This window comes from Epinephelus fuscoguttatus, linkage group LG2, assembly GCF_011397635.1.
Source record: "Epinephelus fuscoguttatus linkage group LG2, E.fuscoguttatus.final_Chr_v1".
Classification (NCBI taxonomy): Eukaryota; Metazoa; Chordata; class Actinopteri; order Perciformes; family Serranidae; genus Epinephelus; species Epinephelus fuscoguttatus.
Window position 1 is genome coordinate 27,721,736 of NC_064753.1, and position 253,579 is coordinate 27,975,314.

General features: G+C 40.3%; 11 protein-coding genes and 2 non-coding genes across 21 annotated transcripts; 5 read left to right on the plus strand and 8 right to left on the minus strand.

Moving 5' to 3' along the window:
* Nucleotides 1-4,585: 4,585 nt before the first annotated feature.
* Nucleotides 4,586-12,055, minus strand: rpl13 (ribosomal protein L13). The gene is made up of 6 exons (XM_049602257.1): nt 11,970-12,055; nt 11,382-11,499; nt 8,693-8,834; nt 7,164-7,337; nt 5,226-5,282; nt 4,586-4,788 (listed from the first exon to the last, which is right to left on the minus strand). Exons 2-6 carry the CDS (start codon nt 11,483-11,485, stop codon nt 4,630-4,632), a joined length of 636 nt encoding a protein of 211 aa, XP_049458214.1. The 5' UTR covers nt 11,486-11,499; nt 11,970-12,055; the 3' UTR covers nt 4,586-4,629.
* On the minus strand, nt 4,959-5,037 carry LOC125882637 (small nucleolar RNA MBII-202). Its single transcript, XR_007448354.1, has one exon. It is a non-coding gene; the product is annotated as a small nucleolar RNA MBII-202 (small nucleolar RNA).
* LOC125882643 (small nucleolar RNA MBII-202) lies at nt 7,446-7,525 on the minus strand. Its single transcript, XR_007448355.1, has one exon. It is a non-coding gene; the product is annotated as a small nucleolar RNA MBII-202 (small nucleolar RNA).
* Nucleotides 12,056-15,256: 3,201 nt separating the features above from the next.
* Nucleotides 15,257-21,677, minus strand: gcshb (glycine cleavage system protein H (aminomethyl carrier), b). Its single transcript, XM_049599540.1, has 5 exons — nt 21,434-21,677; nt 20,310-20,389; nt 16,087-16,150; nt 15,831-15,962; nt 15,257-15,672 (listed from the first exon to the last, which is right to left on the minus strand). Exons 1-5 carry the CDS (start codon nt 21,582-21,584, stop codon nt 15,575-15,577), a joined length of 525 nt encoding a protein of 174 aa, XP_049455497.1. The 5' UTR covers nt 21,585-21,677; the 3' UTR covers nt 15,257-15,574.
* Nucleotides 21,678-23,879: 2,202 nt separating this feature from the next.
* kars1 (lysyl-tRNA synthetase 1) lies at nt 23,880-33,774 on the minus strand. 2 transcript variants are annotated; one of them, XM_049601077.1, is made up of 15 exons: nt 33,633-33,749; nt 32,751-32,916; nt 32,320-32,464; nt 32,055-32,220; nt 31,860-31,953; nt 31,209-31,395; nt 30,388-30,513; nt 30,037-30,156; nt 29,779-29,941; nt 27,692-27,865; nt 27,377-27,462; nt 27,214-27,299; nt 27,001-27,127; nt 26,717-26,860; nt 23,880-24,570 (listed from the first exon to the last, which is right to left on the minus strand). In XM_049601077.1, the coding sequence occupies exons 2-15, from the start codon at nt 32,888-32,890 to the stop codon at nt 24,496-24,498; spliced, it is 1,833 nt and encodes a 610-aa protein (XP_049457034.1). In that variant the 5' UTR covers nt 32,891-32,916; nt 33,633-33,749; the 3' UTR covers nt 23,880-24,495. The 2 variants fall into 2 exon arrangements, with proteins under 2 accessions (XP_049457034.1, XP_049457041.1); XM_049601084.1 differs by lacking the exon at nt 32,751-32,916 and having other exon boundaries at nt 33,633-33,774.
* A 1,870-nt stretch (nt 33,775-35,644) lies between these two features.
* nfat5b (nuclear factor of activated T cells 5b) lies at nt 35,645-85,872 on the minus strand. Of its 3 annotated transcripts, XM_049598842.1 has the most exons (14): nt 85,587-85,600; nt 61,230-61,355; nt 58,270-58,332; nt 57,137-57,716; nt 54,295-54,481; nt 53,910-54,100; nt 53,408-53,580; nt 50,502-50,636; nt 50,343-50,395; nt 48,593-48,725; nt 48,095-48,169; nt 46,430-46,527; nt 44,093-45,896; nt 35,645-42,184 (listed from the first exon to the last, which is right to left on the minus strand). In XM_049598842.1, the coding sequence occupies exons 4-14, from the start codon at nt 57,709-57,711 to the stop codon at nt 41,946-41,948; spliced, it is 3,663 nt and encodes a 1,220-aa protein (XP_049454799.1). In that variant the 5' UTR covers nt 57,712-57,716; nt 58,270-58,332; nt 61,230-61,355; nt 85,587-85,600; the 3' UTR covers nt 35,645-41,945. The 3 variants fall into 3 exon arrangements, with proteins under 3 accessions (XP_049454799.1, XP_049454787.1, XP_049454810.1); XM_049598830.1 differs by lacking the exon at nt 58,270-58,332 and having other exon boundaries at nt 85,587-85,872; XM_049598853.1 differs by lacking the exons at nt 61,230-61,355; nt 85,587-85,600 and having other exon boundaries at nt 58,270-61,213.
* Nucleotides 85,873-88,624: 2,752 nt separating this feature from the next.
* On the minus strand, nt 88,625-117,239 carry LOC125905841 (polycystic kidney disease protein 1-like 2). Its single transcript, XM_049604108.1, has 42 exons — nt 117,192-117,239; nt 108,951-109,203; nt 108,193-108,357; nt 107,906-108,094; nt 107,138-107,248; nt 105,949-106,096; nt 105,616-105,845; nt 105,119-105,529; nt 104,899-105,026; nt 104,662-104,800; nt 103,750-103,948; nt 103,014-103,125; nt 102,783-102,924; nt 102,419-102,631; nt 101,221-101,363; nt 100,878-101,057; nt 100,618-100,755; nt 100,148-100,294; nt 99,946-100,070; nt 99,730-99,850; nt 98,381-98,509; nt 98,068-98,293; nt 97,721-97,911; nt 97,389-97,619; nt 95,237-95,338; nt 94,917-95,095; nt 94,629-94,775; nt 94,321-94,520; nt 93,747-93,973; nt 93,445-93,661; nt 92,886-93,358; nt 92,633-92,729; nt 92,408-92,548; nt 92,139-92,324; nt 91,664-91,994; nt 91,428-91,561; nt 91,219-91,346; nt 90,971-91,131; nt 90,572-90,782; nt 90,351-90,452; nt 89,301-89,432; nt 88,625-89,211 (listed from the first exon to the last, which is right to left on the minus strand). Exons 1-42 carry the CDS (start codon nt 117,237-117,239, stop codon nt 89,041-89,043), a joined length of 7,458 nt encoding a protein of 2,485 aa, XP_049460065.1. The 3' UTR covers nt 88,625-89,040.
* On the plus strand, nt 111,594-114,155 carry bola3 (bolA family member 3). Its single transcript, XM_049604284.1, has 4 exons — nt 111,594-111,763; nt 111,892-112,015; nt 112,149-112,237; nt 113,368-114,155. Exons 1-4 carry the CDS (start codon nt 111,695-111,697, stop codon nt 113,431-113,433), a joined length of 348 nt encoding a protein of 115 aa, XP_049460241.1. The 5' UTR covers nt 111,594-111,694; the 3' UTR covers nt 113,434-114,155.
* A 429-nt stretch (nt 117,240-117,668) lies between the features above and the next one.
* On the plus strand, nt 117,669-138,799 carry vat1l (vesicle amine transport 1-like). The gene is made up of 9 exons (XM_049604240.1): nt 117,669-117,810; nt 118,401-118,530; nt 118,750-118,965; nt 120,825-120,967; nt 124,066-124,169; nt 126,488-126,543; nt 126,687-126,881; nt 133,287-133,370; nt 135,218-138,799. Exons 1-9 carry the CDS (start codon nt 117,701-117,703, stop codon nt 135,314-135,316), a joined length of 1,137 nt encoding a protein of 378 aa, XP_049460197.1. The 5' UTR covers nt 117,669-117,700; the 3' UTR covers nt 135,317-138,799.
* Nucleotides 138,800-140,428: 1,629 nt separating this feature from the next.
* Nucleotides 140,429-144,312, plus strand: clec3a (C-type lectin domain family 3, member A). The gene is made up of 4 exons (XM_049604274.1): nt 140,429-140,471; nt 141,368-141,501; nt 141,593-141,682; nt 143,483-144,312. The coding sequence occupies exons 2-4, from the start codon at nt 141,390-141,392 to the stop codon at nt 143,878-143,880; spliced, it is 600 nt and encodes a 199-aa protein (XP_049460231.1). The 5' UTR covers nt 140,429-140,471; nt 141,368-141,389; the 3' UTR covers nt 143,881-144,312.
* A 1,587-nt stretch (nt 144,313-145,899) lies between these two features.
* On the plus strand, nt 145,900-169,730 carry usp47 (ubiquitin specific peptidase 47). Of its 2 annotated transcripts, XM_049604121.1 has the most exons (29): nt 145,900-146,181; nt 149,964-150,020; nt 152,714-152,908; nt 154,343-154,459; nt 155,207-155,360; nt 155,454-155,550; nt 155,641-155,786; nt 155,902-155,981; nt 157,834-157,983; nt 158,191-158,286; nt 158,377-158,529; nt 159,665-159,823; nt 161,132-161,263; nt 161,465-161,541; nt 161,727-161,782; nt 162,572-162,684; nt 162,784-162,885; nt 162,962-163,169; nt 163,453-163,568; nt 163,719-163,838; nt 163,984-164,785; nt 165,361-165,536; nt 165,632-165,712; nt 165,820-165,935; nt 166,024-166,142; nt 166,254-166,384; nt 167,254-167,301; nt 167,412-167,542; nt 168,086-169,730. In XM_049604121.1, exons 1-29 carry the CDS (start codon nt 146,137-146,139, stop codon nt 168,258-168,260), a joined length of 4,152 nt encoding a protein of 1,383 aa, XP_049460078.1. In that variant the 5' UTR covers nt 145,900-146,136; the 3' UTR covers nt 168,261-169,730. The 2 variants fall into 2 exon arrangements, with proteins under 2 accessions (XP_049460078.1, XP_049460088.1); XM_049604131.1 differs by lacking the exon at nt 149,964-150,020.
* Nucleotides 169,353-180,806, minus strand: dkk3a (dickkopf WNT signaling pathway inhibitor 3a). 2 transcript variants are annotated; one of them, XM_049604252.1, is made up of 8 exons: nt 180,666-180,806; nt 177,538-177,794; nt 177,173-177,292; nt 177,020-177,085; nt 174,857-174,949; nt 173,465-173,609; nt 173,216-173,372; nt 169,353-172,358 (listed from the first exon to the last, which is right to left on the minus strand). In XM_049604252.1, the coding sequence occupies exons 2-8, from the start codon at nt 177,733-177,735 to the stop codon at nt 172,271-172,273; spliced, it is 867 nt and encodes a 288-aa protein (XP_049460209.1). In that variant the 5' UTR covers nt 177,736-177,794; nt 180,666-180,806; the 3' UTR covers nt 169,353-172,270. The 2 variants fall into 2 exon arrangements, with proteins under 2 accessions (XP_049460209.1, XP_049460218.1); XM_049604261.1 differs by lacking the exon at nt 180,666-180,806 and adding an exon at nt 178,166-178,385.
* Nucleotides 180,778-224,613, plus strand: mical2a (microtubule associated monooxygenase, calponin and LIM domain containing 2a). Of its 4 annotated transcripts, XM_049604151.1 has the most exons (24): nt 180,780-180,931; nt 191,824-192,193; nt 197,514-197,721; nt 198,876-198,992; nt 200,176-200,277; nt 203,310-203,465; nt 203,696-203,796; nt 204,488-204,745; nt 204,925-205,040; nt 205,201-205,327; nt 205,447-205,537; nt 207,041-207,188; nt 208,694-208,893; nt 210,701-210,804; nt 210,904-210,975; nt 211,070-211,204; nt 211,505-211,609; nt 213,392-213,652; nt 214,656-214,763; nt 218,317-218,497; nt 218,615-218,691; nt 218,783-218,879; nt 220,670-220,715; nt 224,472-224,613. In XM_049604151.1, exons 2-23 carry the CDS (start codon nt 191,933-191,935, stop codon nt 220,711-220,713), a joined length of 3,069 nt encoding a protein of 1,022 aa, XP_049460108.1. In that variant the 5' UTR covers nt 180,780-180,931; nt 191,824-191,932; the 3' UTR covers nt 220,714-220,715; nt 224,472-224,613. The 4 variants fall into 4 exon arrangements, with proteins under 4 accessions (XP_049460112.1, XP_049460121.1, XP_049460101.1 ...); XM_049604144.1 differs by lacking the exons at nt 220,670-220,715; nt 224,472-224,613 and having other exon boundaries at nt 180,779-180,931; nt 218,783-220,550; XM_049604155.1 differs by lacking the exons at nt 211,505-211,609; nt 213,392-213,652; nt 220,670-220,715; nt 224,472-224,613 and having other exon boundaries at nt 180,778-180,931; nt 218,783-220,556.
* The last annotated feature ends 28,966 nt before the right edge of the window (nt 224,614-253,579 follow it).

Genomic DNA, 253,579 nt, shown 5'->3' on the forward strand with positions numbered 1-253,579 from the left:
TCTTTTCACAGAGTAAACATGATACACACAATACATCATAGGAGGGGAGCTGATACTGCAGGATACATGCGACCTCATTGATTTCAGTCGGATACTGGAATATAATTAGTAGTCAATGTTGCAGATATCTAAGACGCAATAAGCAGAGAATGTTTGGTGTTGGATGAAATACTTAAATGATCAATTAGCAAGCTTGCTGCCCATTATTTTCTATGAGTAAATGAGTAACTGACTAAATGCTTCAAGTCTGGGTCAGTCTTTTATCACATACACTGAATCCCGACAGTCACTACATCTTATGTCACAAGGTATAATGACTATATAATATTATGACTATAATTGTCTGGTATCACTGTTATGTGTAGTTTATCATAGGACAAATAACATCACATCATTGTCGAATAATGAAAGGTGGGAGCTGCCATTAATTTAATAAATTGCAGGTGTGGATCTTCCCATGGGCTTTCACATAGGGCGCCACGCAGGAGGGATTTTTTTTATTTGTAAAACCATCCAAAGGTAAAAATGATCCAAAAAAATCTAATGCTAACAGTCAGTCTGTAGCAGTGGTACCACCTCTTGTCATGCAGTTCACCTTAGAGCAGAGGTCCTTAAGCCAAAGAACCCTTAGCTTAAAGAAAGATGGAGAAGGGACCCCCTCGACATATACTGTTTAAAACCTGGGTTGCACTTGTGATAATTCTCTGAATATTTTTTGGTCTTCTTTTATTTGTGCTTGCCTGTACCTGCTCACAGCAGCAGTTGTAGCATGACTAGGTGCATTAGCCTCACCCTCTGCACTTACAGCGGTTGCTTCTCAGGCGGATGGTGTGTCAGAGTCTCTTGCTCAAATAGAAACAGCCCATTTTGGCTTAAAAGAATGTCTAATTGGCCAGTATGATTCAATTGTATGTAAATGTTATCTTACTAGTTCATCTCGCTGTTATGTTTAAATGCTGCACAGTGATTTAGAGCAATAAAATATAGTAAATGATACAGATTTACATTAAAAGAGTAAAGGGAAAAAGGTTTAAATAGTAGAATCAATTACTTAATTATTTACAATTTTAAAAATAGAAATCACCATTAAAAATAGCAATGGTACAGACAAGAGATGCAAAGATAAAAACACTTACTTAACCTCATGTAATTATGTGAGCTAGCTTGCAAAAGGATTCATGGGTAACAGCCTATTATCAGTGTTGTGTACTATAATTCAAATGTTTTTTTATGAATATGCTGACTTACCTTCGTTAATCATATGTTAGATTCACGTTAATGTGTATTTTTAGATTTATTTTAACTTCTTAAAACAAAAAAAGCCCTTAAACTTAGTAACTGAGGGCCGCGGGTTAGAATCCAGCTCGCGGCCCTTTGCTGCATGTCAGTCCCCACTCTCGCTCTCTCTGTCTCCCCATTTCACCCTCTGTCCTGTCAATTAAGGCAAAAAAGCCAATAAAAATAATCTTTAAAAAAAAACAAAAAAAAAAAACTTAGTAACTGAGGACCCTGTAGGGGCCGTGGACCCCCTGATGGGTGTGGTGGAGTGTATGTGGATAGCATTACAATAAGAGACAATGAAAAGCAATTGAATTCCATTTGCTTTTGTTCCTGTTCTCGTACAATAAATATATATACTGTTTTTGTGTGTGTATGGGGGGGCTGCCCAGGGTGCTGAATGTGCTAGGTACGGCACTGCATTTAGGAAAGGTGGTAAGAGTAAGTGGTTTTTAAAATCCATGGTGTCCTGTTACATATGTGTTTTAGTAAAGAGATTACTTTGCAGTGGTCTATCTTCAGAATAAATAGGATCATCCATCTGAGTTTCCATTTCAGCCATATCAATCACCCCTGGACCAAAACGTCTTGACTGTCCACTCACCTTCATTAACTGAATTATTTATTTGCGTTCAGAGAGCTGGAACACAGACAGACACTAAAGGAGACGCAGACAAGGGCATCCAGTCTCACCCCATCCTGATTTTTTCATTCTGTGTACATTGATGTGCTCGACTTGAACTCATTTTTGGAAGTGGGCATTTTCTAATGGCGCTGACTAATGCATTTCAAATAGGCAATCTCACTTAATCGTGGAAGTTTCTCTGCACCTGTGTTGTTTGGTTTATTCACTTTTTATTTATTCATTTCAGCTGATGGGAACACAACAGCACACCCAGCGTGAGGACACAATTTAGACGTATCCAGAGTCTGTGTCGTCATGGCAATGTTTTAATATTAACAGGCCGTTTTTGGTTCACGTCTGCCAGCACATAACCTTCTGTGTGAAAATTAAAATTCAACTTTGCCCCCCTGTGCAGAGGCTGAGTGTTAAATTGTCCCACTGGGATGAGATTTTTTTCTCGCTTCTCACCTCTTCTGACCTTTCTCTGCAGAGATGGCTATCGATGACCTCCACTTATGTGCTTAAACATGCTGTAGATAATGTACAGGTCCTTTATAGATTATAACAGTCGGTCATGTTTGGTCAGGACTATTTTATTTCTGTTTGAATTAAAATGTGTCAGTTTCTGTCGCATGCTTTCTTCTATTAACTGCTGAGTTACTGACAAAATTAATCAGGTAATACATTGCTAAAATGTACACTGTCACATCAGGTTAACGACCTGCTTTCAAAAAAATCCAGATATTGAAAATGTCTTTAATATTCTGCACTGACAGTCAGCAAACCTTTCTCTTAAATGGTTTTATGTCTCCATTAATCGCTATATTTTGTACCTCTAGTGCCACCTACTGCTGCAAATATGAGTCTAATATGGACCCTGAATCCTAATTTCACATTTGCTTACACACTTCGGGCTGATGCCACTTTTTCATCAGATAAATCTCTAAATAAAGTGAGTGGAAAAATTCATGTCTTGTCATCTTTGTTAGTAACAACTGCTCTGACTTCACTCCACAGCTGTACGGTACTCAAATCTTTGAAAAGTTGGTTAGATGTCTGCAAAGTAAGATTTGATTGTGCGGTATATCCTTGCAGAAAAGCCCAGGTGTCACTAATGAAATCAATAATGGCTGGATTTCATTCCGCTGCTTCAGTTTCAGGGTCCTCGTATTGTGCGGGCTGTCACACAGTCATGTCTTGCTGGAATATCTGAATAGAGAGGAGCCATCTTTGTCACTGCTAACACCTGTGCTTTTGGTAATATGACAAGTCAGACAGTGTGCTGTGACAAAGGCCTGTTCATACAAGAGAGCTTAGATCTTACTTTTGTTAGCATTCTGTTTTTTGTTTTGTTGTTATCTTTAGCTTTTGTCCTCTGGCTCCAAAGTTTTTTATGGTTGAAATAAACTTTTATACTCCAAATGCTGTCTGAAGTTTATTTGTATGACCATAGGTGTGATGAGGGCCCCATTTTAGAGTTAATTCAAGCTGACAAATTTATCTGGCTAAAATAATCCTGGTTATTTCCATCCAGCTAATTTAAATCTTTGAAAGAAATCTGATTTATTTGTTAATCCTGCATAGCATTATTTTACACTACACTCGTATCTTGAAACAAAGGTAAATTGCATAGACTTGAAAACATGATTAGCCTTCATAAGACTGGCTGACTGCTCATGTGAGTAGTTATAGTAGGTATGCGTGTTGTGAAACTTCCCAAAATGCACCGGTGTGAGCCTGCAATAACAGATGTCATTTTCTTCTACAGTGTACTCCATGTTTCCAGGCTGTTAAACATTAGATATTAGAAGTGGATATGGTCAGACTAGAAGTGATGTTGGTGCACGATGAGTGGAAGATCTCCTCAACAGACATGAAAGAGACCACTTAGTGAAAACCATAAGCTTACTATTAAATGAAGCCTCACTACAACACATTATCCAGCAAAGTGAGTGCTGAAGTTCATCATTTAATGACAATTTAAGTCTCCATTCTCCTACTAGTAGTAGACTGTTTCAGCTGTTTGAGTATTTCCTTTAAGTTCTACTACATTTGGATCAGTTCTCTTGTGTAGACTGTTATACTTTCACCTAAGTATAGGTAACTCTTCATTGTGAAAATGTAGTTGTGATAATTATACCATTAGATCATACTGATTTTTTCAATAACCTGCATGTTCTTCTAAAATCATGTACACTTTTATTATAAATCCATAAAAGCAAGTTAGTTGTATTTAAAAACTATTGTGTTTGTGATTTGGCAAAAAAACCAACATCTTTGTCCTATTCAAGCTAACGGTCAATAAGCCAGCCCTTTTCCAGGTTTGGGCTTAAGGACTTGTTGCTCTAACAACAATTCCTGATATAAATTAAGATCGCTTGAAGAAACGAAAATCCAGACTTGTGGCTCAACTTCAACATTCTAATCTGAATAACTCATCCATGTATACAGAACGGGGCCCAGTGCTGCAATCTGAACCCAACAGTTATTCAGGCACATTCGATACTGTCTTTAAGTCACATCTCACCTCTGTTGAGAACTGTAAAACTGACTCCTACTCTGTAAACAGACACCGTGTCTTTTCCCTGATCTGCTGAGTGGCTCTACTCTATCATGTCCCTTAATCTCTGACTTCACCCTTCAAACTCTAAGGAGATAATAATCATGACATTCCCACAATGATCTTTTTAAACACTTTATTTTGCAAAGTTCCATAGTGACTATTTTCACTTCTTCTTCTCCACGTCCTGCTCTGCAGCCTCTTTGGCTCTCTTGGCACGGATGCCAAAAAGACGAGCGTTGGCGCGGGCCATACGCAGGCTGGCGAAAGCCTTGAAGTTCTTCTCATCCTCGGAGATAACCCGAGCCTTCTCCTTCTTGTGCACCTGGGAGACAAGAACAGGACATCAGTAAGCACACGTTTTTCGCACACTGTTTGATAATTCAGTGTCTGCCAAGTGGCAGAAACCAGCCAATTTACCACTGACTGATGCAAAACAGAGGCCCAAATTTGTGGTGCCAGTGTTTTAGGAAAACTAATTTGCTTTTCCAGTTTGATTTTTAAAAGCAGTCATCAGAAAAAAGGGTTCAAATGTTCATCAAAGTAGTACAGAGATTCCGGAGTTTTGTCATCATCTGACTGCTGTGACACTTCACATATTCACTGTCCTTATATTTCTTTGTCACTGAGAAAATGATGGTGTATGAATGGCAAATTACAAAATCCATCTTTTTTTCCACCCAAAAATACTCAAATTCATTTTCAGTGATCTCACTGTAATTAGTGTTGGGTGCTAGTACAATCTGAGGGATGAAAACTTACCGTCTTGATGGGCATGACTGGACCAGAGAGCTGAGTGGCCATCTTGAGTTCCTCCTCCTGAAAAGATTACCAACAGTTAATTCTTCAAGGCAACAGAAAACATCACGAGGCAGACAAACATCTACCTCACACCAACATTTGGGTGTTGTGAAATTATTCAAATCAAAGGCAGTCAGGAAAAAAAAAGCTTTGGGTGGTTATTCATTTTCAACCACAGTGATGCACTCACAGGCTGTATGGATGACAGGTGTAATATTAAATCTTAATGAGTACTCAATTAATTACGGGGTCTACAGGGATCTAATTTTTGTAAGTAAGCGTGCACTGACAATTGCGGCCGTGAGCAGTGTTTGGCCTTCAGCCTCCATTGTTATTCTGACTGCACAGCTGAAGTTTCTGTAGCATTACAGGTGGTCTGATGTTTTATTCATCAGATGGATGATCTCACAAAATAATCTCTCAAATCCATCACCACATGGTGAGTCAGTTTTCAAATTACATTGAATTTGAATAGTATGGGTGTGTCCCCAGTTTCATTAGATGATTTCAAATCTCAGCCTGACACGGCCAGACAAAATCTCATGTGCAAGTTAGTCTGGAACCTCTCAGTTCATTTTCTACAGGTCGTTAACAGCTGTAGTTTAAAAGTATGTCTGGACACAACTGAATAGACCTCCATCCAATCACAGCAACAATAGTTAGATTTAACGCAAATTCCAGTTTTCACAGCAGGCTGGTGTCCAGCCGAAGTGCTGGATGTAGCTTGTGTAATGGCAGCAACAGAATGTTTGCTGATCGAGCAGGCCATATGGGTCAGTCCGGGATCAGAGCTACTGCCTGCTCTCCTCCTAGCAAAGGCCAAAATACACCCCAGCTGAGCAGTGCATGCCAAAACAGACAGCCCTATGTTGGACTAAAGAGCGTCCATCCAATCCTGCAAACCAGTCTTTGATCAACACCACAGACAGCAGCCAAATTATTAACACCAATCTACCAGCCTACCCTCGGCTCAAACCACCGCCGCTACCTTATTTCTCCGATCACCATCACGGTCCCTTGTGTGCCACACTGGTTACACCATCAATATTTACACCATTGTTTAGCTTCAATATGTCAGTGACCACAAAAGCTAGGTTTATGCTCACCATAGAGTCCCAGATGCAAAGAGGCAAAAAAAAAAGTCATGTATTTTGCGTAAAGCGCTAACGCCCAACAACCTAACAGTCACTGTCTGATTCTGACACACACCCCATATTAGATAAACTGTTGCGACTGGCCCGACCTGCGCCAGATACGCTAGAAATCTGTCTGATTGGGAGAAGGACCAGACGCGTCTACCGGAGCAAATAAATCCTCCGCAATCAAATAAAAACTCCTGACACAATCTAATTAACCAGTAAAATGGCATTAAGAATTCAAATTATGATCTTTCACTGAAGGTGTGCTGCTGTCAGTGATCAAAGTTTGGCTCTATTAACTGTGTCCAGCAAAGATTACAGATGAATCACTACACTGAATGTAGAAAACTTGAAATATAAAAAGGGGGCACGTGAAGGTTACAGCTTTGAGCTCTCTCAAACACAAATCTCGACACTTATTTAAAATTCAGGGGGAACAAATTCATTTTTTTGACAGGGTTCTTTAAAACATTACTCATAAAAGCTTGTGTGAAAGCTTCTGAATTAATTTTCATAAGATAAAGCAGTAGTAAAATACTAGAGAGGGCTCACAAATTGTTCTTATTCAATTTTGAGGGATGACTCACTCCTACAGACCACATGCCTTTGATGAATGTTTTAACACTTGTTTTCTTCAGCCAAACAATGAAAAACAATTAGCAACCTCTACTACTGTCTGTCCAGTGCTTTACAGATTGGATGTTTAGTTTCCTTTAATCTTCTTTCATGCTCAGTGCGACAACGTGAAAAAGAAACTTACAGTGCTGTCTCCCTTCTTAGGAGCAGAAGCCTTCCTGGGGAACAGGATGAGCTTGGAGCGGTACTCCTTCAGACGCTGCACGTTGGCCTGAAGAGATTCTGTGGATCTGTTGCGACGGCGAGGGTCAACTGAAATGCCGATGGTGCGGGCTGTCTTCTTGTGGATACCAGCTGCCTGTAGAGTGGAACATAGTACACTGAAAGTTATGATTTGGACATAATGTTCAGGACTTGATAAGACACCCATGTCCAGGTTGTAACAATCAATTTGTTTTTTCATTTTGAGAAATGAAAAGCAGTCATCAGATAAAGGGTTCAAGGTATTCATCAAGCAAATACAGAGATTCCGGAGATTTGTCATCATCTGACTGCTGCGACGCAAATCACATTTGATGGTTCTTACATTTCTGAACATGTCTGCCCATGCTGATATGCACATACTTGGTGCTATTCTCTATTTACAGGAGACAGAGCTTCACTTGCAAATTCAATACGAGCACTGACATACACATTAATATTTAAAACATGAGCCTAGTCCTGACTTATTCAGGGTATTGATTATCTGTTTTATTAACATAATACGGCGTTTACAAGGGCAAACTTTTGCAGATTCTCATAAATATTGATGACAAATAAATGCACTCAACTACACCCCATTATTAATGATTCAACTCTTCAAATAAACTGGGGCACAGCACTCGTCACTCCCTCCCACTGTCTTTTTAGTGGCCAGAAATATCTTGTGTGCCCATTCCAAAACGCTGACATTTTACAGCAAACTGGTGTTAGTTTGCTCGAAGACATTTTGGCTGATGTGGAGGATCACACTCTGGGATGTGACGGTGTTATCACTTCAGTGGACATTTGCTTTCCTCTGCAGCTTAAATGCAATTGGTGATTGAAATAAAGGGATCATATTCATTAAGATGACGCCCAACAGAAAAGCAATGCATACTGCATATACTGTTTACTGTACAAAGCAGATGTGTACAATCTACATCAGTCACTATTTCTCATCTTTGAGCTACTTCTTGTGAAGGAAAACAAACAGGTGCACATGTTCTGAGGTCATGCACGTCATTTAGTCCTCCTCCCACAGCAGGCACATACAGGGGAGGAAAGAAGAGATACAGTTTGGCAAGAACATCAAGTCTTTGAGCAGCACTTTGTGTTCTTCTGCATCTATTGAGTTTTTTTGGTTGGGTAGGATGCATGATTCATCACAGAAAGGTTGAGCTTCTTCTGTTTTGCATCCACAGTTGTCAATAGCATTTCTGAGGTGGAGGTCAGCTCAATAAACAGTAGGTTTGAGTCTCAGTTATGCTGACATACAAATATGTTGACTACACAATCGAACACTGTCAATCAGTTGCTCTGCTGCTTTTCCCTCTTTGGTGTCGATTGATTCAATTCTTTGAGACAGTTTTCAAACACTGCACAGTATTACTGGAGACAATTAAAGAGTGATGTGGCAGATAAATGATTCCTATATGTGAAAACAGCTGTTAAAAGACAACTAGAAAGTATTACCTTGAGTTCCTCCAGAGTGAAGCCACGTCCGGCACGAACCTTGGTGTGGTACCTGATAGTGGGACATCTGACCTGTGGCCTCAATGGTCCAGCGACAGGGCGGGGGGCAATGCGACGGGCCTTAGCCTGGCGGGCCTTTCGCCTAAAGAAAGGTACATTAGTCACAACTACAGTAACCAAAAAAAAAAAAAAAAACCTTTCAGTCCCAGGAACTAGAAAAACTCAGGAACTATACAAGTCAGGTATGCATATTCTTGATTGTATTTCACCACCTCAAACATGACAATAAGACAAAAAACGAAATTGGGTAAGAAAAAAAATATGAAGTCAGTGTTTCATGACTAGATGTAATGAATGGACGCAAACAAGTCACGCAGCAGTCCAAAGTAGCGCAGTGTGCTGAGCATTAAGTTATTTATGCTTGTGTATATCAGAGTTGACAATTGGCGCACAGTAATGTTATGTTTTGTTTCTCTCACTAACTCACTAATTCTCGTCTCGTACTTTAGCCAGGAAATTGAAAACATAACTTTGTGTTTAATGTCAATTATTGCTCCCTTTGTCATAGTTCTGTGGTGGGGGAAAAAGAGGCTGCAAATCATGTATAGCAATAAGACTGCATGTTAATACTGGACTTGATCGTCTAAAATCATGTCTGTGTTAAAAGACATCCCACCTTCAAAAATTAAATGAAAAAATACATGAGCCCTCAAGGCTGATTTATTGTTGAGCGTGTCACACTTTTGACAGGTGTTGTTTGATGGATGAAATTATCCTATCTGACACTTTGCATCATGCCAAGCACATGTAGATTTATGTTATGTCTTGGGCACCGCCATAATATTTTGGCTTGCAATGTTTTTTCACGTTAGTGCGACAGGTAGATAAACTGTTTATTTTATTATATATTGAGTCATTGATTTTATATGCCAGCCCACCATAGTGAGTGTGGGGAATCTGGCATCCAGAGACCGACTATAAATATGATTGACGCTTCACTAAATGCAACAGAAACAGACCTGTAGCATCAAAAACAAAAAAAAAAGAAAAAAGAAAAAAGGAAAAAAAAAGCTGGGGTCTCTGGTTACCATGGAGACGACTGAAACCTTTTGCAGAAGAATAAATCAACAACAGTTCAACACTTCCATAAATCAGACTTAATACTTTCATTAACACCTCTGTTTAAAAAATACACATGAAAGCATATCAGAGCAGGATCACCACTATGTAACTTCACTGTTTTGATCATTTTTGTAGCCTTGTCCACATTTGGGGGTTAAAGACTTTCAAGACCTTTGAGGTTCAGCGCTGGTGAACTGCTGTTAAACAGGAACCTGATGTGTTCCTAGGCAGCACACCATTGGCCTCACATTAGAGAAAGTGAATTTGTGTGTTGTAATAATAAAAACCAGGATCTATTTTATGTTAATGTTTCAACTTCAGGTTGGTTTGTATTACTATACGTCTGTGTACACTAATACTGATCCGGCTGACATTTCATATTAGCAACGTGTGATCATCGCATTTAATTTCTTGTAGCCCATTATAGTTTTTCCCCCATTTATGGCATATGAGAAATATATACACAGATACTTAATTTCAATGCATCATTAACAGGTAGGTTTGGTCCACATGAAAGAGCAGTTTACATTAGGAGTGGGCAGATCGATACCAAAATATTGATAATACAGATACATTTCCACTTTGAAGATTGATCCTTGAGTCAATAGGAACAATACCATACAAGGGATCAGTTTCTCTCCTTGTCATACCTGCTTGTAATTCAAGAGTAAAACTATGTGCAAACAACATTCAGTTGTAAACACATCTAGTACATGCACTCTTTGCTTTTTTTCTTGTCTGCACTCAAGCAATTTACTCCAAATCCAGCAGCATCTTTTGAGTTTCACTCTCACTCAATGTCAGCATTAGGACAGTAAGCTCAACTCCCAGCTGGGGGTTGACGCAGGCTCTCAATTGTACTAGAATCATGTGCGCGTCCATAGCTATCCACAGAAGTTCAATGTGAAAAAGATGTCAAAGCCTGACTAGTTTAAACCCACTCATAATAATGACTTAATGAATGAGGAAAAAACACAAGAAAGAGAACTTGGAGCTGCACACGAAAAGAGGGTTAGGAGGAGAGTAATGCCTCAGCATCCAGACCCCAACACAAAGAGTTCACTGGCAGTGTCTTGTCAGAGAGGTTCAGACATGGAATATCCATGTGTGTCGTAGTGAAATTAATATTTTAGACAAATATATTCATTGGTGTTAGTCAATGTTATACTTTCAACTATAATTGGTCATCACTAGCGTTACTTGAGCAGATTTTTCACCTCATAACTTAGGACACACTGTTTTTTCTGACATATTAAAAAAATACACATTTAATAATAAAAAACACAATATCAGTATCAAAGTTCTGGCCCTGTATTACTTGGTATCAAATTCAAAACCAAGTTTTGTGGTATCCCCCACCCCAAGTTTACATGGTGACTGTGTCCAATAAATCATGCTGCTTATTCACAAGACGCTGTCTGTGTAGTGGATAATATTAAAGGAACTTAAAAACACATGTATCACATAATGAATCAATATGGCAGTACTGGTTTGCTTAAGAGTATAGCAGTTAGGTTATTTGCCCATCTCGTTCAGTCATACTCCTGCAACACAATGCGGTTCTCACCTGCGGATCTTCCTGGCTGGCTGATTGAACCAGGTGCGCACTCTTTTCTGCCAGTCCTTGTGAAAGTGAGGGTTCAGGAGCATCCCATTCCGACTGGGGGCCATGGCTGCTTACTTCCCTGCAATACAGCATGGTACACGGACATGAGCAGACTGTCATGCCGGCACACTGTGAGAACCCGAGGCTACATGTCAGATGCTAAGCTAGCAAGCTAACGAGGTTACTGGCTGTCTTAACAACAATTCAAGTTAAGCGAGTACTACACCCCACGGTAACTCGTCCTTGCTATTTCGGCACTTAACACGTATGCTCACTTTTATTTTAAGGGAAATTATTGCAACGTGGAGCTACATGTTGGCCCCTAACAGCTATGCTAACAGCCGCACACAAACACCACTTGACTGGGTATCACTACTAATACAGATGTTGTTTAGCAATTTATCGAGGACATCCTCAGACAATAATCACCTTATCTTAAAGGTGACAAAACCCTCTGTTACAGGTTGTAAGTGAAATTCACGAACACCGATGAAATACTAAGGATTAAAGCAGATTGTTTTTAAGTTTGAAGAGAAAAATTTAGCATACCTACTAGGGAGGAAAATGGCCGAAAGGAAAAAGGAAGTTGTAATGCGGTGGATTGTGGGATATGTGTCGACCAGCCAATGGTAGAACAGACCATACAGACCATAGTTATCAAAGAGTATTTACGCGAGAGTAATCCTCACACGAACAAACAACGTAAAATGGAACAAAAATGTATACAGCTAGTTAATGTAAGAATATGTTTGTTCATAAAAAGGTAAAATAAATCGTGTATCCTTGGAGGTTCCCTGTAAAATGACTTTAACTGAGCGCAGAGAGAACAATTTCATTTAAACTATACCGGAAGTATAAAGACGCGCTGTAACAATCTTTGTTAGGTTGCAGGAAAATCCATTTCATATTACTTTTTCATTATTTATTTTTTCTTTCGTTTAATTTTTACTCTGTATATGTGTGCCCCTGGTATGTTAATGAATTTATGTTTGTTCAATGTTTTTTTGTTTTTTTTTTTTAAATCCAACATGCGTTTGTTGTCATTACATACGACTTTGCCTAGACTTAATTATTCCATGGTTTTAAAAATGCGATTAATATAACGGCAGTTAATGCCGCTGGGTTTTAGTTTTGAAATATTTTAACGTTGTGTTATGGGCAAGAAGTGGGGTTGCCAAAATTATGGAGATGTATTAATCCAAAGATTTTTTTTTTTATTTATTTTTTTATTGGAAAAAAAAAATCAAAGACTGGACAAGGGTAGTAGCCTATAATACCACATGAAAGCCTTATAAGCTTCTTAGTACCTCACTGTGTATTATTAGTTAATATATTATAATTGTTTTAAATACATGTAATATGAGTTTGCAAAGCTTTATTAGTCTGTGGTAATTTTGCTCCATGTAATCATTTCATGAGCTCATTTTGTGTTCACTTGTTTGACACAGTACATTTTGAATTGGCTATTACAGTTAGTGGTGAAGTTTTTGTGTTGGCCACTAGATGTAAGCCTAGCATGTTTCAGTAGTAGTCAGCAGTAGGCTTGTTAGATTGACTTACAGTCAGTGTACTGACAGGCTTCAGTTAGTCCCACAGATTATTTCTGAAGTTAGCCAGCATATAGATAGTTAATTCATGGTAGCAAGAGGGGTATAGCTCTAAGTATGCGGCTGTATTTGGAAGTGACCAAGTACAAAACATTCAGACTGTTATTTTCTGATTTTGTGTTGAATACTTGAAAGACTAAAACTTTGTGTGAAGTGTCTTATTTACCATTGTGTCCAAAAACTGCGCTGATTAAAACCAAACTGTCATATAACTGCATCAGATCATGGGTTACCAAACTGGGCTACAAACAAAGGGGTCAGGGGCCACTAAGCTCTGGTCTCTTTGAAATGACTGCTATTAGCGTAGCATTTCTTGTGTCAGAGGTTACAGTAAACAAAGCGGACAAACTGTTGTTGTTTTGTTTTTTACTCCTGATCAGAGACCTTTCAAGGAGAGAAAGAATACTGAGATAATAAGTCTGATTCAGTACATAATAAATGTTGTTGTGACTGTTTTCTAATAGGTAAGAGTGGGGACTGTCTCAGAATTCATCAGTGAAGCTGCTGCATAAAAACTTGTGAAAACAAGCATTCATCCCTACATACTATAGGTACAAAGGGCAGCCTGCTATGACATACATATATTTATTATCATTCATATTCTGTTTAATCAGTTTTTAGCCCAGAATTTGAAGGAACTGGCGGGATTACATTTCACCGTAACTGTTACCTTTTATAATAATTTGGCAAATAGAAAAAAAATGAATCCAAAACTCACCTCTGTCATGTGTAAAAACATCGACTTGTACCCTTTTATGTGAGCATAAATCAGAACAGGACAGCACAAACCTGACAAAGCATTTTTTTCATTTTACGCTTCATATACAACCTTCAGCAAAACCCTGAGCTTCACAATTTGATTTCAGGACACTTAAAAAATCTCAAATAGAATCAAATCAACCATAAATGTGAAAATAAGTTCAAGTTTCAGGCTGCTCTTGCTTGAGCCTGCCTGTGATGTGTATTTCCATTAATAAACAGCCTACAGATGAAGAACATTACAGTGGCATCAGAGACCGTGGTAATCACATGATGGTGCTATGCAGTACATTACTGCAAGGACTGCCATTTCTTTTATTAAAGACAGAGGACATTTAATAATAATGCACATACCAGTATGTAGAAAATGTATGAAAGGTCACAGTAGTCTCCTCTTATGAGAATCATTTCCTACTAATCCCATGTGGATACATTCAAGACAGTTTTTTGTGCACAGGCCTGTCTCAACTCGTTTCTCTGCACGTCCCTTTGTCCTCTGTTGAGACAATGGAGGGAGTATAAAGACATTCAAAAAGATAATTATAGGTGTAGGTCAAATAAAATAGCTTTCATACATCACTTGTCGCAGTGATCGTAAACTGTGCCATAGACACAGACTCAAAAGGAAAATGTCAACAGCTCCTTCTTTATGATTCCTTGATATCAAGCATAAGTGGATCACTTTTAGGGCAGAGTAATTATAAAACTAATCTGAATATAGTCCTAATTAAATTCTTTTTAAAAGCCTAACAAAAGGAGCAAACTGGAATCGCTGCCCACTCAATCTATCAGAGGAGTATGACAAGAAATGGTTGTGAAATGCATTTTAAGAGCATCATGTTTTGTTCTTTTGAAGCAGTGGAGACATGTCAAGTGTAAAAGATGTCACTACGAACAAATATGTAGTTTTTAATGGGAGACTTGGATGATACACAAGTAGGTCAGCACAGTAGACTTCTTTAAGAGGAAGTTATTGAAAGGACATTTGGTTTAAACTACATTTTTAATGGTAATGTTGTAGGATAAAGTGATCTTGAGGTTCTCAGTGACTTTAACCACCTGTGACATTATTTCAGTGTATTAGTTTTCACCTAGAAAACTAACCACAGGTCTTATTTTCCATGATCAGCCTGAGAGTGCAGTTTTTACTTTGGTCACTGATTTTAAAACCGCTGCTTCATTAATCATTAATCAGCTGCAATCTTTGCCTATGTTCACCTGAGGGCAAAGGTCAAGGTGTGCAGAACTATAACAAGCGAAAAGAAACAGCATGATGTCAGCAACATGATATGAACATGAAAACAGCACATCATAAACTGTGCATGAGTCTTTTAATTAGATGTTAAGTTATGTTGTCCCTGTTGTTCTATGAGTTGTTACCATCTTGACATGAACGCCATCACAACACATTCCCTGAATTTTAAAGCTGCTGGTTACTTCACAGACATAAAGAAAAGAATCACGGCAGTGTAAGGACCAAACTTTTATTATATGAATGTGACACGGCTCTTACAATCACTTTCCATCTCTGCACATGGAGCAAAACACGAGGAACACGTTCACTGACAGATGTTGAGATTAAGAGCCCGTTGGGTCAGCTAGTAGCTAAACAAATCCTAACCTACGTGGAAGATGTTACTGAGGATTTTTAATTATTTTGATAGCACACTTCCAGTATCAAAATAAATACCACAGATAAGAAAGAGTGTCACGCAAGATGTTAGTAACCCTGCCTACTAATCTTTGATTTCAATGACATTACAAAAACAGCACAGTCAGTTCATCCATTTATTCTTCAAGTGACTTAGTAAATTTATCATATGCAGCTTGATCCATGAGGCCATCGAGTTCCTCTGGCTTTTCAATGGTCATCTTGATTAGCCACCCTGAAACGCAACAGTTCATATTTCAAAAGCCGAAGAAAAAAAACGTTATGAACAAGCTGTTCTCTTATTCTGCATTGGCAACTTGTCATCCAGCTTGGCAACAAACCTACTGGGAGAAATGTACTGGAAAAGAACAACGGTGACTTTGAGACGCTTACCCTCTGCATAGCAGGCTTTATTCACAAGTGCAGGATTCTCTGCCAGCTCTGTGTTGATTTCAGTCACTTCTCCTGTCAGCGGAGAGTATAGCTCACTGGCAGCCTTTACGCTTTCCAAGGCACCAAACTCCTCTACAACACACACATACACACACACACACAGACACACACACACACAGACACAACATGACACATTCTTATCACACTACTGAAATCAATTACTTTCAGAAATGTGAGGTGTATTCCAGGCTCTTACCCAACTGTTCAAGTCTTTGGCCAATTTCTGGGAGTCCACAGTAAACCACATCACCTAATGCTTCCTGAAATGAGAGAGCAAAATGTATGAATTACAACAGTATTATAAATATCACATAAAAGTAAGTAAAAGCAGTAAAAAAATTTTTTGTCTCGCATGCCTCCACAGAAAATGTTTTTGCATTTTATAGCAAAAAATGTATTTCAGTCAGGACCACTTTTGTCAAAGAAAACTTGATTTCCATGCAGTATTATATTTGGCGGTATGGCTCTGTTCTGGGGCCTCTCTGCCTTTCCTAAAGCAGAGAGAGCACACCTATTTGCCCTTTCACGCGCATACGAGAACAGCCTGAGGCAGAGAGAGAACACCTCTCTGCCCTTCCATGCGCCTACATGGAAAGCCTTAGCTGAAGAGAGCAGCAGAAAAGACCCCCCATGAACAAAACAGAGCAGCATTAATGACAAAAAGAAATGACATCTATAAGTCAGACACAGCCTGAAAAGGAGGAGCTGGGGTGGGGGCGGGTTGCAGAGCGGCTTGCAGAGGAAGCAGCAATAGTAGGCAGGCCAGGGCAGTTTACATAGGGCGCCCTGAATGAGATTTGCCAATTGGTTGCATAGAAAGGAAACATGTGATCTATCAGCTGACTCCCTTCCATCAATCAGCTGCTCCATCAGTTGATTGGCTGTTTGAGATCAGCTGGGATGTGAGCTGAACTACTGCTATTCTCAGTGTTTGGGAAGTACTGAACACAAATCAAATCAAATCAACTTTATTTATATGGCACTTTTCATACAACAGTAACACAAAGTGCCTCACAGAGGTTAAAAACAACAAAGATCCAAAACAGAAAACAAAAAGAAAAGAGAAAACCCAACCCTCCCACCCCACATACAGATACATAAATATACATATACGCACACACACACAGATACACACACACACACACACACTAGCTATCACTAAAGAGACATGGCCGAGCACCGAGACCCGAGGCAAGGAAAAAGCCACCTCTGGGGGCCGTCTACACCGAGAGGGCCCACGGTCCACGGCCACAGGGAGCGCCGCCATAGAGACCTCCCTGACCCGGGCAGACATGAGGCTCCACACCGCGGTGCAGTGCCCTACAGCCACCCAGGTCAGAGCGGTCTCCCGACGGCACCCCCGTCGGGAGACCAGGAACAACTCTCAGTGTGGCAGGCCCCCATGAGGAAACACTGGAGCTAAAAACTGAGGGACTAAAACAGTAAGATAGGATAAAATGTGTAAAAAGAACCAAATAAACAAAAAGCTATTTAGCTCATAAAATTGAGTTAATAGCTAGGTAAGAATGATCTAAAACAGAGACATAAAATGCATCAAAACTAAAACCTATAGGCTAACTAAGATAACAAAAGATAAAGGTTAAATGAGATAAGAACGTAAAAAGAGGAAGGGTAAGAACATAAAAAATAAATAAAAAATAGATAATAGATAGATTAATCGGTTATAAGAGGAATTTAAAATAGATGAATAAAGAGATCAGTTAAAAGCCTGATTAAAAAGATGAGTCTTGAGCCTCTTTTTAAAAACATCAACAGTCTCTGCAGCTCTGAGGTTCTCCGGGCAGGCTGTTCCACAGTCGGGGGCCATAATAACTAAATGCCACCTCCCCGTGTGTTTTAGGCTGAATACACTGTCCTAAACCATACAAATTTACTACTAAGAACTTAAGTTTCAATAAAACCTTAATACTTTAGGGTGCTTGACAATGCAGGTAAAACTGACCATATATGTCCAATGTGTTATAGATAATGGTATCCATATACAAACTGGCTGGAATTTTAAGTTGTTACTATCCTTTGGCTTGCTTTATCCTAGTCCTGAAATGAGACTCAAACATGGTGACTAGTGAAAGATACTCTACTCCAGTGGTTCCCAACTGGTCCAGCCACAGCATCCAGATTTCTCCTTAGGCATTAGTTCAAGTTCCACACAGTTTTATATATATATATATATATATAGATATATGTATTCAGTGTCATACAAGCTAGTTAGCTGTCTCTGTGAAGTAGCTTCCCATTGGTCACTCACTGTACAGCAGGAAAGGATACTTCAAAATAAAAGCTTTGTGCCAAAAATTCACTGTACTTGAAATAAAGTGTGTTTTTTTTTACAAACTTGACATGTTTGCCAGTCACTTGCAGTCCATTCAGAGTGGACCCACCAGTTGGGAATCACCTCTACTCTGTAATTTGTGATGGGAAAGCAAGCTAGTCTGTAGCATGCCAGGAAGTAGACATGTGTGGACCTCAAATACCAGGGTCCTCATAGATTGTATCAGTACTGTGTAGACAAAGTTTAAAACTCGCTCTGCTGAAGTCCATACAAGATTATTGGTATTTATCAAATGTGTCTGGAACACCAGTAGGAAATGTGCACACTGTGTCTTATTTACTCCTCCTAGATAACTGCTTGTAGTCAAAATGTTGCCTTTAGAGAATGTAAGCAACTTCACTCATCTCTGGCTTTAACAGGGAGCAGTCTAAGATAAGGAAACTATTTAAGTCTAGCTGTGAGGTTGCAGAACTGAAACTTCTCCCGAGTGTCAAGTGTGTAGCATACGGTGGGCAGTGTGACAACAGGGATACATGAATAGCTCTGTCTAGAACCGATGTTTGATTACTGTAGAAACATGGCGAATCCCAGGCTGGTTTGTTTACGGAAGCGACATTTATTTACTTGTGAGAAAATTCTGTTTTTCTGAATGGATTAATGTTTTTATCTCAGAATTTTTTGAGATAAGTTTTCATGAAAAAAAAATCTGCTTTTATTTTTCTGAATTAATGAGATTATTATCTCGTAAATTCACAAAAAAAAACAGTTTTTCTTTTAGATTTCTGAGATAATAATCTTTTGCTGTGGTCCATTTTTGGTTTGGGATTTTTTAGAAAACCTGACACACATTTAAAGAAACCTAGGGGTGTTATATTTTCACTAATATAACACCGGTTTTGCCATTTGCCAAACAAATGACATGTAGCAAAAACCACACATAAAAGGCCAATTTCTATATAAAAAATAAAATTAAAAAAATAAATAAATAAATAATGACTGATCTATGATTTAACCCCTTGAAACCTGAGCAAATTGTCTTGATTTCTTTTAAAAACATGGACAGAAGGCAATGAGCAACGGAAGAAGAAATGAGCCAAAAAAATAGCAAGAAATTAGTAAAAATAGAAAATAAAAAACAAGAAAATTAGTAAAATTTAAAAAAGAAACATGGCAAATCCATTAAAGATGACCCACTCTGTATGTACGTAGATATAAATGGCTCATTCTAAGGAAATGAAAACACTATGATTTTTATATTTAGGTGATTGTTTACTTATAAAAACATTGTTATTGTTATTATTATTATATAGCATTTCTGCTGATAGCATCACCTAAATCCTACACACTGGATATTCAGAGAGTTTTAGAGAACTGCAGGAGCACTGACTTTGAATTGGGTCAGAGTCCTGCTCAAAGTTCACATTCCCAAGTACAGTATAGGTGCAGATCGATAAAGTCCACACTTTGCTCAGAAATAATCATATCCACAGTTTATGGGCATTTCTTTCCAAATGCAGCGGTGATATGAGGGTTAATGAATATAAACACAGGTAGTAAAACACTGCAAGGTGGACGTGTGTGAAAACTTCCAGCCTGATATTGGACATGTGGGCAGTGACTGAGTCTTGAAACAAGCTAGACAAGTTTGACAATGCAAATCATTTCCTCTGCAGATGTGACATTATCTTGCATCACATTAAACTACTTTGGTCTGTTCATCAGCAGAGATTAAATCATTTGAACTTCCAATGTGACACAGTGATCAGCAGCAGAAGTGGAACAGCGCCCCCAAGTTTAGTAAGAGCGAACGTTTTACTAAAAGCTGCGTTCAAGTCAAAAACAAAAGACACCTGCCTTCATTCATAGCTTTGACCACCACTGTAAGGAGGTGCCTGCCCTTGAGATTTTCTGCACACCACAGCAGTTTGGCGGTAATCAATTGTCTCAAACAATAGTCATAAAACAGTAAATTAGCCTGTTATAGTACAGTTACAGTTGCAGGTGAGGACAAAGGGCAGCACTGAACTGCAGACATTAACATCTCACGATTCCTAGATGGCCGTCGGTAAACCTCTGAACAAGGAGTGTCATAAATCAAAGATTAGTAAGAAGGCCCAACAACATACCTGAGCATAATTGCTGATACCCACTGTGCCAACTCCATCTTCCACTCGCACCCACTCGTGCTTATCTGTGAACTTTAGGGCTGCAGAGAGAACAAGGGAATCATTTAGCTTGGAACAGATGAATTAATTAGTATGAGTCAGCAACATGAAGCTTGAATGTGACAGCTCTTAGAGAGAACACTGTCGAAGCACTTCATTTGGATGGACAAAGCCGACAAGTATGCTGTTTCTTATGCACCATATTTAGTTAATCATTTATGATTAAAGAAACTACAAAGATAACTTGTCCTGAGCGTTCTGCAGGTGCAGTTTTGGATCCTGAGCATCAGTGTTTCAATAGAAAAAAGGTGCAGTATCTGGTTGGGTCAGATCTGCATTTAAAAAACTGGATTTACAGTTAGAGCCCGTTAATGCCAAGCTCATGCTGTCATCTTTACAATGCCCTGAGGGAGGAATCACAATGCCTCAACAATCCCCACTGCTGGAATCAGACCATGCAGAAAAATACAGGTTTGAACCAGATTGTGAACTGTGCAAGATGCTGATGCATGACCGGAAAGAGCAGAGTCATTCCTTGGAGCTGGATAATCCTGCTGTGAAAATTATGTATTAAAATATAAAGCAACCTTTAAATAAAGTGTTACCATTTCACAGGGTGCAGGAATAATGAATGAAAGCAATAACTGGGAGAACATGTTGAAATTTCAGACCACATGCACACATACAATACAACCTCCACAGCTATCTGTGGCTTAAACCCAGGCTTTAGGGTGACTCCTGTTTAATAGGCTGCTACTCAGTGCACGAGACAGTTAATTTGTTTTATATGGTCATACGTTAACATCCCAATTTGGAGCTCGTGGTCTGACCGTCTCTCAATGAAACAGCAAAGCCTTTAGCTGATCTAACAAGAGGCTGATAAAGTTTTTGGACTTGTGCAACCCAAACTTTGAGCTGCCCTCTCCGCTCTGTCGCATTCCTCTGCCCCGCTGTGGGAAAGTGACACAAACTGCGTGAGTTGTTTCGCCCATTACAGACAGACAGGAATGTGTGACCACTAACCAGCCCGCATGTTAGTATGTAACATTACGGAGAGATATGTTACTGATTTTTTTTTCTTGTACCTGTGGACAGGGCCGAGCTGGTCCTCAGTGTCCGCGCTAAGTCGCTCCTCCACAGCAGCCGGGTCGCTGGAAGCTGCGCCGCCGACGAGAGTTGAGGCAGTCTGGGAGAAAAGTTTGCAGAGAGGCACCGCAGCGCTGCTCTCATCGCCATCTTCACTCTGTGTGTGTGTGTGTGTGTGTGTGTGTATGTGTGTGTGTGTCTCCACTTGTCGGGTGCGCTTACACTTGACCGCGGGAGCGCGCACCATCCCACTGTTTGCGCGTTCCCGCCGGGATGGTGGGAGGTGGGTTAGTTCAGCTCGGGTTCAAAACGGTGTGGAGCGAACATATAAACATTTATACTGACATGAGGGCAGGTTGGTTTGTTTACGGATACTACATTTATTTACATGTGAGAAAATCTGCTCTGTTTTTCTGAATAGTCAAAATTATAATCTCAGAATTTTGAGAAAAGTTTTCATGGTAAAAAATCGGCTCTTTTCTGAATTAATGAGAATATTAGCTCGTAAATTCACAAAAAAAAACGGGTTTTTTTGTTTGTTTGTTTGTTTGTTTTTTGTTGTTTTTTTAGATTTCTGATTTTCCTGTGGTCCATTTTTGGTTTGGGATTTTTTAGAAAACCTGACATACATTTAAAAAAACCTACGGGTGTTATATTTTCACTAATATAACCTTTTTTTTTGCCATTTCCATTAGGATATGTCTTGTCCATCACAATAAACAAAGTGATGGAAATGACTCCAAAGTCTGTCTCAAAAACAAATGACATATAGCAAAAACCACACATAAAAGGCCAATTTCTATATAAAAAATAAAATAAAAAATAATGACTGATCTATCATTTAACCCCTTGAAACCTGAGCAAAATGGCTTGATTTCTTTTAAAAACATGGAAAGAAGGCGATGAGCAACGGAAGAAGAAATGAGCCAAAAAAAGTAGCAAGAAATTAGTAAAAAGAGAAAATTAAAAACAAGAAAATTAGTAAAATTAAAAATAGAAAGACAGAAAGAAAGAAAAAGAAAGAAAGAAAGAAAGAAAGAAAATTCTGATAATTCTGTAACACAATTTTAAAATGTAATAATAATAAAAAATTATAATATAGTTTGTCCCTTACTTTTTTTCCTTATTCTTTTTAAGAATAATTTTCTAAATATTTTCTCTTTTTTTCATCTTTTTTTGGGCAGTTTGTACCAAGTTGCTCATTGCCTTCTTTCTCATGTTTTTGAAAAAAAAAAAAAAAATCCAACAAATTTGCTTAGTAGGCATCTCAAAGCAGCACAAGAAAAGTGTTGCTCCAGGTTTCAAACGGGTTTTTTGTATGGGGTATGCATGTTTCTTTAAGTCAAGTGAGCATGACAAAAATAAAAAAAAATAAAAATAAAAAATGTTTTTAGTTTTAGAATCCTCCTAATTCAGAAAAAATGCATTTTTCTTTTCATGAAAACTAATAATTTCTTTAATGTAGAAAAACAGGGCTTTTTTTCATAAATGCATTACACTTCTGTCCTTTTCCCTCGTTAATCTTCACAAATTAACAGTGTCAGAAGTGTTCAGATTTTCTACTTTACTAACCGTAAAAATACTCTATCACAAGTAAGTTCCGCTTTCAAAATTTTTACTTTGGTAAAAGCACAAAATGCACTTAAAGGACCGTTGAGCAGGATTTAGTGGCACATGGCAGTGAGGACTGTAAATTCCAACCAGCTGAAATTTCTCCCGTGTGTCAAGTATGAACTCCCGGTTAGGATTCCTTCAGTGTTCATTGCTTAAGAGGTTTTTACCGGGAGCCAAATTATCCACAGAGGTTTCCTCCTCTCCAAAACAAATGGACCTAGTGATTAAAACCAATAACACTGAAGAAAGCAGTTTCACGTTACAACTAATTTTTTTCAGCTCTGTTCGACTCATCGTGAGGAGGCTGCCAGCTATGGTAGCAAGACTCTAAAATGCAAATTTCCATGTCCATCTGACTTGTCCACTCTGAGCTACTGCAGAAACCCAGAGGACTATTGTAGATAGAAACGCCTCAGTCTACGGTAATGAAAACAGGCCAATTCTTATTTTCAGATGATCACACACTAAAGAAAACATACTTTTTGATTTAATTTCTGCCAAAGTATCAGCCTAAATCCTTCACACTGGACCTTTATAGTACCAAAATAAAAGAAATGTCCTTTTCAGACAGTGGCGGAATCAAAGAGAATTTCCTTCCCAGTAATAAAGTAACGCACACAATGTTGAATTCATGTGTTGAACAATTAAAATAGTTTGTCTTATTTACAGAACCATTATCATTATTATTATTATCACTATCAGAATTATTTCAATCAGTGACCCTCAAAGTTCCCATAAAGCTATGATTATGTTCTGTGAACTCTCACACTCTTGAAACTGGTTGAATTTTGTTCTGTAAACAGACCACAATCATCACAAGAGAGCAAACAGTGTTGACTCATATGCACTTTATTCAGACATACCCATGGTTTTAAACTTCTTGGCAGAGGAACATTGATTTGTGGAGTCTGGTTTGAAAATTTTTTAGACAAGGAATACAAGCAGACCTGGTAAAAACAGATGAATATACTGAGAACATTTACAACATTAGAGGTGCTTGAGCTTCGTCATGTGGTGCATCTACTCTGTATTTGGTAGCCAGAATCAAGCCCCCATTCAAGTATCTCAATGTATATTCAAAAATAATATTATCCAAGTTTGCGTACAACAGCAGATCACACACGACTTCCTGATCATACCACCCATTTACTGTCTGGATGTCAATGAGGATTAAAATGTGTCCTTACAATTGAACGAGGAGGATGCAGCAAATATGATCGCATAAGTGTAAGAAATACAAAAGAAAACAAAAAGAAGCATTGTTTACCAGTCAACCATGTAACTGAGAAGATGATTTCCCTTAAAGACAGATCAAACCTTTGACAGACAAACACTGATAAAACAGAAAACCTGCAGGCTCCACTGATGACCACAGTGAGGTAAAGGCTCCGACTCCATACCAACTCCTGCTCGGATCTGATAGCAGGAGAGGTCAGAGGTCATGTCATTAGACGGAGGTGCCCTCTGTGGGCGCCGCTGTCTTGTTGTCATCAGGCTTCATGGCTGGGAAGAGCAGCACCTCCTGTGAAAGAACAAAACTGTCAGCTGAGGGGTTTTTTAGCCTGACACGTTAGCAGCTCATGTTTGTGTGCAGACGGTGCCAGAAATTTGATTTCTTGATGAAGTTATCTCTTTAACCCACTGTTCTCTGTGTCTCTTTAATCTTGTGTTCTGTTGTATTCAGTCTTAGCAAAGCTTAAAGTCCTCTCGAGAGGACAATGCGTTCATGGAAGGTGCAATGTGGTCACACATACCTCATCAGCAACAAGCCTGTTTGATTTAATTCTTGTTTTACTGTAATTCTTCACTCTGAATAGATCCTTTTACAATTACGGTTTTGTAATTAATTAATTCAAGACTCCATTAGTCCTTTTATAAACATTATATTCAGTTAATCACATTGTCATATTGCTTATTCCTGATGCAATACATGTTGGATTCAGGGCTGTGACACTGTCAGTACAGGTTGCTGATGTAAGCTACTTTGCCAGAACATGTCATAATGGCAAATGCTGGTTCAGGTGGTTTACATTAAAAGAAACTGGTTTAAGCTTGCACACCAGAATGCACCAGCAAAGCCAGAACTCAACCAAACTCTAGTCACTACCTCTTTATAAAGCCTCGACCTCACCTGAGCACTGTGGGGTGTACAAGCCCTTAAACATCAAGGAAAAAGAAAACAAAACACATGCAGAGGGCAGAGTCACCACCACACATTTATAATGGGTCATATAGGTGATGAATAAGAGGGATTACTTTTATGAGTCTATACACTGTTTTTTAGGAAAACCCTGAATAGTAAATATTTAATGAGGCCTTCAAGTGAGTGGCCTTCATCAGCGATATAACACAAACAGAGGCAACACTTAGACAGAAAGGAGATGTGACAGTTCAGAGGTGAAAGCTCGGCTGCAATGTCAATAACTAATGCATTTTAAAATCAAATGTGTCCCTCATGTAATTCATTTGAAATAAGACAGGTATGCGAAAAATTAAACTTAATGCTTTTTAATATACGTTCAAGACATCTTTTAGGAATCCATTTAGAAATATGGTTATTAGAGTGACTTAAGTGAATCTACATTTTGCCAACAGGTAAGTGCAAGTATGAAGTAAAATCACAGTATAATTGTTTTTTTTTTTGTTTTTGTTTTTTTTAAGATTTATAACATTAGAAATGTGGACATAGAAAGGCTTCACTCATTTTCACAAACACAAATTTAAAAAAAAAAATAAATGGATAATTGAAATGCCATAGAACGTTTGTAGTAGTTACGACCTCACAAACTCTAATTTAAGACTATTTATGACCTTTGAGGCCTTATTATTATTATGTAACCACCCTGTAAGTATTATCCTCATACACTAATATTCTGTTTCTGTTTTCTAAATGCGAACGTGCACACTGTGAGACTCCTTGAGGTTTAACAAACATGTCAAGTGTATTTGCTAACCTTGACCTTTCCACATAAAACATTTCCAAGCTGAAATGGAGCAGATTATTTTTGTTTTAATCACGTATTGTTTTCATTCATGTGTTCTAGCTTACAGTCTTCTTCCACCTTGCCTTTGCTGGTGCAGTGCTGCATATATTGGTGAATTACCACCACCTGTTGTTCAGTGTAACAGTGTGAAGTCATTGGAAGTGCAGATGCAAGAGAACCAGAAGGGGGAACCAAATCATAGAAAAACAGCTCCATAGCACTTCTAGTGGTCAGACTTCACAAGCAACCCTTAATGCTCATATTGGTCAATTTAGAAGACAATCTATATTATCATTGAGGTACAAGGATTTAAAGGTATACTATGAAGTAATTGTCAGTAACAGTTTATTAGCAGTATCGCCTGTTAAAGTGAAAGTGAACCCTAGATTTACTATCAGTTGCGTCTACAATTTTTGTAGCTCCCTCATGAATGTGTGCTGCTTTCTGTCTGGCACATGGTCACTATCTTTTCATAATGTCCTGACCTCATTTGCACACTGTGCCCAGACACACAGGTCAGGATATGTGCAGATAAATACTCCGCCACACACTTCTAGTAGGTCACGAGTGATGACTGGGAGGGATTACTATTGAATGACTTGATACACGTTTTCTTTTTTGTTACGTCTTTTTAGGAAAATCCTGCATAGTATACCTTCATCCTGATTCATACAACAGGTTTACCTTGATGTTGTTGGAGTCAGTGAGGAACATGGTGACGCGATCGATACCCATCCCCCAGCCGGCAGTTGGTGGCAGTCCGTATTCCAGTGCTGTGCAGAAGGTCTCATTGATGAACATGGCTTCATCATCACCCTCAGCTTTGGCCTGGAAAAAAAAAATCAAAGTCAAATTTTAAAATGCTCTAATTTATACGCTCACACTGTGACAGCCAGGGGCCTTAGCCTTTAGGTAATGGGACTATGTACCAGTGTAGAAGGACAAAGAAATATGTCTTGTATACACACCTTGGCTTGCTGCTCAAAAAGCTCCCTCTGTCTAATGGGATCGTTCAACTCAGTGTAAGCATTGCAGATTTCCTTCTTCATCACAAAGAGCTCAAAGCGCTCAGTTAGGCCTTTCTGTGATCTGTGCCTGTAACAATCGAGGGTGAGTCAGTACGAACTCGAGCACTGCATCTTTAAAGGATAAACAAGAGGTTAAAACAAGGCGTTTCTCACCATTTTGCTAGAGGACTCATGATTTGAGGGTGGTCACAGATGAACGTGGGATTGATGCAAGTGACCTCAAGGAAATCTCCAACCAACTGTGGGGGGAAACATGATTAGTAAAGACCTCACAGTAAAAACAAAGAACAGATGCTGATGTTCATCGATGGAGCACCTTGTCAAGGAGGCGGGCAGTGGTTCTTGGTGGAGGACATTCAACTCCTTTCTGTGCACACAGGTCGTCAAAGAATTTACGTGTCTCTGAAGATAAAAGAGTGACAAAGAAATGTGAAGAAAAATAAAACATTCAATGAAAACAAGACAGTCTGAATTTAAATGTGAGATAAAGAGAATGTCACAGTTTATCTAAATGGAGATAAAAAGGCTTCAGAACATCCCCTCAAAGAAAAAAGTACAAAAGCTACTCGCACATTTCAGAGGCAGCTTTCTTTTCACAAAGGACTATCTCTACATTGCCACAGATTCTCACCATTGCTGTCATAGCTGTCAGTAGGAGGGAATTTCACTCCCAAGATCTTCTCCAGGTCATGTGTCATGCTCACTCTTCTGAATGGCGGTGTGAAATCAATCTCGTAGGCCTGTCCCTCCGGACCATCAGGGTGATAAGTCACCTTGTATCCTCCAGTGACGTGCTTCACCATTCCTGAAGCAAAAGAGGAAACCACTGAGTTAAGGAGAGACATTTTCCTGTACATCCCAAGTGTCTGAGAGGCGACCCAACTGAGAAGATATTGAGATGAAACTGTGCTCTGGCTAATTTCTATATCAAAATATATAATAAATTCCTGTTGCAATGTGCCGTTCTCAGTGACACCAGCTGCTTTTACAATTATTCCACCTCGCCATTCTGTATAAAAACTATCACAGAATGGTGGGACAGAGTTGTCTCGCCTATAAGCTGGCTGTGGGCGTAATAACAGTTCCAAATCAGGGTCTGTGAGCCTCCAAGATGGGACGAGTGTGACATTTTTGCAACCTATCAACGACAGATTTAAAAAGCAGATAGCAGCTGGCACTTCACTCAGAAAAGAAGAACAGCAACCTCAACATTTCCCAAGTTTCGGAGACAATGAGGTCTGGGAGCTACTTCCCCTTTGAGCAGAAGGTAAGATCAGCTGCCATGTAACAGGGTGGTAAACGAATGTTATTGCCATCTAATGCCATTGTTATTGTTAAGAAAACACTGCCTGACATACATATTATATGTAACACTAGATACAATTGCTGTTGTGTTAGGGGCCGTACAAATGCCACGTCTTTAACCGCCTGGAAAACGCAAGGTTGGGCACTGTGTGCTACTTTTGTGCCTTTTTTGTCCCAGCTTTCAAGAGTGCAGTGGCAGGTTGCATCCTTAACAAGCACCATATCATAGCCTATTTACCTCAAATCCTGAGTGGAGAACTGATCTTCTTCCAGGCGCTGTTTATAAGTGTGTGGGCATATTGTCCGTGGGACAGGTGTAAAGCTCTGACAGCCCTGCACCAAAATAATCAACTTTTCCATATTTACCACAGACTGATATTTACGGAAGAAAGGAAAGATATCTGTCAGCTGTGATCGATTGTTCCTTGTCACATGACATGCTGTGTGCGCTGCTGCGTTCCAAAAATTGAACTCAGTTTATCTCAGAGCGTAGCCGCTGCACCCTCAAAAATGGGTGCTTGGGAATGCGTCCGTGCCGTTGGTGTCACTCTGACGTTTGAACTGAAAACAGTGAATTTGAGGGCGCAAAAAACGCAGCATGTGTACGGCCCCTTATACCTCATGCCTGTTTTGCTTCCAGAATGCCAGCTATCTAAAACCGCACACTGGGGCGTCATTTCACCTGCGTTGTTTGATTCTTCTTAAAAACGCAAGGAGGGGTCTTTGTTGCAGCAGTATTGTGGGATCTCTGTGTAAGACGGGCTACAGAAATTACTGAGCACATTCCATGTTATCAGTGTTTCTATACAAACCTGCCAAACAGCTCATCACCAGCTTCATACTTGAAGGATTTTTGATGTGAAATATTCTCCTAATTAGGGGTCTAAAGGTCTGCTGTTGCCTCTTACATGGGTGTAAATAGTTCTGCTTTTGTTGTATCTGACATGACAACTTCATAATAAGAAAACAAAAGTGAAACCTTAACTCCACCGAGACTTGTGTACAGCCCCCACAAGCTCTATCGATCAAAATTTTTGTCATACATGGTTGAGGTTTAGATTTATATCAGTAAAATGTGAGTTTCTGTAATTCAAGAACAAGGCTAAGAATAAGGGGAGGAATGCCACCTGTCAAGGAGGCTGCCCTCATGGCACGCACTACACTGCCTGCATGTGGTTATAAAGGTTAACCCTGTGCATGATGAAGGAATTAGGCGTGGCATTTCACAGGGTGGGACTGTCAGTTGCAAATGACAAACAGGATTTTAAAAGACACCTGGAGCAAAGGGAACCTTCTTAAAAATGCAGCCCAACGTTTTTTGCTTATCATTGCTTGTCTTTTTTTAAACATAGGTAGGTTAGCCAGCTTTCTATTAACTGTTTCTCACTATGTCCACTGTGTGTTTTCATGTACCTGAGAGTAGTTTCTCTGTGATATCCATCAAGTCATGGTAATCTGCATACGCCATGTAGAATTCACAGGTGGTGAACTCTGGATTGTGAGTAAGATCGATGCCTTCATTCCTGAACTGGCGACCGATCTCGTACACTCTGTCCATTCCACCAACCACAAGCATCTGTGAGACAGATATGATGTACACATTAATATTGAAACATTTGACAAAATATTCATATGGCTGATTTCAAATTGACACAAAAAAAAGCACATTACCTTGTGGTACAGCTCAGGGGCGATCCTCATGTACAGGTTCATATCCAGCTCATTGTGGTAAGTAACAAATGGACGGGCCACAGCTCCACCAGGAATAATGTTCATCATTGGTGTCTCAATCTAAAGTAACGACAAACATGATCAAACGAGCTAGCTTACACTGGCTATTTCTAACTGCCTCAAATGTGGTGCAAATTTCCAAACTACTGGAGCATTATTAATTTCCTGTGTTGTACTAATTCAAATATAAATTTGTGTTATTTGTGTAAACACTAAGATTCACAGTTCAATTGATTAGCTGTGTAACATTGTCAACTTGGATGTCTTTACAGTACAGACACCAATTCTTACCTCCAAAAATCCCAGCTGGTCCAGGAAGCTGCGCAGGTATGTGATGATTTTGGAGCGAGTGATGAACTTTTGCCTCACATAATCATTGAGGATCAGATCCAAGTAGCGCTGACGGTATCGTGTTTCCTTTGAGAGAAGGATTACACAGTGGTGAGAAAAAGTGCTTCAACATTGGTCATTGCTGTTGTAACAATACGTCACTTTGTCTACTTCCCATCAACACAGGCCACTGTGAGCAAATTCACAGTAAGATTAACGTCACTTAAAGATTAAAAACCTTTTCCACCTTTGTGACATTGCAACCACGGCTGGCTGATATAAGAAAAAAGACACTTCATCTAAAGATAATTAAATTTAAAATCCCTTCTGCTTATCAATAAGCTGGTGAGAAGAGAAAGAAGAATCCTGTGTACCAGACAAACTGGAATCTCCCCTTCAGACACATACTTCATTGTGAGATCAAACTTTCCAACAGTGAAACTTTCACTTGTCTTTAACATAAATTATAGCTCCGTTTCATTTTAGGTGTGCTAGTAAACCATGCAAGCGGGGCAGCATATACAGTATAGGATGTACTTGTGATGTCATTGCACATGTAAGTCACTACAATCACCCCTCCTTTGGTAGCAGCAACAGTCACCACCTCCCATCATGCATTCAGTGACAAAACAACAACTAAATACACGCCTTAAAAGCAGAGAACAGGATGAGATGTAATAACGGTTACTTCTACTTTATGCAGTTCACTTTCACTTTCTAAATGATGTATTTGCAGAGACGTGTTATTTAGTTTCTTTTTAAGAAAGAGCAGTGGGCATTACCTTATCTTTGAGGCCAAAGTGGAGGTGGGGCAACATGTGCAAACATGGTGATAGTAGGGTCATTTCCATGGGAATGATGCTCAACTCCCCCTTCTTGGTCTTCCCCGGGTTACCGCGGACACCAATAATATCACCACGGCGCAGTTTGTTGTTGATGGCCACAAAGGCATCCTCAGACTTGTAGCTCCTGACAGAGTAAGAGAGGACATACAGAAATTAACTCGCTGTACTCTTTATTATCCACACAGACAAGAACTCATAGTTAGAGATGGAATGATACACTGAATAACATTTCACAATACAAAAATGTGACGATATGTGGTCGATCAGGTTTTTGCTGAAGCCTGTACCAAAGAAGCATGTTCCCTTACGTCTGGAGTATGATTTGTAGGCCAGGGCATCTCTGTAGCACAGCAATGCTTCATTATAATGGTGTGTTGTGACACATTTTAGCTGTATCAAAAATATTGCAGCTCTTGCGATTTGGATATTGCACTTGACCATATTGCGATTTCGATGATATTTCGATTAACTGTGCAGCCATAACAATTAGAACTTGTAAAATTGCCCTTAACCAATCCATGCCACTGTACAATATGCATCTGTGTGCAGTCACAATGCCTCTAAATATCAGCAGTCATTACTCTGTACCTTGAGTTGGCCATGACTTGCAACTTGACGCCTTCACCTCGCAGGTCATAGAAAATCAGCTTGGCGCCAGAGGCCCTCTTGGCATGGACGCGACCTGTACATCATATATCACATTTAACAGGACATCTACTGCTGAATTACACTGCACATACAAAATGGAAAATGCATTTTAAAATCATACAATTATCCTGGTACCTGACACGTTGAGAACAACATCAGTCAGCTGGTCTCCAGGCTGTAGATGATTGTATTTCTCAATGAAGTCTGTGAGTGACAAGTCTACATGGAACTTGTGAGGGTACGGGTCCTCCGCTGTGCCCTTAAGGTCCTGGATGGCCTGGGTGCGGATCTTATAGTATTGCTATGTTCAAAGGTCAAACAGATGATTGTATGAATACAAAAACATTAAAGGTATAATTAGTAAAGAGTGAGGTATAATGTTCATAACAAAATATCTCACATTCGGGTCAAGCGCCTCCTCGTCTGATGCACAGGCATTTTGCGCTCCTTGGTCATTGCTTTCCTTCTTTTGCTCCACCTGCTCCCGGACCTTGGCTTCTTTCTCCGCTGCCTTCTTGTCAGCTTTCATTCGTCTCTTCAGCTCACTGATAAGAGAGGAGGAAGCAAGGAGTAATAGGTTAGATATTAAAGTTTACTATCAATGATGCAACTACAACTGAAATTGCGTGGATGTTCAAACACAAACATATGATTTCCAACACAACCACACTGTGCATTTTACTCTATTCTGGTGTTTAAATTAAAAAACAAGGCCACAGCACAAACGACTACTAACGGACAAACACTCATGCAGAAAGGGAAAGGGGTCCACATTTTCTCTGATGACAAAAGGTTGGTTGTTTTTCTCATTGGAATGGAAAAGCCACCAACCTTTTGTCACCTCTCCAACGGATCCCGTAAATTTGAGCTGGGACCACAGCTGTACATGGGGGGGCACATTTTAACCACTGTCCCCTGACCCCAAAGGCTTGGCACAGCTGCTGCCTGGCTGCCCTGACCAGACACAGCATGCTGAGCTACCAGTCAGCAGACAGACCTGAGAAAATAGACATATATACAAAGACAGTGTAGCTTATAGCATATGCAGCAAAGACTGTCTTTGGCCTACTAGACACTATTACATACTGTTGGGAAATATAATAATTAATATATCTGGCATCAGATTAGTTTTACTTTTACTTTTGGTTAGCCAGTAATGAGTCAGAGATAACACAACGTTAGTGCTAGCAGATAACGAAAGTAAAAAAAAACGAAGGACACCGCTAATAGCGTAATATAATAACTTCTTAGAAGCCGTTAAACCCCTAAAATACATAATAACAATCTCCTCTTCTAAAATAAAATGTCACAATAAAATATATCATACGTTAAAACCCAATATCTGACACAAGAAAAAGAAACCACACGATTTCACGACCAATGTATGGAGGACATTTCTTTGAGTGTTGTTGTGGATGTTGTAGTTTTTCTTATTTGTGCATGCAACCACTATGATAGGCTTCACTTCATATCAAGGACTACAACTACCACGAACACAAACGAGCTGAATCCTGGGACGTGTAGGCTCATGGTGTGTCTCCATATGGAGCCCTCACTTCGCTAACATCCTCTGACCTGATGCAACGTTGAGTAATAGTGCGTGGCCACATTAAAACGGTCGTAACTGCTGAGGTAGCAGAATATTTGGGGAAAGTAAAACCGCGTAAGGGTTGAGAGTGATTAAAATGCGATGGAAGAGAAGAATGAGCTCACTTTTTGCTGAGTTTATCTCCGTCCACCGCTGTCACGTCAGCCATGTTGTAGATGCTGCGCTCGGAAAGATCAACTGAAGCGCACGCGCGGCAAAAACGCGAGAAACTTGATGGTGCGTTTGGTTGACTGTAGGAAATCAGGCTTCCGTACAGAGGGGAAGTAAATAGCTTACAGCAGTTGAAGTCATATTTATATAGTCGTAGGGAGGCGGGAACATGTGTCCTGATGGTGTCACACTACAGGAGGAGTCAGATGGTCAGTGAGAATTGTATTTGTCCCCAAGGACCATGATTTAAATAAATATTCTTGCTATTATTAGGAAGTTTTATGTGTTCCTCACAACTCTGAACTAAACATAAACAGGCTTTCTTAACTATGGCATGATTAAAACAGACCACTCTTCTTTTATGTCTATGTTTATACAAATACACTGTAAAACCTAAACTTATATGATTAATTTTAAGCTTTGAATTTACTTTAAATCTAAAATCACACGCCCCCTTATTTAGTTTAGCACAAGACAATTTCTAAACCAATTTATGTGTTAGTCACAACTTAACATCATAACAGTAGGGTTTCTTACCTCGAGCGTGATGTCAGACATACTACTTTATGACACAGATCAATCTTAACACTCACATGGAATCATTACAGCTTATTACAGCATTACACGGTTAAGCATTACAACCTTAAGTCTGTATTAAACTACAAATGGGTCTCTAAAATCACATATGAAAATGTAATGCCACCCATTTGGATTAGCACAAGAAATAAATGGCTGAAAACACAAGTGTTAAACAGTATGCATATAGTAGCCTGCAGTAAGTTGTATATACAGATAATAGTAGAGCAGAGGTGATGCTCTCATGCAGCTATTGGCATAACTTTTATCAGTTGAATTTTAATAAGTCACAGGTTTAGTCGCTTTCTCAGTGTTGCACCAAGACTGGTAACATATTAACCTGTGTATCGATAAAAGCTTTTTCTGTTTGCTTTATACTGTATATTCATGAAGAAGTACGTTTGCAATCATTCATTATTGGAATAAAACATTATATATGTGGAGCATATCACATTCTCAGTGTGTCTACAAGTATCAAACAATGACGTTAAATGCTTTTTAGGACCTTTTTAAAATAATTTTTAACCACATTTAAGAGTGTTTTTGGATAAATAATCTTTTTTTTAATTTAAGCATTCAAGGTAAGTATAACGGTTAGAATATATATATGGTCCTGTAGAATAGTTTAGGTTAATCTACATTTTTTCCAACAGGTGAGTGCAAGTATGAAGTAAAAGGACAGTATTAGCTTCAATGGCAGGTTTAAAAATTTGTGACATCAGAAATGTGGACTCTTACTCAGAAGAGCTCGACTTATTTTGACAAAAATAATTTAAAATAAGGATATATTAAATTAGATTAAATGCTTGTGGCAACTGAGACCTCACAAATTCAAATTTAAGACTATTTAATGACCTTTAAGGCCCTGCAGACACCCCGAGTCTGTGGAAACACATCTCAACACCCCAAAATCTCATAGTTCAGCTATAATATTTATTATTATTCCCTGTGTTACCTTATAATACAGGAATGACTTTTGGTGGCTCTAAAGGCAAGAAAAGATTGTTGAACTGCCTTTGACATGTTTAAATAATGTTTGCTTTCAGAGTCTTCATTAAATAAATAAAATAAAGAGCTTTACCCAAGTTGGAGCGAAGTGGCTACATTTTGTCATGACAGTTAGCTCGTAGAAGATATGACATGTGCACTTCTAGGGAAAAATATATCAGACATAAGCAGAACATAAGCCATCAGTCACAGGCCAAATGCTTTGGCACACTCACAACTAAAGCTAAAACTAAAATAACATATTTTTTCTGAACGGGTGGATCCTCATTCCAGAGCCAAGCATTCTTCTGCAGTATCTTACACACACACACACACACACACACACACACACACACACACACACACACACAAAAACATGAAATAAAAGCTCAAAGGCCTCGCATTTAAAGTATATATGTTTAATATAGATAGCAGCAAGTTTACAGAAATTTAACTGCAAGAGAATAAAAACATCCCAACAAAAGCAAAATACAAAGAAAGTCTTTTTTTTCCCAAGTGTGATTATTGTGATTATTGTTGTTCACATGGTTAGAAACAAAAAGGTTAGAACCATAAATAGGCTGTTTACCAGAAGAGTGGTTCACTTGTGTTGGGAGTAAAGTGAAACTTTAAAGATGTTACAGAAGAATAACGATACCAGACTCAAGAAAGCAGGGACACATTACATGAAAAATTGATGTTTGCAGAATTTTGTAATTCACATTGTTCCAAGATAACATCTATATATGTGAGAACGTCATGACATCCAGGTAACTCAGAGGCCCTGAGAGAAATCTGAAAGATTAGGAACCACTGCACCAGTAAACAATAAGCCTGGATCCACATAAACCCTACAAGCAAGACTGAGATGGTTGTTTAGAAAAGAAATTTGCATTTAATCAACTAAAAAGATTTATAATCAGTTTCAGGCGGCACTCAAAGCGTCAAAGAAAATATTTCGACAAGCAACATAAATAATAGAAAGAACATCTACTTTGGTTTCTCCTTTATGCTGAAAACGGGAGATACTATTTAGAAAAATATATATTCAAAAACTAACAGATCTACATTTACAGTATATTAGCTGCATAGCAGTTTGAGGGAAATTTGTCTGCATCTACGTCGTAGAACATAAATGCAATGGATACTTCAGTACAAACAAGTTAGATGCATGACAGAAATTGCACAACACATTTATCAACCACAACCACGTTCATCTGGTCACTGTTGTCGGGCATTTAAAGTACATTTAAAGTCTTATGGCTTAAAACATTCTAGTTAATGAGGGCTAATCGTCACCAGCAGAACCAGTGCGGTGTCAAACAGGCAACAATGGTAAAACATCAATCTGGTCGCTACGATAAGATCTCCTCAAGGCACATGGTCAATATCTACTGGTGTCTAAAGTGACATTTTGGGGGAAATAACAGTTTGAACACCTTTGATAGCAGATTGAATCTGTTGGTATTAAATGTACAGATAATGTTAAAAGAAAACCACTTGTTCTATTGCAGGAAATGGAGAGATTTAGACTCTGTAGCATCTTGAAGAAATATGAGAACTTTTATCAACAATCTCCCTCTTTTCCATACAGTTAGTACTGACCGTATCATGAGTCACACTTTTACACACCTCCAGGCTCCAGTTACATCGTAAATACACAAATGAGGAAACTGTAATTTCCAAAAAGTAATTACCTCCCCAGCATGTGCATAAAAAGAACATTCTGGATCTCAGTGAGACGTTCACAGCCACGCTGTATAATCACATTCAGTTCTATATTCATAGCAAAAATACTGAAATTTATTGGTCCTGTTTCGAAGGATTTCTGATGTCGACAATAAAAAGTGTTGAACTATTTGGTCTACAGGGCCAGCGGTCCAGTTATAAGGCTTGAACACACACATGATATGTACATTAAGGTGTATATTTTTACAAAATCAAAACAAAAAAGAGTAAGTGTGCACAGGAATGTACACAGTGTACAAAGCACTTTACTTTATCTCGTTTAAAGGCATCATCACAAGGTGCCACTTATAGTATCAGCAGGTGTGGGGGGCCAAATATACGGGAGTGACATGTATTCACTTGAGGAAAAAAAGTATTTGCCCTGTTTTTCTGAATTAGCAAGATTATTATCCCAGAATAATGAGAATCTTTCGGGGGTTTTTTTTAAAGACAATAATCTCATAAATTCTTGTTTTTTTGCTCTGCTCTTTCATTTTTTTTCTGAATTAATGAGATAATAATCTTGTAAATTCTTGTTTTTTCTAAATTAATGAGATATCATCCCAGAATAATGAGGAAAAATTTATATGGGGAAAAAAATCTGAATTTTTTTTTTTTTTTTTTTTTAAAAATAATAATACTAATAATAATAATAACATAATAATCTCATATTCTTGTTTTTTTAATTAACCAAGTTTTATATCAGAATGAATAAATGGAAAAAATCTGCTCTTTTGTTTTTTTCCCCTGAATTTATGAGATAATGTTTTTTCTAAATTAACAAGATTATTATGTCAGAATTATAAGAGAAGTTTAAATGGAAAAAAATCTGCTCTTCTGTTTTTCTGGATTGATGAAACAATAATCCCTTAAATTCTTGTTTTCTTTTCCTGAATAAATTAGATTATTATCTCAAAATTACGAGAAAAAATTACATGGAAATGAATCTGCTCTTTTACTGTTCTCAATTAATGTGATAATAATCTTGTAAATTCTGTTTTTTTTTAAATTAATGACAATAGTATCTCAAAATTCCAAAAAAATAAATTAAAAAAATCTGCTCTTTTGTTTTTAATTATTGAGATAATAATCTTTAAATTCTTGTTTTTATAAAATATCGAGATGACCTCGTTAATTCAGAAAAACAAAGCAGTTTGGTTTTTTTTCTCAAGTGAATGCATCACCCTTCTGTACAAATCACATTACTGTCATCAAAACAGTTTGAACAGTCTCGAAATATCTACACACGGCTATGATTAAGGGAAACAATTTAGATAATAAACAACACACAAATAAATTAAACATGCCTCTCCGAAAAGAAGCACAGGTACTACACAGATTAAAAAAAAAAAAAAAAAAAAGATCTAAACTTTGTAAAACAAACGAAAAAAACAACAAAAACAATCATAAATACTCAACACTGGAAATCTTAGTTCTTCTATTTCACAAGTTGAAGAAAGCCAATCACAGATAGCTCTTTTCTCCAAAGTCAGGTTTCCTTCAGGAGTAGGGTCCCTTTAAAAACCACTCACAGCCGCTCAAACTGACACGCCATAGTTCCTCCGATCACATTACTCAAGTTTACATAATCTCCATCGTAAAACAACGGCTGCTTCTGACTTTTAAGTGTATAAAATGTAACGGTGTTTATGTGTTTCTAATAAACTGTACATAGAAAACAAGACAACAACTGAGGCATAAATCTGAGCTAATTCTGTCATCATCAGAGACCAGCCCCTTGTTCATGCATACACTTACAGTCAAACTAAACATGACACAAACATGTTTTTCTTTTTTTTAACACAGCAAACAAACAGAAAGAAAAGTGTGGCAGCAGGACATCTTGCTTGATAATGAAATTATAGAAAGAAAAAAGGAGAGAAAAGGTCAACAGCCATAAAACTGGCCCGTCATCAGGATTTAGGCAAAGCAAGATCTGAGTCAAACTTTGGTCCTGAGGCCACTGGCCAACTGCAGACGACTGCTTTTACAAAAAAACATGTAAATGGGCTCTGTTCCTGCGCGTTAATACCTTAACCTGGATATGATGTATGATTTACAGTTGTAGCCAACAAACAGGTGTTTCTCCTCAACATTCACTGAATCCATCACATTAATAAAACTGGTTAAAAAAGGCTCTTTTCTAGCTGGGTTAAGAATACTATTCCAGTTCATGCGTGCCTGACGCAGAATGATGCCATCAAAATGACACTAAAACACAATAATAATAATAAACTATATTACATTCTAGTCTCTCTGCTGTTTGAATAAGAGTTATTATCTGTCAGCTGAAATGAGATTGAAAATTTCTCCATCCACATTTGTCCAAATTTTTTAAGCTGTTTTTTAAAAGAATAAATAACGTATTGGGTTTTGGGAAAGAAAAGTTGATAGTTGTAACAGCATGTTAATCAAAATGTATCTTCTTCACTGTAAACAATGAGGAAGAGGCAGCTGAACCCTCCCCCCGACCCCACGCCACCTCCCGTGGGACTGTACTGTACCCTCGATGAGTAAAGTGGTCACAAAGAACAACAGCATCGTAAAGTGCTGAGTATACATGTAAAAAAAAAAAAAAAAAAAAAAGAAGTCTCCGCCAATATTTCACATGTCACATGTCACATGTCACATTTCTACCACCACACTTTCTTAAAAAGATTCTTCGTCATGTATTTAAGGGAGAATCTGTTCTACAAAGAAGCAAAGAAGCAAACTGACCCAGTTTGGTTTCAGTGAACACAGACTAAATGTTAGCCTGAGCATGTTTGCTCTCCTACATCTCAAAGTGTTACCTGTACACTGTGGTGGAGAAGGTCTCATACTGAGTGATATGTTTCACAGCTAGAGGTGACCATCTTCACTGCACTGCCATGGCGACAGCTGTTGGCTGAACTACTAATATTCTTTTACAGGTGTTAGCGTACGGGCAAAAGAAGTGACAGTAAGTTTTGGCATTGAAAATTTAGCTTTGGAAAACTGAAACATTAGCACTGAAAAAAGTTCCCCCTGAAAAAGGACGCAATCACACTGGTGCTATTTGGTCCGCTTTAAACAAACCCTGGTCCGCTTCCACGGATAGTTCAGTTCGTTTGGAGTGGTGTGAACGCTCATTCAAACTCTGGTGCTGACCAAACGAGCGAACCCTGGTCCGCTTGAAAACTGGGGGTCTCGGTTCACTTGCAAGTGAATTCTGGTGCAGTTCGCTTACAGTGGGAAATGCAAATGGACTATCCAGCGAACCAAAGAGAGGAAGTGAACCAAAGAGAAGAAGTGACATAGAAAAAAAAAAAACAAAGCCAACAGCGCGAACCAGGAGAAACAGAGGTAAAAAAAAGAAAAAGTTGGAAAATGTCTCGTTGGCAGATGTGGAGTAGTGAGGAGGTGCAGGCGCTTACTGATATATGGTCAGAGGAATATATATTGCAGCTGACCAGCCAGCTGAAGGGGATGGATTTCGGTTTTCGGTCCTGGCCACTAGATCTTCTTCGTCATGCTTTTTTCTTCCTGGTCAGTGGTCGTTTCGGGCAATACCGCCCCCAAACGAGCAGCTGCTGTAACTGCGTGATGTTGTCCAGGTGGTTTGGTTCGCTTTAAAAAGTCCAGTGTGAAAGTGAACCGAACCAAATGAAGGTCTGACATTTTTCAGCATTCCCCGCCCAATTGAACCGAGTCCCCCGGACTATCCTGGTGTGAATGCGCCTTTAATCTCTCCCAAAATGTTCTACAAAGTTCTTAAATTGTGAACAGCAGGAGAAATTACTTAATCGTAATTTATGTTTTTTCTTTTCAATGCTAAAATTTACTGTCACTGTTCTAGCTCCATATTACCACACCAAACAGGTCTTGACAAGACTAGATCTAATTCAGCCAGGCCACTTGTAGACAGCAACAAAATGCCACATTACTTTAGTTATACACCTACTGAGCACTGTTCCTTTCTACGTCATATCATTAATGAAAACCTAAGTCAATCTGTGGGCTATCAAGACAGCTAGAGTGAATACATTTACATTATCAGGTACAAGCTAGCTGCTACAACATTGAAATAATCAGTACCCACATATTAGACACTTGCGTGAGACTACACATCAGATTAGTGTAGGAAACCTTTCTACTTTTCCTCTACCTTTCATTTTTCTACCTCATCTCCTCCCCCTCAAACCTTCTATCAACACATTTTCTGCACTGCTGGGTGAAAATCATTTCAAACCAACAGTGGCTACCTTCCACATCTTGGATGTATTCAACCATACGTACCACGGTCTGTCTAAACCTTCCTGCTCTGCCGCGCACTCCACCTTCCATCTAAACAACAATACAAAAGAATAATTAAAGGGAATACTATTCATGGAAACCACTAAACGCTTTGGAGAACACTTTAGGAAACATCACGAGCACCAAAAGACGCTGCAGATAACATCACTGACAGTCTATCTACAGATACACACAACACTTCACAAGTTAAATGAACAACAACATCACTAAGTTACTGAACTTTCAGAGGAAAGGTTGAAGAAAAAAGCGCCGAATGCTGCTTTTCTCACTGAACAGTAATGACAATGTGTCTGTTCTCGCCGGGAGTTCATCTAATTCCGCCTGTCTGTTACGTTGGGTGTCAGTCAGTCGTAAAGTCAAAACCAGATATTGACTTTTTTTCAGCCAGCTCACTCAGACAAGAAATCCCAAACTGAACTCCTAGTTCACTGTCTGGATATTAATTTGTCTAGTTAATGATGAGACAACAAATATCATTCATGCCAGTCCTCAGTCCTGACGTAAACCAAATCATGGCATAAGAGGGCAAAGAAATATTCGGTGATCAGATGTAAGAACATACTGTTCAGTTTGTCTCAAACTTCATGATGCAGGGCTAATTCACACATCTTTGACTGCATGTGCTCATCAGCAGACAGTATTGTGCCTACATTTCTATAATTATTCCATGTATCAAAATAAAAGACGAATCTGTACGAAGGTTAGTATGAACGAGTTAAGTTGCTGCCCGACTCCTGCAGGCTGACCAGCAGGTCGTCAATCTTCTCCATGTTCTGAGAGGCAGTCATGCTGTTCTGCACAGGCCCAGACTGAGACAGGGACTGGCTGAGCAGGGACTGGATGTGCGCTTCACTCTCTCTTTGGTTCTGACCAGACTGGCTGATGGCTATGATCTGATCCGACAGTGTGTTTCCAGGAGTGTTCATCAGCTGGCCACATTCTGTAAGAGAGGGAAGAGAAAAAGATGATGAAAAAAATAAGTGAAAAATGAGTTTACAAACCTCACACTTTGGCCCAATCCCATTCCTTATTTTTACCCCTACCCCTCATTTTTAAGTGCCCCTTTGCCCTTCAGAACAGAGTTAGAGGAGGTAGTGGTTGAAACCATCCCTTGAAAAATGGGACAACCCTTTAAGACCCTCACATGTCATCGGTATTGTCATCATCATCAAACAGACGCAACTATGGCAATCATGGTTTTATGAAATGTGCCACTTATCTGATGGAGACAGAAAAGCATGGACGCTCGCAATTTTGTTTACAACTTTAGTTTCATGTTATCAATTGATTAAACAAGTCATCAAATAAAAAAAGAGCACTGCTTAATTACAAGGCCACTAACGGTGCTCTGAGGCTAACGTTAGAAACCCATGCTCCTGTCCTGCCAGTCTGCAGCAACAGCGCTGCTGGACTCTAGTAAAATTTCTGGTGGCATATGCCATCAAAGTGGAGAATGTGATGTGGAAATAGGTAAAAATGTGGGACAGCCATGAACAAATAAAAAAAAATAATGTAATGTTATCTAGCTAGCAAGACATCAGCATACTGACAGCTGTTTTTTTATGCTTGTTATTAATAGGAAATAATATTGTGGTGTTTTAATCTTTATGTTGCTTGTGCAGCAGATTTTTCATTACACAGTTTCAGTGTGCCTATGAAAAACCTCCTTTTAGAGGGCCATGTAGCCCTCACACTTTGCCCTACCCCTCTATCCCAAGACTCGGGACACCCTACCACCAGAACTGAGAGCCCAAAATGGAGAGATAAAGACTAAGTTATAGGGGCAAAAGGTGTATTAGTATTGGGCCTTACAGTGTAAGTTGCAAGTTCTATGTTGCACTTTTCTTTGTGTTTTTCATATGTACGCATTATTTCAAGCGCATCGAACTGAAAAGAAAGGAGAATTAGCAGAAGCTACTATAGGTGAACTTGAGGACAAAGGCTGAATTTATGATCACATAATTAGAATTTTTGCAACACACAGTATGTGTTTATGTATGCACAACAATAACTGTTCATAAATTCATCGTAATGTACACATCATTTTGTATTTTTCTAATAATATTACAGTGAATTCTTGTCCAGACCTAGATAGCCTTTGAAATGGTTATTTCTCAGTTTAGTAATAATATATTTAATTGGACAAAAAAGAGGGGAAAATGTTAACAGTTAATTACATTAGTAAACTTTTAAATAAAAGGCACTAAATAAAATCAATCTAAATATTATCTCCATGACATGAGGAACTCTATGTACAGGTAAAGGCCACACGATGTGACTGAACCTTGTGATGAGAATTCTATTGTGTAAATAAATAAATAAAAACGTAAATGAGTTTTGTCAGTCAATGTTGTTTTGGATTTCTTCTTTTTCAGGTTAAACATGTTACTCGGTGGGGCGTCGGTGGCTTAGTGGTAGAGCAGGCGCCCCATGTACAAGGCTGTTGCCGCAGCGGCCCGGGTTCGAGTCCAGCCTGTGGCCCTTTGCTGCTTGTCACTCCCTCTCTCTCTCTCTCTCCCCCTTTCACGCTTGTCTGTTCTATACATTAAAGGCTAAAAAGCCCCAAAAAATATCTTTAAAAAAAAACAAAACAAAACAAAACAAAAAAAACCAAAACATGTTACTCGGTTGGTTCCCCATTTGCTCTCCCATCTGACATCTCTACTATCCTTGACGTGGTGCTAGGAACATGTTATGGAAAGACTGTGTCTATTTGCTGAGGGAGTTAACAGAAGCCAAGTCAATTCTGTTAATGGTTTGCATAATATTTGCCATCTGCATGTGCTGCCATTCAGTAACACCACCTCAACAGGTTTAAGGGTGTGCACCTGTGTAATCAGCTTCTTACCGTTCTGAATCCCAAAAAGGAAGAGGCCAGGTTGTTGAGGCTGGCTGGGCTGACTGATGCTCCCACTGACAGCGGTCTGAAACAAAGTCCCTGGCTGCTGAACAGGCGAGGAGGTGGTTGTCTGGAGGTTTGCCACACCGTTCTGCGAGGCAAACATGGCTGACTGTGCGAGCTCCTGAGCGGCCAGCCCGCCCTGCAGAGAGGCCATGTTAGACTGAGGCATGTAGAGGCCCACAGGCTGCTCCTGCCGGTTGTTTGAGCTGCCGCCCAGCTGCATCGGCTGCTGCTCCTGAAACATGACTTGCTGACGTGGATCGGTGGGGTTCCCTAAGGCCATGGGCTCAGAGCGATCCTGCTGGTTTACTGTCACCATGCTGGCTTGGGAAAAGAGCAGAGAGGGATTCTGGGGCTCTTGGGAAACTAGACTGCTGCTTGTCAGCGGTGGCATCTGGCCCTGGCCGCTAAACATGAGACTGGAGGCCTGATCAGGAGTGGACAGGGGGTTGTTGCAGAACAGTAGGCCAGCCTGCTGTTGCTGCTGCTGGCCTGGTGAGATTGTGTTAGGGGAGATGTTCTGAAACAGGGATGCCTGCTGGGCAGGCTGTGCGTGGGGCTGGGCCTGGGCGGGCTGCTGCTGCTCCATGGTGTTTCTCTGCTGGATGGGGGAGAGCTGGGTCTGAGCCTGAAATACTGATTGCGGTTCAGGGGCAGGTGTTTGTAGAGCGCTGAGGAAGGCCAGCTGCTGCTGCTGCTGTTGTTGTTGCTGCTGTTGTTGAGCACTACTGGTTGTGAGCTGAGAGGGAAGGGATGTCTGAGGGAGGAAAAGTCCAGGGGTCGACGGCCGCTGGTCTGGGGACTGTAGTACTGTCATGGAGTTTTGGAAGAGAGCGGCCTGGACCTCCTGAGAGGCTTTCTGAAACAACCCTCCCTGTGAATCTTGTGGTTCTGCCAAAGGACTGGGATTGTGAAACATGGGTGGTGAAGGGTGTGAGGGTGTCTGCTGGAGGAAGTTGGTCTGAATAGAGAGCAGATCACTCGCCTGTTGAAAGAGAGCTGCTTGTTGCTGCTGTTGCTGTTGCTGCTGCTGTTGCTGCTGTTGGGCCTGTTGGAAAAGAGTCCCCTGGTTTGGCACCACTCCCTGTGATGAGCCCTGCTGCTCTGCGCTCTTGGCCTGAGGGGCGTCCTGAAACATGCCACACTGCATCTGAATCTGTGACTGAAACAGCTGCTGCTGTAAATTTTCCAAAACGTGCTGCTGTTGCTGCTGTTGAAGCTGTTGTTGCTGGATTTGCTGCTGCTGCTGCTGCTGAATTTGCTGTTTTTGGATCTGCTGTTGGTGCTGGATGTGCTGCTGCTGCTGTTTGGCCATTGAGTTGTCCGACTGAAGCGGTAAGTTGCAGAACCCTTTGGCTTTAAGTTGCCTCACTGCCTCCTCCAGCTGGGCTACTTCATCCGGGGGAAACAGTGGCAGTTGCTGCTGTTGAGGCGCAGGTTCCCCACATAGCCTCCCCACAGCTCCAGAGCCACTGCCGGGCCTCTCCTGCCCGAGGCCCTCTCTGGGTTCCAGGAGGAACTGCTGTGATCCCTGCTGGAGCAGAGAGTCAGCAGGCACAGAGAAGGAGCTGGTGGCTGCAATGTCCTGCTTCTGGATAGTGCTTAAGGGCTCTGCGTTGGGAAAAACAGCAGCCTGGCCTTTGTCAGGGTCGCCTGCAGGCTGAGAGAGGTTGTTTGAGAATGGTCTGTTTTTATTTAGATGGCCTGCAGTCATGTCTGGGTTCTGCTGGGCTGGACACAGGTCACCAGTCTGACGAAAACACAAAAGAGAAAAACTGTGCTTTAGTTTGCTTTTAGATTTTGTGGTCAGTTGAGTTGTGGTGCTTTTATTAACTGAACATTTATGTGATTTGAAACATCAAATTATTTCAATCCAATCTAAATAGTTTTCACTGGATGTGTTTACATGGACGCTGATGTTCCACTAATAATCAGAATAATAGCCCAATCAGAATAAGAATGCTTCATGTAACCACCCCAATCAGAAGAGACTGCCCTAATCAGAGGGATTTTTCAGTTAGGTTCAGAGGGGAGGATCAAACCTTTAAATATTAATGCCTAAAAGACATGTATTGTTAATCTGATTGTTTCTCCCTGGTTGGAATAAATATATTCCAATGAATTCCAATGATCAATTTATTTTGTGTCTATGTAAACAGTCTAGTTGAAATCTTTAATCAAAATTATTTCAATTCGATAGAAGAAATATGGTTCATGTAACAACAGCTACTGTGCACAAGTTATAAATGAGGCATTTAATGGAATTACAGATCAATATATCACCTTAAAAACACCAGAGGATTGAAGGTTGCTGGTGACCTCCATCGGAGTGACGTCTTCTCGCTTCACTAAAGGCAGCATCGAAGGCATCAAGGCACCATCTAGAAATGTAGGAGCAAAACCAAGGAATACATTTAGTCTTAACGTTTAATTTCGTTTGTGGCAGTCCACTGGAAGCTAGAAAGTGCAATAAAGAATGCACTTGACTCTGTGTACAGTATATTAGCGACAAAGCAGCTTTTAAATGGGAAGCTACTGTCCTGGTTATGTAGAGTCATAGATATATATACATAGATGCCGCACCCTGGCTTGTGGGATGCATCAGTACCGCCGCCATCTTGCCTAGGTGCTCTGACCGGTTCAGACCCATGTCAGACTCTGCAAAAATACTACATTTTTGCTCTGCATTTGGGTGTACGAACGAAAGAAGTGTTAAAACCAAGCAGAAGGGAATAACATTCCACAGGTAAGAAGTTGTTTTACAATATTTTACTGTTACGAACATGTTTAATGAGATATATATCTCAAAAAGTGATCCTTCTTTTAAGCTAATCAATAAAGTAACTGTCCTGATCTGGTCCTAATGCCAAATTAAGCTAATGCTATGTCACACAACTTAAAGAAAAAAGGTTAACATTTATATAATATTACTTATAAAATTATGATGCTTTGTCAAACAGCTATGTCGGTGTATGTGTTATTCCAAATTGTCAACTATCTGTTTCATGGCACCAACGTGGCATAACGCAGCATAACGTTAGTAGTTAATTTGTGGCCTGAATTGTAACTACAAATTATGTGGAACTGCGTTTTTCTGACACACTTATTTTGCGTGTAGTTTCCCAAAAAACACAGATAGGAGACGGACATGGGTAGCAGCAGTGAGGAGAAAAGACTTTGTCCTGAGTGACTCCTCAGTCATCTGCAGCTGTCACTTCAGATCTGAGCACTTCGACAGGACTGGGCGAACTCCTAAAAATAATACTAGCTACTGTACACTGTATTTTTTTTGTAAATATGACCTAATAATGTAAACAGTTCTGTGTCCAGACTCCCATGAGCACTGTGGTGTTATACATATGAGATTAAAGCAAAATTTTGTGTAAACAAGCAGCTCTAAGTCATTTATTTTCACAAAACCAACATTTGTTAATTAGAATCTGCACTGCAGCTCGGCACAACCCTGCTGATACACTATTTTTTGCACATTGTGTGAAAAGTGAATAAACATTTATAGTCAAAATTAATAGTTAAATGACATCATGCTGGGCACAGTACATCTAGTAAGAAAAAAGAATATTTATTACATGGGGAAAGTTTAGTTTAAATGTGTTGTAGAACTATTACTGTTACTTTATCTACATAAGATCAAATATTTTGATATGAAAAGCTGCATTTTTTATTTAACCAAGTATCCTGTATCATAACTACATGTCTGACAATTGTAACAAACCAAACCGCATGAAAATCGGTTGAGAATTCAGCAAGTAATGATGATTTTAATCATAAATAATCTCCTGCCTCAATAGACATACATGCATTAGGCAGCGCGGCTCCACCTGGGCAAGATGGCAGCCGCGTTGACGTATCGCTCCAATGAGGAGCACCGTTGAATACGGCATCTACGTATATATATCTATGATGTAGAGTAGTGAAAGGGAAACTAACCTTTAATTTGTTCCTCAAATGAACACGTCTTCACTGGAGAAGGTGCCTCTTTCTTCACAGGAACATCATTTTTCACTGCAAGGGCAAACATCAACAGATTTTTATCTTTATGAGCTGACACAATTAAAAGAAAAGAAAATTAATCTAAACATAAAGCACAAAAAAAGTTAAGTTACTTTGATGCTCACATCTTCTCAAATTTTGTACTAAAGTCATTACAATTACAAAAAGTGCCAATGAATGATGATGATAAAGTCCAGGATGTTGATTCCTGTGTTTAGAAATGGGCTGTGTATTGTGCTATTGTGATACTAAACTGTAGGTGGTGGTGTTTTCAAGCCATGAGACTAAGTGAAGAGTTGTGGTGCCAGACATCTTAAAACTACTTTGTAAAAATCCTAGTCATCAGAATTTTGCATGCTAACTAACAAGTTTGTCTCCCCATCAGTTGATTGTAAAAAGAGGCAGATGAAATAAATTTTGATTTAGTAAACAAACCTGTCTCTGGAGTGTAGGTAAAAGGCTGAATATCATGGGATCGCCCAGCATTCGTCACCACGTAGATTCCCACACACACTGGAGAAGTGATGGCTTGGTTCTGGTACGGAGGAACTTTCACTATCAGGTGATTCTAGAGGGGTGATCATTCAAGACAAAAGTCAGCCAACAGAGTGAGAACTGCAGTAGGTCTAATTTAATCGGAGTCAAAGGGTGAGTTGACTAGAACACAGTGAATAAATACGCAGCATTAAAGGTACACTGTAGAGTTTTTGAACACGAATGACATTGAGGAGCAATATTTGGTAAGCACTTTGTTGGTATTCTGTGCCCTGCTGGCACATCATGAGCATTGGGCACATTTCTATGACTGCAGGAGGTAGTAATGTGCACTGGACTGGAGGTAGAAAAAAATTAGCAGACTGGATTCACACTGTGATGCAGCTGCTTTCAGTTATAAATATTTGTCTTATAAATTTACAGGATTGAATTTGCATCTTTAATCCTGTGTGTAGGATTTAGCAGGAACTACTGGCAGAAATTGAATAAGTATATTTTCTTTAGTGTATAATCAGCTGAAAATAGGAGTTGTTGTGTTTTTGTTACCTTAGAATGAGCCATTTATATCTACATAGGGAGCAGGTCCTCCATCATGTTGCTGCTGCCATGTATCTACAGTAGCCCAGAATGGACAAACCTGAAACTGGCTCTAGAAAGGGTCATTTGCATTTTTGCGTCGGCCACCATAGTTATCAGTCCCTTTGGGATGAGCGGAACAGCGTCAGAAAAACACTGATTTTTAACATGAAACTGCTTTATTCAGGGTTGTTACCAGTTTAAATCACTTGGTCTGTTTGTTTTGGAGAGGCCTCTGCAGATAATTTGGCTCCTTATAAAATCCTCCTGAACAATGGACCCTGAAGGAATCATTACTGGGAGTTTACACTTGGCGCACAGATGAAGTTTGGCTGGTTGGAAGCTCCAGTCCTCACCGTCAGATGCCAGGGTGAACTCGTTTGTCAAGGGCTTGGATATAATGGATGTTCATTTATATGTAAATGTCCTGCACTCTAGCTTTAAAATATTCATCATTTATGCTAATAATGTAGTTCCTACATTTCATATCTCTGGGACATTATTACTCAGTGATTGGCCCAACCCTGTGTGGCCATATCTACCAAATGGCAGAGCAACAGCTTCCTCCCTCAGATTAATCACGTTTTAATTCCACCTTTCAACAGCTGGTGGCAGTAAAGCTTTGAAAAATATAGCACTGCCTCATAGAAGAGCAGAAAAGATGATCACTAGCCAACTTAAACAGTGGTGGTTTCAGAAAAGTAATGTTTTTTTTAGTAAGGAAATGCATTCAGGCCTTGTAGATACACACCACACGTTTCAGTCGGACACAATGAATGCAAATAAAACTGTGCTACAGCGTACCTTTGACAAAAAACAAAATGACATCCAGTGAGTTCAACACAAGAGCCTCTTCTATTAGCTGCAGATTTTGTTTACAAGGGCAAAGGTTTAAACTGGACTGTTGAGACACACTCAGTATAGCCTCTGAGACTGGGTGTAATTAGGTCAGAACACAATGAGACTACTCAAACCTTTGAACCAGCAGCTGTTTAAGATGATTACATCTAAAGCCCCAAAGAAATCTGAAACGGCTGCTTCTATCTACTCAGCTGATTAGTAATTGGCATTAATCATTCGGTGCAAAAAGAACACAAGAGCAATCACATTTTACCTGGTGAAACAGCTCCATGTCGATTTCAGCCTCTGCCTTCCATGATTTCTCATCTGGAAGAGACAAAAGATGCAGCAGCGTGTTTACTGGAGAAGAGCTGAAATGCATGAAACCACAATGTCTGCGGACAATCAGATTCTAAAGATAATCATTTCTTACCAGAAACATTTTCCTGAAATATGACTTTGGTGTCTTTAAGAAAGTTCTTGCCAATGATAAAGACCTCTTCTCCGCCGGCCACTGAACAAGTGTGAAGTGACTTTTTCAGGATTTCGGGCACTCCTGCGGGCTGAGCTGTAAACAGAGCAGATAAAAACAGTTTTAAGAGTCACTTTTGCTGATTTTCACCCCAAATTCCCAGGTCTTATAACTAACAAAAGAAGCAGGTTGGTTATATGTACTTTCACCCTAATTTTATGATGTTTATAATGCCTTAAAGTAACTGATTTAATGCCAGAGGGTTTGTGCTGGAAATGGTATTTGTAAAATCTGACTTAAACTCAACAAAAAAGGATTAAACAGCATCCTGCAGCACAATCCACTGTAGCTACAGTTTTTCTCCTGACAGCAGGTAAAAGAGCAGGTAAAAGAAGTTTACATGTTGGAGGAAAGCTGTTTGTAGAGATGTAGTAAGAGCCTGTTGTCTGCAGTTCTTCATCAACATCTCACTGTTGCTGTTTTTTCTCTTCCTCCCTGCTGTATTATTAGACTTGCCTTTATTTAATTTCCTATACATTCTTCACAATAAAAGTCCCCTGTTATTTTGTTATGTAAAAACTTTTATTGTGAAGCAGCAAAGTAAGGAAATGTTGAGTTTTTGAGCAGCAGCTTCACACAACTTCTAATACGGTGGATAGCGAACATGAAACAGTAAAATAAAGCAGATATTTAAAGTAAAAACAGGACGCAGGAGAGAAACTAAACTCCAAACCACAGAGATTCAGTTAGAAGCTACAGTAGTACTGAGAGCTGAACACAAGGAGACTTTTAAAAACGCCGTTCTCTCTGGTCTCTGCAGACAGAGGTGAGCAGAGTCTCACATCGCACACGCTTGTTTCGGGGGAAGACTGGGGGTCGTCGGGAGACGTCACTGCTACCTACTTAAGGGTGGGCAGCCCGGCTTTTGGACCTACTCTGGAGAAATTTCATCTCTGGCGCAGCTCAGCGTGGCACGGTGTGTTTGAATTCATAAGGGACACGCAAATTGGCATGCTTTAGTCAGCGCAGCCAAAAGTAACAATGGAAAAGGCCCACAGTTTTGTACATATGTTACTGCCATAATTTCATTCATCTCACAGACTGATTAAGTGTAGCACATGCAAGATTAAACAGAGGAGCAGCTCTGTGTCTCTTAGTATTGCTGGAGAAACTGTGAGTGAGTGAGTGAGTGAGTGAGTGAGTGAGTGAGAGGCACTGAGCTGTGCAGAGAGTGTGAGAGAGGAGAGATGAACACTGGTACGGGTTATGTAATGTAAGTTGACCCTATATCAATATAAACGGAGTTGCCTAAATTTATATCTTACTTGAAAATATATCGTACATAGTCATTATATTGCCCAGCCCTACCATGGGGTCCGCCATGTTCTACAGTAGCCCAGAACAGACAAATCAAACATTGGCTCTACTGAGGGCCATTTGAGCTTTCACGTCGCCCACTATAGTTCCCCTACATGCTTGGCACATGGGAGAACTTTCAGTTCTGCAACCTCACCGCTAGATGCCACTTAATCCTACACAATGGACCTTTAAAGGCGCTGTATGTAAGAATGTGGCCAAAACGGTTACTGCACTCAAATTCAAAATACTGCTGCGAGTCGTGTCCGCCCCTCCTTCCCTACAGATTCGAGGTTGCTAGACAGCGGCACGCTGGAGAGTGATTTGTTTGCCCACGGGCGGCTGCTGTGGCAGGGCCAGGTCGCCACATCCTTGATCTTCGGTTTTCCAGCGGACCGTTCGAGCAAGTCCGGCTTCTCTGCTGCTAATGCTATGTACTGGGACACTGCTAATGCTGCTTGCCGTGCTGCTGTAGCTCAGTCGTAACTGTAACTGATGCTGAGACTCTACTGACTGCGTGACTGGTAGATGGCGGTGGGTGGCGCAACAGGCCAAAACACAAATTCAAAACATAAACATGATTTGCAGACCGTAAATTTTTTTTTTAAATGCGAATATTCTGGCTGTACTATTGTTGTCGGTGAGATCAGTATGTTATATGAACATTATTCCTTAGTCTCTGTGACATATTAGGATGATTTTATGACTATTTGCTTTAGATTTCTTACATACAGCTCCTTTAAGACTTTTAAAAACCTGCATATACATTGAACAAAGATGTAATGTTTTCATACAACTCAAATACCAGCTATTTCTTAGAGGCATCCAAAGTGGCAATAAGAACTTTGATCACCCTTAAGCTCAAAACCTCAATGTAACACATTTCACAAGTCTTTTTCACTGCTCCGCCATACACACAAACACACACATGCACGCACACACACATACAAACACATGCATGCACGCACACACGCCTAGGGGATTACTTTTTTTGGTGTGTGTGTGTGTGTGTGTGTGTGTGTGTGTGTGTGGAAAGATATTTCCCTGGATTGCATGCTGGCTCTGTGTAAACAATTGAAGTCCACACACCTCTATTGTTTAGTCCTTTCCTTCTCTTTCTCCCCTGTCTCTCTCAAAGCAGTTCTCCCAAACCCACTTACACAGAAACTTTCTTTTAGCCCTAAGCGTCTTTCCTGTTTATGAAACCAACCACACCCTTATACTGTATGCATTATCAAATAACACTTGAATCTGAAGGGATCTTTATGTCTCCAAATGTGAGCATAAAGAGACAACAGTCTCTTGACCTCGGGCTAGATTAAACTTCAGAAACAGGACCTCTCCTGTTAAAGAGGAGAAAGTAGCTCAGTTTATGATGGTAATTATTAGCTGTGTAAATTACAGGTCAGCTGTCTGTTTTGCTTCTTTTAATTCCAGTGAAACTGGTTTGAAATAGTGAAATGATACACCAGAATATCTGTATTTCTAACAGCATTTCCACAGACACTTACTACAAAGGATTGGAGAAGAGGGGGTCTGTAGTGTGAGCACTGATCCATCTGGACGTGGGATGTTGACCCGAAACACCAGCCTAGCGCGTGTGCTCTTCTTCTTCGACCCGGCCACACCAATGCGAGCCTCGACATCAGCATTACGGAGCTTCAAGATCCCGACACAGTCCACCCTGCACAGAGAGACGATGTCAGCCTGGAAACTTGCAGTTTAAACAACAAACTCTACAGTGTTTGCTAAACACTGCAAATCTTAACAACACTAAATACCTCAGCATGTCATTACAATAACTGACGGCCTAAGGGGATCAATGAATTATTTATCTACCTCACATCTCACACTCACACGTTCCCATCACGCAATCACTTTATTAAGCAATTGCTTTGGTTTGGCACATAAAAGCAACACTTTCTCTGTTTGTGGTTTAACATGTAAAAGTCTTTACTGACGTTACATTTCTCACTACAACAACCCAATGTCAATCTCAAGAAAAGTACATACGCTAGTGTCATGCTGGTGCTCGGATCGAGAGACACCTCGATGACAGTCGTGCCATCGATGTCCACCTCTTTGCAGGCTGTGGTGTTGCGGCCAGTCACCCTGCAAGCTTGATAAAAACCATGAGGCTTAACACGCCCGGTGTCGTTGCCCACAAACACCTGCAAAACCACTGGCTCATTCACTCCCTCCAGCTGTATAAGTAAAAACAAAAGACAAACAATACATTCATTACAAAACATGTTCTATACAGAAGCACACACATATTTCAAAGCCTCTGGCAATAACCCAATCATTAACTTTATTAACAAAGGACATCATGGCCGAAAAGTCAAAACATTAACTACAGAGTTCATCATAGAGGTTGTGTCAGGGGTTCAGCAGTCACCTTCACAGTTGGGAAGCTCTGTTGCGTGCGGTCCTTCACTGACCCTCTGCTGCCTTCAGTCAGATAGCGTGCTCGGTGCTGAGTCTCTGGCTGGACGAGGATCTTCAACTCCTTCCCCTCACTCTTCTGTGGGTACTGCATCGAAAGCGTTCCTCCTTTGTGGTGAGTTGTCTGAGCATCATCAGAACTGCAACAAAGAGTGGTTTGACAGAGACACCAGCACATTACTGCAAATTCTGACATTTTACAGCCTTTTTATTTTAGTTGGTGCAACCTAGCAGGCTGTTCTCATGCATAGTTTGTATGTATGCCTATGGAAAGTAATGCACTACAGTTTGTACATAGTACATGTAATCAGGAAGGCTGCCATCACATGACCAATGCACCAACAGGAATTAAGAAGGAAGTAGTATTAAGTGAAACTTTGCCTTCTTTGCATTAAGAAGGCAGGTTGGGGTAGTGGATGGGTCAAACAGACACAGGACTTTCCCCCACAAGACCAGTATCCGTGTCCATGACTTTAGTGTTTTTTTATCTCAGACATGTTAGGATATTACATCAGCGAATATTAGGGAGGCTAACGGCTGATTGACAGATCAGCTGATAAAGATGTATCACAACGACCACCAAGTGACACTTCTGAGGCAGGCTAAGTTTCTGCCGAAACATGTCAAGGTATGTAATATCTTAACATGTCTGAGATAAAAGAACACTAAAGTCATTGTTATAAACTAAAGACATAATGAACACCATTGAACTAGTATTCATGTCCCATGTGAAACCCAACTTCAAGTTATTCTAAGATACATCATCACCATGTTTTTTTTTCCTGCACCTAACCTACATAACTTAACTCTCCTAATCCTAACCTACATAGCTGTTCTTGCCCTAACCTAACCTTCGTAGCTTTGCATTAAGTATGAAACTTTGTTAGGTACGTAACATGACGACACTATTCGTGGGGTGCTAATTCGTTGGATATAGCTGACATCTTCTGATACTGTGGTGGATAGAAGCAAAGAATGTCTGGAACTTGCTTTAACGGATTATGACCTTGTCCCTATTTGTTCAGACACCCCCGCTCTCTGCCCCCCCATGATGCTTTGAGCAATGCAGAGTTAACAGGCCCTTCATCAACCGAGCATATTCTATGCCCAGCTCTTAAAGCATTCAGAGTTATCTGTTTATTTAATCTGCTCTGCTTATCCTAGGTCTTTGAGAGAGGCTCTGTGATTCACTGTGGCTGACCATTGTTTGTAGTTCAGTATCCTGCCCCTCCCTCCCCTCTGATCTAACCGCTCTTCTTCACTCAAAGCATGGTGGGAAATTTAGAGCCAGAGTAGTTTGTTGAAGATTTCCATCTGTTGTGCAGTGTGTGATTTCCTGATAATATTATTCTGACAGTCAGGATGAGTGCTGTATGAGATAATCCACAAGGTGCTTTAAGACAATAGTAACACGTAATAAAGTATCCACTTAAGAGTTTAATTGTGCAACTACCACTGGGAGAATATTAAGTGAATAATAACTGAATTAGCTACTCAATTAACAACTTCCTACATGAAATGTAGTCACTGTTTTCTGTGGTCACTGATGGGTGACAGATTACAGGAAGAACATGAGGAAAAGAGTTGGGAAAAATAACAAATGCAGACGTTTCCCTACAGGGCACAAGGCCTGACAAATGGAGAACTCTTAGATGAAAATGAAAAAATATATCTACAATATAAAAAGCTTTTGCACCAGATCTGATTCTAGGTGAACACAACTGGGAGATTTCTGAGCAATGTGTTGGCCAACGCTCTCTACCACCGTCATCAAAACACCAAATGAGGAAATATCTTAGCACTGCAACTAATGATTAATGAGTATTGACTAATCTGCTGATTATTTTCTTGGATTAATCTATGATGAAAATAGCGATTCATTTTCTGTCAATCGACTATTCGATTGTTGTTTTTTTGGAAGAATTTTACAACCAACCATAAACCTAGTAGTCCATACATACCAAAACTGACAATTATCAATCATCACTCATGCAATATCAGTGTGTTTTTTACTGATGCTTCTTGTTTTGCATGACCCCCTTTGCTGCTGCAACGATGCAAATTCACCTGCTGTGGGACTCATAAACAATTACCTTATGTTATGTTATGTTATGTTATGTTATGTTATGTTATGTTATCTTATCTTATCTTATCTTATCTTATCTTATCTTGCTGGGGGGCAGCATCACTGCAGATGATACAAACAGGATTAATAGGATCATCAGAAAGGCTGGATCAGTGATTGGCTTAACCCAGTCTCATGTGAGATCACTACAGCAAAGAGAACCAAGGCCAAATTAAAAACGGTTCAGTATAATGAAGGCCATCCATAACAAGGTGTTTTTAACAGACTTAAAAGCCAGACTAAGGATGCGTCTGTATTATACAGAGCAACTCTGACAATCCTTTCTTCCAGCAGCGGTTTTTCAATGAGCACAGTTTTTAGATGCAGGACATTTCAGCTGTTAAGTTATAGTCATACCCAAGATTCACCTTCAACAAAATACACACTTATTTTAAGCAAAAACAAAATGACAAAATTTAAAATGTATAGTTGAATCACACCTGTAGTTAAAGGTTTTGAATTGATTTTGTATTTACAGTAAGGTATTTTATTATCCTAGCTTTCCCAGCATGCCTTTCTTGAACTCCTCTGTTCATTCTGCACCTTGGCTGAAGACGCCAAGGTGGAATTCATCTGGAAACAGCATCCATAATTTGCTTATTCTATATCAATGGTAACTTTGTGAGATTATGTTGAGTGTTGTGTCATTGGATCTGTGTGTTACACAAACCTTCCTTTTGATCCAGTCTTGCTGTCAGGGCCGAGCTGTGACAGTACAAAGTGTGGACCTTTGGCACTGTCTGCATCGAACACGTCCATGCTGGCTTCCCCTGCACGCACAGACTTCGGTCCAGGCCTCTGCCGAGGGGTACGTTTGCGTGACTTTCGTGGCACCTCTGTGTTGTCATTATAAGAGACAGTGCTCATGATACTGAAGTTGGAGAGAGAGTCCTCCATCCAGATGCTGTTACTCTGCTCTGAGTCCCGGGATGTTTCATCCTGGCAGGACATCAGGCTGTCATCAAACAGGTCTTGTGGAGGTGGAGAGATGTTCAGTACGGTGCGGCGCTTCGATGGGGTCATCTCTCTTCCTCCTCCCAGCTCACTGCTGCCCCTGCTGTTACCATTCCCACCTTCTGCTCCGACAACCTCTGGAACCGTTCTGCTGCTCCTGGTGTCCTCTGGGTCGACATTGCTGCTGTGAACTGCGTTCTGGTCATTGGCTGAAGCACTGGAATGCATGGTGGAGCTGGAAGAGGTGGAAAAAGCACTGCGGGGGCCTTCCATGGTCATAGAGGAGGACATGGCATCTACAGTGCAAATAATTAGACAGTAAATAAAGGCTTCTAAACCAATGTTGGCTAGCAGTCCCATTATGGAAGCAAAATTTGTTCTTAATAGTTTTTTTTTTGGTTTTGCTTTGGTTTAGCACTTCTTTTATTCATCCAATCAAAATTTCCCCCTTTTCATGGGATCTTAAGTGCATGTTTCTGTGGTGCTGATGATATCTGGGGATTTGTAAATGCACAGTATGTGAAGCGCAGTAAAGGTGAGGCTAAAAAGGGGCTAAAGAAAAGTGAGCAGTCCCCCTTATTTGAAAAAAATATGATAGGACTAAAAATGCGTGTGAATAAACTTACTTGCAACTTGGATGAATTTATCGTTTAGCGTTTTGTTCATGTTCAACTTAAAAATTAGCCAAAATGATAAAATGGAGAGGGAAGTTCAAAACAGTATTATGTACAATATGATGCATGCCAATTATTGGAGCTTTCACTTTCAATTTTTTTTTTTTTTTGCTACAAAAGTTCATTTCGTTGGGACTGAACGTAGCCACAGAAACAAAATAAACAAGCTTCTGACCTATGAAGCAGAGAACTGCAGACCATTTTATATGCAGACACTCCCTGCTTCAGAGGGAACTTCCTGGAATATAAAAATGAGACAGCGAATGAGCAATAAGAGCTGAACAGTAAAAAAAAATTCAGATTTTTTTTTTTTTTATTATCATTAACACAGGGTAATTTGTTTGTCAAAAAAATGTTGCTCCAGCATGCTGACATCCTCTGTAATTTCAAAAGCATTCAAATAGTTACAATGAACTAGATGAAGAGTGGGGAGAAGGACTGGTTAAGCTGCAGGTGGTAATAAGGAGTTAGACTGCTGTTGACATTCTGGATTATTTGGTGACTCATTAGTTTGTGAAACAGACAGTCGGAAAGAAAAAAGGCACATAAAATATACGGAGGTATTGTCAATTTTGAGCAAATATCAAAAACACAACGACATAGATGATAACAAACCAAAAACATACAATAGCAACCCAAATATATGATCAAATACTGGTGAATGTCCAATACAGATGTTGAAAGGTGGGTTATGAGTGTTTACTCTCTATTATACCCTCTGCACTATGTTTTAAAACAGCAAAAACAGTGAACAAGAACACTGCTAAACACTGCAATTAAAAATGAGGTCAAGTCTGGTTATAAAAAAAAATATCTTAGAAAAAAAAGAAATAATGACGTTATTGACATTTCAATTGAACTCATAGTTTCATGTTAAGTAAAATAAACCTCAGCTTCCTCCACTTATTGACACATTTTGCAGCAGGTCAGAGCGCTGCAAGTGGCTGTAATGGAGCACTGACGTCCATGTATTTACTATAACTCACTGTAATGTCTTGGTGCTTCAATGAGGAGCAGAGCAAAACAGCTACAGTGAGGCACACTCTAAATCGAATTTATTTAATTTGATTTAGAGTGTTTGGGATAAAAATCCATATAAATGCCATGTTTTATAACATTATCTGTTCATTGTTAATTAGTTCGGCCTAAATTCAATGCTTTTGTGTTTTGCATCATCAGATAACCAGCAAGAGAAAGGAAAACATGTATGCATTAGGACTGCAACTAAGGATTATTTTCATTATCGATGAATCTGACAATTATTTTCTCAACTGATTAATCGTTTGGTCTGTAAAATGTCAGAAAGTAGTGAAAAATATCCATCCCAATTCTCAAAGTCCAAGATTATGTCTTGAAATGTCTTGTTTTTTCAGTCTAGTTCTCAAGATAGCTGGCGATCGTTTTCTTGTCGATCGACTAATCGCTTAGTCGACTTGCCACTGCAGCTCCAGTATGCATGTCTGTACGCCCACATGTGTGAAGCTTCTTCATCTCTCTACCTCTTCTTGTGCTTTGTAATGGCCGATCACATCCACTTTACTGTCGTTCCACTGCCCTTAACAGTTCATGCTTTTTTCTTTTATTATTTGCCAATTGGGAAAGCGGCCAAGCCCTCACTTCTCGGCAGATAGTTTTGTATTTGGACACCACTATGTATCAAGACAATGCACAATGAAAATGTGAAGGGTCAATGGAAAAGCAAAGAAATGTGACGCAGCAGCTTCAGTGTCTCTTGACATTTTCCTGACAGAGGCATGAGCTCAGATTTCTCTTAACCAGAGATGATTCTTTAAATATGGTGCAAACCTGTATGCCCTCTGTTGTGTGTGCACTGTACACTCATTTTGTTTTGCTCTTGTGAATTGTTTAATGTCAGCAAAACAACTGATTAAATTAAACTGCACATTTTAGTGAAATGTGTAACTTTTTCCAATGACTGGTAGAAGATCTATTTAAATGAAATACCGTCCGGTCATGACACATGCAACAAAACCTCTGTGGTCCATCTAAACAAGCTTATCAACGACAAAAACTGGCCACAAATATAATTGTACATAATGTGTCTCATTTCTGGACTTCTGGATTTTCTTCTGCGAACAATAGCTCCACCTTGGAAGTAAAAATGGTCAACAAGGTGATTACAGCCACTCAAAGCTTCCCAATTCTCAAAACAAGGGAAAAAAACTGTCAAAACAACCAAATATTATCAAAGTTTTTTTGTGCTGAGTAGTAACCCACTGAAATAATATGAAATCATACATATGGATGGGAATCGAGAACTGCATTGTGAAACAATGACGTCAAACTGATGTGTCTACACTGCAGGAATTTTGCAACAAGAAGGTGTCACAGTGGAGAAGAAGAACCTCTCCAAAGCGTGGTTTTGTTTCACAAACAATGATGTAAACAGTGAATCTCTACAACAATCATATCATGTAAGGACAGAAACACCAGCAATATGCTGAAACATCTTTTTAGGCAACATCGATTTAAATACCAGGGGTGCCAAGTGTTTGACTCTGTACGCTCGAGTGCCACTTCTTCCCACCGGAGTAGAATATCCCTTATCAAATATCGCATATAATATTCTAATTTAATCTATTTTAGATAATGAATAATAATAATATAGTTTGATTGATGCTGAAAAACCATACAGAAAACTGACCAGGAATCAGTCATGGAATCAAAAAAGAATCGGACTAATAAGCAGAAAGGATAATGGCACTGATGTCATTAAAATATTGTCAATCTCCATCCCTAATTATTAGTGTGATCCATGTATGGTCTAAACCATTCATCTGTCTGAATCACAAAGGAAAAGGGCAGATGGGTCTACACACTATCTAAACCTGCGATGCATGACCCACATTTCAACACTCTGATGCTGCAAGAAACCACAACATAGAGGAGATCACTTGTATTCACAGCAACAATCCCCTTGACCAAATATTTCACAAGCAGTTACAGATAGAGGTTTAGCTGAGTTAACTTTATAAGAAGTGGGGTTTTTTTTTGGACTGACATGAGTATCACAGAGCAGCAGGCTGGTTTCCAGACTGTGCTGTGTTTTTTGGATTGGGGCATGACAGTCCAGCTCACAGAGGAGAATTAGAGATTAGAGGAGAAGGATCCTACCTGATGCTAGAGTAGCTGAAGGGGGAGGCCCTGCCTCTCCACCACTCTTTTGACTCATGATTTTTGGGCTCTGCTGCGAGGAGTGAGGCAATTGTAGCTCTCTGGGAAGAAGGTCATACGCTGATTCTGTTGACAGAGGAAGGAGGAACAAATAAAAACGATGACAAGGTGACATACTTCCAGGAACTTGGCAGCTGGTTTTGATGAGTGGTAATCAGGATTCCCACGTGTCAGTTTAATGATCCACTTGTTGTAGACACGAAACATGAAAATGACATGATTCCCTGCTGCACTGAGTCATGCCTTTCTCAGAAATACCATTTCTCTGTTTAATCAGATTTCATGTTGATGTTGTAATCGCAGTGTTTCCACCCATTACTGTACAGCAATTTCACATCACAACTCTTACACAATTTGTAAGAGCATACCTGAGACCTGGCAACAAACCTGATAAATAACAAGGAGTAACCACAATACAGACAGTGCTATGTCTATAGTAACAATGCAGAGTTATTCCAGCATCAGTTACAATGCCAAACACCTGTCAAATGCCAAACTCTGCCACCGGCTATGCATATGCAAGAATCATCATGCCACACATCAAGATGCTGACAACAGTTTGAATAATAATAATAATAATAATAATAATAATGGGATTAGTTTGTTGATAGACTGTGAAGCTGACAGTGTGTGGGAGTAAATAAGTGGCCTTGTTTATGATGATGATTTTAATTTCATCATTACTAGTTTATACAACAACAACCATCGAGCAGTAGTTTGCAGAGTTTGTGGAGTTTTGAATCGCAAGGCGGATAATTGATCAGTGGATCCAATTAGAGCTGATCAGATCGATGAATAAGAGAAACAGCTGTTTGTGAGTGAAAGCAAACTTTTATGCCCAGCACAATGAAAGGTTAAGTTTCACTTGTGCTGCACCTGCTGTTCTGCTGCTCTGTCTGTGGCCACGCTCTGTGCTGCGAGAGTGTGGAGCAATGAATAACCAAACAGTATATACGGTACATTCCAACAGTGCACCTAATAAACAGTCCAGCTCCAAAAAATAGAAAATTAAAACATGGCGGCAGATTTTTAAATCGTGGCGAGCCACCACAAATAAATAAATGTCTGGGTAACTTCACTTGCTTCTAAGTCCACATCCCCAGGTTTGTTTCATAATCAAACTTGCATATTTCATACCCAACTGACTCAAGTGACATCACTTCAGGAGCTAATAATTCTACATACAGTACATTTGGGTTTTGGCCTGATGGTCAGACAAAACAAGACATCTGGTGACATATTTTAGGACTGGTGATTTGGGCTGGTTGTCGTATAAAAACTTATGATACCAGTACCAACACCAGTGCCCTTAAAAGTGATACCGATACCTATACCAATAGAGTTAATTAATTTGTTACCTGTTTTTTTTTTTTTTTTTTTCATTCAATATCCATCATGTGAATGAAAGCACTTGGTTGCGTAAAATGCAACAGGTGTTTTTGTGGCATCTCGGCATGCTTATTGCAAGCATCGACAAATACATGGTGCTTGATGTCACCACACCACAGACTGTATAGGCTATAACTGCTGCTGTAGTGGCCAATCACACATTGCACTAACTGAAGAATGCTTGCTGTGATTGGCTGTGAGCAAAACCATACACACAGTTTTTTTTTTCTAGATCTGGGTGCAAGAGGATCAGGTACAGTTATTGTTTGAATGGAGAAGTTTCGATACCATTTGGTAGTTGGTTATTTTGGTCAAAAAAGGTATCAAGTACTGATATTTTCTCACCTTTAAAAACCAAAGTATCAACTGATTAATCAAAAAGTTTTTGTTAATCCTAAGAAACCTTTGACAAGGTGGAGGTGGAAAGCTAAAATCCAAAATATATCTTCTCTTTATTGATTTATGAATGTCCTCTCACAAGAGTGTCCACTTTATTGAAACTAAAATGGTAACTCTGGGCTCTCAGTACACATTGAGGAGAACCAAACGGAAAAAAAGCACAAAATAACGAGACTTTGGAGGTAAAAATGAAAGCTGTGGCGTACCGAATAAACATCACATCTCATTGCAAACAGACTGCAGGGTCGTACAAAGCCTTTTTCTCTCCTCTCTGTGCCTCCCTCGGGGCCGACAGGACATGGGGAGGGGAGAAAGCCTTGGGTCAACAGCATGACAACACTTTTACTAGCAGCCTGATTCATCATCCAAATATTATGGTATGAACTTAGAGCGGCCATTACAGTCGCCTGACTCTCTTCTCTGCCAACTGCCAGCTTTAATTACTTGCAGCTGAGTCCCAGGGTTCGGTGTGTATATCAGATACTTAACCCTCCCATTGTTACCACTCGCTGTGTACAATAGACAAACCTGGGACATACTGAAACCAGCCCATGCCTCTTCATTCCCAAAGCCCCTCCAGTCTCTTACAGCTCGCTTTAGAAGAGCAGGGAATGCTGGTTCCCAGAAAGGGAGCTTAAATCTGGACTTTGCAAACTCATATAACTCACAGTGAACCACACATACACACAGGATTCTAGTGTGGTTTTGCTGGTTATTTGCTAAGTTCTCCAAACAAAATCACATGCATGCACATGCACACAAACACCCCCCCACCACCTCCACAAAAACACTTTCTCTGCCCCTGCATTTACACTTTAACTCTACAGTCTTCTTGGGGCTCACTGGCTGACTGCACATGCAGCAACATGTGCTCTGAGTGAGAAGCACTTCCAGTAAACAGATTGCCAACCGCACAGACAGAAAATATGTACTCTTCTCTCAGAGCAGTGGTCTCGAATCACTGGCTGGCCTGTTCAAAGTGTTTCCACAGTCCCTTGACGTTCTTAAAGAGTATTTTGCGGCATATTTGTTTCCTCGTAAGCAGACAGAGCGCAATTCTTTATTTACACGTGACAAAACACTGTCCCTTTCACACAGGAGAAGGTTTAGAAACTCAAAAAGGTTCAGCCTCGTTAGCTGGGAAATAAAACTGCACTAACTCGCTCACACACCACGTGATGTTTTGATTTTAACTAAAGACTGCAGTCATGTTGTGCAGACCACTGACCACTGAGGAAAACCTTTCATTTTGTGTCCGTCTGTGATCATCATAATAACAGATTAAAGCCTGAACCAAAAGTATTCACACTGACAGACACCATGCTCCACGTGGTTAGTTTTGATCAGGTCTTCTCATGCTATTAATACATTCTGATGAATATTAGCTCAACTGAGAAGTGGCTACCATTAACTGTTTCATACATTTAGTTTTCAGGCACGGAAGAATAAATAACAAACCACACACTCTTAAAACCAAAGTTTGAAGTCAGAAATCCTGCGTAAAGATTGATATTTTTGGAGCCAACAGTCAAATATTTGTGCTCTTTATACCCCCATCATCCCTGGTGATATGTTTATATGGTAAGTAGTGCAGGCTAAAGGTGAAAAAAGAAAGCACTCACCATGTGAATGGCAGGACTTACACTCCCATTCATTTCCCTCACATTCCTGCTGCTTGCTCTTACTAGCCCTGGCACCTGGGGCGTGGCACTGGTTTTTTTGGCTGAGTGACTGACTTAACTCCCCTTCTGTCCCCCTCCTCCACTCAACGTACCTCTCTCCCGCTCCCCGTCTTGTTTACTGTGCTCCCACCCAGACCCTTCTCTGTACTTCAACTTGCTCAACAGGTTAGTGGTATTGTCATGTGGAATCCTGTCAAGCAGAAATGAAGCAACAGAATAACCTACTTATGTGTTGAAAAATTCAGGCTGCAGAGATTCACAAGGTGGATTCACTGAACTTTGGCGGAATACAGCTGAACAAAAAGTGACAAGAGTGAAGATAAGATTGAGCTCAGGACATCTGGAGATTATTCCAAGCAGCAAAGAGAGAAGAAAAAACAGTGACGGGGCTGGCACCTGCAGCAAACCATGTACAACAACCCTGAAATGTTTACAGCCAAGCCTACATGAAGGCTGCCAGGGACTCCATAGCAACTCAGATCAGGGGACAAGTCTTTAGAGCATTTGCGTCTCTCGTGAGATAATGTGGAGAAAATCAGAAAATGAAACAAGGGTTATCCAAACTCGGGGGAAGAACTAGGCACTAACAGTACAGGATAATACATGATAATACAACATTAAACCATTGTGGTAAAAATCTGAATCATCATCTCTGTAACATGTCACTACGAATCTTATTTGACACCACCCATTACTACAAAACTAACACTTCTAATATCACTCTTTATATTATGAGTATCACCAGTGTCATGCTTGATTAATGCATAGCTAATGCATGACTTTTCTTAAATGCAGCCATCAGTGTGTGATACATCACAACTCCTGTTTAATACAAATAAATAATCAAGTCACTAAACTATTTTTTCTGATTGCAATACATTAAAAACAAGTTTTTGACCTTGTTAACATGTTTCTTTCATATGTTTTAAGACATATCATGAGGCAAATAAGCAGTCAGTGCCATGACTAAGCATTTTTGCCTTTGAACTGCAGTGTACCAATGACAGTCTCTGCGACACAGGTTCAGATTTATAGGGTTTATTACATTATTAACCTAAGAAAAAAATCCTACAACACTATGATGAAACAAGGGGCATCAGAGAAGCCAGGTGTAGCTACCAATCAGTATTTCATAAAAGTCACTTTCACCTAAACTTGTCAGAACTGGCAATCAGGAGCAAGGTTTGTCTAACATTAGCAACACATTATTAGCTGTTTGATACCACAGTCAAGCTGAAGGCTCTGTTTACAAGCAGAGGTTTGTTGTTTGATGAGCAGAGTGATGGTGAGCAGGTAGAGTCAAGCTGCAGGTGAATGCCTGAGGGGTGGATAATTTGCATATTAGTGGATCTGTGCATTGTTATCTGTCGAAGGTGTAGAGTTGAGTCTAAGCCATTTAAGGCATGAAGAGATTATTTCTTCATGGAACAGGAATTACGTTTTTATGACATTAATGCCCAGAGAGGATACATTTCACACACAGGTTCTGCTATTGATACTTTCATGGAGCAAGAAGGAAGCAAGGTAGTCCAAAGTTAGTATCAATATGATTATTAGAGCCTGGCTGATAAATAGACGTTTGTTTATGCTTTTATGTTCAAAATTAATATTGGCTCGTAAATCATTATCATTTCCTAAAAATCTCAAATTTTATTAGATATTGCTTAGAATGTGAAATGCAGTGGAAATATCTGATCAGTGATCATGTCTGTTCAGATCAAACTGATCACTATACACAGACGATTATTACAATCAATTGACATTTGTTGACTAATTTGACATTGAAATTAGCAAACTACTTGATTACTTCAAGTGAAGTATTTAAACAGCATTTGCTCAGGAATGATTCTGTACGAAGCTTTTTGATCCATATAACTGGTTGATCACTGTAATTGTGATTGTCAGCTGCACTTCTATATTGTGATATAACTAACATTTATGTTTTCCTGGTCTTAAATGCTGCGTTAAGTGACACAAACAAACTTGAGCTGACATCATATCTGCATTACTCATGACTTTCTTTCTCAAACGGTTTTTGTGTTTGCATATTCCATAACACCATAAATCATTATCAAAATCAAGATGCTAGCCAATTAAATATATTAAAGTATAAATACTAAGGTTAATTTGTTGGCATTTACAGCGTCACTGCAGGTAGACTAAATATTAGCCGTGTGTCTCAGTGAAACAACAGCCAACACAAACTACAGCCTGATAAATGACCATAAAGTTGAATCAATAGTTCAGGTTTGTTGCAGGAGTTACTGCTACATACACTTAATAAACCAGCAACTGACATTTACTTTAGAAACTGGATGAACTTGTCAAAGAAATGTGCGTAGTGTAAAAGTGGAGTGACAACATGATAACCATGAATGGATGCAGAGGCGGGGTGAGTGTACATGCGGTGAAGCGTAAACATCGGGTGGGCGGTACTTTTGCAGTCAGGAACTATTTCTTTAATGTTAGGAAGCAGATAAGAAAGGCCACATGCGAGAGAGCCAAAACGCCTTGCAACAGCAGTGATAAACAGATTAACAGAAGCCAGCTGCAGGTAATGTGATCAGATGTCAGCTAATGCTTCCCGATTTTATTAAAACAGCTGTCATTAAGTAATAGTTTGTTAACCAACACATACCTCTATCATTTGTTAATAATATGTCAAATACATGAATTCTTGATATTTGACGGAGCAATTCATGCATTTCATCATGAAAAGTTTGCAGTCGCATTCTTTAGACATGAGCTGTGGACCTTTATTATTCAGCATGTTAGCTGGCAAAGTGATAAATACCTGCTGTAAAATTTCATCATCATGGTCACGAGTTATGAGTCATACTTTGCTGAGATTATCTGAGGTGAACATGAAGGGTTTTATATCATTTTACTGTGGGTCAATACAGATAAGGAAGGCTGATGGACTCATAACTGAAGTAATAAACAGCTCCAATTAGCACACGCTGCATGTTTCCAACCTTTTTGTGTCAATCAATCATTAGGTCCCACACCCACTTTAATAAGAGATCACTTCAGGGACCTCTATTTGAAAATATTTTGGTTTTAAGATATGAATATGTATGACCGGAATTCTCTAGTTGTGAACCACAGCTGAGGAGATAACAGTGGAGGAATTGAAACCCATGACCACAACAGTCATGACTCTTACTCACACTGGTCTCACTTCTATAGTGAATTTAATAGTGCAAACAAACTATTCCCATTTTTGTGGGGACCTCCTGGAACTCCCTCAAGGATTCCTGGGATTCCCTTGTTTAGAACCACCAAATTAATACACACTTTGTTGTCTCATAACATAACATCAGCCACAAGTACAGCCCAGGTCACAGAGCTTTTACATGGTCTGCAGAGCCTGTCACTACTAAATGACAAAATAATTACATCTGAAGAGATGAGTCAAGTATGTTGAAAGAGATGGTGGTTACTGTACAGCCTGCAGTACACCAGCAGCCATTATAACTGGAGGTGTCATTGCATTTAACCACTTATTGCGTCCCGGAAGGATCATGATGCCATTTCTCTCCCGATGAAGTAACGAACGATAATTACAACAGCAGACAGGACGTGTGAAATCACAGTTACTGTGCATGTGTGATGCTCCTGTGCCTGTTTAATAATAGACTTTGTCACAGTAGCATTTTACAACTGCACATTTTTGATCGTTTAACAGCACCGTAACAGCGTTTTTAGCCAGGATTACAATGATCACAAGTATTATTATAACAATTATTTAATTGTCTAAGTGACTAATGGAGACAACAATTTTTGAAATCGGTCCAATATTGAGAGAGACAGCAGCCCGGCAAAACAAGCAGCAGTGTAATCAATACAGGCAATTGTGCACTGTCAATTAATGTCTATTAAGAGTGCTTGTTTTTGCCACTGAAATGCTCAGACTGTTATAACAAAGTGTCTGACAACATTAGCAAAAGGACCCTATGGAGAAATTAAATATTTTTCCTTACATTTCTGTGGTCTGTTTACTATTGTGACAAGTCCCGCCCACGGAGAAGTGTAGTTCTGAGATTTTGCTAGACGTGACTCATTGCAAAACAACGGATGTTAGTGAGAGTTGGAGAGAGGAATGCCAGGACACATAGCTTAGTGTTATCTAAGAGATTTTCAACGCCGTGGCTGAATATATAGCTGATTTTGACAATATGAAAAAGCCGCCAGAAGTTTCAGAACAAAACTTCTCCTTGATTGAGACTTAGTTACGCACACTAACAAACAGACCAAATCAGAGAAAGGTAACGAAAAACATTTGAATTCTCTGTAGGGTCTTTGTCAGATACTTCTAACAACAATCTGACCCTGTCAGTGGCTAAAACAAGCACTTTTAGTCAACGTAAATTGATGGTGCACAATTACATGTAGGGATTACACTGCAGCCTGTTTCGCCACTGCTGGCTGCAGCGGTCTCTCTTAATACTGGACCGATTCCAAAAATTTTTGTTCCTATTTGGGAAATTAGGGTCCAGGTTCAAAAATACGTAAGATGCCAGATTCAGAATAATTCGACCCTGGGTGTCTTTCAAACCTTATACACCTTGTGTTGATCTAAATGTCCAAACAGTAAATGCTGCTTAGGCTGGTGATAATCTTAAAAGAATGATGAATAAATGTGAATCCACTGGATTGCGTTGAACAAAAGAAAGTCAAAGCACACAGATCAAACACTGCTCACAATATCAATTCATATTCCTTGTGGAAAGCTCTATCTGCAAATTTACATTGGACCTGGTCCAAGCTACATGACAGCCTACAATCCAGGGTAAAGAAACACCAAAGCGTAGAATGGCTGTATTTGAAAAAATAAATTGCAGGCCAGATACAACTGAGGAGTTCAAGTTTGGTGATGGAAATTTTACATCGGCCACCCTTAAAAATAAGTGCTCATAATGTAGCTGCTGGTGAAGAACTTGTGGCTGCAGCTTTTAATTAGGTCAATCCCAAATAAAAAGAAAACATTTTCTATTTTGGCTTTTAATTCCAGCAATCCCTATAATCTTTGAGCTCGGGCAGCTTCCCCGTTATATTGCTTCTACACAGTAATTTGAAAAAGTAAAGGTCAGCCAGGCTTCAATCAGTCATTAGTGTCACACCAGGCTCAGAGTTTGTGGCATGTGGCGTTTTCAGTCCAGCTAATCCTGAAGTGACCAGGGACGACCTCCAGGCATCAGTTTACACGACTTGCTTTCAACAAACACCCACCACTATCCTGACTTTACAAAACAGCCCACTGAGGCTCCTGTGAGGGTCAAACCACCCAGCTACAGGTCGGGTTTGACAACAAAGTGGGTCGTTAGTCATACTTAACATCCTCACACCAGTACAATGGGATTACTGTGTGTGTTATTCTGGGAAAAATAGAGTCATATTGTAGGTGAGAGTGACGCTCTACACGACACATCTGCATTTGGCTCTGTGTTTACCAGTGGACTCCAGAGGATGAAACAGACACTGAGCTTGACATAAAAGCGTGACTTCAAAAAGCAGAGGAATTCAAACTATTTACAGAAGACAACACACACACACACACACACCCACACACACACACACACACACAAGTTCACACACATGCGCACTCACTAAAGTATGCCATGTTTAAACACAGATACCGGAACATGCTTAACTTCTAGAAAACAATTCCATTGAAATCAGGCATAACTGGTGTTGGGAAGTTCCTCAAATGGCTGTTTTCTTCTGAATCAGAGGAGACAACACACACACACACACACACATACACACACACACACACTTAGAGAAACACCCCCCTACAGTAAAATCCCCTACAACCTACAGTATTATACAACTGTTCAACCAAATGTTTGGTGTGCCAACACAGGCGTTTCTGTCCGGCCCTGAGGAAAACTGTGCTGAGGCAACAGGAAGAGCCTTTAGCAACAACACACGCACACACTCACTGACAGTGTGACATCATCAAGCTGCCATGCTAACCGCAATTAGTCTCAATCTGGAAAGGAATCACAGCAAAAACTGAATGCATAAGCTACTCACAATGTGCAAAATAGTAAATAGTTATTCAGTTATTTTTTAATTCCATTTAATACCAAACATTCAGTCCAACCCACAAGGGATTACAAGACACAGCCATTTATCAAAACAGTTAGCCTGGCTCTGTCTGCAGGTAATAAAATCACCTACCAGCACCTCTAAAACTCACCAATTAACGTGTTATATCTTGTTTGTTTTAACCTTTGCCAGGCAACCAGCAGAGACTACACTAAGTTCCTGCTCCCAGCCAAAAAACAATCTGACATGTGACCTGCCTGTAAAATGCCAAATAAAGGTTTTTACACTTTGTTTTTGTGCAGACCAGCAGGCGATACATGACATGTTAGGGAGGTGCTGGTATGCTGATTTTGTTACATTTGGGCAAAGCAAGGCTACCTTCACCCCCGGTCTTTGCACTAAGCAAAGTGCTAGCTTAGCTTCCAAAATGCTTCTCCAAAATGTTGAACTAATTCTATAAAAACATAGCCAGGTAACATGAATGTGAAACATGCTAATGATTACTGGAGGAAAAATGGGTCATAGCTAGATATGTGTCAGTGTCAGGTAAGGGACTGTTTACGCAATTTGAGCAGATGTTCATGGTAACAACTAAAAGACTGTCAGAAATTCCATACTAACATGGTATTTAGTCAGCTAAAACAGTATGTCAGCTCTATTAGTATGTTCGAAACCGCAGTATGAAACCAATTGTATGTGAATTGCGTACTACAAATACTACAGTATGCAAACACTGGACCCTACGCCGCCATTAACATCCCACAATGCAGTAAAGGACAACATTCATCATAACGAAAAGCGACCAAGACAACTCTGCGACATCAGTAACACTTCAATCTAAGTGTAATATGTAAGAAGTGGTGAAGAGGGAGCCAAGCCAGAAGGCGAAGCTTTTGATTTACTGGTCTATCTAAGTCCCAACCCTCACCTATGGTCATGAGCTCTGGGTTGTGACCGAAAGGATGAAATTGTGGGTACAAGAGGTCGAAATTACTTTCCTCCGTGGGGTGACTGGGCTCAGCCTTAGAGATAGGGAAAGGAACTCAAACATCCGAAGGGAGCTCAGAGTAGAGCCGCTGCTCCTTCGCATTGAAAGGGGTCAGTTGAGGTGGTAAAAGCATCTCATCAGACGCCTCCTGTTAGAGGTATTCCAGGCACTTCCAACTGGTAGGAGCACTGGGGTAGACTCAGAACACGCTGGAGGAGACTACATATCTTATCTGGCCTGGGAACACCTTGGGGTCCCCCAGGAGGAGCTGGGGAGAGGGACATCTGTCCCTGCGACCCGGCCCCAGATAAGCGGATAAAAATGGATGGATGGATGAATGGATGTAAGAATTAAGATTTCACCTTGCTAGGCGCAATATAGTTTTGAAAATCATTTAAAATTACTAGTAGGGCTTAAGTTGGTGCAGGTTACCATGGTTATTCATCTCCAACCAGCAAGAAGGCTCTCAGGAAGTGACGTGGTAATTACAGCTTAATGCGTCCACAGAGATACAGGCCACATTGTGCACAGTATGTGATTTCAGATGCAGTGAGTGACCCCAGTTCATCTTTGTAGGTGCATCTACAATCTCAGAGAGCATGACTTAAAAAGAGCTTGAGGCATCACAGAGGTCTCGTTTTGGAAACCCTGCAGACTGGTTTCTGATGGAAGCTATTGGCTCTATTAAAAAGAAAGTGGGAAAAAATAGAGTAAACAGCTGGCATTGGGTCAGTTTACATTTAACGTAGACTGAGAGGGTGTATTTGCATCTCGGGGCACTAAGGAATTCAAAACTGAACAGTAAAGTGCGAGAATGTAGAACTAGGAGCCTAATGTCAAAATTTGATAATTTTGGAGTCAATTTCAAAACAAACACAGACAGGCAGGACCAGGATCTGCACGTCTGCTTAGACTTGGCAAAACCGTAACCTGTTCGTTTAGCACTTATACATACGGTCTAGTACTGCTGTCCTCATTTCCCCAAGTTCTATTTCTTGAAGACTTACCATTTTCCAGATTTATGACAAAGTGTCTCTCAAGCTCACCTTGCAGAACACGACTGAGCCTACGCCTTCAGACATTAATTACTTAAGAAGATTTGGCATGAAGTCTAATTAAGGGTCTGGAATGTCTGGAGTCAGGAAAATCCACAGCACACTGGGAAAAAAGGTGATCGAGACTCAGCAAACACCATTTCCACAAAACTGGATAAAGCTGTTCTGGCCTTCATTAGAGTGTTTACTGAAAAAGCATGAGGAACTTATTTTAGGGTCACCACAGATAAATTTGGGTGAGATTCAGTCTACAGTCTATTGTCTGATTAAGAAAAAATGTACCCCATACAGCTCTGCTGCAACCAAAAGTCATTCTGAAAGCAGCTCGCCTATAAAATGTGCAGTTTTATTTTCTGTGTATTTGAGCAGGTTGTGGCTTGCTGAGACGGTGAGAAATGAACACTGTCGTCTCTGATGATGACATCTTATTTAACTCATCAGAGAGACTTTTTGCCAAACTCTGATGCATGAAGGAGTGGCAGGAAGGAGACAGCTAAACCTTTAGTGACACAATACAATACTGTTTATGCAGTGATTAATACCATGAGAACTGATTAGTAATTAAAATAACAATGGTTATTGTTTTCGGAAGCAGTAACAGGTTACGGTACCTGACTGCAATAAGGGCTGGGAATTAAAAGTAACAGCCAAAGCCAAATGAAAAAAGGGGACATAAGGTACGGCAATAATCTACATAAATGTATGTAAAGCTATTAAAGGGAGAACCAGTTCACCTTGACTTGCCTTGACTTGTCCTGAGGCAAGAGATTCCACTGTGTGTGGGGGCGAGAGGCAAATGTGGCCTTTATTAGTTACACTTTGGCAGGACAACTTTACACAAGGTTAACGGGATCATAATGTAGTCAGGAGCTCAGCAGACCTACAGCAGCTACTGGATGTGTTAAGGGTTTATTAAAAAAACAAGTAACATGCAATTAGTGGCCATGTGTACAGCTGTCATGCTGTAGAGTTTTTAAATGTAGGAATTTACCTGTTTTCCTCTTTAATAACTAATCCTCAAGTTTATTTTTCCTAACGGTTTCTAAGCATTATATCGCTATATACCTATAATATTCTTGTTTATCTAACACACTCAGCTATGTAGTTTCAAAACTAAATGAGAGTGAAATATGTCTTTAATACTGTAATTGAAACAAAACGAGGTTCAGCATTAATAAAGTAGGGAAAAACATGCATTCAACCAACAAAAATTATAGCTGAGCTGCATGCTAGTCCAGAGTCCAGAGAGTAGAAAAAGGGATTTCATGGATGAGTTCTTTAAACTTTTCGACAATATAGACCTCATTCCCAGTGCGTACGGACAAATCTGTGCTTAAACTGCGCGTATGAACAATTTGCGCACAAATGCGGCTTTAACAGGCAACAATGTTAAAAAGTGTTAATTTTATTTTAATTAGATTTATTCAAAGCATGTAAAAAAACAATTTACTTAACATTTATTCACAGTGACCAAATGCATTAAATAACTATGAAATCCTCAAATATCAGTTATTGTCATAATTAATATTCAACTATAAATACTGAGTGTCCCAGTCCTAGCTTACAGTAAAGTATCAGTTTTGGTTTCCATGACTTTGCATATAGTAATCAGTTACTCCCACCTATTTTTAATGTCATACATTGTGCGTCATTAAGCCAATATTAATTGGTAGCCTCTTAACAGGCATGCAGGGTATACAAAAGATTATTTACCTCCAAACAGGTGTTAAGATATCGAGCCTTGCTGGAAGATGATGCAGACTGTACCCTCAGGAGAGAGCTCAACCTCCCACATAACGTGTTTGAAGAGAGTGACAAATAGCTCATCAGCAGTTTTCGACTGCCAGGAAAGATTCTGCTGCAGCTATGTAATTCTCTGGAACTGCATTTAAGTCAGCCACCCACCACCACCACCCTCACCCCATACCTTCTCAGATTCGAGCAGGATGTACCTCCTAATATAGAGAAATGGGGGTGTGGCAGTATGCTGATTGCAGGCACCCACCTCTCAATTTAGGATGAGGCTGATTCACTAACATATGGACGGTGGTAAGAACAAAAGTAGCAGGTGCACACATGTCATGAATCTGTTGGTTATTTTTGCACACACATTTTTTGCACCTACAAAATCATCTACAAAACTTAACCTCTTCAGATTCAAGTTTTGTGTGTGGAAGCATGAGACAGTTGGTTAGCACCTCTTTAACGACGGCGTCATCACCGTACAAGTTAACGCTGAAAAGACATGGGTGTTACTTCAAATGAGAGAATTCATCTGCTACAGTCTGTCTGTCTGTCTCAGCCCTACCATCTCCCTCGGTATCCAACCCTTTACCGTCATGTCAATAAAGACGACAAGAAAAAATACCAACAATGACAGGATGCTGGGGGAAATCAGCCAGTCCATTCCAGCCCTGCCAGTCTGCCAAGGAAGCAGCAGATGACTCAGAAAAAAGAAATGAAAACACAGGATATTGAGATACCACAACGGTTCGGCTGTAGGATGGATTGTTTGAATACTTCACGTTAAAGACATGGAACATTCTTGAGGGTCATGAAATATCTCCCATAGGAGCCTCTCTATGTGGAGCGCTTGTGATGTGACAGGTTGTATGAAGTCAACAAAGACGAACTCATCCCCTAAAAAAAACCAACCCTGATCGTAAATCTGGAGCAGGTCTTTGCCACCATGAAGTGACTGTGTCTCAAAACATCTATGGCAGGGGAAAGAAACCTGAAGGCATTTTTTACTCCTCTTAGTTGGGTAGTCGGACAAAAATGAACTGACATGGGACCTGCAACATAGAGAACCTAACGGGTCCAATTTGTTTTTCCTGCATTTTACTAGTGGAAAACTTTCCCAGTTGCAACATGCATAACATTAATAAAAAACTGCAGCTCTGAAATAAAAAAGTAGAACTGCATTCCATTAAAACCTCAACTATCAGCTGATCGGTCGGTTGACTGACACAGATTTTACCATGAACTATTTTGATAGCTGTTTGGTTTAAGTAATTGTTCCAGAAAAAATACAAAATATTTGATGGCTCCAGGTTATTAAATGTGAGAATGTTCTGCTTTTCTTTGTCTTGCATTTCAGTGCATTGTGTTAAGTTTTAGTTTTGGACTGTTCGGACAAAACAAATTGTAACTAGTCCTTTGTTGTTTGTCCTTGCCCTCTAGAGCGATACTTACAGGAAATGATGAGACAACGATTTCCTTTGGTTTAGGGAACATATCATGGTTTGGGTTAAACTGACTACTTCGTATAGGGTTAGGCGACCTTTATCGTCATGGTTGAAAAAATAAAGTGTGTGGTTAAGGTCAGGAAATGATTGTGGTCGCACAAAAAAAGAAAAAAAAAAGAAAAAAAAGTGGACTGTTGGAAACAGGAAATGAACAATGGTATCAAAGTCCGACCCCTGCCTCCTCCCTATACAGACTCTGTCACTCTATAACAATGTCACCTGACTTCTTTATATGCTCCTGTCATTTATACTAACAGCTAGAGGGCTTTGTCACTTCTAAGTAAACATATAATGTCGCTTTGGGGTACTTGCTGAAACAACTGATACTCTTGTTCTTCAGTCTCTATGTCTGATGAAGTCACCTGGGATTTTAGAGCACTGTCATTGGCAGGTTACTCAATAATGAAAACAAGCGATTGTTGCAACCATACATGTTGTTTTTCCTGCACTTTCCAGTTCATGCTCTGCATTTTCTCCTTTATATACTCTGGACATATTAACACACAGACCTGAGACCTATAGCAATTGATCGAGGCCATAGCCAACATGATTAACTCTGCTGCCTGCACCATGTTGGCATTATAAACCCAAATTCAAATTCAAGAGCGTTGTAATAAATGCGTCAACTTCAGGCCGTTAAAAATTTACAGCATAGTTTGATGACACATGAGCTAATTACTGTTGGGCATTAACAGCATGATTCTCATTGCTAATAAGACAACAGGACAACCCCTGCAGAAGGAAAGGGGTGATGAGAGAGGGGAGTCAGAGTACTGGCATTAAAGGTCAACGAGTTTCAATTCAAAGCTTATTTCCACATCACAATCAAACAATACTCAACCACAACATTCAGCCTTTAAAAAAGAGTTGGATCAACAGCTCTCAGGCACAGTCACAAGAAAAACTGAATATGATAAGCTTCACAAAGGGAGGGCTTACTGCAAAGCTGGTATATTGGATTACACAAACCTGGTATTCTGGTTTGTCAGTATTCACTTAAAGCACCATATTGTTAGAAATTGTTTCATTTAAACATGTTTAACACTACAGCAATGTCATTTTTGTTTGTTTCTACAGATAAAAAATTATTTACCTGCCTCCTTTAGGCTGGTAGGCAGATGTGGCCTTTTAAATGTGCTTAGGATTTAGTATAGGAAAACATTTATTTTCCTATAAAGAATGATAATAAATGACAGTTTAATAGGTCACACTTCAGGTGCCACTTTTTCCTCCTTTTGAGCCAGGAACTGCCCCGGCAGTGGGTAACAAGGTGTCTACAGTCTATCTATGGGCTCCTGCTGCTTCTCATCTGCCAATGGAAAGACTCCTGCCAGCCAAGATTCACCACACTTAATATTTAATGTCTTAGTTCAGAATCATCTTGCTCTGGAGAGAAACACAAGGAGTGGATGTTAGATCTCACGGGTGCTTTGGGCTTTTCACAGGAGAGTGTGAGAAATCCTCCACATGATGACTGGAAGAGCATCACGGCCTCCTGCACTGCTCGGTTTTGAAGACACCGTGTCAACACCGAACCGAAAAATGCACCTTTTCCTCTCAATTTGGGCCTGTAAAAACAGCATCATCTACAAAATATATTTAACAGAAACCATAGTTAAATCACTGACTACATTTACATGTTTTGACCTTATTCCAAAAGAGACAATATTCCTACGAAGCTGTTTATATGACTAATGAAAATGAATATTCTACTTATATTCCTGTTTACCCGCAGCTATGTATCCTCAGATTACCCCATCTAACACACTGTTTATCTCATCAGAATATGGAAAAGTGGAACCGCTTGTGTCATTTTGCTTCTTTGCATCAAATTAGGATTTTCCACTGGTGTCGGACATGTTTGGCTGTGTGATCGCAGCCTCCCTTTTCATTCCTTTAACCACCTTCTTGAAAACATCAGAGTTGTGTTATTTACGCATATCCAAAAACCTGCTAATATTCAAGTCTCTTACAGTGTTTAAAAGTATGCATGTTTCTCCTTCCAACCAGAAATATGGGCTTTTCTTTTGGGCATGCATCTTTACCCCAGCCTCACGCTAGTTGATTCAGTGCATCTATGACAACGCGCAGAGCTGACCGTAAAAAGGCAAAAGGCCATGTGTTGCAAACTGCAGTAAAAACCCAGCTGAGATGCATATTCCAAATGTGCTTTATACATGCTCCTAAAGCCATAGTAATATTGACATATCCAACATGTCTTCACCGGAAAATTCAGAATAATGATGTAATATCAGTGTGCATGTAAACAACACATCCATCCAGCTTGACAAACTGAAACAAAACAGAAACTACTGTCTGGAGGATAAACTGCATCTTGTTCCACTCTGTAGTTTATCTAAGTTATACTTCTCAGCAGCTGATATGTGTTTGTGGTCGCTTCAGGGACAACAAAGATCTCCTTACATTTCATGAGCACAATTGACCTGCTAACCTAAAATAGGCCAAGGAGACAAAGTGTCTACCATACTTCTCATGAAAAGAATGTGTCTGGCAGAGCGGAAAAGCTGGGCTGCATACTTGTAGTATTTTAGAGGTTTTATGGGTTTGTTGATAACTTCATTGTGAATCGTAAAATCTATCAAAGTGTGCAACATGGTACATGCTGAACCAAACTATCACGCTGCACGATCAAAAGATTGGGTCCACAGATGGTAAGCAAGATGGTTAATAAGATGTTAAAGCTTAAAAAACATTCACAAATGTTGATACATGCTGTTGTGATAACACCACCAAGACAGCAGCACTGGTATCACTTAAGTAAATCAACTGACAGCAGTTTTGGCATTAAAATAAAATCTTTTTTTTTTTTTTTTTTTTTTTTCCCAGAAGATTTCTGAATTTTTTTAATGGTGTGTAGATCACAAAATTGCTGATGTAAGTTTTTGTGTGCAAAGCAAAATACTTATATCATATCAAAATTGTACAACAACAAATGAGAGGCTGAGGATCTAATTTAGCTACGACAGACAATTAACAAATGGTGGCAGGAACCACCCTTTAAATGAAACTGTTTAAGGCTGCAACACTTACGAGAAAGAAAATCATAAAATTCACACTTGTGTATCAGATTCAGGGGCTGCAGCTTCAACAAGTTATACTACTTGTCTATTGATTTGCCACAGCCAAAACAAAGTCACAAGTGTGCAGTAAATACCAGAGGAGGTGACATTTTGACCTGAGCCTGCTTAGTCTTTTACCTGAGGTTTGGTTATTGTCAATGATTAAACAAAGAGATTTAAAAGAAGTTAAGGAGTTAAAAGAGGTGTGAGTAATATGCATCTCTACATTTGTATTTGTCAGTGATCTATCGCTATTAACCCTAACACTGAACATATGAGAATTTTTATATCCAGTATCGTTATTTAGGCTTTGTGTTTGTCTTATTAATAAGAGCAAATTAAAAAAAAAACATACGCTGTCACTGGTTCATTAACAACTTACGCAGGATTCACCTTTAAGACTTAAATATTACATCATTATATGTTAGCTGAGTGCACTTTTCTGCTAATTTTAAGAGCCATGTTGTCAATATGTTGGTAATTTGTTATTCATTAACTTACTGTTGCATGATTGTGTGACATTTAAATGTAAATTGAGGGAGACATGCACAGGTAGCAAGGAAAATCAGCTTGATATGCCAAGGAAAAAAGCTAGATACATTTTTTACTGGTTTAGTGTGTATTTATCCACGATGAACTAATTATCCAGCTCCGTTTTAGATGAGGCAAGAAGTCAGCTGTACGTGGCTTTGTTAAATGTTGCAATTATACTGTACTGGAAATTCCACCTCAGTACTTGATGATGAAAACTACTACAGAAGCTGGGAGTTTGAGGGTCCAGATACAAACACTAGAAGTAGGTTCCTTCAGTCAAAATGCAGGTAAAGCTTCTACAAAAGGTGACAGAAAAGTTCTTGGGCCTTCATACACACCTGTTTGTTTCTCAGTCAGGATTTAGCACCTTAGCACCAGTTTGTACCACACATAATAGCACCATAACTACACTGAAGTAACAAAGACAGAGGGTCCTGATGACGACAAACTTGGCCAAACCCTTAGGGCAGCATTTGCAGATGACCATGAAGCCTGAGTATCAAAACCAAACCTATATGCTGTTTATCCCCACTGTCTCTGTATGCCTCTCAGCTGCTAGCAAAGCAGCGGCTTTCACTCATTCTTTGAAGGCAGCTACAGTACATCATGTTCAAGCAAACATGCAATTAATTGCAACAACAGCAACTTAGAAATAAAAGCTATGGCAAGATTTTAAAAGTAACAGATTGCTAATTTGAAAATGCAACCTTACTGCCCCTTCACTACTGCGAAGGTTCACCTCAGTAAGTTTGGGATTTGCCACAAGTCATATTTGTTTTATCAGAAGTTAGCCTGCTATGGATACACATTCACATAAAGATGGCCGCTGCTCTGACCATCCTAATGATATGATGATTAGAATAGGAATGGTTGTTCTACTGTCATTCTATTTCTATAGCCAGATACACAGCGGTAGATTCTCGGACAGATATTATCTGACATATTTATGGGACTCATATTGGTGTCTTATCCTGGGTCGGTTGGTTGAACGTGCATAATGCACATTAACGTCAATGTCAAGCATGATCATGCTGTTGCATCCTTTGTGACACCTGCCAAATAACTGAGTATGCAGAACAGGTTAGACTGATGTGAGGTGAAGACACTGTAAAGAATATTCTGATTACAAAACACTGAACCTCAAGATGCCTCAAATGATCTAAACTTCACAAGACTACTGAGTCATGAGTTAATCATGCCAATATTTAAAACAGTAAGCAAAAATACATTTTATAATTCAAAATACAGATCTGAGTTCAGTCTGTCTGTTGATGTGTTAATGACAGAAAAGACACTAACCTAATGTAGCAGCACATCTACAAACTCTAAACACACTTTTCCTTACTTTTCACGTTTTCCCTTTTCAGTATTTTTTTCTTTCATCATCACATATCAACAAGCTTTCAAGGCAATCAAGTATTTTTAAGCGCATGCCGCCAAGTTTGCTTAACACAGCAGAGTCAATATTAATAGAGTGCTATTTAAGCCCAGGTTTACACACAGGGCAGCCAGAGGGTTAATGATTGACCGGACTTTGGTGGGTGTCAATATGAAAGAAAACAAAACTATGTCGAGATCTGTGGTCCTACAATTGTTAACCGAGCTTGATAGAACTTATGGGAAAGCCATAACGTTCTTCACCTTTGATGTGGTGGGAAGACATTTTATGACATCCATTAACCTGCAGTCCTTTATCAACCACAAAAGGTAGTGGGACAGGCATTCCTACCCTGAGTGCCATTGTTAGAGTTTTTCCGTCGTATTCCCTGAGCTTCTCGTATGCTAAAAATATGTATTCCTCATCGTGTTTTAGCTGCCAATGTGGCTTTCTGAAAAACAAACCAATAAATCATTACAAAAAGCTACAACAATCTACTTCATATTATGTGCATAATAGAGAATAATTCCTTTTCATCCATGTGTGAGGTTTGATTTGTCAATACTGATATTTGACGGATCAAGTGGATGAATGGGATTTTCTTTTCAACCAAAGGGACAATCCTCCAGACTAACGGGGGAGAGCTTGCCTTGTCGGCAAGATGCAAAAAACTTCACCTCTCACACACAGAGCCGAGTCGACCGTGCTGACACGAATACACATAAGCGTGATTAGTAAGCAAACAAGGTAAGCCAAAGAATGAGTTAGTATTCGTCTAGATCTCAAAGGAATTACAGCTGACTAATAAGTTCATGAGAAATGATTAAACTCAACAGTATAACAGCCTTCTGATGAGTCACATGTAAAAATGTAAAACTGAATGCATCAATAAATCAGAAAGTGGGTTAAATAATAAAACTCATCTTAAATAGCTTTCCTATATTGCATGTTTCCTGCACGAACAGGAAGCTAGAGATGGACTTGTCGAGCATACTGATTGGCATACAGTAGCCAATCTGACATCACAAGCAAACATGGAGGGTGTCACTTCCCGATCTGTATCGTAAACCCGATTTGTTCAGGTCCTATTCCCTGACCAGTGGGCTGTCCTGACCGTAACTATTCAAGGTCAAAGCCTACCCCCAACCGTCTCACATCATCACACCTGCAGATAACAAATTGCTTTAGTTAGTTAGATAGGTAAGGTTTAGGCATGAAGAGTGAGACTGATTAGGGTCAGGGTAAGAATATCAAGGTAATCCAATCAGAGGCAAAGTAAGGCAGAGTAGGACGGGTCATGTCTTCGCCATCCTAGATTAAAAAAAAAACAAACAGTTGTTTCAGAAATGGATTGGGCAGCAGCAGAGATAGCTGACCTAGGGGGGAGCCAGTGGTGAGGTCTTTTTTGTAAGAATGGCAAAGGCATCTCTCTGCCTTACTCTGCCTCTGACTGGCTTACCCTCACATTCTTACCCTTACCTTAACCAATCTCATTCCCTCTGCCTAAACCTAACCACCCGAACCAACAAAGACAACGAGTACTAGTCAGCTGGAGGGAAAGTAGGGCAAGACATGCCATTGCCATCCTAGGGAAAGAAACCTGCAAACTAGAGTGTGGGCATTACCACCACCTTGGGTAAGGACGGCATTATAAGCGGTAACTGCTAGTACTACTGTCCCGCGCATGCCCTACCCGGGTAATACAGAGTGCAGTGCAGTGGCCATTAGCTAGCCAGTGGGATAGCAAATAGGTGCTACATTAATGTTCAAAATCTCATATATAAAACCTTAAAGCAAGTGTCAAGAGGAGAAGGGAAAAGACTGTGGGAGTTACCACCACGAAAAACACAACAACGACCCATCACTGCTACCTAGGTCCTTTGTGCCGGTTGTTATCTGGCAGAATATCTAGTCATGGGGGAGCGACATAAAAATTCAAGGAAGTGTTTGATTGATGTGTGGATGTGCAGAATGAAAACACCAGGGGCTACGTTCTTTTCAAGGCAGTGCATTGTTGGATGATGTCCTGTTGCGATGTGGCCAGGAACTGGAGCTAGCCCATTTCCTGAATTTCAAGAGCCCAGCACAGCGATTACACAAAACACCTCAAAAGTCTTGGTCTTATTGTAAAGTATGAGTGGGGGAAAAATCAATACCGTATATAGTTTAGTATTATTGTGGACAAAATCGTATCACCACACAGTGCCAAGTATAGATTTGTTTTATATAAATAATCAATATGTCCAATACAAATTAAACTTTAGGTAACCTACGAAAATAAAGAAACAAATTGCCACAAGACACATTTTGCTGTGGGAAAAAAAGGCTACATTGAGATGAACAGTCTGAAAACTTTATCTGATTAGATAAAACAGATGCTAAAGTTTTGAAAATGTATCATGACTTGAGTATCATGATAATATCTTATCGTGGATCCTCTGATGATTCCCACCCCTATTGTAAAGTAAAGAAAGTAAGCAAAAACTGACTGGCTGACATTAGCTTATTGCAGATAAATCAGTAATGGTACATATATCAGCCACTGAATAAAATAAATTGCAATATGTAAATGGCAAAGATAAGTTTGCAGCAGTGCAGAGTATTCATGATAGAGTTTTCAACTATTTATATAGAGTTTTCAACTCTGTTATATCCTGCTCAGTGACTAAAGTATCTTTGTCACAATTCCTTGGTAACTACCTTAAAACTTCAATTAAAAGCCTTGTCCCACTTAAATGCCCAGTCCCTTTTACTAGCCCAGTGTGGCTACACATTTTGACAAATAAAGGCCTGCCTCAATTAGACGCCTGATCTGGTTGCCAAGCAGTTTTTATAGTTCTTTGGATGTATAAAACCCGGTTGTTGGCTACCCACTTGGGCTAACATTAGTTAGCTGTTTAGAGCATGCATACAAATATAAATGTTTGAATTTTTTGTCAGTATGGAGGTGCTACATATTGTTAGCTCTGTTAGATTCCCCATAATTTAATCATTTGGTTATTTCATTAAAACCATGAGCACCAAAGAATAATTAATTCAGATTTACCGGCATAGTAAACAAGAGACAAAAAAATGGTAGTGGCTTCCTACTTCTGAAGCAGTCATAAAGTCAAATTGTTTGTCCATTCTTCACTTACTCTGTGAGTTATTAATATAACTTTAGTCCATAAGGGTCCTCAGATCTAAGGAATCATAAGGATTTTTCATAAGAATTAAGGCAAGTTGTGAGTATTGTTTTAACAGGATAAAGTGGTGGTGTAATTGAGTGCCGTAGCGCTCTCTGATCAAATGAATGATTCATAATTTATTCATTATCTGAAGCCTAATTTTTATACAAGTATTCCCCATATTTACTGAGCAACACATTTGTGTGAAACGAATTAAAGGCCTGTCACATATACCCGCCTGTCCCAAGTATAGTCTCATCGAGTTCTGTGATTTACGTGAATAATAGCCTGGGCTACTAATTGAAGTTTTATGGTATATTTACAGGATATATATGGTGGATACTGAAATCTTTGAGTGCCGCAACGCTCTCTGATGCATTGTCTGTCAGGGCTAGACCAAATGAATGATGAATGATGTTCAAAGCCTAATTTTTATGCAAGTAATATTCATACTGATGTAAAGAAACAATTTGATTGTATTGCCCCACGTTTACTGAGCAACAGATTTGTGTGAAAGGAATTGAAGGCCTATTGAGTTCAGTGACTTAACCAAATAATAGCCTAGGCTACTAATCGAAGTTGTAGGGTATATTTACAGGGTACGTTTTAATATGTTTGTTTATATGGATATATAGGATATAGTTTCAAAACTCCAGCTTTGCACATTGTCATGACGGATGGAGTGACTACCAAGCTAGAGACTGATGGCTAAGGATATATGTATCTAACTATAAAGATACATAAAACAGTTTTTTTTTCACCTTCATGAAGCTTTTCTGTTATTATGCATGCTAGATTACACATAACTATACGCCTGCTCCCCCTGTCAGATCAGTGCAGCAACTCTACCTGAGGGTTTACACAGTTTATGTTTATAAACATGAAGGGGGTGGGGGGGGGGGTGCACTGGTGGCCTATTCAAACAACCCACAGAAAATAGACAGCACTGGTTTTCAGCGGGCAGAAAAAAAGTGAACTGGTCGGACCGGTGTGCATGCAGCTGCTGAGGGCTACAGTTTGAAGGGAAAAAAATACAGAAAAACTTCACCTTGCCCCAAGTAATAAAAACAAAAGTACACGCTGAAGGACATGGACATCTTTGAGACTCTAAACTTCCCCGTTGGCAGCAGGCGTGTGGCAGCAGGCAGTTTACAGATGAATGACACACAGGGGGGGTGAACGCCACTAACAGTTACACCGACAGTTAACGTTACCACCAGGTAATGTTAGGTGGATAAGTTACACACACGTTCACAAACTACAACTAGAGTAGAAACTTATTAAGAGCGAGAAAGCAGAGGTAAATTGAATATGTGTTATTACCTTTAGAGTACAAGGATCTGGGAGAATTCAGGTCGAGGTCCCCGCTGAAAAGGGAGATAAAGTCAGAGGGCATCGCAATCCCTCAGACTGAGGAAACCGGACACCCTCAAGTCAGATACCGTCACTGAACGATATTATTTTCTGCCCGGCAGTCAGGAAACCTTCAAACTTTCGCTCAGACGAGTGTTGTGACTACGTTGACCCCGTCGTTAGAGCTGGCTAACCGTCCCCGCTGTCACTTGGCTCGTGAGTCTCCCCTCGGTCCGCCTACGACGCGTGTTGTTGTCAGCAGACGGGCCGAGCTGCTCACACCGCGAGCCACGCCCACACTGGTGACGCAAGACGTAAAATGGACGTCGGGATTATTGTGGTTATGAGTAATGATGAGTCCCCTCAACAATCATCAACTGTTTTTTTCTTTTTTACTCATGTTGAGGTTTTTTTTTAATCATAAATTCATTTGTTCTTAGTTATACATTCCACTTATATTTATCAAAGTATTTATTTTAAGCAATTTATATATTTATTTAAGTAAATTTGAGTTGCATTCATTCAAGTCTTGCTTTGCTTGGGGGCCACTTTAGCAAAATGAAAGGCCTGCAGAGGTCAGGTCAGGTGTACACAGGGGCATTTCTAGGATTCGAGGACATACAAGGGTTAACACACACCTCCAGATAATAATAATAATAATAATAATCATCATCATCATCATAATAATAAAAATAATAATTCATTTTATTTATAGGCACTTCTCAGAGCACTCAAGGACACCTTACACCTTACAGGACACAGTTAAAAAGCAAGCAGCAATGAATTCAGTAATATACTATAAAAGTTAATAAAATGACTAGACAAAAATCATAAGTAAAAATATTAGGTATAAAATCATCATAATAAAATTTATCATCAGTGCAAGTCTCAATATGTGTGTCACCTTCAAACCCCCTGGCTCTTTTTTTTTTGGATAAACAGGCTCTGTTTTGCTCTATTCTACTGTTTTATGAGCCCTGGAACCTTATTTACATCAGAAGTTAAAAAAAATGATTTACATTGTAAATTATAAAATGTTTGGGAGGGCCTCACAGCATCCTATTGCAGGCATTAAAGTTAAATATCATTGGTGTAGTTTGTAAATATGAATGATTTTTATAAAGATGGTTTATGTCTATTATATCTATGTATTTCTGTAATGCTATAATCTCATACTTATGTATTGTTGCTCTACCTGTGTTATATCATATGTACAGTTAATTTACTTTTTGTGGAGCACATTTTATTTGATCTTTTTATATGAAATGTGCTATATTTAATATATATATTTATACTTATTATAAGTCAAATTTTATTTTACTTTCAAAATTATAATTGATAAACAATCACTTAACAGGATTTAAATACAAAAAGTCAAAGGTATGCTATGCAGGACTCTCATTATCATTTGTAAACATGCTGGCCAGTGAAAGTGAAAGTAAAAGTCATCCTATGGCAGTGGTTCCCAACTGGTATACACAGTTAAATACATTAAGTGTTTTACCTGTGTTTGGCCATGTAGTCAAGCTAGTTTGTTGTCTCTGTCTCAAGTAGCTGTCCGTTAGTCACTCACTCTACAGCAGAAAATGGCACTTCAAAAATAAAAGCTCTGTGCTAGAAATTCACTATACTTCAAAATAAAGTTTGTTTTTTACAAAGTTGACACGTTGACAAGTCACTTGTGGTCAATTCAGAATGGACCTGTGACCTACTTTTTGGCCGTGTCCCAACAGCTGGGAACCACTGTCCAAAGGTACACTCTCATTTGGCATTTCACCTTGCTATATTTGCTTTTTTTTGCCATTGTGGCTCTTGAATACCTGTTGCTTACTGAATGGCACCTGGTTGCTACCTTAAAACCTCGCCCTCACCTGAGAGCTGTGAGGGTACACACCCATAAACCTCCCAAGCACAAAAATAAGAAAATACAGGCAGAGTCTTTGCAGAAAAATACACTGCTACACACCTCTAGTGGGTCACAAGTGATGACTGAGGGAGATTATTTCTGTATGAGTCTATACATTGTTTTAGGGACAATCTTCCATAGTATATCTTTAAAGCCCAGCCTTAACGTATTGAGTTGCAGTGGACCCACAGGTTCTCTCAGCCGACTGATCCATAGTGCTCTGCAGCTGGAATTTGTTGTCATTAGTTTTTCACATTTAGTTATCAATATCTCTTTGTGTTCCAGGTCAGTCACTTCTATATTATATATGCATACAACACCTGCACCCTGCAAAATTAAAGGACCAGTTAAAAAAACCATCACAACAATGGTTAGCAAATAGCTTAAAATTATAGCACATCAAATAAACTGCATGACTAGAGACAGACTATGTCTGCCAATACTTAGACAATATTGATACTTTGACTTACTTGATAATAGAAGAAGATATACTTTATTAATCCAGAGGAGAATTTTTTTTCACTCTGTTGTCACATACACACAGGCCCAAAATACACACACATGCACAAACAGGATCTATACATGCATTAAATGGAGAGATGCCAGAGCGAGGGGGCCCCTCCACAGTGCCAGGAGGCAAACTGGCACCTCTCTACTCCGGTTCCCAAGCCAAGTCCCTATGGACTGCACAACTGCCGCTCCAACTAAACCAGTAAAGTAATTTAAACATCAAGCTGTCTATATACTGTATTCAATTTCATGGCACATTAATGCAACAGGTGAATGACAGGAGAATCCCATTGAAGTGGCAAAGAGGCATTAAACTGCACCTGGCAACAGAGATCAAGTGCACACCCATGTTTATGGTTCACAGATCTCCAGATCTTATTACACATTACTATCTATTTTGAATATATGCAGTAAAATGATATCTTGTTGAATCTGATAACATCAGGATGTAGTAACATCATGTGCCTGAACTGACGTATTTAATCACTTGTGTTTGTTGTCTAAATGTGAGTGATGCGTTGTATATGTCTTAGATACCTTAACTGGAACTTAAATTAAAACTAAAATCTTTAAGCTAAATCTCCCTCTTGTTTCGTAATAAGCAATTGTTATAGTATCACTGAAACTGAATATAACTCATACTTGCTTGTAATAAACACAATATACATTACTATAACATCTTGCTGAGTATGCTACTGACAGATTTAAGCTGACAGCTGATGGAAGCATCCAGGAATAACTATGTTATGGAATAAAAACACACTGTACAAGATTTTGTCAAACAAATTTATTTGCTTAACAAAATATAATGCAGCCTTAACACAATGCCTCAGTGCGTAATGTAAGGGTCATGCTCAGTTCCTCCGTTCTCTTAATGTTTGTGCTTCTTCTACTATAGTGACAGATCTGCAGCAGTAAAGAGAAATGCTAATAGTTTACAGACTTACTAATATTCAGTCACAAAGCAACAAAAGCAAAAACTTAAGCAAAGCATTCTGTGGGAACTTTTCAACCCTCACAAATATTCCCAGTAGAAATGGTTGAGAGTCCGTTATTGAAAGCAGATGAGACAGCTGCCCTCTCAGCTCGGCAGTCGCCACTTTGTTTCTTACATTTGAGCCCAAACAAGCTGAAGAGTTTCATCAGCATCAGTTCCACAATCTCATCCTCTTCTGATGGCTGTAAGAACAGTGAGTAATATGCACAACTCTGTTAAGAGCTCACTTCTTCTACAGTAAGACATTTCAGACTCAGCATGGACGATTTACCTCGTGATGGATCTGCTCTTGACTGAAAGCCACCAGGATGACAGAGATGAAGAGGTTGAGCACTACAAAGGTCATGAACACGATGCAGGAGCCGATGAGAAAAGCACCAAGCACTGGATTGTAATTCAGAACCTGACAGACAGGGAGAAACACACACTTAAGAAGCAAACTGGTTCACAACAATCATGTAGGCCGACATGTGGGAATAAAGAGCCAGAGGAATTCAAAGTTACATAACTTTGAAGAATAAATGATTGCGTCATGGATAATAACAGACATCTAACCAAGATATTATTGATCACAAGCAAGATGGGCAACAAAAAGGAACTGGTACAAGACTGAACCCCCTACTACAGAAAAATGGATAGAAATTATGAGACAGATTTATACTATGAAAAAAATGATCAGCTTAAAGTGAGAGAAAATGTTTTTTTGTTAGTAAATGGAAGAAATGATTGATTTAAAACACAACTGTAACATGTGGTATTGGATTCTGTCTGTAACTGTATGACGTGATGTTTTTTGCTACAATGCAATATGTTTTGACCTGATTTGCATGCTGTATTTTATTGTTGTTTTTTTCTAGCATGCCACACTGTACCGTTTCTTAAATAAATAAACACAGTAGAAAAAGCTTAGGGATTAACTGAACTAAATAAACTTCAAGATAATGGATACATATATATACCTTTCCTTGAAAGGAAGAAGAAAGAAAAAGAAGATATACTTAATTAATCCCGAGAGGAAATTCAATTTTTTCACTGTTGTCATAAACAAACAGGCCCAAAATACACGCACACTCACAAACAGGACCTACACATGCGTTAAATGAAGAGATGACAGCTGTCCTGAGCAGTTGTGGGTTCAGTGCCTTGCTCAAAGGCATGTCAGCAGTGCCCAGGAGGCGAGCTGCCCCCCCCCCCCTCATATAATATACATGATACTCGTGGTTGCGTAAACAAACTAAGAGTCAATAAACATTAAAATTTGAAAAAAAAGGGGTCAGCTGTCATAATTTACCGTGGTGTAGTGAAATAGTCTCATACTAACCTCTTCATAGTTAAAAATGCCAAGCTGCAGGTTGACCATGGTCTGTGCAGCATCCAGCAGAGTCCGATAGGAGTAGAGCTTCCAGCCATACATCAGGTTAGACTGAAAAATTGAAAGTTCATCTGTGTTAGTAACCACATTTTAAGTGAGACAAGATCAAACGGGAAGAAATGCAGAGACTCCAGCAGTATGTTGATGTATAAGTGTGGGAAACTGCTCACTGCGATGGAGTAGGCCAGGAACATGATGGTCATGACCACCAGGAAGCCTGAGATATCAGTCCAGGCTCGCTGCAGCGTGGCCGTGATCATGTGCAGCTTTGGGTTCAGTCTCAGCAGGTGCCACAGTTTGACTGTAGCCAGCAGCACCAGGAAGGCAATCAGATACCCCAGCACCGCATCAGCCTTGGCTGTCTCATGAAAACTGGCGTACCTGGAGACAGGGCATGAGAGGACAGAGCCTTGTTTAAACAATGTATTGAAAAGGGTTTGAGGACATTAAAGCAAAACTTTCCTATTTATTGAGTTGAAATTCAATTAAAATAACAGATTCTGTGTGCACGTATTTATTTCCAAGGTTAAAATCACACTTGTATTGGTTGTATTTTTCGTATTGCTTACTGGTCTTTGTTGTTCTGGTAGTACTCCATGTCCCGCTTTCCTAGTAATGTCCTCTTAATGAAGACAGACAGTGCGCTCCAGCTGAGGATGATAATCCCCAGCTCAAGCAGGTTCCACTTACTCTTGAAATATGCCCATCTCTGCTGCTTCATCAGCTTTCCCTGTCAGGAGGGGAGGAGTTTGTTTGAGATGTAATTACTGTTATTAGCGATGGTGACAAACTCAATGTCCAAACTCAAAATCCACACCTGAACAAACATGTAATAAATGATAAAGAGGAAGTAGATGGCCTCAGAGGCCATGACAAAGATGTGAAGGCCGCCGGTCGACTGGTAGAGACGCACACTCTGAAGCTCGCTGCAGAACTGGAAAGCCCCTGGAGAAAACACAAAGTATTCCTATAACAGTTACAGTTTCTATGTAGCTCCCAAACAGTATCTGGACATGGGCTGCTTACCTATGGCTGTGGTCTCCAGCATGAGTGTGACGATGCAGAAGAGGTTGACGTTGGCATTGTACACAGTGAACTCCACAAAGATCGCTTGGGTGTACATATCAAACCAGGTGTTGTCATAAAGGTATTGAAGGGATCTACATTGAGACAAGTATAGTTAAATGACATGAATTATAAATGTTTTCCATAAAGGTAAATCATGCAGGATTTAAAAAAAAAGATTACATTATAATGCCTACCTGCTGGAATTCTGTAAATCTGGCCCCAGATCCACCACAAACCCTCCTCCTCTGTAAAGCTTCACGCTGCCCCAGATGGGGAAGGCCCTAAGTTTACCCTGAGACTGGTACGTCCACGGGCTGTGATGGTTCAGCGAGGTGTTACCACCCAGCGAGCGGCTCCAGCCTGGACCATAGGAGCCCATGTCCTCCAACTCCCACGAGTATGGAGCATGACAGTCCCGCCCAGACTGCTGCATGGACGGAGCCACCTGGCAGGAGTCCTGGTGCACTCTCACCTGGCGAAGTCGAGCGTTACCCACCAGCTTGGAGTTTCCATCTGTGATGAATCCTGTGACAAATCGTTAGGTAACAAGAACAAACATGTTCAAAGGAAAGACCTGTTGATTAAAGGAGCTGTGTGTACAATTCAGGGGGATTTAGTGGCATCTAGCGGTGAGGATTGCAGATTGAAACCAGCTCCTGACATACTGACCTGGGTACTCTCCAAACAGGTTGCTCAGCAGAGTTGTATTTGCCCAGTTAAACACATCCTGAATACTCATACTGTCTGAGATCCCTTTGCTGAAGCTCTGTCGAATGTGTTGGGTGAGAAAGTAAGCGTTGGGGTCCCTTTGACCGTACGCCACCAAGAGCAACATCCACATAAATCCCATGTAGGCTGCATGACAAACAAATGTCTCACATCAGCACCACAAGCCGTATCATATTGCTTCCCATGTTGCATCAAAGTGATTTTCCTACCAAGAATCTCCCTTATGAGGGCGAAGACCTTCTGCTCTTTAATCATGTTATTCCTTATCTTCTCAATGTCAGTGGGAGGAGGTGGCTGATAGAAGCTGCATGTGCTGTCTCTTCTTGCTGCACGCACCGCATCAAGATCATCTAAGAGGAATGTTGTACTGATAAGTTTTGTTTGTTTTCACACAAAACAATGAGACAAAAATGTAATAACTGGAAAAAATGTACCTGTGTTTCTTAAACTGTCATCTATCTGCAGCTCTCCGTACTCCTCCTGGTCAACTTTCTTCAGAACGAGAGCGAAGAAAGCGGCAAAACCAAGAACCTGTGACAGAAGATGTTCGGTCTTTAATACCATTGTACTGGGAGACAAAAAAATCTACACTTTAATTGGAAACATCTAATGAATGACCTTCTAAACGTTTGCAGTACTAGCCATGCTATCCTTGTATGTTCTGACTATGAGCTGTAATGTTCTCACCTTCAGAGGCTGAGTGATGAAGAGACTCTCAAAGAAGGAGACCACCATGGAGATAAGCCAGCTTATAGAGCGATCTTTCCCATACGTCAGCCCGTACATCATGGTGAAGTATCCTGACACACCGCTGGTTGCGATCACCAGTATCCAGCCGACAAACACAAACCACCAAGGCAGCCCTCCTTGACAGCACTTCTTGGCGGAGTCTCCATTAACGCTCTCTTCTGGACTGGGGCTGCGGTCCCCCTGGTCTCCCTCCAGGCTGGACGAGGGGAGGTGGTACTCAAGAAGACCCTTCATCCCATGAACCTGCTGCATGGCTCGGTTGAAGCTGTCTGGGTTAGGAAAACGAGAAGGTCCCAACAAACCCAGCTCTTTCTCGACATGACGCAGCTGCTTGTACAGGTACCGACTGTTGCTGGTCTTCTTCTGGACTTCATCTGATGTTTTTTCAGGGCTCCTCCACACGTTATTTTCTGTCCACGCAAAATCAGTGTCAGTCAGTTTGGATGTCAAATGCATTATGCCAGTATTTTGTTGTAAACATTCTCGGGCTTCTCACCTTGTAGATTCACTGCACGTAAACTGAGGATCATAGAGCGATCCCTCTTGGAGGCGTCACTGTAGAAGTCTCCCGCCGCTCCGTTCTGCTGTCTGATGATGTCCTCCACCAGAGACAGCAGTGTGTTGATGTCCGCCGGCTGACCAGGTCGGAGCTCCAGGTGAGGCAGCGGACTCTTCATGGCCTTTGAGAGTGACTGAGCAATTCTCTTTATGTCCTGAAAGAAAAACCACATCCAGCACTTCAGACATGTGGAACAGAGGAGTTTTTATCACTCCCAAATCACTGATCTGTCACCTCACCTTGATCACAGTGTCTGGTGTGATGTCCTTCAGCTCCTTCTGAGGGGAAGATGTCTGTGAGGGAGAAACTCGACCAGTCTTTCCTTGCTTAGATGAGTCTGTTTTGGCGCCCATCTCTCGAGGACGAGTGTTTCTGAAGATACTCACGATAAGGAGATTGATGGGAAACATGATGATTGAACTTTGAATTCCAATCATAACCTGTTGCCATGTGAACTCGATGTGACCTGCAAATAAAGTGGTCCTTTAAATCAAGCTTAAATGGATAGACTTAAAGCCATAGGTGTAGATTTGGGAAGGGGGACAGGGGTAAATGCACATACTCTATGCAAAATTCAGTGTAAAAACCCATCAGAAATAATTTCCATGTCTGTATGAAGCCACAGAAAGCAGGTTAGTGCTGAAAACCTGAGATAATCACATCTTTCCGGTGTGTTTAAGGGGAGAATTAGAGTTGGATTTGAACGACTAATGTGAAAATATATTATTATATAGTACAATAATCTGATTTTACATCCTACTGACAGAATGTAGAGTCTGGAGAGCTTTGAAAGCTTTGCATTTTACCACCTACCCAGGTCCATGGTCTGCTCAGAGGGGTCAGTGGGGATGCCCCAAAACATGATGCTGGTCAGCATGGTGCACAGCAGCAGGGAAAAGCAACAGGACACTCGCTGCACACGTGTGAAAGTGCTGCAGGGAGGCCGACTGATTACAGAGAACCAGATGTGACCGTCACGGAAATCTTTGGCTGTCTTCATGAAGAACAGGTTACTAGAAATACGTATAGGAAAAAAAAGGGACACAGAATCAATACAGATACAGAATCAAGTCAAATTCCTTGGTGGTGTGTTTTTTTTTTAGATCCATGGCCAGTCTTACCTAAACCTCTTCAAATCCATCTCTGTTGCCACTGGGAAGACCTTGTCAAGAGAGCACTCTCCCACATCAACAGCCAGCCAGGAATTACACAGGAAGTGCCACTTCTGACCGCTCTCTAGATCCTGCACCGTTACTTTGTTGACATACCTGCATGACACATCTATCATTATCCCTTGTGCTTATACCAACAGTACAACTCAAACTTTAATCTAATGGTTTAAAGGTCCAGTGTGACGGGTTTCCTAGCACCTAGTGTCGTATCAACACGTCTTTCCCTCTCACTCGTACCATGCAGGATGTGCTCCCGAGTTGTCATGCCACAGCCTGATGCTCTGCAGATCTCCAAGTGAAAAGTGTGTGGTCAGCAGGAACATGTCCACCCCACCCCTCTCAAACACAGGCTTCTCTGGGTCTGTCAGGTGATGGGGCTCACTTTCTCCCTCTGTGCCCAGCAGAGTTATTGTCACCTAAAACAAAACAAAACAAAACAAAAACAAAGTCAGTCAAGGTGAACAGACATGTCGAGTTGTGTGCATCATGAATGTTGTGCAACAGAAGCATCAGACAGGTTTTCTGTCTGAGTCTCCTTTACACTCAGTCATACTGACCTGAGAGGAGGTGGATGCACCGTGCCGATGCCCTGTGCCGATATTCAGCATATAATGATACTCAGCCAAAGGGTCATTATCCTCGAGCACTGTTATCTTGACCTACAAGTGAATGGAAGACACAGCATTCAGGGATCAGTGTCAAGGTGAAGGTGTTAAATAACTCAGTATCAAATTTAAGGTAAATAAGGCAATGAAAGGCGTTTAGATCATAAAATGTTTGAATATTTTGGTATTTTAATGTGAATGCATTCAGTAGTGGGTCAGATCAGGTATTTTTTACAAGTATTGGTACTTTACATGAGTATTTAGTTAGTAATTAATGAGACAATATCACACTTAATATTTCTTTAAAGATACACTATGCAGGATTTTCCTAAAAACAATGCACAGACTTATGCTGAAGTAATTCCTCCCAATCATTACTTATGACCCACTATGGTGGAGTATTTTCTGTCGAAGCTCTGCCGTTTGCTTTCTCATTTTGGTCTTATTTTCTGTGTTTGGGACGTTTTTGTGCGTGTACCCCCACAGCGCTCTAGTGAGGTTGGGGCTTTATGAACAGGTCACATTCAGCTACCAGACAGTAAGTAGCTGGCAATCAAGAGACACAGCCCCAAAAAAACCCTCTAGTATAGCGAGGCAAAACGGTAAAACAGAATGACTCTGGGGTTGGCTTTTACTTTCACTTTTGCTGGCGAACGTGTTTACAAACAGTAATTGGTAATCCTGCATCATATACCTTTAACTTCTACTGATAGTTGTAGTCACATGTTACATTATAGCAGTGATTCCCAATATGGGGGTCTCGACCTCAAGAAAAGAGGATTCACCAACACAGTTATATTGAGTTTGGCTTCACGGAGGCAATAAACAAAATTAAGAGTGAATGTCTCTGTTGCAGTGACAAATTGGCAAATAAATGTATGAAACCCTGCAAACTGAAGCCACACCAGATTATCAAACACCCTGAGATGTGGGCCAACCCAGTGAGTTTATCCTCAGAAAAAGGGAAGTTGTGGTGACAAACAGGCCTAAGAACACTGGGGAAAGTTTTGCCAAGGCTGACAGTGACCAAAAGCAGGCAACTGTTGCATCATATGATTGCCCTCTCCTTATTGCACAAGCCAAAAAGCCACACAACATTGTTGAAACGCTGATTAAATCAGCGGAAATAATGTGTCGACCTCACATATTTGAGACTGCTTAAGAACACGGTGAGAGACTGAATCTACAGAATAACAAGAAATGTTTAGAATGCAAATCTGAAGATGGCCTGTTTTCTATAAAGTTTGAAAGATTGTGAGTTATCATCAGTACACGAAGGTGTACATTGATAAAGGGGGTAAAGGGGTCCCTTGAAGGTCCAGTGTGTAGGATTGAGGGGGGTATATTGGGAGAAATGGAATACAATATAATTAGCATATTTTCGTTAGTGTGTAATCACGTGAAAATAAGAAATGTAAGGTTTTTATTACCTTAGAATGAGCTGTTTATATTTACAAAGGGAGCAGCTCCTCGTCTTTGGAGATCGCCATGTAACACCACCATGTTTCTACAGTAGTCCAGAATGGATGAACCAAACACTGGCTATAAATAGGGCCATGCACATTTTCTTGTGAGCCACTGTAGTTAGCAGCCTACCCGTGACAAGAGTGTTGGAAAAACACTTATTTTTTAAAAGTGAAACCGCTTTATGCAGTGTTTTAGCGGTATATATCATAAGGCTTGTTAGACTGGGAGAGGAGACCTCTGCAGATAATTCGGCACCTCCTTATCAAAAAACACTGAAGGAATTCCAGCTTGGAGAGGTTAAATCTGGTTGCAATATGCAATCCTCACCACTAGATGTCACTAAATCCACCTAAATCTTACACATTGTTCCTTTAAGAAAAAGGTTGGGAACCACTGCTTTCCAGAAGGGGGTTTAATGCCTGAAATCATATGCCTGAGGTCATAAGATTTGAACCACTGTAAGAGAATAATCAGGCCTACTAGAGACATAGCCAGGAATGCTACAGGTTACATAGTAAAAAGATTTTAATGGGTTATTATGCTGTGGCACTGACACTGAGTATTTCATATTATATGTGTGTGTAGGTAAGTCTGAATTACACCTTAGAGTAAGAGTAAGAGTCTTTATGGGAATTACCTTGGCTGAGTCCTGGATGTCTTTCCTGCGTGCCCACACAACCACCAGGAGATAAGCAACAAAGATGGCGCCCACAAAACACACCACCACAGGATTGTTAGTGAATGTAGCGAAAAGTTCTGCAGTGCGTGACACATCCACCAAGTTCGGCATGACAAAGAAGGAGCTGCCAAAGAATGTTAAGTGGTTACAGAGGCACTGGGTGACCAGAGGCGTGGTGAGTGGACCAACCTGTAGAAAAAAGACAAACAGTTGGTCATACTTCACAGCTCCTTTTTCAAGGATGCATCGATGCAAACTCTGTGGATGTGTTTTGCTTTTTTCTTGCTCACCCTGCAGCCATCTTCACTCCAATATGACCCACTTTCATTCCAGTATTTGCACTGGGCAGCAATGGAAATGACAGTGACAGTGGCACTGATGGATTTGACGCCTGGCTCAACAATGGGCTTCATGACAAGGTAGTGCTTTCCAGTTTCTGCTGCTCTGTCTTTGGGACTCAGCACCCAGGTGTATTGTTCCTCTGTGTTAAAATTACAAATATGTTCATATACAAAAACACAAACATGTATGTATGTATGTATGTATGTATGTAAATGCTCTCATTGTGATATCAGTGAACATAAATGTGACTTTCAGCCAGCTCTACCAAAAGGAAATCTGGCAGTTTTAATTTTACCTTCTTTGGCACTATCTAGAGGGATCTGAGTCTTGGCGACATAATTCTCATCATCTGGATAATCTTTAAACCCCAGGAATAGCATGAAGGAGATGTTTTCAGACGGCTCCATTTTCAGCACCAGTGTTACATCCGGCGAGGGGACGTCAATTATTAATGTGCTGAAATTGGCCAGATCCAGGACTGTGCTGTTCTCCTGCGCTACGTCAAGCCGTGGTAGGAGAATCTGAAAACCCAGAAAACACATTATTCTGAACAATCTACCAATGTTTATCAAGGGAAAGTAACTAAAAGTCTCTAAAACAAATATTACCTCTATCTCGTCGGGTAGGTTCTCTACAGGAATGACAGTGCCGTTCATCCTGGTGAGAGAGACGGATCCGACAGTTCCTGTGATGTTTTCCTCCTTCCAAGAATACGGGTTCTTCTCAAAACTCATCATCTAGAAGGAGGAGGACATTCACTGATATAGATAGATAAAATGAATTGAGCAAAACAGTAACTAAGATTACTTAAAGGGACAGTTCCCTCCAACGTCAAAAAATATATATATTTTCTTCTTACATGAAGTGCTATATATCAATCTAGATATTTTTACCGAATGTTTGCCTTTGTCATATAAAATGGAACTAGGTTTGTGGTGCTCAAAGTGCCAAAACAATACATGTGAAAAACTCAACAGCAATGTCTCTTTCAAGAAGTTATGACCCATTTACTCCGGACAATCCGCAGACCTTGTTGTGAGCAGTTTCATGTAGAAACTACTTTCTTTCTATCTATCCAATTACATGTGCCAACTGTATGACCGCGCAGAGGGATACGTGCATCTAACATCACTGAGCTAGCTAATGTTACAGCTCAGCTGAGGAAGACGCCATTAATGTTTACATCTCGCCCTGTCACAAGCACAAGCCTCTCCTCCATGAGTAGAAACATGCTTTCTTCTGTGCAGTTGTTGGGTGTAGTTTGATATATAAAAAAAAAGTTCCTACACAAAACTGCTCACAACAAACATTCTCTTGAATAACTGGGACATGATTTCTGGAAACAGCCATTTTTTGTATTTGTATTTTTTTGGCGCTTTGAGCACCACAAGCTGAGTGGCATCTAGTTCCATTATGTTCAAGAGAAGGCAGACAGCTCTACGGCTGATATGGCCAACAATCAGCAACTCACACCAAAACAATCTAGAATGGTATATAGCACTACAGGTATGGGGTAAGTGGAAAGATTACTTTGTAAGTTTTGGGGTGAACTGTCTCTTTAAAGGAAGCAAAGCTGATCTAATCTGGCCTTTATCTACACATTTTGCTTCTTGTAAACATATGGCTCGGTATTTTTCTGTCGAGCCCATAGTTGTAGATCATATAAGATATTAATGTTTTAGACTCAACGCTTCTCTCTTCCATATTTGAATTAGCTTCCCCAAAATTTCAAGTATTGGCCCAAGAGAGTGCAAACATTAAAGGTAAGGAGGCAAATTTGTAACTGATCCAAATAAGAACTTCACTATAGTTTTTAAACTGGTCCAGGCATTATGGATGTTCAACAATACAGTAAACATTACCTTACACTGTCCATAACAATTCAAAATTCTACAACACACTTGGAAAGGGTCATATGATGACAAGAATCAAGTGTCTACACACTACACACACTTACTCTGACATCCACTGGCTCCTCTGGAGACACAATATGAGCAGGCAGTGTTGGGAAGGAAAATCTGGAAGAGCTGTTCTTCTGGACATTTATATCCTGCATTTGCATATTTCCTGGAGAGACTCTGCAGGAAGCACAAGCAAAATAACCTCAGTGGTTTTAGCAAAACCCCAGCTTATTCTTACATACATGCTCGAGCCAGTGTCAGTCATCACTTACCTGTTGACATACACACTGATCTGACCAGAATCAATGATGGCAGGGTCCCCATTCAGCTTTTTATTATTCAGCAAAGCACTTTGAACGTTGTTTATCCCAGACAGAAGAAAATCTGAGACTTTTTTCTGAGGAAAACACATACAATTTGATTTGGTATCTGGACAAAGATATTTAGCAACACTGGTGATGGTTTTGTTCTTACATTTGAGGACACATTCAAAATATTACTGGCTGCTTCAACTATTGGTGCAGCTGCTTGCACGACTTCTCCATCATCTCCATCGTCCTGATTAACACTGATAGTGTTGAGGGAGGCGCTGAGGTCTACCAGTAATGAACCTGCTTCTTCCTGGAGGGGAAACACAGCAAGAGAGAATGTTCCAGTTAATCTGTGTACAACTTTTAAAAGAGCTGATGAACATCATACGCAGAGCAGCACATTAACTCTCATACATGAGCTCCAGAGAGTCCTGAAAAAAGTTGAGGTGCACATTTTCTTTCCCTTTTTCCTATTTGTTTTCATTTGTGACCAATTCAGACTTAAGTCTCCTTTTACAGTGGCTTAAAAAATGTTTTCTCTTCAGTTTCTTGATTAAAAAAGGGCATTTGTAGATTTCTGTCAAATATAACGGCAACATTTTCATCACGCTGTAGTGTTCTGCAATACCGTACTTGAGCAGCGGGACTGAGCTCGTCTGGGCGTTGAGTGAGTCCGGCCACAGCTCTCGCTGTCACTTGCACTTTCTGTGTTGTGTTGCTGGGTGACTCCATCAGAACTGTGGTCATTTTGGTCAGCATTTGCTTTCTGAGCTGAAAGAGGAGTTAGTGCTGATTACCATCACGTAGCTCTTCACTATACACAAGTTGTAAACCTCACAGATATATCACAGCATTATGTTACTTCAGTTTCAACATCCACCCCATTCTGTTACCTCTGCTCTTGCATCCTTCTGATCTTGGCTGTCCTCTGTGTTCAGCATATCAGACACGGAAGTAAATATTTGTCCAAGTGCTTCACCAGAGAGAAGACCCTGCTGCTCTAACTGGCTCACAGTATCCTCCACTGCAGACTGCAGAGCCTCCACAGAGGCACTGGAGCTGCTTTTTCGTACCTTGAGGAACAAAAACAGTCACTCTGAATTATTCAGACTTTCTAATCCTCCCTCTTGGAACTGATCCCCCTCAATCAACACTTCACGTGACTTGAACTGGGATAAATTAATACATACATGATGATTTTGCACACAGATACATGATTACTGGTAGATGACAAACCTGAGTGGTGACAGCTGTGGTTGCTTTCTCGTGTTCATTTTTCACAGTCACCACAACAGACAAGCTGTAATTATTGTTCTTATCTCCGAGTGGCAGGAAGACAGATTTCACCTCATTAGCGTTACTGCAGCGCAGATGTTTGCCTTAAAGACAAAAGAGACAATTTAGCAAAACTGCTGTGATGAATTCTTCATCATTTATCTGCCTACAGGTTTTAAAATGGCCAGTATGATCTAATGAAGTCGTCACCACTCATACTTTGATGATGCGCAGCAGCAGAGGGAAGACGCTTTGCAGCCCCAGGCTTTCCTCAGCGTTATACATACTTATAAATATTTTTGAGTGCTAATGAATTCATTTGCTTATTTCATGATTTTGGGGTCACGGCCATTGTACTCTAAAGAAATTTAAGTTAATCACACCAGTTCTTTTGTTGGGCTAAATGGCCAAAGCATTGAAACTGAAACAGACACACATTTTTTACAACAAAGCTAATTTTTTCAAAAGTCTGCCATCCTTGTCAAACTCATTCTACATTTGTTTTTATCTGCGACAATTTTAAAATAGCTCAAAGATCCACTCCAGACAGGCAGTATGACATAAAAAGTAGTCTACTTTGAATAATATTTTGTGTATGAACAAAAAGAGCTTAGTCACCTAGGTAATAAAATCCTTAAATTCCCCCTCCCTCAGAATCTATGAATATGAAAATACTAAGTTTAAGTTTAACCATGCAACAAGAGTGCAATCTCAGCATATGCCCATAGCAGTTTCCACATCCCATCAGTGAAAGTTTCATACTGGATCAACTGACTTCTGGTTGTGATAGTTGTAGGTTCATATCTTAACTGAGTTTCAAGCTGAGCACAGAGAAGCTTCTCCCTTTCAGGCAGCAGATGATGTTAAAGGAGACCTCTGGCATCAAACTCCGCATATACATCAGTCTGCATCGTGAAGTTCAACCATTCAAGTCAGGTAACAATAAGCAAAACACATTTTGAGTGGAAGGGAAAGTTAAATCTCTGTCTCACCAAACAAATAAAAACTTTTCTTACTCTCGGAAACTTCTGTAACAAGCATAAAACACCTAATTGAACTGCTTTCTCCTCACTTTCACCCACTTCATTCTCCTTCTTTCTTTAAAGTCTGCCTCCTAGCTTTTTTATAAGTGAATTCAATCAAAAGACGACATTCTCACCCGTGTCTGTCTTGAAGCAGTAAACACAGCCGGCAGAGCAGAAAGAGTTCACTGAGCAGGTGATATCAAAAGCATCGAGAACTGTTCCTGATGTTGGAGAGATGCTGCATGAGGGGGGTGTGGAGTCTGCAGGTGCATCAGTTGCAGCTGCTTCAGTTGGCTCAGGAGCTGGTATTGGAAAAATGTACCTGGCAAATCCTGGCTCATTCTTGCCTGCACCAAAGAGAAACATACAATTTGTAAATCAATTTATCGGCTTCTTTCAAAGCCAGAAAGTTTAAGCAAAAACTTATATAAAAAGTTATGTAGATTTAAACACAGCACTGGTTTCAAAAGGCTGACAGACTGCGGGATGAAAACGCACCATAAGCAATCACACTGATGTTTTGCAATGTGTCCCTTGAAACTTTTAAATGTTGGCTGTGAAGAGTATATTCAGTGTTGCCATCTTGCCTCTCAATGGGTGGCCTCCTTCCTGCTTTGGAGTAACATTTTAGGAGGTCACCCTGGAAAAGATCATCAGTTAATAAATGTTTGACACATTAATCAAATAAGTCTCAGTTTAAAATCAATTTAAGTGGTGTTCCTGACTCACCTCTTCAGGTTTGGGGTCCTCAATAAACCAACCTACATGTGGGCAAGTTCTCACGCAGCTCAGTTTGAGCTTCACATGGTCGTTCACATTTATCAAAGCGCAGTTATCACAACTGCAAGTGTAAAGGAACTGCATTAGTGTAACTGATTCCAGTTAACCCTTTAAAACCTGGAGCAACATCAGTTTTCTTGTGCTGCTTTCAGACAGCTTTCGCAAATATTTAAACCCTTGAGCTTTGAGCAAATTGGTTTCTTAAAAGAAAAAAAAAAAAAAAACATGGGAAAAAAAAGAAACTAAATTATTTTACAGAATTATTATAATTTTATAATATTGTAAATATTATAATATATTTTCTATATATTATATATGTATATGTATCATACTTTTAATTTTTTAGCATATTTTTTATTATTTAATAATATTTAATTTTATTTTTTTATTACAATTTTTAGCACTCTTTCTGGGTCATTTTAACTTTATTTCATCCTGTCTTTCTTTTTTTTTTTTTTTTACCAATATTCTTGTTTTTAATTTTCTCTTTTTACTAATTTCTTGCCATTTTTTGGGTCATTTTTTTCTTTTGTTGCTCATTGCTTTCTTTACATGTTTTAAGAGAAATTAAGCCAATTTGCTGTTTGCTCAGGTTTCAAAGGGTTAATATAATAAGCTGCTTACAACCTGCAGAAAAATTATTTTGAGAATACGTAAGCATTCATTGCAAATGGTCCCTTTTTACCTGATGCTGACATCTGTAAATTCTTCTGGAGCAACAGTGATGCACTTTGAAGCTGACGCAAGCTCAACCCATTTCCTAAACCAGGTTGATCTCCCCACGGTTAGAACGTATTTGAACATATCAAAGGGATCTGGAAGGCAGTCTCTCTCAATAACATGAGTTTCATCCTTTGTTTTGTTTCTGCACTTGCAGTTTTCTTCTGTACAGAGAGAGGCAGAGGCAAACATTGAAACAGCACTTCAACAATGAAGAGATTACAGTGACAAATACCATAAATCACAGTGTCATTACAGCATGTTTACAGGGGATGAAGAAAATGAAAGGAACACAGGGCAAGCCAGTACGAGACCACAACTAACTACAGCTTCAGAAATGACATGAAAATTTAATCAACAACTGTCTGACAACAGTGAGTGTGATCAAATGTTAAGGATGTAATAATGCTTTCCACAGTAATGAAACTGAAAGTCAGACAACAGTAATGTTGAAACGTAAGTTAAAGTTTGCGTGGATAAATTGTATTGGCGCTCTCATCATCCTTTACCGGTGATCAGAAGGGGAAATAAAAGCCAGCTGTGTGGAAAAATACTGTGTCCACACAGCCAGAGACCAAACAGGGATTATCCTTAAAGATTCAAAGTCACACTCGCAAACAAATGATACCTGGGTACTGTTTAAATCATGTATACACAAGGCTGAATAACAGGTTTGCCATGTTCAAAGTAAAAGTCACATCTTGACTATGATGAAAAATCAGGAGAAGACTAAAAACAGGGCTCACAGTGTGCACAAAAAAATTCTTAAAATGGATTGTCTGTGTGTTCTACTTGCGTTCATCCCCTGTATTCACTTTAATTATTGGTTTAACTCTTAAAAACTTACACTCATTGGTCATTTCTTTGTAATACTTACTACATTCCCATTCAAATGTAAGTCCTTTCCTGGGAAATGATTCAGTTCCAGTTACGCTCAGTGTGACATTCTGAGTGTAGTCGACCAAATTATCCGGAGTGGCAGTTATTTTTAAGTCGTCTATGCTCACACTGCCTGTCTGGAGAGGAAAAGAAAGTCATTGTGCTGTAACAGAAACAAGCAAACACCTGAACATGTTCATATATCATTATTGTTTGACAGTAATCTTCCACATACTGTGTTTTTATGTTCATCTGGTGAAAAGTCTGAGTAATTCTGGCAAGCCCAAATTATCTTCTCTAAGTCCACATCCACCTCAGAGGCAGAGAAAGCATTCACGGCTCGTACCTTCACCTCCAGCGGCCCTTTACCAAAAGAAATTGTATTCAAGAGCATTAAACACATGTATTATGCACTTGTTCTCATTTAATTGCAGTGTGGCTTAAGCTGTAAGTACCTTCAATTGGGTTGGAGAACGTATAAGTTTGTAAGCTGCCGCTGAGCATGTCTCTGGTCTCAGAAATCGTGTCCCTGGCTCCACTCAGTGTGAAGAGCAGCTCTACAGGGGCTCCTCGGTCCAACGAAACACCAATAATGAGATCAGGAGAGTCTGGACACGTGTCTTCCTCCGCTATCACTGAGGCCTGCAGGCCTTCAACGGGCTCCAGCAGACACAGCTCCAGAGCAGTGGACACTGTGTGGGCTGTGACCTTGTTAGAGGCAGTCAGAGTAAGGTTGTGGCAGCTGTGTCCGAGCCTCTCAACCACACTTGCGCTCAGTGTAATGTTGTGGGGTGTGATCCCACTCTCCACTGACGAATTTGCAACCAAGTGGCCTTCATGTTGGATTGTGTAGGAAACATTTGTACCTAGTAACAGAAAGAAAAAAATCCAATCATGAAGTATTGGTGGTTTATTAGAAACACTGATCCCCTTCAGTGTTAGACTGACTCACCTGCCTCTACCATGACCTGGATCTGAACAGGCCTGCCATGAAGAGCACTGCATTTAGTGCCACCTGTTGACGTATTCCTGCTATAGCACTCAATGACACCAAACTCTCCAATGGGCTCCTGAATGGTTATGGCTTTCTGAGCTGTGACATGCCAGTCACTGGTTGTGCACTCTACTATAACCATGAAAACACCTGGACGGGTGAATTTGTGCATCACAGTGCTCTCCATCCTGTGAGACAAGTAATGTAACAGGTTAAATGCAGTTACATGACATATCTATCTATCTATCTATCTATCTATCTATCTATCTATCTATGTAAAAATTTGCTCACTCTTCTGGGCTGTACGGATCAATAGTGTGGCCGTCTCCAGCGTTCAGTGTGCATGTGAGGTTCCCCTGAAAAGGATGAAGGAGCCACTTCACAGTGATGGTGACATTATCAAAGACGGCCGCCAGCTTACTCATCAGCAAGTGGAGTCCTGAAAGGAAATCACATATGTTAATTTTCAATCATGGAAACGTTGCTTCAGAGCGGTTTGTCCACACACAACGAGCCTGAGCCTTTCATCTAGTGTTGTAGTACGCTACTGCTGCTGTTGTGGTTGACTGGCCTTTGTCTCAAGAGCAGTTTTTGAAGGTCTCAATCTCGTCTCGGACTCGACCACATTTTTACTTGGTCTTGTTTTTTTTTCTCAGACTCATGAGGATTTTATTTCAACATCTGTCAAGAAAACAACTGCTGTGATGTCACTAAATTGCCTGTGCAAAAAGGAGTGGTGAATAAAGATGTTTAAGTTGATTTCAGCTCCTTGGTGTTTGTTTGCTCTCAGAAAACAAAGGAAGATTCCCACACATAAAATTCACCTATGCACCTCTGCAATTTCTCATGGTACACTTACATTCACATATATATACAATTATATATGGCAGTAAAAGAGGTGAATGAAGTGGAATTTTTTGTTTTCTGTGGGTGTCGTTATGGGATCATGGATCTTTCAGATCACTTTGACTGGTTTGCATGTTTTACAGGTGTGTCCTGCAGTGTGGGGCTAATACTGGTCTGGTCTCGGTCTTGACTTGGTCTCAACCCCTAAAAGTCTTGGCCATGGTCATGGTCTATGTTTAGGTGGTCTTGAATACAACACTACTTACACTACATTACAACATAATGCATTCTGGAGTGAACTCCTGGAGTGAAATTTAGCTTGAGAGGCTACATAGCTCTTATGATGAAGTAAATTAGATGTCAAGGATAAGAAATGTGTTAGAGGAACACATGACATACAGTACACAATGTGAGGCTAACAGCATCAACCACAATTATGGCTGACCCCAAACTAGCTGTGAACTACATCTACCCTGTGCAGATGTAAGGCAATTAAACAATAAATATATCTATAGTTACTATGGATGGAGTTATATTACACAATCTGCTCCATCTAATAATGATTTTATGTTTTGTGTTAGAGGGACAAAGTATGTATAGTGGAAGTTTAAAAAAGAAAGATTGTGCATCTGACCATGTTTGCAGTGGTACTCTATGGACAGGTAACTTCCCAGCACAGGACATGGTTCACCAAAGGTGCTCAGATCCACTGGAGACTGGCAAGCCTGCAGTCCATGGCAGTGGGCTGGAATGACACATAAATCAAGTGAATGATGACATGTTGCTGATTATCTGGATTATTTTCAATTTTACTAATTGAGAGGCCTTGAAAATACTGTTTTAGGAGTTTTAAAAAGCAGGACACCATTATAAGCTTCTAATGAGAGGGTCTAATAGTTCTTTAAAGTGGCCTATTAACAATAAGGAGAAACACTATTCGCTTAGTACTTGCATGAACTCCTCCATCATAACTAATCCCACACTGATATGAATGTGAATGTGTATTCAGCCCCAGAGTCCATCTGTTCAGCTCCGAGGAGGGGATTTGCCTAATGTCATTTCTGGAAGTGTAATCCTTTTGTCTGCTCTCACAGGACAATAATGGTTTTTGTGTTTGCCACAAAGCACGAAACAAAAACGTAGCTTGTGGTGATTTTAGCATCTGGCCCTTTTGTTGAAGTGTCTTTAACAAAACTAAAGATGTTCCTATAGGTTTTACTGTAAACACAAATATTCCTTTAAACAAGGTACCAGGTAGCAAGTTAAATAAATATTGTGTCATGTAAATAAGGAGTAACCTGATGTATACTCACTATTAGGTTTGCAGAATATAAAAAAGCAGGCTCTCCACATTTTATATATCACGTTAATGGATAAAATACTTTAATGTGATTCATAATACCTGTTACAGAATCTATCACATCTATCCAGCTGCACTCCTCCTGTGAGGACATGGGCGAGGCTGTGAGTTTGGATCGGCAGTAGTGAATAGTTTTCCGACCATAGAAGCTGTCATCTATCTCTATAACTTGACCAGAGCCACACTGCAGTGTTGCATTTTGGCCGTCACATGCGACAGATCTCCCAGAATCTGAAAAAAAAAAAAAAAAAAAAAAAAAAGAATTACATAAGGAAAGCAAACACAAAATAAGTTTAATAGCCTATGTTAATTAATTTAAGAGTGTATACCAAACTGGCAAATAAAGTTCAGTTCCTGGCTGCAGTTTCCTGGGGCCTCCCACTGGAAGCCTGAATGTTTCAGAACATGTCCACAGGCTGCTCCTGCATCTGGCGTGTTCACCCAGTTGCTATAGCTGACATCTGAGCCATCCAGCCACGCAAGGCTGGGAAAAGCTGGGAAAGGACAAAAGAAATACACCATTTAATTGATTCTATTTTGAATTCTGATACTCAAACAAAATGCTTCAGACAGATGTAATCACCACAGCGTTAAGACAAGATGCATTTAAGGGATCATAAAACAACACAGCAAAGCAATAGATTGAGCTGGTGACAGGGTGAAAGAATGATAAAGACTCTGTCTCTCTGAAGAGAGACAAAAAGACACATTTGTAAATCAGACCACTTGACAACGAGCCTATTGAAAAGTTCAAATGAACGAGGAATATCTCTCAGTCCACCTGCTGCTTGAGGGAGATATCCAAATGTGCCAGTCTTCTAACAAATGTCAGTAAACAAACACGTTACAGAGCTATACAATGGACACGCAAGCTGCCTAATGAGATAACAGCTGCGGTGATAAGCTGCATATCTGACATTATTCAATACAATGACAGATGTATCAAATTAGCTGTTAGGTCCTGAAATAGTAGGTTTCAGAGAAATCTGAAAACTTTATGAATAACTTTGCACTTGTGACTCAAATACATATAAGCTCACTATAAATCTATATAAAGCTATCAGAGGTCGCCCACATGCCCTCTCACCCTCAGTGGCAGCAGAGTCGAGCGTGAGGTTTGGAGCTGCGGGTGCCAGCCCGAGCCACCAGTCCTTCTCCGGGTCCAGGTGTTTCTGGAGGAACTGCTGCGTTTCATCATTCAGAATGAAGGCTAGGTGTCCTCCGCCTCGCTCACACCACCCCTGGGCACTGAGGAAGGATCGCTGCAGGCCCACAAACTCATAGCAAGAGCCGTCAAAACCCTCTTGGTATTCTGGGCAGGACAGAGCTTCTGTATCCTCCTGAGCATAGCAAGTGAGGAAGAGAACCATCAAAGTCAGTGTGTTGACAGCGGTGCTTTCCATTGCTGCATCTGCACACTGTTCAGACTCTCTGGTAACATCATGTCTTTAAAGGGTACTGACGTCAGCAACTCTGACACCAGTCAGGATGATTTCTGACATTAGGATTGCTTCTTTGATGGCTGACCAGCTTTGTGTTGCACCCATAATTCTTGTGCACAAACAAATGCTCAGGCCTGTAGTGAAAAGGAACCAGAGCCCACTGTCAACAGTCACTGATTACTCCTCTGCCTCCATTAATGCAGGCTCCACAACCTGCAGAGAGAGATAAGCCTCTCATTCAAACCTGTTCTTACCATTAAAATGTCAATTTGAACTTTAAAAAGGAGCCAGAGGCGCCAACTGTCTCATGGGCCTGTTGTTGTTCAGACTGACTGCAAGGTTGAAGTAAAAACATAAAAATTAAAAGGTGGGAACCTTGATTTTGACATGGGGTTAACTCCCTTACTTAACAATATAAAAATAATGTGTTAAAATGTTATTACTATGATGAATTCCCCCCAGTGGAAAGAGCAGCAGACCTATGGGAGACAGACAAAGCCCATGTGTTACTAACAACATAAAAGCAACTGCATTTCATTGAGGTATGCCAGCTCCAGGGATCTTTTACAGGCATTTTTCAGAGAAGACGTTTTGACATGTAATGGCAGGAAAAGCACAGGCGTAAATGATAAAATTATGATTGCTTAATTCCAGGGTCCTGGTATTGTACGTGCTGTCTCACTGTCATGGCTTACATGGACACATGAACAGATCAGAGCCATCATTAATGTTATTAGTTACACCTATGATCTAGCTGCTATGACAAGTTAAAATGTCTGCAGTAGAAACGGTCTAGTAGCTCATAGGCTGGACAATTTGTACACTTTTGTTGCCTCCTCAGTAACAGACAAGCAGCCAGTCTGGGCTCAAGTGTTGTACATTCTTCTTTACACAATTAAGAAAATTTTTTTACAGCAGCAAATGACAGTGTGCAAGTTTCTGGGAGGTAAAGGCCTAGGCCTAATTCAGTATTTAAACTCTGTCTCCCATATGTTTATGGCACAGATTATGTCACATCAGATTCCATACTTTATTTTATTTACATTATTGATTAATATGTATAGTTTCCCTTAATGTTTTGGAGGGTAAATTCAGGTAATTTGAGACATCAGGTAAAATGGGACAAATAAGGTTTTACATCTTGGGCGCTTTGAATATTAGCAGCCAGTTGCCAAACAACACATTGCATTGTTACTGCAAATGTCCTTTTCATGATTGGTCTGAGATTACTACAATGGGCAGAGCAAAGATTAAAAAAATACATTGATGCCAGAACTTGCAAGGTAAGCAATGTGGCACGTTGACTTTATCTTTTTGGTAATAAGAGTGCTGCAGCCAAAATAATATATAAAAACAGGTTGTAGGGTGTTGCATTTCATTATCCGTTTTAATTATAATTAAAATATTATCATAATACACTGAACTTTTTATGGGAATGGGTCTTGAGTGAGTTCTTGATGCATTCAGGTAAAATGGGGGGAAATTTAATATAGAACTGGACACTTTTCTGATTTCAAATCAGCATTTTTAGGCTACCAGGTGTCATAAAATCATGATTTAGGATCTAAGCGATTGTATGCCACCCTGTACACGTTTGGCATTATTGTTACTCAGAAAATATTACAGATGATGCAATGAGTCCATGTCAGCCACAAAAGCCCAGAATTAGCCATCATTGATTGCACACACACGTTTATTACACTCAATGGCACCAAGGAAATAGGCAGTGAGAAACCTATCAGAAAAGTTCTTTTCAATGAAAAGTTAGGTTACGTTAAATATATTATTAATTAATGAGTAAACAGATAAATAGATTATATATATATAAACAAACATGACTGTCCCATTTTACATGAATATGTCAGTGGGGGTAGGTAAAGGTTTTTGATGTGTTTAAAGTTCAAAAGTTTCTGAAATATTTTCGTGAGCAACATATTTTAGTTGTAGACATATAGCAGAGATATGTAACAAGTTTTAAAAGTAACACTTAAGGTATTATTCATAATTTTAGGTTTCTTAGTAATCTACCAAAAAGTGTGTCAATTACCTTCACCCAATATAACATATTAAGTCTTGATATATCTGCTGTTTTTATGGGTCAAAATGAAATGCTGTATATAAAACATGAAAAACACACACTATTCAATACTACCTTTAACATTTTATCTAACAAAAATAATCCCTTAATCAATATCTAAATCATATTTATATTTTTATACGTGTTTAGTTGTTTTTTTGTCCGTTAGGGGGGAAAAAAAACGACCAGTGAAGTACCCGGATGTCTGACGTCATATTAACGAGACAATGCTCTTCTGAGGACATGACTTGTTGAATAACCAGTGTGGATTTTATAAAGATCCCGTGATTAAACCGACGCAACATTTGCACAATGTTGGCCTGTAGACGGAGTCTCACCGGCACCATGATGTCTGCTCTGCGGGTTCTTCGCAGTAATCAAGTAAATACACTTATACACTGTAACCGCTCTCACACTGTGGCTAGCTCATTGGGTCGATCTGTTATGCTAACAGCTGTTAGCTACACTTGATGTAGCTCATGGCACATCCTCGTTTCTGCCTCCTACAGGTTGTTGTGTCTGGACACGTGCAGAGGGGCCTATCCACACAAACAGACGGAGAAGTCCGCATCGCAAACGTACTGAGGAAGAAGTTTCCGTCAGCTGCATCGCTCAAAGTTGTGGATATATCAGGTAAGCACTGATCTAACAGCTGACTGGTTGCACCATATTCCAGATATTCAATTAAGCTAATTAGTATGTAGGTCTGTGGTGCAAACGTATTGTGCATTTGGGTGTTGTTAGTGTGATCCTGTGCTGTGTGTAGGTGGCTGTGGGGCCATGTATGAGATCCATATAGAGTCCAGTGAGTTCGAGGGAAAACGGACCGTCCAACAACACCAATTAGTCAATCAGGTAAAAAACAACATCAACGACAATCAGACCAACATATTATTATTACCTGTGACAGACTAAGAGCTTGGTGGTGAAGTGAATAGCATTGTATATTTCATTACAATGCAGTGTTCTGCTGGGAAACCTTGGGTCCAGGCATTCATGTACAGTGGCATGCACATGTTTGGGCAACCCTGATCAAAAAATTTGTTTACGGTTTGTTTACTGTGAATAGTTAAGTTAGTAAAAGATAAATAGATCTCTACAAGGCACGAAGCTAAAGATGAAACATGCTTTTTAACATTTTAGGCAAGATTAGTGTATTATTTTGTTTGTTGAAAGGAGCATCACGCAAAAGTTTGGGCACCCTGAGATATTTGAGCTCTCAGACAACTTTTTGCGGGTCTCAGACATTAATGAGCTTGTTAGGGCTCTGGTTTGTTCACAGTCATCATTTGGAAAGGCCAGGTGATGCAAATTTTCTAAGCTTTATAAATATTAGGACTCCCGAAACCTTGTCCTGTCAATTAGCAGCCATGTGCTCCTCTAAAAAGCTAGCAAGCAGGAGAAGGCTACAGGAAGATAGTAAATGTTTTCAGGTAGCGGGTTTCCTCAGTTCATCCCACGAATTGAGCATCCATGGGACAACTAACAGGACTCAAAGTATCCGCTGCCAATGCCTTGGTGCCAGACACCGCAGGAATTTTGAGGCCAGGTCGATGCCTTGAGCTCTTTGCTATGTTCCTTAGGACATTCCTGAAAAGTTTTTATGGCATGGGATGGTGCATTGTCCTGCTGCACTACCATCAGGAAGTGCCATTGTCATGAGGGGTTGTACTTGGTCTGCAATGTTGTTTGAGTGGTTGGAGCATGTCGAGTGGCTTCTACATGAATGTTTCCCAGCAAATTGCATTCTAATAAAATGTAAATGTGATTTACTTCACCTGCCAGGGATTTTAACATTTTGGTTGATTGGTGTATTCTACAGTTGGATTTTTTTGTGTCTTTGTCTATGATTCATATCTGTCAACCTTGCATGTGAGGTTTTTAAGATCATCCCCTTAACTCTGGTTGATCTTTAACACTTGTAGATGTTTATACTTGTACTGGCTGCATGTTATTCATTAGCTGTTGTGTTTTGTCCTCCACAGGCTCTCAAGGAAGAGATCCAAGGAATGCACGGACTGCGAATATTCACAGATGTTCCAAAACATTAGATAAAGTCCCTCTACAGTTCACCCACAACCATTTCCTTCGTTCACCCTATTTACTATGGATGTACAGTTTCAAAGAGGATATGTGTAATTCCATAACTGTTCATGTGTCAGAGGGAAAAAAGCAGAGGGATGATATCTCGGGCAGGTTCACATTAACAGTGTGAAATGTGTAATAAATGCAAGATTACGAAGAAGTTATCTTTATTTAAGTAGTGAGATATCTTCTTTGTTGAGATAGTTAAAACCAGTGAAGGCTACAATACGCACAAAATAACTTGGTACAATATCAAGTCATGTAGATTTCCTCTCAGGGTTGATAATGATTCCAGTGTAAAGATAAGCAGCTGAGAAAGTAATAAATAGAACTGTCCTCAGCTTTGGATATTTGCTTTCCAGATATTTAAACTGGGAAAAATCTCTTTGTGGGGAATTGTTCTGTAATGTAACTGAGACTGATCACAAGTTTGTTACTGTTCCATGAAAGTTAATCAGCTTTAAAATGATTAGTAATCATTGGATTGTACAGGACCTTCCATTCACGCTTCCTATGCATTGATAATGCAAGTTGCAATAAAAAGCAGCAGCTTTCCATCACACACTTATTACTTGATTTACTACGGAGGCTTTAGTGATAAACATTTTACAAACACATTTGCAAAGAAAATGTACATTGCAATAGTGTCAGTTACACCAACTAGTTAAATAAATCTAGTTGTATACGATCCTTGAGATGTTTGGTCTTACTTTTATTGTTATTCACTTACGGCCGGGCTCCACCGGCTGCAAACGTAAGCGTCACGTCAGCGTAGCGTCGCGGCGTATTCATTTGGGCTCCACTGACTGCGTACGGAAATGACACGTAGAGAAGCCAGTGGGGTTGTTTACCGTTTGCCAAGCCAAGAGGCTGCATGTAGGCTGCATGAAATGTTAAAGCATTTTCCACCTAAGTTATTACATATATTTGAGTTATCTACAAGTTTACTGTACTGTTTGCCATCTACTCGCTTTCAAATGTCCGCCACGGATATTTACACAATGTCACGGATAAACATGGGTAAATGCATGAAAAAAAATCATCACATATCACCTCTGATAATGGTTTATTCATTTAAAAACACATTGTGCTCATTTAGCACGCTATTTCATGTAGTTTGTATCTGCTGGAGGGTCGCGTAGGGGAGTGTAGCGTGACAAAAATAGAAGAGCCGCGTAAAATAGAGAGAGTTGTTGCATCGCTCCCGTCACCAGTGGAGCCGCTGTAATTGATCAACAGGGGGGCGAGCTGCTATGGGACTCGCACCGCTGACGTGCCCGGTGGAGCCCGGCCGTTAGGCTAACGCTTGTAAACAAACCACAACAATAGTTATTTTCCAACCTCCTTTCAAAGCAATGTAACAAAGAGTTGAGCAATATTAAAGGTACTGACCACAGACAAGGCCTTTACGAAACTTAAAGTATTGGTTGACTGAAGAAGTTTCAAAACTACTTGGTATTGGTTTATTTCGGTTGATAAATGCAGACCATGTTGTCAACAGTTTCATGTAGGAACTATTTTCTTTCTATCAAACTACACCAGCCAACCTAATCACCACGCGGAAGCAAGTGTGCATTGACTGCTCGCTCACCTAGCACCACTGAGCTAACACAACAGCTCAGCTGAGGATGATGCCATTAATGTTTATATCTTGCACTGTCACAAGCATGAGCCTCTCGTCCATGAGTAGATGCACACTTCCTACTGTATGGTGATACGGTGGCAGGTGAAGTTCATAGACTGTATATAAAGACAGATGACATGACAGTGCCCCAAAAGTGAAGCCGAAACATCTTGATTGCCCCCTGGTGGCTGGCTGCAGTATAGGTCATAAAGTTTGCCCTCAGTGTTAGTGGATGGGTCATGGGCCAAACTGAAAACTCAAAGTACACATCAAATACATTTTTTCACAAAGGTGGTTTCTGTCACTTAAGGTAGTTAAAGTTGTTTTTCTGATAAGCTTGATTTTATTTAGATATTTATGCTGCATTCCAGGCAAGTTTCTGAGCCTGTAAGTCACCACTTCAAGTCACGACTCACGACTTCATAGCGTTCCAGGCAAGTCATGCCAAACTGTCAAACCAACATGGCGGACCATGTGGGGTTTATGTTCAGATAGATAGAGAGATACTTTATTCATCCTGAAGGAAATTCATGATCACTTCTATCGCCAAAGGTGCTGGTTCCTTGCTCATTTGAGCGAAACGGAGGGGGAGAAACGGCACACAGATGCTATTATACTTTTTATTTTACGTTAACTGTGTGTTTGGAAACGTATTTTGTATTGATATATCCTTGCACTGAAAACTAGCTAGAGCGGCTGCCAATAATGCGTTAACATTAGCAGATTTACAGTTAAGCAAAACCTTGGGGGCTGCCATTGTTGTTTAGAGGGTTGTGTGATGTCAGAGAGCATTACTCGGAGTACATGATCTGGTACAAGTTCACGGGTGCTAAGTTACGGGTTTGACTGTCTTCCAGTGCAATTTCACGGGTAGAAGGTTGTAAAAACGCGGGTTAAGGGTTGCCTGGCACTCGCAATTAATGCTTGGATTTTGCAACATGATTGACAACTGTGTAAGCCAATCAGTGGGCTTGTATTCAGTGGCTCTGCTCACAATTGGCCAGGCAGGTGTATGAGCGGGAAATGTGATACCATGGAGATGCTACTCCACAACAATGCCTGTTTTAGATCACAAGAGTATTATTTTTGGAGTGTCATTAAAAGATACAAAATTGGACCTCATGATAAATGTTTTACTTATTTTAGCAAAATTTTTTATTCACAAAGCTAAATTTATTAAAACCCCACCCATCTTTATTGGCTACTATAATGAAATTCAACTTTACACCAAGTCCCTTAAAAGTATAAACTCCAAACATGCAAAAGACCTCTGTAGACTAATTGGCAATGAATAAATATTTTAAATTTGCCATTCAGCCTTATTACATCTTACATCATTTTATTTATTATTATTATTAATTTTTTTATTTATTTATTTATTTATTATTTTTTGCATTATACTCAGTAATGATTAATTTATGATTTACTCAATTTGGTACTCATGTTAAATAATTGATATTTGCCTTGTTATGTTGTACATTATCCTTTTTCTAATGGTTAAATAAAGAGAGAGAAAAAAAAAAAAAAAACCATGGAGATGCTACTGTGCAGACCCTGGCTCTACATGATGTCACCAGCGCAACATGGCAGCGGCCTTATCTGGAATATTTGCGCTTCACTTCTGTACAGTGGTTAGCTTGGACTAACGGTCCATGATGGCGTCATGGTGAATTTTCAAAATTTCAGAATTTGACATGAAGACAGTAAGGTTGTCGTTTCAGTAAATGTCTATGGCTGATATTTAGCCTTGTCACAGCACCAAAACAATGTAGGCTGATAAATAACACTAAAGGTAAGAGGAAAAATATATATTTTTGATTTGGGGCAGGACTGTCCCTTTAACGTTATAAAGTTATAATATATCAGCGCTAACGTTAGCTTGTTTTCTTTGCCGGCTAATGTTAGCTTGGACTAACGGTTGATGGCGTCGTGTGAATTTTCAAAAATTTCAGGAATTTTGACATGTGAAGACAGTAAGGTTGTCGTTTAAAATGTTTTAAAGTATTTAGCCTTTGTCAAGCAGCACCACTACTGTATTCACGCCCCCCCTCCCCCCCCCACACACACACACAGTAAAGCATCATTAACAAGCTAGCTTACCTTTGAGGAGACATGACAGAAACTTGAAGGTGACGGCTGAACTAACATTTCCCAGGCCCACCTGAAGGCACCACACTTGTTGCAGGATCTCGGTAGCTCTGTGTGTGCGTGTGTGTGTGTGTGTGTTGTGAGTCACGGATGAGTTACTATCAGACTACAGCTAATACAGACAAAGTTTTGCACACTGTTCACCAGCAGATGGTGCACTTCATACTTTAGCGCATTGCAAGCAAAACCAGCACACAGGGAGGAATTATAATCCAGATTCTAGAGATGGGAAAAGTTGAATTAAACAGTATCTAACGTTATGTGATTTAAAGGTGTAGGGATGATAATGCAGGGCTTAAATGCCGCATGACTGAGTAAAAGTGCAGACGGTGAGATTTCAGGCTCCGCCGTGAATAAGCATCCACACAGCGCCTGTCAGTGCCCAGGCTGCACACCACATCACTCTGAACCCCGAGGAGGAGCAAGCGGCAGACGTGGAGTCGTCCGGCGATGCCAAAGAAATGCGAGCGGTGATACTGGCAGGTTTTGGAGGTCTCAGCAAACTCAGGGTGAGCAAGAAAGCAATGCCCGAGCCTCAGGATGGTGAAGTGAAGATCCGCGTCAAAGCATGGTAAATATGAACACATGAGGGATGCATTTTATGTGTACTTGTGGACTGTGATGTACTCTGTCCTCCCCTGTTGCATGCCCACGCTTTACTGTATATCTGACAAGTATGAAGGCTGAATGTTGTTGGAAAATTTCGCAGTCATGAAGCCACAGGTCTTTTCTAGTGCAGGAGGTTGGCTGACTGTATGGAGATCAAACTGTTGCCAGCCAAGCCAACATTTCCAGGCAGATTTAGTCATTTAAAATCACAGTTTCTGTTTGATAATAGCAGCACTTACAATGCAAATGAGCTCCCAGCTGCGGAAGATTACAGTGTTGACAAAATCATAGTTAGGGAAATAGTGTTTGTAATAGAGAATGCCTGTTGAATCTGTCCTTGTATCCACAGGGGAATAGCCTGTGACTCACTGCTGACTATAAAGACATAAATAGTACAAGGCAACCCCTAACATTTCTGAACAGCTCATAAGTATTTGATTTAATTTGTGTCAGTGGGTAGAGGCAGCTCAGATGCATGATCTCTTCTCAGATATTGAATCAGATTGATTTAATGTCAAGAAACTGTAAGGTCATATTTATTCTTTGTCACAGTGGCTTGAATTTCCTGGACCTGATGGTACGTCAGGGGACCATTGATAATCCTCCCAAACCTCCTCTTGTCCCTGGGTTTGAATGCTCTGGAATAGTAGAGTCAGTAGGTGAAAACACAACAGGATTTGAGGTTAGTGTCATTGCAACTGTGTAATTCTGTGATGTATGAATGAATTTGATCAGTTTCTGACCAACCAAATCAACAAAAATAAAAACGTGATGTAAGCCTAATAATGAGAAACCTATTAAATTAATCCTCAATCAACTAACAACTTCCTCTTTAGTGCCACATGCTTGTTTCCCATTAGTGTCTGCTTGTTATCCAGCTACTCTAACATGTTTCTTCCAGATAGGCGACAGAGTTATGGCCTTTGTCAATTACAATGCCTGGGCAGAAGTGGTTTGCACGCCAGTGGATTATGTCTACAAGATGCCAGAGGAAATGACTTTTGCTGAGGCCGCAGGGTTCTCCCTGAACTTTGTGGCTGCCTATATGATGCTCTTTGAGGTGGCCAATCTGAGAGAGGGGATGTCAGTGTTGGTTCACTCAGCAGGAGGTGGTGTAGTAAGTGCATTTCTTTTATGATTATTGCACAGCTGCACAACAAGTACATCGAGCTCTTATTACAGCTGCAAATGAAACAAGTTGTTTGCTCCCTGTCATTACTTACATTATAGTAACTGCTGTTTATGTCACAGTGCAAAATGAAAATATGTACTATAAATTATTACTTTAACTTCTTGAACATAATTTTAAGTAAATTAAAATTTGGAATGACTGGAAGAAATGCATAAAGGAATACTTCATCCATAAATTGACCATTTGTATATCAATTGGCAATGCCATATTTCCTTGAAATCCTAAAGAAAACTTTGTTTTTCTTGCATTCCTCAACAGAAAATGGGGAACATAATGATTTATTGATTGTGCACCATGTTAAATAACAGCAAACGTATATAAAAACATGCACTGACAAACTCTCACACAACTCGTACAGTATATTCCAAGTCTCATTTATCCAACTATTTGCTCAGTACTTCTTAAACACATACATTTTCATTTAAAAACCTTTGTATTGGAGTCTGGCTTTAAAGAGAGCGTAGATAAGTTTCACTTCAGGTTCAGTTTTAATAGTAACATCTTAGCAAAAATGTATGTGTTTGGGAAGTACTGAGCATATGACTGGATAAATGAGACTTAGATTATACTGCACGAGTTGTGTGAGAGTTTGTAAATGGATGTTTCAATATAGTTTTGCTTTAGTAAAATGTGGTTTGTCGGTTTCCGTGGATGTAAGAATGTAAGAAACACAACGTTTCTTAACAAATTCAAGGCAACACAGTGTCACTAACTGATTTACAAATGGTTGTTTTGTGGGTGAAATATTCCTGTAATTTTTCAAATAACGAGCTAAGAATTCCAATTTGTTATTTCCATGGCCAAGGCAAGTTCATTCAGTATTTGTGAAAATGAGCTACTCTCCCTCAAAGCCAGAAACCAGACAAGTAAGTCTCAAACTTGTGAGGTCATGGGTATAAAGTCTGGAGCTGCTCCATAGACAATGAGTGGGAGACTGAATTTGTGGATCCACAGGATGTTTCTTTTCTTTTTTATACCCAAATGAGCTTTATTTTATTGCAGTTTACTCAGTCCTAAAATAGAAAATGTACCCATATACTCAGAACATTCCCATCTGTGCTCTCTGTGTCATCTATGACATTTTCCCAATTCATTGTCTGTGGAGCAGCTCCAGACTTTATACTTGATGACATCACAAATTTGAATTTTAGCCCTCTAGTCTTTTGATTTGGGAGAGTTACTGATCATTTTGGACTATCTTGGACTAGGGTTGGGCGATATGTCCTAAAAATTATATCATGATATTTTTAGGCTCCATCTCAATACACGATATATATCAATATTTTAAATCTCCTCAAAAGCACTTAATTCATGCAAGGACTGGGAGACAAAATCGAACTTAACAGTATTTCTGACCAAATACCAAAAAGATGTAGGGATGACTATTGTTATTTTTTTCCCCATACAATATTAACACAATGAGATTCTTGATCAATAATCATCAATAATGTGGATATAATGACTAAATGGGTGATGGCAAGAAGACTGGTAAGTTGATAAATTTACATCACTTTACTGTAATGCAACCTTTAAAATAAGGGGAAAAACACCATTTATGCCATATCATGATACAACAATATCCAAAATCTAAGACAGTAGTCTCGTATCTTGATAATGATATGACACATTCATATAGCCCAGCCCTATCTTGGATCATAGGAATAACATGGACATAGTTCCCCTTTAACAACATTACTATAACTCACTATTACTGTAAATCTTTAGAGTGAAACCTCCATGTTTTCAGGCAGTGATAAGTTGTTGTTACTGTGTGTTGTTTTCAGGGTCAAGCTGTGGCTCAGCTGTGTTCCACTGTACCTAACGTCACCGTGTTCGGGATCGCCTCATGTTTCAAACATGCAGCCATCAGAGACTCTGTGACTCACCTTTTTGACAGAAACGTCGATTACATACAAGAAGTGAAAAAGTAAGCACAGGAAGTTTGATTGATTTGAGTCTGTATTTAGCTCCTCATTGTGTGTTTTCCCAGCATTGATTTGTTCATGTTAAAAAATTAATTTCTAGGCTTCGTCGGGCATGTCTGCTGTAGCATGTTATACATCTGCACTAATGTGATAACGTGGACCTCAGTGAGTGCAGAGGGCTACGTGAGGAGGCAGATGTTACCTGTTGCCTTATTTGGTCTTGTGTGGCCGTGGTCCCCATGGCAACTCACGGCTCATCTGAGAGAGCGGCAGCATTGTGTAGGGCGGAGGTCTGCACTGGCAATGTGGAACAACTGAGCCAATTAGGGCCAAGCAGTGATGCCCTACACATTCCATTCACAACACAGCACAGCACAGCGTCGACCTGTTTGCACTTCAGAGAAAACACATCCTTAGGTCTGATGTAATATGACAACACAGGCTTACTGCTGTGATGTTTTAATTCCTAAATTTTGTGATTATTTAGAGTACTTCAACACCATGCTGCCTCCTCTGCCTCAGAAGGCCATAGCAGTAGTTTGTTATTACCCTGTTGAGTTCATCGGGACACATGCACCATACATGAAACACACTGTTTGACTATATTTTTCAGATTATAATACATTTGGATTCAAATATTTTTGTCATGAGCACCGATTGTTGCATGTTCTCTGCCTACATATCAGTGGTACTGGATTAATGTGCCTTTCATCTCTCTGACCCACACATTCCTCTCAGGATCAAGAGCAAAGTACAATTAAATTAGTCTTTTTACAAAAGGCAAAAAAACCCTGGGAATCACAAGACCACCAAGCAGTTTAGCCAAGCAGGTGTCCAGGGCCACAAGGCAGAAAGTAGCTGCCTTGATAACAACATGCCTTTCATTCTTCCACATACACATCTTTAATGAGTCTCATTATGGCAGACTTTCTTGTCTGACTGATTCCGTGTGCGATCATTAAATCTTTCTGTAACATGTTAGAAAGCATGTTGCTGGTGAGGAGTGATGTGGGCATTGCAAAACACCAAGTGCTTTATAAGAAAACTGTAGGCAGAGGCAAAAGCAAAAACGTGGGTTGTATACTGCAACTTTTTCCTCAGAGTAATACTCCAGAGAATCAAGGCTCATAACTTATGAATCCATGATTGGATGAAATCTCAAGCAGCTCCAGAGTATGACTCACAGGCTGAATATATGTATGGACCTATAGAATATGGTTTGCACTTTTACATTCAGTGCTCACAGTCATAAACTAGGTAACACAGCCACGTCACTGTAAATGTATGAAGCTTAGCTCTCTTCTAATTGTACTTTATCGGTTATTAACGGTGAGTTGCTTTACTGATTTGTTGATAGAAAAGATCAATCTGCATCTATTGCAGGGCTGCAACTAATTTTCATTATTGATTAAAGCTGGGGCAGAAATCTTGATAAGATTAATAAAAGAAAATCGCAGAATTTGAAAGTACACCCTCCTCCTGTAGCTCTTCTCTCTTCCCTCTCTGTCCAAAGCCCCTTCCACCAGACGACCACGGGTGTATACACATGCTTCATACTGCCAGTGAGCCAGTGTTTCCCATACATTGATTCATTTAATCTTAATTCATTACAGAGTTGTCCTCTCTCTACTAGACCATGAATGAGACATGAATTAGCCAGCAAACATTAGACACACCACCATCCCTCTGCTGGCAGCAACTCGTGAGACGGACCTTTAGTCTGCGGCTTTTGTGGATGGAATTCAGTCAATGCAAACCCACAGGATGTGTAACAGCAGCAAAGGAAATTTGGTGATCCAACGGGGGGTCAGGGTTGTCTGGTCTCCTGGAGCTGGGGTTTGTGCTGGTTGGATTTGTGCTGCTTTAGCCACTGACTGAGGGTCCGTTCCTCGGGCTGGTGCCAGCCCTCCCCCTGCTGAGCTAGTCCGTAGTGGCATGGAGTGAGGTGGAGGACACGCTGTGATTCCAGGCTCTGGGTAATGTTAGCCACATAAACATGGCTTTGAGCCTTTGGTTCTGGTTAGCAGACGGCTAAACTATTAACATTTTTTTAGAAAAAGAGAGAGACAGCTGGTTGCTCTGTATATACAAACGTACATCAAAACCTTGTGTGGGGTGCTCATGGAGAACGGGAAACAACAGGATTGACAGGAAGGCAATCCAGGCACTCCGAAAAATGTATAAAACAAGAAAGGAAATATGAAGAAGCCTTTAATGTAATGGTTAAATTGTTAAAAGAGCCAACATGTTTGGACCACTGCAGGTCTTCGTCAGAGCTTTTAAAATGTTTTTGTACGTTTACGAAGACAAGGTGGTGGAGTGCAGTGGTCCAAACATGTTGGCTCTTTTAATGATATAGCCACAACAATAAAGGCTTTTTAATATTTCGTTTCGCATTTTATTTATTTTTCAGAGTGCCTGAATTACCCTCCTGTCGATCCTGTTAACATTTTCTCTCTATCTCTAAAACACGTTGCTGAGTTTGACGTTTTTTTTTTTTTATTCTTTTATTGTCAGACTCTCTCACAGCTTAGATTTTCTAAAGCCTGAAAACAGAGCCAAGAAGAGGTTCAGAAGTCTAGTGTTCACTTGGTCCAGTTGAATTTCAATATGCTCAAAGTTCATCATGGGATTTCTGCCCAGTAACACCAACAATAAACTGCCTACCCAAACTTTAATCTGCTGATTATTTTAATCATTTGGACTGTCAAAGAATATACGAAAAAACAATCCCAATTTTCTAAAGCTCAGTGTGGTGTCTCAAATTACTTTTTTTGTCTAACCAACAGTCAAGCACCCAAAAAATATTCTCACATGTGAGATTCTGGAGCCAGTGTTTGTTTTTTAGCTTAAAAATGATTCAAACTGTCAGCTATCACAATAGCTGCCAACTTTTTTTGGTCAATTTTCCAATCATTTAATCAACCAATTAACTAAGACATCAGCTTGGGCTCGGGGAAACTGTGGTGGGCATATTTTGCAATTTTTCGACATGTGATGGACCAAACAGTTAATTGAAAAAATAAGCATTCATGTTAACTATAATGTTCTAGTACATTAGTACATGGCTGTCACCTTTCCTTTGTTATTGATGTTTTAGGATTTCTCCAGAGGGAGTAGACATCGTGTTGGACTGCCTGTGTGGGGAGAACACAGGGAAAGGCCTGACTCTGCTGAGGCCTTTGGGAACCTACATTCTTTATGGTAGGAACAATACTTGTCTCCATTTAATACCTTCAAAGTGTCAGTAACTAAACATTTTGTATTTGTGTGTAGTCAGAAATGTGTAAATTTGCATAAAGTTTATATTAGTAATTAAAGGAATAGTAGGACATTTTGGGAAAACACCTCTATGCTTTCTTGCCAAGGGTTATATGGGACAATGATACCACTCTCACATCTGTCCATTACATATGAAGTTTGAGCTAACAGACAGTCAGCGCAGCTTAGCATGAAGACTGAAAACGGGAACACAGCCAGCCTGGTTACAACATGACCTTATAAAGTCACTGCTCTAAGATAAGATATAACATGTTCATTTGTGAGCTTGGAGGTGCTTGTAGGCGGGTTTTGTTGCCTTTGGTCAGAGCTAGGGTAGCTGTATTCCCCTGTGTCCAATCTTCATTTGGCTTAGTGAAAGTTCAGTCAGGAAGACTCGCTGTATTGTCTAATTTAATTCACAAATCTCTCTGCCTCACTCTCCGACCTCCACTATATCAGCTGATGTCACTCAAAGCCAGTCTTATGCTGCTGTCAGATTTTAAAACCCTTCTCCTCTCTGTTGCTGTCAGTTGTTACTTCAAGACGAACAGATACGACTGTCCTCCACTCCGTTCACCTTCAGTCTTCATTCATAATGTACCCAGTCCTGCTCCACATCCAATCATCCTCATCCTCTGCCAACTCTCTTCACCTCCGCCACCAGTGTGTAGACTCCATTGGGGGAATATTAACTATCACATCTCTACCCCATATACCCCAGAATGAGTTCTAATCGCCAAAGAGCTTTCCACTTAGGGTTGGGTGATATATCAGTTATACTTGATATATTTCAGTTCTCTCGCTTTCTGCTATGGCTCTCACCCTCTCACTGACACAAGAAGTGAAAGAGATTCACAAACATGATACGTTACACACACTCCCCAGCCTATCCAGACGTCTCTCTCTTGGGTGATAGTGTGTGAGCAGGCGAGGCATGCATAGCTGTTTAGATACAAAAGTATCTGTGGTGTTCCAGGCTACAACCATTCAGTCATACCTGCAGATACTATTAATATATGAACTGGAGAGCTGTTAGTTTGTTTCCTGCACTGAATAAATCCTGATGTTTAAATTGTGACGCTCTAACAGTTTAACTTTCTGCTAACAGCTAACTGTAGCAAAAACATCAATACTTCCAGCCAGGTGCTTTAAAATAAAAGCACCGGTTGTTCCACTTGGATGTATTTCATCATAGCAATACTTTATTTTACTTTATTATAACAGTACTTTATTTAACTTGAATGTAACAGAAGTTTATTTAGTGGTTTAGTATTTTAGTAGTCTGCAGTAGTTTAGAGGAGATTTCAAAATATTGAGATATATATTGTGTATCGCGATTAGGGATGGATCACGATTTTCGATTTTCACACAGGGCTTGCAGACGTCCGCTTTGAGTCCGCGCGGACCTCCGTGGAGTCCGGGGGTGTTTTTGCTTGTGTTGCCCATCCCTAATCACGATACACGCCTAAAAATATTGCAGTATTATTTAAAGATCATATCGCCCAGCTCTATTTCCACTATTCATCTTTATCCTGCCCTATGTAATAAAGTATCGGTCACTGTAAATACATTCTCTTCCAATTGAAATGCTAAGCTAAGCCAACCATCTCCCGGCTGTACTGTAGCTTCATTTTAAACAGACAGACATGAGGGTGGTATCAATTCCCTCATCTAAGTCATGGCAAGAAAGCAGATATGAGCACCTCCCAATGACTGTTTCAAACTAGACAATATAAACATTCTTAATGGGTCCTTTGGTATTTCCTGTGTGAATGTTTTGCAGTGTATGTCAATGACAACAGCTGACAGGAAGTAAACATGGATCCAAGTTTTGCCTAGCAAGGCAGCTCCAGTAGAAAACAGTCTATAATGTTGAATTGTTCCTTTAAAGACGAGTCATGCATTCATTGAATGCGTTGGCAGTCGGACTGAGTGTGAGATAGGGAGGCTCACTTGAATAAAACATGCACCATTGCCTGCAAATGAAATGTATTGTTCTTCACAGCTTCCATACTTATCTATTTTGTGTTAATCACTCTAGTTTGTGTGAAGCGTCATAAATGAAGTAGCAGCATTAGAAGGAGCTTAATTAGTTTTAGCTGTACTAAATATGTGCAGCAGCATGCTTACACAGATCTAAGGGTCTAAAGGTGCCAACTGTTTCTCCCTCTTCATGCTTTGTGGCTTCCTGTTATTGACCAGTCACTTCTGCCCAGCCTTTTGCACAGCATACAACAATCCTTTTATTTTTGTTTTTTCAGGCGCGTCAAACATGGTAACTGGGGAAACAAAGAGTTTCTTCAGCTTTGCAAAATCTGTGAGTCAGAGATGCAGTCTATCATCATCATTTGAAGAAAACAGTACTACCCAATGAACATTTCATCATTTCATGGCAAATGAGACACGCGCAACTGAGTGACTCAGAATGACGTGTCTCTCTGTGTTTTGTTTTTTCTCCAGTGGTGGCAGGTGGAGAAGGTGAATCCTATTAAACTATACGAGGAGAACAAAGTCATAGCAGGATTCTCTCTCCTCAACCTCCTCTTCAAACATGGGAAATGTAGTCTTGTGAAATCAGTGATGGACAAACTCTTGTGTCTCTATGAGCAAAAGAAGATCAAGCCGGTAGTGGACTCCCTGTGGGCGCTGGAGGAGGTAAGACACTGTTCAGAGGGTGTAAGACAGTGAACAAAGTCAATGGTTAGCAAACTAGAAATGATCTGATCACAGTGGTTACATAAACAGACATGCTGGGTTTAAGATTTAAGAGATCTTGGACAGCATATAATCTGTTGTTTGTCACTGCTGCTTTCTGCGGGACATTGTCAGCTGTTCATTCTGGACATTCTTCCACAGATGGTGGGTAGGTTGCATCTTCCTGTTCCACAATTATTTCACACCAACTCAAAGCCCAACAGGCCATATGTCAATCACTTCACTTTCAATTTTCTACAAACTCTTTAAGTCTCCCTTTAACCCTGGTTGTTCCATTTTTGGGGAATGTCAGTACAGAACACCTGCACACACCTAATCACAGTAGCCAGTTTTTACATCGACCTCAACAAGTAGTCGTGCAATGTGCGTTTGCTTCGTTCTAGAGAATTATTTACTGTCTTATGTTACAGTAGTAATGTTTAAGCCACAAGAGGTAGAAAAGTTGGTGTGTAGACATTTGCTTAATTTTTATGCCAACTTTGTAAAGTTACGGGATCACCAGTGCCTTTAAAATACAAACAAGCGTTTGATTCTTGGTCCTAACACTAATGCTAGCCATCTTCGTGCACCCTGTTCTTTCACCGGTCAGCGTAGCACAAGCAGCGCTGGGGAAAGCGGAAGCTAATTCCTGCATTAACCATAACCATGTTAAAAAATATATAAGAATTAGTATCAGCACTTTAAAGGTCCAGTGTGTATGATTTAGGGGGATGTTTTGGCAGAAATTGAATATAATTTTTTTTCTTGGGTGTATAATCAAGTGAAAATAAGAGTCATATTTTCACCTTTTGCCTTAGAACGAGTCGTTTATATCTACATGGGGAGGGGGTCCTAATCTATAGGGACTGCCATGTTGCAACACCATGTTTCTACAGTAACCTAGAACGGATGAACCAAACACTGGCTCTAGATAGGGCCATTCGTGCTATTGCACCAGCTGCTATAGTTAGCATCCCCAGCGCATAGAGCCTGTCATAAGAACCCTTACAAACTGCTTTGTGCAGTGTTTTTCACTGCCTGTAACTTGTTTTTTTTTCCTTTTATCGTTGTTTTTTTTTTGGAGAGGAAGAGACCCCTGCAAATAATTTGGTTTCCAGTAAAAAAAAACCCTCCCAACTAATTGACACTGAAGCACTTTTATCCAAGAGAAGTTTCAGCTGGTTGCAGTCTGCAATCCTCACCACTAGATAGCACTAAGTCCCCCTAAATCTTACACACTAGTCCTTTAAAATGTGTTTGGAGGGTGGCTTTAAGCCACTGCCATTGAGTGCATCCAAAATATCTTCTGTCTTTACAAGTGAAATGTTTGGAATTTGTTACACGTCTAAAAATGCATCAAGAACTCAGATAAAAGGTGAGGCAGTGAAGTTAATCCATCACAAGAGGCTGATAACAAGTCATTATGAAATTTGTATCCACAGTCAGAGAGAGAACGGGTTAATGAAATAATCTCCAGATTTTCATTTCTCATGGGAAACTCCCCCGGCGCTGGTCGTCATTAAACTTTGGCAGCTTTGTCAGGCCATTCAGTGGAACCATTGCCCATAAAGAATCTCATTAGAGGGGAGGCTGGCGTGGGATGGCGTGTCAGGGGCACAGCCTGCCTCATTTGTTCATAGGAGAATTCAGAGGGCGTTAGTTTACATGTTGACCATAGCAACCTTTTTTCCTGGAATGTGTGTGACTAAAACAGAATCACGGGACCACCAGCAGTTTAATAAGAAAAAAATAATTCTGTCACTTTCACATGGGAGTACCGTATAAATGCTTTTTAGGGTACTATTAATTGAAGTGAGCCAACATTCAGTATCTTGCAGAAATCATTTATAAGTATTAAGAAAGTCCCACAACACCTACTTGTACAATTCAAGTGGATCTTATCCCCTCCTGCTACCTAGCAGCAAAGTGCTGGACACGTTTCTGACCTATTTTTGCTCTTGGCATGTTTTCCGGTGTTTTTTTTTTTAGCAAATGAATGCTTTTGACACAATAGTGTCCAAACAAAGAGCCACATTCAGCTGTGTCTTTGTGTGGACTGTAATGAGAAAGAAAGATATGGCTTCCTGAGAAATCTTTTGTAATGAGTGAAATTTTTTCCTTTTAGCTAGACCAGCCTTAATGAGCGGCATTGATGTTTCAGTGTTTACAAGTTTTGACATACTAGGTGTGTTGTTAGATGTAGAAGAGAAAATGTCACAGTAAATTCTTTTCGTAAGTTCAGTGTTTTCATGCAAGTCATGTAGACTCCACTTGGACTCGACCATGATGGTCACTGGGGTGTTGGGGTGCTCTATACAGAGATAGAAGCTGTAAAGCTGTGGTGTGTTGCATTTGAAAAAGATAATCAATTATTGCACTTAGCCTGCTTCTGCCATTTCCCTACCACCGTCCTTGTAGCAATCAGACTACAGTCAACGGACAGTTTTTCCTCTTACCTGTGGTGCTATTTATCAGTCTAGATTGTTTTGGTGTGAGTTGCCAAGTGTTGGAGATATCGGCCGTAGAGACATCTGTCTTCTTTCAGATATAATGGAATTAGATGGCACTCAGCTTGTGGTGCTCAAGGCGCCAAAAAAACCCATTTCAATCAGGAGAGACAGGAGGATGAAAAAGAGATGAAGTTTAATGTGAAATATAATTGTACAGAGTAACAGATGATTTGTGCTGGTAAGATTTAAAAAAAGTCTTTGGCACCCAGACACCAGAGGGAGATTATTTGTGATCGTGGGACATCTGAGCAGCAGCAAGATAAATCCCCCCATGGAGTCTAGACACTGGTGGAGGTGGTGGTGGCTGATGACTTTGGTTGATGACTGCTAAGGCGAATAGAGGCTGCATCCGAAGACTAGGTGGTGATGGGGAGGTGAAGGGTTACGCACAGCAGCAGCATAGGACTGCGGGCAGAAAACAATATTTAAAATGAGGTGCAGTGAGATGATAGGCTGATGTAGAAGGTGTGTCGCTGTGCTTTTGGTTGATTGTGTATCAGCTGATGACTTTTCTATGGGTACATGCATGCCTCCTTCTGCATGGTGATACAGTTAGTGGGTGTAGTTTGGTAGAACTAAAGTAGTTCCTTTCAACACTTGACAAAACAATCTAGATTGATAAACAGGACTACAGGTGAGAGGAAAGATATGTATTTCTGATTTGGGGGTAAACTGTCTCTTTAAGCTGACGGTTCAGTGGTCAGGTCGCACAGCCTTAAAAGATTCTGACATTATTGTGTTACTCAGTAATGTTTGTCTAGCAGTAGCAGCTGGGACTGTCAAAAAACAAAATGTCAGCTAATAAAACACTGTGGACAGATGTCTCCACACACTCTGTTGGCAGAAGCCCGGCCTTTATATTGAGTGCAGACTGATTAAAAGCCCTGCCTGCACTCTTTCTCCTGGTAAAATGTTTGCAGTGTATCTGGGTGTTAAGCACTACTGTCCTTATCAGTATAACACACTTCATGAGTCAGTCATGGTTCCATCTGTAATGCTCCACAGCTGATCATTTCTTTATTTCTGAAACATCATATCTGATTTACGATGTAATGTTTCATTGAGGTTTGTGCCTTCACAGACATGAAAAGTGGTGATGCTAAAAGGGGAGAAAGAGGAGAGGAGTTAAAAAGAGGAGTCTGTGTTAAAACAATGGGCCTCATCCACAAACAACACATAAACACAAATCCCTGCTTAAACTGTGCGTATAAATTAAAAAAGGCTTCAGTAGGCAACAATATTTAAAACGTTAATCTACTTATGCATTGGCCCAATCATGTATCCTATTAACTAAACATGAAATTGACACCCTTGTATCTTCATCAGTTATTGTTAAAATTAAAATATTCAGCCACAATGTAATACACAACATGACAAATAATTTGCAAGAAGTTCTAGACATTTCATCAAAGAAACATTTGGATGGTGCTTTATTCATTACTCATTTTGAAGCACTTTAAATGCACAGAATACTTGAACTTGTAATCCTAGCACCACGGTGGTTCCCTGAGATTTTACCCACATGACAGCCATAAATTATCCTATAGCAATCACAGTGTGAAATAACACCTAAGATAAGTAGCAGCAGAGACCTGGGCTGGCCTGACAACAGCATCACTTTCTCCACCAAACACTTCTAGGTAAGCATATTTCATTATATGGAGAAATGAAGGCGTGGCAATATGACAGGTGCCTGTCAGTTTATAATGATTCAGTGAATGAGGCCCATCGTGTCTAGTGTCTTACATTTAAGTGTTCAATAAATAATCCTTATTACAGTTCAAGTTATTACATACTTACTCACATAAATTAAATTAGAGTAAACATCTCCATGAGGTTATTATGAATTTTCAGAGCTGAGGATTTTTTTAAGTTGGTGTGAGCTTTTTCAAGACAGTGAATATTAAACAATTTGTTTTTGCAGGCTGTGACTAAGGCCTGGGTAGTACTTATTTGTTCATACCTTCCTGACATTTCAAAGGGGTATACAGTATATCATAGTATTTCTGTAAGTCATTGTAGCATTAAAGTCATTGTCTAGCCTACAATGCTGTGTTTCTATGAGGCAATTAGCCTACTTAGACAGGTCTTACTGGGTTTAAATACTTATTGTCCATAATAATGAATAGATGGGAAATAGCGCCCTTCTTGCTGGAGGACCTGGTGACACTTTTTTTTTCAGCAGATACCAACACATCAGTGGGCTGAACAAAGATGATGTGTTGAGTAAAATCATGTGGCTAATGAACTGCTTTTGTAGCTGGAAGAAGTCATCTCATGATAAAGTCATATGTGGCAATATATTCAAACGGGCAGAGGTACAATAGTCATGTAATGTTATCCCCACCACTCACAGTCGCCATCTCTCTCAGTTCACCTGCTGTTCCACCAATAGAGACTGACCTCTGGTGGTGCATGCTGTGAACTGCAATACATCACATCAGTACAGCATCTCCATATAAGTCAGATAGAAAAAGCAATGTCTGTAGTTTTAACCATATTATAAATCATACATTTGGGATTTGTTAATACTCCAGTATACCATAATACGTTGATACTGCTCAAGCCTGATGTGACTCACTTTAAAAAATCTTTTAAAATCACCTATCATTAATCAAATTGTAAAGCTTCACTCATCACTGTACGCTTTATTCCAGGGCTGGTTGGCCGTCTTTGACCTTTCATAGTCTCAGTCACTGGCATTCGTTAATTTATTCCCTTTGTACATGACGTGTGTACTTTGATTAAACAGAGATCTGACTGTAGCTATAGTCTGAGATCTCAAGACATAGTTTTGTTGTCTGCTGCGAGTGCATGGACTGGGAAAAAAAGCTTTTATGTGCTCTGCTTCTCTCTCTTTGAATAACCTTTAGGAGGAGTTGAAACTATATGAATTGGTCTCTTTGCTGTACTTAAAGCTCCCACAAGTATAAGGATGAATGAATCGGTTGGTTCTTGTCATCATGTGTATGTGCTCTAATATTTCTAGGATGTTACTGTATATATTTTATGTTGTTTATTGTGTTGTTCTTTGGCTGTAACTTTTTGTATGCTGTGTCTTGGCCAGATCTCTCATGTAAAAGAGATTGTTGATCTCTACATCATTTATTTATGTTATATCCCATTTAAGACAGTGGTCTAAAGCTGGTTAATCAAAACTCCGATACAGAATACAGCCTACATTTTCCCTGCAATCACAGGTGAAGTGAAGCAGTGTATCTGTGAGCTTAATATAAACCTTCTTGGATCAGTTCTACAGGCAGTGAAGTGTTCAGTGTGATGTCAAACGTAGCCCAGCAGGGTGAGTCAGCATCATTAATCAACATTAAAGAGTGAGTTTAGATTATGGCTGATCTGAGGAAATGGGCCTGTGTCTGGAATGACTGGGAAAGGGTTGCAAAGTGTCTTTGTGTGGATCCAGTTGACGTAAGAAGTTTTTTTTCTTAGCCGGTGCTTTGAGATGTTGTTTCAGATGTTACAGCAGGCTTCCTGTTGGAGAACTTTTACTCACCAAAATAATGAGCAGAAGTAAAAAGTTGTTTGGTCCTCATGTTTCTTAACATATTTATTATGAAAGTGTTACAGCTCACATCATTAAATGTGTAACTTTGGTTCACAAGGCACTTTGTGTTTTCTATAAAATGATCCGACTTAGATGTAGAACCGACCTAGTACTGTTTTATAACAAGAACTTTTTTTAAACTCTGATCATATAAAATAGTCATACTGTTTTTAGGTGTTAAAAATAACAGTCATTACTTTATGAGATTTCATTTTCGATATTATATGTTGCTGTGGTTGTTTGTTAACAGTTCAGTTTATTAAAAGTAAGTTAATTGCTGTGTTTTATTCTCAGGTAAAAGAGGCCATGCAGAGAATCCATGACAGAGGCAACATTGGAAAGCTCATTCTGGATGTCGAGAAGTCTCCCACCCCTCTGGTATCAACCATATTTTTAATGTGTTTTTTTCCCAGTTGATTGTGGGAATGAAATGTACATCAGTACACAGGGCTGTTAAATAGCTCTTGACCTTCAGTGCAGTGTTACAGAGAGAGATTTACAATTTTTCACAGAGACTTTACATCTTTTTAAGTTCGAGTGGCTGATGAGTTGATTTCAGAGTAATGAGGCTAATTTAACATGTATGCCATCTTATGAGATAAAACAAAATGTAAAAACCATTTATAAATGAACAGAGACACAACAGACACTTGAGAAATATTAATTGTGATAACATTTTAGTACCACCAGGAGAAATTGACAAAGATAGCATAAAATTTCAAGTTTTTATAAAAAGATAAGTATAACAAGGCTACAACATGACAATGACCTTTCTTTCATTGGTAAGTAGCACAAAACAGCAGGATGACTGTAGCAAACATTAAGACAGAGTGAGAAAGCGCAGCTGGTATGAGTGCATTAATACTGCAGAAAATGAGGATGGAAAACATTTCAGATATTCAGAATTGATATGTATCAATAAACTTTTATATTTGACAGCATGACTGAAGACATTATACAAGTGTGATTTAGCTCGCTGTATCGTCTAGTATAATTACTAGACAAAAGTAAGATAAGATGATAAGAGAGATGATTTGTTTTGATGAGTTTGATTTGATCATCTAGATGCCAAATTAGATAAAAATCAATGACAAAAATAACACAGATAAAATGAAAGTATTATGTGACATTGATGGTCGAGGGTACATGAGGAAGAGAGGAGGAAGAGAAAAGAGGAAGTACATGACAGTAAATTGGTCTGATCTTGTTTAGTAGCCAATGTAGAGCTCATTTTTAAGAACATCTGTAGTGAAGATGCATATTGAAAACACTGTAAATACAAAAAGATGATGCTCAAGATGGGGGGTATCTGATCTCTCTGCCTAAGGAAATACTACCTTGAATTTGTGACAAAAACTTTGTTTTTCTTGCATGCCTCCACCGGAAAAAAAAAAAAAAATCTATGCTTTCTTTGAAGCTAGAGTCAAATACTAAGGGTTTTTTTGTTTTGTTTTTTTTTCTCGCAAAAACGCATTTGTTTACGAAGTACTGAACATACGACTGGATAAATGAGACTTGGATTATACTGTAAGAGTTGTGTGAGAGTTTGAAAAGGGATGTTTTGACATAGTTTTGCCGTCAAACGGCAAAATGGTTTTCTGTTTTTGTGAAGGCATGTGAGAAAAACAAAGTTTTCTCTACCAATTAAAGGGAACACGGCATGACCAGTTGATTTACAAATGGTCAATTTGTGGATAAAGTATTTCTTTAAACATGGAGATCAGATAGCCCATCTCAAGCATTATCTTGTTACAGTGTTTCCAAAACAAATTTTCACTACAAAAGTTATCTCCACAAATTCAAGGCAACACTGCAGGACTAATTAAATTACAAATGTTCATTTGATTAGTGAGGTTTTCCTTTAATTAACCACACAGCTAATTCTCTGGCTGACTCGCTGTGTGGTAGTTGTTGACATTTCTGATGCCTACAGCAGATTTACAGGTCCAGTCCGGGTCATAAGGAGGCAGTGAGTAGGATTCCCTCCTGTTTCATTGCAGTTGTTTCCATGGCGATGGCAACATCAAACCTAGAAGCACTATAAGATGTGTAGACATGCCCGTATTGACAGTATAGTCCCTGTATGCAGCAGCCCATTAGCAGAGGGTGCATTAACATGTTTACTGTGCTGCTTGGTGTCAGCTCAAATGTATGTTCACCTCTGTCCCTCTGTATATGTAGCTCAGTAAACAGTTAATGACAGCTGAGTAATATTTTACCACTAGATGGCCAGTGACAGCACAGAGACCAGTGAAGCAGGAGAGGAAGAAGAGGAGCCAGAGGGAGACAACGACAGCAAGGAGCGAATGCCTTTCATCCATTAAACCCAACAGACCCCACCGCGACACGCCTAGAGACTGCAGAGGCTGCAAAGATTCACCACAGAGGAACACAACCACACACACACACACACACACACACTCACACACACGTGTTGTGCAGTATGTGCGCGTGTATGTATGTACGTATGCATGTGCTGTATGCATGTATGCATGAATGGATGTATGTACAGTATATGTTTGTGCCTCCTGTCTATTGTTTGTCTATTGATTGGTCAAGCTAAATTTTGGGGTAAATGAAGACTTACAACATGTTTGTCACCCAGGCAACAGGTGCAAGTGCCACTCTCAGAATAGTGTTATATTCTTTATGGTATTATGAAATCATGTTATGCTCGCCAGTAATGTCAATAGATTTGTGTATATTTCACAATTAGTTGCATCTGACTCAATAAGCAATTAAAGATATACTATGCAGGATTTCCTAAAATACAATATATAGACTCACACAACAGTAATCCCTCTAATTATCGCTTATGACCCACTAGCAGTGTGCAGCAGTGTCTGTATCTGCACACAACCTGCCTTCTGCCTGGATATTCTTATTTTTGTCTTATCTGGGTCTGTTCAGGTCGTTTCTGGGTGTCAACCTTTGAGCAGTTGTGTGTAGCCCCCGGCCAATAGCAGCATGAGGTCAGGACTCTATAAAAACATCCACTATCTCCGTCTTTCTCTTCTACTCTGTGGGTGCAACCTGCAGGTCTGTGTGTCTATTGGATTAAAGGCAAGATTGAGCAGAGCAGAGAAGCCAAAGTGACAGGATGAAGCATTAGCTGCATTAGGTGTGAGTGTGTTTGTGCTTTAGAATGTAACTGCGGTGATACAATCAGAAAATTATTATTTATCTGATTCATTACTGTGTTCTGGCTAACACTGCTCCCTCTCTTTAGCCCCGTCTACACCAAACACTTTCAGTATGGTACCTTTGGAACCAATAGTAACTCTTCAGACATGGTACCTAGACCCTAACGTTTCCACCACAAACAGTTCTCTTAAATGTGGATGGGTGGGGTTGTTGTCACTCACTGCTCTGTCCAGCACTCACTGTATTTCCTCCCTTATCAGTTTACACCTCGTTTATCGTCCACAGGATGAGGGTTCACACCAACGTTTTCAGAACAAAATAAAAACAGGTTGCAGTGAATCTTTCTCCATGGGGTATTTAAAAACAGTGGGTGTTTGCATTTAGTCCTTTTAAGGCAAGCTCGGGGGTTTAGTGTTGCCGGAGCTCACAGGAACGAAGCTCTGCGTCGCTTTTTTTTTCTGTGTGAGGATTAGGATATATTCTACTCACATAACCTGGTCAAAATTAATAAAGATAAATGATTTAAGTTCCACTCATTGCTAAAAGTTTATGTCATATAAAAACTAAAGTAATGGTCAGAGCTGTCACAATGAAATTTCAGGTGTTTTGATGGACTCACGTTGTCAACTCATACATTGAGTACCATTACAAGTTAAAGTTCCACCTTTAAAGTTGCCAGCAGTCAGTCCAGTGAATTAAGTAATTTTTTTCTCAGACTCCAGCTGCTTTCAGAGGCAGCAAGACATCTTTTCATTTTATAGTTACAGTCTATGAATAAAACTCTCCACAGTATTAACAGTGGTAACATGAGCCTCAAAACCAGCCCTAACTCAGCCCTGAGCAGAGTGACCGTCCTCTGTTGACCAATCAACAAACTGCAGTGTTCACAGCTCTACATTTTAGTACCAGATCTGTGTGCTAGGGACCAAAAATGGGGACAGTACGGAATGGTTCCATTGGTACCATCCACAACTTTTCACAGTGGAAACAGAGGCTTTGGACGGGGCTTTTAGTCACTCTGTAGCTCGCTTGATCACAGGTACTCTCTTAGTCTTGTTGAGCCGAGGAGGAGGGGCCGAGTTTAAATGTTGTGTTAACAAACAGTAAGCGAAAAATCCTGCATAGTATGCCTTTAAACCCGCTGAATTGCTATTATCACTCTAAGATCGGTACCCTGATATACAGGTTATCTAAAGCACCTAAGTGTCATATATGGAAACAAGCTTAATATTTTACAAAGTAGTGTATCTAATTCTCACCCCTCCTCAGTGATGACAGCTGTGAAATGAAAGATATTGATGGAAGTTTGAGAAAATGAGCTCAATGTTTCGATGCTTCTGACCAAGAGAGTGATTTACTTTCTCATGTTACTATAGTAACGTGTAACCCACGAGAGGTGTAAAAGTCTGTGTATAGATATTTGCATGATATTTTATTCTTAGGTGCCAACCTTGTAATATTACGGGATCACCAGTGCCTTTGTGCTACAAACGAGCGTTTGATACTTGAAATGCTTTCCTCATGTGAAGTTTGCATTGAAGGAACTGACAAAGAAAGGTATTTTTAACTGGGATACAAAAACTATGCTTATAAAACGAGTCCTCATCTGATCAGAGATTGAGATAAGATTAAGGATATGTTTTCCCAGAACACAGTATATTCAGAACTTTTACTGAAATACAGTATATACAACACCACAAAGTGTTACATTTATAAAAGGTCACAAACATTTAATAAGAATATATGTAAATACAACAGAAGATGAGATAAATCAGTAAATTCTGAGTTTGCAGGGAGGATCATGAAGTGGTCGGACTGCAGTCTGAGCTTTGTGGAGTCTCTGCTTTGCTTGTCTGACCAAAGTTGTTTACTTGCCGGTGCCTCACAACAAAAGTGCCATAAGACTCCAACATATATTATTTTTACAATGAGCTGGTGTATAAAGGCAGAGTGATTAAGGTCTGAGCAACACTGTTTATTACTTAATTTAAGTGTGATGCCCTCGGCTTTCCACATCTGAGAGTTGTTAATGAAATGTAAGAGAAAAATGGCCGACAAGGAACAAATGTTTACGCTCACGTATCTAAATGAGAGATCCTAAATTTATCAAAGTAAAAACAATTGTTTCCACTTTTTCTCTGGCCTTGCTTTGTCAGTGTTTTTATATCGGCTAGCCATCTGAATTATTTATTACTTTACTTGAATTATTAAAATGGAGCCAGAGCATACATCAAAATGTACTTTCTCTGCTATAAAAACAATAAAACAAGCCTTACATAATCTGCCATTTTAACAAAAATAAAAAATGTATCAACTAAAGGGGTAAACACCTCATGCTTTGAAGCTGAATGATAAACGATGGAGACACAGTCTAAGTGGGTGTACAAAGGTGATGAAATAAGTCACTTTAGAAGTTTATTTCTAGAATGGAAGTTAGGAACACACATTGTAGACACTTTAGAAATATATATCTCAATTCTGATGCCTTTAATGTTTCGTCTGTGTGTGAGAGAGAGCGTGAGACAGAGAGCATGTTTTTGAGTGTATTCATATTGCATTGTAAAGAAAAAAAAAACATGTCTAAAGAAGTGTTTAGCATTGTAGTGTGCTCACAACATTCCTTATGAACTCTGGTTTACCTGTGCTCGTATATTTTTGTCACTTGTTGCTGTTGTTGTTGTGTACTTTCTTTGAGTACAGCTCTGTTTACTTGAATAAATTTATCTGCAAAGTAAAGCAAAGTATTCTGTGGCTGCGTTTCTGTCTTAGTTCAGTGTTTGAATTTATTTCATGCAAGATTTTTACAGCACTCCTGGGAGCGGCTCTTTCTATATTACACTTAAAATGAAAGTTGTCCCTCTTCTCCTTTTATATATTGTGTAAATGTATATATTTTTTGAGATTATGGAATCATTTTGTAATAGTGGCTTTTACCTGGATTCAAATAAGTGAACTTGAGAGGTTAGAAATGTTTTTCAGTGTACATTACGTTTCAAGTATGGTTTATGGCACTGGTTCCCAACCTGAGGGTCAAGACCACCACTAGGGGGCACCAAAGCTTAACAGTGGTCGTGAGGCCTTGATTTAAAGGTGTGTAAGAAAACACAAAAAAGATATATACAGTAGGCCTATATTTCAGCATTTTATTTTTATTAAGTGAAGAAAACCAAATTAAATTGCGTTTAAAGTTTAGAGTATTATTCATAATATCTATTTTTTTAAATCTCACATGGCAAAGTGAAGACCTGAACACAAGCTGTATTCACAGAGCCTTCACTCTTTGCAAAACAGCCTCGTCCTGCAGTAGAAAAGTAAACATTTAAACACCCAAAGAAGAGGTTTTATAACAATCATCAAGTGTTAAAGAAGCCTTTTAAGTATTATTGTTTCAAATTTTTAAAAAATACATACACATAATATGAAGACCAAAAAAAAAAGTTCCTACAAATGATCTTTGGTGCAATATTCATGGGAAATAATCGGCTCAACATGTATCATAATCGCTGTTTTACACAAACTTCCTGTTGTCAGCATTTGGATTAACTGTGCAGTTAACTGTGCACTTGTTCTGTACTGCTATTATTATGCATTGAATATAATATGGAACCCATACATAAAATGTCACTTCATCAGGGGTCGTCACTATACTTATTGATAAAAAAGTGTGTCCCTTAAGGAAAAAAGTTAGGAACCACTGGTCTATGGTGCCTGTATACTGCACATTCTGCAGTGCCCCCATGTTTGGCACCAGGTGGCAACAAAGTCAGGGATTTGTAAGTTCTACAGACAGTGGATTTAATGTTTTTGTGACACTGACGTGTCTCAGAGGAGAGAAAGATGCTGCTGTCTAACTAATGATCACTCAATTATACAACTGTTGACCTCTGCCATAATGTGCAGGTAGTCAGTACAGCCAGAGTCAGTGCATGTACTGTTGGCAGAAGTGCTGCACAGTGGGTTTTATTTCAGATCTTAATCATTAATTATTATTTAAGCCAGAACTACTGACAATCTGTCTCATATCTCACTCAGGGTCCAGTGTTAGTTTAAGGTTTTATGTCTGCCTGGAAATGGAAAGAGAGGAGTGTTAGCAGAGGTTACACTGGAACAGCATACAAGAATTTGCTAATACAGCTTTTTTTAATGCTAACTAAACATAGGACTTGGACTCCATACTGTGCAAGGAGTCTAAACTAAATAGATGTTACATACAGTACCTTTTTACATCCAGTTACGCCTACAGTACTGAATGTAACAGTAAACAATATTAATTTTCTTGCATCTTTGCAGGGAAACAACACATTCAACACGTTCAGAAGATCAGCTTACATGAAGGTGTGTGAAGTGTCTGACTCTTCCACTGCTCTGAATTCATGAAAGAAATGGCGGTGGGAATGAAGGAGTGCTTCTATCTGTTACTCTACCAGGGTGAAATCTGAGCTGAGAGCCTCATTGAAAGAAAATGCTTAGAAATGCACATATTGAAGACTGACTATAAAATGGGAAAACATACTTGAGAGTTTAATGCTATACTGAGCGTGTATGCCCAGGGGTTTTTCTTATTTAGCTCCCCCCTCCCGTCTGTGTACAACATTTCACCCTAAAAATAGCTTTTCCTGCAGCCGAGCTGGGAGCTGGACTTCCTCTGGTTTAATAGTAGCTTTATTTTTGAAGATTATACAACTGGAAATCTGTGTGATTGAAGATATCTACAGTGTTAGTCTTTTACTCACCTATTTGTTTTCGTGTATACAGTTGTAAATGAAAGATTAAAACAGTCTACATGAATGCTATATTTCACAGGTGGCATCATTTGATGGTTTTCTGAGCTGACAGCATAGTGTAAGATTATTTTTCACTTGTTAAAAAGTGACTTAGCATGTCCAAAGCTGACATGGAAGGGAGACGGGATGAAGGACACTCTGTAAAAGTGAAGCAGTCAATGAATTTCCAGTTTGTTTGTGAAATGAAAGGGAATACTGCTTAGTGCACCTTGTCCCAAGTAAATATTTATCAAATGCCAGACACAAGGAAATCATTATTTGCCACTCCACCCTTATACCTCTCTCACCTCCTGCTGATGTTTGGATAAAAACAAACAGAGTTGGAGCCACTGCAGGGAGAGTACCCAGAAAGGCATACAGAGGGGCCAGTATATATTGAGCTGCCTGCAGTGCTTTTGGTTCCTCTCACGGCAGTACAAGGTGTGCCACTGTGTCCTGTCACCGTAGGATCCACTAAGCGGACTCAGACATGGCACGTCTGGCCCTCCCTGTCCTCCTCGTTCTTTGCTTCTCCTTGCTCCACTTCAGCTCCAGCCGTCCATCTCGTACCAGGAAGGCTGTGTCGTCTCGTCAGTCCGGAGGTAACTCTTTTAATACATGTTGAAGAATAAAGTGCTTGCCAACTCTGATGTTCATCTGACTTGGTTTTTCTGGCTGTTTGTCGAGATACAGCTGCTGCAGAAGAAGATGATGTGAAGTCCCAGCTGGAGAGGTTGTGGCAGGAGGTGAACTCACTGAAGGAGATGCAGGCGTTGCAGACAGGTATTGTCCTTACTACATAAAGGAAGATTGAAGACAGAAGAGGTGACAGCAGTACATTAGATTCATAAGCATTACTGCCTCTTCAGTGTGTTTGTTTAAAATTAAATAAGAAAAATTATATAACAGAAGTTGGTTAACATTGATTGCCACTGATTTTTATTACAAATATTGCACTGTGCTTTCTCTCAGTGTTACTTGTTAATGTAGCCTACTGAGCCGACATGCAAGGGTGAGTGGACTCTGCTGAGAGACAACTGATACCTTCACAGATTTTTTCTTATTGTGTTGAGTGTCCAGCAGAGGGCAGCAGCACCCATATCAACCATTAGAATGTAAAGTAAAGGGCTGAATTGGAAAGGATACAAGTAACACACAATTTGTGGGGGAATGTAAAAACATACAAAAGATTATTTCTTACAATTTTATTTTGTAAGTTTTTAGTTTTTGTGTTTATCCAGTTGATCATATAAAATACTATGAATTTATGTATTTTTTTAAAAAAAAATCTCTATTAGGCCTCCTTTTTTCTTTGTTGACTCATTTAAAAGTCACTAGTCACACTGTGAGCTCACTATAGCCTGGGTCTTCAACAGGAGGTCCTGGTCCCCTAAGGAGTCCTCAGAGTTACTACACGGAGGCCACCAATTTATTTTTTGATAGGTTTTTCTTTTTTTTCTTTTCAAAAATTAAAATATGTATGAAAATACACATAAACATGAATCCAACATATTTTGCCTTTGCAACAACATACCTTTGTGAATGTGGAGTTTCCTCCCTCGCTTACCAGAAAAGCAAACACAGGTCAAGAATGCAGCCTGAGGCTGACATGGCCATCCACCGGACAACCTCCATCTGCCCAGCTGAAACATGTTGAGGAGCCCTGCTATAGTATGAGTTCACAAATACAGCTGCACAAATTGCTATGAAATCTGTTGGGGAAAAAATATGGGATAAAAAAATAAGTATTTTGAATTATGTGTAATGTGATGATGGATAATGTGATGTGGAAACTAAACATTGTAATAGTTTTGAATGGAGCTGGGCGATATGGAAAAAAATCAAATATCACAATGTTTTTTATCAAATACCTTGATATCGATATTCACACAATTTGATTTTTGATGAAGGGCGGCACGGTGGTGTGGTGGTTAGCACTCTCGCCTCACAGCAAGAGGGTTGCCCGTTCGATCCCGGGCGTGGGAGCCCTTCTGTGCGGAGTTTGCATGTTCTCCCCGTGTCAGCGTGGGTTCTCTCCGGGCACTCTGGCTTCCTCCCACAGTCCAAAGACATCCAGATTGGGGACTAGGTTAATTGATAACTCTAAATTGTCCGTAGGTGTGAATGTGAGCGTGAATGGTTGTTTGTCTCTATGTGTCAGCCCTGTGATAGTCTGGCGACCTGTCTAGGGTGTACCCTGCCTCTCGCCCGATGTCAGTTGGGATAGGCTCCAGCCCCCCCGCGACCCTCAAGAGGATGAAGCGGTTAGAAGATGGATGAATGAATGATTTTTGATGAATAATCATCAGTAATGTGGATGTAATGACTAAGTGTGCAAAGGCAAATAAAAGAACAGCTTTAACACGCTAGTAAGCTAAGAAAATTACATCATGTTACTGTAATGCAGCCTTTAACAACAACAACACTTTCAATATTACGATATCCAAAATCTAAGACGATATCTCGTCCCGTACCGTGATATCGATATAATATTGATGTATTACCCAGGCCTAGTTTTGAACTCTTTAAATACTTTATAGTTAACAATCAGTTCACTTATGGATTAAGTGCTTTGTGTTTCAGTCTGTCTCAGAGGCATCAAAGCTCACAGGAAATGTTATCTCACAATCGAGGAGCCCAAACACTACCATGAAGCAAACGAAGACTGCATTGCACAAGGAGGAACTCTTGCAACGCCACGGGACATGATGGAAAACAATGAACTGAGAGACTATGCAAAGAGGAGCGCCCCAGGATCCAAGGACTTCTGGATCGGCGTAGCAGACATAGTGAAAGAAGGCCAGTATGTTGATGTCAACAGCCTGCCAGTCAGCTACTTCAACTGGGACCGCTCCAAGAAGCAGCCCACAGGAACGAAGAGGGAGAGCTGTGTTGCTCTTTCAGTGGTGGCACAGGGAAAGTGGTACGATGAGGTGTGTCGCAGCCTCAAAAAGTACATCTGTGAATATGTCATCCCCTGAGAAGACAGGAGTGGGTATTGGCAACTTGGTGATCACTTATACGGGTCATTGATTAAAAATGTGTTGTCAAATCTGTGCTAATTCATGTGTCTCTATGGTATATGATCAGGTTGATAATTGTCTTTAATACACACTGTGGTAGCCTCATTATCAAACTAAACTAACAGACCCATATAATACATTTTCTGATTTACTGACTGAAAAGGCGACATGTATAGTCTTGTACTGCTAAACTAATACTAAAATACTACAGATGAATGTATCACTATAAGTGTATTGCTGTGTATGACACGAAGGATAAAAATGCATTCCAATACACTGCATGATCTCTACATAACCCTCTATGAAACTGTCAAGAGCAGAACATGCATCTCTGCTTCCTGCTGGTACAGATGTCCACTTATTTGGTGACCATAAACAATAAGGAAGTTACTCATATTTTCTTGCTTTCTTATTCTGCAGTAACACATACTATGATATAAACTATATCTAGTCAATTCCCCCTGATTTGTCTGTGGAATGTGGGAGGAAACACCCAAAATAAACTTGAACAAACATAGAAAGAAAATGCAAACATGCAGAGAGGGAGTGTTATCAAACCTTGACCCTTCCTGCTGTGAGGTGACAATGAGAAATATGCATTTCTGTTTGCTCTCGCTATATAAGTATAAATAGCACTGCAGCGTAAAATGTCCAATAATAGAAAATTATCATTGTGCAATACTTGTACTCTAAATTTAACAACTTACGTATGTACTTTAACCACCTGTTCCTCCCTCTATGTGCTGTGTGTCAGTACTCCTGTGATGAACACAGATTGCAGTGTGAATCTAGTCAGTATATAGTGGTGGATGAGGTAGTCAGATATTCAACTTAACTAAAAGTGTAGAAATACTCTGTCACAATTAAAAGCCCTGTACTCAAAATGTAAACTTAAATAAAAGTACAGAAGTGTCAGCATCAAAATATACTCAAAGTACAAAATGTAATCATTATGCTATCATAATTATATAAGTGTATAAGTGTATATCATATTATTGGATTGTATTTATTGATGCATTAATTTGATTAGCACTTTAATGTAGCAGTTGGTGAAGGTGGAGCTCTTTTTTTTGGGGGGGGAGCAAATAATACATCACAGTTAGTGTAAATTTACTTAATTACATTCCACAGCTGTACATATATATATATATATATATATATATATATATATATATATATGATCAATGCACATCATTAACAAAGATAATTAAGGCTGTAAAACTAGCCTACACTTTGATACAGGGCCTCAAGATCAGGTAATAAAGTGGGAACCACCTGATGGCACTTATTATGTCAGTTCATACCAGGCTTTAGTGTTGCATATTTCCACTTTTAAAAGAATAATTCATTATCCATCAATGGTCACATAGTGAAACTGGGGCTCTGAGGGTGTGGGGCCCTTGGTAATTTGCCTGCTTTGCTTGGGTAGTAATGCAGCCCTGTGTATGGGTGTGCTCTGTGCATTTGGGTAGCATTTTTTACAGCCCATTTCATCCTTATTGCAGGGTCTGTGCATGTAATGATAAGCCTGTTGTAGGCAATGTGGGGTAGGTGCCTCTATCATTCACATTTAGATTAAAAAAAGAATACAGTTATGAATTTGTGGTATAGTTTTAAATCTTTAAATCAGAACATGTGCTCACCCTGGTGGTTTTCAGTCAATATTTATCATCCATGCTGTGCACCTCACTCAGTTTAATCGGTCAAAATTGCTTCTAATTTGAAAGCATGTACAAAGTGACCCATAGCTGACCTGCATCACTCCCTCAAAACAAGCTGAACCATTAAAGCCGTGTCTACGTGTGTTTCCGTCATCTCTGTGCTTTTCAAAACAATTAAAAATGTAGACACACACACACACACACACATACACATACATACATACACATACACACCGACCAACGTCATCCTGTCCGCACACATCACGCACGTTTGTCTGGGTGGAATGTGACGCCACAGCTCCCTGAGTGAAGTCTCGCGGAGTAAAACACCGGCCATTTTTCTCCATGTATAGCAGGACACTTTGTGCTTGGGCAGTGTAACCGAGTGTTGCGATCACTTTGATAAGCCTCCAAGTTTTGGCAAGTTTAATTTTGTTATCCAAGCATCCAAACTTACAACAAACAGCACGCAAACCATGTTTGTGTTTACCGCCGCGAAGTTTTTTCGCTGACATCCCTGTCCGGATAGATGCTTGTCTAAACTGTCGCACAAATGGAAATGGTGCCTAGCGAGGAGAACCAGTTCGTACCCAAAGAGGTGAGGTTATCACGGACCCTGCCCAGGTCGGAGACTCAACCACTGGGCGTTAGCTGTCACCTTTTCAGACCATGTTCATTAATAATGGCAAAACTTTTGCACCACTTTGGGAGTTTGCGATCTTGGTGTATCATTTGGAAGCTAATTCTCAGCTGCTAACAGTTAGCTAAACATGACTTGGACGGCCTATCGTGACACGGCTAACTAACGTTATAGCTAACATCGGTTAGCGGCTAGTTTCACCGCATCTCAGACAAAATTATGACGGTGGCTGAAGCTTTAGCATCATTAGCATTAAGTCACCTAGCTTTCGAGTTTGGCTTTCTGGTAGTGGAAAACTCATGAGCTATTCAAATGTTGCGGTTGACATGATGTTATGTTCCTCAAAACAAAGACGACACTTGTCAACATCAGTTAGCCAACTTGCGAGAAATATTAGCTTGTAGAATTCGGGTAGCCAATGTCGTTAGCTTTGTAAGTCAGGTTAATGGCAACAAATCTAGCCAATGTAGATGTTTATGAAGTTGCCAAACCAAATGTAAATGGCTACATCAGTGAAGCTGACTGTCAGCGTTGAAGCAACATTTACCCCATTGCTAGCTTTATAAAAATGTTTACTTTAATTCTTTCTTGTCCGCGTTTGCTTATTGTTTTGAATAGACTTTGAAACGTTAGTGTGAACGTTAGCTTGTTACAATTGCAAGCTAACGCTAATGTTAGCGGATTTGACTAGCTAACGTTACTTATGAGGATGCAGCGTTAGCATTGATGTTATTTATGTGGGTGCCCTCATTGTAAGAATAAAATGTTCGTCATTCCTGTTTTGACATCCATGACGAACTTGTTTATCACAATGCTAAGGTTGATAGCCTTTGCTTGTTTATCCTGCCGTGTTTGGCTTGTTAGCTGCCGTTACAGTATCCTAGCGTTAGCTTCATGAAACAATAACGTTAATCTGTTAGCTAATTTACGGCCGTACTTTGCTGTCATGTTCTCCACATAAGTAGAAAATGTATGGACTGTAGGTCATGTAAACAACATTAATGGTCATTTGATTGCTGACATGTTGCCTCGGGTTAACAGTATGATTTCAACAAGAACGTCCTGTGGTATGATAACGTTAGTCGTGTTCATGTGTTATTTTTTCTCCCCCGTATATCCACAGGGAGGGTTACTACAAGTTGTTTGGGTTCACAATATTTATGGGTGTTTTTTATAGCACTTTCGCTGCATTTACGTCAGCTGCAGAGTCATACTTTATGCATAGGACGTCACTCGTAGACATTAGGGCTGGTGGGAAAATTGGATTTCATGATGCAGCACTGCACACTTATTCAATTTCAATATGTTTCATTGTTATAGTGTAGCCTCTAGCTATAGAAATAATTAATAGATTATTAATCTGATCTAACAGAACCCTGCAGGATAAGACATTTTTAAAAACGATGGCTTGAACTTGTAAGGAGGAAATAGGTTTATTCACTTATCTCTTTGGCAGCAAAGCAGGAATTCCCTAGACATTCAGACTTTAAGCACTTTGAAAATCATATGTGACTGGTTAAAAAAGTTAGATAGTTGGATGCTGGCATTAAATCATTTAGTTCCCTGCTGTGCATTAGATCATTTAAAGTATCTAAATACTTCAAATTGAGTTTTGCTATTGAATACATAATTTCATTTGTTAATCAAATAAGAATATTAAGGATGTGTAAGCAACATAGCCGAAAGGTATATTACAACATTTAAAGTTGGGGGTGGAAATTAGCATCAGCCATCAGCAAAATGCTAGTAAAATATGGAAGTTGCCCCTGGATTTTCTTCACTTACCAGCAAAACAACAATGGTAGTCTATTGAGTGGCTGGTAGATTTTGCTTTCCACCTACCGTGGTGGCAGGTGGATGAAAAAGCCTGACTGTCACACACACACACACACACAGACCAAACCAAATACTCAAAGCAAATTAGTTAGAAAACTTCCTTGTCTTCCTTCCTTGTTTGTGTGTTCGAAATATATGTGGGAGCCTTTTGTTTGCCTGTGGTCAATTGTTTTTTGTTTTTTTTCCACAACAAGTTACTGAAATCAGCTGACTATCCTTTAGCTCCGTAGACATACTGGTGGGACAGGAACATAAAACCTAGTGAAATATCACTTCCAGTACTTTAGTTCTGTTGCTGAAATCGATGGTGAAGTTACAAATTAATGACTAACGTTGTGGAACAAGACATGAGATCGAGTGAAGGTAATTTAAGATGCAGTTTGGTGTTGAAACTGGATGGCAGCAGTGTTGTGGTGTCCTGGGATACCAGAAGACACTCAAAGCTTTCTCATGATGCCTACCAATTAAATGAAACATTTGTGAGGAGCCCAGTTATTAACCCCAGTCATATAATCACACACACATGCAACTGTGTAACATTCAAGATGGGTTACTTATGAATGGCTGTGTGTTTGTGATGGAATTAATTGCATATCCTCATGCTCTGTCATAACAAGAGCAACATATCAATTATCTTGGATTTGAAGTTGCATCTTGTAAAATTGCCCTTTGTTATGCATCAAAGGCTTTCATGGTTAATCATTAATTTTTGCCTGACAGAAAGTTTCTCCCATGAGAAAATTGACTTCCCTCAATGCTACACTGACACAAGCTACTCGCCACAGTTTATCATGCCTTTAATATCTTTATGTATAAAAAATGTAAAGATGTTTGCATGTATAGGTCACAACAAGCCAAAACAAACAAGGGATTAACACATGCTGTTTGCCCTCACAGTTAAAATGGATTTAATTGGCAATACCAGAGTTTCCTAATGTTGTAGTTTAAATGTTTAGGCACATTGTTCAACCTACTTCATGTTTTGACTTTGTCAGGACATCTGTCTTCGAGTGGAAGCTAAAGCAAGCGCACATAAAACCTCCTTTGTAGTTTTCACAGTTCTTAAACTTAAACTGCCAGACTGTCAGTGATCTCTGAATAAATTAGCAATGAAAGGGAGCTTATTTATTTTGCTGAGTCATGATTTATAAGGGATTTAGCAGTACATATTTCCTGTGACATGTTCATTGTCATCGCCCCATCTGTTTTTTTTCCACTGCTCTCAACGGCTAGATCTCATAGATTTACCAGCCACTGTCACTTCCTGCCGAAACCATTTTTTGGATACAGTAATCCATCCAAATTGGTGGCTGATAATTTGCCAAAGTGTCAGGTTTAGCTAACAAATGTGCCATTTGCAGTAAATTGCGTTTGAATCACAATATTTTTGTAGGTTAATTTCACTATCTGCATCTTTTTTGTGTGCGTGCCATGTGCATTACATTGTATGAATAGGTGTTCATGGACACTGACATTTCACAACATGATAGCCTGTCATTATTTTGTGTCATTTAGAATCAGTTATAGCTGTGAGGAAACACGGCCCATGCTTTGCCGTACCTGTGGCTTCATGTCAGCACCTTGTGATTATATCCACGGTAAAAATAACCTTTAATCTCATAATACACTTGTGTGCAGCTACTTTATAGGACCTGTCAGTCACATTTTGCCAAGATCACAGGCCTCACAAAGAGGTTGCAAAAACAGGAATAACTTGAATGCACTCTTGTAATTATGATCCAAGAGGTATTTTTGCCAGCCAAACTATTCTTGGCCTACAAGTCAGCCTATTTTAGCTTAAATGTGGTTTTGAGAGTAACTAGTCAGGGATGTTTGACAACTTATTTCCTTGTTGTGTTTGTTTTAAGTTGTTCTTTACCTTCACTATCTCCATGTATTATTAGGGTGTGTTTTGGAGTAGCAGACAGAGTATTTTTGATGAGATGAAGAGGATCTCTCAGGTAGCCATGCCTTGTGTGTGGTGTGGGAGAGAGAGATAAAGCATGGTGTTAAATAGATGCATGAAGCAGCATCGTGATGACCGTCTTCATCAGGAATCAGCCTTACTAACAACAGCTTTGACAAACATAAGAGACATGCAATCAAATAATGACCATTTTAGCAACATATTGGAGGTAGTGTCCCATTAAAAAAAGTAATTTCTGGAAAGTATGATCACATTTAAGATTGTGTGTCATTTAATACAAAGCCAGGCTTCTGTGCATCAGTGTGTAATGTTGTCTTAAATATATACTATGCAGGATTTTCCTTAAAAAAAAATGTATAGACTCATACAGAAGTAATCCTCTCAATCATCACTTAGAACCCACTAGAAGTGTGTGGTGTTGTAGTTTTCTGCCCTTTGCCTGTATTTTCTTACTTTCTGTGCTCAGGACGTTTACGGGCTTGTACTTGTACAACACTCAAGTGAGGTTAGGGCTTTATAAAAAGGTAACAGCCACGGGTGAGACCGTAAACAGTAGGTATCCAAGAGACACAGCACAGAAAAAACACAAATATAGTGAGGGGAACTGCCAAAGGAGTGAATCTGGGTCTGGCTTTTACTTTCACTTTGTACGTGAGCATGTTTACAAATGGTAACAGACAGTCCCTCTTAGCATACCTTTAAGCAAATATATTATGGTAATGCTACAGTTTAATATTACAAAAAATATTATTTAAATCAGGCAGTATCTGATCAAACAAAACAGCACAAGATTGAGAATCAGAGCATTTTATCCCTAGCTTTAAATGTGTGACAGTTTGGGATGTTCTGTCAGTATTTACAGTGTAATGTAATTTAACCCTTTGCTCTACTTTTTATAAGCTGCTTAAAATTGTTATGGTTGTATTTTGCCACCCTAAATCCAATTGTATCAGTTTTTTATGCAGTAGTTCAGTAACTTTAGCTCCCAAACATTTTGTAGTTACCAGTAATAATCACCTGAGGCTAAAGACGCTGGCCCAGCATCATCTTTGCATGCTTGGTACATTAACACTTGTTGAGTGAGTTCTGACAGTTTTTGCTGCTTTCATTTTCAGTCAGCATATCATTTGAGCCTGAGCAAGTACTGCACATACCGGACTAATCAGAAAACAAACTATGGGGAGTGTTCAAATGACAAAGTGAATCCTGCTCCTCCTGGAAAACAATTCACACTGTGTGTTATACAGTAAAATGAAGCATGTGTCAGAAATTGCATGGACTGTTCCTTCTTTTGTTTTGTTGTGTTTTTTTCTTGCAGCATACCAGGGATGCTTTTGGGTGAAATTTGACTACCTATCCTTGTTTTTCTGTTTTGAAAAATTGCAACCAAAGATCAGTGACAGCCCAGCAAGTGGGCTTGTCCGGTCATGTATAGGAAGGATTCTTGGTGACGTGACAGTGAACGAGGGAATTCAGAATCATGTATTGAACGGCCCACTTGAAACGAGGTCTAAGCCTTGACAAAACACAATGCAGAGCTGTCACTGTTAGAAATAAGCTCCCGCAACCATATGTTTGTTTCATTGTGAAGAATTTTTGCAGTTGATAATATTTAAACTGAAGAAAATTTAGTTTCAAGGAGAGCTCTTCTAGTCTCATATCTGAAGTTATTATGACCAGTGTCTTTTTGTCATCAGACATAACTGATTTTTGACCCAGTGAATACATACAGTTTTCATTCAAAAAATCTCTTAATTTCACATTTGAAATTTGCTGACACCAGTGCCTTTATGTTGTAAGATTATTTTTTTATTCAGATGCCCACATGAGACTTTTTTTTCCTTGATAACCTTACTTTGAGGAATAGAAACCAAAAAAACTTTCTTAAATTCTTAAATGTTACATTTTATGGCAACACAAGCAACCATACATTAACTTTGCCTTAGTAAAATAGTCCAAAATTAGAAACATTTTCATTAAAATCAGGTAGTAAACATATTACAAATTTAATGAGACACTATTCCTCTTTAAGAAATGTTATTTGTAACAAGTAGGTCATATCAGAACTCAGCATAGACTGTAAAAAATATTGGACATAGCTATCGTGATGTCACCCATAGGCCTTAGACTAGCATTTAGTATTTAGGCCTTCGCCATCTTTTTTGTGGGCCAGAAGTGACCATGTTTGGGCAAGAGGCTGGAGCTGTGGAGGAGCGAGGGGTGGATGTGACTCTAAAGAAGCAGACACTGTCAACACACAGCCTTTCACTCAAAGTGGCCCAGCCTTAATTATGCAGATGAGTTACATAAAAATTCACCCCCATGTACAGTTGTCATAAAGGGGAGAAGCAAGCTTTAGAGACCGACACCGTTTATTGCTGCTGTTAAGTTGTGCATTTCAACATGAGGGTCTATGGGAAGTGACTGACTTATTGAGCCAGCCTCAAGTGGTCATTCAAAGAACCGCAGTTTTTGGCACTCATGTTTTGCCTTCATTTCTCCGCCCCAGATGTTGCCCCTTGGTACTGAGGCATGACACAGGGTGGCATTTTTCTCTTTGTGGACTGGCGTGTATCTAATCATGACATTTGTTGCACTGCCTTACTAACCATTTACTCTAACACTTATCATCTCAGCAGTACATGGTGCTCACAACACAAAATACAGAATAAAAATCCACCCAGTACATCATGATAATGTTTTCCCCCCATTCGTCCTGATTTGCAGATCCAAAATGCAGCTGAGGAGCCCAGAGTGCTGTGTATCATTCAGGACATCACCAGTGCGAAGACGGTCAATGAGAGGCTGACCCTCAACCTGCCTGCTTCCACCACCCTCTCCAAACTCTATGAAGATGTTGCCCACAAAGCAGGATATGTGAAAGCCACCTTTGACCTTGCCTGGGGAAATACGCAGGATATGGTAAGGAAATTCATTAATTTGGACATTCACTTTTGTTTCTGCCAACATGTGATAGCAGATTTCCACATAAGTCTACGAAGCTGTCAATGTAATTACAGATCTCAGCTGGCTGAAGTTTTGTGATCGCCCTGTTAAATCAGAAGGTTGGGTCTAGGTAAAAGATGGATTTCAAGGTTTTAACATGATGCTAAGGTGGCGCTTAGCAGGTGGTGGCGGAGGAATGACATGCAAATGGGTGTTTCTTGCTTGATTGTGTGTTGAAAATGTGAGGTTTGCAGTCAGTAGAGCCAGGGTGTCTACACTGATGATTTGAGTCCTCAACATTTAGAGGGGAGCTCTAATAACTCCACTGTACGCTACCTGTCCAGCACCAAATGGCAGACAGATAAAGTCAGTGACAAACTGGTAAAATAAACTAGTGGACATTTGGCCTTGAAGAACCAGATATTTCCCTCAACAGAAAAAGAACAGGGAATTTTGGACTTGGACTATTTGTCAGGTGGCCAGAAACACAGCTTGAAGCAAATGCCAGTGGAGCTCTAATGTGTCTGCTGGATGTGTAAGTAGTCAATTGTTAGCTAATAATTAACTGATAAAGCTATAAGTGTGAAAATTTTGGTTTGGTGTCACTGAGTTCAGGCTGAGTATTTCAGGTGAGGTCTAGCAGGATTCATAATAATGGCTCCCAGCCTGTGTTTCTCAGTTGTTGTTTACTTATCCTTAACTTATAAGGAGTTTACGTTAGGACTCAAAGCACCTGCTACCTCTACACTGAGAGGGCCACGTCACCATATCATGACCTCAATGAAGCTGATAGTAGCAGAGATATGTTTGAAAGCGAGCCAGTGCCAGCTTTTGTCATTTGTGCTATCAGTGTTCAAAAATGGATTTTGCCATACCATTGTGTCTACATGGAAAACAAAGTGTGTAGGAATGGTGTTGCTAGGAGAGAGCACTCTCATATGAATAACTGCGTGTGCACCCTCAGTGTTGAGTATGAGCTTGTTCTGTGTCGTCAATGTTTGTGCATATACTACTCCCCTTTTCTTAAATGAGCACAGGCTAATCCTGCTGCTGACCCAGGCCAAAGCCCAGGTGCTGTGTCTGTTGTTATCTCACTGAGTAGGTCAGTGGATTAAGCTACTGTATGTTTCCACTGCAGTGCTGTGCTTGCTTGTCCCCAGCTCGCCCGGGAGAAAGACAGAAAGTCTTCTGCTACATAGCATTGCTCACATGTTGGCCTCAAGCTACTTTTATCGCTCGCGTCAGTACAGGGAATTTGCTGAAAATGAGTTCAGGGGCAATCTGAGTCTTCTTGTGAGTTCATCCAGTTTGTGGTCCTGTAGACTTGTTTGAATGCTTCGTGGCTGTTTTTTCTGCATTTTACAGGGATTGTTTTCACGTGATATTTGTTATTATCCTGCCTCCCTTTAGGCACCACTGGACCACAGCAGTGAGATGTCCCTCTCAGATTCGGGGTTTGAGCCTGGTGGTAAGAGGAATTTCCTCCAGCTCACCGATAAAGATGGAGAGCAGCCTCAGATTGCATCGGTGAGTTGTACAAGATAAACAACATGAGTTACGATTTTTTTTAAAGGGGACCTATTATCCTTTACCTTATTTTCTGTCATATATATCATGTTAAAATCTTGGATGTGCATATTAATTATAGCCCAACGTCAGTCCTCAATGTTTTTTTTTTTTTTTTACTTTCAAGACGAGCTTATGTCAGCTCGTGACAGATTTCTTAATGTGGTGATCTGCTCCAGGCGCGTGTCAACATGCATAGCCTACTCTGCTACATGTAGCTACATGCTAACTTAAGGGGAAACATGGAATTTTAGTTGCTAATGTTGTTCATTTCGCCCCATTTCGGATCATATTCTTGCTGGAACATGTCTTGTTGTGAAGATCCTGGTTAGGAAGGTTTAATTGGTGATTTTTCACAGTAGAAAGTACTACTATACTCCACCCCAGTCATTCCCTTGCTGTAATGATGATGCAGATTTGCAGTGATCTGGCAGACCTGGAAATGCTGACCAGTCAGAGCAGACTGGGCTTTTTCAGAAGGGGGGCTTTATGAGGCAGGTGCTAAAACAGAGCATCTCAGACAGAGGGTGAACACAGGTGTTCCAGCACAGACAGTATAAAGGAAATGAAGTGTTTTTGAACATTACAGCATGTAAACATGTTCTAGTAGAAACATTTTAAATATTTGATTGTTGCTGTAGGGTTCTGGTTTTGGTGAGTAAAGATATATTATGAAAAGATCCCTCTCTGTATGTTTGATGTGTGCAGGATGAGTCAGGAACAGCAGATAGCAGTGGACTGGATGACAGCTCCCAAGAGAGGTTTATTGGGCCCCTGCCGAGAGACGGCACTGCAGGCTGCAGTGGTGACTACAGCAGTCCATCTTACTCCTACTCATCCATCCTCAACAAATCTGAAACAGGTGAGGTTTTGTCACTTGTTAAACATGTGACTTCACTCCTTTTCTACAACCCCAACTGTCATCTTACTTCTTGTTTCTTGCCCCCCACTGTAGGTTACGTGGGCTTGGTCAACCAAGCTATGACCTGCTATTTGAACAGTCTTCTACAAACACTGTTCATGACGCCAGAGTTCAGAAATGCGCTCTACAAGTAAGGAGCTATGCTTGTAGAGGTCTTTGTGAAGGTTTGCTTGTGAAGTACAACTTTTAAAATTCTTTTATAACTTCTGTCTGACCTCAGCTGGGAGTTTGAGGAGTCTGAAGAGGATCCAGTCACCAGTATTCCCTACCAGCTGCAAAGGCTGTTTGTTTTGCTGCAGACCAGTAAGAAACGGGCGATTGAGACCACTGATGTGACGCGGAGCTTTGGCTGGGACAGCAGCGAGGGTGAGCGTTTGTACTGTCCTGTGACCAGACTCTCATGGCTTGTGTGCGTGTTTGTGTGAAAGAGAGACCATGTGCCTCTGCATCTATTCACTGGTTTGCACTTCTTGCTTTGTAGCTTGGCAGCAGCATGACGTCCAGGAGCTGTGCAGGGTCATGTTTGATGCCCTGGAGCAAAAGTGGAAACAGACAGAGCAGGTAGGAGAGAGCAGCAAGCTTTCTTAGACTCCTGACAACAACATTTTAGCAGCCAGTCTAGGGGCGCCCCACCCCCCCACAATGGAAACAAAAGAGCTACTGTGGGAAAAGTGAAATGGGCCAGTAAGCCCCAGGGTTAGCTGTTTCTTATCTCAGGAGTAAATTATAAACTGCAAACACTTCATCCAGTGTGCGTATTTACAGCCATGTGGTCTGTACACATGAGCTCCTAGTTAGCACAGAATCAATGCATGTGATTGAGCCCCATTTAAAAAAATAACTTAAATAACACACTATGGATAATGGATTAGATTTTATTCCAGTCTACTTTTTGGAAGTTTACAGTGAAATTTAGAATTTAAGTTCAAAGTTTTCGCCATCTCCAGATAACATATGAAAAGTTGGCATTTCCTAGAGCCCAAGTGTAGAGATTGGATTTTCAAAAAAAATTTTAGTAGCCATGTTGGTTACAGTCAGTCAAGAGCCTGTGATTATAGTCCAGCTGCAGATAACATTACCCCTGTGACTAGTCGACTGTTACCTGGTCAACTGCAGCATAAAGCAGGTGTAATAGTTGCATTGTCTGTTTGGAAAATTACAAAAAAGTTGGAGACCGCCGCCATGATACCCCTATTAGGAAGGTGGTTTCAGACAATGTAAGGTGATTCAACAAGCACTTCTTTTGTAGAATAATACTGAACAGCCCCTCCAGGATGTTGCGATGAAAAAGTGATGGCGTCGTTAAAACTTAATCTAACCACAAAGGCTAAATTAAGTTTTAACGCCGCCATTGAGAGACCATGTGCCTCTTTGGGTTGTTCCAGTGAGAATAAAACCATAATGTAACAAGTTGCTTTTGGTTTCTAATAAATTATACAAAAGAAAATTCTGACTCGCAGAAAAATGCCAAATGCCTGGTGAACTGATTCTAAGGTGTCCTAAAATGCCTTCTGATGTTAGTAACAACAGGGTATTTCTTCCATTAGACAAAACTCTGTCATTCTTTGATTCTTAAAAAACATTCAAAGCTGCTTTTTAATGTAATAATGTATTTTTAATCTGTCTTGACAGTTTTGGATGGCAGGTGGTGTCACATGGCAACAATTACATGCGGGTGCTTTATTTTAGGCCATGTTTACATGAAAATGATCCACTGAAAACAGAATCATTTCATTCGTTTTGAAAAAAGTTCCGCGTTTAGACGACAACAATTTTGATAACAATCGCCGTGCACATGGATCTGCAAAAATGACCAAAAACGCTGCAATATACATGCCAGGCCAGTAGTTGGCGGTGTGACGCTTACGCTTCCTTCTACCGAGTGATGATGTATCAACAAACAAAATGGCAACCGCACGAACATTTATCTGGACGGACAACGAGGTGGAGTTGCTACAGTAAATCTACACTATGATGGGGAAGCGCTAATAAATTCAACAGGGTGAGCAGCACAAGCAGAGCTCGGGAGGCCGCCATTGTTGTTGTGATGGTCGACTTTCTTGCGCATGCGTAGTGACTGGAAGCGTAATGCGCATGTGCGAAAAGTCTCCGTTTTCAGAGGAACTGCATATTGCAAGTTTATCTGACAACAGAGATGGTGCTGTTTCCAAAAAATGGCACTCTGGAACCCGTTTTCAACACGTTGCGTTTTTAGGCACCCAAAACGGCGTTGTCGTGTAAACGATCGGCCAAAACGCAACTTAAGTTTACTGTTTTCAGTTGAAATCGTTGTTGTATAAACGGGACCTTAGTGAGAAAATGTCAAAGAATATTTCGTAACCCAAACAGAAGCTGTATTGTTAGAAGTGAAACTTGGTTGAGTAGGCTGACTGTCATGCCTCCATATCCTCAGGCTGACCTGATCAACCAGCTGTACCAGGGGAAGCTGAAGGATTATGTCCGTTGTCTGGAGTGTGGCTATGAGAGCTGGAGGATTGATACTTACCTGGACATCCCTCTTGTGATCAGACCCTTCGGAGCCAGCCAGGCATATGGCAGTGTGGTGTGTTTCCTCTCCATGTTTCATTCCTTTAAACATTTAACATACTGGCAGCAAAGACTCAAAGAGCATTAAACATTCACTTTTTGGGATTATCAGCTACTTCAAGCCTGCAATTGATTCAATACTTGCAGGTCATTTTATCAAAGTTTGACCATTTAGTATTTAGTCCTCCATCTATATAAACCTGAAACAATGTCTCTGCTACAGGAAGAGGCTTTGCAGGCATTCATCCAACCGGAAACCCTGGATGGGCCCAATCAGTACTTCTGTGAACGCTGCAAAAAGAAATGTGACGCACGGAAGGTGAGACACAGTGAAGATGTGACATGGGAGACATGCTCAGTGTTCTGCTATTGACCCGCCTGATTCTTTGATAAATGCTTCTCCACACAGGGTCTGAGATTTCTGCACTTTCCGTACCTGCTGACACTTCAGCTGAAGCGGTTTGATTTTGACTACACCACTATGCATCGCATCAAGCTTAATGACCGCATGACTTTCCCTGAGGAGCTCGACATGAGTCCATTCATCGATGTAGAAGATGAGGTGAGAAAAGAAATAGCAGTAACGGCTTTCATCACTATTTCTGACTTAGATTAGATTAATAAATCTTCAGGGTCGTCGGCCCAAATGTGATTCTCCTTCTGTCTCATATTAACCATCAATAGCTTGATGTGTCTATAAACTTTGGTTGGGAAAAACTGTGTCAGGTATACCATTTTTATGTTGTTACAAATTCCAAAATATCTAGTATCTAGTTTTATGCGGTGTGGAAACATTTTGTTTTTGGGTTGTCCTTCCTGTCTGTCTGTCCCATCCTTATGAATGCGATATCTCAGAATTGCCCAGAGAAAATTTCCCCAAATTTGGTAAAAAACGTCCACTTGGACTCAACGTATTATTAACTTATTAGATTTTGATGATCAAAGGTCAAGGCCACTGTGGCCTCACAGAACACTTCATTGGCTGTAATTCTAGAATTCATATGCTTATTATGACAAAATTTCACAAAATTGTCTACGAGGATAAAATGATGAAGTAATGGCAGTTTATATCCCAAAGGTCAACTTAGCTGTGACATCATAATGTTCTGCGAATACAATTTCTGGCCATTATTCAGCACCAAACCTCAGGAACAGAAGGGAGACATTTGGTCGGACACTGAATTGGTGACAGTAATCTTGGGTGCCCACCTTGAAACTGTGGTAAATGCATAGATCTTTTGTGCTGCCAGGTTAAAGATGTTTGTGAACCATTTACATTAGATTTAGAATTAGCCCTGAGTAGCTTTTTTTTTCCAGCAAGAGAAATAAAAAATACACTTAATACCCTTTATTACATTTCTTCAAAGTCTTAATTACATATATTATGTGAATCTAGACAGACGTGGGTGTAAACTTCAAGTTGACTTGTAAGCAGAGTCATACAACCACAAGGTGGTAATTCTAGTTTTGCATGTTATACTGCTTTTGTGTTCTGTAATATGACGCAACATAAGGGCAAGATAAATGACCGAACACCATTTAGGCATCAAATCCAAAACCGGATATGTTACAGGTGTCTTTTGTTTTTTACTGTTAAGATGTTGTTAAGTAAAACCAATAGATCTGGAGCTACAATATGTGATATATTTCTACATATTTGACCCCTCTCTTATCGCTTTTGAAACGGCTTCCTCTAGAAGTCGCCTCAGACAGAGAGCTGCACTGACAGCGGAGCAGAGAATGAAGGCAGTTGCCACAGCGACCAGATGAGCAACGATTTCTCCACCGATGATTGTGTGGATGAGGGCATCTGCTTGGACAGCACCAGCAGCACAGAGAGGGTGTTGAAGCCAAAGGTAATCATCTTGATCACCCACTGTATAGATACTGTTGATTGTTGTTAATATCGTTGATTAGTTAACTGTTCGGGAAAGTGCATACAACTGGGGATGTCCTGAAGTTACTGGGCCAAGATCCAAGTCCTTTTAATGTTTGGTAACTGCAGAAACTGAGTCCAATTCAATACTTAGTTTGCTCTCCACATGGACTGCTTACCTGCGTGCAACCAAAGCCTGCTCAAACAGGATTGGTCAATACTACTCAGAATACAGACAGACCACAAACTGAAATCAGAATGCTTCCTATATCAAGATCTTGTCCCATTGCCTAAAAATTCTGCATTTATATTTCGTTTTATAGCAGTGTTACAAAGTGAAGCTTCTTTTACCTCAAAATCTAAAAAATTAGAAGCTGCTACTGATTTTTTTATAATGAGGGGAGAGAAAACAGCTCTGTTACTGTTGGAGCTTGGTAAATCTGTGTACTCTGCCAGTCCATTTGTTAATCACTGGCATGCCAAAATAATTTTTCACATTCATGCATTTCTCACTCGCATATGGAGCACATTTCGTGCAGTGTAGAACACAGCTGTCATTGAGGAGAGCAGCGTTGTAACATTTGCAGGCTCAGGTGGACTCAGTAGAGTTCAACAAAGAAAGGATCAGATTTTAATCAGCTAAAATCTTGGTTTGGGACATCTCTATATATGATCAATACAAGCTTTAGATGGGGGCATATTAAAGAGTGGGCAAACACACCAGATGCGGATGCTTTCACACTGAACACAAGGGGCCATTGAATGTTCAAATATGAAACTGATAAGAAACGTAAGCTGTGACTTATACAGTCACCTGATCTCAACACAGTTGAACAGATTTTGATTCACTCTTTAATACAGAGCTCCAACATCATCACATCTTTTCTCTCTATTTTGAATTTTGCTGTTATATTGTCTCCAATCTGAAGTGACTCCTGGAGATACTATTGAGCAACTGTCTGCAGGCAGAAAAAGATCAAAAGTGATGCATTACTTCCTCATTCACAATGTGCACAGCATATTCCAGATGATGACTAAGTCAACACATTGCAGATTATGGAGGTTTTGTGACATAAAGTTGAATTAAAAGCTGTATCTCCCACGCTGTACAATCAGTGTTCCTTATTTTATGTGACTAGCTCTGCAAAATAGCATTATCTTGAACTTAGATCGTGCCATTGCATATGTAGTATTAATAAATTTCCCTCTGGTCAACATGAGCATCAGCAGAATACAATGTAGTTGTTGCTTTTATTTAAACAATGAGATTTTCTCTGTCTGTTCTCAGAGTTTGCTGACCTTTGAGCTGTTCTCCGTCATGGTCCATTCTGGGAGCGCTGCGGGTGGCCACTACTACGCCTGCATCAAGTCCTTCAGTGATGGCCAGTGGTACAGTTTCAATGATCAACACGTTAGCAAGGTCAGCCTCAGCCCTTGAGCAACCTGTTTTGTTCTCCTACAACAGTTAAATGTCAGGTAGAATGACTCACCCGGCTATATTGGTGTTAGTCATTGGTTTGTACTGAGCTAAGCAAACAATGTCAATGTAACATTCTGCTTTTACATGGTAGTATCCGCTGAGCCATTTATTTGGTACATTTCTGTGCATTGCGTTGGGCAGATCACACAAGATGATATCAGGAAGACGTATGGGGGGTCCTCAGGGAGCAGAGGCTATTATTCCAGTGCCTTTGCCAGGTAAGTCGTCTCTCATATCAACACACATCACATGCGCACAGTACACTGGCTTAGGAAATACAGTAATAATGAACTTGACCTGTTAATTTGTGTTTGAAGGAAAGTCAAGATGGTTCTTGTTTAGTTTTTTGTCATCTATATATTGCACTACATTCAATAACAAGACATCTGTTTCCTCCCAACAGCTCTACAAATGCATATATGTTGATTTACAGATTGAAAGATCCCTCAAGGAATGCAAGTAAGAAATTAATTCAATAAAGTCTGCTATTGGTAATTTCTTGTTTACGTGTGTCTTCATGGTAGTGTTATACCCTGGCCACACTGTATACCTCCACCTGTGTGTGATGGCTGCCTCACTGAACTGATGTGGCTCACACAGCTGTTGCAGCTGCCTGTCAGCCTTATCTCTCTGCATTGAGTTTGCCTTTGATAATGGCCATCAATAATAGATTGTTTCAAACAAATGGAGGGATTCTGTCCACAGAAACGCCAGAGGGCTTTTTCTTAGAAACGGAAACAGGAACTGTTATTTAAACACAAATATTTCTATTGAAACTGTAGTGAAATGTGTAATGTTGCTGGTATAATGTCAATGTGACTGAGCTGTGTTGCTCATGCCAGCTGTGTGGGTGCTCTTTTAACATGGGCACCGAAATGAAAAGTAAGAGGTTCTGCGACACACATGCATTACTCAGGTAGGCGGTGTGGCCTGGGCGTTAGAAGCTTATGGGAGGCTTTGTCATCCTGTGCTCAGTTGGAACATTCAATAACCATTTTTCCAGCCGCATACTGTATGAGCCAGCAGCTTGAGCTCTTGTCCTGTAATCTGCTCCACACCTGTAGAAAGAAACCACAGCAATGCATCCCCGTCTGTGTGAATGCATCCCCGTCTGTGTGGCAGACTTTTGCGGATGTTTTCATATTGTGCTCATAATCTTACTGTTTCTGTTACCAGGGTTGCCTTGACTGTTCAGGTCCTAGAATTAGTATGCAGTTTTAATATGTTGCCTGTCTGTCCTGTGTGCAGAGTATTCAGCTGTGGAAGACTTCCCAGAGCACATAAAGAATCTGGTTCAGAAGGAGAAAGAGTCTGAAGAGCAGGAGAAGCGACAGAGGGAGATTGAGCGCAACACTTGCAAGGTATGTGGTCCTCTTAGATCAGTTCAAGATCTATTGTTTTACTTCTGAATGAGATTGAAAACAATAACTATTTACTGCTCTGTTTCTTTTTACCTTTAGATAAAGCTGTTCTGCATGCATCCTGTGAAGATGATGATGGAGAGCAAGCTGGAAGTACACAAGGACAAAACTCTCAGAGAAGCAACAGAGATGGCCTACAAGGTTTGTTGGTTTCTTGTAGGTCCTCACCATCAGGTGCTCCAACAATATAGCTAATCAGTTCTGTTCTGTGCCTCAGCTAATGGAGCTGGATGGAGTGGTGTCTCTGGACTGCTGCCGCTTGGTAAAGTATGATGAGTTCCACGAGTACCTGGAGCGCTCCTACGAAGGTGAGGAGGACACGCCGATGGGCCTGCTGCTGGGAGGAGTCAAGTCCTCATATATGTTCGACCTGCTGCTCGAGACCCGCAAACCAGAGCAAGTGTTCCAGCCTTACAAACCTGGAGGTCAGTAGCCTGCAACTGTTGAGTCATAGTCATTTTGTCTTATATAGTGTTGTTCTTTGAGCAGCACAGGTAATTGTGTGCAGTTACTAAAAAAAACTCAAGTGTGATTAAAGCCCATGAAGCAGAGTCATGACTATGTAGACTCTGTGCTTTATGCAGACCATTCTGTGACGTTAGAAGCAAATGAAGTGTACACCAATGATGGATGTGAATGTGTCATGATAATAAGTGAGTAAAAATAACTGAATTATGTCTGTGTGGGTGTTTTTCTGATTTTCTACAGAGGTAATGGTGAAGGTTCATGTTGTGGATCTGAAGAGCGAGACCATCGCCACTCCAATCAGTGTTCGGGCGTACTTGAACCAGACGATCACTGAATTCAAACAGCTTATTGCACAGGTGTCCTACTTAACTCAAGTTTCTTCATCACTGCATCTTCTTGTCCTTCAGCTTTTTTATTTTAAGCATCAACAAAAAGATTATGTACATCAGCCATTAGTGTGAGATCAGTCCTTAGGACGTGACCTTAATGTATGCGTTTCTTCCCAGGCTACAGGGCTATCTGCAGAAAACATGCGTGTGGTCCTGGAGCGCTGCTACAATGATCTCCGACTCCTGTATGTTCCAAACAAGACACTGAAAGCGGAGGGGTTCTTCAGGAGTAACAAGGTCGCTACATTTTTTTTTTTTTTAAATTCTCATTTTTGTGCCTCCATTTGTTCCCATTGTGTTATGCCAGTTTTGTGTAAGAAGATCTACTTCAATGCTTGTAAACACTTAAGTTTGACCTGTTTTTCGTTTTGTTTTTCATCAGGTTTTTGTAGAGAGCTCCGAGTCGACAGATCATGAGGTTGCTTTCACTGACTCGCTCTTGTGGAAACTGTTGGATCGTCATGGGAATACGATCCGGCTCTTGGTCTTACTGCCTGAGCAGTCTCCTGGTACCTTGGCTAACAGGACTCTTTGCCAAAAAGTAGGAGGTGACTCTGATGCGCCCTTTGAGGGTTCAAAGGGTAACAGGAAATCTGTAGAGGCGATCCTGGAGGAGAGCACAGAAAAGTTAAAGAATCTGTCTCTGCAGCAGCAGCAGGGCTCCAGCACCAGTGACAGCCAGAAAAGCTCTGACGCCAGCGACTTTGAGCATATCGAATCCCCGACCCAAGAGGCCGACTCAAACTCGTCACTGTGTGTGGCCGCAGACAACAGAGAGTTGGAGAACCGGATCAGGGCCACAGCCGGGGGTAGCAGTGGTGCCTCCTCTGACCCCGAGAACCACTTTGCCTGTGAGGAGCGCTCGGACTCTGAGGTGAACAATGACCGCAGCACAAGCTCAGTGGACAGCGACATCCTGAGCTCCAGCCACAGCAGTGACACGCTGTGCAATGCAGACAGCGGGCCCATACAGCTGGCCAACGGCTTGGACTCGCACAGCATCACAAGTAGCCGTCGCTCCAAAGCCCATGAGGGCAAAAAAGAGACCTGGGACACTGCTGAAGAAGACTCCGGGACAGACAGCGAATATGACGACAATGGGAAGAGCAAGGCAGAGGCTCAGTACCTGTACTTCAGAACAGAGCCGTGTTCTCAGGATGACTCCTCCTCTGATGCACAAAAATGTATGAACCTTCTTTTTATGATGGTGTTTAAAGGACCAGTGTGTAGGATTTAATGCCATCTAGTGGTGAGGTTGCAGATTGCAACCAACAGAATACTCCTTCCCTCACATCTACCTTTTCAAGTCTCTAGTAGAGCCTACGGTGGCCTTTTGGTAACATAAAAACTGGAAAGGCCCTCCCTGGAGCCAGTGTTTGATTTGTCTTTTCTGGGCTACTATAAAAACAAGGCAGTGCAACATGGTGGGCTCCGGGGAAGACCACCCGCTCCCTGTGTAGATACGAAGGGCTCATTCTAGGCTTATTCTCAGCTGATCATACTCTTATTAAGACATAGTTATGAACAAATATATTCCATTTCTTCCAATAGAGGGCCACTAGTCATCCTTAAGTAAGCAAAATCAAATTAAATTGCATTTCAGAGGCAAGCACAACGACTATTTTCTTGCAGAGCTTGATTGTTTAACTGGCACAGTATTGTCAATGCAACTTCAAAGTGTTCTTCAGTCGTTTCCTTCCTCACGGTGGCAGAAAATCTGGCTAAATATTTAATTGTTGTTTCCTGTTATCTGCTTTAGCTCTAGTGGTTCACGTGGACAAGAGAATAACATTAGCAGCATTTAAGCAGAACCTGGAGCCCTACGTGGGAGTCACTTCCACCCAGTTCAAGGTGTTTCGGGTATACGCCAACAACCAGGAGTTTGAGAGCGTACGGCTCAATGAAACACTGTCGTCATTCTCTGATGACAACAAGGTCAGGATCTGTTTTAGAATTGATTAGTTAGATTTTAGTAGTTCCTGTTCCAGTGAGTCAATAATTGACTTGTACATTTTTATTATTTCCCATAGATAACCATTCGACTAGGAAGAGCACTGAAAAAGGGTGAATACAGAGTGAAAGTGTATCAACTATTAGTGAATGAAACGGAGGTAAGAACTGAAAGACTTTTTTTTTGTCACTCAAGATGTTCCGGCTAAGCTGCTGAACTCTAATCTCAAATATAATATGACAAGTGATCTATGTGTCTGTTTCCCAGCCCTGCAAGTTCCTCGTGGACACGGTGTTTGCCAAGGGCATGACTGTCAGACAGTCTAAAGAGGAGCTGCTCCCTCAGTTGAAAGAGCAGTGCAAGCTTGACCTAAGCATTGACAGGTAAGACTTTCTTACTGCACATTAATAAGGAGGAAAAACATGAAAAAGGTGTTAATCAACAAATGTGTGTGTGTGTGTGTGTGTTCAGTGTTCGTCTCAGGAAAAAGACATGGAAGAACCCAGGCACGGTGTTTCTGGACTACCATGTCTATGAAGAAGACATCAGCATCTCCTCCAACTGGGAAGTCTTCTTGGAAGTTCTTAATGGTAACGCTCATTTTGAAGTTTCTTTCAAACACGTTACAGTGGGTTACTGTCGGATTTTTTTTTTGTATTGTTGGACTTCTGGATCACTAAAGCTGAAGTGCTAAATTTCAGAACCAGAGAAGATGAAGTCCATGTCGCAGCTGGCTGTCCTGACCCGGAGGTGGAGCCCCGCCACAATGAAGCTGGGGCCCTTCCAGGAAGTTATTCTGGAGAGCAGCAGTGTAGAAGAACTCAAGGAGAAGGTATGTCTGTATTGTGCTGGATGCTTTTTATAGTTTGTCACGTAATTTATACTAATCAAAAGTTAAGTTTCTTAAATCAGAAGTGCAGTTACAGTGCTCTCATCCTGGTCAACCAACACGGGTTACCGAAATGCAGAATATCAATCACACCATCGATAAAAAACCACAAAACTATTTTCTAGGGCTGTACTGGACCAAGAATTATGTCAGTCAGATTGGATTTGGCTGTTCAATATGAATATTCGACTATTTGTTCCTTTTTTCCATGTAGAGTTTGAGAGTTTGAACAAGGTTTGGCAGGACATGCAGGGCAACATTCACATAATATATTCAACAAGCCAACTTGGCCCTGCGAGCTAATGTGTGCTAACTATGCCAACAACCTATCAGGAATGTGCAACATTTTTTGCCGACACTAGGTATCAAACAAAAGCCAGAGATCTCCGGGCAGTTGCCTCCATTTTATTAGACTCACCTTGGGTTTTGGGCTGCAGCTGCCTGTACCAGAGAGCAGGGTGAAAGCGAGGAACGCTCACTCTGCAGCAAATTCTGGGGGCCGGAACATCTCTAGAAGTACACTGCACACTGACAGACTGAATTTTTAGTTGATTGAGGGATCTTCAACTTGCGATTCGAATCTTTGACTTTCAGGAGGGAGCCCTACTATATTCCATAGTAAAACTGTTAATAAAAACTTGTGATGCAGCGTCTCAGTTCACTTTCACTGCTGTTCAGAGAAACATCAGTTTGTTATTTATTAATTGTGGGAAAATAAGTTCAACATGAAAAAAAAAAGTTTGCTTGAACAAGGAGTTGTCCAAGTACCTATTATTTGCCTTTTGTGACTAATCTCTGTCTTCCATTTGCAGCTTAGTGAAATGAGCAATATTCCTCTGGAAAACCTGGAGTTTGCAAAGGTATGCAGTCCCTCACACAGGACAGCTGTGATTTTTCTTATGCAGCTTTAGTTTCCCTTCTTTAAACTGTCTAATCATTGACTGAGAATCCATCCGTCTGTTGTGTGCAGGGTAGAGGAACATTTCCTTGTGATATTTCCGTGTTGGAGATTCATCAGGATTTGGACTGGAACCCAAAAGTGTCGACTCTAAACGTGTGGCCTCTGTACATCTGTGATGACGGAGCGGTGGTCTTCTACAGGTAAGGCTATCAGAAGGACCACAGGGCAACAGAATAGGTATAGATACAGGAATTAATTTAGAGAGTGTCCGTCTTATTTAGTGCTTTGTCCTTTTATTAAGACTTGAAACTGTAGCTTTGTGTGCTGGGGGATTGATTCCAGCCCACCTGTCACCCTACAAAAGGAGGTATAGGATAAGGATAGACCCCTTGTATTTATTACGTATTCACTATATGTTTTATATTTTATTTCTCTGTAAAGCACTTTGAATTGCCCTTGTGCATGAAATGTGCTATACAAGTAAAGCTGCCTTGGTTATATGGTTTAATTGGTTATCAACAAATCCCTAATGCTGACATTGTGTAACATTTCATTACTAATTTTAAGAATTTGAAAGCTAATGTACATGGAGGCAGAGAGCTCGTCTCCTTCATTTATCAGAATACCCTATAGGATAAAGTCCACAGAGTAGATATCAACTCACTGAACCACATCATAGCCGCTTCGTATACTAAATTTTAAACATTTGTCTTGAGATGAACATTTCTGTGATCTCTGTGCAGGGAGAGCACAGAGGAACCTATGGAGCTGTCAGAGGAGGAGCGCAATGAGCTGATGAAGAAGGAGAGCAGCCGTCTGCTCAAGACTGGACATCGTGTCAGCTACTCACCACGCAAGGAGAAGGCCCTCAAGATCTACCTGGACGGAGGCCCTGCCAAAGACCCGGGGCAGGACTGAGACACTGAGCTCCACTCCTCATTATCTGGATCGCTTGGCTGCTGCAGCAAAGCAACCGGGCTGCCGAACTCATCTTGAGTGTCGGGCCTGATAAGTTACTTGAACATCAAGCAGCGCTGTGAGGCTGACATGCTCTCACCCTCCACTCTGAGCCCTGGGACTGGCTCAGAAAACCCTATCGTGCACTATAGTGTATTGTACTGTAAAGTTTAAAGGGAAGTACAAAAGCTATTGAATACAGAAAAATGAATCAAATACTGTATAGACAAATCAGTTGAACGTAAAAGCTCCAGAGATGGATGCAGAGATGTTAGGACTGTGAAACTGGGCTGGAAGGCATCCATCCTGTCTATTTAAGTCTCCCATCTCCTTTCACATCAGTTTCTCTCACTCTCCTCCCCGTCACTGCGTGTGTTCCCTTCCTGTTTCAGGAATAGTGTTGATTCTGATTCGTCTGTGACCATCTTGTAAGCCCATATGCTCACACCTCTCGAGCACTGCTCTATTACAGCAATCATTCTTATCTTGCATTGCTCACCCCTCCTTTAAATACTCAAAAACCAACAGCACACACACAACCAAGAACTACTTATCCAGCCTTCCTCACCTCTTCTGGCGAGACAAGCCTCACTTTCTCAGTGACTTTGACAACGTCCTCCACAAGATTTGATGAAATAAAAAAGCAACAATTAAGAATTTGTAAAGCGGAGGTTGTTTCTGCTCCTATAATAGCTGGAGTAATGTGTCGTTATGGGTTGTCCTTACTGCTGCTCTTTGTGCTTTACAGGAGCTTTACTTCTGTTACCACTTCCACTAGATCTAATGATACATAGGCTATTGGTCCTGTAATACAAAGTACAATGAAACAAAACCAAGTAGACTGTGTTAAGGATCTCCTTGTTTTGTTTTGCTTGTTTGTTGTAAATTATTATTTTGCTCCAGACGTAATCATTCAGTTAGGTCTTGTGAGGCTCCAGGCACACATCTGTTGTCTGTATTAACCTTTAATTTTAGAAAGAAAGTGGATTTCTTTGTTGTTGGTCTTTTTTTCTTTGCACCATGTGAACTGGGTGTACATCTCTAGTGTCATCCGTGTGTGTGTGTGTGTGTGTGTGTGTGTGTGTGTGTACTGAGGGGAGCGAGCTCTCTGGGTTTTTTTTTCCAGAGAGCGTGAGGTTGTTTTTTGGCGCTTCTACCTGCTGCTGCTTGATAGACTGACACCAGAGGGTGTACAAAGCCTGCTGGACCTCTCAGTCCGCCCGGGCAACTGGTCTGAAGACTGAGGCTCAGCATCCCGGCCCCTCTGGGCTCCTGATGCTGCCACCAGCTATCCACTGTAGAAATGCCAATATCTGAAAAAAACAAATCCTTTTTTTTGTTGTTGTTGTTTATTTCTTTCAGATTTCAGATTCCTGTGTGAAAATAGTTTAAGATGATTTTAGAAAGGAATTAAAATGCTTTTTTTCATAACTGCAGTTTTCTTTCACTGTAAATTAAAATGGCTTAATTTAACTTCACAGATCCTACTCACCTTTTTAAGAAAAGGGGGTGTTGGTGTTAAAAAAAAACTTATATTTTTTTCTAAAGGCAAGATTTGTAGAAGCTGCATGTCATGTTGAAGTGCGTAAGAACAGTGCAGAGTTTACATTTGACAGTTGTAGCTGTATGGAAGTTAACATCCAGCGCCAGCTGTTAGTACAAAAGCTTTATTCACACACATACACCAGGTATTGCTTGCAATCGTATCACGTCTTCCTGGCTGAATGTTGAAAGGTTGAGTCACACAAAGCACATACAAGCATGAGGGGGTGGAGGCCAATGTCATGTTTGGGAGTCTAGGATTTGCACACACTCCTTGACATTTTTACATTTCTCCAGCGTATATGGCATATGACGGGATTTGTGTAACTAAAAAAGAAAAAAAGCTAAGCTACCTGTGATACAAGTCTTCAAGTCATTGGAGCATGCGTGTCATTGTCTAGCCTACAATGTTGTGTTGCCTACTCAGACAAGTCTTGGGTTTAAATACTTGCGACCAACAGAATAATGGATTGTAATAGATTCATTCATTCATTCATCTTCTAACTGCTTCATCCTCTTGAGGGTCGCGGGGGGGGGCTGGAGCCTATCCCAGCTGACATCGGGCGAGAGGCAGGGTACACCCTGGACAGGTCGCCAGTCTATCGCAGGGCTGACACATAGAGACAGACAACCATTCACGCTCACACTCACACTCACACCTACGGACAATTTAGAGTTATCAATTAACCTAGTCCCCAATCTGCATGTCTTTGGACTGTGGGAGGAAGCCGGAGTGCCCGGAGAGAACCCACGCTGACACGGGGAGAACATGCAAACTCCACACAGAAGGGCTCCCCCGCCCGGGATCGAACCGGCAACCCTCTTGCTGTGAGGCGAGAGTGCTAACCACCACACCACCGTGCCGCCAGGATTGTAATAGATTGTAAAAAACAAACAAACAAAAAAAAAAAAACACCTATCTTGCTGGAGGACCTGATGACACTGATGCTGCTGCAGATACCAGCACATCAGAGGGCTGAATGGAGATTATGTGTCTGATAAAATCATGTAGCTAATAAACTGCTTTTGTAGACAGAAGACTAGAAGTTATATGTGGCAACAGTCCTGTAACGTTATCCCCAATACTGGCAGTGTTACACTGTTCCACCAGTAGAGACTGACCTCTGGTGGTGCGTGCAGTGCACTACATTGCCCCAATATAGCATCTCCATGTTAGTTTAAGAGAAGGAAGAGCATCTCTATTTTTGATGGTATTGAAAATCATACCTTCGGGATTCCTTAATGTCCCAGTAGACCTTATAACCTTGATACCGCTCAAGCCCATTTGGGCCCACAGAGGTGTGCCACATAAGCTGAAGATGCAGGTGTATACAACAGCTTCTTGACAAATCAAAACTGGATCTTAAATTAAAACCAAGTTGTGCCAATGATGTGAAAAAAGTGGCATTTGGGCTGATAAGTGAAGCTTAAAGAATAAAACTCGTCCCTTTATTCTTTGGGACAAGAGGAATAAAACTTGTAGAAAAGGCTCCTGCACACTGACTTGCAAAAGTAATGATTTTAATGGTGCAATGTTTCGGTGACTCGACTCTCATTAGGCAAAACTGATGGATTTGCCATAACATGGCATGTGTGTTTCCTCTTGTCGTGCATATAATAACAAGTCATCTCTGAGCCATAAAAATAGATGCCCAGGTGTTGGCAAAAACATAGTCCTCAAAGCAGCAAAGCAAATATTGCTAGAGTGAAGCAAACATCATGAGGGGAAGAAGCTTTGTTACAAACAACTTTAGGATATTGACGCAGCCAGAATTATTAATTTACTCTAAAACAAACTTTGAGGTTTTATCAGACATGTAAAAGGGTGCAAATTAGCTGTTGTAGTCATTGGTAGCAGCGATTTAAATATTAAATATTTGCAGAATCTTTTACCAGAGACTGCTGACGTCTCATGGTAGTGTTGACTTCTGTAGATACATATATGTGTAATATACAGTTATTATTGCCTGCTTCTGTGATACTGTATTGTTAGTCACACAGTACATGAAGCATTATTGTACCTGGCTGGATACTCAGGTGTTCAGAGCTGCTACTGTGGGTTAATTTTAATTGTAGCACTCTATAATTAGATAAGGGTTAGAGTTGTAATACAATATAGAGATGCAGCAAATAGTCAAGAAACCAGTGTTTAGTATCACACAGGACTTTGAAAATATAGTGTTTCCTGTTTTTGGTTAGTGACATTTATATCAACATTTTCAGGAACCTTTAAGGATTGTAAACCTCAGGTCGCAATTACAGCAAATGAAATAAATATATTCTCATCCATTTCCGATGCTGTGTAGCCTCACCACTTTGGGTAAAGCTGGCAAGCAGAAAGTGCAGTGGCTCTTTGCAGCGAAGCTCTGGAGTCAGTGGAGACTCCTGTCTAGTTGTTTACAAGGCAATGTGAATCGAATCAAATGTGTCTAGATGATATAGTCTATCTCTGAGTACAGACTGTCCGTCAGGTCCTCTTCACTCGAGTCCTCTCTTTTAAGGCACATGGACCCTCGCCTGTCAAAAAGCAGAGCACCGTAGTATAGTATGGGGATAAAAGGTGGTGAGTGACATGTATATGAAGCCTCAATATCTTAACAGCAAATACATGATTTAAGAAGACATTATTTGCTATTAAAGGAGCAGTGTGTAAGATTTGGGGGGATTTAGTGGCATCTAGTGGTGAGGATGGCAGATTGCAACCAGCTGAAACTCCCAGTAAGAAATCATTCAGTGTTCATTGTTCAGGAGGTTTTTATCAGGAGCCGAATTATCCATAGAGGTGTCTTCCTCTCCAAAACAAACTGACCTAGTGATTTAAAGCGGTAAATACACTAAAAAAGTAGTTTTACATTACAAATCAGTGTTTGACACTGTTGGGCATGTCGGAGACAGGTAGCTAGCCCAACACCTGCTAATGTGCGCTCACATATTTTCTCTGATAACTTAAGATCCAGATATTCAGGAGATTTTTTGGTGAGTCTTTTCCTCTCCAAGATAAATAAAACTGCTGATTTAAACCGGTAAAAACACTGAATAAGGCAGTTCTATGTTTAAAAAATAAATCTATTTTCACGACATTACTCATCACTGAGGGGCTGCTAATTACGGTGGCTGACGTGAAAACACCAATTGTACTATCTAGAGCCAGTCTTTGTCCTTTCTGGGCCACTGTAGAAACACTGCAGACTCTGTGGATGATGATCCGCCTCCTATGTAGACAAATAGCTTGTTCTACGATAACGAAAACACAACAATTCTTCTCAAGTGATAATAAACTAATGGAAATGTACTTAGTATTATATTATCTTCCATTTCTGCCAACATATCCCCCTAAACCCTTCACACTGGACCTTTAACTGCACTGTACTCACCCCAGGTGCTGGCAGTGCAGACCTCCTGCACAGGGACAATGTTTCCTGGGTCCCTCGTCCTGAGTGTCCCAGGACAAAAGCTCCAACAGATGGTTGGATGCACCGAAGCAGCGCTCACGCTCAATGGGCTTGGCCGAGCAGACGGGGAAGAGCAGGGCTGAACGCACAGAGAAAACACTCAGATACATTTTGTGAGAGACTGCAGAGAACCACTAACCAGCATATACTACACTGTGTGTCGTACTGTACCTTTATGGAAAAGACAGCAGAGGTCTGGGCTGCAGTCGGTCTGGTACTGACAAGTGCTGCCAGCCTCTCCTTTGGTTGCATTCAGAGTGCACTGACCCCATATGCACAACTGTTCACCGCAGCACTCCTTATCCTTAGTGCAGGACTGAGAGAATGGAGAAACAGTTTTAATTTTCTGAACATTTCAGTAGATATCTAATGCAAATTATGTTTGTAACACTGGTGTCTTAAAGGTATATGATGCAGGTGCTTGCCAGTGAACGTTAAGTAAAGGCCAACCCCAGATTCACTCTCATTTGGTGTTTCGACTTGCTATACTTGCATTTCTTCTGCGAAGAAAAATCTTGGATGCCTGCTGCTTTATTTATTTTTGTACTTCTAATATAAATGTGGTGCCAGACTGCATGAAAAACCATCAAAATAGAGCTTTTTTATCGAAAAAGTGCCAGGAGAGAATCCGACAGACCCCCCGACAGAGGTCCGATCTAAGCCCTGAAAAGCCCCTGCGTACAGCTGACCTATGTTGGACTGCTGTGACTGGCCCCTGGCCTCCTGTCATCTTGCAAAAGTGGCCCCCAGGCAAAGCAAGTTGAGTATCCCCAGTCTATACAATGCTTTTAAGGAAAATCCTGCATAGTGTGTATTTTAAAGTCATATAAATTAAAACCCAGCATGCACCTTTAGTTCAACAAGGCTGAAACTCACTGCAGAATTAATGACATTAATTATTCTCTAAGTGTGAAGTCCGCTGATGCTGTTTTGGTTAAATATAAATGAGATCAGCGGGTCAACTGGTCTCTGATAGCAGTGAGACAGGTTCCTGTTCCTGCACACCTTCTATGAATTGTTAATTCAGAGATATAGCTAACAGTGTTCTGGTTATTTCCACGCAGAGTTTCCAGTGCAGTGCTTCTGACGAGACACAGATCCTGTCCTCTGTGTATTTATTATCTACTCACACTGCGCTCTTGTTGGCAGACCGCCAGTATCTTTATCCCTTTGCGTTGCTTTTGTTTCTGCTACACTGAGACCAGTTCATCCAGTGAATACACCGCAGAATCAGCAGCAGTAACCAAGTCTTAAATAAAACCAATGGGTGACTCTCTGGAGAGACGACTCTCATTATTACTAATATTCTTTTTGCTCCAGACATCTTCTGAGAGACGAGCTCTTATTTAACCTTGACATGTCCTGTTCTTTCTTTTAAGCTCATAGGACAGAGTGCTCACAAACAACACACTCCAGTTACACTTGTGGACACACTGCAATGCAGTCGAGGTGAAACCCCAGCTGGCCGGAAGTGACTGTCTGTGCGTGTGTATGTGTTTGAGAGTGACAGAACATTATAGAGAGATCTGGCGCCCATATAAAGGTAGCTTTAGATTCACTTACCACATCCACAGCTTTGCAAGGCAGACACTTGGAGTTGCGTTTGTCAGAAAGGCAATACTTTCCCTTCCCACAGTCCCCATCACTGATGCATCCCTAAAGATGAGACAGAGGAAGGATCAATTTGAACTCCATGGTTTGGTCCAAATTCAGTTATTATGTGAAATAAGATGGTCCACTTACATATAGAAACTATGTTAAATATGCTGAGGAAATGTTAACATCAGACTTAGAAATGTTCAGCCACTCCATCTATCTCTATTGAACCCCAAAGTCAAGAGAAACTCTGGATTTAAAACACATTCAGGTCACAGTATTTTGTCCATAATGCAAAGTAAAGAACTAAATAAATTAAAGTTTCAGGTTGCATATCCTTCCTTGGAGCTAATTAAGCAGGCAGAACATATTTATGAAGAAAGAGGCGCCTCCTCCTGTTTTATTTTTATCTCTTGCAACTGGGACAGATTCTTGTCCCAGAGTTACCATGTAATCAGCCATTTACCTCTCCTGTCTTTTTATCATGTGTCTAACAGCATATTATTTAATGGACCTCCATCTGACAGTATACAAAGTGACAAAAACATAATAAACATTATTGTTATTCTGACTGGGTGTCGTAATTCAGATAAATGTTTTCTCTAATGTGTTTTATCCACTCTAAGCCAGTGGTTCCCAACCTGGGGGTCCTGACCCCCACTACGGGTCACCAAAGCTTCATGTAGGGTCCTGCAGGGGCCTTCTTGATTTTAAAGGGTGTAAGACAGGTGAAATAAATAACATTGATTATCTTGCTACAATGCAGTGTTCTGCTGGGAGACCTTGGGTCCTGGCATCTATGTGGATGTTGATTGACGTGCTCCCCTCACCCAAACACTGTTGCAGATCGAGCAAACCCCCTCATGGCAACAACACTCAGCAGGACAATGCGCCATGCCATACTGCAAAATCTGCTCAGGAGTGGCCCAAGGAATGTGACAAAGAGCTCAAGGCATCAACCTGGCCTCCAAATTCCCCAGTTCCCAATCTGACTGAGCATCTGTGGGACATGCCAATACCCCAGACGTACTGCTCATCCACGGTGGGCCTCTACGGATTGGACATAGCTCTGACATGTCAAGGTATGGACACAAGAAGTCTGGGGATGTCCCGTGGTGTCTGACACCAGGGTCTTCACAGCAGATCCTGATGTCCTGCTGGGGGTGCTACTGCCATTGTGGAGTGTTGTTGCCATGAGGGGGTTTGCTTGGTCTACACTGGTGTTTGGGTGAACATGAATGCTAGGACCCCAAGATTTCCAGCAATACATTGCACTGTAACACTGACAGAGCCTACACTCTGCTTAAGTGCCTTGTCCTGTATTGGAAATATATGCAGTTAAAACAACCAAAGAGCTAATAGAGCAATGGTCAAGCATCAACGATAAGAAAACAGTGAATTTGTCAAAAGGAAAGCCCACAGCGAACAGAGAATTGTATTGAGAGTTACTAAAAGTATCAGGAAAACTCATCTCTGACGCAACATTCCCGGGAAATATTCCTCCAAATCGCTCATTTCACACAAACGTCCTGCAGTTTATCACTTGTTAAGTACTGTTTTTGTCATGAATCAAATACAATATGAAATGACCATAAAATACATCACTTAGCCAGGGGCTGTCAGTTGACTCAGTGATAAAAAGAGTCTCTTTATACGACTATACTGTAAATAACCATGCTTATATATCTGTGTTGTTGCATATAACCCTCTCCTGTTAGAAACTTAAATCCTAAAAGCAAATTCCAGTTACAAGCAGCAAAGCACAAGCCATCACTTATTTATCAACATTACTGTACAGTCATCATTTTGATAAACAAACTCAACAAATCCCCTGCGTGTCAGCATTTCTTTCAACTTTTTCATTTTTTCACATAGCGCAGGCGATGAATGAAGACACGAAATCACACTGCGCATCCTACACACACACTGTCTGATTCATTTGCAGACATTATGCCAAGTCAGCAGCTGTGATGCTGCTGCCAGACATTATGCAATGCTGAGGCCTTTTCATGTCCAGGAATTCAAACTCAGCAGTCAAAAGCATTATGAAAAACACAAGGTTTCTGTTTAAAGATGTTTTTAACTGAGTTGTGTATCAATAAAGACTGTAGGTAAACAGAATAAACTTACATGATCAATATTGTTCCCGAGGTCACTGGACTGGACGGCTGCGGTCACAGTGATGTTGTTTGTCTCCTGTGCAAAGGCAGCACATCTGTTTAGGTTCATTCACACAGGGACTCAAACATTATCTCAGTTTTTGTTTACTGTTTATGAGCCTACCTGCTCTGCTGAGGTGTGGACAGACTCGTTATCAATCACATTATCGGCTGCAGTTTCATTGTGATGACTTGGAGGAAGGTTATTGGGATGAGGGCTGGGACTGACACTCTCGTTGTTCGTCTGCAAGGATCAGAGAGATTATAAAACACAGACTACATGTAAAGAGATGCAATAAGAAGTCACTCCCATATTCTAGCTCCTTCCACTGCTGCCATTGCCTCCAAGCTTTAGGCTGTTTCTCACTACAGATATAAGTGTTTGATTCCCTTTTAAAAGATTCTGACAATGCCATAGGTTGTTTTCTGCAGTGAAATACTGCTAAGTCATGTTAAAAGCAAGATGCTGACAGTCAACTGCCTGCCTACTTGATGAAACGCATCCTCAGGCTTCTGCTGCGGATCCTCTGGCAGCTGCTCCACTTCCACAAACATGCGGTCCAGCTCCGTCTGTCCCTGGGCAGGATTATCCTCCAGGATGTGACTGATGCCTGAGTCCACTATCTCAGGGAGGATGCCATTGCAGACTGCTGTGAGAGCCAAAACTAGCAGGGCGACTCGTGTCATGCTGCTGCTGCTGCTGTTGCTGCTGCTGCTGCACTCTGACTGAGGGTGTGGCGGTGATGCTGCGAGAAACACAACTAACGTCACCACAGCTGATGCGTCTCCGTCACTGAAGGGGTCATCACCTCATACATGTTAACAATCTTCATAACATGCTCTGCTAACAGGTAAAACCTCCCAATTATGATATTCAAATATAAATATATGAAAAAAAGTTTCTAAATGTATCGTTGGTTTTCTCTTAATGTAACCGGGACATCTCAAACATAGTTCCGGTCAAGTTTAACCACGCGGAGTAAACGGCCGGTAACCATGGCAACTGAATTTTTAGTTCATGCTAGTTAGCTACTAGTTAGCATTAACCCTAGCTAACTGGTGAAACAAATGTAGCCTAACGGCTGACATAGTGTGAATTTGATATTAAAAAACAAACCTAAAATAGACAATGCCCAAAGTCTGACATTGCTATATTTTTCTGTAGTCAGTGTCCAAGATGAAACTACAATATTGAACACCGGTCCTGATGTAACGTTGGCTATCGCGAACTAATTAAGTAAGACTGTAACGGACAGTACTGACCATCTGAAGAAAATTTCACAGATTACCGATTATTTTACTCGCTCTAAAAGTCATATTGTAATTAAAATTGAGCTCTATGCTACATAACCGTACTGTGAGAGATGACAATTAGTAAATATTGAAAATGTGATACTCAATAATAAGGGACTGTTCGTTACTTATGAGGGAGGGGGAGATGGTGCAAAATTCGGAAGGCGGGTGTAAGCCCCATTTATCAGTGATACATTTATTTTATTGTTGGATGGTATGACTTGCTAGAATATAGAAAGAAATATTCTTCAGTGTAATGTTGGAGATTGTGAATATGTGTTGTTACTTTGTTCCTGTATATTTTAACCATTGTGAATCTTTATTGTGGTCCTGTGCAGCTTCCGTACCGACATGACAAATGAACAGGAAGTGAAACTTTTATTGTGAAATGTTCAGTTTTGAGTGAAATATACGAGTGACAGCAGAGCAACATGATTGTTTTACTGAAGAAAAAATAAGGAATGTAGTGGCACTGTGTAGTAAATTGTAAATAAAAAAATCAGTTGCTCTTAAAGCATAGGACAAATAGTCACATAAAGACAAAAAACAATGAGTGGCCTGTTCACTCAGTGTAAAACTACACAGTACAGGCAGGCAGTCCAAAAATGCATCCTAGGCACTCTAACTGTAGGCCCTAGTTAAAAATTCTTTACTGATTCATGGAGAAATTAGTGTGTTTCGACTAGAGAGTCTACATCAGGGCATGATTGTTTTACCGTGGGACTCAACGAGTAAAGCAGTCTCATATCATCCCTAAAATATGGTTATTTATGGATGTGAGTTAAATAAAGACGAAAACAATGCAGAATAAAGTTAGCGACTACAGCATGTCAAATAACATTTTAAACACTAGGGAGGGACTTGTGTTTTATTTTGGCATCTGGGAGGGACATACAACACTAATGTTGTATTTTATATTTATTTCAAATACCCTCTGAATCCTAAAATCTCTCTGGCGGGTTTGAAAAGCGTGTTTTACTTAAGAATTGCCAAAATACACCCTTTAAATTACAGCCAGAAACTGTAAAAACAGAAATTATTGGCAGATTTTCAAATTTGGACTGAACTTAAAGACATCATGATGTAGGTGTCAGTCTTCAAAGTCACTTAATTCTATGTATCAGTTAGTTTTGTTTGCACTAACCAGATTCTGTGAAAAACATTTAATTCTGCTCTCCTGCATGCATAAAAACAAACAAAAAACAAACAATAAAAAATAACAACCCTCCAGTACTTTGTTTTCAATTTCTAACTATTCTAACTACATTTTCAAAATCAAATAATGTCCACCATACCAAGTTACTGACATGGTCACTGTTGTGGACAGTTTTTTTACTCCCAAAATGTTTGCTTGCTGCATTGGCTCCAATACCTAACTTTGGTGTGAATATCAAAAAAAAAAAAAAAAGAAAAAAAAGAAGAAATAAACAAACAAAAAAAGTTATTTGTGGTAGAGAGAGCGTCATGCACTTGTTCCCCAGTCAGTTGGAGAGGCTCAAGTAAAAATATTTGTGGGTAAAAAAATAGATTTAAAAGTCACATATAAGCCACCCCCTTCCTCTGATAATTAAAGAACAGCCCCCAAGCAGTTTTGAGGAACAACTTTGGGGCAAAAAAATGGTCTGCATGACAACTGTATTCAAAGGCATGTTCTGAAATTGGTGCACTGTGTCCATTTTCCAATGGTGCGGGCACCACACACAAAATGCAGTTAATCTTCACTGTATTGTGGAAGAGGCAGAAAGGTCAAACATGATCTAATAAAACGTGGGACAAGTTCTAAACCACGGCCACTCTTTAGTTAAGTGAGAAAATACATTTCATATGGGTGAACTGATCCTTCAAACCAGTCTTCTTGTAATTGTAGTTCCCTAGTCTGGCCACAAGATGGCGACATTTGCTTTTATAGTGAATACATGTGGCCAGAGGACTTAACTTTGTGCGCACACGTTTGCAGTGTTTGTTTAATGGTTTTGTCCATGTGCTGTATGGACTCCAGTGTCTGCTGACGCTGTCAAATGTATAGTGTGTGGACCAACTGTGGCGCGGGGCGTAGGCCCAGGTGGTCTCGTGCAAAATGAGGAGCAAGGAATGAAGTTTGCTCTTGATGTTTGTTTTTGTGGTGTATTTTGAAGCTATCCTAATCCTTAAAAGTTTAGTTGAGGCTCATGCCTTTAAGTAATTAAATGCTAAGTATGTTATAATTTAGCTTTTATTTCTATCCAGTTTCTTAGATCTGCAGCCCACCCAGATTTAATTCATTCCTATAAATAAATGCAACCTGTTGTGCAATTAGTTATAATACTCCTGTGGGGTGAACTCACAGGCTTTCAGCAGGCGGCGGGTGGTCGGCGAAGAAGTGAAATATGCCTTTGGCACGAGTAAAGTTGGATCCTGTGGATTAAACAGCAGCCACAGTAGCAGCTCAGGGATGTGTCTGACTCTGCAGCCCCGCCTTCAAACACTGGACTCCGCTGCTCAGAGAAACTGACTGCTGCTGTCTGTCAGGCTGACTGAGGACCGACCAACTTTACACAACAGTCCAGGAGCGAAGACACTGGAAGGAAGAAGAGTTTGATTGAGATGTGAGGTCAGTGCTTTTGTTTTACTCCTTGTAGTTTATGTGTCTTTACCTAAGTTAGTGGTCGGGGTGAGGTTGAGACACCTGACAGAGGTGCTGTTTTCCTTGTTTGAGAATAGTAGCAAGTTTGACATAGGACTCTATAGTGTGACAACCAGGCTAGATTAAGGTTGTATGAAAAGTTATTGTAAAGGGAATAAACAGGCTATCATCAGAGTAGTCCACGGGTCACAGTATGGACCGACAATGGTCACTACATTAGTATCAGTTGGGATGTTGATTGAGATAATGTTGATTTGTTTGCTGCTGTTTGGCTGAGAGCAATGTTGTTTTGCTCCTGGTGAGTTTGGAGTTTTATGAACACGTGCTGAATCTCGCATTTTACTGTGATCGCCGTGATTGAACGCTGTCTGACAGCAGGCAGACATCTGGGCTTGTCTCTGTCTCCCTGATAACACAAAGGTTATCTCCACTTGCGCAAGCTGCATTTTTCTTACGCTGGTGTTCATGTCATAAATCACTTTTGAACATACATCCCTTTTGTGACTGTGTGGCAGCTTTTCAAACATGCCTCTATGCAAACCCATTCAAAACTAGAGTAAGAGCCAGTTGAAGTTCAAAGAGAGCAAAAACAAGTAGATCCCGGTTACAGTCGTTCCTCACCAAATCCCACCATTAACTAAAAGCTGTCCTGTCAGTACAAGTTAACTAACTGGCTCTTTTGACTCCACCTGCTCAGCAGCCTCCAGGCTGTAAATAGCCTTCATTCTGTCTTCGGGTTGTTGTAATACAACAGACTGCATAATAAAGAAAGGTGTGGTGCTGACAGTCTGAACTGTGAGGTTACCAAATGAAGGTCAGTGAGCGACAGAAACTACTGTTAATGTTTTCTCCTGTGGGTGCAGGTTAATATGCAGCCACTGCCACTGATCAAACACAGCTGAACTTTTGACATTGGATTCCCAACAAAGCAGGAAAAAACAGATTCAAATTTGGACCAATGAGGAAAAAAAGCTTCTCTCACTTCCAGGTTTCAAAATACGGCATGAGCACTCAGTCTGGTATGATTCATGTGTCTTGCCAGATGATGCATGATTTGTTCAGCAACATTTTTTAAGGGGGGTCAAAAGAGTCATACAAACAGTGGTAGTTCTCCTTCCCACTGGTGTATGAGTAATCATTTCCTCTGGACTGTAAGACTGTTGAAGATACAGCCGACCCTTCTCAGTCAAACTTTAAGATCCAAACTTTATTACAGAGCGACTCTGCCAGTGAACGTGCGAACATCTTAACAGTGTTCATACATACAGCATCTGGCCCAGACACTGGTGGTCCATGTGATTAATGCCCCTGGTGATTAACAATCTCTATGCATAAACGTTCAACGTTCCTCTTACGGGAATTTCCCTTTCAGTAAGCCTTTTTTGAGTCATTTATATGCCATGATATAAATATATGGAAAGGCAGCGTAAACAGTGTATTGCTTAATAAGATAAGTAGTCTTTTGGCGAATGTTTTATCAAACGGTCTTGTGTTTCTGCCAAATATCTGCGAGGCTTATGTTCCGTACAAGCTCAGTGATTACAGAACCATGTTCTCCTCCTTCCAACAAATACAGTTACCTTAGAGCCGAGAGAACATGCAAACATCTCGACATCACAAGGCTGTGTATTAGAGCTGTATTTCACAGCAACACAGACAGTAACCGGTGTGGCAAAGCACTTCCGTTGACATTCACACGCAAACTTCCACATTTTTCAAACTGTCCTTCGACTGTTGCCAAAATGTCTGGGAAAAAAATACCTCTTGGCTTGATAGTCTTCGCCACAGCTTCAGTAGCTTACAACTGCAAATTCCTGTGCCAGCCTTTCGTTTTTAGTTTGTAATTACTGGCTTTACTGGAGTTTAACTTAACAACAGTGTGCGGGGATAAAAACAGCATTACAGAAAGCTGCACAGGTCCCTCCAATCATGCAGCCAAACGAAGGCCGACATTATGATGATGCTTATGGAAAGTCTAAAAATGATGTCAACTACCTCGTCTTTTACATCGTGTTCTACATTTCAGACTCTTGCTCCTGCAAGCTTGACACATAATTGAGTGTTACTTATGATAGACTTCTCACCAAGATCTCAGTTCTTTAATGTTTGCTTTAGTCTTTAAAGGTCCAGTATGTAAGATGTAGGGGGATTTAGTGGCATCTGTTTGTGAGGATTGCAGATTGCAACCAGCTGAAACTTCTCCTGGTTAGAATTCCTTCAGTGTTCATTGTTGAGGAGGTTTTTACCCAGAGTTCTCTTTCTTCTCCAAAACAAAACAAAACAAAAAAAAAACAGGGTACTCATTTATAAAACAGTGTGTAGGATCCATACTCAAAATGTACATACAGCTAAATGCCAAAAATTATGTGCACCAAAAAATTCAACATTTTCTACAATCAGGCTTCCACCTCCCCAACCTCCTTGCCAATTTCCCGCCGCCAAAATGTTAGAAAGTATGCGTCAAAGTTTCTCCCATCAAGTCTGTTTTTATAGATCACAACTTTTGCGTGGGAAATGGCGTGCGCCTCTTTCAGGTCTCGTTTTGTGCCTGCACAATGTTTATAAATGAGACCCCAGGTTATTTAAAGCAGTGAAAACACTGAGTAAATCAGTTTCATGTTCACAAATCAGAGTTTCTGGTACCCTGTTTGGCATGTCACAGACGGGCAGGTCGTCTATCACTTGCAAATTTGTTGTCCACTATTTTTGTCTGATAACTTAATGTGTGCTCACCTTATTTCTGATCCAGACATTCAGGAGGTTTTATCGTGTAGCAGAGTGGCTGCTTACTACATTGGCTGACATGAAAATAAGTCCTATCTAGAGCCAGTGTTTGTCTGTTCTGGGCTACTGTATAAACATGGCAGTGCAACATGGCGATCTCCGTAGACAAGGGGCCTCTCCCTATGTACATATAAACGGCTCATTTTAAGGTAGCGAAAACACATCAATTCTTATTTTCAGGTGATTATACACTAAAGAAACATACATACTATGTGCTGTTCCATTTCTGCTGATATATCCCCATAAATCTTGCACAGTGGATGTTTAAGCTGCTCCTACTGTCACATTATTATTCAACAGTTTCAGCTTCTTGCATACAGGTAAAGATATATTTGATACTAACGAAGGTGAGCTTTTATTTAGATACTTAATATTTTAGTTTTGGCAACATAAATACTGTTGTTAAAGAGATACATGGGTCAAACAGTTAAATAAATCAGTGAATGAAAGTCCTAGTGAATGAATGGATCAGTAAATAAATGAGATTGATAAAGATGTGTGAGGACGTCATGCTGTGGCTGAAAACAATGTAACCACGTTTCACACAGCCTGATAAACTAACTGTGAGTGGAAGCTTGTGCTCATTATTGCGAGGGAGGTGTCGTAAACTTTCTCCTTCCTCTCTGCAATATGTTTCCTTCCTTGTTCCACAGCATAAAAACTGACCCATGTGTCTGGGCATCAGCCACACAAAAGAGATAGGAACTTTCAGAGATAGGTGGGGCATGTTGTTCCCTGTTGACTGCTAGCCCATAAATGTTACATAAAAAACAACATGATTTCTGCTTTTTTAAAAGCTGTTGCTACACTGAAAGGTATGTAAGGAGATATCACACCCAAACCAGTAGCGTACTGAAAGATGGAGCCACTGGAGGAGGCACAAGGAGACTTTGCTGTGGTACACTCACCCCAGGATATCAGTAACCCGTTCCATCTGGTCAGGGACAGCAGCGTACTGAAAAGGGTTTGAAACGTATCTTAGTCATGCTTTAAAATCACAGAGGTGAAGTTTTACAGAGGCAGCACTCCTCTGAGCTTTGATCTGGACAGGAAACCAGACACACTCCACAGGAAGAGTTTGGTTGGGAGGCGTCTGAGGGAGCTCATGTACTTTGTCGCAGCACTCACAGCTTTTTGAAATGTAGTGCGTAACCATGGTTCATGATTCAACTACCAAGACATTCCTGGTGTTGCAGCAAGTCAGCAGTGTTCAAACTGCTTTTAATATTTAGTTTTCTGAGAATCTGTGTTGCTACCCGGCCCCGCTACAGTTCAACACTGATGAACCCAGAGCACTCGACTGTTATTGATTTGAACTTTGTACATTTTTTGTGTTCATCCGAGGTAGACTTGTTTACAGGGTCTCTTGTTTACAGAGTTTAGCCATGTTGATGTCTTTGCAGATCATGTGCTGTTTTCTTCTGCAACATAACACTTGTCTATTCTGAGCCTGGCATTTTACTGATTGTTGGCTTACAGAATCTGCTATTTCTGCCAGGCAGTAATAGCACCATCTAAACCCTCACCAGGCTTAGAGACACACGGGAAAGATACACACTGATACGTTAAGGTCAGTTTGCAGCTTGTCTTCACCTTGTAGTTTATATTTACTACATCTTTGATGTTTAAAGGTCCAGTGTGTAGGATTTAGATGCATATGTAGTGGCAGAAATGGAATATTATATATAATTATGTTTTTGTTAGCGCATAATCACCTGAAAATGAGAATCATTGTGTTTTCATTAACTCAGAATGAGCCGTTCATATCTACATATGGGGTGGGTTATCTCCATGGAGTCTGCCTTGTTCTTCTACAGTAGCCCAGAACTTACAAACCATACATTGGCATTTTCATGTTTCCATGTTGGCCATTGTAGTTCTTCTACATGCTTAGCATACAGGAGAAGTTTCAGTTCTGCAACCTAGCCGCTGGGTACCACTTAATCCTACACTCTAGACCTTTAAAAGACCTGATATACAAAGCCGATGTTGGTCAGTCTTGGGTCATCAGTGAGCATCTGTCAGTGAATGAAATCCTTCTGATTGGCAGTTTATCTCAGTGACAGAGAAGAGAAATGGAAGTGAGGAACGTAAACAAACAGCTAAAGTCAAGAGGGAGTGAGACTAAAACAAACTTGTTACGCAAGTCAGATTATTTGTCTTTAGTCACTGAACTCTTCAGCAGAAAGGTTTTGTGATGATTTATGTTAAACTTCACTGGTGCACAGTAAATATGCTCTCTTCTTTCAACATTGGATTGTGTTTTTAACGTGGGAACTGGTCTTTCGGTCTCCCTTTTTGAATGACGAACACAAATAACTGCCATCTGCTGGTGTGGAGAGTTATGTCCTATCACACAGGTGCAGAACGAACCTGCTGGCTGGCTGTCAGCTGTAGTCTTTGTGGCGTGTTTGTGTGCAACTTTTTGGCCGAGACATAGGCAATGTGAGGCGGTGCAGCAGTTGGCTTTTGTTGCTGCTAAGGTTTCGAGGTTGTTTTGGTGTGTCTTGGTCTTAAGAGGGTCCATGTTCACTCGTTTGTGATATTCTGATGGCTTTGTGAATCTGTTTTCTTTGGCCATTTCTCTTAATTTTAGAACACTGGACACACTCAGTGTAAATGATAACAAATTCAGTGGACTAATTTATTGTAACACATGAGAATGTGTAGTTAGGCTCAGAATAATTGCTCAAGTGAATTGTTTGTGTCAGTAGCTGGGCAGACGTTAGTCTGTGCTCAGTGTGTCCAGATAAATCATTCTCCAGAGGAGCCATGTGGTGAACACACCTCGTGGGCCAGACGGGCCTTCAGACAGCAGCCCTGAAACTTCACAAACCCTCTCCTGTTTGTGTAAATTAACAGTTTTCTCCTCTGAAGTTGACTGACATTTACTACCCTCTGCCAGTGTTTCTACCTTGCTTGTGACAGATCTTCTTTTGTTTTGGCACCGCTGCCTGAACACGCAGCCAGATTTCAGAGAGCTGAGATAATACTGTAGAGCTCTGGGGCCTGGTGAAGGGCAGAGCCAGTGGGCTGAAGTCCACAAATGCACTGTTTCTGAGGCACACTGCCTGCTTATCGGGCCTACAGAGGGTTCCTTCCTGGTTTTCTTCAGTCCAGTCTGTAATTACTGTTGCTGGCTGGCTACGCTACAGTATGTGCATTTCCCAGCACTCCCAATGTTTTCCTTGTGTTGTCAGCTTCCTATTGTATTCTGATAGCCTGAAGCTATGTGCTCTGCGAAAACAAATGAAGACATTATGTCACTGGTCTGACGCTTGCTTCAGTGTCTTTACAGTTTTGTCACTGTCACAGTCGTACTGTATGTGTTGCACGTAGCTCTGTGCACATGGTCACGTTCAGGGTGGTCAAATTCAAGGGCTGCACTGCATACTTTGAAGCCTTGAAGGTTCATTTATAACACTCAAATGCTGCACAGCTTTTTTTGCATGTCTGGTCATTCTGTTCATAGTTGCAGATAAAGATTAGGCTACATTATCATTGTTGTACTATTTGTAGAACTACATTCCAGAGGTGGCTGCATAAAGTTGTCTCCAACTTGTGTGATTCAAACATTTTTAATAACTCCAGAGCACTGGTCAGTCCAAAAGTCAAAATGTAATCATCAAATTCTAACAAATTATTCTTCTTCAGGCCATATCTGTTGATGTATAGCCTTTCAAAAACAACATTTTCACTTAAGTAAAAAAAAAGCCCAAAAAGGTTTGCTCTTCCACTGGACGCACACAAAGCGAGGCACGCACTTGTATTAAAGAGGACGGTCAAGCAGCATTCTAACAGCAGCAAAAATAACATTTATTCATTAAAGAATTATTTATTTATTTAAACTTATTTAATCTGATGAGTCACTTTATTCAAATTGAGGATTCTGTTCAAGGATGTCGAAATTTTTATTTTAGGGTGATGATGTCATGAAATAGGCTACAACAGACATCCGTAGTTTCATTCGAAAACCTTGATAAAATCTTCGAATGTAAGAAAATGACATTCAGTACAGCCCTATCATATACTGTGTGTGTAAATGTATTAAAAATTGGATAATTTTGGGATCAGTGGCAATAAGTTATAGCTATTTATGTCAGCAAATCCAATCAGAAGAAAACCACCAGTTGTCTAATTGATTAATTGACCTGCTAGTAATATTGTCTGTGTAGCCAAAATCTGATTCATCTGTGTCTTGGACCTCCATTGTGTTTAAAAAATTGTTCCCTGTCCGGCCGTCCATATTGTAGACTACTAATGATGAGTTAAGTCAGTGTATAAAAAAGAATATCATAAGAAAATGTGTATGCATGCTGAAGATGCATGTGTGTGTATAAAAGTGTACATGTGCGTGTTTAAATATTTTTCTTTCATTTTGCCGTCCAGGTGTAACGGGTACATTTTTCACATTCCTAACATTCCCCGCCCACCTCTCTATCATACTGGAGACTAATAGCTTTCTATGTCTCTCACATACACAGCATTGCTTTCATTTAGATAGACTCAACTGCAGCTCCATCCTATGGATTTGTACTACACAAAGTACAGACACTTCTATTTTTGGGCCACAGCACAGTGAAGTCATCACATGACTAATGGTGAAATGTCACACAAAGTATCAGGAGATAGAAGCACTTGGATTGTTGAATAAAACTAACAAGCTATATATATAACTGTATATATTCCAAACTGCTTACAATGAAATTAATCACTTGACTTTCTTAATTAGCTGCAGTTGGTTTCACTCAATCAGATCATTTTCTAAACAGACAGGAGATGAAAACCTGCTCGCCATTAAACTCTCTGATCCTCTTAAGCATTATATGGTTTGGTCATGATGTATGGTTTGTGTGTGTGTGTGTGTGTGTGTGTGTGTGTATTCTTTCCGCTTCGTCTGTCATTAGCTGTATTTTACAGCCTTTCCGTGGGTTAGTTCTGTCTGCCCACAAGTGACTTTCCATTCTGTCAGACTGAGATGGTGAAGTCATTGGACTCAGCCTGAGACAATGCAGTTTGAGTATCGAGCATTGACTTGGCTATGAAGACAGTAAGTGGTACCTTTTCATTAGTCCTCGCAGACTCGTACAACAGATGGTTCCAATAGTTGTGCTTTTTTTTTTTGAACCGCTTTACTCGGACTGAAACGTGGAGGCATAAGTGCAGTCAGGATGTCTTTATTTGAACTTTCCACCAAAAGCTCGAGACATTGTTTAACGCTGGGTAGAGTTTAGAATAAAATGATGTCAACGTAAAATGATTGTTCGCTGTTCTTGTGAAAACAGCAGTTATGAAAATGCACGTTTGCTTTTGCACAATTTACATCTCACTAACCCAAACAAACTTTTTTTTTTAACTCAACTGACTCCACAGAGGCTGTATAGAAGACATAATGTAGGCCCCAAACACTCCACATACCACATGGTAGAATACAGAGCAATTTTCCCATCACAGTCTGCTGCCATGCATGAAAGATTAAAGCACCTGCATCATATATCATGCCTGTCTCAGTCATCGCTCGTCACTCATTGACAATCAGAGAGTAAATTCCCCTCCAAAAAAAAAACTACAGAGGTGGTCCTGTGACTACCTGGCTGGTGGAGCCAGTGAGAGGGTGAGCAGAGTGTTGGACTCATGCTGATGGAGCAGTTCAGGGCTCTTGTGAGCACGTGGCAAAGGAATGTCAGCTCTCTGAGTCTGAGGCTGAATGTCTGCTGTGAAAGGCCTCGGGGGTCCACAGTGTCTACCCACAGGACTGAGGCATTTTGAAGCTTCATAGGTGTATAAAGCAGTCTGGAGGTCATTTGAGTGTACAGTATTTCTACGGGCTGGATGGTGTTCCTTTTCTCTGAAAACAGGATGCAGCCAAACAGGATACCGTGCAAATGAATATGCTAATTTTAGCGTGGGGACAAACAAGCTGTTGTAGGAGTCACATTCAAAATTTCACCACATTCAAATCACAGTCAAATATGTTGAGACCCAGGACTGAATGGTCATTGAGTGTAGGGACTAGCTTTTGTGTTGGTGTATTGTCCCTGGCTAAAGCTCTCCCTGAACAGTTTCATGGTGGAGTCATCCTGCCACCTGAGGCCCTGGGGTGGGGTGTGACAGTAATAGTGGATTACTGTGGGGGGCTTCACAGCCAGCCTGACCTCTCCTCTAACCCTGCCCATCCCGCTCCATGGGACATTAAAATATCAAAGGCAGACTTCTCCCAAAACTCACAGAAGCTGTGGTCTCCACCCAAGTGAGCACACACACGCTTAATGCAGAAAATTTCCACATTTTGCTTTGATGTTGAGTTCTGGCACAGATTTTCTGGCATGGTTTTCCAAATGCTTGATGGTTGATTGGAGGAAAGGGAAAACTGCATTGTAGTTAATACTGTCAGTTCAGCTCTACTCTGACACTAGCGTGTGTTTTGGTAACAGAGTATTTCACACGCAGGCTCATATGTAAGCGGACTGAAGGCACATACATCAGTAGAAGGTGGACTATTAAGCATGCATACCCAATCAGAACCAGTCAGTCTGTGTTAGTGTAGGCTTGCATTGCATTAAGTTTCAAAGACCTCTGTTGAAAACATCGTCTGGTTTTCAGCTGGAATGAGAAATACCTCAATACAAATACTTTTCCGGTCTACTCATCCATAGTCAGCGCTGCACACCAGGAATGAAAGGTTCGCATTCCTTGCAGGTTACAATAAAAAGAAACCACTTTGTACCCATGTGGAAGTTCATACAGTAGAGATGTTATTTATATAGAATTGCAACACGCAAGTAAATTCAGCTGTTTGTCAATCAATGCTCAACAACAGTATCTGTATGTAGGCATTCTCTATGTGGCATGTATAGTGTTGATTACCAGCTGCAACAATGCTGCAGTGGCTGGCATTATTTTTGTCTCGTGTGTGTGTGTGTGTGTGTGTGTGTGTGTGTGTTGGCAGATTTTGTCAACGCGCTAACATCACACCCATGCAAGATGCCGTCATGAAACTTTACAGGTGTGTAGTTCAGTTGATCGAGTTTAAAGATGGGTGTGGTTCGAGCAAGGAGCCTGGGAGTCTGAGTAGGAAATAGGGAAGGAGTCATTGGCCTCCCGCTCTGTGCCCCAGGCCCACGAAACTTTACAGGTGTGTAGCTGAGATCACAATGAAGGTCGAGTTTGAAGATAGGGCAAGCGAGAGCACCAACGTCAGGGGATAGCAAGTAGGAAAGGCGCCATTGGTCCCCCACTTTACCCCCTTAGCTGACATTGCTTTAAATTGTAAACCACTGTATTGCGGCTGTAGTGATCCCATTGCAAGATTGGCTCTTGTTCCCTGGAGCCATTACCCTAGCCTTTGTTGCAATTAAGAAATAGACTACATCAAAAGTATACAACCTAAAACTGTCAAAAAATGCTCCATTTTTAGCAAAGTCCTGATGTCTTGTAACGACACACTGCAGTTTACAGTTTTGTTTATTTGTCCCTGCTGGGTCTCTCATGTTGAAGCTCCACCGGTTTTGTTTTGTGTAAAGCTTTCACTGAACCCTGAAGCCGTTGAGAAGTTTGGTTCTCTGCTGAACCAATAAGTAGTCAGAAGAACCACAAACAGCTCCTTTTTTATAGGCTCACAGGGTTATGCCTCTATAAAGCACAATTACAGTAGTGAATATGCTCCACAGCTGTGTGAACGACAGACTGGCTCATTTGACTTCTCTCTGGTATTTATCTCGCAGCCTTGTCTCCACTTGGAATTTTATCTAGTCGATGTGGGTGTAAGTGTTTCAAAATGCATGCTGACTTAGATCTTGACTGTTAATGAGGACTGGTACCGAGTGCCCTCTTGATAATTCGGTAATGTAAGCTGGAGTCATGGGAGAAGATAAAATACAGCTGTTGTCAACTTAAATCACTTCAACATTCTAATCTAGAAACCATTTAAATGAATTTGAATAACGTAATGAAACATGTCCAATTTTATCAGGCTAATAATAGAATATGGGAAAAAAATCAGTTACTGAAACCCATCTGCGCTAGATGTTTCGCCATGAGATGACATCAGACTCTTGTGTGTCTTGCCTCCTCAGACCGGGCATGACGGTGCGAGCCAAGCTGAGGGTGTAGCCACATCTGGCAGAGACTGCTGAAGCAAGCAGGAGCCTCAGCACACCAAATCATCTACTGCTGCGGGGGAAGATGGGAGAGACAGAGGAGGAGAGCGACAATGTGGAGAAGCTGTTTGATAACTTCGTCCAGGCCTCGACCTGTAAGGGAACCCTTCAGGCCTTCAACGTCCTCTGTAGGAAGCTGGACCTGGACCCTGCGGACAATGACACCTTCTACAGCAGTCTTAAGGCAAAGGTCACCTACTGGAAGGCCAAAGCACTGTGGAGTAAGCTGGACAAGAGGATGTCCCATAAGGAATACAAGAAAGGCCAAGCTTGTGTGGGCACCAAGGTGAGTTTAATGATATCTTAATATTTTCCAGTTTTCGGCTTGTAGAGATGGAGATGACGGATAGAAAGCAAGATACATTCACATCGAAGCATTTTACATGTTCCTCCCATTAAATACTGTGAGCATAAATGATATTTATGTTCCTTACAGCTGGGCAGTTTTCCAAATGATATCAGACATTTTTAGATTTATCTCCTACTTTCCATGTAGACATTGTTTTCTTTTTGGTTTGGTACGAAATTATTCTCAACTCTGTGTTAGATAGGACATTCATTTTAGTTTACATGACCTTAATGTGCGCTGTTTTGCCAAAGTTTTGTTATTTTTGTGTGGTCATGCAGCTATTTTAAAAAGTCTCCTTGGTGATGCATTCAAGGATCCTCCACTATGCGAGGCTTTGGAGTCAACTGCCCTAACAGCAGCCCTTTTAATAGAAGAATCAACAACACACATCATCCTTTTCACAGTGTCCTTATTTGCTCAAAAAATATACTTTAGCTTGTAAATGCAGCCAGGTCTTAAATCGTGACTATCTTTGATTTTACCAACTACGACAGGAGAACCTGACTAAATGTTCTCCATGATGGGTTATCTGTGTCAGGCATGCTTGTCCAAGTTTACGTATATTATGTGCTTATATGCTTTTGAAAACAGTCGGCACAGCTAAAGCGTGTATGGCCCGTTAAAGCCTGAAATCCTGGGAACGTGTATCTAAAAGGTCTGAAAACATCATAAGGTTTTTTTCATGCCTCATTAAAGTTGATGTTTCATGGCTTAGATAATGTCTTAATGACCTCACCTCAGGTGGCTCGTCTTTGTTTTGAACAATCAGCACTCTGTCTGTCTAAAGTACGCCACAGAGTGCTTTAACCTCTACCTGCCCAGACACAGACCATCAGCGACGGTAACACTCACTCTTTCACTGCAAAAGCCCCCAAACACAGGACAGGAAATTAAAGAGATATACGTTGCTTTACACTCATTCTGTCGCTCTCAGACAGGTGCTCCGGGACAAAGCTGTACAGAATGAAACACAAACATCATGTAATATTATATCATCGACAACTGCTTCACTGAACCATCACTGTACCCCCCATATGTGTGTGTGTTTAGCCATACAGATTGAAAAATCACAGCTAAGAGACACACACTATATATCAAACACAACAAGCAACAGATGTTCACATAATCAAATGACTTTCATGAAGACGCAGACAAAAAAAACACCTTGATAGCAGTGCACAGCCAAATAACACAATCAGTCAGTCACGTTCAGAGAACAAATTACAGACAAAAGACAATTTCCTTAAATGCATGTAAGAAGAGAGCTATAGAAGTGCTATTCTTTAGTTGAATTATGAAGCAATAACTGCAATGGGGACAAAGGAATCACGTCAGGGTGTTTGGTGGTGGTGGTTGGGGGGTGGGGACTTGGCAGCAAAGGCGATGAGGGAAAGTAGAGAAACCTGGAGGAGTGTGATTACCTTTCAGGCATCAGCTGCCTCCAGCTTGAAAGAGTGTTTTTACAGCGCAGGGAAACAGACAGCATCACTCAGCAACTATGATTATTTGGCCCCAGTTGTTCTGCGGGTGTGCTCTGCTCTTTATAGGCTCTTCCTGAAAGGCTGGAGCCAGGCCCAGATTGTTATTAAAGTGTGTTTTAAATGTGCCAGTGTGAGCTCAGTTTTACGGGTTCTGTCTTATTTAAGCTAACACCAAAATAGGTAAGAAGGAAGAAAATGAACGCATAAAGAAAGTGTGACTCAAGTAAACATCTGAGCCAAAAGTTAAGAGGTCAGACTTTGTAATTTTGTCAATCCACAGGGTTTTTGTTGTAAAATAAAAAGTGGTGCTGTACTTTAGAGGTACGAAAGCAGTAAACCAGATGGACAAATAGTGGATTATGTGTATTACTGAAAGAGTAACTTATTGTGAATTTATTAGATTGCCCTTTTGCCCTAAATACCAGAGATTTAATAAGTTGCTTATTAATTTCCACACTCGTACAGCAAGTGCAGCATGAAGCCTCTTTAATCACACACAGCACAGACAATCTGCTTTGACGTGATCTCCAGTTCCTCCTATCCCTGGGAGAATCACAAGGTGACGACTTATGGTTTTATGGCAACTCAGCTCTATAACAGTGACAGATGTGATATCACTCGGCGCCTCGTCTTCATATTCCCGCTGTTGCAGCAAATCTTTAAAGGATGTGATGTCACCCGTGTTTTATGGCAGGCTGCTGTGACACCAACACGTAACCACAGTGTGTGTTTCTTCCTCGTAAAGTTTCACTGTGCACAAAGAAATTGCAAATTGATCTTTTTTTTTTCCTTTATAATCTGTGATGTGAATCATTCTCGACACACTTCTCCAGAGCTTTGTGCAATTTTGACCCTGAGACGGTAACACATCTTGATTCAACAGATGAAGTGCACTTATGATACACAGTTCATTTAAAGTTAAAACCTAATTTGAAGGGAAGACAACCTTCACTTCCATTAGATCTGAACTGAAGAAGCTTCTTGGATGAGAGGTGAAGCAAGTCCAGTTGCCAATGATACAGCATTTAGGATTACCATGACCTGGATGACTGAGAATCTTCACTAACATAATACATTAGATCCATGTTAAGCCCCAGGTTCAGTCTGCTGTATGCAGGTGACATTCTTAGATAAGATACCGTTGGGCTCTGTCAAACGGCCTCTGGAGTCATGCCGTTTCATAACACACTTGTGTTTTAGGTTTGGGATGATATCGTTCATGTGCCCTGAAGAGCTGAAATGATTAGCCAATTAATAAATAAGTCTATTAGAAGAAAATTTGTGAAATTGATTAATCTTTTGAATAATATTTCAAGCAAAAATGCCCCTCAAAAGTGAATATTAGCTGCTTTTCTTTGTTAAATATGACGGTGAACGAAATATTTCTGGGATTTTGACTGTTTGTCGAACAAAACAGACAACATGAAGATGTCACCTCAAGATCTGGGGCCAAAATAACGGTCATATTAATTAATTAGAGAAAAAAATGTTAGTTACAGCCTTAGTGTCCTAACCATAGACTGTATAAAATAATGGACATAGCTACTGTGACGTCCTTTGGTTTGTGGACGCCCGTTTTAAAGCCGCGAGTTTGGCATTTCGGCTGTCGTCATTTTGGGTTTTTTGGAGCCAGAAGTGACCATATTTGGAAGAAAGGGTGGAGCTGTGGAGGAGCGAGGGGTGGATCTGACTGAGAAGCTGAGGACACTATCGGCAGACATCCTGTCACTCAAAGTGGCCCGCTCTTACATTGGCAATAATTTAAGCCCTGATAAAATGTAAATGGAAGTGTTATAAAAAAAAAAGTCACCCCATGTACAGTTGTCATGAAGGAGAAAATTAGCTATAGAGACCAAAACTGTTTTTTTTTTTACTAGACTGTAAACATGTTTATTTCTGCTGTAAAGTTGGGCATGGGGGTCTATGGGGATTTAATGGCTTCTGTAGCCAGCCTCAAGTGGCCATTAGAGGAACTGCAGGTTTTCCACTTCTGCATTGGCTTCCTTTTTCATCCCTGGAGGTTACAACTTAGTCCTAACAATTAAATCAAGATGCTGTGACAGTAAAAGAGCTCCTTGTATCAGCCACACTGTCTGCTTAGATAAAAAAGTAAACAGTGATACTCTGACTGACAGATAGGGTTCATTAATAAGGCGGGGGACGAATGTGACCGGGGCGAGGTGGAGCTTGGATGAGAACAAGGTCACATGTGGGAAGCTGAAAGGAAGCGTGTGTGTCCTGACTCAACAGATGTGGAGCACGCCATCAGGAAAAGCCTCATATCTGGAAAAATAGATCAGCGAATGGAAACGGGCTAAAACAAACAGCCTGTTACTGCTAATGGCTGATAGGCAGATGAAAACAGTGACGTGGGTTTAGATTAAAATGTGCACTTTGTGAGCATACATCTGAATAAACCGAGTTAGCACTGTGCACATAAATGAAAGTGTCAGTGTGTCCTCATCTCTGTCTGTGGCTGGGTAAACACACTCATTCACCCTTTGTTGAGAAAAAAAAACATGGCCAGCAGGCAGGCTTGTCCAGGCAGCTCTTCCACCACCTGTGTGTGCCTCACACCTGAGAATACGTCATCCTGATAACCTCAGGCAACACATGATGACACACTGAGCTCCTCATCACCCACATCCCCCAGTGACGCCCCCCCAAAGTTTAACCACACACTCTCAGAGGGAATATGGAATGACTAAAACCTCACTCATCTTGTTTTTGGAGCCAGAGCAGAGCGCCATTTAGGGTATAATTTAGGATTTCAGTCAGCTGGCAGTGGGTGCTCTGTAAACAGCACCCAGTCTGATTGTCTCACAGGACTGATATGGACGGGTGGCACCTCATGGCACTATCCTCACTTTGTGTTATCCTGTTTGTGGACACACAGGATGGCAGGAAGTGAGTCCTTCTATTCAAATATGTTCGGGCAGAGTGGTCGCTCTTTGTGCTGTTAGCTGGAAGTCAGTCCTGGGAAGGTGAAAGGAGAAAAGAAATTTCAGTGCTAATTTGGCGAAGCTATCGAGACAGGAGACTGTCCACCTTGTTGAGCACAGCAGGGGCAACCTTCAGAAGTGGTTTGGCTCTGGATTAAATGTCAGGGGAATAAAAGAAACACACATCTCCCATAATGCCTCTTAACATGTTTAGAAGAACAGAAAATACAGCTTGCCAGCACACATGCGTCGCTTCTTTCATCTATCATTCGAGAGGATGATGTCATGTTTTAGCCGCACATTCTCAGACGCTGTAACCTCAACGAACTGACTTCATGCATTTCTGGGTGAGACTGATGCATGAATAACACCTTAGATATGTAAAGATTGTTATAATGGTTTTGGGATGATGTTCACAAACATTCTCCTTGGCAGTTTCCTGATAAATGCACCGCCTCAGGCACGTCTCTTCCTCATGTTTCATTTGTTTTACTAACAATCCTTAAACACACAACAGCATTGAGAAGTCATCTTCTATTTGGAGTGATCCTCGAAGTCGGTATCTATCCTGCTGAAGTGTTCTTGAGTGCGACACTCAGACTCTAAATGCTCCAGTGGTGCAGTAAAGTGCTGCTCCCTCTCATAATCTATGTAGATGTTATAATGCTCCCTGGTATGTTAATAAACAAGTAGGACCTAAACCATTTTTCATCTCAGCCTCTTCCTGCAGGAAAAGTCTCAGCCGTCTGTGAATACAGATGTCTTCATGATGTAGCTCATTGCTCTGTGCCTTGTGTAAGTAATGAGGTCAATTTGTCATCCTCTTGTTTTTAGTGCCTCATCATCGGAGGAGGTCCCTGCGGCCTGCGGACAGCCATCGAGCTCGCTTTGATGGGCGCCAAAGTGGTGGTGATTGAGAAGAGAGATTCCTTCTCTAGGAACAACGTGCTGCACCTTTGGCCCTACACCATTCATGACCTGCGAGGCCTCGGGGCCAAAAAGTTTTATGGCAAATTCTGTGCCGGGGCCATAGACCACATCAGTGAGTATCTGACTCTACAGGAACAAAACGCGCTGCTGGTTTTTGCTTTTCGTTGACCTCTGATCACATATTGTAGGACTTTGTAAAGCTCGATCTTCCCCTTAAATCTACAGTGTTTTATTAAACGCTAACAGGTTAAAGGTTATGGTCTTGCAGTACTTTCGTTTCTCAGCTTTTATCTTATTATCAGCTGAAACAATGTTGTGACAACTGGTATTGGTTTCACCTGGTGAGCCAGTGTGTGTGTCATCATGGCAAAATGTGGTCCACGTGACGCCAATTGTAGTTGGTACTACCACAAAAGCCGCTTTGAGTATTTTGCCAGGTGTCTGTCATCTGCCTGTCTGTTGACAGACTGTGTCAATGCAGTAGCGTCACAAGCGTGCCAGATGCAGTCACGAAACTTGATAGGTGTGTAGTTGAGATCAGAATGAAAGCCAAGTTCAAAGATGGGCGTGGTCTAAGCAAGCAGGGCCAGGAAGTAGCATAATGCACATATTGTTTACATACTTCTTATTTTTCTAGTTTCTATTTTTCTTGTGATGTCATTATGTTCATATATAAGAGCAACTGTAATGTGACCTAATGTTCTCCTGGGGATCAATAAAGGCATTTTGAGAACACTTTGATTCAATACTGTACACTAATATGGTCTGTATCACTGTCTGTCCATTCAGCTCTAACCCTTTAGTGAACCTGGATGGAATATTTTGATGCTTTTGATGCTTGAGTGTATTTTTGCGTCATTGTTTTCTCATTTCTTTGTACTTATGTATTGTTCTGTATAATTGCTGTGTCCAGAGGACCATAAATGGAGCTGATTGATTGATTCCAAAACCATTTCAAAGAGAAGGAAATGGATGTGGGAAGAAATTTATATGGGCTGTATTTCTAGAAGAATTACAAAAGTTTAAAAACAAGACATAATGATAGAATAATGATATATTATTGGTCCTGCTGTTTGTTTGAATGTCAGTCGAGCATTGATTCATTTGAATCATTACAACAAAACAACAAGAGAAAAAGCCGTAGCAAGAGAAATGGAGCTCAGGCCTTGCTCTCAGCAGTGTCAAGACAACATAACACCAAACACAAAGTCTTGCAGTGTTTCACATCTGTATCCAGACACTGATGTGTGTTTCTTTGTCTACCAGGCATTCAGAAGCTGCAGCTGGTCCTGCTGAAGGTCGCCCTGATCGTTGCGGTGGAGTTCCACATCAATGTGGAGTTTGTCAAACTGTTGGAACCTCCGGAGGATCAGGAAAATGAAGGTATCCGTCCACACGCCCAAACAAAAGATTAGCAATGCTTTTATATTCACCCACTGACAGTTGTTTTATGATCTTCAAGCTTTGGGAAGATGAGGAGATTTGAGCAGCTGGAAACAATAAAACTGGGATGTGGAGTAGGATGAGGCTGAGAAGTTTAATAATGTGTAAAGCTGCATCTGTCAGTTTGTTACAAAGATACTGCAAAGCTTACTGGAGGATCCGTATTTACTCTCTCACTCTGTGGTTTGGCACTCTGCTTCACGGCTGGTCAGGCAGCAAGGGACTTCTCATCCTGCAGTATGTAATTTCCTTGACAGCCACTACTAAACAGGAGACAAACACTGGCTCTGATGTAGTTTTTCATCATATTTAGATGAGGTTAGCAGAGGTCAAGTACGTTGCCTAACTTCCCTGATAGTGCTCAAATGTATGCCTGCTGTATACAGTCCCTACCTATCACATTAATGCCAGTAAATAAACACTGTTACCTTTGTTTAAAACTAAATATATTGGCAACATCTTCTACTCTCATGTCATGATATTTCTCTGACACTCAGCACTTCACATTGGACTTTAGTCTCTCAGGAGGAAAATAACAAACACGCTGTTGTCAGGTGTCTCTTCGGCTGTAATATCTACACACTGATAACAACAAGTGTCTTGCCTAAATTTAGACACAAACTTATCCCTCCTGTTCCGCTGTGACGGACTTAGCTGTACCCTTGACATCATGGAATGCATTTTCCACACGATGATATTTCACAACAAACAGCCAGACCGTTACTCTGGTGGTCTCACACTCCTGCAGCACACACACTGTGTACTTCAGATGACCAATATTAAACCTGAAGCAGTGTTTTGTTTGTTTAACTTTTTAAAATGTGACATGAAAAGCCACTTTTACTGGCGTCACAGCAACAAAACAGCAACAGAGTTCAAGTTTGCCATTGTTTTCTTCTCTGTACTGACAAATTTAGAAATGTTCCAGCATAGCAGGTGCCAGAACGGTCAAACGTCTTGACCGAGACACCACAGAAGTGTCCCTGAGTAAAATACCAGTACCTATCAGCTGACATCTACGTGCTGTGCGCTGATTGTTCTGTTTAGTGCAGCCCAAAGGGAATATTCCCAGCATTTATACTATGCGTCTTAGTCTTCATCTGTCTTTGTCTCTGTCTCTCAGGGCTTGGGTGGAGGGCTGCAATCCGACCAGCTGATCACCCTGTGGCTAACTTTGAGTTTGATGTCGTGGTGGGGGCTGACGGACGCAGGAACACTCTGGAAGGTGAGACGATGGCAAAGAAAAAGAGTGAACTGTATAGATGCCTCAAGGATGCACTTCACTTTGCCTGCGAAGTATGATATAAAGTTACGTGTCTGATCAAGGGAGGAACACTCTGTGACCTGAGTGTGTATTTTCCCACCAACAATATTCAAAGGACAGGTTTAGAGCCTACTGACACCCTGAGGTGTACATGTTCATGGAAACAAAGAGTTCTGGTGATGTTAAATTTCAGTTATAAAACTCACACAATGTGGGTGACCTCTAGCTCACCTGGTAGAGTTTGCCGTGGCCCTTCTCTGCATGTCATCGCCCCTCTCTCTCCCACATTTCCTGGCATATTCACAAAAGCAAAAACGCCCCAAAAAATAATATTACAAAAAAGAAACTCAGGGCGACCTTCAGCTCACCAGGCAGAGCATGCGCCTCGTGTAGGCGGAGTCTTCAGCGGCAGCCCAGGTTCGATTCCAGCCTGTGGCCCTTGGCTGTGTACCATTCCCATGCTCTCATCCCTCTTTCCTTGTTACTCTCCAGCTGCTCTGTAATAAAGGCAACAAAGATCCAAATGATAATTTTGAGGAAAAAAAAGAAACTCAGACAATGCAAAAAGTTCATTTTAACTCCTTAGTTACGTAGTATCTGTGAATATAGTTCAATCAGGAGAGACAGGTGAATGAAGTAAATACAATGTTTAATACAGATTACAGGTTTACAGGATAAGGGTGCTTTCACATCTATCCTGTTTGGTTCAGTTCAGTCAAACTCAAGTTCATTTTCCCCCTAAGTGCGGTTCATTTGGGCAGGTGTGGACAGAGCAATTGCACTCAGGTTTGCACCAAAACAACCGGACCGAGACCTTCTTGAAGAGGTGGTCTCAGTCCGGTTACAAACGAACTCTGGTGCGGTTCGTTTGTGGTGAGAACGTGTTCCGACCACGATCTGAACCAACTGCAGTCACATGACACATTGTTTGGGTTAAACATGAGCATGTTACAGTCCTGGAGGATTATTAATGTGCACCTCCTCCTGTACTGCCTTAATATGCACATTCAGCACATCCAATGCATCAAAAGATTGTTTTCTAGTTGGAGCCGCGCCTCGTTTTCAAACTGTATGGTTTGACTAAAATGAACAATGACAGCAATATAGTCCATGATGACCAGCGCTAAAACCAACCCGCGTAGTCCATTGTGACATTAGAAAGTGTCACATTTATCTCGCAAGTGTACTCTTCAACGTTTTGTTTACTTCCTGGATTTTTCCCACATGGAAATTCTGACCAATGAAGAGCAGCTTTCTCACGCAAGGCATCTGATCTGGTCCGCTTGTAAATGCTGCCGTGAGAATACAAACCAAACAAAATGAGTCCTTGATTCAGACCAAAGCGAGCGAATCCTAGGTCTGAAAGCACCCTTACAAATGTGATGATCAAGATTTGACAGAAAGACTTTGGCGCTTAGGCTTTACAGAGCAGTTTCATCATTAACATTTACACTGAGGAGCAGCAAGATAAATCCTCTCTATTGAGTCCCGACACTGGTGGTGGCAGCGGGTGACTCTGCTGAGACTGAGGCTGATGAATCTGCAAAGACTAGGCAGGTGGAGGGGTGCACAACTGCAGCATGAACATACTAAAGACATAAAAGAGTCATATATGAAAATACAGCAGCAAGATGATAGGCTGACAATACTGAAGGTGTGTTGCAGTGCTATTGTTTAAATGTGATCAGCTGAAGGAGCAGCTGATATCTCAGTTGACGGCCACAGACAATGACAGCAAGAAAACGTGAGTGACGGTGTGTGTGTGAGGAGTGAAAAGCAGATGGTATGAGAAATAAATTACAGGCCTAAGCATGCAAAGGTAAAGTCTTCCTGACTGAATGTTCACTTGAGTGTTATTTGTTCCATCTCCATGTGTTTTCATTATTGTGAACAACAAGACGTCACGTTTTAGAGTTATTACCTCGGATAAAAGCCAGCACACCCTCTGTTGTACCGAACAGCGTTTCTGCACTCTCTCTTGTGCTGCACTATTTCTGTTGTGATGCTATAAATGAAACTCACCTTTTGTAAATTTATTCTTGTACGAAGCCATTGATCTCTCCCAGTGGGAGAGGTTGTACATGAAACCCCTGAGGCACAGAACAAAAATAGAGCAGAGCTTGGGCTCAGTGCAGCAGCTGATGTATTCGCGCTGGACTCTCTCCATCTCTCTGTCTCGCTGTTTCGGTCTCTCTCGTAAAAATGCTGTCATCTAACAACCAATTCGCATCAGATGCTTATTCCTAAAAAGGGCATTTTGGGGCCTGACAAGATGTTTAGCTCATTCTTCAATTATGATGAAAATCTGGGGGGAATGATTTTCCCTTGCACTCAGCCTGCTTTTGGGCTGCTTTAGTGGTCTAGCCACGGTAACACAGAGTTAAACACAATCAGATCTAAACTGAGATGAGGACTCAGAGAGGGGGAAAGGTATGGAGTAGTGTTGATACAACTGCCTCCAGACAGCACTTTCGCTGTCTCATACATCACTGTACTCACAACTTAATAATTAGTGGCATTTTTGGTGAGTTCTTGTTGGTTTGAAAGAACTCATTGAGAGAATTTTGTTTCCCATGTCCCTGTTTTGTGTGAAATAGATGTCAAAGGAACTATTTATCTGGCTCCGCATTGCGTGCAGTAAGATCCATTGAATCAGAGTCCTTACATTAAAAATTTAATTAAATTCTTGATAAATTAAAAGACTGTTGCATGGTATGAAAATGTTACAAGTGGCTCTTTTACTGCTACACTTGCTATTCTGAAGGTTAATTAAGAAAAAGGCATTTAACTTTAAAGGCTCACCTTGGTAAGCTGCCTCTTATCCTAAAATAACTACCTTGTAATTATGGTTTAAGGCTAGATTTCCTTTGGTTTTACCAGACAAGCCGATAGGACTGGTTTGTTTTGGGAGATTAACATCTCCTCTTCTTCTTTTTTTTTTCCTGGTTTCTTTGCTTCATTCTTTATCTGACTTTGTCTTTTTTCTCTCTCAGGTTTCAAAAGAAAGGAGTTCAGGGGGAAGCTTGCCATTGCCATCACTGCCAACTTCATCAACAGGAACACCACCGCGGAGGCCAAAGTGGAAGAAATCAGCGGTGTGGCCTTTATCTTCAACCAGAAGTTCTTCCTTGACCTCAAAGAGGAAACAGGTGGGAGAGAAGAGCAGTCACACTGCCTTACTGTGGTGTTAGCTGGCATGAAGATGAACTAGACATGACGGGTTTCAGGCAGTCACTCACATTATGTGTTTGGAGAAGTCTGCCTTCAGGGCATTCTGCCAGAAAGCCTTTTCTTGGTTAGGTTCAGGGCAAAGATCAAGGCAAACATCTCCCATGTGCCTCCAGTCTTCATCATTCTCAGACTGTTTAATTTGTTGCAGGTATCGACCTGGAGAACATTGTCTACTACAAGGACAACACACATTACTTTGTCATGACTGCCAAGAAACAGAGCCTGCTGGACAAGGGGGTCGTAATAAATGTAAGTAAATCATGTGTTCAGGGATCCGTTGTGTCATTTCTTCACCATCAATTCATTTAACTTTTCGAAAATGTGTTTTTAACCACGAATTTTCAGCGTTTCATTTTATCTTCATGACAAGGAGTCATTATCATGAACTGTTGTTAAACCTAATGAACTCCAACACAACAGCCCCTCACCAAATATGAACTCGATGTTTGTTGGGACTGTGTTAGAGAGGTGTTGAATTGACTCATAAATTCTGATACTGCATTTTGTGCTGCAGTGAATTGGATTTAATTGCAAGGTGTTGACAACATTTTGGCAAGGAGATAAATAGCATGGCAGCCAATAATTGCATTAGTGTAGACTGCATACCAGCCTGATGATCAGACTGAAATGCCATTTGGTTTCATTTACTTACTTTATTAGAATCTCCAGAATTGCTGGACGTGAGCGCGGCACTTCAGATGTCTAGTTGTATAAGTTTAAGTACAGTATCTGACATCAGGTCCACAATCTGTAGTGATAATTTATCATTTTATGTATTATGATTTATAGTCAGGCTTTTATTTCACTTCTGGTTGCAGCATTACTACAAAAATCTCTTAGGCAACAGATCATAAAGAGAATAATCGTGGTCTTTTAGAAGTGCTAAGCTTAGTCTCACTCCGTGTGAACCTCTCCTGACTTTTGTACTTCTGTCCAACAGGATTACGTAGACACCCAGATGTTACTGAGCAGTGAAAATGTCAACCAGGAAGCTCTTCTGTGCTACGCCCGAGAAGCTGCTGACTTTGGCACCAACTACCAACTTCCCACGCTGGATTTTGCCATGAACCACAGCGGGCAGCCAGATGTAGCAATGTTTGACTTCACAAGCATGTACGCCTCTGAGAACGCTGCTCTGGTCAGGGAGAGATTTGGACACCAGCTGCTGGTAGCGCTAGTTGGCGACAGTCTGCTAGAGGTAAGGAAGGGTAACACATGTCAAGTCAGGTCAAATTATCTCAATTTAGGTGTGGAAAGGTAGAAAGGTGCCTGGAAAAAGAAAAAGAGGCTGTTAGACGACATGTAACAGCTCATCATAGTGTTCGCTGACTCTCAGTCATAATGATACATTCATATTTTTTATGTGTTCCTGTGCAGCCCTTCTGGCCCATGGGGACGGGCTGCGCCAGAGGCTTCCTGGCTGCCTTTGACACGGCCTGGATGGTAAAAAGCTGGGCTCAGGGTCGCACGGCTCTGGAAGTGCTGGCGGAGAGGTACACACACACACACACACTATGCTTGATATTTAAATGTGTGTTTGCATAGTTACATCATTTACTAAGAATTGTGTGTTCAGACGAGTTAAATAATAAGCACTGCCACGTTAAAGCAACGTAAATAACACTATGTTTGTGTCTCTTTTCCTTTCTGTAGGGAGAGTATTTACAGGCTACTTCCACAAACCACAACTGAAAACATTGCTAAAAACTTTGACCAGTACACCATAGACCCTGGGACTCGATACCCCAACCTCAATTCCTCTTGTGTCCGGCCACACCAGGTGAGAGGGAGTCCTCACTTTGACAATATCAGATTCTTACCATCTGTCCATTTTTAAGAAATATGACAGCTTCTTGAGTGTCACGATTGATATCAGTTTTCCTTTCCATCCTGTTTCAGGTGCGTCACCTGTACATTAGCACAGAGCTGAATTCCTGCTCTCTGGAGCGTTCTGCTACCATACGTCGGCCTGTCAATCTCTGCAGACGAGGTAAGTCGAACTGGAATGGACAGATTCCTGTGTGTTGTTTTCATGGGTGGATCTGTAGTTCAAAGCTAAGATTTGCTCTTCTGTTATCTTGCTCTCCAAATTCAACATGACCTTAAGGCCCTGTTTATAATGACCTTGTGTTTATACTCTTTCTAAACAAGTACAAACAGTATACACGTATTCTGATAAAATGTAAATGAGGCAAAATTAAACGTTCATCCTCAGTTGTAATATCATTTAAAGGTTCTGTGTGTCAGTTGTTCCTAATTGGTCCAGCCTCAGGGTCCAGATCTCTCTTTAGTCTTTAGTTCAAGGTCCACACAGTTAAATACGTTCAGCATCATACTTACATTTGGCCATGTCCTCGAGCTAATTTGCTGTCTCTGTAAAGTAGCTGTCCCTTAGTCACTCACTCTACAGCAGGAGACAGCACCTCAAAATAAAAGCTATGTGCAGGAAATTCACTGTACTTCACAATAAAGTGTTTTGTTTTTTGTTTTTTTTTTACAAACTTGACACATTTGCAAGTAACTTGCGGCCCATTCAGAATGGATCCGCAACCCACTTTTGGACTGTGACCCACCAGTTGGGAACCACTGTTGTATATGACATTCAACGCATTGATACAGCAGCTAACAACTATTTGCTATGTGAAGATAAAGTGGAGTTATGGCATCCTGAGCAGAGAAAGAAATCACGCTCCTTCTGTCTGTGTTGTAATCGGAGCTTCTCTGTTTTTTGTTGACGGTCTAGCCACGTGTGCATGTGAGACCCTGTGTGTGTATCCTACGCTCTGCACTATGCTCACAGTGCAGCCCCACTGTACATGACCAGACTGGTGACAAAATCCGCTCCCATTTATTGTGACTGAGCATGCTGGGATACCTGCGTTGCAGACCTAGCTGGTGTTGCGATAAGAGGGCGTGACAATTTCAAAATTTCAACAGTGCTACCATCAAGACAGCTAATCAAGCTGAAGCACTGGTGACTTTCTGACCTGCTCTGTTTTTTGGAATTGCTTATGTACAGTGGGGCTGCACCATCATGTGGCGCCTACTGCTAATATTGGGATGGTTTCTTCACCGAAGCATACTGCCCACTTCTCCGGCTTGGCAACCTCTATCTTGAGATCCATGTGCAGACAATCTGAATCAGACTCTGACTCATAGATATTTTTTAAATGTCAGAGCTCCTTTAATTATAGTGCTGAACTTTTCAGAATCGGATCATGTTCGTAGAGCTCTACTTGCAGAACTGAGCTGCAATAATGAAGTCACTCAGTAAAGGCAGCGAGGACGTGCGTGTCCAGACAGACATGACAAAGATGTATGCATACCTAAGCACCATTTATGACGTTATTTGCTGGCACACCATGTGTTGGTCCATCCTCTTCAGTCTAAACTTCATGAGGGTCTGAGTGGGATATTTTATAACACAACTTGCATTAATGTGAGAGGAAATAGCTTTGTTTTTTTGCTTAATCTGACTTGTTTCTCTTTATAGAGTCAGAGATTAGACCGGCGAGGCTTCTCACCTGGTGCCAGAAGCAGACGGAGGGCTACAGGAATGTGATGATTACAGACTTGACGTCTTCCTGGAAAAGTGGCATCGCTCTCTGCGCCCTCATCCATAAGTTCAGACCGCAGCTGATGTACGTAACATGTATCAGATAATATCGGCACCAGCCTGAAGCGATCCATCTTTTCATCTAAAGTCAGTGCTGTTAACATCATCTTAGGTCTTTACAGTATTTAACACAAACTTACATTCACTGTTTTATTTTACATGAACTCTGCGGCCTTTATTCTAACAACTAGTTGTGAGGAGGTTTGCCTTTTGTGTGTTAAATATGCTCGGCATGAGAGCGACTCTTTGATCTGTGTGTGCTTTCTGCTGCACTCTCCACCTCCTCACAACAGTGCTGATAGACGTGACGGAGACTTCATACGTAGCTGTCCTATACTTAAAGCTAGTTGTTTTTAAAGGGTGAAAACAGAGGAGTTTTTAGAGTGCAGCTGTGTTCATTTCACACGTTTTTACAAAGGGCATTTCAACTCATCTGAAAGAAATACTGTTTTTTCTGGTACCTGCATTAGTGTGGATCCTCTATAAATACTTATCATGAAGTGGATTCAAGTGTAAACAGTGATCCTTTCTGTCTTTTGATCCGGAGTTGTGGAGAAACACAACTCATGCGGGACTCTGTATGCTTTAGTGTCCACTTAAAGGACAAAATCCTCCCTAAAAAACAAACTGTACCGTAGTTTCCACTTCTTATGGTCAGACTGCCTTGCACAGCATGGAATTAGCCAATGCAACTGTAGATTAGTACATTTACAAATCTAATTATATCCTCTCACTCTTTAATTATTGCCTTCATACCCTGCCGCATGCCACTACAATTTCATGTGGTCCCGTAAGTTTCCAGGAACCACTGGCATTTTTCCCCCCTTCCCTCCTCCATATGCATGCCTGTCAGCAGAGCGGACTGCAGAGGGTTGAGCAGGTTCGCAGAAAAGAAAGAAAGGAAGAGAGAGGCGAGCCTCAGTACTTGTAGAATAACACCAAAGTTTGTGTGTGCTGTTGCTAGGTTACTGCCCCCTTTTCTTTACATTATTTCTCATGGTGTCTGCTCACTGTCAGTGTAGGCGGAAGAAATTTGCTCCTGCAATATGAGACACAAGTTCTTTTGCAGCACTGAAAACTGATTAAGATACATTTCTATGTAAAGTCATTCCACTGTGCTGACGTTAACTGTTCTCATATCAGTGTGCGTATTACCTTACACTCTTCTAACAAGAGTCACCTGACACCTACATGAAATGGAAGTCAGAAAATAATCCCTTTGAGAATCTCAGTGACAAATCTAGCTGTTACATTCCTGTCTCGTTGTTCAGTGTGTCTTAAATGGTGGAAAATCTGCATTTAAGAAACAGTAACAAGTGTAAATCTCATTATGTATGCATTGCAGAGTGATGAGGGTAAACCAGGAACAGACAGGAGTTAATGGTCTCACAGTGAAAGCTGAAACCCTCCTTTAGACTGACACAGTAACTATATATTTTTCCCAGCTGCGTCGCCATGACATACGTTCTCTGAATCTCTTTTTATTACCATCCTCTAACTTAAGCCCCCATTACTGCCTTTTTCCATCAGAGATTTTGACTCATTAAACGAGGAAGACCACACTGCAAATCTGCAGCTGGCTCTTGACATCAGTGAGCGTGAATTTGGGATCAAATCATTCACAGCTGTGAAGGAGCTGAGCGCCGACCAGGAGCTGGATAAGACCAAGATGAACGCCTACCTGTCCAAGTTCTACGAGCTGTTCCGGGGCACACCTCTACCTGCCTCAGGTGCTCTTTTCTACTCTGCTCTACTGTGCTCCACTCTATTGTTCTTTACTCTACTCTACTTTGCTGTGCTCTACTCTATTCTGCCCTTCTCTGCTCTACTCTACTCTGCTCCACTGTGCTCTACTCTACTCCACTGTGACTTCTCTGCTCAACTACACTGTGCTTTACTCTGCTGTACTTCATTGTGCGCTACTCTGCTCTGCTCCACTTTGTGCTACTCTACTTTGCTCCACTGTGCTCTACTCTACTCTACTGTGCACTACTCTACTCTACTCTATTTTACATTACTCTACTCTACTCTGCTCCACTGTGCGCTACTCTACTCTACTGTGCACTACTCTACGCTACTCTATTTTACATTACTCTACTCTACTCTACTTTGCTCCACTGTGCTCTACTCTGCTCTACTTTACTGTACTCCACTGTGCTCTACTCTACTCTGCTCTACTCTACTCTACTCCACCGTGCTCTACCCTATTCTGGTCTTCTCTACACTATCTAACGTTACTCTACTTTACTCTGTGTTACTTACTCTATTCCACTTTACTCTACTTTACGTTGCTCTGCTCTACTCTACTGTACTCCACTGCACTTTACTCCACCCTATTCTGCTCTACTCTGTTCTGCTCAACTTTACCCTTCTCTACTCCCCCGGGCTCTACTCTACTCTATTTTGTTCTGCTCTACACCTCTTCTTGCTCTATTTTATGCCTCTCTACACTTCTTTGTTCTGCTCTGCTCTACTTTACTGTACATTACTCTGTTCTACTTTACTCTACCCTTGTGTTACTCTTCTTTACTCTGTTACTCTAAGTAGTCTGCTGTACTTTCCTCTACTCTACACAACTCTGCTGTACTCTATTCTATTCTATTCTACTCTGCTCTACTCCACTGTGTGTTACATTACGCTTATCTACTTCACTCTACTTTGCAATACTTTACTCCACTGTACTCTGCACTACTATACTGTACTGTGGTCATTTCTACTTGACTATATATTCTACTATTCTCTACTTGACATAACTCTGTTTGACGCTACAGTACTCTGCCCTGCTCTCCTCTGTTCCACTCTACTGTATTGCACTGGACTCTACTGCACTTAGCTCTGCTCTGCTCAACTGCATTCTCAGCAATTCTGAGCTTGACTCCACTCTACTGTAGTCAACTCTACTCAGCTCTCCTCTGCTAGATACAACTCAACTGTACTTCACTTCATTCCATTCTACTCTTTTTGACTCAACTCTGCTCGACTGGACTTGACTTTTCTCTTCTCAGTCACAGACAGTGATGTTGGCTGTTGTTAATAAACTGTTTGTGTTCCTGGTCTTCATCTTCTCCACTGTATTGAATGATTAAAATATGTACAAACAACCACAGAAGAAACATAAATTCCAGTAAGAGAGAAAGTATTGGATTTCATTTGGTTTCCTGTAGAAATGTGTGTGTTTTGCAGTCCTGTAAGTCAAGTATAGTGGCATGAGAGGAATGTGTCTCTGCACCAGAGCTGTGGACTGCTATAGTCTGGGGGGGCTGACAACATAAAGACAGCAGCCTGTCTCTACTGAAGGGATATTCAATAATTACCTATAGCATGTTGTTTTATTGAACATCAGCCAACCATTTACCTTCCTCTGACATGTGTTAGTGGAACATTTTTTACACAATTGTTGTAACTTTCTTTTTCCCCAGACCACTCAAATAACTTGACTAATCTATAGGGTCATTACTCAATGATATTATCTGACATCTGTGGCTGTGCACTGTGGAAACTATGAAAACTCTAATGCAGTCTTGTGTAATACTTTAGGCTCCAGAGGAGTGGATGAAAACAATGAAGATTATCCGTCTAAGGAAGTCAGGAGTAATAATAATGTGCTCAATCTTGCACTGCCTAGGAAACGGGTACCAAAGGTAACTCCACACTGAAATGACTTTAAATATCTGTATTGGGACTTAATTGTTGTATGACCGTTGCATGTTAAGTCTTATTTCCTTGTGCTGTGTTTTCAGGATGAGAAGAAGTCAGACGGTACAGATCCCATTCACAAAAGGAGGCGGAAATTCTGCAGTTATCTGGAGGAGGTTTGTTGTTAAACAACCTACTTAAGAATGTCAAACTTTGAATAAAAAGCCTGTTGATATAGTAAGATCTTGTCTGTTGTTTGTCTCTTGTTAGGCCACCAATCTGTCAAGTAATGGCTCCGCTGTGCGAGAGGATCGAGAACCCAAAGAAAACAAAGTGCGCTCAATGGCTACTCAGCTGCTGGCCAAGTTTGAAAGCACACCGAGCTACACCGTCCGGAGAACACAGGTAAAAATACACAACGTAGTAGGACTATGTTTTACAATTACTTTGTACATCTTCCTGCCCCTTTATAGCTACAAATGGCTGTTTGCCTTCTTTTCATGGATCATAAATATGTTTTAAATTTCCCCTGTTGTGACCTGGAGCTCTGTCAGTGGTCTGTGGTTTTAATCTGACAAAACTTTCCTTTTGCTAATGCTATACAGTCTTCTCTTGTCTGTCATTTCCAGCATTTCGTCTTTTCAGCCTTTTCTATTTCTGTGCCTCTTTATTAACGGTCTTCCTAACCTTTCTGCAAAATCTCAGTCAGACTATGAGGAGTCCTCCCCACTGAAAACTCTTGAACTGGCTGAGAGGGTGCACGTTAAACGCAGGCCTCCGGTGCCGCCTAAACCTCCTCCTGAGAAGCAGGTAGTCTGGAGCCTCCATATTGGTGTTAAGACACTGTGTATTAACAGTAGCGGTCTTGAAAACGAGTGACAGTCTGTAAAGCGTCACATACAGTAGAGGATAATTTGTATGCTAATTCTGTGCTACTGTCCCAAGACATATGTATGGCACATCAATCAAACACACACACGGATGCATTCACACACAGAAACATCTACAAGCAACTTTATATGTACACATACACCACCCATGTGTTAAGCTCAAATTATATAATTTACCCAGAATAGGATTTTTCTGTCTTTTCAGATATTTAAATAACCGTACTGGTGGTTTTACATTCTTCAGTCCTGACAGAATTAGACCCTCATTTCACATCAGTAAATGAATGTGACTCCCTGTGTCATTGCAATTATATGTAGCAACACAAACTAGGTCAACCTATAAAAAGCTCTAAAGATAAACACAAATAAGAATACACAGTTACATTATTAATCCTGTAAGCCAGTGGTTCCTTACTGGTCCACCCACAGGGTTCTGATTTCTCCTTAGTCATTAGTTAAAGGTCAGTGTCATACTTGTGTTTGGCCATGTCTTTGAGTTAGTTTGTTGTTTTTGTCAAGTAGCAGTCCATTAGTCACTCATGGTACAGCAGGAAAGGGCACTTCAAAATTAAAGCTCTGTGCCAGAAACTCACTGTACTTAAAATACAGTGTGATTTTACAAACTTGACAAGTCTATGAGTCAGTTGCGGTCCATTCAGAATGGACCCGCGACCTACTTTTGGACCATGACCCACCAGTTGGGAACGAGTGCTGCTGTAAACCATGGAAAATTGCTGCAAGTCTTTTACATTAATATTTTTATTTCCTACACTACCCCTCTGGAGGTGAAGTCAAGGCTGATGTTTAAACGGCAGCAGTTTAATTTTTAAAACTCAAAAGAATTCACATTGAATTTCGACAAAGCTGACATGAAATTGTCTTTTTTCATACTAGCATATTGAAACAATAGTGATGATTCCTTTATGAATTAAAATGGCTAAAAAATATGCACTTGCAGTTTGCCAGTGCAAGTGTCACTGAATCATAACTCATAACCAGGCTTACATCTTATATCCCACAGAGGATCTTTTTTCCATTTATGTATAGAGTGAACTATGTCTGGTAATTAGAAACTAATACAGTATATACTTCTGTATATTTTTGCCCATTAATCTTAACAAACCAGACATAAACACATCTCCCGCACAAGAGCTTTTCAGTTCCTGAAGTCAAAGCATTGCAGTCATGAGCACTTCAGCTTTTGGAAAATCATACCCACAAGTCAAACAAAAAAAGGTTATGTGAATTTAACAGTTTCTTTCATTTAGATTCAGCTGTTGGCTGCTGACTGACAGGTCTCAGATGTCAGACTGCTCCAAGAAGAAAGTTTTTAAAAACAGCCTGCTCGCAACTGCATTACCATGTGATGATTACGTAACTCTGGCGAAACATAAAGCAGACAGAATACTGACTGCAATACATTACCTATGCAAGTGTATTTTCATGCCGTGCTGGAGCGACTAACACCTCAAAGAAACTTGCGCCATGCTTTGAAAATGTTTGGCAGTCTTTTAAAGAACTTGTGATTTTGAGTTAATGGGCTGAAACATGTAAAACCACCTGTATGGTTCTATAAATGACCCACAGCCTTTTTAGTGATTGAAAAAGAATAAATAGATTCAAGCTTCAGAGTTTGGTTGCTTGATGAATGAGGAGTTAAACCACTGCTCACATGTGCACTACTGTGTATTATCCCTTTCAGTTTGAAGTAAGTATCAGAAAAGCAGCAACACAGTTAGTGCGCCCGCCTCCAAAGACTCTGCCTAAACCCCAGCCTCAGTCCCAGCATCCATTTTCTGTAGTGAAGCTCAGACATGTTGATCAAACGCACGCTGAGACGGAGCCCGAGCCTCAGTCGGAAAGTGCAGACCCCCCTGCTTCTACTCATTCCTGCCACTCAGCAATCCATTTCATGACAAGAGTCCTCCAGCGCCTCAGGGAGGTGGATGAATACGTCTCTGAGGTGATCACTATCTCCTGCTTCATATCTTTAACTTCTGTTTTCCTCTGTCTTCTTCTTCTTCTTAAACCCTTGTGAGTGTTGCATGTTGCGATCCTTGAAAAGGCCCCAGAGTGAACGCTGATTATATATTACGCCCTGATTATACATCTAGGCTTGTGTAATGTGCAGTCAAATGGTGAAGTCAGCCCCTAAATTATCCAGCCTGACAAAAATGGCAAGAGCAGGCCCACAGTGCTGGCCATGAGCTGAGACAGGCACACAGGCGGATTATTGGCCAGTCTGAGTCTGTGTGGCACCGGTCGGCCAGGCCCCGTGCTGCAGGCGCTGGCTTACGTCTGCAAATAAGCTTTTTTGATTATTCAGATTTGCCGAGAGCCGACCTGCGTTGGCTCAGATCAGTCACAGTTCAGGGTATGAAGTACAGAGAACATAAAAGTGGGTAGGGTTAGGTTTAAAGAGAGACGGTTAGGCTTAACTACTTTGCGCATTACATTCTTTTGAATCTTAAATTCAGTATTATCCTTTTGATTATTGTGCTTTGAAATTTGCTTTTGACTCACTTAAGCCTTTAAGACTTAATACTTTACTGTGATTTATTAATGTAAATTTATTTTTGGTTGAACCAACCTACTTGTCTCTGATTTTCTGTGCCCGGTCTGTGTGGCTGTCTCAGTTTGTTGCTCCAGTACAGTATGAGTAACCACATCAAGTGGCGTGTGAAATTAATGTAATAAGGCGGCCTTCGTTCCACACAGCGGCGTTATTGTTCTCCTCCCAACAATACACACTTAGCTGTCAAATCCTGCTTCTTATTGGGAAAGTCGAACAGAAAGGCCTTTCATCATTTAACCGTGTAGCGCTTATTAAATGGTTATTAGTCTACCTAATTATGTCGACACACAGAAAAGCTCCACGTTAGTTGGTGGGAGAGTGTGTCTCGCCGTGTTGAGGAGGCGAGACTGATGGCTTTTCTTTTGTTCCTGTGCTCTGTGTCATCCTGCAGAAAAAAGCTCAGACACAACAGGCTAGAGAGTTTCAATCAAAGAGTATAAAGGAAAAGGCTGTTCACCTCACTGGGTTGTTCTCAGCAGAAAGCTCTGCTGCACTCAAGGTGACTATCTCAGGTTTGGTGTGTGACCCCTACCTGCCCTTCACAGTGTGTTTATTTGCATGGGTTTGGGATCATTAGTGTTGCATGCAGCCAGCTTTCACCCTCATCCATTGTTTTGTACGCTGTAGAGTACTTTTTACACTTAGGATTTCCTGATCACCAGCATGGTCACGTGGTCATGTGTCACAGTGGTGATGCTGCTGCAGATAATGATGATAAATAACTGACACAAAAGTGTCTTATGACTTATATATGACTTAACAGCATTGCTAAAGTGATTTAAAATGTTTGAAGTGACACTTTGAGTTTCGACTAAACTAAACTCATGACTAATGAATGGCTTCCGTGTTTGTCATTGATCCTCCAGCTGTTTGGGGAATGAACTGGTACTAACTAAGCCTGGTTCAAGAGCCCTACAGCTCCTGTTTTGTTAGTAATTTAAGGAATGAAATTGCAGTTCTGCCTGATTGTTGCGATAGCACCAACTAGTAGATGGAGGAAACCAAGGAACCATCAAAGCAGGTTTTATTGCAACTTTTTTGCACTTTCACACAAGTTTTCTTCTCAGAACATCAACTTTTTGAATCAAAATCAAAAGAAATATTAGTTGACTGATGAGTTGGATGTATTAACCAATCAATAAACACCCTCCATGAAGGTCCATTTAGTCTGTTTTGCAGCTTTTGATTGGATCACAAAACCCTCCCCAGAGAACTTTTCTATATGCACTTACAGGAACTACTGTTTTCAAGGTCAAAAATAAAGTTTTAAGCTTAAATTCAAAGCCAGCGTGAATGGAGAGTGCTCAGAAAAATGGAGGTGTGTGGTGAGATTGTTTAGACAGATACTGTTTGCAACATCGAGATTTAGCTGTCAAATTCAACATCTTGACAATATTTTGTTGGATTAAAGGGAATCGCTACCTAAATTGAAAATGCCAGTGTGTTATTTCCACAGCCTAGGAAAGTTCAGTCAGTATTTGTGAACATGAGCTACTCTCCTTCAAAGCCAGAGACCAGAGAAGTAGGTTTCAAACTTGCAAGGTTCTCAGGTATAGAGTCTGGAGCTGCCCCAAACACAGTGAATGGGAGTCTGATTTTGTGGACCCACTGAATGTTTCTTTTCAACTCAATTCAATTGTATTTATAAAGCCCAATATCAAAAATGACATCCCTCTGTCCTTAGGACCCTCGCAGCGGATAAGGAAAAACTCCCCCAAAAAAGCCCTTTAATGGGGAATAATTGTAGAAACCTCAGGAAGAGCAACTGAGGAGGGATCTGCATCTAGGTTTATCTGTCATGATATTTCAGTGACTTTTTTTTTAATCAAAGGTGAGACTTAAAGCGGCTGTAATGTAATTTTAGAATAAGGATTTATCAAATAAAAATGCTAAAACAGTCAAACAATGTAAAAGGGGTTGCTCAACCTACAGAGATTTATCACCTGCATCTGCTGCTCCCTTCGGCTTTACGGGGCTTTACAGCTCATTGTTCAGCTGCCTGGCCCAAAACGTAACTAGTTCACTCTCAACTCCCTTATAGCATCACTTAAAGTATAGCCATAGCAGGCAACTAGTTTCAGCTAAAAAGCTCTAAAAATCCACTGTACACCACCTACTCAGCACCAAAGAGCAGAAAAAAGTTAGCAGCTAGCTGGTGAACATAGTGGAGCATTTAGACACCAAAGGGCCAGATATTTCCTTCAGGAGTTGGTAGAGACCAAAAACCATAGGCTGTAAAAAATAATGGACGTAGCAACCGTGATGTCACCTATTGGTTCTTGGACTTGCGTTTTGAAGCCTTGAGTTTAGGATTTTGCTCATCGCCATCTTGGTTTTTTGGAGCAAGAAGTGACCAAATTTGGACGAGAGGGTGAAGCTGTGGAGTGGTGAGGGTTGGATCTCAATTAAAGACTGTAGTGAAGACTTGTAGACAGCTTGTCAGTTCAAGTGGCCTGCCCTTAAGCCTTAATAAAATGTAAACGGATGAGTTATATAAAATAATTCACCCCATGACCAAAAACATTTTTTGTACCAGGCTGTAAACATGTCTATTTCTTATGTAAAGTTGGGCATTTAAACATGGGTGTCTATGGAGATTGACTCGCCTCTGGAGCCAGCCTCAAGTGGTTCTTTATGGAACTGCAGTTTTTTGCACTTCCACATTGGCTTCATTTTTCAGCCCTGAGGTTGCCGTTCGCCAAAAACAGAGCTAAAAGAGAGTAAATATTGGACTTGCATTCATCAGACCAAAATATGACTAAAAATGAGTGGTTATGTTTCTCCGTAACTGCTGGATGTGTAAATAAGCAGCTGTTTGTGAACAAGTTCTGCGTATCAGCCGCTGTAACGTGTCAGTATAACAGAATGGAATTTAACAGCATTAGATGTACCTAATAAACTGGAAAGAGTGCCTGTTTGTTTCAGTAGTGAAGGCTCAATATACTGTATCGTATTCATCCCAAAGGCACATCACTTAGCGTCTGTTCTAAAACAGCTTAAAAAACAAGCATCACAGCCCAAGATTCATATCATTGTCATGTATCTTCTTAATTACAACAGACAGATTTATGCCAGTGGATGCGGCTTTGCATGAGCTCTGCTTCTAACTGCTGTGTCTGCCCTTTGTGCTTTTAATTACCAGCAGTCCTCACAGAGGAGAAGTGTGTGTTCTTGTGCTGGCACTTTGTGGGTTCCTCTGCTCCACCCTTCCTAAACAGCCTGCTCCAACTTAACAGCCAGATGTTACAGCAGGACTTGCACCCTTTTAATATAGAGGGACAACTTCTGGGACACAATGTTTGGGCCTAATTTGATTCCTGAAGGGCAACTAGGGAAACTATTTAGACATGAGAAACTTTCTCACCGTGTTTATCCATATGATCTTGTGATTATTTCCTCTCTGTAATGATCCTTCATGCTTGACTTGACTATGTTTTCCTCTTGGCTGAATATTAGAGAGCAGTGGCTAATGAGTGTGGAGCTGTAGACTTTGAAGTAAAGACAATGTCCCAAATACAGCTCGCCATCACCTCAACCATCACTCAGTATATTCCCGAAATGATAGCGGGACAATAAGACATTCAGGAGGCGACACTGACAAGGAAACATTCATCAAAACAGCTGTGTGTTTTTCATATTGTCACCCCACCTGCATGCTAACACCTCCAGGAGTACCCAACTCAACACAGCTTAAATTTCCAACGAGAGGTTGAAAATATTGAACATGAAAGGGGTTTTTTTTTTGGAACTTGGAAAATAGAAAATCTTAACTCAAGGTCTACTTATTGGCAAAAAAATAAAGTAAGTAGGCGACAAGTTAAGACTGAACTTGAGTTAAAAGCAAAAGTGGAGCAATAAAACTGGATGAAACATTGATTATTCACAAAGGTTTCAGTGATCTAATGTTTATGATGTTAAGTATCTAATTACCTGGGTTAAGTAGTGGGAAAAATTATTTAAATAAAAAGATTGAAGCCGGAGTTTAATCTATTGTTAGAAATTCATCTTCAAGTTTTCTTTGTCATCATCACTCTACCTGTACTCTGTTTCAGGGCGGTTCATTCCGTAGGCCGTTCCCCCCGTCAGGTGACAAGTGTCACTCATGCGAGAGGCGTGTTTATATGGTGGAGAGGGTCTGTGCCGAGGGGCTCTACTTCCACAGGGAGTGTTTTCGCTGCTCTACCTGCAGCTCTGCCCTGCGACAGGGAGCGCACGCCTTCGACTCTGAACAGGGTATGTGCCACTGAATATCAGCTATAGTCAGTATTGAATGCACATTGCACTCAACAAAAGAGCAAAGGTCAGTATTTAATTGGCTACGTTGTGCTGACATTTGTTGTGATCTTGCAGGGAAGTTGTACTGCAAACTTCATTTTGATCAACGTAACAATGGGACAACCCTACGGAGGAATTTTTCTCTACGCTCAGTGAGTAATTTGTTTTCAATTTCTAACAGTGTCCATCTTCCTGTAGCAATATTTACTGTACGATATCTAACTTCTCCAATGTCTGACTTAGAACCGTTATGGAGCTGGACTTCAGGAGCAATGTGCTGCCGACGGACAGATCTCCGAGTCCAGCAGCACAGAAGACCTGCAGAGCCAATCCTCAGCAGGTACCTTCAGCTCGTTCATGAAGAAACACCTGAGCTGGCCCCTGAGTGTGACTCGTGCTGTGTGTAATGCCCCGCGCTATCTGTCCCACCGTGTGCGTAGCACAGCACAGGCCCTCGCCGGCCACCTGAGGGACAATGCCCAGGACTATGCATACCTGTATGAGCTACTGAGCATGAGCTTGCCCCTGCTGCTTGTTTTACAAGAGGTACTGCTGCAGATGCACACAGAGGCTGTGTCTGATGGGCCCAGTTCTCTGCAGCCTGTACTGCTGTGGCTGCAGGAGCACATAGGGCACAGGCTCATCTAGATACTCAGCAGACCCCAGTTTGTAATATTTAACCCTGTGGTGCACATCAGCAGGACTGTTCTTGTCATAATATCATTTGTAGCCGTGCACACGCACCTTTGTAATGTTTACTTGCCTGTTTTTGCATCAGCCAAAGAAGAGACACTGTAGGTTGCTCATGCAACTTACTGCAATTTACTACAGGGGGGTCAATGAAAGCTGCACCAAATATTTTTTTGCAGTGGGTTTGATGTGGAAACATTATTTGTAGGGTTAGAATAAGTTGAATAGATTTAGGATAGTTAAAATGCAGATGAAACAGGCCAGTCGGTGCATTAAAGACTTGAGACTGCTGAAATAATCATTGCTGTAGAACTCAACCTTTTACAAACTGTCTTGGAAAAAAGATCCTGCAGTTAAAGTTTCTTAACTCAGGTTATGACTGACTCACTCGATGCACTTTACCTTTGGGAACTGCCTTGTCGAAGCAGCAGTAAACTGTCACACTATAAAAGCCTGCTCATGTTAACGCTGACCGCCAGACAGGTTTTCTTTTGACGATGCATATGTGCTCCTGCCATATGTTTTCTCTTACATATATATATATATTAATATGCATGTATGTGTGTTTTACGCACATCGACAAGTTGCTCATTATCTTTTTATACTCTGACTACTCAGTTTACTTTCATGAACAGTTTTTATTGATATGGATAACACCAAAGAATCTCTCTGCTCTGGTGAGTTTCCTTCTCAGTATTTAGTTCTACTTTGCTGCCATCTACTGTCGACTCTCAGAAGAACCATGAAGGCAAAATGAGATGCCCCACCCCTTCTTTTTTTTAACCTCTCCCTTTATAACATTACACATCATTATGTTTTAAATATTTGACTGATGATTTTCTGATTTACTGTAGACAATAGAAGCTGGTGAGCACGCTGTGATGTGTTTGAATGTGCTTGCCACTCTTGCCATTGTTTCAAAGCATGTTGTTGGAAGGTCGACTGGAAGCCTCGCCGTTGCTTCCTGTTCAGATACACTATCTAATGATGCTGATGAAGCACTTTAGAGTTTCAGAGTGTTTTGTTTTTCTTTTTAAGATATATTTTAACAATGAGATGTGCAAAGACTTCAGGCATTATTTTGTGTATGTGTTTACAGCATGATGTGCTGGACATGCAACATGATGTTTGTGTTTTGTTGTCAGCTACCTAATGTTTCATGTTGAATTACTGAATCTGCTGCATGTAATCTGAGCTGGTTTACAGTGTTTTAAGATACCAAAGAATTGTTCTCATACACACTGACTGGACTTGTGTGACATTAACTTCCTACATCTGTGTGACAAGACGACAATCATGCAAACTGTAACACACGTGTAAAGGTGCCAACATCGTCTTCATTATGAATGTCAGTATTGTGCTTTGTTTTCATAAACATTTTCTACGTTTGTGCTTACAGCTGTTATTTGTGTCTGTATGTTCTCTTTTCCTCCCGTTCAGCTGACGCCTTTTATGAAGTGTGTGAGCCAGCTGGATGGTTTTGAAGGTGATCACCTGCATGGTCACGTGGTCATGTGTCACAGTGGTGATGCTGCTGCAGATACTGATGATAAATAACTGACGCAAAAGTGTCTAATGACTTATATATGACTTAACAGCATTGCTAAAGTGATTTAAAATGTTTGAAGTGACACTTTGAGTTTCGACTAAACTAAACTCATGACTAATGAACGGCTTCCGTGTTTGTCATTGATCCTCCAGCTGTTTGGGGAATGAACTGGTACTAACTAAGCCTGGTTCAAGAGCCCCACAGCTCCTGTTTTGTTAGTAATTTAAGGAATGAAATTGCAGTTCTGCCTGATTGTTGCGATAGCACCAACTAGTAGATGGAGGAAACCAAGGAACCATCAAAGCAGGTTTTATTGCAACTTTTTTGCACTTTCACACAAGTTTTCTTCTCAGAACATCAACTTTTTGAATCAAAATCAAAAGAAATATTAGTTTACTGATGAGTTGGATGTATTAACCAATCAATAAACACCCTCCATGAAGGTCCATCTAGTCTGTTTTGCAGCTTTTGATTGGATCACAAAACCCTCCCCAGAGAACTTTTCTATATGCACTTACAGGAACTACTGTTTTCAAGGTCAAAAATAAAGTTTTAAGCTTAAATTCAAAGCCAGCGTGAATGGAGGGTCTTTAAAGTGCTCAGAAAAATGGAAATATCTGCAATTCAGCTCTTGTGGTGAGATTGTTTAGACAGATACTGTTTGCAACATCGAGATTTAGCTGTCAAATTCAACATCTTGACAATATTTTGTTGAAATAAAGGGAATCGCCACCTAAATTGAAAATGCCAGTGTGTTATTTCCACAGCCTAGGAAAGTTCAGTCAGTATTTGTGAACATGAGCTACTCTCCTTCCAGAGAAGTAGGTTTCAAACTTGCAAGGTTCTCAGGTATAGAGTCTGGAGCTGCCCCAAACACAGTGAATGGGAGTCTGATTTTGTGGACCCACTGAATGTGTCTTTTCAACTCAATTCAATTGTATTTATAAAGCCCAATATCAAAAAATCCCAATATTCCTCCTAGGGATTTACAGCATATGACATCCCTCTGTCCTTAGGACCCTTGCAGCGGATAAGGAAAAACTCCCCCAAAAAAGCCCTTTAATGGGGAAAAATGGTAGAAACCTCAGGAAGAGCAACTGAGGAGGGATCCCTCTTCCAGGACGGACAGACGTGCAGTCGATGTCATGTGTACAGAACAGAGCAACATAATAAATTAACAGTAATCCGTATGACACAATGATACATGAGACAGTGGGAGATGATAGTATATGTGTATATACGTGACAATAATCATATGTATGTGATGATAGTAAAAGTATGACTAATAATTACAGCAGCAGTAGGAGGCATCAGGCAGGACCATGACACACAATCCAGGCGTAGCTGCAATACGAGGTAACGTGCAAGACAGTGGTGCACAAAGGATCTGGAGAAGAAGCCAAGTTAGTGACATGCAGTAATAGGAGAATGTTAGCAAGTGAAGAAGAACCAACTTGTCAGAAACTGAAGAGAGAGAGAGAAAGAGAGAGAGAGAAGAAGAGAAGGGGCTTGGTGTATCATTTCTTTTTTATACCCCAATGAGCTTTATTCTGTTGTAGCATTCTCTGTTCTGAAACAGAAAATGTACCCAGCTCCACACTTTATCACAGATTTGACTTTTAACACTCTGGTTCTTGGATATGGGAGAGAGTTGTTCATGTTTACTGATACTTTTGGACTGTCTTAGACCAAAAGAGTAACATGTATGAATATTTGAAAAGGGCTGTAGTTCACCTTTAAATGTTGAATGACTCATTGATGCATTTTAAAAGAGAACTCCACTGATTTTGCATCAAAGTCTGTTTACAGGTCTTAAGGTGAACTAGAATAGCTGTATAAAGCCTCGAGGCTACATTCACACTGCAATATAAGATTCCAGTGTGAACCAGTCCTGAACTGACCTGCGTGTTAAAAGAACAATAACAAAGATGTCACACTGTCATAAGGAAGTAAACATGCAGTCGTTCAGTCACTGTTTATGGTTTCATGTATAAGTTGCTGAGCAGTGGAAGCCAGCAAATTTGTGAGCAGATGATTGGCAGAGCGAGGATGAGGAGAAAGGGAGACACATTTTTAATGTTGTTTTTTTTTGTGAAGCAATGGCTGTTACTTCTGTACAGAGGTGTGTGTAGATGCCTCTCCACAAGACTCACAACAAGACACTCAGAAGAGGCGAGCGACATAAAAGTGACTGTTCAGACTGAGGTCGCGCTGCAAAAAATCAGACTTGCATCTGATTTAGGACCACATATGAAAGTGGCCCAAAAGATCAGATTCGTACTTTTACGTTTGTCTGCAGACTGAACGTTTCCTTATGGTTCATTTAGGTACCTGATACGACGCCAGTTCAAAAATCCCAAACTAACCCTTTAAGGTCTCCATACAGAGGTTCAACATGGCACCATTTAGAGAAACCTTCTCTTTCAGTGTGTGCATTGTCCTCTATAACATTATATTTTCCCCACACAACAGGCCTGATGAATACCTGGTTTCTAAAACACATTAGTGGCATTTCTCTTCATCCTCTTAAGAAACTTAAAGTGGAAAAGTATCTACATGTTGTTAGACACCGTTCAGGGATGCACTTAGAGGACTGAACTTCCATTGACTTAAGAAATTTGCTATGATACACAATTCTACCTTTAAAAAAAAGGCCTTGACTCCACATCAGTTTATGTTCTGTTGAAACTTGTGTTCTCTGTTTGCTTTGAGAGTAAATATTGAAGGTTAATTTCACTTCTGAAAAGACGATGTCCACCATTTAACATTCCACCGCGACCTCTGCTCCATGCTGCTGTTATTACAAATAATAATGATAATAAGAGCGGAGATATGTAAACACAAAATCCATCACAGTGAATGAGCGTGTGCCAGTGAGCTGTGTTTAATACGCTGAGGTTATTACGTTCATTTCATCAATGCTGTCTGAGTTGAAGGTGAGGACACAAGGGTGGATATTTTGAGTCATTTTGGCCTGTGATGTTTAGCAGAGAACAAATTTTAAACCACATTTGCTGCTTATGCAACAAAAAGCTCCTCTCCTTCACAGTCTACACGCACTGACACGTAGATTTACTAATGAATTATCTAAAAATAAAAATATCTACACTGTGTAGCTCCTGTATTTGCTATACATTTACAAATAAACCGATGTATCTGTGTTCTTCCTCTGATGCTCTTCTTGTCCCACTTTCCTCAAATCTAACTCTTCAGGCAGGTTTTCAGCCTCTAAAAGCTCGTGTTATGAGCACAGAATGTGACAGAGGCAAATGTTCCTCACATTTAATCTCATTAAATATGTGTCCATCACAATGTAACAGTGAATTTAAGAAGTTGTAAGCAAATGTTTAGCCCAACACATTATTACACAGCAAAGGAGATGAGCTCCATTAAAAGATTATTGGTTATTTATTCAATTACATCCAAAGGCTAATATAGTTTCGGGCGTCACCTGCTGTCCCTCTTTGTTTTTGAAATGTTTAATGAATTCACACACTTTCAGTGATTTGCATTACACCCCAAAGATCCTTAACAACGAAGAAACACATACTGTAAAAATGATCTGAATACATTTTCAAAATTAATATCTCAATTAATTAGTTCAGCTTTGAAACTATAATGGCAGTGGAGAGTGTGCACGTCTACAGTGATGCACAGATTTCCAATGTTTGTTTCCTGTTGTTCTTCCTTTAGAAGCTGCAGCTCAAGTGAAGTGTCACTTCACCCACAGAGGACTGAGAATTAAAGATGAACTCTTCATGAAGTTGTTGTATAAAATTGTTTATAATTCATGGTGACCTCTGTATTTCTCAATAAATGTATGTTGTTACTAATATTTGACTCTGTTTTTCAGACACAAAACACTAATTAATATTTGGAATGACTGTATGAAAAAAGGGACGTAGCTAGCATGATGTCACCTACTGTTTTGAGCCCCAAGTTTGACATTTTGTCCGTCGCCAACTTTTTTTTTTCTAGCCAGAATTGACCGTATTTGGACCCAGAGTGTGGTGACGACTTTGAGGCAGCCTGTCACTCAACCCGTCAAAGTGCCAAAAAAATACATTTATAAAACTCAACAGTGACGTCTCTTTCCAAAAATCATGACCTGGTTACTCAAGATAATCCACAGACTTTGTGATCATTTTCATGTCCACATTATTTTCTTTCTACTGAACTACACCCAAGGTGGCATGGTGCATGTTCTCCCCGTGTCAGCGTGTGCTTTCTCCGGGTACTCCGGCTTCCTCCCGCAGTCCAAAGACATGCAGGGTAATTGGTGACTCTAAATTTCCCATAGGTGTGAATGTGAGCATGAATGGTTGTCTGTCTGTTTGCGTCAGCCCTGTGATAGTCTGGCGACCTGTCCAGGGTGTACCCTGCAGAAAGGCTTTAGCCACCGTGGACCTAGTACCTGGATAAGCAGTTACAGATTACAAATAAATGAATTACATCTAGCAACGCGCAAAGAAAGCGTGTATCTACTGTTAGCTCACCTAGCACCATTGAGCTAGCTAACATAACAGCTAATTCGAGGAGGACGCCATAAATGTTTATGTCTGGGGCCGTCACGAGCCTGAGCCTGTCGACACTGAGTAGATGCACGTTTCCTTCTGCACAGTGATATGGTTGGGGTTCGGTAGCAAGAAAATGGTTGCACTGCCCACAAGTGGCAAAAATATTAGTTATTGCAAACACTGAAAAAGAACAAGGAGGATTTAGAGACTTATTTATATGATTATGTATTCAAAACTTTAATTACAGCAGCACAACAGGACAGGTGGTCAAAGAATACAGTATGCCTGACTGAATGTCGTCACGAGCAGGAACATTAACGTGATTACTTGCTGAGAGAGATATTTGAAGGAGCTCAGACTTTATTTAATTCATGTTTTTGTAAATCTGATTGTCATCCCATCAAACCTACAACTCCATGGATACAAAGTGTACTCACAATGTGATAAATGGACATCCACTAAGTATTTGAATAATTTTTGAACGAGAAATCCATTACAAAGCTGGTACTCTGGGTAATCTTCAACAAAATGTCCCCAGTCGTGAAGCCACCAAATGTTTCTTTTACATTTACCCTACAGATCTGTGGTGTAAAACGCAATCTTGCAGGAGTCCCTGCACTTTGTGGTGTGTGCATCTCTAGTGGAGCGCCATGTGTTTACTGACCTCTTGTAACTTTTTCATTTCTCTCCTTTTATTATTAAATGACCTTTCCTTAAATACAAAAGGAGCAGAATAGAAAACAAGTTATACAGTAACAATGATTAGCATTCAAGCAACAGAGCAATCAGAGCTTGAAATTGCATTGAAATTACAGAAGCTGTGAAAGTTGATGAAAAAATAGAAAAGCTGGGATGAGATGAATCTAAAAATATAATGTCATTATTTTTGCACTTTCACGCAAATCGTCCTGTTAAACAGTCAAGCACAAATCTGCAAAAGGGAGGAGACACTCGGTGGACTGCTGGAGTAAATAATCTATTTTCTATATGAACATTTCCATTTCCTCTGAAGAGAAAAGCATAAAACAGCCGACATTTAAGGCAATTTTTATTTCCTATATTTACAATATTTTACAGCGAGGCTATTGAGAAGGCATTGTATGGCGCCACTATGTGACATAAAAGCACACATGGTGAAAAAAAAATGCCAGTAGAAACAGGCTCCACACATAACAGAGCATCGCAGCTGATAAACAAGATCCCTGTTTTATATTGACAAATGTAAGGAGAGCAACCATGTCATTCTATATCTTATAAGCCTCATATAACAAATCACTCAGAGCGTATCTGATCATCTCACACTAAATAACAGGACACAGAGAAATACACTGAAGGCCCTGCCGGACAGATGAAAGACACAGAGCAGAACAGTGAAGTTTTCCTCAGTGTGATGATGCTGCCAGTCAGGGAGGCTCCTCTCTGTCTGCAACAAGCTCCTGATTCAGTCTGTTAGTGCAGACAGCAAAAACATGGGATTTTTTTTTTTTTAAATGTCTTTAATCATAATGACAGGGTAGGAAAAGTCCTGCTTTTTGTTGCTTAGTGCGTCTGAAAGGAAAACAGATATTTTTCGCCTTTAGACCGTACATATAAAGGCTTAAATAAAGTCACTAAATCAAACATAAAACAGAGCCGTAATCATCTATTTAACACCAGACTATCACAGGACTGACACATAGAAACAACCATTCACACTCACATTCACACCTACGTTCAATTTAAAGTCACCAATACCTGCATGTCTTTGGACTGTGGGAGGAAGCCGGAGTACCCAGAGGAAACCCACTTGACACAGAAAGAACATGCAAACTCCACACAGAAGGGCTCCAGCTGGCCCACAGATTCAAACCTGGAACCCACCTGCTGTGAGGTCAAAATGTTTAACACTGAACCACCGTGTCGCCTAAACTGACCATTTTAGAGCATTTTGAAACAAAGATCTTAGATCAGGGTTTCTCAAAGTTCAGCTTAGAGTGCCATTTTAAGGAGCCGTGTGATTGAAGGCTGCACAGGAGGAGCACACACACTATTCATTCATTCATTCATCTTCTAACCGCTTCATCCTCTTGAGGGTCGCGGGGGGGCTGGAGCCTATCCCAGCTGACATTGGGCGAGAGGCAGGGTACACCCTGGACAGGTCGCCAGACTATCGCAGGCAACAGACAACCATTCACGCTCACATTCACACCTACGGACAATTTAGAGTTATCACTTAACCTAGTCCCCAGTGTGCATGTCTTTGGACTGTGGAAGGAAGCCGGAGTGCCCGGAGAGAACCCACGCTGACACGGGGAGAACATGCAAACTCCGCACAGAAGGGCTCCCACACCCGGGATCGAACCGGCAACCCTCTTGCTGTGAGGCGAGAGTGCTAACCACCACACCAGGCATTCTAACATTCAACAAAACTATAACGGTTGAATATGTGGGGGATGTGGGCATTGAAAAGGAGATTTTTAATCTGAAATAGTTTTTGCTGGTTAGATAAAATAAATAAAAAATAATATAATAACTGCCTACTACTAAAATCACTGGTGGAAAACATACCTTTAACCTCTTTTCTACAGTGTGAAGTGAAAAGCTTCTGAGGCAGCATTTTATATCAAGTATCTACTCACTGTTGAACTCGCCCCTGAAACCTGTCAGCCTTCACAAGTGCATCAATATTTCATGTGCAAAATCATCTAGTCAGCCCGATTGGATCCTTTGGTGGGCCGGTTCTGGCCCCTGGGCCGTTTGTTTGGCACCCATGGTGTAAAGCATCCATAAGAAATGAGATTCATATGGAGCCCAGAACCTGACAGATCAGACGAGCCAAACATTTAACTGAATACATTATCAAATAAAACAATATTGCCAGTTAAACAAAGCGTAAAAAGAAAAGACAGCAATATAGGTAATATAAAGAAATATAAAGTTTTATACTTTCCCTTTAACCTCCAATCAGTTGATGATAATCTTTTTTTTTTATTTAGTAGCATGATGAAAATGGGAGATGTTTTGATTTCTAACTATGTAACTAACTGTATTCTTCACTGATATTAGATTTTTGACTTGTCTGATCATCTTTTCCTGCCTTTTGTTGGTGTCGTTGCTCCACAGCTGCACACAACATGGAAATTCTTTTTAGCGACGTATTTCAAACTTTATCCCTCTCAGTGTGCAACTATGCCACAAAGTATTCAGCAATCATTCCTTAATATCTGCAGTGTACATTTTATTCACTAAAAGAATGTTGTTGATGCTTGAGATCCTTGAACACATTGTGCGCTGCCTCTTCTGAACTAAGCTGGTGCACAGAGCATAATACAAACATTTGGAACTGCATTTTTTGAGAAGCAAATCAGGAGGTTCAAACACGGCAGCCTTCAACATGACCAAAAAAAATCAAATTTTTGCTTTTGTGTGGACCCAAAAATTTCATTAAGCTGCAAAAATCAAGTCCCGGCAGCTCGTCCGGTGGAGTTAGATATGCAGATAATCTGGATGTTTTTAATCAGTTTTGTAATTACTGCTTTCGTGTACAGGGCTGTTGAATGATCATGCTTTGCTTTAATGTTTATTTACAATATTTAATTTTTACTTTCATGAATTTAATCAACTTCCACTAGATTGGGTTGAAATCTTACAGGTTTATTGTCGCTTGCCTAAATATATGCCCATAGATTCTATGGACATATATCATGTAGGTAAGTGTGAAAGTATCTATATTGTTTGTGATGTGGGTAAATTGATCATTTAAGGGTTTAGTGTGTGGGATTTAAAGGCATCTACCAGTGAAGTTGCAGAACTGAAACTTCCATGTTCTAACTGTGTAGGAAAACTACAGTATGACTGCCAATGCGAGAACACAGAAAGGTTAATGGTCCTATTTAGAGCCAGTGTTTGGACGACACATTCTCACTCCAACCTTGTCACACGTTAACATTTGTTCATGGACTTTCAACGTACAGACACGACGTGAAAGGTACCCTGGGTGTGTTGGTTGTTGACGTTCTGAGACACCGTGTCAAGTTCTGCTTGTTAAATGCATTGTCTTCTTTCAAAATACACTTCCGTTTTCACAGGAAATGTCAGCATTACACCGCAAATTGACGTGATTTTTTTCTTCAACAACAAAAACACATGGTTGGGTTTAGGAAAAAAGAACAGGGTTTGGCTGTATCTTACGGGATGTGAATAATGAGCTCCGGGATGAAAGGGGGTGTTTGTTGGACCCATGCACCCCTTTCAAAGTAAAAGCAACAAAAGGAAGTGGCTGGGTTTATGAATCTTACAGGATGTGAAAACCACTCTCTCAGGTGAAGGTCTGTATTTGGTGGACCCATCCACCATGCCTTCCGCCCGCCCTACTTGGACTTTTGCCGCCTTAACTTTTGTTCTTGGCCAGCTGCATTTCCCCTGACACAGCGGGATGCTGTTATACTATAACAGCATCATGATGATGTTAAAGGACACCTTTTTTCGTTGGTATTTGATGCTGATGCTGCAAGTCACTGCCCAAGTGCCGGATTCTGACGACTTCTAGTGAGACCGGGCTCAATGGACAGCTACTTGGCGAAGAAGGCAAACTAGCTGGACGACGTGGCCAAACACAAGCATGATGCTGAGTGTATTAAGCTATGTGGACCTCAGACTAATGACTAGGGAAAACACATGGTCAGACCAGTGGGGAACCACAGATTTAGGAGAACTACGAATGCTGATATCAGAACACAAAAAGGCAAATAGTCCTATCCAGAGCCAGTGTTTGGTTTGGTTCTGGGTTACTATAGAACAACATGGCAGACTCTGTGGAAGAGGGTCCACTGTGTATATAGATATAAACAGCTCATTCTGAGGTAAAACAAAACACAACAATTCTTATATTGGGGTGATTATAAATTAATCAAAACATAGTTGTATTATGTTCCATTTCTGCTAATATATGCCCCTACATCCTACACACTGGACCCTTAATAGAATCACTAAGCATGCCATTGACAATTCTCATTGGTTCAATTCAAAACCGTCTGGATAATTTCATTCAGACATCTCAGAGTGACAGTGAGTTTAGCCAGACCCCTCTAAAACATCATGAAGAGATACTGTATGTGCTGCAGGTCTGGCAGTGTTGGACTATTTGAAATATCTGGAAACCAGTGAGTGAGAGGGAAGAAGCGTGTCTGAAAATGGCAACTGAATAAAACCTTGAAAAGTACTACCTGTGACACAGAGCCACGAAAACACTCTTCTTATTACACACATGGTATTCGCGGAGGATTTCTTCCTGGAAACAGATACATGTAGCTGTGTATGGAACAACACAATCACATGTAAAAGCTCTCATGAAATGGGTAAAGCTTGAATCACTATTCTGGTAAATCAATTGGAAAAATGTCACCGATTATTATTACTTTAATAGCATTCCACATACAGATAATGTAGGGGCTTCGAAGGTAAAAGGCAATAATGTCTTTTCTTTTTACACAGAAAACTAACAGCTGCCTTCTGTATTGACTGTGTTGACTGTATCGACCATCACACATCTTGAGATGCCTTTAATAGCTTTGACTAATAGATGTTCTCCTATGGCAATTTCGCCTTTATTAGAAATAATAACAAATCAAAAGATGAAGAAGAAGAAGAATAGACTGGAAAACAGACTGGAAAGTATACTTACACTTAATATGTACACTACATATTTATTATTTATAATATTTGTATAATATTGTATATGATATTTGTGATTCAATCAAAAAAAGAGGAAATATAAAGTAATCTTTTTTCCACCACTTAAATGATCATTCGCAGAGACAGCTAAATTCATTAAACAGGAGTTTTTTTTAAATATGTTAATTGTTTTTTTAGAGCATAGAAAATACATCGGAAAACCAAAGCCAGCAGGCACATCATATGCAAAAATGGCCACAGTCAGAGCGATTGTGATTAAAAATGACATTATAGAAAAGGAAAAATATACACAGCAAGGTGCTTCATCTAAAAAATATTGTTACATAAGCCTTCGCCCTGAAAGAATTTTAGCACAGGGTCCCAAATCTTATCAAACACATGCCTTTCTGTTTCCAAGTGGAGAATACAATGTCAAATGGACCGGGTTTAAAAGAGTGATTGTCACGACTCGGGGTGTCTATATAGATTTTAAGAGCCTGTATATGTTGGTTTATCCATTTCCAGATTTTCCTGGTATTGTCCATTACAAAGCTGTTGTTAAAAAGTGAACTGTTAACAGTAGGACTGTTGAGAAGAGCGACCAGGGAGGTTTTTTCCTCTGCTTTTTGGCTCGTTACAGACAGGCCAGTAACCCAACATCTGCTAATGTGTGCTCAACTTTATTCTCTAGTTTAAGATCCAGTCATTCAGGAGGTTTTTACCAGGAGCAGAATTATCAGCAGAGGTCTCCTCTTCTGCCAAACAAATGGACCCGGTGATTGAAAGGGGTAAAAACTGTGAATAAAACAGTTGCACATTAAAAATAGGTGTTTTTCCGATGCTGTTTGGCTCGTTAGGGAGGGGCTGCTAAATACGATGACCAATGTGAAAACACGACCTGCCCTGTCTAGCATCTTGAAAAAGCAAAAAGCCCTGTAGAGCATCAATGTTTGGTCAGTCTGTTCTGGGCTACTGGAGAAACATGGTGCTGCAGCGTTGCAGTCTCTGTGGAACATAGCCAGTTTTGTGAGTAACTGCAGCTGCACAAGCATGCCACTTCATCTTCAAGAGACAAGATCTGTAGATCTACATTGCCAGACTTCCGAATGTCTGGCCTCTCTGGTCCCTTCTGTGATCAAAAAAAGGGTTTTTGATGATATCTGTCTTTTTTTCTTTTTTTTTTTGTTTTGAACACACCAGTGACAGAATATATTAAAAGGACATATAAAACATTACAAGGAAAAGAGGAACACAGAACAAAAAAGTCCAGACAAACAAACCAACTGTCTGCCTGCCAGTTTATAGATTTACACAGTCTTTCAAAAAATGTTGTTTCAAGGGATGCAAGATATTGCATTTTTTGCCGATATCTGATATGCCGATATGTAACAGCTTATTTGACTGATAGCCCATACCAATAGTGATATATTTACTTTTATCCCTACCTACTTTTAATAATCATCAAGTGTCTTCTGTAGTGGAATTAACATCATATTATGCATGATTACTCTTATTGTGATGGCCTACCAGCAGATGGAGACATGAAATGTGACGCTTTTCAATTAAGTTAAACACCAGACCCACTCATTTAGCCAGGCCGGTCAGAGTCCCTATAGCTGTGGGGGTAATATAACACTGTGCCAAGAAAGATCCCCAAATCCTCTCAGATCTGTTATGTGTATTGGATTTGTGCAGGTGTAGTCTTTCCATTTGTATAGTGGACAACATTTCCCTGAGCCAATGTGTAAAACAGGGTGGAGTGGTAGACCTCCAGGTGAGAAGACTAAGTTTCCTGGCAACCACCACTCCTAAGTGCAAAGCAATCTGTGTGTTGTACGGCAGCTCAAAAGTCTCCGCAGTGCAACCAACAATGGCCAGGTGGTGGTCGGCTGAGTGTCTCTGGAATAGGCTTTTGAGAGCCACTAAAAGATTGCAGTTCAAAAATTGTATAATAGAGCAAAACCAGAAAAGACATGCAAGTGATCCTAAAGCAGAGCAGCACTTGTCACATTTGAGAGACATTCGCAAGATGTGGTTCAGTTTTTGCATCACCTCATACCAGATTAACCCGTAACGTGAGTTAATAGAACAACAGTGAAGCATTTCCCAGGACTCTGCTGATATCTCTGAATTCAAAGAAACCAAAGTAATAAAACAGTTCACAAGTTTTAATATTAGCTGCTTAGACTCTGGAAGGAGCGAGAGATTTTCAAGAAAAGGATGGGTGGTGGGGTGGATTCAAAAGCCCTGTTTCTTTCAGTGTAGAACCTTTAGAACCACAAGTAACTTCTACAGACATTTACCCAGACCCTAGATCCGTTTAGCGTTTCCCCTGCATACAGTAGTCTTCACTGTAGGCGGGGTTGTTGTCGCTCACTGCTCCGTCCAGCTTTCACTGTATTTCCTTGTCACTAGCGATACAGAGGAATGTCTCCATGGGATATTTAAAGGTAGCGGATTTGTGCACTGAGTCCTTTTCGAGCAAAAGCAGGGGTGCAGTGCTGCCAGAGCGCACCAGAACGATGCTGCGCCATGTTTTTTCTCCCCAGTTGAAATTCATACACATTTTTTTTAAAAGGGAGAGGGAAGGAGAGGGGACCAGAGGCAAGCCCACGGCTGCTGCAGCAAGGACATTGCCTTTATACATGGGACGCCTGCTCTACACACTGAGCTACTGGACACCCACATATACATTTTTTTTTATTATGATGAAAGTGCATGTCAAGAGAGACAATAAAAACAAGTGGAATGGTCAGAGTTTTCATACTGACATTTAAGGTGTGTTGAGTAACATTATAAGTAAACGTTTCACCTTAAGAGTTGACGATAGCTGCAGTAGCCTTTGAGTGGCACAGTGAATTCAATTATTTTTTCTCAGTCTATAGCTGCTGATACAGGCAGCAAACATCCTTTCATCTTGAAGTTATTGTTGACTGATGTATGAAAAACCCACCACAGCATGAACAGAGGCTACATGAGCTTCAAAACCAGCCTCATCTCAGCCCTGAGCAAGAGTGATGGTTTTCTAATGAGCAATCAATGAACTGCAGTGCTTCCAGCTTGACTTTTTAGCCTTGGATCAGTGTGCCAGATAACCCAACAGAGGGGTGACAAAAAATGGGGACAGTTCTGTCGGTACCATGCAAAACTTTTCACAATGGAAATGGAGAAACAACTGATTTAATGTGTACCAAACTGAAGTGAAGTGAACTGGACTGCTGGGTGGAGATGAGGCTAACACAGTGCCTGACATGAGGTTATATGAAAAAGTAGGAATTTTGAATATTGAACTTAGCACTTAATTAAATAAACAATGCAAAATGGCCACCAATGTACAGATCTGAAACAGCTCTGATACCCCTCTCACTCCAGACTGTAAACAGCCCATCTAACTGTCCAATGAGTGATTTCAGTATATGAGAGCATATATGGAAACACTGGGAATTTGGTGAGCCACTCTTATCTGATTGAACATTCACATAGAATTCTTTATGGTAAAGTTTTGTTGATTGGACTTGTCAAACAAACCTGTGTAAAACAAAAGCCCAGAAGTGAAGAACTGTTAAGAGCAGGGGCTTCTAGCTGTATCCATGTTCAGTCTCTGCACCAACACATTAGGTAGGAACCCTGGAGTTATCTGCCCAGTATTAGTGTTTCAAAACTGGCAGACCAAGACCACCCCTCTCAAGGCGTTTATGTGGGTGAGCTGGTAATTAGTTGTTTAATCTCTCTCCAGTATTCCCATGTTCCCATAAACTCCAGCTTCCAAGATACTGCAGATGTAAGTAGATGTGAATAACAGCAAATGAACTCAACCAAGTTTTGCTGGAGTGCAGGACATTATTACTGGCTGTGCTTATTCACCGGAGCAACAATTTTATAAGAGTTTTTCCAAAACTATAATCGCCTATTTAAAGAAGGTTTTTCCAAGGATAGAGGCACTTGTCAGGAAACTGGAGCACTTCTAACTGCATACGATGGCAGAGAGAGAGAGTGTTGCGTCATTTCTTGGGAACATCTTAATTCAAGAACGTGAATTTCAAGCGGGTACGCACGTGCACAGAGTGAACCATAAATAAACAGCGATCATAATGTTTATGTGAAAAATGTATATCCTCTGAACAGATTGTGAGTGTGTTTACACAAGACATTTTTTTTATTCTGATTGAGCTAAATTTTTGATTTGTAGTCAAATGAAGTGTTCCACGTAAACACAGTTAAAATGGATGTTTTACTCTTTCAAGTTTATGTTCATGTGTTGGTGTCCAGTTTCGTTTTATTTTGTAATGTGATCTCATTGTGTTTAGTGTTTCTGTTACTTCCCACCTTTGCTGATTACCTCATGTGTTTCACCAGCGTGTTGTTCCATTCACCTGTGTGTACTTAGCAGCCCTTGAGTATTTAAAGCCCAATGTTTTCTGCATTTAGTTGCCAGATTGTCATTGTCACCCTGGTGTGTTCATGCTCTCCAGCTTTTTCCTCATGTTTGATTCCCTGCTTGGATTTATGGACTTCGCTTTTTGTGTGATTTCCCTGAATGGACTTTTCTGCCTTCACTGACTGCCTTTACGTGTACGACCCCTGACCTCCTAAGTAAAGATTTGTATTTCATTAACTGTTCTTGGTGTTTTGTGTTTCTGTCTGCATCTGAGTCCCAGTTTTGCATTAAATCGTTAGTCGTCGTTTATGACTAATTCATGACTAATGTTGCCATTTTTGGATTCTCAGTTCAGCAGAGGCATGGGAGAAAAACATTTTCTTCATGAACTCAAAGTAATAAGCGGTGAGTAACTGATACACAAATGGTCAATTTGTGGGTAAGTATTCCTTTAATTATAGTATTTGTGGATTACAGTGTCTGTATATGACCGGGGAGACTGAGAACAGCTGTGCAGGTGGGCTTGAGACTCAGGTGAAATACTAGAGACGACTGCAGGGCAGGGAGGGAATAGCAAGCTCCAAAATGGGACAAAGTGACAGGCAAACTATGTATAAAAAAACCCTAATTGCTATGTAGCCTTTTTTCCACCCCAGGCATATTAACATGTCAAAGCAGGAAAGCCACAGTGGTAATTAATAACATTATGTATTTCAAAGTAGGTGAGACAGTTGCAGTGGCAAGTTTTCTTGTTGTCAACCTCCCCTGATTTCATGCCTGATGTGCCAGTGTCCTGCCTCAGGTGACCAGTTTGCTGCCTACACTCATCAGCCTCCTGCCAGTCTCCTCCTACGGCCTCGCACCAGTCAGCATTCACTGGTCGTCGCTTGTCATCAGGTGTCGAACGGCCCCTTCATGTCTTCAGCCTGACCTCCTCTGCTTTCTGCCGACTATCACTTACTGAGAGTTCAGTTTGTTTCAGATGAACTGGGGGTGTGACTGCAGTCTGGCTGGCTTAATCCTGGTTCCATCACTGTCTTCCGGATCTGTCTGAGAAATCTTTAATTTTTTGCATCTTAATAGTCTCAAAATGACAACTTGTACAAGTGGGGATAATGGCACACACTTTCAGAGTCTCTTCTCGAGGGCATTCATGGTGTTACTCTCTTGTTGCAACACCATGTGCCTTTTTAAGTAACATTTTCAATGTAGGAATTTATTCGATAATGACATTGTTACAGGACAGTGCTGCTTTTACTTAAAGTGGCTATAACTGATATTTTTATAATAACAATATACTGAATGACAACCTGAGTTTTTAGTCACACACTATAAGATTTTGAAAAAAACACTAGGTGTTGCGGGGTCACTATTTGCAAGACTACAACTAGATTCTTTTTGAGATTATTTCCCATCCTGCTACTCATGGAAAATATTATGCCAGACTTCCTCTGAGAAATGACATATTAGCAATTCCTTATGTGCCTGCAAAAACTCGTAACTCTAAAAACAAAATATAAAAAGGTGTCACGTATCGCCAGTGTTCTTGTCAATAATGTAATTTATAGGGAAGCTGTATTTGCATACTAACTTAAGATTTTAGCCTCTGTTAGTTATTTGCACTGCTTTAGTAGGAGGAGGCAGTGGGAATGAGAGGGGAACTGTTTCAGTGACAGGCACCCCACCTCCCTTAATCAGAACTGAACTACTAGGAAGAATGTCTTTCTCTTACAGTGCTCCATATACATGGACTAACCTGCAAAAGACCTTAAACTTGGACACTCTGCTGCCCTTATGGCTGTTTAAATGCCTTATTTCTGATCCTGTTTTAATTTGAGTGTAAATGCTTTTCACTATACATCTACACCCTAACATGTTTATCACGCTGCATTTCTACTTTTAGCGATCATTTATTGCTATTGTTGTTTGTTGCATGATTTCATATCTGTTTTAATGGGTATGCATGATGGTTCATTGTTCGCTCATTGACTGTTTTAAATGTCTCAGTGCTTGACATCACTGAACATAAGGGTCTCCCTCAATTGACTTCCTGAGTGTTAAATAAAGGTTTGAATGAATGAATAAAATGTTAACATTCTATGTACATATTTTGTTATTTGGATCATGTGTACTGTAATTGTATTAAGTTGGTTACACACATGGGATCCCTCCTCAGTTGACTCCTCAGTCAATTTTTTTCCACAGTTAGAGTTTTTTGGGGTCAATTTTTCCTCATCTGAAGTGAGCGACTAATAAGAGAGGGTGTTGTGATTCGATATATTGGGCTATAAAATTGACTGGATTTGCGGTAATGAGAAGAAATCAATTTCTTATAAAGTTTGTAGTTATAGTAAGGCTGTATATCATGACATGAGACTAGATATCTTTCAGATTATGGATACTGTAATATCCAGAGTGATGTCTTGTCCTAGTTTTAAAGGCTGCATTACAGTAAAGTGATGCAATTTTCCGATTTTATCAGACTGTTCTAGCTGTTCTATTATTTGCCTGTGCCCACTGCATTCATTATATCCACACTACTGATGATAATTTATCCAAAATCTCTCTGTGTTAATATTTTGTGACAGCACCAATAGTAAACCCTACAATATCAGTGCAATATCAAGGTATAAAAATATTGATATATTTGATTTACTCCTTATCGCCCAACTCTAAGTTACAGCACAATGTATATATATAGAGAGAGATACACACATGGACACACACATGTATATTATGTTGGAGTCGAAGGGTTTTCCAGTTCATAGCATCATACTAGCTGCTCTTAGTTTTGGTTGAGGATGCTACTATAAATTGAGCCCTGGATTTCTTGCCAGCCTTATCCTCTGACATTTAAGCCGGGATAGCGACAATGCACTTCAATAGCCCATTGTTCTGAACCACTATCATCAGTAAAGCCCAGGACCTGGGAGCTGGGCTTTTTCACCAAAAAGCAGAAAATGATCATAATCAGACATCATACACCAAGATGTCTTGAACAGGAGCATTTCCAGCCATTAGGTGTAATTACACTCCTGTATCTGCCTTTATATACCTCTGTATTCATATCAAATAAGCCTCCCTGCACATGCTAAGACCACAGGCCTGGCTCTCCTTTATAGAGGACAACAGCAGTTCTGGCAGCATTTAACAAAAAAAAAAAAAAAAAAAAAACACTCACAGAAAGGTAAGCTTGGCAGGACCGACACTGATGGTGAGTAGTTTATTAGAGTCTATTAGAGGTTCAGGAACTCGTATGTGTTTGTTATTGATTTGTGCCAAGGCCTCAGAACAGGAGAATCTATCAGATGTTATCTATGGTATGTTCTCCACTATCATCAGCGCTCTTTGAACATGCACAGTCGTGGTTCAAAATGTTCTTCTTTTTTAAAATTACATACATTTCACTGCTGAGGTTGTCTGCCAGAAATTACCATCTTTTTAAATCCATATGCCTTTATTATCAACCATACACACAAGTAGCAGATAAATCATTCCTTCTGAATTTTTTGTATCATACTGTAGGTCCAACTCATTTTTTGCCAGATGGCAGAAATTCGACGGTGCGCTGATTCTCTTTGATGGCAGGACATAAAGCTCTGTTCTAAAAGCATGCATCTGTGTGATATCACAAAATCCTCTGCCTCAGATATAATCTGCGTGCACATCTGGTTATAATCACATTTTAAACATTGGTTATGCAATAATCTGTCTTTAATGTCTGTGTCCCACTGGCAGAGTCTTCTGTTGAATAGACAACTGAGCTGCCGCAGAGATAAAGAGATTTGCAGGAGAGTAGCAGGTATGCAAACTGTTTCAAACTCTGATAATAATAAAAAAAACCACACACACACCCAAACGGCAGCAGCAGTTCATTGAAACATTTGAAAGCGCATTTGTGAGGATTTTATTAGAACTTGATTTAATCAAATGACTCACATATTGTTCTTTATGACCCCCTCCTACAGCTCAGTCTGTTTATGTGCTTGTGCTTCCTGGGTGCTTTCACATTGCAAAGGGTCATTTCATATTAAGTACTAAATTAAATAATGTTCAATACACTGTGAATTATTTCACTGTAAATAACAGTAAAGAGCTGGCAGCACAGACACTATTAATATATTGTAATTTTACAGTGTTAATACTGTGAAATTACAACCTATTACTGCAAAAATAGAAATAGAGTTTCTGCATTCTACAATATATAATAAAATACTGGCAGCACAGACGCCAGCAATGTACTGTAATTTTACAGTATCCTTACTGTTTAACATTTTCACAGTTTATTACTGCAAAAATTAAACACAGCATATTTCTGTGATTATTTGAATTTACACTAACATTCTGTTAACAGTGTTTCTATAAATCCTAACAGTTTAGTGTAGATAGGTACAGTTGCTAATACAATAACTTAATTTATTAGTTTAAAGATGAGCTAAAGTATTATTCTTCAGTGTAGTTAACATTAGAACTTTATCATTCTGTGGGCTACTGACATCTGCTTTAAATATGCATTTCTCTGATTATGCATAATAATAATAAACTTTATTTATATAAAACACAGTTACAACGTGCTGTGCAATGAAAGTAAATATAATTGGAACACAAGAAGAATAAAATAAAATAAGATGTCATGAAATGTCATCTACTAAAAGATAAATTAAGGAAGGCCGAGGCTAAAATCAAGATAATAAATAGGAAATAACATGAATAAGATTGCAATAAAATAGACAGAGAGCTCAGATAAAGTCAGGATATGTTTTCCAATAGAAATATTTGCGAATAATAAGCAATAGAAATATAGACTGTCTCACTGATGCTCTGTTGCTCGGGCAACAGATTTGGTCCCTGTGCACTTCCTGTCAGTTACTGTATTAACAAACATTCTAACTGGAAGTACCAAGGGACCCACTGGAATGTTTATGTTGTCAAGTTTGAAATGGTCTATAGAGGAGATTGAAATTTAAATATTTTGTTAAATAGGGCAGTGTCAACATGAATACTGCCGCCATCCAACATTACATCATGCTTTGAGAAGCAAACAAAAACAGCCTTCTAGTGTCTGCTTTGAACTAAAATTCTTAAATTCAGCTTGTCGGAGGTTTCTGGTAAGTCTTACCATACATGAAAACACCTGAGATTGGAGTCTCATCCATTCTTGATTTTCTGGTCCGATGTCGACAGTAGGAAGTAAATATATCAGTTTATACTAGAGTTCCTCAGATGCACACAATCATATTAATGTTACCAAAATAAATCGACAAATAAATGCCCATAGATATAGGCTAACTGTTTAAGCTATTCCAATCTCTTTCTCACTCTGATAAATGGCATATCAAAATTAGCTAAATATCAAACATTCTTGGTAATATGAACACGATACTGGCCAAAAAAGACAACTTTATTAACATCTAATGTCCTCCAAATTGTGCGTCCTCCTCTGGAAAAACTGCTTTCCAAATTACAATATCTGAAGTCCCTTCAGGAGCACCAGCCTAATATTAGAATTACAAGACTAATGTTTTATCAAACCTCTGACCGCACTCTAAATTCAATCAAAAATGATTCAATGTCCTTTTTTTTCCGTCACAGTCACATGCTGGAGCACATACCCAAAAATCTCCTAATGGCATCTGAACAAACTAACCAACTCTGTGCAAATCAGCAGATGTATAAATACATTCCTACATTCATTCACTCTAAAAAGACCCCTGATCAGTAGAAAGTAAAATATATTTTGACTCTTCAACTGTATGTGGACAAAGAATTTAATTACTGATAGGCCTATCTGAGGATAGAAATACAGCCTTGCAATCAAAAATCCACCTCATATTTAGAAAGTCTGCAGTGATGAAATATTGAACGTGATCGTCTACACTGACCAATCACTGTCATACATTTCTGCACAATGCGCCATGCAGCAGTAATTTTCATTCATTACAACCATTGATGGTCAACTACAGGCTTACCTGCTTTTTAATGGAGCCCTGCTTAATGACCAGAGTGGAGGGCAAGTCTGAGAGCATGGTGTGCTGCCAACAGGCTGTGTGTCTGTTAAGTCCATTTTAGCTCACCACAATCCGGTTCATTACTCCTCACTTTGATTTGAAGGCAATAATTTTGTTTTAATATAAGGACGGTGAGGGAATAGTCGCTAAATATTTCCAGAGTTGACTGGTTAGGAGGTGGGCTGTTTATATGTTTTTGATCTGATCCTCTTAACCTGGTACAAGTACAGCAGTGGTTACCATGGTGACTAAAATGAAGCAGCATCATGAGACCAGGAAAAGATTCAGTACTTATTGCCTTCTAAACATAGTTGATAGGAATGTGGTTTGGTGAGCTCGCACTGATCAGACAAAAACAAAAAACTCACATCAAATACAGAAACCACATCGGGACCGTGGGTGGTGTGATGGAAAATTTAAGTGACTTAACAGAATGGGATTTTGAAATACACTTATATAAGAGGGGAGACAAATGCATCTGTGTGTGGCCCCAGTGTTAAAACCCAGAGTCTTTGAGAATTTGTTTTTCTTTTAGCTCCAATGGCTCCTTGTTAAGGATAGAGTGTATCATATCCACATTAATATGGCCTATAGGATCTTAGAGGCCCAGAGTGTAGGATGTTAGGGGGATGTGTTGGCAGAAATGGACTATAATAAGTATATTTTCTTAAATGTATAATCACCTGAAAATAAAAGAATCACTGTGTTTCTGTTACCTTAGACTTAGCCTTTTATATCTACATAGGGAATGGCTTCTACTCCACAGAGATCACCATGTTGCACTGCCATGTTTCTACAGTATCCCAGAATGGACAAATCAGACACTGGCTCAGATAGGGCCAGTCATGTTTTCATGTTTTTGTGTCAGCCACTGTAGTTTAAAGCCCCTCTTTGACGAGCAGAGATAGTAAAACACTGTTTTTTTGTGTGAAACTGCTTCATTCAGTTTGTTTTTTTACAAGTTTAAATCACCGGGTCTGTTTGTTTTGGAGAGGAAGAGACCTCTCTAGGTAATTCAGCCTCCAGTAAAAACCTCCCAAACGTCTGGATCATAAGTTATCAGGGAAAAAACGGGCTATCAGAACCTTCTCTAACAAGCTGAACGGCATAGGAGAAACACTCAATTGTAACGTGGAGCTGCTTTATTCATGGTTTTCACCAGTTTAAATCACTGAGTCCGTTTGTTTTGGAGAGGAGGAGACCTCTGTGGTAATTTGGATCTCGGGAAAAAACACCTGAACAATGAACAACGAAGGATTTCTAATCGGGAGGAGTTTCAGCTGGTCGCAATCTGCAGTCCTCGCAGCTAGACGGCACTAAATCTCCCTAAATCTTACACACTGGACTTTTAAATGGCAGAGCCCCGAGTCATTTCGACAATTACTTTTCAGAGCTAGGGTAACCTGAACCTTTGTTGATTCAAAACCATGACATGCAAGCTGTTGCTACAGAGTGGAACAAACTGCCTATTGTAACAAAGCAGAAATGGTCAAACAGAAACTGATCGTTAACATCTCCAAATAAGGTCACAAAAATATACATCTATGTTTTTTTTCTTTTTTTTTTTAGACATCGAACATCTGTCTTAATCTTGTTGGGACGAGGATGGACTGATGGAACATCAGGGACCATGATGGCAAAAAGTCCTGGGGTCTCATTTATAAACATTGCAAATGCACAAAATGAGGCCTGAAAGAGGTGCATACCACTTCCCATGCAAAAGTTGTGATGTATAAAAACAGACTTGATGGGAGAAACTTTGACCCATGCTTACAAACTTTTTGGAGACGAGAAATTTGAGACGCAGATGGTGAGGCAGAAGCCTGATTGTAGATATTGTCTTATATTTTTTGGTGCGACTTTTGTTCATACGTATACTTTTAGAATGGATCCGATGCATTGTTTTATAAATGAGACCCCTGGACTTTGTTGTGTTATCCCTGATAATGACTTATATGCCTATATTTTCACTACTGTATTTGATATAACAATTAAACTAAACTAAACTTGCTGTTAACTACCTCCATCCTCACCTGCAAGAAGTCGAAGATTCTTCAACACAGAGACGTCTGGACTCCAGTTCAACCTGAGTGGTAGGGCTGTGATCAACAAACAGAATCCTTGCAGCCAGGCGCCTAAAGGCATTGAACAACTAAATGTTCTGAGTGTTCTAGTAAGCTTCACAAACAACACTGGACCTCATTGACCTCCGTTATAAGAGATGTTAGGGCGACAGTGTCTATGGTCATTCAGGGAGCTTGGGTTGGATTTTTACTAGTTACAGACTTAAAGCATGCTGAAGAATGAGGCAGCGGGACTGAGCACACGCTAGTGCACTTTAAAAATCTTAAGTGTTTTAACTTTGACAACATGTCTCATTTTGACCAGTTTAGATCACCATGGTAACCTTAAATGTGTGGCTAACCTGCTCTGAAGCAGGATATTTTTATAGGATCAGATCAAATTGTGTGAAAAGTCTGCCTCCTGACCAATCAAAAATCTGGACTAATTAAACATCCAGCAGTCGACTGTGGTCACACACCTATTAGAATAACTTGACTTTCCGTGATTAATTAGCTCATCTGTCAGAGAAGCGATTTCAAAATACCACTGTAGGTTTTTAAAGCTCTGAACGGTTAAAGCTCTGACCTTCGGCTACACTATGAACCATCGAGACCTCTCAGGTCATCTAGGACAGGTCTGCTTTGTGTTCTCAGAGTCAAGATTAAACATAGAGAGTTTTTATGCACCACATATCTCTAAAAAAGAAACTCCCAGATAACTGTAGGTTCTCTGCAACCCTAAATTCTTTAAAACCAAGGCTGAACACTTTTCTGTTTGCTACTGCCTTTTATTGAATCAAATATTTATTCATTTCTTATACTGCACTATAACTTTTATTCTCGTATTTTATACATGTCTTTGTGTATTTTATCTTGCTTTTTTCCCTTTTCTCCAGCTCTTTAATGGCATTTTTAATCGCATTTATATGTCCTTTCATAATATGTTCCCTTTTCACTTTGTCTTGATGCTTTTGATGTTTAATGTAAAACACCTGGAATTGCCTTGTTGCGGAAATGTGCTACACAAACCACCTTATCTTACCTTATGTGTGCAAAGAATGTTTGTACCAAATAGCCATTAAAAACTCAAATAATGTACAATAGTTTTTTGCACTGAATGCAAATTCCTACTGCATAATAATTACACTGAATTTCTTTAATGGGACAACAATTGGTTCAAAGTGGTATAATCATATATCATTAGAATTGTCCCTGAGGAACATGAAGATGCAATTTTGGGAGCATAAAATCTTTTTAAAAGCCAATCAGATTGCAAGATATAAAAATATGCCTCCCATGAGAACTGTGTGTCTTTTAACCCAAAAACGAAGATAATCTGCTCAATGGAAATATGTGTAAATTGCAGATCAAACAAGAAATGTTTATAGCATCATTGTGTGAATTTGGATTTTATGCTGTGCAGTTCATTTATTTATTTATTTATTTACTGTTTATTTGTATAGAGACAAATATGTAGCACACATAAATGCCACCCACCACAGCATTTTTTGCCTAAGATAATTTCGCAATGCCCCTCACTAGCTGGGCCTTAAGATACAAAAGACTCAGCAACAAGAACACAAGTAACAGTGCAAAGTATAAACAATAAAAATACAGACAGAACAGTACAAGTACAATACATAATTAGCACCATAGAAAAGGAAGCACCAAATTATTCATGACTGCATGACTGATTCCTCTTCCTTCTTCTGTGATTGAAATCAGGATCCAATTTGAGATCTGTAGATAAAGAATTCCACATGTTCATTCCACGGACAGAAAAAGCTGTTTGTCCAAAAGAGGATTTACACAGGGGATCCTTACAATTCCCACTGGCTGCTCCACGTGTTACTGGGCCAGAAGCTCTAAACTGAACCACAAGGTCACTGAGCAAGTGGGGAGCCTGATTATGTAGGCATTTATGGATGAGTTTGAAACTGGCAAAATTAATGAACTAATCAAAACTTAGCATTAGACAGCAGTGGCACGCATACAGGTGAAACTTCACAATGTTTTCCAGTCTACTGCCTTTAAAGAGTCAGCAGTATATATTCAGAATACAAGGACTATGGGCATTCCAAGCAGTGCCGGGCCCTCCACACTGTGAGCACCAGGCAGGCTTCCCTTGGCTCCAAACCCTGAATAAAACAAAACAGAAAAAATTGCAACTCATCCAACAAACAAAAATAATAAATAACGATCAATAAAATAATTCAGTGTGATAACTTTTACCCCACTCCACCAGCCCATCAATGCTCTTACATCCTATGACTGTGATGATCAGTCACTGATGAACACATTGGTCGCTTTTTAATGTACCACGGGTTTAAACAGATCTGGGGAAAACCACATTCTCCTACTCTGGAACAATCTCCAAGAGGATCTAAAATTAGAAACACTTACATCCAAATTTGAATTTAAGGGCATCATAAAGAATGTGGTGACAGAGACATGTGCTTGTTTTTCTTGAGAGGCCACTGTGTTTGAATTGTTGTTGTTTTATTGTGGATTTTTGTATTATATGTTGTACTTGTTGCATTTTAAATGTGTTCTGTTTGGCTGCCACCTTGGCCAGGTCTCTCCTTTACAAGAGAGACCTGACCTTGGCCAGGTCTCTCTTGTAAAGGAGATTTTCAGTCTCAATGGGACTTCCTGGTTAAATAAAGGTTGAATAACATAAAATAAATTAAGGACAGCTGCATTGTCGGGAGATTGACAGCTGATTTTGGTGGTGGTGGAGCACCAAAAACAGACATTTAGAGAATCAGAATGACATACGCATGAACATATATCTCAATGTTGACTGGAGCAGCTTAAAGATGTTGTAATCTGTATGAGCCGACGAGTGAAACAGAAAACAGGTTTCAAAGTTGCCACGAGGGGGCATTTCTAGACTCCCTGCTGTAAATATGTTCATCACTTCATCCTGGAGCCTTGAATGCAACATTTCATTTGATCACTCCAAACTGACAGGCTGTTTATATATTGAGAACATACAGGAAATTCAGATTGTATTGCAGTTTATTCATAGTTTGACATAAAAAAAACTTCCTCAAGCTGCTCTGAATCATACAATAACACACTAAAAACTTTAGTTTGGCTTTATTCAAGCTCGGACAAACCAAACAAAACAAATGAAATACAAATACAGTACATGTATCAAATAATCAGAAGCTCTGCTGATTGAGATGTGGGCTCCCCCACTCCTATTCATTTAACCAGTAAGTGGCCCTCACTAGTCCTTCTCTTATCTCTGAATAAAGCGAATCAGCGTGGCTGGCCGAACAGTCAAAGCAGAGAGTCAGCGAAGCACCTGGCCCTATACGGCTATCTGATTAGAGGAGGTTGCAGGCCAGGTTGAACCAGACCAGGCCAGGCAGTGGCAGATCAGGAGCAAAATGAACTAAAGCAGGCTAATTCTATTGCACCATGGCCTCCCTTAGAGGCTCAGAGCAGCAGGTTCAAATCAAAGCAATTCTATAGCACAGACCAACCTTATCAGTGAGGAGTGCAGTGGAGAAACTATAGCTTCACTGGTTCAGAACAGCTGATTGGTGTTCTCTGAAGCATGCATTTAATGATTAAGCTGTTATTATCTGTGGTGTCCCCAAGCTCCCAAATTGGCTTACGAAAAAAGAGTCCTCTGACATATTTTATCTCAGCTGAAAATGGCATGAATGCTGGGAGTGACACAGCAGAGTGAATGTTCTGCTTTTATCTAATCTAATTTTTTAGGGAAAGGTTATTTGCAGGACGGTCCATATATGCATGTGCTGTATGCGCAGCACAGAGGTGCTTCACATTGCACCTCTATGACAGTGACAAATGTGTAGAAGCATTAAAGAGGAAGCTTGGTTGGTCTTGGTCAGATGAGGCAATGCATGTAACATGCTGATCTAGTTTCATGCAGGTAGTCTTTGCTACACCTGATATGTTTGGGTGCAGATGTCTCAGGGAAGTTTGACTATGAATAGATAAACAAAATAAAATAAAATAATCAGTGGATGATATAAACAGACACACTCAATACTGTCACTAGAAAGTGTCATCCTAAGTCATGACCAAGGTTTGAGCCCGTCATGCTCATTAGTTATTAAAAGTAAGGGATACTACTGGGTGATTAAAGCTGCAAAGAGGCGACAGAAAACAGCAGCCTGTTGTGTCGACAGAAAGTGTTTGTTATTACAGTGTTATTGGTGCACACCACGAGGCAGCTTCATAACAGGGTCAGTTCCATTAGCCTGTTTTTGTTCAGTTTGGGAAAAATTGTTGACCATTTGTGGGCAAGGTGTACACACAGTGCAGGAGAGTATAGGTCTGAGTAATGCAGGAGTAGTCCGAGCATGCATGAGTTTTGCTTTGGGGCCAGGACACCAACCCAAATGATTTTTGTGACCATCATATATCATTTTTGTGCTACATATTAGCAACACCGATTAATCAAGTGCAGCAGTAATGTTAAAGGTTGTCTTGACAGTACTCAGCAGTGTTTGTGCTGGCTGAGTTCAAGTTGCTAAAGCCAATGACTGAAGGTTCACATTTAAATCAGTGGTGTACCACTCTGAACCTATGGGGACACTATCTTGCAAAAATAGCAATTGTTGCATAATGTTACTTTAAAGTGGACACTGTTTACCTGATCATGACGTCCTTTAAGTTAAAATCTAGTTTTAAGGCCTTGTTTATTTTTGGTTTGTGACTTACCTATATTTTGAATATTCCGAAATTCATTTGTTTACTCAAATTAACACAGAGTAAATCAAGGGCCAGGTAGTATTCCTGCACTGAAACACTGTCCCCGTCGCACAGAAAGCAACACTCAACGGTAATGGCTGCCAGGTTGCCAGTGGTAATCATTTTCAGAAATTGGCAACCAGTTCTTGGTCTTTGGTTGCCATCAATGGCAACCACTTTTGAACATACAAAAAAGAGACCTAGAACTTCCAGAACTGGAACTGTACAACACTACATGTCTGTGCACAGACATCTGTCTTAAGTCCCAGACAAATCAAACCCACATCAAAGAACAAGCGCAGACAAAGGCTGACTGTTGCATCACCTCACGTCACCTGGTTGTCCGCCAGAAAGTTGCACCTGAACACAGTGGAATGACTACAGCCAACGGCCAGCTAGCATACACGCTCAGCCCTTGTGTGTGAGGCAATAACTCTATTGCAGAAGCCAATGGCAGTCTGTATTTGTCACTGAAGACTGACAGAATGGATTTAAGATGCTAGTTACCCAGTTAGCACCTTAACAACACAACCCAGTGAAATAATATTTACTGTGCACTGACAAGTAATAACACAGACGGCTATGAACCATTTCTACAAAAGAGCTCAATAGCAAAAAAAAAAAAAGAAAGACTCTTAACTTGTTTTGATGTCACGCTCTCTTGACCTTAGCCATTTGTTTGCTTTCCTCACTTGTGTTTCTCTTCTCGTGATGACCTATAACTGCTAATCACAGTAATTAACCCATCAACATCACTAAATAGTATCTTAATTAGTGAAATCATAAGGTGACTAAAAATGACAGCAATATTTATAGTTTGCTAATGCCTGGTTGCCAGCCTGGCAATGTCTTATAAAAGTTCAGGCTGTACTCATGCACGGTTCGTATGTGTACATACAAAAAGTGAGGCTAATGCACCAGACTTTGTATATAACACACGCAACTGGAGAGGCTGCGATCGGGTGACCAATGTGCTGACAGGATTCAAGAACAAAGCAGCATAAAGTCTGCATGAGGAAGCAGGTTGGGATGGTGAATGGGTCAAACAATCAAAGGACTTTCCCCCAGGAGACCGGTGCCCATGTTGCAAGTGAACTTTAAATTATTTTAAGGTACGTCGTCACCATGTTTCTTTTCCTAAACCTAACCTACTCTCCTAAACTCAACCTACCAAACTTAAAGTTAAGTAGGTAACGTAGCGACACCCAACCCAATTGGCAACTTCCGGGGCTGAAAAAGTGGAAATGCCAAAAACTGCAGTTTCTTGAATGGCCACTTGAGGCTGGCTTCAAAGCAGAGTCGACACCTAATTTGAAATGACCAACTTTACATCAGAAATATCCTCAAGCTAATTTGCCCATTGATGACAACTAGATGGGGGGTTCATTTTTATATGTGTAACTCAGCGGTTTAAATTTTATTACGGCATAATTAAGGGCATGGCCACATTGAGTGACAGGCTGTCTGCGGAGTGTCAGATCCACCCCTTGCTCCTCCACAGCTCCACCCTGTCATCCAAATACGGTCACTGCTGGCTCCAAAAAACAAGATGGTGACAGCCAAAATACTGAACTCAAGGCTTCAGAACAGGAGTCCAGCACTGGTAACTAGGTCCTTTATTTACACAATCTAAGGCCCAACCATGTGTCTTTTCCTAAATCTAAGAGATCTAATCATTGTGTCATGATGATGTCATTTGCGGGGCGCTAATTAGTTAGATATCATACGGACTGTTGAATGAGGGTATGTTGCAAAGTTCGTGTTGAGCCCTGCAGAGTAGGAAGATTAAAGGTTAATTGGGTCATAGATCCTTCCATTCTAATCCCTGAGCCATGTGCACATTAACCCAAAAAGTAAAAGATGAATTACTCAACACTGATAAATCGATAAAAAATGCCGTCATCAAAGAAATTTGCATACAAGTAGGATTGCAGGAGTCTAAAATAACAGCTAGACTTATAAATATTAGCAATAGCAATGGATGCCTCCTATGAGATACTGCTCAACACACTACACAAAATGATCTTAAATTAAATAATGGCAATAAGAAAATAAGTTTTGCTGTACTCAAATGACACAGTATCTGTTTTTAAATGTTGAAGTAGAAAGCTGACAAAGGTGTGTGTGTGTTTACAGAGGTGTGGACCTGTCTCTCATAAGTGGAACATCAACATACATTCAAACACGTGACTCTCCCACTTTTTCTCACATTCAGTGGCTTATTCCCCTCTGACACATTCTCATTTGCCACCTATACAGCTTGTACCACTGCACCCGCTCTCCTGTGGCCACACCCTGTTACACAACAGCCGAGTGCCTGTGCATGAACAGTGGCGTCGTATATACAGTACTGTAGGGTGGGCTGGATGGGTGAGCTATTTGTTTTGGCGTGAACAGTTTGGTGTCTTTTTCTCCTTCACTTCATGCAGCAATGATGGAATACAATATCAGGACAGTGCACACACACAGGGAGAGATAAGAACATCAGGAATTCATATATCCATAATTTAACTGTAATCATTTGGCTCAGTAACCTACAAAATGCACTCTCCGCCTGGTGCACTAACACGGAAGACTTCTCATATGAGGGCATTTTCTGACTTCTGACACACATGAGGAGGGATTCTTTTTAACATGTAGCGCTCAAACACTGTCAGCTGATGAATGACCGCTGTTACATCTGAGCTCCTGGAGTTACATACTGCTGCATTCATCTTTGGAGGATTTCTCATTAAAGACGTCCTAGATACAGCTGCTGTTTGATGATTAATCGTTTGTTATTGAGGGAACAGTCAGGACAATAGAGGAAGGGATCTGTCTGCTAACTTTAAATGGCCGCTGCTCAGCTGTATTATGAAGTGCACTCTCAACAAATTATGGGACAAAGAGACAGACAGTAAAAAATGCATTGAAATACAATCCTATGTGAAGAACATTTAAATCACACACCTCCCCGCTTGTCTCTCTCTCAGCTAAACGTGCACAGACAGGTGTTAAAAGGTGTTGATGGATGTCCTCACAGGGGCAGTCGATCGTCTTCATAGATCCTTTTCTTTTGAAGGATTGGTGTCAAAACACTGGCTTCTAATGGATGACTTGTTCAGACAGGACCACAGATGTGTCTTTGACTGGGTTTTCTGTCTGTAAGTGTTTGAACTTGCAGTTGTAAATCTCTCCAACTCAACCTTTATAAAAACATAGCAGATCCATGAACATAGATTGTTTAAAGAATATAGATTTATTAGACTGTATGATTACAGAATAAACTAAAATGTGCCATTAATTTTTTACATGGTGTGAAATACTTACATCACAGTGCTGATGACATAGACATATTATCAGCTGTTTTTTTCTTTGTTATCTGTATACTCTCAGTGATACCCAGTTGGAGGCCACAGTTTGTTTAGGCTGGTGATTACAAAGTTTCTCCACACCCAATCTGCATGGAGGCCTGCCTTCAACACTCCCCTCCTCTCTACTGTTTGAATTTGGCCTGTCTTGTGAAGTCAGCTGATGCCTTTAAGTCCAGTGGGAAAAACTGATGCCCTGAACTGATTGATAAAGAATAAATGAACAAAGTGATTAAGAAGAAAGGGGATGTTAGACGACACAGAAACCATGACAGCAAATCACACTGTTTGGTATATTTTGTGAATTCACATTACATCTGGGGATCAAGTTATCTTGCGTCACTAAATATATTCAAGTTGGTACTATATGGCACTGTATGTCTTTTGTCAGACCATCATTCAAGATAATTAAAGTTAAATTTTCATACAGTTGTAATTCATTTCTAACTGTACAGTGATGGTACAGATAATGTAAATATTTGTATGGTGATTCAGATGCATTAATAGTATGTGATTATGTAAAACGACAGCCAGCATGTGTATACATTGTACAATCAATCAATGTACAAATTCCACCCTAAATATCTTTCTTTTATTAGAAAAAAAATGCTGATTGTCCCCTTACATTGGTGCACTTTGGTTGACCGGCCAAATGGTCAAGTGTTGTATTATGTTACTGTGATAATTTTGTTGCATGCTGCCAAGGAGGTCATGTTTTCTGTCCTGTTTGTGAAGTTCATATGAATATTCTACATACCACAAACTAATTACATGCGTCTGTATATGAATTTATCACCTCATATTCATTTAACATGTGAAAAGTTGCTTTTTTGTTAAAATAGTTTGCAGGATATCCAAAAATCCAGTGGTGGAAGAAGTATTCAAATAATTTACTTAAAAAAATACAAAAGCATTAGCAATAAAATGTACCTGATGTATCAAAAACAAAAGTACTTATAATGCAGAGTGGCTACTGTTAATGTTATACTATTATAACTTTGGATCATTATTATTGATGCGTTCATATAATAAGCTTTAATGTTCTTGTCGGTCAAGGTGGAGCTAATTTTAATTACTTCATATACTTTTGGTGTTTAATCTGTAACTATAGATCATATTTTATAAACTAATTTTGTATTTAAATCCTTAATTTGAAATGTAACTGCAGCTCTTAATTATATTCAGTGAAATGAGGCAACTGTTATTATTGTGATTATGATGATTATGATTATGATGATGATTGTAATTGTTATTTATTTTATGTGTGTGTGTGTGTGTGTGTGTGAACATAGTAGCCTCCCATACTTTAACCACTGGTATTTTTATTTTTATTTTTGAAGCTGATACTTCGGTATTTTTACTCAAGTAAGAGTTGACTGCTGGAATTTAACTTGTGTATTTCTGCACTGTAGTATTGATACTTTCACTCAGGGAATATATCAATATATTTGAGTACTTCCCCCACCACTGATTAAGTTACCCAGCAGTATATACACTGATTTAAACGAACTGCACATTAACCAGCTGCAACATTAAAATGATGCACACCACTTAAAATCCAGTAATATAATATACAGGAGTCTAAATGGCCCACTTTGCATACTACTACTACTACTACCAATATTACTACTACTACTGCTACTACTACTATTAGACTTCATTTATAAAGCACTTTTTAAAACAAATTTACAAAATGGATGATCCCAGATTTAAAACAATGTAGGATTCAAGCAAAAACAAAACAAAAACAAAAACAAACAATAAAATAAAAAAATTCAATAAATGCAAAGAAACAGGAGTCACAGCAATAAAGATAAAAAACATCATTGAAACAGATAATAAAAGTTGGCAGCTAACTACCTACCTACCTACCTACCTACCTACCTAACTACCCTGCAGATTGCACTGAGGTGTATTAAATCAATCAATAAGAGTTATACAAAAATAAAAGAATATAGTAACCAGTGACAATGCAATATAATAATGATTAAAATAATCAAATAAGACATGTTGAGCTTCTTTTTTTTACTCCTGCAATTTTTACATCTTTTTTATTTTATTCCTGTATGTCTCTCTTGTATATTTTAAATTTTGCTACT

What these genes read in the sequence shown, in the direction of transcription:
- rpl13 (XM_049602257.1), bottom strand. Translation starts at nt 11,485, where the DNA reads ATGGCCCCCAGTCGGAATGGGATGCTCCTGAACCCTCACTTTCACAAG. An exon ending in TCACTCTGGAGGAACTCAAG is followed by an intron (nt 7,338 to 8,692) that starts GTAATACTTTCT and finishes TCCACTCTACAG; the next exon opens with GCAGCTGGTATCCACAAGAA. An exon ending in CAGTCATGCCCATCAAGACG is followed by an intron (nt 4,789 to 5,225) that starts GTAAGTTTTCAT and finishes CTTGTCTCCCAG; the next exon opens with GTGCACAAGAAGGAGAAGGC.
- gcshb (XM_049599540.1), bottom strand. Translation starts at nt 21,584, where the DNA reads ATGGCGATGAGAGCAGCGCTGCGGTGCCTCTCTGCAAACTTTTCTCCC. An exon ending in CAGCTCGGCCCTGTCCACAG is followed by an intron (nt 20,390 to 21,433) that starts GTACAAGAAAAA and finishes TTCTCTCTGCAG; the next exon opens with CCCTAAAGTTCACAGATAAG. An exon ending in GTATCAGCAATTATGCTCAG is followed by an intron (nt 16,151 to 20,309) that starts GTATGTTGTTGG and finishes CTCTCATTTCAG; the next exon opens with GAAGCATTAGGTGATGTGGT.
- kars1 (XM_049601077.1), bottom strand. Translation starts at nt 32,890, where the DNA reads ATGCTGTGTCTGGTCAGGGCAGCCAGGCAGCAGCTGTGCCAAGCCTTT. An exon ending in ACTTTGGCCTCAAAGATAAG is followed by an intron (nt 30,514 to 31,208) that starts GTAATGCCCACT and finishes CTTCTCTCAAAG; the next exon opens with GAAACACGATACCGTCAGCG. An exon ending in ATGAGTCCTCTAGCAAAATG is followed by an intron (nt 27,128 to 27,213) that starts GTGAGAAACGCC and finishes CGATTGTTACAG; the next exon opens with GCACAGATCACAGAAAGGCC.
- nfat5b (XM_049598830.1), bottom strand. Translation starts at nt 85,659, where the DNA reads ATGCCCTCTGACTTTATCTCCCTTTTCAGCGGGGACCTCGACCTGAAT. An exon ending in AAGACTGGATCAAAAGGAAG is followed by an intron (nt 54,482 to 57,136) that starts GTTTGTGTAACA and finishes TCTTTGTTGCAG; the next exon opens with TTCTGATGATGCTCAGACAA. An exon ending in ATTTCAGGAAAATGTTTCTG is followed by an intron (nt 50,396 to 50,501) that starts GTAAGAAATGAT and finishes TGTCTCTTCCAG; the next exon opens with ATGAGAAATCATGGAAGGCA.
- bola3 (XM_049604284.1), top strand. Translation starts at nt 111,695, where the DNA reads ATGTTGGCCTGTAGACGGAGTCTCACCGGCACCATGATGTCTGCTCTG. An exon ending in CAAAGTTGTGGATATATCAG is followed by an intron (nt 112,016 to 112,148) that starts GTAAGCACTGAT and finishes TGCTGTGTGTAG; the next exon opens with GTGGCTGTGGGGCCATGTAT. An exon ending in AACACCAATTAGTCAATCAG is followed by an intron (nt 112,238 to 113,367) that starts GTAAAAAACAAC and finishes TGTCCTCCACAG; the next exon opens with GCTCTCAAGGAAGAGATCCA.
- LOC125905841 (XM_049604108.1), bottom strand. Translation starts at nt 117,239, where the DNA reads ATGTTAGTTCAGCCGTCACCTTCAAGTTTCTGTCATGTCTCCTCAAAG. An exon ending in CTGCTTCAAGACAGACACGG is followed by an intron (nt 101,364 to 102,418) that starts GTGAGAATGTCG and finishes TTTGTCTTTAAG; the next exon opens with GCAAACATCTGCGCTGCAGT. An exon ending in ACCTACCCGACGAGATAGAG is followed by an intron (nt 98,294 to 98,380) that starts GTAATATTTGTT and finishes CTGGGTTTTCAG; the next exon opens with ATTCTCCTACCACGGCTTGA.
- vat1l (XM_049604240.1), top strand. Translation starts at nt 117,701, where the DNA reads ATGCGAGCGGTGATACTGGCAGGTTTTGGAGGTCTCAGCAAACTCAGG. An exon ending in ACTCAGCAGGAGGTGGTGTA is followed by an intron (nt 118,966 to 120,824) that starts GTAAGTGCATTT and finishes TGTTGTTTTCAG; the next exon opens with GGTCAAGCTGTGGCTCAGCT. An exon ending in GGGAACCTACATTCTTTATG is followed by an intron (nt 124,170 to 126,487) that starts GTAGGAACAATA and finishes TTGTTTTTTCAG; the next exon opens with GCGCGTCAAACATGGTAACT.
- clec3a (XM_049604274.1), top strand. Translation starts at nt 141,390, where the DNA reads ATGGCACGTCTGGCCCTCCCTGTCCTCCTCGTTCTTTGCTTCTCCTTG. An exon ending in GTCGTCTCGTCAGTCCGGAG is followed by an intron (nt 141,502 to 141,592) that starts GTAACTCTTTTA and finishes GTCGAGATACAG; the next exon opens with CTGCTGCAGAAGAAGATGAT. An exon ending in GATGCAGGCGTTGCAGACAG is followed by an intron (nt 141,683 to 143,482) that starts GTATTGTCCTTA and finishes TTTGTGTTTCAG; the next exon opens with TCTGTCTCAGAGGCATCAAA.
- usp47 (XM_049604121.1), top strand. Translation starts at nt 146,137, where the DNA reads ATGGAAATGGTGCCTAGCGAGGAGAACCAGTTCGTACCCAAAGAG. An exon ending in GGGGAAATACGCAGGATATG is followed by an intron (nt 152,909 to 154,342) that starts GTAAGGAAATTC and finishes GCCTCCCTTTAG; the next exon opens with GCACCACTGGACCACAGCAG. An exon ending in CTCCTCTGATGCACAAAAAT is followed by an intron (nt 164,786 to 165,360) that starts GTATGAACCTTC and finishes TATCTGCTTTAG; the next exon opens with CTCTAGTGGTTCACGTGGAC.
- dkk3a (XM_049604252.1), bottom strand. Translation starts at nt 177,735, where the DNA reads ATGACACGAGTCGCCCTGCTAGTTTTGGCTCTCACAGCAGTCTGCAAT. An exon ending in CTGAGGATGCGTTTCATCAA is followed by an intron (nt 177,293 to 177,537) that starts GTAGGCAGGCAG and finishes TGATCCTTGCAG; the next exon opens with ACGAACAACGAGAGTGTCAG. An exon ending in TCGGGAACAATATTGATCAT is followed by an intron (nt 174,950 to 177,019) that starts GTAAGTTTATTC and finishes TCTCATCTTTAG; the next exon opens with GGATGCATCAGTGATGGGGA.
- mical2a (XM_049604144.1), top strand. Translation starts at nt 191,933, where the DNA reads ATGGGAGAGACAGAGGAGGAGAGCGACAATGTGGAGAAGCTGTTTGAT. An exon ending in CTTGTGTCCGGCCACACCAG is followed by an intron (nt 205,328 to 205,446) that starts GTGAGAGGGAGT and finishes ATCCTGTTTCAG; the next exon opens with GTGCGTCACCTGTACATTAG. An exon ending in ACACCGTCCGGAGAACACAG is followed by an intron (nt 211,205 to 211,504) that starts GTAAAAATACAC and finishes GCAAAATCTCAG; the next exon opens with TCAGACTATGAGGAGTCCTC.